The following is a 288,358-nucleotide window of genomic DNA, read 5'->3' on the forward strand; positions in this document are numbered from 1 at the left end:
TAACGAGTCATAAAGTAGATCCACCTCCACTGGCTAAAATATCAAAAGGCTGCAGGTCACTGCTTCAACCATTTAAATCTAATAATATCATATGTATTATGTAAAACATATGTAATAATAATGTGACACATTGTGTACTTTTCCTTTTCTTTTGGTTAGTATATTGGTACATCTGTGTATTATGTAATCTAGTGTTACTAATTTGAATAGATGATATTTTTTATTAGCCCATGCAGGGGAACAAAAGTGTCACAGCAGCAAAACAAAGTCCATAAAGTGTGATAAATGAAGAAGACAACATAAAAGTTAATGAATATTATCTGAACACAAGCCACAAAGCATATTAGGAGTCTGAATGAATAAATATAACACGCAGCAGGCCTGTGGATCCTGGATGCAATTTAGCAAAAACTCAAGATTCACTTCAGATATTTGTTCTTATTGTTTATGCTACGAGGTCAGTCCTGTTTTCAGCGTGATTTGCTGCAAAAAAACATGTCATCCTTGGATTTGACTGCACCGGGAAACTTCTGCTTTTTCTCAGAAGAGAAGAAGGTCATGGTATGTTTTTTTTTTTTAAAGCCAGAGAGTTCAGGATCTGTTCAGCTGAAGGCAGTCACTGACAGTCAGCTGACAGTGACATGATGGAACATCTCAGCTGCCGACAGCGACTGTTTTCACATACACACGCATAGCTGCAAACATAAACACAACGATGGAGTGATGCTAGAAAACATGCTTATGAAAGATGTTTATGCACTCGTGTCCTGATTAACTCTAATTCACTTTAAGGGGGCTAAATTCAATTCGCTCTAGTTCAAAGTTAATTATTATCAGTTATAATCATGCGTACAGCATGTGTCAAATAAGCACAAAAACTAAGCTGTGCCACTGAAATAAGCTATCAAGTTTAAAGAAATAAATACCCGCTTAACCCTCTCCTCTTTTTAGTGTTTTTATTATCTTGACCTCCGTGACCTCTCCCAGATTTCCAATGTGACAACAAGTGCCTTTGCCTCTTCGTCAGAGGAGAATGCAACCTGACACTGCCCGAGAGCCGAAGGGTGCACGAGGCTACGGAGTGACAGACGATCAGGGATCTGTCCCACTCCCTGCGAGTCACTCAATAAGTGGCCTATTGTTCAGCACTCTATTGTGCTCTTGTCACATGCATCCCAAACAAAGAGACAGAGAGGTAGGTTGCCCTGTGTGCTAGAGGGCTAGCATTACATTCATGAAGAGATGCGGCCAGTTGCTGAATGGACTTTGATATTTAAGTGTACGCAGGGAATGAAGAGCTTCATTTAAAAAAAAACATTTAATATCCAGACCACATGTGTGACATTTGATCCTGGAAGCCCTTGTAGTCCAAGTAGTGAGGGAAATAGTGCACTAACATGCAGAAGGCCATCAAAACTGTGGAAGTGATCTGCAACTTTGAGACATAAAGGAGACTTAAATACGTTGAGATTTGACTGACTGTTGTCATTACTACATCAGCCAGATGTATGTGTACTTTTGTGCTAACCTACCACCCATAATGCACCTCTTAGTTTCAGTTTCACGCCGTGTTGCTAAAATAGAACTTCCTATAATAACAAATGTGTAAGGCCAGAGTCAAGCGGAAGCAGTAAGTTGACCACACGTTTCAAAATAGATCACCAGTTTAATAAAAATACTTCCTCAGTGTCTCTCGAGCTCACCGGCCTGCACATACGCAAGCATGTACTTGCACCTTCTGTCTTCTGCAGACAGTTCAGCAGCCCTCTGTTTGACATTGCCGCCCTTTGAATGGTTTGCACCGTTCAGAGCACAACGTGACTCCATAGCAGTGTGTGTGTAGTGCAGGGCCATAGCGTGCTTGAGGAATAAAACAGAAACTACTCCCATGGGAGGAGCAGATTCTTCGAGGGTTGGGTTCCTCCCTAGAGATGTACCTGTGTTCTTTGTAGGAGGTGTGAACAGTATACACTCGGGTACAATGAAGTGTGCCAGGTGGGGCGTGTATGGAAACAGCCTTTGAACATGGAGAGTGACATCCTTGGTACCTGCATAGTAAATGAGTCATATATAAAAATAATCTCCCCGCCCACTTTTGTTTTTATTCTTTCCAGAAAGAAAAGCTTTAACGCATTTCAGCTCCAAATTAGAGACATCCACTTAACAGACAGAAGTATGCACAAATAAGGGATTTGACAGTTTATCTGGCAGATAAATAAATAACACACTGAGCTTAAAGCAGGCACTGAGGGAGATATATATAATTAATCATCACCAGTCTTTGAAGGCAGCTTTACAGCGATTTTCAAAGATTTTAATGGTCATGGACATTTCTTTTTTTGGACAGCAGAGAGTGACAGAGAAGCAGCGTGTCTGAAGTGCATGCTACTTTACACACTACAATCACCTATTAAGGGCTGGAGCTCTCCAAGCATCGTGGTATTGCATTTTCTTCATTTGTATATGTGGACCTCTGCATCATCGTGTCAGCTCTTCACATTCTCTGCAAAAACCCAATACAGACTTTTTTTTAGCAGAACAGCAGCGCTCCTCCTGTATGCTCTGAAAGCAGCTGTCACTTCAGATTTCAAGGCTGCGCTCTGTCCAAGTCCCCTCTCTGTGCACAGAGGGGAGGTGGTGTGTTTCATAGCTACTCACAGCTCCCCCCATTGTTCAAATGTGGAAGTGGTTATTGGTTTACAGCGTTTCCCTACATGCTATCATGTCACATACTGCAGCATACAGTTGCATAAATGCAGAATTATCCACAGCTTTGCTTGTAACTACACAAAATAAACACCTTTTAAACAATTTTGGTTTGTAACTAGTAAACTGGTTCCTGCATTTTTTCACACACATCCCACAATCCTGGTTAAGAGTGAACTAAGATCCTCCTTCATGTTCGCTTCCATTATTGCAGTCATTTTTATATTACTTTAATGAACTGTTGTGGACTCTGGAAAATAATTATTTGATCCCCTGCTAAATTTCTAAGTTTGCTTACTTACAACAAAATGAACAGTCTCTAATCAACCAAAATCCAGAAAAAACACATGACATAAAAGTTTTGTCACTGAGTGAAAAAAAGTATTTGATCCACTATAACACTGCCAGAATTCTGGCTCCCACAGACTGACTATCAGTCAATTACAGATACTCCAAATCTAAACCCATTACATGTATAAAGCAGGCTTTTCTACATTATGGATTTCTTCCACTCCAACCTCTCCACCACCATGGAGAGGACCAAAGAGCTGTTAAAGGACATTAGGGACAAGATATTAAATCTACACAAAGCTTGAACGGGCTACAAGACCATCAGCAAGAAGCTTGTTGAGAAGGTGACAACTGTTGGTGCGATTATTCAGAGATGTAAGAAGTATAAAATGAACATCAGTCACCGTCGATTTGGAGCTCCATGCAAGATCTCACCTCATGGGTGAGGATGGTCATGAGAAAGGTGGTGTGTTTGGCCAAAAATGCATCTGGCACCACAGTCTTCAAGAACACCATTAGTAACAGGCTACCCCATTACAGTGGGGAACTAATTATCTAGTATTTATCCTTTTCTTATAGTTCTTATACTTAAATGCTAAATAATTCAACTCTTTATTCATCCACCAGATACTGTGAGTTAGCTAGCTACATGTTTTAACTTCTGTCTAATCAGTAACTTTACCCACTATTGTAACTCAGGTTATTTTTAACTTCTCTAGTCTTCTTTGTTGTGTCAGTATCTCACATGCATGTAGGCGTATTTAGGCATGTAGACATGCTCAAGACAAAATGTTCCAGGTCAAACTGAGCATCAGAATGAAGCTGGAAGGTGGTTATTGGATGAAAATGCCTTGTTGTTGTTGGCACAGGTCAGAGGAGAATGGGCAGACTTCTTTGAGCTGAGAGGAAGGCAGCAGCAACTCACACAACCACTTGTTACAACCGAGGTACGCAGAAGAGCGTCTCTAAATTCACACACGTGGAAACTGAGGCGGTAGTGTGCACCAAAATTGGACACCAGAAGATTGGTCTAGTCTGCCTGGACTGATGAGTCTCAATTTCTGCTGTGACATTCAGACGGTGAGGTCAGAACAGCATGGAGTGAACAACATGAAAGCATGGATCCATCCTGCCTTGTATCCACTGCTCAGACTGCTGCTTGTGGTGTAACGATGCAGAGGATATTTTTATGGTGCACTTTTGGCCCTTTAGTGTCATTAACCAGATTTGATCTGGACTCAAATGCAGACACTAAAAGTAAAAGCTCAGATTTATTTTGTTCACTGATGTTTCTCAGTCAATGAAGACTAAAATGTCATATTCTAGGCAGGGAGCAAAGGGGCAGGCAGGTGAATAAACAGAGCCTGTTCCAAAATCATTTTCCTTCAATGGTTTCTTTCTCCCCGCAGGTTTGCTGTCTTCCACAGTTTTCCCTTTTCCACACTGGTGTTTCCCCACAAATCCACAATGACTGGAAGCATCTTCTCCAAAGAGACATAGGTAAGTCCAAATCAAAGACAGCTTTTTCTTTTTTTTAAACCGACTGAGGAGCCGAGCTACACTGCCACAGTAGATACAACAATCTGGGAGGAACTGACAGAATTCTTCAGGTTTAAGTAGTGGGTGAGTAATCAGAACGCACACAGGTGAGTGGTTATGAAACTGCTTCCAGGTGCACAGGCAGGAAAAAGATGAGTGATGCAGGAGAAGGCTCTGCCACACACACACACACACACACACACACACACACGCACACACACACACACAGGATGGCACAGGAGGACAAGGACATAACACTTAGTAAGATCATAGCCTATCAGAGTAATGCTGCTCATCCTGCTGCCTCAAATCTCAAACTGGTTTCTTGACCATTCACATAACATTTGAGAACCCACTGTGCTCAAATGTCCTCCACAATCACCAGTTCCCAGTCAAATAGAGAACCTTTGGGAATTAGTGCAACAGGAGATTCCCATCATGCATGTGCTTCCCACATATCGGCAGCAACTGTGTGATGCTATCATGTTAATATAGGCCAAAATCTCCGAGGAATGTTTCCAGTTCCTTGTTGATTCTGTGCCGTGAAGAATTAAGGAAGCTCTGAAGGCAAAAGGTGAACTAAAAAATACACATGCATCAATATATTTAGCTGCTTCGGCATTTCTCCCGCTTTGTCATATAGTCTTCTACAGCAACGCCATTTATGCATCTTATGATATCTTCACTAAATTCAGAATCTGAGGAAACTGAAATCATGATTCGGCGTCATCTAAATCGGTGCGTAACCTTTCAAATCTCACTAAAGTGCCGTCATTTTCTCACCACCTCCCCAGCAACCAAATTACACAGGCTTAAAGTCGCCCTTGCAAGTGTAATCCTACAGCGAAAGCCTGCTATCGGCTAACCTGCTCTCACTCACCTTCCCTATTCCGCAACAAGGGAGAAGGAAAGCGGGGAGGATTAGGATGCAAAGAGAGTTCCCTAATCTGTGTATTAACAGCAACCATTTGAGTCTGGCTGTCTCGGGGAGGCAGAATTTGGGAAGTAATCTAAAAGTGTCTCATTGTGATGTGTATAAAAACCCCGCAGTCTTAATTGGAAAGGAGAAACTCTGATACACCTAAATTTCTCATGCTCACACCGTTGCTGTCAGCATTGCACCAGATCAGCAGTAACGTTACACTTTGCCTTTGATAAAACATAAATAAAGCTTGAAAGAGAGGCGCAGAACAATGAGATCCATGAGCGCCGATGTATGTGTGTGTCTGTGTGTGTGTGTCTTACAGCCGAGCTCCATCTGTATGAAAAAATAATTGGCTCTTAGTTCTGGACCTAGAACTTATTATTAGACTGCTGCCTTTGTAGATGAAACTGCAAATTTAGAGGGGCACAGAATGTTTTTCTTATTATTACACAGATTCCGAGTTGCTGCTTCACCCTTTGAGCCCCTGGCTTTCTGCACACAATCATGTTGATTGTATTATTTAATTTCACTTTCACCTTTATTGTAATTTCTTCTTCTGTAGAAGACCTTTTTTTCTAAAAAGATTCAACTTTCTGTCCCCAAAACAAACAAACAAAATACAAGCACTTTCGGTTTTTTTTCTAATATGTCTGAGGCACTCTCCTCCTGCTAAGCAGTCACTTTAATAATTGACCGGGCAAGGGATGCAATCACACAAAAGCACACACACACAGGTTCACACGTGCGCATGCACAGGTGAGTGATATGGGGACAGGTCCCTACAGTACACGGCCACTAACTCTGGGGTCAGAGTGGAGTCAGCTGGATAATGGATGAGCTTGAAAGAGGCAGCTGACAAATCTGCGGCACTCCCCTTACACCCTGTCTATCTGCCCTGGTGCATGATTTTTCCTTTTTGTGTGTGTTTGACAGTATGACTGTGTCGGAGGAACAGAGAGAAAAACTGACAGTCTGACGAGCCACGTTTGGCGACACAAGTGAGCGGGAGAAAGACTGGGAGGCGAAAAATAGAGCAGAATGTCCTTTTGATTAATTGTGATGGTGGCATCTGAGGGCATCGAGAAATTCCTCTTAAACTTAGATGATTGCACATTAGACTTTGGCCCAGATTTTTTTACATTTTTTTTAAATACAGCAGCCTTGCTAAGAAGAGCGGTATTAACAGCATGATCAGTCAAGTGAAAAGAATGCATGGGAGATACGCTTACTGTACACTTTCTTTAGTTAGACCCTGCTAATACTCCTTCAATTCTTCAAGGCCAGATTCTGAAAAGAAACTGAGACTCAATTTTCTTCCAACTTCTGGTGTCTAATTTTGGTGAGCCTGTGTGAATCGTAGCCTCAGTTTACTATTCTTATCTGAATGGAGGGACACCTGGTGTGGTCTTGTGCTGCTGTAGACCACCTGCTCTTCTTCATAGCTCAATTGTGAGAAGAGGCTGGTTGTTACTTTCCTTTCCTATCAGCTTAAAGCATTTTGAGGCATTTTCACCCAGAGAACTGCTGCTCTCCTTTTCAGGCCATTCCCTGTAAACTCTAGAGGTGGATGTGTGAGAAAATCTCAGTAAATCAGCAGTTTCTGAAATAATCAAAACAACCAACAACCATGCTGCGTTCAGAGTCACTTAAATCAATGCTCTTCCCTATTCTGATGCTCAGTTTGAAGTTGACCAGATCATCTTGACCATGTCTGCGTGCTTAAATCCACTGACTTGCTGCCATGTGATTGGCTGATTGGATATTTTGTTCAACAAGTACCTAATAAAGTGGCCGGTGGGTGCATGTGTTTGTTCATTTTTTACTAGTAGATGAGAGGAAGATGCCATGCTCGGCACAGAGTGGGGAAATCAAGCATCAAGTCTTGAGGCAAGGAGAAACAGCCGACAAGCCTCCACCCATCAGCACCTATAAAGCTAGCTAGTTAACTTAATACCATTCTGATACAGAGTATCTTAAAATATAACATGTCGAGCTTTTCCAGTGCGTGGATTTGAATGTTTGAATGCTTCTTAATTTATTTATTTATGTTTTTTTAAATTCTTCAGATTGTAATTTGATGGTCAGACAAAACAAGCTATATTTATCCCTTGAAAAAGACTTTTTTCACTTCAAGTCATTACTGAAAACAAAAATCTAAAGATCAAGTTCTGGATTTAGATTTTTCCAAATCTCGTTAGAGGACAAAGTGGAGCAGTAGGACAGGAGACATCTGTCAATGCACTGTCTTCCAACAGGCATTGATTACAGCGAGTCACGGTCATTGATCAATACTCCTTCTGTGCCTTCAGCTTCTGATCACAATCTTTAGCATCTGTACATTGAGGTTAGGGCTGCTTTTTCACACGTCTCTCAGACGCCTCGGAGTGCAGGCTTTTTCCATATATACACATTCAGTGTTATTTTCACCATCAGTCTGTTGATAGAAAAACACAGATGTTTTAGGTTGTTTCATTGTTATGAGAAAAATAGTGTAGATTGCACATTTGGTGACATAGATAAGCCCCACTTTGTATCCAGGACTGACATTATTACCACTGTGATATCAAAACAGAATAAAAATCTTTTGTACAGGGAGGATTTTCTGAAGTATTTCTTCATCAAAAACAGAAGTTTACACTCTATATTTGTTTTTTCCCTTTAATTTTTTTGTATAGATTGAACAAGCAAGTTATAATGTATTAATAAAGCATTAGTAGTGGTGAATTTTGTTAACAGAGTCAGGGTAATGAGAGGGGTGCTGATCTTCTCTTAGTCTCTCTGAAAGGGAATGAGCATATTTTCCAAATGTTGTCTTCTTCCTATAATAAAAGTGTCATCCTGCATTGTACATACTAGGATTGGATTTCCCCAAAGTTTCCTTAATCGGTTCTTTCTAATTATACTCTCTCATGTGAACCACTTTGATTTCACTTGCAAGTGGAACAGGTTTAAAATTCTCAATGCGATCAAGAGAACAAGACGCTCACAGCAGTCGTCTAATTCAATAACGAGTGTGTAAACTCTTTACTGTGATGCAAACTTTTAAAAAAGAAAGCAGACCTCATCTCTGTAATCTCTCTCGCCGTTTCATTTTTGCCTCCAAAGTTAACTGACTGCTCTGCTCTTACAGTGTAATTGAACATGAGCATCCACCAGGCCAGATCGTCTAGACGCTCGATTTCAAAGGCCTTTTAAAAACTTGAATCAATAAAGTTGCCGTCTTATCAACGCACAACTTCCCTAGACGTCTGGCCACAAGAGGCCTCATAACATTGAGCTCGCACAAACGCTAAAACCCTGTCGATTAATCGTTACCACTGTGCCTCTCTGCATGTGTAGTCATCAAAATAAGTGAAAAAGAGCCTTCTCGGTGAGAAACTCTCATCATTTTAAGTGATTACGTTGCTTACACTTACTGAACAGTGTTGATTTATGTGCAGTCAATGTGGGCGAAATGTAAATAATTATTTTGAGTGGCAATGATATTTCCCAGTGTTTTGAATGCTTCACTTGAATGTGACATCTCAAAGCCCAAAGTTTTATAGATTTGGCAAACAGTGAACTGGAGGCTTATCATCAAGAGGCTCAGCTGGTAAGAGACAAGGTTGGGACACAAGCTTTGAAATACAATAAGCTGGTGTTTATCACAGAAACGGCTCCAAAAAAGTCAAACAATGAAGTTCTGGGCAGGTAAAAGAGGTCAAACAAACAAAGGCCACTCAAGCCTAGCTATTAATTAATAATGGTTACATGGTTGATTGATCAATTTTGTCTGCGCCGAGTTGGTTTTATTCCTCTATTTGCCATCTTCATTACGTCTGTTTCCTTTTTTCTTTTTTTGCCTTTATTTGTTTTTATAATGTTGGCGTTATTCACTAAATTGTTTTGTTTTAGGTTATTTTTAAGATCTAGCCAGGGACTATGGATGGAAATTAGCCAACCGCTAACTCTGGTGCATTTCCAGCAAAGTTTATTAATGATCATTACCCCTGTTAAAAAATAAAAGAAATCAAATTAAGTAAATAAAACATTTACAGCTATCTAAGACAATATCTGTCATTGGCACAGAGACACACGGCAGAAACCAACACAACTTAACTAATACCACAAAAAAACCAAAAACAAGTAGCCTAACAGTTACTTTAACTTAACACTGCCAAATAAACTACACAGTATACTTAAGGTAACCGATTCCGGGTGGCCCCCATGTTGTTCTACACTTGGTACAGTCCACTTCCCATGAGCTCAGAAACAAAATTGATATTTAAAAAACAGAGAAAGAAATACAAGATTAAATAATGTAACAGCAATGACTGGACAAAAGTGAACTATTAATGCATGCCTCAAAGCACGCTAACGTATTTTTAATAAATATGTTTACATGAAGCTAAAGATTGTGTGTAGAAGTGTAAAAGTGTAACTCAAAACTGCCTTGTTGTTTTGTCTGGTTACTAACTTTATAGTAGCAGCCCTGATAAAGCCTTGTACAGCTACCATTTTTCCATACGTAATGTCATATAACTTGTTTTCTTGTATGCGGGTGAGTGTCAACAATTTGCAACCACACCTTGCTTGAGTATTCGTCTTACTATCACATCTGTCATTTGGTGTAAATGTGTTAAGAAAAAGAAACTGTTTGCTCGGCATTTTCCTGACCACTCAGTGTTCACATCAGCTTCTCTTTGTAGTGTCGTGTGAAAGAAAAGAAGATTTTCCCAGGACTGCATAGAATCCTGTGAAAAACTAAGTACACTCTATGGTTCAGAAGCTTGTAGAACCACCTTTAGCAGCAGTAACTTGTAAAGATTGTTCCTCAATGACTTTCTCTTGACTCTGTCTCTCTTCTTTCCAGCATTGCTTTAGTTCATTGAGGTTTGCAGGTATTCTATTATCTACAGCCCTCTTAAGATCCGAGGACTTTGACTGGACCATTGCTACACCTTCGTTTTCACTCATTCTGTCGTAGATGTGCTGTTGTGTTGGGATCATTCTCCAGTTGCATGACTCAGTTTTAGCTCTCGGCCTCACTTTGGTATACAGAGGCATTCACGGTTGAGTCAATGACTGCAAGGTGCCCAAGTCCTATGACTGCAGAATAAGCCCAAAGACTGAGGCCTGCAGAGTCTGAGATGTAGCTCTTGGGTTTTCTGCAGTTTTTTCTAAACAGTGGAGAGTCTGACCTTGGTGTGAATTTGCTGGGATGTCCACTCCTGGGAAGATTGTGGTACAACACTGACCTCAGTTGGCTTCAGACCTGCAAACTGCCAAAAGTTCTAACTTAGATTTATTAGAAAGCGACAAGAAATTCATGTTGCAGTTCAAATGGTTGTCAGCTTATTAGGAATGACGGTTACTCTTTAGCTGTAGCTCTCCTGCTCTTTATTTCATTGGATTTGTAGAATTTCATCTATGCACACTTGTTTAAATGTACCACTTGGAATTTCATTATTACATTACACATTTCTTGTCTGCTCATAAAATCCGCAGCACAGACTTTATTTGATATAACGCTCAAAGTAGCAGCGTGTACTTTGCCTTACAAATGCCCCCACAACTCAACAAAAGTCTTTACTCACTGTCGTTCCAAACAGCACATCTCTTTGAGTCATGTATCTCAGCTGATGGTTTCCCCCATGTGTGCGTGAGTGCACGTGTGAGTGCATGCGCTGAGGCATATGATTCATTTACAGTGGAAAACGTTGTGTTTTCCGAATACTATAAATACCTCCGTCAGTGAACTCCGAACATGGATAAATTATTTCACAACTGGGGCAGAGGCACATTTCACCACCGCCACGCTGTGCAAGATGTGTGTGCAAATTAAAAAGGACACAGTATTATGGATAATGGAGGATACACAACCAATCCTATGGCCGGGCACCGGCAGCTAAGGAAGAAGCATTTGGAGAGAAAGTCCTAGCCGCAAGCTCTGATAACAAGAGAGTCAATTTAGAAGGAAATGTTAACAATAGCTTCAGTGGCAGCTGATACCTCCAGCACGCCCGTTTCTTGTTCTAGCTGAACTGGATAATATTATTAAGTACTGCATGCAGTACTTAATGAACCCCAGCATTTAAATAACACAGCAGAGTGTTGATCTGTGCAATACGTTGTGTCTGTTCTTCTCTTCATGTGTGCTAGCCTGCTGCTATTAATAGCAGACCTCAGTAGCCGACCCTGCATTAGCACATGTTGTCAGTCATCACGCCAGATTATGACCTATCAGACGCTGCCATCTGTGAGAGGAGGGTGGGGTTTTCAGCTAACTAACTTGGAGACTGGCAGCGATACATAACTTTTATTTGCATATCTGTACAAGTCTAACTTAATCTTTCCTAGTAACCTGTTCATTTATGCTTTGTGATTCTCTCCCGTGTCCTTTGGGCACCACTAAACCACAGACAATCGCCTACATAAATGCCACCTGTTAACAGGCACGCATCCACACATATGGGCATACGGTGCACCCACGCCAGGGGCCAACTTGAGGATAATTTTAAATCCGCTGGCATTTTGTGCATACCTAAACCAGAGACAAGCTGGTGTTGGGTTTGTTGAGGCCCTACCAGATGCACTAATCCTGGTTTGTTGCTGATTGTGAGGACCAAGAAGTCCCAAACCAACGTGTCAAACACGCAGTGCACCCCCACAGAGGTCTCACTCTCCAGGTTGAGTGTACTGGAGGACTGCATGCAACATTAGTACAGCAATATTCATCTCTCATGCTGCAAGCCCTGAAATGCATGCCTAGACATAGACTGCTCTTCCAGACCCTGGATTTGAATATAAAGGCATTTTAAGCTGTGCGAGAGTGCAGTTTTAAGGAAATTATATTTACATGTGCATGACTTCTTATGAAAAGGGAGAGTCGGAGAGGGTGTGGTGCATTTCTGCATATTAGGCAATAGAACAGCTGACAGTACGGGTTGTACACACACGCACAATGAGACTGCTGCTTTGTCATCGAGTGTTTACCACTTCCTCCTCCTCTCCACACGTCTCCTCCCCCCGTCTGTATATAGTATAGTACTACATGCTCCAGTTGACAGCTCATGCCGAGCCAGCACATTCCACATTATTACTACTTCAGATGTTTGTGGCCCAGAAGAGTGCTGATTGGCTGAGCTGCCTCCGACACTGACGCCACTGGAGAACCAATAAAGAGCTGGCTCTGGGAAGCAGACAGTTTAAAATGAACTCCCTCTGTTGGGTAGTGTAGAAAGAGGTTCAATTCATCTGTTTAGATAGAATAAAAATGTTTTAATGAAATTAAAGGGTTTGAATTGGACATAATTCCACCAGCCATTATATTAATTTATCAGTTAAACAAACCCTTCCTGTCCTACTTCCCAGTTTCACCTCTTCTTCAGTCACTTATTCTCGCCTCCACTTTCCAGCAGCATTAATCAGACAGAGGCTCTGCTGCCATAAAGCCTGTCGCTGCCACACGCTTGAGTAGACACAGTAACACAACTTAGCATTTGCTCACTTTTACACACAAAGGGATGGGTTTCTGTTGCATTTCACAGATGATGCACAGTACAAAACGTTCTCATTATTACAGCAGACAAACACACGCACACACACAACCAGTTTGCTGCTGCTCCCTGGCTCTGCTCAGCTGTGTGCGGCGTTGGAAAGCATCCAAAGGTTTGTAACAATATTTTGCAAGCTATCTGAGGGTGGGGGTGTCCTTTCAAGAAAATTCCCAGTAAATGTAAGCTTGCTGAGTCACATGGAAAGTTCTGTTCTATCTGTTCTTTATGGTGTGGAGTTTACAGGTGTGTGTGTCTGTGTGTGTGACTGTATAAACTTTACTTAGTTTACTAAAAGAAAACAAGTCAAGTAGAAAATGCTGTCACAGTTTATACCAGTGCGTCCCGTGTCCTCCTTTGGACCTGGTGAATCTTCTGATCTTCTCATTGACTCACAGAGAGGCAGCGATGAAGTTACTCTAATACTGTTAGTGGCGTTTATACCACTGAATGAGTCTTGTGATGTCTTTAAAGGTGTTTTGTGAAATGATGATCCCACATAGTATCATAACCTCACAACCTTTCTAGTTCCCCTCACACTTAACATTCAGGCACAGAGTATTCAGCACCTAAACAATTCCCTTAGACGGTATCTCTGTTACACAGAGCCATAGGTGAGATAATGTTTCACCATAACTGTTGAATGTAGGCTAACTACTCTGCGTGTAAGTTTCCCAGATCAACTTTATAAGACAAATTGAATCAATTAAAAAATATATAATACATATTAAATATGTTGAAAGCTATTATGATATCCGTTTGTTTGCTAACAGGCATATAGTTTAGTCTGCTTTATAGACTCTGTATAAAACATGAAGGTAGCCACTGTCACCTGTTTGTGAGCCCTGTTTTGAAGCCTGGCAGGATGGCTTTATGGCCACTGCATGAAGTCAGAAGTGACCGCATTTAATCAAGATGACTGAGTGCTAAGTTATCGGTTAATGCTAACTAGCTTGGTTAGCAAGTTGCCGTTTGTGCTAATTCATGCTAGCTAACTTACTTATTGGAAAAAATCACTTCTTTGACAGTCTGTTAGAACAATTAAGAGCATTCTGAGCCATTTAATTTTACAAATAGATGCATAAAAACACTAAGTGCAAATTGCCTACGCAAGAGGAAGCATTCAGTTACATGAATTAGCATATTCAAAGCCTAGCTAACAGGTATAGGCTACAGACAGGTGTCAGCATGTACCTGTCAGTCAAAGCACCCGCACTTGTAATATTGTGTATCATTTGGTTTTAAATAGGCGTGCCACCCAAAACACCTCCCGCTTAGGGGTTGTTATGAAAGGGGAAATCAGGGATATAGCCCAAACCATTTTTTGAGCCAGGTTCTAAATTTGGGCATTTTTATATGGAAGTTTATGACGATAGATTAAGCTCCATCAGTGCAGAATGGCTAAAAACTCTAAATCCCAAACTCTTGTTACAGGAACTTTACTTCCTCTAGTGGCCACGTGAGGCTGGATCCAAAAGTGTGACATTCCCTAAAAGTTAACATGTTAAAAATAAAAACTTTACAGCATTATAAAGTGTAGAGAAGAGTTTTTATGTAACTCTTCCACCTGGATATTAGACTTAGGGGCATAGCCACTTTTGACTGATGGATGCAGGCTGCTGGAGCTGATTGGGATCTGCTAATTGGGGTCAAAGAAGTTAACCTCTCTGCCATGTTTTTGCTGTTGGTGACATTTGAAGCATTTTAATGAATTAGCCTAACAATAATACGACATGCAATGTGGCTAAGGCCATCCAAGAAGCTTGCGCTTCAAATTTCATGAGTGAAATTCTTGCATTTTTTTAGCCAGTTACTTCATTACCTACACTAATTAGCTGCTATGTCTGTGCATTGCACCTGAACAGGCTGCAGCTTGCTAAGGAAGCTTTGCACTCCACTCCTGTCATCCATGACTTCCAGCCCCCAAAACAAAGTGTGACAAAAATATAAATAAATAAATGCTACTGCTGATGCTTTAAAATCTAGTGGCTGCATCCACTTTCTATGGGATTATACCACTTTCGGAGCCAGCTTCAAATAACCACTGGAGAAACATCAGTCTTTCCAGCTCGATTCGATTTAGTGTTTTGTGTTTTAGATGATTTGAATTAAGTTAATATATCACGACTCCTTAAAGTTTGTACAAATTTCACAATTACAATAACAGACTGCATATAAAGGCAGGAAGTATGTGTGTATACTGTATGAAGTACAGTTCAAAGGCACCGTCACTAGTATGTGTACCAGTGAGGACAAAGTGCTGGTTTGTGTTGTGTGGGTGTGTGTGTGTCTGTGTGTGTGTGTATGGCCATGGCTGTTTGTCTTTTTCATGTGCATTCATGCACTATGTGTGTGTGTGTGTGTGTGTGTGTGTGTGTGTGTGTGTGTGTGTGTGCGACAGAGCGCAAACAGAGAAAGCTGAGCTTTGCAGGGCATCTCTTGTATAATAACTGAAAGCTTAAGTGAGGCTGGGTGAATTTTAATAGAGTTCTGCGGGGTATTCCATTGCCTCTGGTCCCACAGCTCAGAGATCAGAGAGAATTTTCAAGCATGGTGTCCCTCAGTCTCTCACACTCACTCCTTCTCATTCTCGCTCCCTTCCTCCCTTTCTCTTCATCGTCTCTTCCCATTTTGCACTCTCCCTCTTTTCTCATTTTGAACTCTCTTTTCCAATCCGTTCCTTCCTCTTGGGCTTTTGTCGTTCTCTTAATCCCTTTCTGTGTCTCACACTTTCTGTTGTTTTTCTTTCCCCACTCTGTCTCCCTGTGAAATTTGTATTAGAGCCACTCGAGGCGTAATTATTGCTAAGCCTCTCTCAGTTCCCTGGCACAGAGAACAACTCATGACTCTCTGCACAAAAACTTGCTACTGAAGGACGAACTGTGATGAACTCTTAAAATCATGCACAATAGCTGACAAAATGTTTGGATAGTTTTCCCATGCACAGAGATTATACAGCAGAAAGCTAATTTTCCCGTTGCCTCAAAGCCATTTAAGGACTTTAATCCTCTTTTTAAACTCATATCTAAGTTCTACTAGCTCAAAATTTATGGAGGGTGCTAAACATTTATAATTCAGATGATGCATTTACATATGTTCTACTCCTGTTGGAGCTCCAGGCCACACACGTGGGCGTCAGAGCAACCTACAAGTTGATCTAGTGGTCCCTGAAGGCCAGATTTTGCTAAGAATTTTTAAAAATAAAGCTATGAAAGAAATATACAGATGAAAACAGGAAGGTAAGCCACATCTGCTTTGGCAGTAAAGACAATGAAATTAAAAGACTAGAGCTAGTAAAAAGTCGTGAATGGTGGCTGTGATTTCTCATTAGTGTCATTTGTGAGCATGTTGGAGTGAGAAAGTTGGCAAGAGATTGGTGATGATTACTAATTCATTAGGATTAATGGTTGCTATTTAAAAACTACCATTCTGAGGAGAGCCGAGCGAGCGTTGTGTCTTCCCAATGGGGCCATGAGACAAAATATGCCTCCAGCTAATCTCTGCTTGAAAACGGCTCATAAAAATTCAACAATTTGGCACTAGGAAAAAAAGTAGCTGTAGCTGAAGTTATTTATGAGCCCATGATAACTAAATAAGCTGTTTCTGAATAACAACTTGATCATGTTTCCTACAGGACAGGCAGGTATCTTGAGTCTTTATGTGTGAGAGGTGCCAGTGGGAGCTATACCTGCTGTAGATTTCTTCACACAGTACTGTGCAAAAACCCCTCGTTTCTTTATATTTGCTTGGAAAATGGGAAACAGGTGTGGTGATTTATTGAAATATGTGCAAACATACATGGAAATAGAGCGCATAAGTCAAAAACCAAGCTTGAAAGTCAATATTTGGTATGACCATCTTTATGAAGAATAAAGATGGTCCAAGTTTTCCTTTAATTTCTTTAAGCAGTCTTCAGGAATGTTTCACCAGGCTCCTCGAAGAACATGCAATGTTCTTCTCTGGATGTTTGCTGCCTTTTGTTCCTTTCTCTGTCAAGATGATCCCACACTGTTTCAGTATTGTTGAGGTCCAGGCTCTGGGGGGCCAATCCATGACTGATAGTGCTCCACTTGTGCGTTTTTGTATCCAGGTATGCTTTTAATGCATTGAAAGTGTGTTTGGGATCATTGTCATGCTGAAAAAGGAATCTGCTACCTGTGGATCAAAATCTGATGGTACTTATCTATGTTCATTTTTCATTTTGACAAGATTCCCGATATCACTGATGGAAAAGCAGCCTCAAACCACGACAGAGTCTCCACTGTGTTTTACAGATAGCTGTAGATTCTTGCTGTTGTATTTCTCTGTCCGATGATTCGAACCAAAAGTTTCAAGCTTGGATTCATCGTTCCACAAGTATTGGTACTTATTTGGTATTTGGCATACCTCAGCTTTTTCTCTCTGCATCGCTTCCTTAAGAATGGCTTCCAGTCAGCCTCCCTTCCACTGACACATTTCTGATGAGGCTTCAGTGAACAGTAGATGGATCACCTGGAGAGCCAGATGCATCTCTCAGGTCCTGTGTCTTTGTTGGATTTCTTCCTATTTCTTAAGGATATGATTTTCAGATTTCATTCATCTGCTGTAGATAGCTTTTTAGACATACTTCTTTGTCCAGTTTCCTCATATTTTGTAATGTGAGATATAAGGCTTTAGATAGTAGCTCTTTGGGAATTACCTTGTTGCAAAAATACTGTTTTATGTCTGTCAAACTGTGTTATATTCAGAATTTTTGGTAGATTCAACTAAAGAAATGGGAACAAATTATGTTTTGCTAAAAATCAGTTAAATTGGTTCCTTGCAAAGTTATTTGTTAGGTCAGTAATAAGTGGCGTAGTCTTTGGTCAGGCACAAAGACTGCACTAAAAATGAGTGAACAACAGATAAATGACTGAAGACCTTCAGAAAGCCACTCAAGACCACTTTAAGAATTACAGGGAAGTCTGGCTCTTTGGAAACAAAATAAAGAAATGACAGGTGGATCAAGAGTTTTGCACAGTAAGTAGCATCCAAACATTTTGTTCAGTTATGACTGACTGGACAGTTTGATTCAACTAGAACCAGTGCTGTACCATTACGGTTAATGAGTAAGGCCTGAGTCTTAATTCCAAGTCACTGTAGCATTACAAAAAAGCAGTGCTATGCACAGTAACACCACCTGTAGTGGATTATATTAACCCATCCATTTTCTTAATTACTTATCTGGGGCCTATCCCAGCTGTGACAGGTCATGAGGTACAGCACACCCTGGAAAAGTTCAATACAGAGCCAACAGAGACAGACAGACAGTCATCCCCCAAATTAAACACGACTCTGAATTAATACTAATGGCACTGGAGGTGTAAATCAGCAAATGTTTTCTTACAAGTTCATTTACTTAAAAGGTGGTCGATTGTGTTCACAGCTGGTTTCTGCTGCCCCCAAGTGTCCACAGGCATCACCTACTGCAGGTTTAAAGGCTTAAAGAATCAGTCCTCTTCCCACTTGTTTAATGGGGCTGCAAAGTTACACTTCTTCACTTCTTTTTTTCTAAACGTAGACCATAACGTCCCCTGTACTGAATACATAAAACCATATACGCAAACAAAATATCCCCACGCGACATAATTCAGCCTGTCTTTATATAATTAACTTTGTTTTTTAAATCCAAGTGAAATGTTTCACTGTCCAATGCAAAAGCCTTTTGATTTCTCTTGTCTGTCATGAATGTAAGACTGCTACCTGTTCAGGGTTCATGTCTGACACACACCTGTGGCCTCACAAGACAATACAGGACAGGAACCGCAGGGAGTGGCTGTGGCTCAGGAGGTAGAGCGGGTCATCTACTGATGGGAATATCGATGGTTTGTTCACTGTATGTGTATGAATGTCAGAGGATAAAGTGCTTGTATGAATGGGTGAATGGGCCTCACAGTAGAAAGCAATCTGAGTGCTCAAACAGAGTAGAAAAGCACAATAGAAGCGCCGCTTCGTTTACAAAGATGATAAAACAGGATGTTAGGTACAATAAGCAAGATGGTTCGTACTTCTAGCATCTGCGCCTCAGCCTGTGTCATTCTCTGCTGCCCTCATGTGGCCTGGTCCCAAGTGTGCAGCAGTTAAAGGATGTCAGTTCTCAAAGTAAAGACGTCAGTATTAACAGCTCTATGAAAACAGAAACTAATAGTGTGCAGATATGTGATGGGAAACAACCTGACTGAGTGCTTTGTTGGAAGGATTGTTGCTGTTGTTCCGACTGGAACTATACTTTACTTTAATTCAAAGTGCCTTTTGTGGTAAAGTGCAAACATTGTCATGACGTGCACACCCAAGTGAAACTGAATCATAAATGTATTCTGAAGATTATCTGTCAGTGTTGTTGTCTTGTCTTTCTTTTTCTTTCTTTTACCCTTAAGTCTCTTAAGGGCCCTTTGTTAGTTGCTTTTATGACTGGAACAAATGTATCAGACACTGTAGTAAAAAGTAAACTTTTCTGCTGTTATTTTATTATCGCAGTACATCTTCAACCCTTCCTCTTTCCACAGCCTAAATAACATTAAATATGACGTAATAACTGTGTAAAAACTGAAATGTCTTTTTCCATTCGATGAATTGTAACCAGTTACATCAGTGTTTGAACTTGTTTTTCCTCTGAAGGCTGAGAAGTCATTTTTACTGTGGAGAGCGTAATCTCCTGTGTTAATAGCAAATGTAAACTTTCATTATGGCTACTAAAATGTTTTATTCATATTTTAAAGAATAGATGCTTTAATGTATTTTTATTATAATTCTACCTTCTGTAAAGTTTCTGGTTGCGAGGGGAAATCCCAGGTGATCAGTAGTTTCTGAAATACCACACTTAAAATCACTTAGATCACATTTTTTATGCCCCGTTCTCAAGATCAATTTGAACTTCTAGCAGGTCGTCTTAACTATGTCTACCTGTCTAAATGCACTGAATTGCTGCCCTGTGACTGGCTGATTAGATGTCTGTGTTAAAAAACAGTCCAGCAGGTAATCTAACAAAACGAGTCTTTACAATTGAAGAGTAACAGCGGTCATACGAACACGGGTCCTTTCAAAATAAAAGCTGCCCTGCGTCACAAAAGCTACAAGACTGAAGAGAGAAAACATGAGCAGAGAATTTAGAAATCTATTTGCACTCCATACCCCCCCCCCCCCCCCCCCCCCCAAGAAATTGGACAAATTTATGTCACCACATCAAAAAAATACTTCATTAAATGGTCCGTGGGCACATAAAACTCTTAAATGTTCTTTTTCAGCATTAATAAATCACAAAGAAGCTATCAGCATGTTAGACATTTGACTGATCATTGTTAGCTTAAAGAAAGAAAGAGGCTGCAAAGTGTCATACTCTAATAACAATGCTGCCCATGTGTTTGCAAGTTGCCAATACGTTAAATTATTTAAAACTTTTTCTTACAAAGTATTAAAGAACAGTTAGCTTCAGTTTGTAGAAAAATGAAACAATCACACAATAGTGGACATGCACTTTAGTGGTACAAAAATCTTGCATACTGCACCTACATAATCACAAAAGGTAAAAGGTAAAAGGTAAAAATCCTTTCAGGTTCACCAAAAAAAATAATAATAAAAGGAAACAGTAGATTGTGTCATACAGTAGCGCACTTATTAAAATTCACATGAGAGAAGCTGCGGGATTATTCCATGACAATAAACTTTCCAACTTTACACACTCTGCGATGAGCAAAAACCTCACAATACTTTAGTTTTGTCCTCTGAGCTTATTTAGAGCGATACAGTGGTGAGAAATAAAGGTGCAATTTGTAAAAAGTGTTCTGTTTCTCAGCCTGCCTCAGGACTGCAGATGGACTTTTCCTCCAGTTTTATTTTGGGGACAGTAGGTCATTCAGGAGCCTCGCACGCCATCTTGCTTTGCATATACCAGTTGTGCATAGAAAAAGAGTGACGGATGACTCAAACCTTTTTACTTGCAAAGTTTGTTCATTTGAATATAAAATTTTTCTGCAGAGGCTGACAAAAACAGTCATGTTCTGTCATTTAATTTTAAAAGAAAAACGGAACAAAATTGCTCTTAAATAAAAAGCAAAATGTGTTTTTTTACTGCTCCTTTAAAGTTTTCTTAACATAATTAAGTCAAGTTTCCTGAACGTGTCGCTCTTTTATGAAAGTGCGTGTTAGAGCACCTCACTTCAGAATATTGCTCTCATTCTTTTTCCGTAAACATATGACACTGAAAAAAACAACATTGATGTTGTTTAGCTAACTCACGTCTACTTGTTTCCACTTACTTTGCTGCTTTCCTGTGCTGTTTCACATGGAGACACACACGAGCTATCGGCTTTAGAAATCCCCGTAATAGGTGGGCCGGGCTGCCTAAAATACACAGACAGTCAGTGTCCAGTTCAGGACTTCTCCCTGGCTTTCCCTCTCCACCAATCTCAGCTTTAGACCTTCTAGCTTTGGGACACAGTAACAGCATTAGTGTTCATGCAGTACTGATGAGCCTGTGGGCAGGTAAAGACCAACTGACCCAGGGAAAAAGACTAATGCAGTGTCTAATTGTGCTGGATTGCACGACTGATAATCATGCAATCACCAAAATGCAGATATGTGAAGATTTAACTTATAAATATATTTTTGTTTGCACTGGACTTTTTATTGTTATTTATTTTAACAGCAGATCAACAACTGTTTGTGTTTGCTATCACAGATGCTGTTGCAGCATTGATATATTCCAAAAGCTAGCTAACATCATGTTGTAGGATCCAAGCCTCCAGCTGTCTGTGTCACCTACTGCCAGTAACGCGCACAGGACACACTGTAAGGTCAGCTGTAGGCTGAAACCGAAACCGTCCAGCGCTTTTGTCCAACCCCGTCCATCACTGCATTTATTATTTCATCTCTACAGCATAATATGTAGACGTCTGACATAACTTCAGAAACTTTAAAGGATTTCTTCACATTGTGCTGATGATTCCAGTTAATTTTTAAATGTTTTTAATTAAACATCTTACATATTGCACCTTTAAATCCCTTACAGCAGGAGATGTTTCTCATCCCACTGTACCAGGTCTACGTCTGTATACATTTCATTTGTAGAGCGTTCCAAGTTTTGCCCAGCAAAGTCACTCTCCTCTGTGTTAGTAAATCTGAGTTCGATAAAATTTTCTAGATACTCTTTAAACAGAAGTCTAATACTGCTATCTGCCTCCTCTGCGCTGAACAACTATGGTCCCCGCCACAATGTCGTACACAGTCCTGTTGTGCTGGAAGAAGAGGAGGGTGATAAAGACAGGGAAGAGGAAGGCAATGGAGAAGTTCTTGTTCAACGCCCGCACAGTAGAGCTGTGAAAATCGAGAGAGACGAGACAAAATATGAGCTCAAACAGGGACTTACTGAATCCCACACAGATGCTCTAAAAGAACTGGAAACAACAAATAATATACTATTTTTTTTTTTTACTTTTTAATAAATATAAAAATAACTCAACAGAAAAAAAAACCCAACATAAAAAGTGTGAAGACTCACGCTGAGAAGGACACGTTAGATGCTGGGACCACAAGAACACAGTTGGGTCGTATAAGGGTGGACGTATCGCACGTCACCACCCGCAGGCCGAGCAGGAACTTTCCTGGAGTAGCACCACCAGCACCCCAAATACAGATGATCTGATTGGACGAGAACAACAAACATCACACCGCTTGTCACCGAATGTCGTTCGGTAGGAGAATTACGAAAGACTTTCATTTCCATCTCTTGCAACGTATATTTAGCTGCGCTGTTCTGGGAACTACCCTCGCCCTCAGTGTGCATACATGAAAGGTGGAGGCTAGAAGAACAGCAGCAAGGCCCACAGAACAGAGCAGGCATCAGTGGTGATAGATAATATTGACTAAGTCACAGTTGGTGTCAGATGGGTTGCAAAGCAGCCAGCAGATGCACAAACAAAAATAACAGCATATAGCAACAATTAGTGAATTAATCAAGAGTATAAGTCCAGCTTTTGATCAGCACCATGCACAACAATCACAGTCAGAGACTGGTTGAAGGGGAATATTTAGATAAGCTTGCACTTTTCAGAAAATGTGCCTATTTTAATGAGTGAACCGTTAAATGACTGAGTAATATAATATGCTAACTTCAACACAAACCTGTCTGAACCTGAACTAATGCTAGGCTCAAGTTTTTATTGCCTGATATTTTTGCAGTGCAATACTCATGGCCATGAAAATAAATTATACAAAAAATAAAAGCTTGAGTAACTAATCCCGGCCAAAAACAGTAACAGGACAAGAAATTCGTTTTCAACGTAGCACAAACAAGCTCAGAGGCAGAGAAGGAAACATGCCATATGGTGTGAGTCTGAGCAGAGGTACATGAATATCCCAAAGCTGGCTCCCACCTGGGAAAACAAGACAATATCGTAATTCTAACAAGAGACGGGATAAGTGACTTAATCGCAGGCAACTATGAATGCAACGTTGCATCACTGTTCTCTGTGGGCGCTGCAAAGAACTCTGACGCTGCCTGTTCTCATTAAACGAGAGAACGTGCTGCTGCTACTGGGTGTAAATGAGAACAGTGCGAAATGTTATTTATACTCTAACAGGTGTTCTGCTTTAATTCGCAGCTGCACAAGGAAAACCTTGTACACTATGACATTAAGAGGACATTTATAAAGTAGAGCAAACGCTGAAGCCAAGGATTAATCCACTCTAAAAGGTTATTAAATGTTATAAAAGAATTAACAGAAAGCTTAGTTTGGGTGAAGATAAACACACGCTAGCATGCACATTTTCATTATTAATATACTTCTGCACATCACCTAACTGAGCATTTATCAAGGCGATGAGAAATGCGACTCACCTCGTAGACACACACCAGTACCCTGTAGACCAGAGCAACAGCCATCATCTTCTGCAGGTCCTCCAGGGACGTGTTCTCATCTATCTCCTCCACAATGAAGTGGGTGATAAATTTGGCAATGTCCCTTTAAAAAAGAGAGATAGTTTGTCTGTGCAAAGTGGCATAACTTGGAATTCAAGCAGACTGAGAGGCCTCATTTAAAGTTTTGAGTCTTTGCCCGTTTATCCTGGTGTTTTTTTACTCACTTCATACCACTCAGATACATGATCCATAACACAATGGTGGCTTTCACACAAAACAGGATAAAGAAGTCCACAGTCTCTGCGAGGAACCTCTGGAGAGGAGAGGGGATGGTGTACTCTCGTCCTGCACAGCAGATGAAAAGACAACAGAACAGCCGTTTTCATTACCGTGGTGCAACTCAAAGTTCATAAACTCACAATCATTCACATATAATCAGTGAATAGACACTGCTGACAGTCACAAGAGGAAACAGAGGACGGAGGAAAAACCTTGAAAGACTCTTAAGCATATAAGCTCGTTTCCTCTAGGTCATTTACTTAAGCCTGGTCAGACTCATGACCTAGCTTTAACACAGAGCTGGGTCTTATATTCAGTTGTTATTAATCAGATTACAACAAATAAGCAACAATAATCAGCCCGGATGATTATCCTGCTTTAAAGATTACATTTTGATTACTTCCATAAATTCTTATTAAACTTTTACTAATCATAATGCTTTCAATTCATAAACAGTAATATATATTTAGTATGTGCACCTCTTGTGCAGTTTTTATGAGGGTAATTTAAAAACGTTTAAAGAGGAACTTACATTTGTGAGTTGTTTAAATATGTTTAATACTGAAGTAATGTAAATGTATTCATGTAGAGTGGGCAGCATGTGTTGTGATTAGCGCTGCCAAACCTGAGCCCTACCTGCCTGAGGTGGGTTCCCGTTCTGCTGCTGGCCAGGCCGAGCATCGGCACCCGGTAGGGGGTTGGTGGCTGAGCCCAGCTCGGTCCCGGCAGCCAGGTGAGGAAAGGAAGCTGCGGGGGATGTGACAGGATAGTAGCTGTACCAGCTTCTTGTGTCAAATGCTTGCTGCCCACTGGCGGGTGTACCCGGCGGCGTCTGAGCGCTTATCCCCGGCGAAGGGAAGGGGAAAGCTGACAGAGCCACCCAGCTCTGCCAGCTGGCGTACCCCCAGTAATACTGCCACATCCACTGCTGCAAGTTTGCGCAGTATTCCGCTGTAGCGGTGCTCCGGGGCTGCTGTGCGTCACTTTCAGGACCGCTGCTGCTTTTTTCGTCCGTCATAGCCGCAAATATACCTCAGCGTCCTCACAGGCTTGCCTGAATTTGGCAGGAAAACCGTTTAAAACGCGTTTAGCCCTCAGGTAATCCTCCCGGTGCCCCGTTCATTAGCTCCCGGCTGGTGCAAGGAAGCGCCGGCTAAATGTGTTTGTAAATACGGGGACTTCCGGGACCACTCACTGCTATACGCCGCGCCCTGAGTCTGTGTCGTTTTATAATATTTATGAAGCTCAAATTAAAGACTTGTGTGTCTTTAAAACAATATTATCTACTTTATGAGTGTTTCATTTATCATAAATAAACACCATGTAGTCACAATGGCAAGAAACTCTATCCCCCTGCTGTCTTTAATGGTATGAGCCATTTAAAGGATCATTCTGGGGTTTTTTTTTGTTTGTTTGTTGTTATTTTATTCAGGTTCCTGTGGATACTTGTCATACTTTTAAAAGTACATTTCTTCCACCTTTGGCAGCCATAGCAAACATTTACTGCTTTTGATTTTTAAAATTATGCCCTTTATTGAGCTGTTAATTTTCCACAAGTTCACAGCACAAGTTTTAAATGGTTTACCGCTAGTTTCCAGTTGTAGTGTGATTTGTGTTAGTGTGCTGTGTCTACTTGCTTCCACTACTGGCATCTCTTCCTCACATCTTAGCTCCTTTTGAGAAGGGCAGGAAATCCACAGCATCCGTCTAGAGCACGGGTCTGCAACCTTCACAGTGTTTGTTACAGTACTCTCTTACATCCTTCATGGAAACTGTATTCCCTGATGGCTGTGGCCTCTTTCAGCAGGATAATCTGCCCTGCCACAAAGCAAAAGTGGTTCAGGAATAGTTTGAGGAACACAGCAACGAGTTTGAGGTGTTCACAAAGCCTCCAAAGCCTCCAGATATTAATCCAAGTGAGCATCTGTGGGATATGTCGGACGCACAAGGCCACCTTGCAACTTAAAGGACTTCATGAAATGTTAACAACCTGGTGCGAAACACCACAGCACACCTTCAGGGCTCAAGTGGAGTCCACGCCTTGATGAGTCAGGCTGTTTTGGCAGCAAAAGGGGGACCAATACAATATTAGACACATAGTCATAATGTTATACTTGATGTCTACAGTATATGTATAGCACGTGCAACATTACTCTAAGACTGCACCACAAGAGAGCAGCAGAGGTCCGTTTATGCACATTCAACAATACTAAATACAAACAACAGCATTACCTACTCTGTGTTTGTACACTTTTATGAACAGTGACTGTATGATGTCTATATCAGACATGATTTACAGTAAGACTTATTGCAGTTTTTATGTTGTCTGCTTTAATTCAGGTGCATTTTCTGGGCTTTTCAAAATAAAATGATTCCTCACAGAACTTTTTTGACCATGTACATTCCCACCTCCTACCACATTAAGAGCTCACAAACATCTTAACTGAGTGACATTTCTGCAAAGTGGTCTGCCGCTGAGGTCACTGGGGTCAAGAACTCTAAAACTGGCTAGTCAGCTGATGGAAAGCTGTGCTGCTTTCGCTCTCACAAACTCTTTCCCTCTCTTTCTTTTTAACCCCACTTTACAGATATTGCTCACGCCTGTCTCCCCTCCTAGATGTTTAACTTACTCACTCACGTCAGTCTCTTTTTTGTGTGTGTCTTCGCTGGCTATCGTTTTACTCCCCCTCCTCTCTGATTACCGGGGAAGGGAGGGCATTGTATTTGCTGACTGGGCTGGCCCGACTCTTTGGGTTAGGTGTTAGGTCTGCCAGATCCACATGATTGTGCCGGGCCTAGTGAATGGAGCCAGTGAGGCGAATGCCAATCCGCCCCCAATGAGCGTTATCCCAGTCGACAGAAGCCATACGATGACTGTGCCCAAAAGTAATCGGGTCCAAATAAAAGCAGTGTCCGGCAAACGCTGACCCCCATAGAAACCCAACAACCTGCTGGGATTACTGCTGTGGAGGTGTGTCTGAGCGAGTGTGTGTGCTAGAAAAGAAATGAATGAGCAAGAGAGGTTTGGTGATCTGGTTAGTGGTGGGCTATGTATCACCCAGATAGGGCAGAATCTGTAATTTTATTGTGTAAAATTTATTCATAAGTTTCCATTTGTGGATGTGCTATAATGTCGTCCACGACATCTGAGGACTGTCAAAACTTTAGAAACATGAAGAGTAACTAAAATTATTACACAGCCTGGTTTTATTAAATCTTCAAAGAAACCACAAATAAAAGCTTCATTGGATTGTGTGTTTCTGCTACTGCAATCTTATATATTGGCAATAACACCAAATATTACGATATATATATGTATATATATATATAAAAAAACAAAAAACAAAAAACACCCATCCCGCCCTGCGGGCGGTTTATCCTTCAAGCTCGGGTCCTCTACCAGAGGCCTGGGAGCTTGAGGGTCCTGCGCAGTATCTTAGCTGTTCCCAGGACTGCACTCTTCTGGACAGAGATCTCCCATGTTGTTCCCGGGATCTGCTGGAGCCACTCGCCTAGCTTGGGAGTCACCGCACCTAGTGCTCCGATTACCACGGGGACCACCGTTACCTTCACCCTCCACATCCTCTCGAGCTCTTCTCTGAGCCCTTGGTATTTCTCCAGCTTCTCTGTTCCTTCTTTCTGATGTTGCTGTCATTCGGAACCGCTACATCAATCACTACGGCTGTCTTCTTCTGTTTGTCTACCAATATATATATATTGGTAGACAAACAGAAGAAGACAGCCGTAGTGATTGATGTAGCGGTTCCGAATGACAGCAACATCAGAAAGAAGGAACAGAGAATATATATATATATATATATATATATATATATATATATATATATATATATATATATATATATATATATATATATATATATGGGTGCAAGATGCTAGCAGGCAGGGCATACATGGAGCGCCATAACAAAGTGGCCGGCATAGTATACAGAAACATCTGTGCCGAGTATAACCTGGAAGTTCCGAGGTCAAAATGGGAGAATCCCCCAAGGGTGGTGGAGAATGACCGGGCTAAGATCCTGTGGGACTTCCAGATACAGACGGACAAAATGGTGGTGGCTAACCAACCGGACATAGTGGTGGTAGACAAACAGAAGAAGACGGCTGTAGTGATCGATGTAGCGGTTCCGAATGACAGCAACATCAGAAAGAAGGAGCACGAGAAGCTGGAGAAATACCAAGGGCTCAGAGAAGAGCTCGAGAGGATGTGGAGGGTGAAGGTAACGGTGGTCCCCGTGGTAATCGGAGCACTAGGTGCGGTGACTCCCAAGATAGGCGAGTGGCTCCAGCAGATCCCGGGAACAACATCGGAGATCTCTGTCCAGAAGAGCGCAGTCCTGGGAACAGCTAAGATACTGCGCAGGACTCTCAAGCTCCCAGGCCTCTGGTAGAGGACCCGAGCTTGAAGGATAAACCGCCCGCAGGGGCGAGATGGGTGTTTTTTATATATATATATATATTGCTAGGAAAATAGGACTTCAGTGCAGTGAGTTACTGTGTACTATGTGAGCACACATGGAAATATGGTACATAAGGCAAAAACAGAGTTTGTAGGATTCTAACGAGCTTAAAAGTCGATATTTGGTGTGACCACCTTCATTCTTCAAGACAGCCTGAACTCTCTTAGACAAGCTTTCTTGTAATTTCTCTAAGAAGTCTTCAGGAATAGTTTTCCAGGCTTCTTGAAGGACATTTAACTGTCTTCTTTGGATGTTGGATGCCTTTTTTCTTGTTCTCTGTCAACATGATCCCACACTTCAATCATGTTGAAGTCCGGGCTCTGGGGAGGCCGATCCACAACCGATAATGTTACATAGTGTGATTTTCTGTCCAGGTATGCTTACTTACTGCATTGGCAGTTTGTTTGAAGCTATTGCCAATCAGACTCTGAGTGCATGGATCAAAGCCTGATGGTATTTTCTGTGTTCATAATTCCATCAGTTTTAAGAAGATACCACACACCACTGACTGAAGCCATGACACAGCCTCCACCATGTTTTACAGATAGCTGCTGACACTGTTGAACCTCTCTCCTAACCTCCTCTACACATACTGATTTTCAGTCCAGTTCTTGTGTAATTTGGCATACCTCAGCCTTTCCTTCACACTTCCCTTCCATAAGAAGGGTAGCCACTCTTCCATTGAGAACATTTCTGATGGGACTTGGGTAAAGAATAGATGGATCAGCTGAAGGACCAGGTGCATCTCTCATGTTGGATCTTTTTCCTATTTCTTAAGGACCTTCAGATCCTGTTCATCTTCTATAGTTAGTTTTTATAGTCCAGTTTCCAAAAAGTACACGTTGACACCATGCCAAGATATGTCAAATTTTCAGCCAATAGCTCTTTGGGAATCACCTTGTTGATGGAAAAATATTATTTTATGCCAGCAAAACTGTGTTTGAAATACACCAAAGAAATGGAAAGAAAGGATGTGTTTTTGCGACAAACTGCTAGTAAGTTCATAAAAATGTGTTCTTCGCTAAGCTGTCTTTTATGGATGGTGTTCCAGTGTTTTGTGTTCTGTGTTATTATTAATCTTTGGTTTATCATTAACAGTCTTTTGGTTTATGGTTCTGTATTTCTAGCTCTAGTTCTTCTTTGCTTTCTAGTTCTTGGGTTTTGTTCCTGTGCCCCTCACGTTTAGCATAGATTTAGTTCTGTCTTCATGTTTATTTTCTTGTTCCCCAGTCGTGTCTCATGTGGCAGTTTGTTACTCCTGTCCCTGTGCTCCTTATTCCCTCTGTTCAGTGTCAAGGTCATGCCTCTGTGCATGTCGTGTATTTCCTGTTTTATTTTGATAGTCCCTGTCCTGTGTGGTGTGTGTCTGGTTTAGCTTCCCTTGTCTTGTTAGGTCTGATGTGTCCCAGCTGTGTTGCCACCTGTTCCCCATCCTCTTGTTGTCCTGCCTGTGTATTTAAATCCTATGTTTCTCTCTGTCAGTTGTCATGTCGTACCCTTGCTGTGCTGTGTTTCCTCCCTCCGTGTTCCAAGTAATTCTAGTTCTCAGTTCCTGGTTTATTTTCTCATGCTTTAGTTTGAGTTTTCGGTTTCTAGTTTTGTTTTGTACTGGTAATAGTGTTTTCCACCAATAAAGCTGCTGCTTTCAGTTAAAATTCCCTTGTGTGAGTCCTGCGTTTGAGTCCTGCATCCTGCTTGCCACACAGCACACAATGACAGTGTCTGAATAAAAAAATTAAAAGACCTTAACAGAGCCTGGAGAAGTTTTGCTCAACAAGAGTCCGACTCCTTGTAAGGAAATTATAAAGAAACAAAGGGTGGCTCAAGACTTTTTCACAGTACTGCCTATTATGCTCATCCTGCTGGGATGTCACCATTGCTCAGATTTGGAGTCAATTAGATCTTCATCTTAAAATAAAACAAAAAGTTAAATGTCTTATTTGAAGAATGGGGACAAAATAAAATACAAATAAGCGCAGTAATAACAAAAGATATTGTGTTCTTCACACCATATGCCAAATAACAATGAGATAAGCCCATCTTTTGTAAATATTAAGCATACCGCCACCAAAATATAACTGCAATATAACTTAGATTGGCTGGTTTAAGTCAACAGAGCACAACACGTTCACAGTGAGCACCCATTTTAAAACCGCCGAATCTGCCTGTGCCCTTATTGGACTATATTGTCAAGGTGAGATAAGGGAGGCACTTGGACTCCTCAAGTGAGTGTGAAGACACATGTTCTCCTTGTAAACTTGACTTTTCTGTAGAGGAACACTAATGGCACTTAGAGCAGCCTCTCTCCTTTTATCTGAGGCAGCTTCTTGATTGAGTATTTCACAAGGAAAATATTTCTTCCTGTTGCACTGATTGTTTAGCTTTTGCTGGTGTACAGTCACTGCCCTACATGGAAGACAGGCCCCTTCATTTTGATAATTCCTTTTGTTGTCTGAGCCACTGAAAGTATCTGTGCACAACACAGAGTGTTCATAGCTGAGAGAGCTTGCTGTGTCTATACAGGATGTGGGCAATTCTTCCAGACACACTTAAAGGGAACAAGGTCACCAAATAACCTTAACTGCTCTGAAGTGCACAATATGAGCTGAATTTTTTGTGTATTTGGTCTTCAGTGGTCAAAGATTCAGTCTCATTTCTGATATATTTGAGTTCTTAAATATAAACATGTTTCTGCTCTTTGAGTGGCTTTGATGGATGAAAACCGGCACCCGCCCCGGCCTCCCTCTGTGGGATATTTAAAATCCACAAAGGAGGATAGCAGATAAGAACTTGGCATAGTTCTTCTAAAATCTAATTAAATTTAACACTGATAACACTCTGACATACTCAGAATACAGCGTCACCAGGCAATTACAGGGTTTAGCTTAGCAAAAACAGCTGGTCTTTATCAATTAGGAAGATGAAACTAATGGGAAAATTAGGAAGAGGTTAAACACAGAACACTGAAAGCATCAGAGAATCAGCACTGAACCGTAAAAGTGTGCGCTTTAGTCAGTAAAACTCAGCTGTTAATAAACTTATCAATATGGCAGTTCTATCATTGAAAAACAGGAGAATTTGACTGATAATTGATTGATAATTAAGTAATTATTGGCAGTTTATTATACTAACCATCCTAAACGAATCTACACTAATCATCCACAGCATTAAAAGCACCTGTCTGCTATTTTTTGGTCTCTTGTGTTGCTAAAATCATAGATTATGGTTTTTGGGTTCAGTTGATTGCAGGGCGTCACATTTCACAGATTGGGTTTGTTCCAGGGAATCCACCAAGTGTTTCCTCATATTCAGATTAACAGAGTTTGCAGACCGGGTCAGTGCCTCGGGCTCTTTGTTGTGTTCTAGAGCAGTTTTTTGATGCGAGGGAACATGTGAGGATTATTTTATTGAGGGAGGCCACTGTCATCATGGAGCACTGTTGCAGGTAAATGGGTAAACAGAAGACTCATTTTGTATTTAGGTACGAAGCCAGAGTCTATAAGGTGCAAAGAATCCACAAAGAAAGCAATTAGAATCCAAGAGATGAACTGGGAAACATATGGAGCAGTCAGCAGAATCTAAAAACAGACAAGGAGCACACCAAGCAGGATAACAGGAAGGATTAAGAGACACTGACAAAGGGAAGATTAAGGTTATAGATACACACAAGGCAGTCGGGGAGATAGGAAGCACCTGGAGAGAAAGACACACCTGAGCATAATCAAGGTGACAGAAGCCACAGGAAGCAAAAATAAAGGCCAAGCAAAAGGGACACAAAATAAAACAGGAAGCAGCCAAACAGAGAAACGTCTAACACAGAGACCGGGACTTGACACAGAAGGGAGAGCAAAAGGAACAAAAGGTCACAGATAAACTATAACCAAGTCTAGAAACCTAAAGGGAACTAAGAGCTCAGCATATAAGGAAATACTTACAAAACACCTGGAACTAGGAAACCATGAAGATCCTGAATAAAAATCAATCAAACCACGAGAAACAACTTAACTCTCACACGAATAGAAATGGGAACTAAATACAATTCAATAGACATGAAAGCAAAAAGGCAAAAAGAACAAAGAACCAAACGGATCATATAAAACAACAACATTTGAAGTCTCAAACTGTAAAGCACGAGTCCCAGCCCAGTGAAGCTGACACAAAAGTGTTTAAAACTTTTAAACTGTTTATAATGGTCAGCAGGGGGCGACGAACCTGGTTGCTAAAAGGCTTTGATGTGTGACCTCAAACAGTTGCATTGTGGGGCTAGTTTCAGGTCACACTGAAAAAATTGAATTTTCATAATTATTATTTTCATCACATCTAGAATAAAAATACCAAGATGGCGATGGCGAAACAGCTCAGCTCCAGGTTTGATAAGGGTAATACAATACCTAACCAATAAGGCACGTCATAATAGCTATGTCTATCTATTTATGCTGTCTATACTCGAGTCCAATGCATTTGAAAATGTAATTTTTTTTAAAAAATTTTTTACAGCAGACATTATAAAAAAATGTTGATTGTTGTGTTTTATTTGTTTTTTTTTTTAGTCCAGTCCCTGCTTGAGAAATGTCTCGGGAAGTCTCGGGCTCTTTGGTTGTGTCAGTTTCAAACATGTGGAATAGTTTATGTTAAAGTTCCTCAGATAACACCATATCTCTGGTGTGGAGCCCGTTACAAAAAGTCATGACTCTGGGGTTTTCAAATGTATCAAAAGTATCATGAGTCAAAAAAAAAACCTAGTTAGAGAAATTCCTCTCATGGCCATGTGTGAACTCAAGATCTGGGAGTCTGCAGTTTTTTTGTCCTTGTACATTGTGTCATAAACCACACACTGCTTTAAGTTCTTACTGGACACAAAGGTTAGATTTGGAGTACATCTGTGATTTCAGGCATTCAGTCATCCAGAGAATGTGGGGTAAGGGGTCACTCGTATTGTTTTTAGAGGGTGGAGAGAGTGCAGCATGTGATTTGTGTATACATCACTCAGACTGGCCAAAATCCACGTGGCATTTAATGTTTCATGTAGTTTAAAGTCAGTTCTCACAGCTTCAAATCAGATTAATGCCTTTAATATCCTTCCCTAATTTCATGCAGGGATCAAAGATTCTTTTTAAAGAAAATGAGCAATTTTGTGGTGCTAAATATATGTTTGTGCAGTCGAAACTTCAAAAAGCGAGAGCGCTGAAGAGGAACAACTTCATCTGCTGAGGCAGCAGAGGGAAGTCCTTGCTACCTTTGCCCCAAAGAACAGGGGGAAAAAAATCCCCTCTTAGTCTTATATGTAGCAGTGAGAACCAATTAAGTAAATTATGTCTGCTTCCCCAGAGCCTTGACAGGAACACCCAAGGGGAGAACGAGAGCACAACCGCTCTCCCACCAGCTTCAGTTTCGAGCAAATTCCCTCTCATCATCGTCCTCCTTCTCATCGCTTCCCTCACCTAATTCTCTTTGTTTCCTGCAGCTTTAATGTCCCGGCCTGTATTCACCTTTCTCCCACTGTTAGTACACAGCGGTGAGGAGGTGAGAGGTTTGCTCATGTAACAGTAACAAACCTCCCCTTCCTCTTCCCTTTTACATATCACACTCCCCTGTTTTGTTTTGTTTTTCCTCGCTCATTCCATACGGCACTTTGTTCATATTCATTCATTCCACACATTCATTGATTTTTTGTTTTTGTTTTTTGGGGTTTTTTTTTGTTTTTTTGGGGGGGGAGGGGGGTAGAAGAGTAGCAGTCCTAGTAGTAGTCCTGCAGAAATAGCAGATGTTGCAGCTTGCATGCGCCCAATGGAGAAAGCTAGTAGGTTGCTGTCGTGGTTTACTGTCACCACTTTCATCTAATTTGTTTCACTAGCAGGTAACTGAGTCCTTTCTGCTCAGCACCAGCCAGACAAAATCAACACTTGGTGGTGTACATAGTGGAGCATTTAAGGTCTCAAGATCCAGATGTTTCCATCAGAAACTCGTAGATACAAAAAAAGAGTCAATATTAGCGCTCTAAGTCCAGAAAGTGTGCCAAGAAAATATCCTCCAGCAGCTTGAACTACTGATACAAGGCAGGATGGATCCACATTCTGACTCTACAATCTGAATGTCACAGCAGAAATCAAGACTCGTCAGACGAGGTGACATTTTTCCAATCTTGTGTTGCTCAATTTTGGTGAGCCCATGTGAACTGTAGCCTCAGTTTCAGTTTGAATTACTGTTATCCTCCTATCACCACGAAGCAGTCTGACTGCTCTCCTCTGACCTCTGGCATGAACGAGGCATTTTCTCCCAGAGAACTGCTGCTCACTGGATATTTTCAGACCATTCCCGGCCAACCTTACAGAAGGTTTTGTGGGAAAATCCCAGCAGATCATCAGTTTCTGGGATCTTCGCACAATCCTGTCTGGCACCAGGAACCATATCACGTTCAAAGTCACTTAAACCGCCTTTATATTTGCCTCAAAGAACAAATATTGTACTTTTTATGGCTCTAAATCAATATTTGAGTTTGTCAGATATCATTATAAAATACATTTTTGCTGCCTGTTTCCTCCAGTGTAACGAAGCGCTGCTGGCTCGGCAGACAAAATGATGACTAATTCTAAAATCAGAGTAAAAACCCTCAATAGACGTTTTGCAATATCTCACTTGTAATCTTCACCGCCACCACCACCCACTCTTATTTTATTACACCGGTGTCAGGATCCAGACTTATAGTCACATGCTCCATTTCACTTTTTCATAATCAAAAGTGCCTGACGAGGCAAACAGCTATAACAAAAGAGTTGACCCGCACAGAGTGCTTGTTTGTTTAATGTGCAGCTGTGCATTGCAGGGAAGGCGGCCAAGCTGTTTCCCAGTGAGTTTCACACGGACCGACTTTAACTCAAACAGCTGTAAACCCACAGGCTTCGGAGTAATTGTTATATTATTATATTTTAGTTTTTAAAAATCACCTGTCTTGAAAATAGCTCTAAATATAATATCAGTGTGTAAATGTTACACATGAAATACAAAATGCTACTGCGCTGTTTTTATAAATGAGCTTTTCCGATGGATGTTAAATAAGTCTTGCTTGAAAGGTTTGCGTTTCGGGTTTATGGTGCAGAAGGAGCTGTTTACAGTCCACTTGGAGAAAGGTCAGTCTGTGACTAATGGCTTCCGTTTTCCTCCCGCCTATCAGAGGCTGCCGTTATCTCTCCGCAGCATTGTGGGGAAGTGCCTGTTGCCTACAGCACGTCGCAATGTGTCCATCAAGCCAACTTTCCTGATGGCCTATTGTTTTGTTTTGCTTTTAGCAAAGGTTTCCTATGAAAGTCTAAACTATCTGCGTTCTGTCACTGATGAAATCTAACATCACATACTGAATGTACTTACGCCTAAGGAGTAATAAGGCCAACTGACACAAACACAGCCAGTGTGATAATAAATCCTCTTAAGAGATGATAAAGATGCAAACATACACAAACTCTGCTAAACTCAAAGGAATAAAATCAATGTCTGAAATGTTCAGTTCTGAGCATCGGTCTCGTATTTTAACCTCCTCTGCTTTTTCCTGAAGTTAAATGGTTTGATTAAAAAAAAAGTGATACTGTTGAATCCTCAGCAGACAAACAGCATAGCCTGACCTTTAAAATATCAGCTTTGGCTGTGCCACCTGCAGCAGAAGGTCAGTGCGTCTGCCTGTGCGTCCCTGTGCATCACTTATCCGCTGCTCTAGCCACTTAGATTCACACATTTTTGCTATTGTAAGCAGTGCGACAGAGAGCCTGCTGTATTGTCTGCCACAACGGGGCAAATATCTGTTCTGGAAGAAAGCAATCAGTTTTCAGACTGGAATGTCTGCTGCTCAGATCGTCAGGCTGGTAAATTATACCAATGATGATTTTAAAGCATTGGTTTGGTGTTTGCTTTGTTTTCATTATTAAGCTTTCTAATTTCTGCAAACGTATTTCTTTATTCAGCGACTTCCTCTGTATGTATAGTGTATACATCTTTTGTTTTTGCCGGTTGGATTGTGTACTCTTGGCGTTTGAAGTTGGTTTTCCCTCACAGAAGTTCCGCTTAAGCTCTTCATGCTGTGGCCATAAAATAAACTGCTCTGCGTGTTGTAAAGTCACTGAGTGCTCTCAGAGGTCGCAGCGTGAAGAAAGCCTCATGTGGACGTAGGCCGCCTGAAATGGTTCTTCCCATCTGGCTCATTGTGGTCCCACACTTGGTAGTCTTCGCTCCCCCCTCTCTGGATCACCCCCTCCAGATTATAGATCACATGTCCTGTCACACAGTAGTCTTTCGAGCGGATAAGCCAAAAACTGTGACAACTGGTGGAGGATTCAGAGCAGAAAATACAGTCACTTCTGTTTATTGACTTTTTCTAAAGTAGGCCATCAGGAAAGTTGGCTTTCCATTCATTTATATGTTTTTGATCACAAAAATAGACAAAATAGTAGGCAGGTAATTACATTTCTATAGAGCTTGTGGTCTAAGCTGCTGTGTTCCCAGGGGTACCCATTGTGTAGAGACTGGTTTGCATAGTCTCGCTTTAAAGATTTCCACCATCCTTCCTCCTTTCAGCTATACAATCACTCATGGGGCTCTTATTCTGAGGTACACTTGGACAGGAACTCCTGTTGAGATGACTAGAAAAACATAGATTATTTGTGGTGTTCTCAAGGGTGTAATAGTGTTTCCTCATATACAGTACAGAGGCCCGTCAGAAGTTATATTTTGAGCTGCCTCTAAATACAAAGCAGTTTAACAGCATCATCTTAAAGAAGTATATAATTGAAAGATTAAACAGTGAGAATATAGACAGTCTGTTTCCTTTCAGAAAGATTGAGACTAAGTATGGATAACTGAACCTGTCAAAATCAAAAATATATCATAACTCTATAAATGATTTGTATAACTGAACTGAGTCAACAGTATTGGATTATCTAAGCCTCTCTGTTCTCTAGTAGTATGCCTTAATTCTTCATGACATCGATTCAATAAGATCCTGAAAGCACCAGCTTTGGAGGAGTCTATTCTGATGGAAGCAGTCATCAGAAGATGAGTGCAAAGTGTGCCAAGAAAATATCCCAAAAAAACGTTAGAGCACCACCAAAAGCCTGAATTGTTGATACGAGGCAGGATGGATTTCTATTTTCATGTTGCTTCTGACCTCGCCATTCAAATGTTGCAGTGGAAATTTAGCTCAACATTTTTCCAACCTTCTATCATCCGATTTTGGTGAGGCTGTGCAAACTGTAGCCTCAGTGTGGCCATCTGCTGCAAGGTTCAACGTGTTGTGCATTCACAGATGCTCTTCTGCATACCCTGATTGTAATGAGAGGTTATTTGAGTTCCTGATGCTTTCCTTTCAGCTCAAAGCAGACTGACCATTCTCTGACAAGGTATTTTGGCCCTGAGAGCTGTCACTCTCTAGTTTACTCTTTTTTCTCTTTTTTCTCTCTGTGAACTCTAAAGTCTGCTGTGCAGGAATATCCAGCAGATCAGCAGTTTGTAAAATGCTCATACTTATTCAACTTGTCACCAACAACCATCCCTCTTTGAAAATCATGTAAATCACTTTTCTTCATCATTCTTATGTAAAGTTTGAACTTCAGCTGGTCGCCTTGACCATGTCTATGTGCCCAAATCCATTGAGGAGCTGCCATGCGATTGGCTGATTAGATATTAATGTTAATGAGCGATTGAACTGGCATACCTAACAAAGTATGAACTCCTTGTGATTGTCAGATTCAGAATTAAAATCAAAGACAAATAACTGAAGATGTGCTGTGTGAAAAGATCTGGTATTTTAAAGATTTTTGAGTTTAATCCAAGCGTCTCTGCCGCAGTCTCTGGAGAGATGATAGCCTGCGCGCCTAGACAGAACAGCTTGCATAACATTCTCACACTTGTTGAAGAAATCAGAGCTTGCGAGTTTCAGTGGAAAAAAAGCCTTGTTGCATGGCAGCCAGCCTCCCCTTCAGCTCCGAGGGGCCTCAGCGGACATATTTCTGCTCAGCTGTTTGGTTGCCCTGGAAACAAGCCAGTGTAGGCTACATATATAAATCCCATGGAGAAGATGTACAGGGAGGGGATCGTGTAGTCAAGGTTTTTAGCCAGCATGGAGGCGTCGTTCACAGGAGTTACCCTTGAAAAGCAGGTGGATGTCGACCTCAAGGCCATCCCCACCCTCCAGGTGCAACAGAGATAGCCTGCTCATTCTGTTTTTACCTCAGGTTTCCTGAAAACAATGCAGTCAGACTCAACAAGAAGCAGCAGCGAGAAAGCTGCCAGAATGAAACAAGTCAATGTCAAATGCTTTGCCATTTAAAAAAGCACATTAAGGAGCAGTCCCTCTATTTTCGATGTGCAGCTTGTGATGGGGAAATGAAAAGAAGGCTTTTGGAGATGATGGGGCATTTAGTCAGGTCACCTGTCTTTCTTTTCCTTGGAACTTCCTCTTTGTCGTTGCTGATTTCTTCTCCTAAATTCAGACATCAAAGTCGTGCAAAGACATTAAAGGGAAAGCAAAATGATCTTTTGCTTTTTTAGAACTGTTATCTGTCTAATCCTCCTTATCTTCACACTGCTTCAGATGTTAAAACACACAGGAAAACAAACAAGCAGCTGAATCTGCTCCCTGTTTTGCAGATTGCAGCTCGTACTTCGTGCGATTCCACATCCCTCAGCATCCCTATACGTCAGCACGTTTAGCAAGTACGAACTCATACTGTAGGCCATATCATGTATCTTTGATCCCATGGGTTTGCTTGGACATAAAAGGTGTTTATGTCTCAGAGTGCTGTGTTTAAAAGTGAAGGACAGACAGAGGAAGGGTGTCAGCGTCAGAAGTCAAGTGGAGCTTTCCAGATGTTATGCAGAGGATGTGAGTTCATTCTCTTAAAGTCCAAGACAATCTTTCTTAACACAAAACAACCCCAATGTCAACAAGTTACCTTTGTCTCTCATGTATGAGTGTGCACGCTGGGTGAAGCATACAAGCACAAGCAGTGTCACAGTGTTTGTTTAGTGCATGAGTCACTTTCAGCAAGACGACATACAGTATATGCCACATTGATCTTTTTCCTTAGGTTCTTTTTTTTTACTTCCTTCACTGCCAGTCCACTCTCTCTGTGGGCTTCCAACTATCTTCCTCCTTCCTGAGCAGTTTCCTAATTGCTCTCTGAAAGCACCGCATTGCTGCAAGGTTCACCTCTGTCAACAGTAGGCAGCTGCAAGATCAGGACCTTTCCTCTTCAGTGGAACACCTCCCTTTCTGTCCTGCTTGGCCGTGGGCTGAAACACTATTATTTCAGATGGTCAGCTGGAATCTCTGCTTCATTCACTGAGTTCATGTTTACGCCTGCACTGTGTATGTATCTGCGTACACCTTCCACTGGGTCGAGTTGCAGAATGAGATTCTCATTTTCATTTGGGGAAAGATGTGAGAGATAAAAACAAAGAGGTGGAGATCCACTCTCCAGTCCCTGCAGTTATCCAAACAAAAATGGTGCGGATAACAAGCAGTGCACCTGTAAGACAATCCATAGCAGATGTGTTCTGCCTTCTCTGACTCTGAAAACGCTCTCGCTTTAGAGCACTTTTTTAATAATGTTCTCACAGAATGCACTTTAAATAGTATTCACATGAAGAAGATATAAAAGCAGCAACTCCTCAGGTGAATTCAATCAGGCTTTTTTTTGTTTATAACAGCAAAGATGATCCAAGTTTGAGGAATTGCTAGGTTACTGTTGAAAGTTTGAAACAGTGATAGCTCAATTTTAAGATCAATGAGGCAAAGTGCTACAAAAAAAGCCAAGCGAGAAGGCATAAATAAAGTACCAGCATTTATGTAGCCTTTTTCTAGCCTCCCTGCCCACTCACTTGACCCGTCTCGAGTCCGCACACCTTAATGCAATCAACAATATTGCGTGGCACTCCTCCAGTGTGCCACGAGGCCACACTAATACAATAAAAGAATGTTTTGAAGGATTTATTGCTGTTTAACTGTGTTGTGTCATTTGTGTTGTTGGCTATTTTTGTTGCACTAAACCCTCATTTATCAAAATGGACAAAAGATGTAATTATACTTCTGGAGAGTTGCTTCCTGGCATTCTTCACATTACCGTCCGTGCCAGACAATCCAGGAAACCCACAGAGATCTGATGATTTTTTCTTTTAACCCAGATCTTTCTTTATGATGTTCAAAAAAAGACAAAAAAAAATCAAACAACTCACCGTTAGGCCTTTGTTGCTTCTAGTTTTGAAGGTACAAGGCACACAGTATCCTGTTTATGGTGCTTCCACCATATTTACAATAACCATGGCAGCTAGCTGAAGCCCTACATGTTTCAGTGAAAACTTGCATTTAAAAAAATGAATTCATAAATTGCAAGAACCGGTTGAATTCAGTGGCATCAATTTCCTGACAAACTTGCTATCAAATGACCGAAAGCACAAACAAAAAGACTTGTACAGTGATCCGAGGGGCTTAAGAGGAGACTGGATGTTAATAGCCAGTTAGCTGTTTGATGAAGAGTTTCTTTTTTTTCTGTACTGAAAACAAGTTAAGTGTAAATTTGAACCTCAGACAATTCATTCAGACTCGTACTGGATGCTGTTTTGCAGTTGCTCTGGTAGATTTATGCTTTACTCTTTTTAAAAAAGGAAAACAATGTTTAAAAAGCTCTTAACACACCAACACAACTCCACTTGACCTTTGCTAGCTGTTCACTGTGATACTACCCTTCTCTTGGCAGTCTCCCAGAAGTTCAGACACTACATCCTTGGCTGCTGCCAGTTCTATTGTCCAGGCTGAAGGGAACGAGAGCACTGGGCTGCAGTTCCACCTGGTTCAGCTGTTTTGACCATTAGAGCCAATCAGTTCTATCGTCTCCCTTTCCTGTCATGGGAAAGTTGCAGTCAGCTCTCGAACAATCTCTCCAACATACAAAAACTTGACAAGTGGCCAAAGGGTGGGAGCGCCTGTTGGGAAGACCCGTAATGTTTTGGGTTTCTCCATGTACTCCATGTTCATGTACAGCTGCCAGTACATGTGCAATGGGAAATGTTCAACCTCCCAAAACGGAAAAGGGGCTATAGTTCCCAACTGACCTCTCGATACTTCTAAAAATGAGTTCACATTCCTCAAAGAGTCCCTGCCAACACACATTATACATCATGAGAAAGGCAGGATGGCTTCCTGATTGAACTTTAAGTGGGGGGTTTGTTCAAATCTCTTTGTTTTTGTCTTATGACCTTAATAAAGTAGAACAAAGAGAACTATATAAAGCGACACAGATTTAAAAAGCCACTGTATGTAGAATAACTGCTGTAATGACCATGAATGGGATCCCATTAAAGTCAGACTGCCAGATTAGGAGGTATGTTCCCATTAGAGCACTATTATTATTATTGAGACATTCCTCAGCACGGCCCAGTGGCTGGAATGCTTTCAAGTATGTCACAATTAAATCAAGATATTATCCAAAAATCACTTGCTGACCAACATTTGACAAACTCACAGAGGCACACACACACACACACACACGACAGCTTTTTCATTCATTTTTATTCAAATCACCACAACAATTCCAAATGAAACCAAATGCATCATGTTGGAGAACACAGGCACGGAAGAGTGATTTTTATCAACACAGCGAATAAGAAAAGCAGAGTACGTCGGTACTTTAGTTTGGTATTGCGCTCATTGAACTGAGCCTGTCATCCAGCAGTGCATCCAACAAGTGGGCTGAAAATTTAAAAAGATAAAAGAAAAACTCCCTCCATCATGCCTCCTTTACGTATGTCCTCACTGCGACCACGTCTCCCATGATGCATTTCTGTGTGGAAAGGAGACATCAGGTGATCAGAAGAAATCTGCATGTGCATCAACTCTGGCAAACATCAGGCATACAATCATATAAGAAGTCACTCCGAGACTTATTAAAAAAATTTAATTATATAAATCTTCCTCAGGTATGTTGTGGTGATGTTTTTATTTCCTGTAAAACTCCTCACCTTAAGACAAATACCTTTTTTCTTATTATCCTAACAGGATCATTGAGTATAAACAGTATATTTTAACACATATTAACATACTAAACCTACTAAATAATATCTATAACAGGGGGAAAGTAAAATAACTTTACGTAGAACTTCTAAACAGATAGTTTGAGGATTAAAAAAAAGTCACACCGCTATCAATTTCCCATCTGTGATCTCTCTCTCGATATTCGTTTCTTTGCCATCCCAGCTCTGTTTCTGCACAAGTTTGCCGTTCTCCAGAGTCACCACGGTCTGCAGGGCACAAAATAGACAAGTGGTCACGTCCAGCACAGATTAAATCAATAATCAATCATCTAAAAGTCAGGCTGTGTAAATGCTTGTTCTGTCTTTCTAACCCTGGTCTTTCTGTCGTCTGCGGTCGTCTCATCAAAAGGTTCGTTGAGTTTGAACTTGATTTCGGTGGTTTTGAAGGTGCTCTGAGACTTCAGGCATATAGTCCCTTGGCCGTCCATCGTCACTATTAAATTGGGCTTGGTCCGGTTGCCCACCTGCCGGGTTGCAAACCCCACACCTGCAGAGCGCGAGGTGTCAGGAAATGAGTCAGATGTAGAGACGCTTTTTAATTAAAACGTTCAAAAACTATTGTGAAAATAAAATTAATTACAATTAAGATTAAAATGTTTTTTCCCCTAAATTTAGCTCCAACCACAGACTTTCTTACCAAGTGCTTTCATGTAGTCATCAAAATTGTCGCTGGAAATCATCTTCCATGTTCCAACAAATTTCTCGACCATTTTGCAATCCTTGAAACTTTTTTCCTCTTTATCCTCAACAACAAACTGTGCAGTGACTCTGGGTTCAGCTCTCTTCCAGTGTGGGAGCGCAGTTTGGCCGTTTTTTAAAGGGACAGTCCTTTTTTTCAGCAACGCGATAGGAGCCAATCACAGCCTGCAACGTCATATAACGGATTGTTGAAATCCCTCCTCTGTGTGAGTTTTTCCTTTTTTTCCCACTTATTTATTTATTTTAATCTGTGACATAGTCGTGGTAATAGTTTTATATTCTAAGCTACATGTGTATTTATCAAAATGAATCTTCAAACACAGTAATTTTATACAGAATAAACTATATTGTTCTTTGTTACAGTTTAATATCAAGTGTTTCTCTGGTTCCAGAGATGTCACTTTATATGGTGGGCCAAACAGGCCAAAAATGACATATTTGTTTTCAGCTTGGCTATGAGCCGTTATTCTGTAGTGATCTGCTGATAAGCAGCCATTCCTCTTAACAGGTGAAAAAATGCATATCCCTCCTAGTTTTAGGTTTAATCTCCCTTTCACCCCTGCAGGCAGTATCCTTCAAGCTCAGGTCCTCTACCAGAGGCCTGGGAGTTTGAGGGTCCGACGCAGTATCTTTGCTGTTCCTAGGACTGCGCTCTTCTGGACCGAGATCTAAGATGTTGTTCCTGTTGTTCCAAATAAATATAATAAATAAATGAATATAATGGTGGCATGGTGGTTAACACTGTGCTCTCAAAGCAAGAAGGTCTTGAGTTCAAAACCATCACATCCTTCTTGCCCTGTGACAGCTGGGATAGGCTCCAGCACAAGAGAATTATTATTATTAGGCCAACTTTGTAGGTGAGAGTTAAGTCAAATTGAGTTTATTATTAGTTTGCTGACTGATTTCATTTTGAGGAAATACAAACAGGGGCTCTGTTGATATTGTGATGACCTTTACTTCAGTTAAATTCACTTTGGATCCTTGTGTCTTGTTAAAGATTGACACAAACTATAAGGTGAGGGGCATGAACCTCTACAGAGAACTGTACCCAAGCTAAACTGAAATCTATATATTTGTAACTTATAATTTTAACTACAGGCTTGAATGTGATTAGAAAAAATCTGTGACTGACTGGTTTTTGCAGTTTTTTCACACTCAGTGACCTATTTTAAGTAGTTGCAGCAACCAGCTGGTCCCTGATCATGCTGCACCTCTGCTTACTGATTACAAGGCAACTGCATAGGTTTCCTGGTCAGAGGCAACCTGTCTTGAAACAACTAAAGACAGCAAGCAACGCTGCGAGGTCAGAGACCTGGTCCTCATCTTTGAAGCAACCATTTCAAAGGCAACAAGATCGACACAGCTGCACACAGTCACAATAAATTTGGTCTCCAACCATCGTTTTGCTTATCAGTTAAAGAAAAGTCATTTAAAGTCATTTATGTTACAGTTCTTTTCAGGAAACCTGCCAAAAAATAAATGTGTGGATGCAATAATGATCCATTAATAAAACATTAAGTCACAGATGGTAACGGGACAGAGGTTGACTATGTGAGAGGGCAGGATTTCACTTATCTGTGACTGGGTGAAAGGCTTTTTTTCTCCTTTTCAGATGGGCTGGATGTAAAACTCTGTGCCAAATTACATTTCAGCTTTGCTGTGTCAAAGGTTGGAGCTTGCATGACGCTCTCTCAAACACTGGAATGGTCTCCTTTATCAGGAAAATGTCACATTATGCAAGGACACACCGTGACCTCGTACTGATCGCAGCACTTTTTTTTTTAGCAGTTAAAGCATTTTAATTGATCCGGCTAATGTTGTTGGGAAATAACCCAGCTGAGAGAAACTATTTGGCCATATGACAAAAACAATACAGTACTCTTTATTTTTTACTGTTTAGTTAAAAGAGCACAGAAGAATTTGACTATTAAATATTTAACCAACACAACATTTTAGATTAAAGCCAGTCAACACCATGTGTATGAAATGGAATAGTTTTACTGTACATGTTCAACAATATTCACAGATAAATACACATCTGCCAAGCTCATGATTATTTCTTCTCTCCAACTTTTGCCTGCGGGTCCTTGGCGACGCAGCGGGATTGAAAAGCACTCAGCATCTCACTGCAGGTCAAATTTGCTCCCTTCATCAGCAGCTTCTCTCCGTCTACTGCGGAAAAGAAGGACAAAAACACAATGAGATGACTCATAAGAATAACATGCTTAAGGAGTACAGAAAGGAAATGTTCAAAAGTTCACTCTGCGCAAAAGTCGAGTAAGACACGCGGCGGCTCTGCTGACCTGTGGCAGACATCTCCAGTTTTGTAAAAGCCTGACTCACTGTGTGAGTGATGCTAATTGTATGAAATTCCAAGATTGGTTCATATGTTTCTGAGTGTATGAACTGCACATATGCACCATTTCCAGGACTTTATGCTGTTTTTGAGCTTTAAGAACGAGCACGGTTATCTTTGGCTCCCGTAACATATCTGGAATGGGCTTTTTAAAAACATAACCAAAAAGAGAGAAAATTAAAACAGGTTACGACTGTCTTGAGTCAAAGGTTAAAGCGAACGTCTTAGTTGCCGTATCATTGTCGTGCCTGGAGATGATTGTAGTTATGATTTGGTGCTCCAGAGTGATGGACGCATCAGGGTAAGAAGAGAGATGGATGAAGTGATGCCTAGTGCCTACTGTAAAACTCTGTGCGGGCGGTGTTATGATCAGGGATTACTTCAGCTGGTCAGGTTGACGTTAGGCAACAATTTCTGACCACAAACTGAGATCAGCTGACTACCTGAAAAAACTGAATGGCCAAAATTTCTATGAAAAAAATGATGTTTTCTTCCCTGATAGGAGGAGATACATAAGATGGAGCCAGCAGGCTCAAACTGTGAGAGAGTGGTGGAGACAGCATGAATTGGACACCACCTTAACCCCACACTGAGAAAGACTTTATGCATAAATACAAGTTCTTGATGAAAAATGAACACACCTGTATAAAATGACATATTCTGTCTTAGCAGCCGGTTAAAAAAGTCCGACAGCTACTTTTGTATGCATTATTAACATTTCATTGCTAAATTTCGTAAGTGCTAGACGAGCCAGTTATGAAACTACACATCACTTCAGACAGCTGAGGGAACAACGGCAACTATCTCATCCAAAATAACTCCACCCATGAGAACACTCCCATTAGGTGGTGGAGTACTAAGGTAAAACTAGAGAAAAAAACAACTTATGGACCAAACTCTGCCTCCCCCACTCTTTCTAATGTGCTCACGTCATACTTACCATAAGTGATATCCACTATCGGCTCAGACTTGTCATGCTTCACCACTGGTATCACCTCACAGTTCATGTTGGTAGTTCTGGCCTTCTCTGAGCCCACTAAGGTCAAAAACTCCCTGTGGGACAGGAAAGAAAAAAAAAAAAAGCTTTTTTAGATTTACCTTATAACACATTAAAGTGACTAAGTACATTTCTTATAGTATGGTATGTTAGCACAACTCGAGGTGATGTAGTAGATGTGAGTATTTCCACATCGAGTATGACACACTTAGCTCCACTGCATTGATTTTACAGCAGTAATCACTAGTTACTCGACAGAGTCAAAGTAAGGCTGACACCAAACCGGCAAGCTGCTTTGAAGTTAGACGAAATAAGCTTGAAATCTATAACATTAAAATAGTGTTTAAACATCAGTAATAAAGATTTCCCTTTAGCTTTGACACGTTGTGTATTTTCTCAAAATACTTGTGAACCGTTGATTTAGGCAGTAATGCACACTCTAAGGCCACTTTAATAGTTACACCTCTTCAAATGCTCGTTAACACAAGTATCTAAACTGCCAGTCACATGGCATGGGCATGTACATATACCTAGGAGTGTAGACAAGTGGTCAAGACGACCTGATGAAGTTCAAACCGAGCATCAACCGAGTGACTTTGAGCATGGCATGGTTATTGATGCCAGACTGCTGATCTGCTGGGATTTTCCCGCACAACCATCTCTGGGAGAAAATATCCAGCCGCAGTCATCTGGGTTAAAATGCCTTTTTGAGGTCATAGATCAGAATAGAATGGCAAGACTGCTTCAAGCTAACAGGTAGTCAAGAGTAAATCAAACAACCACTCATTACCACCATGCAGATGCAGAAGAGCATGTCTGAACACAGTGTGTCAAACCTTGAAGTTGGTTGGACTTTGGCAGCAGAAGACCACTCTGGCATTCAAGTTAGCTAACAACAGGAAACTGAGGCTAATATTCACACAGCAGGTTGGAAAAACATTGCATGCTCTGAATTTCTCAATTTCTGCTGTGACATTTGCACAGTATAAACACACAGAAACATAAAAACACACGGAAACGTGGAAAATCACTACCCAATAATAAAGTGGCCGGTGTATAATGACCGTATAATGTTATGTGCAATCTAAATAACTAACAAAACAAACGCAAGTGCTGAGATTACTTCAAGCAAAACTTACTTTTAAACCTTCCATTAAAGGAGTTTAGACGAGACTTAGTGCAGCATGTCATATAGTGTTGCTATGAATTTACGGAGGGTTTCTTCAATTAAAATTAACCAAATGTTGAATGTTTTAAGGGTGTCTTTACTAAGCATGAACGCCAGCATAACCACAGTCTATTCCGACAAGCATCAACGAGCTATACGCTACATAAAACATGAAATGACGTTGCGGTTGGTGGCTGCTGGCTGTCGCTAACAGCCTTATTGTCAAATTACGACCGTTACCCGCCTTTCAGGCACACCGAACGGCTCTCCGACACAACAGCAGCGTCAAACGCGCCTTCCTTACCGTGTGGACCGGACATTGGACTCGAACGGACAAAACTGAATGGTTATTTTCTTCACAGCCTTTAACACCACGGTCGCTTTACTGGGAGCCGCCATGTTTTCGATTTAATGACCTCTAACCTCGCCAGAATGGGGTTTCTCACATGGGCCACGAGAGGGCGCCACAGGATTAAGGATTCCAGTAGCTGCCTCACCAACAGGTCCATACAAAGGTAATTATTGTTGAACAGGACATGGAGCTGTTATTTAATAAAGAATGGGAGGTGATCATTATTATTTTTTTTAGTTTGTATTCATAGTTATTAAAGCAGGTGTTTTCCTATCCTTGCAGTCTTCTGCCACAAAAGATCATTCATAAGATCATTTACAAGCAAAGCATGGACACACCAACAAATGTTTTCCCCTCTAGGATATTATGCATTAACTTGTGAAGTTATGCATTGTTTACTTAGTTAGGCACTGTCTGTTTAATATCAGCGTTTCCTGTGACTTTACAGAGTAAATTATTGGTGCAATATTGCTGTAGTACTCCCAGTGATATCTTCACTTGTGTAAGCAGTTCACTGATAACAACACAAGTTGCCACACGGCCTTTATACAAAAAAGTGACTGTAATGTAAACACCAGCATCCCCAATCATAGTGATTAATTCAGAGGAAAAGTGACCGTGGAACCTTCAGGCGTGCAATCATCAGGACGTTGGAGAAGGGGGTCTGTGAGGAAATAAGTCAATAAAGGAGGTGCTGCTGTTCAAATAGACAATCTAACACTTCTTCTTTTTTTTTGCACATTTTGGGCGTGACCCCTTTAATACTTCTCAAGAGAATGATGCTTAAAAATGTTTTTGGTGATCAGATATATTCCTCTCATTGAACAGTTTGTTTTCCTGTGACTTAAAAAAAAAAGAAGAAGAAGAAGAAGAAGAAGAAGAAGAAGAAGAAGAAGAAGAAGAAGAAACCTTGCACATACTAATTACCTCATCTAAACTTTATCAAGGCCTTTCTTGACCTCTGCTCGCTGCAGCCGGCTATTTATAGACACCCCTGGTGTCAGGGCGTGAGCAGAACAAATGTGTTGTTCTCAGATCCGTAAGCCAGAGTGTGTGCTGTTTATCCCAGCTCTAACACGCCTCAAGTCTCTTTCCTGTGAGCGACAGCCTGACCCAGCCTGTGACAGTCAGCAGAGGCACGAGGGCTCTAAATTTAAACATTAAGGCTACTGAGAGGCCGAAGCATTTCCTATACACCTCCCACCACACACGCGCACACCCATGCACACACTCACACACAATAAGTATTTGTCGGAGGCTTACTGTAAGAAAGTTGGGGAGAGGGCGGTCAGAAACAATAAATGCTCCAGGGGATGTTGACCTCAGAAAAAAAGGGTATTGTCTTGGTGTTGGAGTTCATCTATGAAGGCCTCTGCCTGAGCACAATATGAACTTATGAGATGGTCCCCCTGGGAAGCTGTGGTGTTTAACATGAGCTGCCATGTCTTCTTCTTTGCCACAAGGCTCCATCATTGCTATTTCTGCAACATGTCGAAATAAATTCATGCTCTGGTGCCAAAACCCTGTTTTGAATTGTTGTTTCCACCTTAAGAATGACACCCAAGTTAGGTATGAGTGTAAACCAAAGAGGCTGTAGTATGAAAGAATGAATCAGAAGTGACTGTAACAGCCTCCAAATGGATGGCTGATGGGTAATAGAGATGAATTCACTTCTGAGGAAAGGTGGAGGATTGTGGCAAAGGGCCCCACCACTGAAAGGAATCATAAGGGCGTATCTGTAACACAGAATCATCGTACTGCTGACAAAATGGAAAGAAATCAAACACACTGAGTGCTCTTACTCATTCGTGAGTGCTCCCTGTTTCAATGCCTCTCTGTAAACCTATTAAATATAAATTAAGCACAAAAACTCATAAATCAGTAAATAACAAAAAATTCCTGCTGAGTTCCTTCCAGCAATCTGTGCAAAGTACAAAGCTATAAAGCAGGTATGAGAGAGTATTGCACAACAGCCTGGAACTGTTACACTCTTCAGTGCATTGCATGTACTGGTCTGGATTGAACTAATTACAGTAATTAGTTATAATGTTTTAGGCATCGTAAAAAATAAATGATACATCATTTGTGGGTTTTCTTCACCGTGAGAGAGATTTAATAAACCTCACACACGGTTACTTCACTACAACACTCAAAAATGTCTACATAGCAGCCAGGTAAAGGATCCAAATTGACTACACATCCCATAATCCCTCGTAATGCTTACATTTAAATTAAACGAACAGGGTTCAGTGCCCTGAAGAAGAAGTGACCCTGCTGCACATCTTTCGCAAGCTACTGGGAGACGGTCAAGGCCACTCATAGGAATGGCCGACTACATTTCCCGTGAAGCCCTGCGGGGGCAGCTCTCTGGCACTCCTCCTCCGCCTCCTCCTCATAGCAGCGTCCTGGCTGGCTGGAACGGCGGAGCAGACTGAAGTGAGCGTCCTGAAATGCGCGCAGGCTGAAGGACGAGCCGCATCGCTCCGTGTGCGGACACCGATCACTCTCACACCGGCTTCATGCAGCGCGTGGACGGCGTGGACAGAGGTTAAGAGCTCAGCGGGAAAAGCCAGGCGCACTTTTCTATTCAGAGCGGCCGCTGAATGCTGAATGCTGGCTTTTTTAGACTGTCTTCTCCCCTCCGGTGAGTGCATCTTCACATCTGTGTGTAGAAGTTGTGTTTTTATTCGTTGCTGTTGTTGTTTTTTTAATATGTAGTCGGTATATTCAGTGTTATGCCTCTCTTTGTGAGTGACTGTCTGTGTGTGGAGGGCTGCATTGGGAAACTTCACGCACAGGCTGAGTGCACTGAGAGTTGTGACTGCGGCAGGCAGAGAGGCAGCCTCGGTGGTCGCAGTGAAACCAAATTTAAGAAGCGGTGACAGTCACACTGAGACAGGGACTTGTTGCCCTCCGCTGAGCGTTTCGTCTTTCCTGCTGATTTCCAAGAGTGGCGAGCTGTCTGTGTCTTAAATCTCGTTTTTTCCCCTGCACACTTTGTGTACGGTTTAGGGCTGCTGCAGTACATCGAGCTTTAAAATGAAAAACAGTGCATGCGCTTTAAAGGATGCAACCTCCCCCATAACATCTATTGCTTAAGTTTTGCACGAGCTCATAGCTTATGATGTTTTTAGGAAATTCCTTGTGATTCTTTTAAGGATCAGGAGATCACTATCTATTTTTTTTAAAGATGCATATTAACTTTACCATACACACAGATATGGTCATGTGCGTGGATGTTGAGCCCTGTGGATCCCCCCCACCGCCCCTCCTCATTGACACTAACAAGTATGGGCTGTCTTTCCTCCCTCTTCACAGCTCCAAGCAGCCATGCATGCCCTGCTGCATGCACATGCATATACAGCAAGATGCAGATGAACCTCAGACAGCTTTCCCTCCCCGTAATCGTGAATACGAATTTTCCCTCAGCTCACCTGCCGGATAAATAAACACCCCCCTTTTCACGCTCTGTCACTTCTCCCAGATTTGCCTCCCAAGTCTCCCCCTCTCCTGCACACGTTGGCACACACACTCACACAGGCAAACAGAGCCAAATGCCACCCAAAAAAAAGACCCCCATCCTCCCTCCGTCTGTGCTCAGTTGAATACGATATGTTGGCAGACCATTCACCCTGCAGCGGTCTGCCTTTTCACAGAAGTTGACATTCACTTCACTTCAGCAAACACAGTTTGTGCTTTGTTTCAGCTTCTCTCTGAGTTCCTCCTGTCACATGCTAAACATTAACAAATTTGTGTTTTTTTGTGTTTTTGTTTTCCTCTTTTCCTCTTTCCTGTGACATCATTTGATAAGAGCCCTATGGATGAATACCCACCTCTGTGACAAAACTGATCCTTAATTTGTTTATTTGTTTTCCATGCACCAACAGTGAGTGCCATTCAGGCCTTTAAGCCTTTATGGAAATGAGAGGATTGGGAACGATGCTTTAAAAACGTCGAAATGCTCAGCCTGATGGGGTATGATCATGTCATATTATGTTTATAGAAAGTAGCTGGCAGGCTTTTGCAGCTTATAACATGCACATGTCAGACGGGTCAGAGCGGGATGTCTGCGTATGATTAAATCTCTGTCACTGTAAAAGCAACTGTGTTGGGCGAATGGGAGGGCGAGCTGAATGCTTTGTGACAGTTTTAACTCTAGAGTATTCATAGCCTTGCTGCTAGTGTTGGAATTTGAATGGAGATGAGGGGCTGGGTATGTGCAGCTGTTGTATGGAAGAAGGGAAATGAGTGAGTGTTCCCGAAAGAGTTGCAAGGTTTGGAAATTTTGCGGCCTGGCCGCTGTGTGCTTTTACTCTATAACCGCAAGAATCCAACAGGTTTCCACACAAGTTCTTTGTCATTTTTAAGGAATTTTGAACCTTTTATTGCTTCTTTTTCTTACTGGTTGGTTCAGCAACATCACAATAGTCAACTACACTGTGCTTTGACACTTCCTAGCTCACGAGTTAGTCTAGTGGTTTGGATACAGGCTTATAAATGATACCTTTTAAGCAGGTGCTTCCAGGAAATAGAAATAAATGCATGGTAAAACTGTGATTTCAAGTTGTAGCACATGTTAATAAAATGACTTTGTAGAAAGTCATTTGCATCAGAAAATGGTTCTGTATTCTAGAGGGGTGGAGGCTGAGCAGCTGCAGGCGGGTCGGCGCTCATTAAAACTGGCCATAATGTGTCTGGTCTGATAGAGAGCCCAGTGATGCTGCTGCTGCCCCGGGCCTGAAGGTCCTCCTGCTGAAAGGATAAAGCATAATCACTCTCTGTCTGATTGCTGCGCAACTATTGTTTCATCATAGGCTGTCAAGATGTCGTTTAGCAGACTACACACATTTCACAGTCAGTTAGGCTTTAACAAGCAAGGACATCAGCCCCATCATTGGTAGGCAAACAGTGGAGCGTTTGGATGTGCACCTCAGATTTTACAATTACCCTGCATTTGCCCTGAGGGGAGGAAATATGCAGGCTTGAGTCTGGAGGAAGTGCGTGTTGCTGTGTGCGAGTGTTTTTGTTTAATGTCAAGCTTGCTTTGAATTGAGTAGTTTCTGCTCTTATGAAAATGGAAAATGCTATTATGTGGTGTTGTTGCAAAGAGCCTTTCTTTCCATCATTGATCTGGAACGGAGAAATGGAGGAGCTAAATGTAATTATTGTCCCTCTCCACGCAATTTCTGCTGTACTGGTCCGCAGGAGATAAAAACAACGTGAAAGATTAGAACAGCTGTGTCCACTTTTTAGCTGCCCACCCTCACAGCCATGTCAGAGGGACTTCGGAAATTTGTTTCAAACAACTCTGTCAGCTGTAGTTTAATATTAACGTACTTTTTCAATCCAGTGCTTTCAGCTACTTCTGTATCTATCAGCTATTACTGTCCAGCTGAACCTGTTTAACCACTACATGTAGCTAAAACATGCATTCTTACAGTTAGCTAGCAGTGGTAATCCACTGTTAGCTAATAATTTAACTGCTAGTCATACTTTTAGCTAAATAATTTGTAATTTCTTTTATTTAGAATTTTTGCTTGACACTGTTCTCTAACTGTTTATGCATCATCTTTGGCTAATCTTTACTCGCAACTTCAGCTGTTACCCAACAGATAAACCGCTAGCCGTATTTTATTACACAACTTACACAATTTACCAATAGTTATTAATAATTTAGGTTGCTACATGAGTTTGCGGTACTTGGGCAACATCTCATTTCTTTTCTTTTTTTTTGCAAGGAAAATGGAAAAAAGGTGCAGCAGAACCATAAGCAAACATACATGGAAATACATGGGAAAAGCAGAGAATCTACGGTTCTAACAAGCTTGAAAGTCAACATTTGGTATGACCGCCTTTATTCTTCAACACAGCCTGAACTCTCCTAGACAAGCATGCTTGTAATTTCTTGAAATAGTCTTCAGGAGTAGTTCTCCAGTCTCCTTGAAGGACATTCAAATCCCACACTACTTCAGCAATGTTGAATCCGGGCTCTGGGGAGGCCAATCCATGACATTGATTTTCGAATTTTTATTCCTCGGTGGATCAAAAACTGATGGTACTTTTCTATATTTATCATTTCATCAATTTTGAGAACCTTTCCAAAACCACTAGCTGAAATGCAACCCTAAACCATGAAAGAGCCTTCACTGTGTTCTACAGATAGCTGTACATACATATTGTACCAAAATAGTAAAATCTGGATTCATCACTCCATAAGAAAATTATTACTGATTTTCAGCCCAGCTCTTGTGTAATTTGGCATACCTCAGCCTTTTCTCCCCGTTTTCTTTCCTTCAGAATGGCTTCTGTCAGCCGCCCTTCCACTGAGACCACTTCTGATGACGTTTCAGTGATCAGTAGATGGAAGTACAGATGTATTTCTCAGGTCCTGTGTCACAGTTTTACTGGGTTTTTCTCTTTATTTTTCTTATGGACATAACTTTCAGATACTTTTCATCAGCTGTTGAAAGGCCCAGCACTTCTTTTATCCTCTATTTGTCCAATTCCCTCAGATTTTTTAAGGATACAGTGCACACCATGCTGAGAAATGCCCAATTTGAGCTTGTAGCTCTTTGGGAATCACCTTCTTAGTGCAAAAATAGTATTTTATTTCAAGTCAAATTGTGTTATCACTGGCGTTTTTGTAGATTCAAATAAAGGAAATAGAACAAATTATATTTTTGAATGCACTATTAGTAATAAAATGCTTGAAGTTAAATTTTTAAATTGGTTGTTTCTTGTCTGTTATGTAGACACAACACTTCTTTATTCCTTGACTTAGGTGCCTTTTTATGTTTGAATGACTCATAGATCTCTGTTAAGTCACATAACAACCAAAACAAACACTATTACACACTACTAGCTAATAATTTCGACAGTTATCCGTAGTTTTATTGAGCTATTGCAAGTATTTGTTTAATTTTGTTTGTAAAACCTTTGACGGTCAGCTGTGTAGACATCACAACATCACAGAAGTGGCTTTTATTTGAACTCCACGTGTTCAACATGTGAATATTTTCACATGAATAGAAAAACAGAACTTGCCATGTCGCAGGTTGGTTGTTTTGGGGGGGGGGGGTTCTTCCATTTCTCAGCCAAAAGTTGTTTACAGCTACAGAAGATGTGGCTTTTTAGAAATTTTTCTTGAGTTTTTCTTTGAGAAAGAGGAAACACACACAAGAGCCGCTCATGTGGTCAACACATTCTGGTTGAGGGAAGCCGCTGTGGACTGAGAACGTGCTAGCAAAAATTGTCAAGTACACGCCCATGTCCGGAGCTTGGTGGGCAGATCTGATATAATTAGGTTTCCATTCCACCTTTTCTGGAACTCTGTGCCTTTGATTCAGTGCTGCATGCATCTTACACCTTAATCTGTAATTTGACTATGTGAGGCCTGTCATTTCTCAAATGAAGAGAGCTGTTCATGGAGAAAAGACCATTGCCTTTGTGGTTGTTCACCCTGGTCAAATTAGTCGCTGAAAACGTATCGGGTCCACTCCTTGTAAAGATTAGGAGGCTCATGGTGAGAAATGGGACAGATCCAGTCAGAGAATGAAGACAGAATCGAGAAACTGGAGGGAAAGAAACTATTAGATGGAGACTTTGACAGATGAGGAGACTAAAAAACGAGAGAGCAATTCTAATAATAAAAAGAGGATATTGATCTACAGTGCGTGAGTCTGGTTATCACTCATGCTCTTCTACGTCTCCTAAACACAGCTGACTCTTGCAAGAATTGAATTTGTTTCCTACAATGTAAGGGGGACTTGCTGAACCTTTTTTTTGTTTGAAAGAAACACAAGTACACAGTTTTCAACACAGTCTATGGATGTTTAGCAGGTGTTGCTCAGAAATTCCCACCACCAAACCACGTACCTAAAGAAAGCAGACAGGTGTTAAATTTTAAAAGTCTTGTTTCACATCTCAGTAAGACCAGGAAATGCTTGTAGCGAGAAATTTAAAGCAGGGAAAGCACCGAATGTTCTGGTAATCTAAAATGTTGGATGAGTTAATCGTTGAACCATGATGAATACCTTCACCTGGGGTTAGAAAAAGATTTGTCACCCATTAAGACTAGCTGGTAGATGTTTGCCAACCTCATCTGTATTAACTGTGCTGTGACTGCAGAATAGAATATAGTGGCGTGGCTAAGAAAACTTGTTGCATTTCTTCCATCACCTTGTATGTTTCTGTGAAAGTGAGCTCTAGAAAGAAGCAAAATATTTGGAGATACGTAGCCTCTGAGCTCATTAGGTAAGCATACCAAACGTAGGTGTGTGTGTGTATGTGTGTGTGTTTGCAAACTAGTATGTCACTCATTGCTGGAGCTAGACTTGTTTGTCCTGACATACAGTATTTGGAATCCAGCCTGATCATGCCCAGAGATACTCACTCTAAGCAGCCAAGTCACAGCGGGAACACTCACTCTCGACTCATAACAGACATACAGGACATGCATGTGTTCAAGTGCACACGCATGTATGACCCCGTTTACAGTACACGGACACACATGCATAATTTAGATATACTCCCTCCTATGTTTCACACACACTTGACAATGCACCGGTTTCCACTTAGACACATACTATTTATCTCTTTCATGCGCAAAGAAACACACGCTGCTATCAAATCACACTGGCCCTCAGCAATTTTCTCAAGGATAACAGGGCGCTGCAGCTTGCGTTAGACTATTCTGCTGCTCTGTGTTTGTGTTGTGCACCAAGTCTCCTTCCTGTAGTGCGAAAATGAAAAGGCTTTAAAAAAAGACACTAAACCTAACTCACCTCTGGGCTACAGAAGACAGAGAGAGTGTGGTGTGTTAATGGCAAGTAAACACTGTGGATGCAATTAATTGAGATTGCCTAAGAGGAAAGTCTAATGGGAAATCAGTTCCACTTCTCAAGAATTGTGGGTAACGCATTGTTATGCATTCGCCCCCTGTTGTTAGTGTGAATTTGACAAGACTGATTCTCTGTGGTTGATGTGTGTGTGTGTGTGTGTGTGTGTGTGTGCTGTGTTTTGTGACAGGTTCAGATGTATTGAACAGAGGTGTCAGTCTTCCAATTTAACTCCAGCCTGGAAATGTACAATTAGAACAGTGGACGTTTCAAATAATCTCCTGGTTTGTTCACCTTTAAAACCAAATAAAGTTTTGTATGCCTACAAATCTGTCTCCATGACAGCCTTGCTACCTCATAAAAAATCCACAACAGGCAGACCTTGAGTCGGAGCGCCTTTTACAAACTACAGTTTATGAGAAGAAGGTTTCCACCACTCATGCCATGACTTAGCAGATAGGTCACAGGAACACAAGGCCACAAGAACAATTTAATTTTTTAAAATAATTATCTGTAGATCTAGTTTGCACTTCAACCAGGTAGCAAATGTGAGCTCAGTTAATTTGGCTTACTGACTCTTTGTATTTTTGGTATGTTTGGTCAGGTTGGTGTCACAACTTTAAAACTGGGAAGTGTGGCTCTGTTTTTGATCACCACTCCAACTTGTAACACCTTCGAGTGTTATGTATGCGTGAACTGTAAACAAGTGGCAACAGATGATTACCAGCATGCTGAGTGTGAAGGGCTGAGGTGAGAGGAGGTGACGGACAGCAGAGATGGGTGAGTGAACACAGCGCGTGTACGCGGTACCTTCCCCTTGGTGTAAAGCGCTGCTGATGCGGCGGGTGTAGACATGTACGCACACAGTCACACACTGCAGGGCTGGGACGCTATAATGTCGCTCAAAGGGAGCCGCCTCATCTCACGCTCCGCTGGCTGAGGCACTGCAGGGAGGGTGCACACACACACACACACACACACACACACACACACACACGTACATGACTTGTATACAAAGGCCTGCATGCACACTCCTACACACACATACAGAGTCTTATCTATATTCTGTACAGCCTTTTCATTTTTGCCTTTGTGAGAACAAAATCGTTATGTTTTGCAAAATAATTTTCTGCTTTGTTTCTGCCGTTGTTAAGGAAGAAACACATAACAACTCGAGCTGATTTAATTTGTGTGAAATTCGAGTCAAGTTCACACCAAATGTGGAAATCAGTAAAAACTTATTACCCACAATATTTTTTTCATAGACCATCTTCAAACTTTACAACAGTGTTCTTTACCTGGGGGGAGTGCTTAGGTTGGCTAAGCATTTGACCTTGACCTTAACTGTTAGCGCCCAAGGTCAAAGATGACCTTGAAAAACAAAATTTGAAGAAACTATATCAAGTAATATATCATATGAAAGGGCACGGAGGGGGCTGTACAAGACACTGTTTTTGTAATATGAAGCCCTATGAGGTTACAGGGACACCATAGCAGGCTAACGTTTTAATAAAAACACCATCAAAATCCAAAGTTTTTGTAAAGCCCTTGGTCTTCAGACAGAGTTGCACTTTCTGAGTGCTCTTGTTTTTGCAGTGTTGCCTTTATTTGATAGCGATCATGGAGACGGACAGGAAAACGGAGAAAAAGAAGGACCACAGGTGGGATTCAAACCCATGCTAAGTGCTTTATTAGCTACTTTAGCTTCACTGCACTTACAAGACAGGTGCAAGCGTTAAACATACTGAAATACTTGGTGATGTAAATTTGTCATTTTCTTATTCATCATTTGTCATTTTCTTACCACAAATGGAGTACAACTGGATAATGTGGGACTCCCCCTGCACTGGCCTAAAACCATGCCAGCTGCTGGTTTGTGTGGTCCATTGTTCAACGTCAGGTTTTCGTGGAGAGCTAAAATATCTGTTCATGGCTACTTTACAGCTGGAGCTGAATGAAGCTTATTGGAGATTAAATGAAAAGATAAACCACAAAGAGATGATTATCTGCTGGTTCTCTGATGTCACCCTGTGCGGACGCGCGTGCGTGTTTATGTGTTTATGTGTGTGCGCCTTTACAAATAAACTGAACACGGCTACAAGGTGCACACATGCAGGTGAAGTTGTGATGAGGTTTTGTGCTCCACAGGGTGGTTGTTTGCTTCATTTATGTGCAGTCAGGTGACGGATGGGATGGGCAGTGGATTGGTTTTCATCCATCACCGAAGCCTTCAGGCCATTTTTACGCTTTCTTATTCTTCTCTGTGTGTCTGCTGTTCCCCTGCTCACATCCCTTCTCTCTTTGTTTCTTTGGCTGTGTGCACCACTTTTTTTCTTTCTCCGTCATCATCTTTTTTTTTTTTTTTTTGCATACCACTCTTCTTCCTCTTCTCCATATCTCACTCAGTCCCATTTTTCTTCACTTTGCCTGCTTTAAATTCCTCTGTATTTATCGTCTATCCCTTTTGCCTCCCTTTGACGACTTATTTTTCTTTCTTGGCTTTACACTCACACACACACACACACACACACTTACAGTGACGGTCTGTTCTGCTTACAATTAAAGCGTACCTCCCTCTTCCCTTTTCCCAAGCAGGCTCATAATAGGAAATGCCCTTGTTATCTCGTCGGGTACCAGCGTTATTAATATAAGCCGCAGACAAACAAGGTGTGGGTACGTGCTCTGCTATGCTCGCGCTCTGATAAAAGGCACCAGCACAAGGCTGATATTTCACGGTCAAACCTCTCCAACGGTTTTGTGCTCATCAGCGTGGTAATGGGGCACAAAAAGGTGACGGACAGATAAGCGAGAAAGGAAAAGTGAGAAATGTGGGAAATGAAGTGAAGTGTGGAGCTCTCCAGGGGGAAATAATAATTCTTGAGTGTGATGTGGAATTTTTGGGGGTTGATTGGATGGAGACATAGCTGAGTGTGGAGGGAAAAGACTTGAGGGGGTGGGGGCTGGGGGGCAGACTCAAGTTCACAGTGTATTAAATGGATGATTGCATGAGTTGGGCTGTATTTAGTTCCACTTTTATGGTTTTATGTGGTGTTATTCTTGTGCAAAAAAGAAGAATTATATTTTATTACAATCTTAACATGACAATCCTTCTGTGAGAATTCCATTATTTCTATTGTGTACTTACTTTTTGAATAAGGGGCAGTCTCCGCTCCACAATTCATGTCAACAAGTGGTGATGGAGATCTTGTAGAATTGGTGGAAGTATGAATGCAAAAGTACCATCAGGTTTTTGGCCCAATACCACCTGGAAAGCATCTAAATGGTAACAGATTCATTTTTCAGCATGACTGTGATACCAAACACACTTCCAATACAGTAAAATCATATCTGGATAGAAAAAAAACACACTAAGTAAAACACTATTAGTCATGGATTGGCCTCCCCAGAGCCTGAAACTCATGTTATTGAAGCAGTGTGGGATCATCTTGACTGACGACTGAACAAAAGGCAGCCAACATCTAAAGTAGAGCTTTGAATGTCCTTCAAGAAGACTGAAGAACTATTCCTGAAGACTACTTAGAGAAATTACATGAAAGTTGTTCAAAGAGTTCAGGCTGTGTTGAAGAATAAAGGTGGTCATATCAAATATTGACTTTCAAGCTCTTTAGAACTGTAGTAACTCGTTTTTGCCTTAGGTATATACTGCACCTATTTCCCATTTTCCTAGGAAAATATAAAGAGTGAAGGGTGACTACGTTTCATATTTCTTTTCATTTTATTAAATTTCAAAAAAAAAAATCTTCCAACAAAATCTCAGAAAACCCCCTAAATACACACATCTGCCTTCCTACTCGATGTCCCACATTAACCGTCTGTGAATTGGTTCAGCTTTGAAGGTCTAGATCCTTCCAGAAATATGTAACACCACAGACTGAATTTTGATATTTCTCAACCTGAATACTTGAATAAATGGAACAGCCTCACAGTTAGAGGAAAGTTCATCCACCGGGCTAGAAGATTGACTTCAGGCAGCAGGCGCTCATCAACTGTCCAATTGGTTCTCTTTTAACTTATAGACGTTTTATTTTGAGGCAAAAAAAAAAAATCCCAAAAACCTCAACATGTTTGTTGCCAAAGCAAATGTGTTACCTTGTTTACTGTCTGTTTACTTTGTTCCTAACAGTTCACACGGTTTATTTAAAAGGCTGTACCATCCACCCATCTGTCATAACTGTCTGTCTTCCATTCCTCTTTTGTCGACTTGTTGCCAACTCAGCTAAAAAGCTGCTTTCTGTTCCTTTGAGAGTCAGCACCGAGAGTCGTATTTCAAATAAGTCACTTTTTCCTCTTTTCAAATGCACGTGTGAAAATGCTTCATTTACAAGCAGGCTGAATATTGAAACTGCTGCTAACTGTGTTTATGTCTGTGACAGAAATTTTGTGGCATGTAAAACACATTAGATCAGGGATCAAACGACGAGCCTAAAACAACAGCGATTAGAGGGCACATCTTGTAATCCTATTGATCTTTCCTTCAACAGTGAAACAGCCAATATTTGTGAGACAATGTCTGTTTGATCACTGCATTTCGCTCATCGCCCAAGCAGTAGCAATAAGCAATAAAGGAAGTGATCAGTTCTGACTTCTGTCTTGGCTCAGAGTGTGTAATTGTTTGAGGCTATCATCTGCCTACAGAGGATATGAGCAGCTATGCATTTTTCTCTTTCAGCCTGATTGCAAATGACTGTCTGTCAGCAGGGACTGTATTTGTTAATGGACTTCAGGGCATTATGTCCTCAGAGAGCATTGGGTGTGTGTATGTGGGGGGATGATAAAGAGCAAGGCAAATATTGTTTGTGTGGTTTGGATTGAGTGCAACAGTGTGCAACATGAGAATTGCTAGAAGGTCTGAAAAGGATGCAATTAAAGCCATTAGTTATTTTTCCCTCCAATGTTTTCTCTTGAAGAAATTGCTTATTGATATCAAGACATCCAGGGAATTTACTCTCTGTCTCCTTCTGCTTTTTCCACTCCATCCTCCTCCTCCTCCTACCCTTCTCGTTCTCGTGTCCGTGCTGAGCTCTTTGAATAGGCTCCCTGTTTGCCTCCGCTGGCTCCTGGCAAATATGCTTCTGTGTCCAGGATGAGACAATGGCAATGATAAGACGTAAAGGAAAGAAGAAAGAAGAGAAAGATGCAGAGAGACGGAGTGACACAGACAGAGAATTAGTGCTGAATGAATGAGTAAATAGAACTGGAGGAAAGATGTTGGAGCCAAGTGGAGGGACAAAGAGCTGATTGTCGCAGTAAACTGAGGGGCCTTTCAGTTCCTGGACAGTTGGTCCCTGATGTTTGTCTTAGATTCTCTGAGGAGAAGTTACAGGATTCAGCAGGTCCACTTGGTTAGTAGTTTAATTCTATGGTACTTGTTAAGAAAAAGTAACTTTTGATATGTTTTTTTTTATTGTTACAAAATGTGACTGTTGTCTCAGATGTTAGTGCCATCACAAGTCTGTGAGTTCTTTCCTGCTACTGATTCTATTACCATCACTTAATCCTGGTTTATATTCCAAAGGCGGCACTTCATAACTCAGCGCTGTGATTCTTATAAAGCGCTTTTCTACTCAACTTGAGCAGTCAAAGCAATTTATACAATACACTTCATTCACTTATTCACATGCAAGCACTTTACTTCTACTCTTAGGTGCTTTCTATCTAATATTATCACCCATTCATCCTTTAATAAGTGTATTGGATTTAGTGTCTTTCATGCAGACTGGTTCAACCAGGGATTGAACCAACAACTTTCTGATTAGTAATTTACTGTAATTCAAGTTTTATTTGTGTACTGCTAAATCACCTCAATGTGCTTTATATTGCACGGTAACGACATTACAATAATACAAAGATAACCCCAACAATCTGACGATCCCCTATGAGCAAGGACTTGGCGACAGTGGGAAGGAAAAACTTGCTTTTAACAGGAAGAAACCTCTGGTAGAAACAGACTTAGTTAGCGACCATCTGCCACGCCCACTTGGGGGGTGAGGGAAGGAAAACGGGACAAAAGACGCTGTGGAAGAGAGCCAGAGATCAATAAAAACTAATGTTTAAATGCAAAGTGGTGTGTAAAGACATGACCTGCACAACATTCTGAGCAGCTGTGATTGCAGGAAAATACGTAGACGTGTATTAGGCAAACACCTAAAACAGTATTAAGTTATAACATTTTCTGACTTTCTTTCTTTTTCTAAACATTATTTCTACTAACGTCACAGTTTAAAAAAAAAATGTTTAAAACCACTGACCTGTTATTCCTCAGTTCTTCATCATCCCCTCGCCGCACACAGTGGACTTTTCCCCCAGCAGAAATGACCACTGGAAAAAAAAGAAACGTTATGGAGATTATTCACGCTGGCATGTTTCCAAGCACAGGGTCATATTACACTTTAGCCTTGAAATCAATCCAGCAGTCAGAAATGTCCCATTTCCTTTTATTTGATTTTTGATAATGATGATGATGATGCTCCACACGCTACACCTAAAAGCTCGCAGAAGGTATCTGCCCGTGCATGCCTGGACATGTCTGTGTTGCAAGCATCAGTTGCATGGCGCGGTGCAACATGAAACTATAGCGACGCAGATTCAATTCATCATGAACCTCATAGTAATGATATTATTTGAACGCATTAGTAAGAAAAAGAGCTAAAAATAGCCTCCATGGGAGAGCTTTCGCCCATCACTTTGGCCATCATCTATCACTGACATCATCAACCATCATCACAACGCTAGTTTTTATAAAAATTAATTTTTGTCTTTTTTTCAAAGTAATTTTACTGGAAGATTTTGTGTGATTGGGTTAAACATCGTTAGGATTTTATACAAGAATAGGAAACCTGTTCGATGTTGAAGTGTTATTTTGGTTGTGCGAATCAGCTGTTTGCACTAGAAATGTTTTCAATAATTTAAATAATAAGTCCTTCAGTTGTTAATAGTTCTAAGGTAACCTCGACCCATCTTGAAAACTTTTAAGCAAACTGTGTATTTCAAGCACAAGTTGCACGGAGACATGAAGCTGAGGATAAAACCGAAATCAGTGGTCATGTGCAACAACTTGACAGTTGACAGTTTGCTGATCATTTACTTGTGCAATGTTTTTTTTCTTCTATAGATCAGTGAAATTGCAAAGACAGCATGCTTGGCCTAGGGAGTAGCACTTAAAAAAAAATCCCAGCAAAGCTTAAACGCTTGGGCTGCGTTGCAGAAGCAGCGCTTTTTCTTCAGACAGTGGAAGTAGAAGTTTTGACAAGAGCAGGAAAAAGAAGGAGGGGAAGATGAAAGCGGTGTACCTTCTAGCTCCTGGTAAAGGAAGTGATCTGAGTGCCAGTGAGAGGTAAAGAGAGGAATAGATGTGGGATGTGAGCTTGAAAGAAAGCAAGGAGACCCACCACAGCAGGGTGCTCTGCTGAGCTGCGCTAAAGAGCAACATGAAAAAGGTTTTGAACTTGAGCCAGGCCCCTTAGCTATACAGATACTGAGGGACTGAGGAGAGGAGAAAAAAAGAGAGGAAATGATGGGAGGATAGGAAAGTTTAAGAAAAGCGAGTATTAGACAGGAGGGGTGAAGATGAAAAGAGCTGCAAGTACTGAAGAGGAAAGAGGAAAATGGGCGCGGAGAGGACGGCAAAGAGGCGAAAAAGATGAAACCTGGGTAGAGACGTAAAGGAAAGTGCTTTCCACAGTCTTCTTTCAACTTGACAGAGTACGGGATGAAGCTGTGGAATGAGAAGTAATTTCTAAAACAGAACAATAATTCTCCAGGGGACACCGTTTCTGTAAGAAAAAACAAAACCTACAACCACTCTTAAACAAAGGGGGAATTCAAACATGAAGACTCCCTTTGGGATAACAGTGGAAATTTATTAGAGGGTGCAATTTAGGTGGAGGTTTGCGTATGACTCATTCAGAAATGGATTCAAGAGTGTTCGCTGATCCAGAGGAATTTAGAAATGAAAGGCTATAGCTGGGGATAAGAGCCAGTGGCAACTCTCAGATGGGCCAAACGAGACAGATTTGCTAGACATAACAGATCTTAGAAATTTCTAGCACACTGATGAAAATGTTTTCAGTCTGACGTGGTCCTTCTGGAAAATTTTCCTAATCCTGAAGTGAGGCCCCAACCTTTTATAGCTTGTAGAGATTTAGTCAGTGTACAGAGGAGCTGGTGGTGAAAAACTGGTAGACAGAACAAAGCAAGTACCAGAACTGTACATAACCTGGTTGAACCTCAACTTTTGATCAGACTGGAATATAATAGGAGTTCAATCCCTCCCTCCATCCATCCATCCATCCATCCATGTCCGTCCATCCAGGTCGTCAGCGCAGCAGTCTAGGCAGAGAAATCCAGGAATACCACAGCGTTCCTGAGAGTTTTAGTGTCTCCAGTGTTTCCTGGGTCTGCTTTGAGGCCTTCTAGTCTTATGTAGATGCCTGAACCACATCAACTGGCTCCTTTTAGTGTGAAGGAACTGCTGGTCTACTCACTTTGGCTTGATAAAACTTCTCAATCTGTTGTTAAGGGTGAGTCCAGCTACCCTGCAGAAGAAGCTCATTTTCACTGCTTGTATCTACCATCTCATTATTATTTGGTCACTATGCAGAGTTCGACCGGTCGATGGGTAATTTGTCTCTCTTCCCCACACCAGAGTACCACAGCGCTGGTACAGATACGAAACCAGTCTGTCACTTCTCTTCACTTGTGAAAAAGACTCTGAGATACTTTTCTGCTGAAAAAGGGGGGCGTGCCGACTCTGGGTCAGAGACAGGTCTCTTAAACTTTATGCGCCTACAGGGTATCAAAGCCATCAGATGTAAAGGTCAAGCATTCAGGCCTGTCCTAATCTTTGGGTGTACACCACACTTCCATTCACCCATTTGTTGTGAATACCATAAAGTACAACTTATCTGATCATATCACCGTTTTTTCCATATCAGTATTTATGGTGTTTCCCCTACTGAGCTCTCAAATGTGCATTCGTCTTTGTAATGTGCAATAAAAATGACCCTCTTTGTCTAGTTGTTGAAGTTGTTGTTGTTACTGCTGACAGTGTGATCACATCTGACGCCGACCTGTAATAGTGCACAAGAATCACGATCATTTACTGTGTGCCGCTGACCACGATGTCTTTCTGAGACCAATCTTTACTCCTATTGAAGCCATCTGGAAAGCTCTGGTGACTGAAACTCTCCATTTGTGCCCCCGCATTGAACTTGCTCTGACCTTTTTCTCCTGCCATCTGAACCTTTTCTCATTTCCCAAATTGCACTTTCCCAATTCCTTTCCTTGACTCACGAGAGACACTAGAGCAAGACAGAAACCTGTGGGTAGAAGAGTTGAGGCAGATGATGAGACAGACTTGTTTTGTAGTTGTGTAGTTTGACACAGCGACATCGATTTATGATCTCAGGTGTAAAAGTGTTTAAGACATTTTTTATGTTTTGTACTCAGGGTCACATTTAATTAGTGTGACACACACGTGTCGTGAAGAGCAGAAAGTTTGACTACCTTAAAAACGTTAAAATGCTAATAGTTGTTCAAAGAGCAGTCCTCCAATCAGTTCGTATGTCCCAGCTGTGTGCCACGCCTCTTTTATGAGCTGAAGGTAAAAACTCTGTGTAGTAATACAGGCTTGCTGTATTCTGTGCTCCAGATGCATTTTAGCAATTTAGACATCCTTTAACAGAGCATACTAAGGGCAGGGGACACAAGGAAAGCACAAATTAGTGAAACGAGTAAAAGCATTTTATTTTTTATGTAAGATATTACAATTTATGGATGTGGATGTGGATGTGGATGCTTCTGCGTTTGTTGTGTTTCTCTGCTCATTTATTCAGGATTTTACTTTAGGTTTCAGTCACACAGGCTTAGAGAACCGTTGGCAAACTCTTGGGAACCTGTGGTTGCTAAGGAAAATTTGTATTCCCCAACCAGTTGGAGAGTGGTTGCTGGAGGTTGCAGGCTATCGCTGGGTGAAACTGATCACAAAGAAGGTGCTGCACCCAAAAAACCTCCTTATGATTTATCACCCCCACAGTGCTGCAGTTCCCCTTAATTTGTGTGTAAGATGGAGACTTGTCAGCAAAAACTCAGCAACTACAACAATGTTACAAAAGGCACAGCTTTTACTTTGAAGATGAACATTTAATGTTTCCAATTTGCATTCAAAACTTTGAGTTCCGCTGCCACTTAGCTAGTTTTCAGCGTGTTTGCATCTTCCATGCTAGCAATAAGTGACTGCAGCAGTCTGCTTGCAACCAATGCAATCACAGGGAGGTTATCAGTGCAGCACCACATACCTCTTTACCGTAACTGACAGTAACCTTCATTAATCACTCGCAAACTGGTTGGGGAAGATTCATTTTCCCCTAGCAACCAGGTGTTGCCAGGGTGTCATTGACTTCTCTCTAGACCTGTGTGATTTGGACTTAAGCAATAAATTTCACAGCAGCTGCCATCAACCTCCAGCAACCACTCACCAACCGGTTGGGGAATATAAATGTTCCCAAGAAACCGGTGGTCTCTAGGCATTAATTCACCTCTCTCCATGTCATCATCTCTAAAAGTTACAGAGAGTATCGTGTTGCCTTTTGACCGCAAAGGTCACTAAAATAAGCTGCTTACTAATCTGCCCCTACAGCTGTTTTATTTACATCCTCCCTTCATTCCCTTCATGCCATTGTGTTCAGCTTCTGCATTGTTTGTCAGATTTAAATAAATGTTCAGAGATTTGTTTCCTCCTAGCCTGTCAGTACCAGTAAGAAAGAATGTGACATGGCCTGTTTTGTTTTTTTAAGCAGCTATGTCGGTTTCGATAAAGAGCAACCTTCAGCAGGAGAGACGCAGGACGGGGCGATTCACACTTTAATTAGTCACTTTCCATCATTGATCCTATACACATCATTATAAATATGCTATATATATGTATGGATATGTATGGGTATGTACATGATATATGAGACAGAGAGAGAGAAAGAGAAACTGGTGGCACTGAGCTCATAAACAGGTCATTAACTGGGAATTTAAAAGCCTGACTCAGAGCAACAAATGAAGCTGGGACATTAGCTTCTTTTCAGCCACGTTATGAAGGTTATTTTTAGACTCTTGTCATCTACACAATACCTCATAATATAACAAAGCTAGTAGGGTTTGGCTTCTGAACACATATTTCTGGCTCCGTGCCTGTGGGTGTAGGTTACTCTTTGATTTTGAATTCCTGTAAACTTTTTGTTTTTATAGCATTTTAGACTATATAAAGGGGGCTGGAAGTAGACTAGAAGCTGGTATTGGAATGATTGAAGGTACGTGGCGCGCAGTTAGACCTCCTTTTCCCTCCAAATATTTTGAGCATACAAAGACAAGTGCTGGCCGTCAGCCGCCACAGTAACTAATCACTCAGACAGCGTGGTTGTGGCCTCTCATTAAACAGGCTGTAACAGTGAAAGGAACACTATTAATGACTCTGCAATACTTGCTACACACACAGTTCTTTCAGACTTAATGGCAGAATATCTGTAAGCTCTGTAGTTGTGCTGGATACGGATGCTTGCGACGCAATATAAGTGAATAGGTGCAGGTGAGCTCTGTTCTTTCCTATATTCTGTCAGTAAACAGAAGCTGCATGAGCTTAGCCCCCCCTGCTGCGTTCCCCCAACAATACAGACGCTGTTCCAGAAACTTCACATCCCATTTGCTCTGATGTCTGCGCTGCCGCCTCACACGGGAGCTTTTTCAGCACTTTCTCCCCCCTGCTACTGTTATGTTGCATCCACTAAGGGCTGGAAGTGAGCATATAACACATTATCCTCTATAGCAGGGTTATCCCCCTCGTGCTTCCCTAACTTGACGTTGTCAACCGAGCATGCTCAGATTCGATCAACAAGAATTTGCGAGGAGGCCATTCGAGTGGATGTTGAATCCCTGCGTGAATCACACAGTGTGCTTGCTCTTTTCCTGAGCTCTCTGCATATTCTGGGGTTATTTTTCCTTATTATGTTACCGGCAGACGTGTGTGTTGACTCTCAAACACGGTCTTCTCTTCTTTTTGTTTCACAGGTGATGAATGACGAGGCTCATCCATTTCTCTCTTGAGGTAGGATATTAACTGTTTCAGTTACTCAGTCATTTGAAGAATGGTAAGTCCTGCCAATTAGCAGACTTCTCGGTAACCCCTCTACCTCCCTACCTCCACCCTTCCCACACGGTGCAGGCAAAGAATCTGTGTAAATGCTCAGAGACGGACACATTAGACTCTTTCCTGCAAAAAGTTTTCCCCAAAAATGTTTTTTTATGTGTTTGACAGCTTTAATAATTCAAACCAGAATGCGTGACATGAGCATGTCTCTGTCTCTATCAATTCAACTTAACAAATGCCATCATCATTAATATTGTGGATCTATTAAGCCAGGAAAAACGTGCTATGCTGCTAAGCAGCATATCGCTTATGTATAATGTCTCTATTCCTGCTTTACACTGTGTATGACTGCATACAAGTGTAAGTAGATGAAGTATGATGGCAATATTGGATGTATATGCTGGAGGTGTAAGTTTGTGTCTTTGTGTTCCTATTATGTGTGTTTGTGTGTAGATCTGAAAAGATCAGCATTATCAGCCTCTTGGCAACAAGCAAGCGGAGTTCTGGTCTGTCTGTTTGTTGCTGAGGCCCTGTCGCCCCGGGTTACAGGGTTGCTAGGGAATAGACGGACAGACTGGCATCACCAAAGTGCCAGCGCGGCATGTGGGGTGCTCCACATCTCTGGTCTGCTCTTTTTGTTTGATATGTTCCCTTTTGTCATATATCAGAGAGGCTGTAAATTAATTTTGCCAGGTGAAAAGCAGCGATAGGACCGCTTTTCTGCCTACGTCATACAAACTAAGAAGCTTTCTTGTGCTGGGCTCTTAGGATTTTAAGGTCACTTTAGCCACCAGCACTTTCAGCGGGATAAATCGGGTCCAGGAGCTTTGTTACTTACATTTTCTTTGGATTTCTTTTTTTTGTTTTGTTTTTTTGGCTCTGATTATCCATTTCTGCGCAAGTCTAAAACCTCCCAAACTGCTCCTATACTCATCAGGGTGTCACATGAAATTAAAATTCAGTCGATTGTGATTATTATAACATCATCACTTTCAAAGCAGCCACTGAGATCGAGATGGAGAGCCTACAACAAGAATGAGATCTGAAACTACCACAGGGCCTACCGGTGCGTTAGTCAGCTGAGATGGAAGTACAGCTGTTGCCATTCTAGCCCCTGAGGCTCATATCGTTAACTACTGCTACTTAGCAATGCTGCTAGAGATATATATGTAATACAGAAGCTAAATTCTCCCTTCTAAATAGACTAGGTTAGAATAGGCTGACCGCATTTCTCTAGCACCTTTCATTTAGCTTCAACCTTCTGCTTTTTTGCTCATTGCTAAGCTGCAAGCTGTTGCACCGCAGTTTTCTTTTTCATCCACACATAAGATGCTGCTTTGCTCCCTCTGCCAGGATCATCTTAAAGATTTCTCAAAGTATGTGTGTGTTGCACCATTATTTCGACATCTTGTAGCGCGTGCCCGTTTGAGATTTAAGAGAAGAGAAATCTGTGAAATGTCTCCTTTTGAGCGTGATGCAACCCGATTTCAAAATCAGGTGAGATTTTTTTTTAAACTCCTCTAAACTGAGCTGATAAGTCCCCAGCAGGTGCTTCTCAAAAACCCACTCCACCAACCGAGTCCAGCACCGAGCCATGTGGGGGATTAGGAAGCAGTTTTGTGCGCTCACTGTGTAAACAGGGTGTGTTCTGTCCTCACAAACAGGAAGCCAGCGCGCTGTTTCATCATCCTCCTCCTGCCCCAACTGGTGCCGCGATGCCTTTTCTTTTAACAATTAGCAGATGAGGAATCATAAATGCATCAAGAATGAAGATCCTGTTTGTTTCCAGGAATAGTGTTGTCATGGTGACGGAGGCACGTCTTTGTGCGCTGTGAATCACAGAAATAGTTGTGTCATGCTTTTACTGTAAAGTGCACGAGTTAACATGATGCTGATCATGTAATCGTCAAGATAATCTCTGTGCATGGTTGATGGTTGTTAAATACGTGTGTGTCACAGTGTGTATGTGTGTGTGTCACAGTGTGTGTGTGTCACAGTGTGTGTGTGTGTGTGTGTGTCTGTGTGTGTGTATGTGTGTCATATAAAGAGAGTGGGAGAGAGAGGAAAGAAGTGGAGGTTTGAGGCGCCAGCAAAGAGGATATGTCTGGCAGCTGTGTCATTTTGCAGAGTAAAGGATTATGGGAGAATTACAACGAATGAGCAGGATGACCGACACACACACACCCCACGCGTACACACATAACTTTGCTTCTTTATTGTGTGTGTATCTGTGATTTAGAGAGCCAGCGAAACTTCATTGCTTAGTTGCAGTCGGTGACTCGTTCCTGCGGCATTCAAAGCAGCTGGTGCCTCTTTAGTCACAGTCTACCTGGTGACAGACACAAACAACACAAAAGCCTTTACTACACAACATGAGTGTTGCTTTATGAAAGCCTTCTTTTGATTACACCAAATGTTAGCAGCATTTAATGTTTTGTTCCTGGAGATAAACCCTGCATAGAGAGTTGTTTACTTAGGTAAGCCTCACAGATACTGACCAAGCTGCCTGTGTTTGCACATGACAGATAATTGAATGCACGTCATATTGTGGCTAAACATAGGTTTAAACCCTCTAATAATTACATAATTACTATGTAGTTACTCATGACTTATCATAGGATTATGCTAATGCTCTTCTAGCGATCGGCAGTGACCTGTAACTCTCACGACGTTCATACATTCTGCTCTTTGCAGATTTGTCATGTGGCCAACCCCGCACTTAGACATAAACACACACGCCCCAGACACATGCCGCTGACGTACAAAGCCAGCCAGTCGTCTGGGATTATCGATATGTATTGCGTCTGCGGGAGCATGTACGCGCTTGTGGATGTGTCATCTCTCATGCGCCACAGCGTCACACTTCAAGGTTGCTTTATATCCTCTGGAGCGTCTCCCTGAGTGTCTCTGAGGCCGTCGATGCGCATTGTCATTTTTATAGCCTGATATTGGGACACGCTGCTTTGGTGCAAGGCAGCGTGCCAGGCGATAATAAGACCCAGGGAGAGGGTTTTTTTTTCGACCTCTGAACATAAGATGGGATGTTAACAAGCTATTCTTGATCCCTGGTTGTTTGTTATGCGGCGTGCATGTTCACACATATGTGACTGCACACGGGGTGTAGTACTTGATTACATCACTCAGCTGATCCCTGTGGAGAAGAACTTTTCATTCCATCCAATTGTGAATGTTTTTGTTTCATATATAAATCTTAGGAGACTTAAATGTGTCATACTATGTTTAACTGATGAAGATTTTTTCACATAACACACAATACTATGCAAGTCTTCTGACCTATGAATAGCGAAGGCACCTGCCTCAAAGTGTGAGCTGGTGTAATGTCTACACATAACAGACAATTTTCCAAAGAACCAATTTTAAATGGGATCTTTAGTCACCTTGTTATTAGCAGCCTGTCACGAAACACACAATGTTCCTATTCCTTTAGTTGAATCTATGAAACTGATAAAGATCCACAGTTTGACAGATAGAAAAGAGAATTCTTTGCACCAACATGGTGATTTTCAGAGTGATATTCTGAATTCTCGGCACAGTGTGTCCTTAAAAAACTGGAGAAGTGGAGGACAAAAGAAGAAGTGGCAGGCTTTAAAAAAAACTATCTAGGCAGATCAACAGTATCTGACATTCCTGTGAGATCTGGACATTTAGTTGATCCGTCTACTGTTCACCTAAGCCTCATTAGAAATAGTCTCAGTGGAAGGGTGGCTGTCAAGAAGCAATTCTTAAAGAAGGAAAACCGGTATTCCAAATTACACAAGAACTGGCCTGAAGATCACCATCTGTGTGTGCGGAAGAGGTCTGAAACTGTAAAACATGGTGGAGGCTGTCATGATTTGGGGCTGCAACAATGTCTGTTTGGCAACAGCTTAATTTTTCAGCATGGCAATGATCCCAAACACACTGCCAGTGCATTAAAAGCATACCTAGGTAGAAAAAATGCACAGTGGAACACTCAGTCATGGATTGGCCTCCCCAGAGCCCGGACCTCGAGATTATTGAAGCAGCGTGGGATAATTTTGATAGAAAATGAAACAAAAGTCAGCCAACATCAAAAAAAGATATTTAAAAGTCCTTCAGGAAGCCAAAGAGAGTTGTTAAAATTGTACAAATTCTGTATGTTTGCACTTTTCAATAAATCACTCCACCATTTTCTCATATTTCTCTCAAAATATAAAGAATGAGTATATTGGTATATTGAAAACATTAATGTTCTGAAGTAAAAACTACACTTTTTTTGTTTTGCATTTATTCTTAATGTCCATTGTGGATTTTTTCTGTTGTTTAAAGGACTGTAACTAATTGCATTATTTTCATTACCTATTATTATTTTTCCAGTTCAGTTCAATGATTTAGTCTGTGTAAGGCTAGACGCTGACAGATGTTTAGCCATTAAAGCTGAGAATAACACTTGCAGATAGCATATTCAGTATTTAATGGTAGTCACTTTTATTCAAACAGCACATTTAAAACAGAGTCGATGTAGATGGAGTAACATTATAAAAACATACAGAACAGAAAGATATAGTAACCACATTATGATAATACCAAATAGCTCATAAGAAATAATTTTAAAAAGATTAAAATGGGAAAAAACCCATGAAAGTTTAATGACAGTCAACAGTAAGACGGGTGGCTCATGGGCTAGTGAGTGCAGTCGTATCTCCGGCGGCGCCTCTTCGTGGGTCACTGGTTTAATGAATCTCATTTTCTTGCGTGTTCGAGTCCAGGTTGTAACATATGTCACACATCAGTTTCCACTCGAGGACTTCCTCGTCTTTGCTTTGACTTCAAACTTTAAAATCAATAAAATCCACATTCCCCCAGAAACGGTGTCACGCTCCAGTCACTAAATCTCCGAATCAGGCCACGGAGCTCATTACCAAACCATCATGTGGACCAACAGCTCGATGTGTCGTTCGGTTATTCAGTCATCACTCCCCATGAGGGGAATCACGAGTTTGTGTTCATGTGTAAGGCATCCAGTGTTTTTCTTGCAGCTTGAAAGTCTACACTTTCCTTCGAGGGGCGTTCTAGATTGACGTGCTCAGCAGCTCAGTAGTCAGTTCATCGCTTCTTCTACTTCTTTGCTCTGTATCGCTCTCATTTCCTGCAGCTATCTTTGAAGATCAGCTGGTGGCCTTTTGTAATAACTCCAGACATCTGGTCTAACTTCTTTTACCTTAAGAGAGCTTGACATGAAAGGCCTCTCAGCTGGACGCTTTTACTAATGCAGGCTGGATAATTTAATGGTCCTCGATGACCATGCAGTAAAGGCCTTTATTACCATAGGATGTGTGTTGTTTTATCGTGTTGCTTACCTCTCCAGTCTCCTTTTAATTAGTGCTAAATAGGAACCAGTGAAAAGGGAGCTTTTAAGTAAACCTTAAACATTACACACTGTAAGTCTGCCATGTTTTTCCACTCCAGATGAACTGTTTAAAGTTAAAAATAGGTTTTACTTTCTCTGCCTTCATGCGATCGTCTCCGCCTTTTGTATTTCCTCAGATGTTGTTCCTTGTTCCTCACCCCTGAGGTTTTTTTTCTTTTTAAAAACAAATGTGTCAGCACTTTCATAGCAGACAAAACACTCTATAAAAAGGACATGAAAGCTGAAATGAAAACATGGTTTCCCTCCTTGCTAAAGAAGGAATCTCCAGTTTTAAACAATAAGGAATCCACCCTTTCGCAGGCGGGGGACTTCAAACGCTTGCCGGGTTGTTGTGGGGTTTTTTAAAGGCAGTTGTGGCTCATTTAGCCACAACAACACGGGCTCCAGCCGGATGTTTGTTAGCGGCCTTGCAGCAGAACAATAACTGTCGCGGCCACATGCACGGGGGGCGGGGTGGTGGCTAACGCCGCTCAGCTAAACAGCAGGAATAGCCACCGAGCAAGGCCACGAGAAGTCAAAACACAGGAAATTAGCCACTGTTTACTTTCGCTTGCCTACATTTGCTCCTACTAAATAATTGCACAGAGCCCCCTTGTGGATTTCAGGTCTCAAAGGAAGGAGCTCTGAGTGTCACTGTTGCACGTTTTATTGTTTATGATGCTTTTGAAATGAAGCAAGCGGTATTTGACCCATTTGTGGCCCCCAGGACTGCTGGTGTGCTGCTGCATTAGCCCTACAGTAATCCCCTGGCGACCCAGAAAGTCATTTCTGGAGCAGGTGGTTATGTGGGCCATAGGACTAATAACAGCAGCGGTGTCGTATGGCTGAGAAGGTGTTAAAACCAGGGACGGTTCATAAAGAAAGCTTCAAATTTTGACGGCTGACCACTGCACTCTAATTACAGCTGCCTCAGAGTACATCTTGTGTGTATATAGTTTGTGTGTAGGCGAGATTACGAGAGCTCTTCTTCTGAGTTTTAGCATTTTGACCATAACTCTGCAACACTTTGCACAGAGGATGTTTGCTGCAATGAAAGGATGAAGGTCGACACATTTCCCAGCATGCATTTGCATTCCTGGAGCCTCTCATGGGATTTTTTTTTTTCTTTTTTGGAGGGATGTGTGCGGATGAAAGGGGTAAACCAGAAGGACAAACTGCACTGCTCTCTGGGGCATCTTTTTCCAGCTGAGGCCGTCATCTCACGGCCTCTGATGCAGAGAAAAGGATGTGTGATTTCGTTTTGCGTGGGTGGCCTGTTTACATTCCAGGCATTCCTCACGGGAATCCCTCTCTCTGTTTCTTCGGATCCTGTGCTGGAGTGCCTGGGAAGGCATTTGCGTCCGTGATATTCTCAGAGGTCTCTCTGGAAAACATTTAGAAAGTGAAGCCCTACTTACACACAACCGAGCGCACATCCCGATGGGCTCTTTAACTGAACTCTGGGAATGTGGTGTTTATTTGTAGCATAGGGGTTTATTTAAAAATGACATTTCCTACATGCACTTTGGAATTAAAGTTCTTGATTTGTCATCCTTCCATGCTCGGTCTACTGATGGAGGCTTCTAGGAAAGTGTTACACAACAAATTTGTTGTAGGAAGTCAGGGGATTGCAAATGTCATTTTTGTACCCAAAGCAGCTTATCTGCAATCTCGTCTGTGGCCTTGTTCACGCTGTTAATTCCTCCTCAAGAGATGATTTTGTGCTCCTTGCTGCGTCAGCTTACGGCAGACTGGGTGCCTTTTCTATCTCCCTCTTAATCTTCAGATCGCATGCTCTCTTTTGAATTGCATTTTCATGGTATTTAGGGTCTTTTGTTTTTAAAGTCTGCGGGAGATAAAGAAATCCAAGGGTGCTTTCGTTCACTCAGCTTCTCTTTAAGGAGATCGTGTTGGCTTTTCTTTAATTAACTTCCTCCTTTGGGAAAACCTTCAGAGCTACACTAAGCATCCTGTCTGTCCTGATAGTCTGGCTTACAATAACTGCTAGACACTCAGGAAGTCATAAAGCTTTAGCACCATACCGTGTTGCATGTATTACGCGTTTCACCCCGGGTGATGTCAACAAGAAATAAAATCTCCATCAGCAGCACTGGTGGGGTCAGGGCGATGTAGAGTGGTTCTGTTGTGCAGTGTGTTAAGTCTCCAGGGCACTGCTAATGGTCTAATATGAGTTGGCGGTCAGGAGCGTTGAGAGATCATTTACAAACGCTGTATTGTAAGGGCTCTTGATTTTAAGGGGCACTCGAGAGGAGTGTGCATTCTGACGTCTGTGCGCGCAGAGGAGTTTGCACATGTCTTAGAACTCTAACCTCTGCGCATTCTCCCACTTACCACTATTTTATTGAGTCACAAAGCTTCAGTGTAGCTGACCTTCATCAGGCACAAAACAATTTTCATATAATCACCCACACACAATTTTACGAATGTTTACACCAGGCAGCATTCGATCATCCATCAATTAGGGAATACTACTATCAGCATGTCACTGGTGCTAAAAATCAACATCAGTTTAGTGATAAAACATCCACAAGTCCTCTAAAAGAAAGAACTAGTCAAGTCATTTGCCGTTCCACATACCAGGAGAAACCTGGATACATCACTACGTAAATAAAATATGTAACGTGTAACTTCCCCCACAGAAAAAGCCATTATTTGTGTAAAGCTGGTTGGTCGGTCTTGGTTGATATATCACTCATATATTGGTTTCCAAATGGTGTCCATTATGCGCCACCTTTGGCTTTGTTTTTTATATCATTCTGAGCACCTGTGGCAGAAAACTATCACAGCTGAGTAGATAAACAATAAGTGCTTCATTTGGTATAAAAATATACATCCATCTTCATATTCAAGTCAAGTTGCAGGTGGATGGAAACGTTCCCAGCTGTCACAGGACTAAAGGCAGGGTAGAACCTGGACAGGTCATCAGTCCATCACAGAGCTAACACAGAAGGACAGACAACCATTCATGCTGACACTCAGCAGACAATTAACCTGACCCGTGCATCTCTTTGGACTGCTAGAGTACCTGGAGACAACCCACACAAGCATAGAGAAACCGGCCTCACAGGACCTGCAGACACCTTCTTCCTGTGAAGAAGGTGTCTGCATCACCGTGCTAAAAACATACATTTAATTTTTTTTTCTCCATAATAATTATCATCAGACCCCAAAATTTGTTGGCCTCCCTAAACAGATGCTGCTGATTTCGAGTTAAGGTACAGTCTATATGGCCTGATTTGGCTTAAAGTCTGCAGGCTCTTTCTTCCTATATGAAGCACCGCCCTGAGGCAAAGTAAGAAAGGTGTGGGAGGTGTAGTTTTGTAAACTAGGGACCCTCCACTAAGCAGTTCTGATGGTATAAAACAGGTTTTTCCTCCACGTTTCACCTTTCTCAGTCCGTACGCGTCTGTGAATAATATCAGTGAGTGTCACCTCTGTGTGTGTCCTGCTCTCTGCTCACATCACATCTTGCCACATTATACACCCACTGCGTCAGGGTGGATTTGCCACTGGCCACCTCAGCTTCCTTGAAAGTGTCAGAGTGTGAAGGTGCCTCACTTGCATTTTCCTCTCGGCCGGCTGCCCGCACACTGAGCGCGCTCTAATATATTCTTTCTCATCACTCACTCCTCTCTGCCTCCACCTCGTTCTGTCACACTGATGTCTGCCACTTGCTAATTGGTTCATCTGTATTCCAATGACTCTGTGTGCGTGACCATTTTCGGTGTATTTTTTGAGTCTAAATTCCCGAGTGTGGCTTTGTGTGTGTGTGTGTGTGTGTGTGTGTGTGTGTGTGTGTGTGTGTGTGTGTGTGTGTGTGTGTGTGTGTGTGTGTGTGTGTGACTGACAGCAGATTTTCTGCCACCAGCCGGCATCCTGTTTACTGCTCTGATGCACATTCAGCTGGTTCATTTGGTTTTCAGCCCTCCCTGGGGACACACAGAGCCGCTCCCATTAACTGATTTGAGAAGGGCTGTGGCAGCCACTGCTGCTTTGTAAATAAATATTCTACCATGTTACATATTTATTATACACGCTTTGGCCCTCTAGTTCATGTAGCTGAGCAATAGTGTGTTGACGACACAGGGTTCAGCAGTGGGATTATGCAGTTTTTGGCTTCAGTTATGCCTGTTACATTCAGAGCATAATTAAGTCTCTGCTGGAGGCTGCAGGCAGCCTGCTGATGCAACTACCTTGGTTAGAAATATTGGTAAGTAAAAGTGTTTTAAAACCTCAAAGTCTCAACAAAGGTTCCTGTTTTGATTACACTGTGCATATTTTATAAAGTTACATTTGCTTTACATTGTGAGTAGTGTGTTAAAGAGCTTCACAGGGCCAACAAACACCCTGTCATCATCATCTCCTCAACCGGTTCGTAGACAAGCGGCATCATGTTATACGCTCAGCAGGTAGCTGTGTCTCAGTCTTTTGACTGAATTACGAACAGATTTCACAACAACAGTTGTCTCAAGGTGCTTAATATTGTAAGGTAAGCACTTTGGCGACAATGGGAAGGAAGAACTTCCTTTTAACAGGAAGAAACCTCCGGCAGTGTCAGGTTGAAAGTGTAAGGACTTTATGTTTACCATAAAGACACAAGAGTCACAAGTGAATAAGCATATTTCCCAAAAAGTCAAAAAATAAAGACTTTGTTAACAAAAACAATAATTTTGTGCATATTCTCTCCATATCTGCTTTTGATTTTTATTCCTACTCTCTGTTTGGAAGTCCCCTCTCCGCTCACCGCTATGAAAAATGGAATAACCTCTGGTCTGTGAAATGAGAAATCAAATGGAATTGTGAAAACGGTGAAGGCAGAGCTGCATCTGTGCTGTTGCAATCTTCGTGTGTTGCTCAGGCGTGTGCTGCTTGAATTTAACCAGAAATCTGAAGATAGCCGTCTGAAGGTTGCCACGTCTTGCAGCATCCTACCCCCCTGCTTGGCATGGGGGGTAGGATGGGGGTTGCCATTTGTTTCCACCCCCACCCCACACTCCCCACCTGCCGGCTGCTCCTGATTGTAGATGTGCCCTTTGAGTTCCTGCAGGCTTCCATATTTTACCATATCTTTATGGTCCAGCTAGAAGACGTGTTGAATATGTGATGGCGAGCTCCAAAGAGAGACGAGGCTTCTGAAAGTGCAGCCGAAAAGGTTTAACCGCAGATTGTTAAAAGCCGGGGTTGACAAATGGGACTAAGAGTGGACAAGAGCAGGGATATAAATGGCAGGAAACTGGGGGGGAAAAAGACAAAACATAGGATGTGGAAGAGGGGGTAAAACCAGCAGAGCCGGAAAGGGTTGGATAAGGCTCGTACGTGCATTTGTGTGAAAATTACCAGCCTGTTAAAGTATGTCTGAAAAATGTGTTGCTCTTAAAGGTCAGAGGCCATGACAGCATGCCTCCTAGTACTCCTTTCAAAGCGCGCACGTACACCAATTAGCAAAGCAGACTTTCTACTTAAGCCCCAATGTGTTATAGAAGCCTTTAGAGAGGCTCAGACCCACCCTACCACCACCAATAGCACCGTCTGGGTCATCTAATAAACCCGCCCCTGCTGTTGTCCGAGCCTCGTAAAGATGGATCACATTTCCATTTCAGTCGCAGGCGCACACCTCCGTTAATCCCTTTTGCCTTTTCCTTTTTTTGGCCTGTGTCTTTTGTCCAAAAGGGTTGGTGTCACAGGGGGAGATAAATGAAGTGGCATGTGGCAATTTTCAGAGCAGAAGCAGTGGCAGCTTCGGAGAGTGGTTTCAAGGCTTTGAAGAAGAAAGAATTACATCTGGCTGCTCGCAGCTTTGACAGTGAAAGTGTGCGTCTGGGTTGTCCATGTGTCACCTCAGTGTGATAAATGTGCATGGGTTTGTGTGTGTGCGCGTTCGCCGGAGCGAGAACAGGCATCTGTTGCATATCATTAGCAGCTTTTAGAATGAATTACCTCAGTGGATTTCCCACCACACACACACACACACACACACACACACACACACACACACACACAGAGCACCCTTCATCCTATTCCATCCACCCTGATAATCCCTTTATCTTGGCAGCTATTCAACACATAAAGGGCCAATGCCACTGAATAATGATGCGGTCATATCTACTCCTCGCTCGCCCCCGGTGATAATCTTCATCTGGGGATGACAGTGATGGAGAAATTTTATGCATGCGGTCGTTCGGAGTTGAATAAATCTGATTTCCTAATTTCTAGGCCGGGAGCAGGAGTCAAAACAAGCCACGGCGCATGTTTGCACACACAAAAACAGGCACACTTTACAGCCCACGTCCAGGCTGTCCCTCCTCAAATTCCCAGAGTTCAACAGTTCAATCTCCCCACCCTCCTTCTGCCCCTCCACCCCCCCGTCAGTGTTTGCCAAGAAGGTCACTTACGATGTGAGTGACAATCCCTGAAATCGTTACAACAATCCATCTCCTTTCTTTTTTTTTTCATTAAAGGCAGCATGCCTCCATTTACATATTTGGATGACACGCCCGGCTGGTTTGTTTAATTGCTGTAAACTGGTCGGCTGCACAATTACTAAAGTTGTTTTTGTGCTTCAGCATCTTATTATTAGGCGCGCAGCACCGCCGACACCGAGCTAATCAATTTGAAACAACGGCAGACGTCTTTAATGCCCGAGCGGGGATAATATAAGTTGCTTTGTCGAGGCGCGCGTGGAGGCTTGTGGTGCAGATTGTAGCTTGCTTCTTGAAATTTCAGTTTGCTTTTTCCTGCAGAGAAGCAAAAAAACCACAAGCACGCGTTTGTCACATTCAGAGGGGAGTTTAGGGCAGCAGCAGACAGTTACAGTATATGTTACAGATAGGTGATGTTTTTGACAGCAAGAGTACACTTCTGCTTTTCAGTGGAGGGAGTGTGTGTGTGTGAGAAAAACAGTGGAAAGCTAAAGATTAATCGCATGTAGGAGGAGGCAACTGAGCGAGGTCGAGAAAGCTGTTCACCATGAGGAGGAAAGAAGGGAAGGAAAGGGAGGAAATGAAGCAGAAGTGAAATCGAGATGCTTGCAGTATTTGTGAGTGAATATTCTTTTAATAGTTTGTGTTTTCCGTGCTGCACACAGACACACATTGTTGAGGTTAATTGAACAAACGCTCACGGACCCGAGTCCTAATGATTTACATGCAGAGCAGCTGCCTGGGGCTTTGGCAAGAAAAGGAGAAGAAGAAGATAAAGGAGCAGATAAAGTAAGAAAAAGGGGAGGATAGTCTACCTCTGATGGCAAAAATGTGTGAATTTTGCTCAGGATACAGTTTGTGAACCTGAGATCTTCCCTTTGCCACAAAGAAAACATGTTTTGTTAGCTCCCAGAATGCCAGAGGTTATCCAGCCAGGCAATCAAATCAATGCTTATTGCCCATCCAATTAGAGCCCGGCAGCTTCTGGTTCAGCTGCGTTTCCGAGTACGTTTGAAAGAAATCTCCCTGGGCCTCTAAAAAGACTTCGGGGTCACCACGGAAAACTGGCACAGGAAGGCAGGAAATGTGGCTTTTCCCATGGGGTAGTGTGACATTAAGTGGAGGCAGATTTTACAGACGCGCGCACATGTTTACACAATCCTCGCACATATGCCCAGAGCCTCTGTGGACTGCAGTGGCTCCGCGAGGTCAGGACAGGTCAGGGAAAAGCTTAGGGAGAGAGAAGATGTGTCATTTCTGGTGAAAGCTTAAGACACATGTTGCTGTTTCTGTAGCCCTGCAGCTGTTTGGGATTCAGGAAGAAGAGAGTTGGCAGTGAACTTTTAAAATTAGCCCCATTTTTTCTTAAGATTCTGAATAAGAAAGTCAAAAAAGAAGATATATGTGTAAATGTAATCCTGTGGACTTAGACAATGTAAGATTGGTTGGTTTTGCACCTTTGTACATTTCCTTTAATCTCTTTGGATCATTACAAAACGTTTACATGCTTCATATTTCACTTACATGTCCCCGGTGGGAAATGATTGTAAATGCTACCGCCAGCAGATATAGTTACTGCGTCTTGTAAGAAGGAGGGTCGTCATCTTGTGGACGAATCTATAACAAACACGCACGCACGCACGCACGCAAATTTGTAATATGAGAGAGAGAAAATGAGGCAGCCTTGCTAAATTATGCAGTTTCAATTTCCCCATTTAGGGAGGATAGATCAATTTCTCAGACTAAAACCATTAACCCTTAGGATGGCTGGTGTCGCCATGGCAACACTCTTATGTCTCTTGATCGCAAGCACCTGTTTTCATGGGGACGCACCATTGCTTTGGCTCATGCGGGCGTGTGCAGCGATCAGTGAATTAGACTGTGCGAGGCCGGGACTGCACGCACACACACACACACACACACCCACACACACTTTCCTGAACTGAAACTTGACGGTTTCTTCAGCTGCAGTGATGGATTTGAGTAAGCAGATCCTGCAGCACCTGCAGGCGTTTCTGTGCATGTGTGCGTGCATTTAATTGCATTGTCTCAGTCAGGGGCAGGGTCCCTTGTTGCACTGCATCCTGTCGGGGAGTTGTATTTCATCTACCCTCTCTGGGGATGGGTGTGTGTGTGTGTGTCACAGTGAACTACTGCTTGCCTATGTGGTCTTTCTGCTTTTTGCCGCCATGTATTTTTGTCTCGGCTTTTATTTTACTCCTCCCCCTTCTTCATTTCTTCTAGTAGCTGTGGTTTTTCTACATCTTTTTCTTTTTTCTACACCGTACACTTGTTTTGCTTCTTTTTCTTTTTCCCTTTTTCATCTTCAATTCTTAACCCTTGACATCAGTCCCCCATCCTTCTCCTCCCCTCCCCCATCTATCTCACCCCCTCCACCGAGCAAATGGCCCTCCGGTCAAGTCACAAGATGCTCAGTAGTGTGTTTGGATTTCATGGAGCATTTTTTTTTCTGCTTTCACACAGCCTGCAGGAGTGTCTGCATGCATCTCTGTGTTTATCATGATAATGCTGCCTATGTGTGCTTCTGTATACTAATGTGTGTGTGCGTGCATGCAAATGTCATTTGCACTGATTGGGAAGACTAGGAGGTCATCAGTTTCCCTTAACTATGTCCACATTACTCTGATGCTATTATGCCAGCAAAGGGAGGCATTGCAAGCATATTGCTGCTTTCCACTTTATTGAGATGGCTTTAGAGCACATTTGGTAAACACAGTATTTCAGGGGTGAGACAAAAGAAACACGGCAATGTCGCATCACATCCTCTTAGAGCTGAATAATCGATACACCGGCACGAAGTATCGACGTCTTTTATTAAATCATGAAGGCGCTCCAAAGGGATTCGACTTAGCAGAGTCTCTGTGACTCCTCTTATCAGTGCTTATAAAGTGAATGAGGATGGGATGAACTAAAGGTAAGCGAGGACAAAACTCACAGGGGAAAAAAACGTGGACAGCAAGTCAGAGCAAATCAAATGCCCAGATTACTGAAGTGGACTAACATTAATGCACAGACAGTGTATTTTACAGCCGGAATGGAATGAGAAATATTTATATATATTGCTTAATGACATTTTATAGACTTAAGTGCCTTACACCTACAGCTAATTTAGAGTCATTAATTACACGTAGGACCTGGAGGAAAACCATACAGTTGCATAATTTTACATAGAAAGCTCCAGCTGCTACTTTTGGGTGAAGAATCACTTTTTTTGAGTGTGTCTGTATACCACGTTTAGCTCAGACTTGCAGCATAAATCAGGCTCAGATCACGTTCTAACCATCAGTTTTTATTTGGAACGGGCCACAGACCACCTCCTTCAAAGTGTGACTACCGTGTTCACGTCTGCACAATTAAAACAGTTTGATTTAAATAACTGCCATGGAATGTGCCAGATATTTAAAAAAAAAAAATGCTTATATTCATTATTATGTTTTGCAGTATTTGCATAGTGTTACTTACCTCTAGCAACGTCTATTAGCTGTGAAAGCTACCGGTGATCATAATCTGGTGTGACTGCTCCATGAAATTAAAGTTTGGATGGCAGGAGGAGGGTGTGTGGCACTATGCAGGCGGACGTGCAAGGCAGCATTCAGCATGTTTAAAAGCTATTATGTGGCAGCCTGTTCATATCAGATTAGAGTCGGTGGCTAGCAAACACAGATGTCAGTAAATCTGAGTAAAACGCAGCCTTTGTTTTTTCCCGTGCAAATGTGCTGCACGAAGCACAGATGTTAGGGGTAATTTCTAAATCTCATGAAGTCCCCTGGGGATACTAATCCTGTAGGAATGGGGCTTTACTCTGTGATTCCCACCCCAACTGTATTCTCGTGGTTAAAAAAAAAAACATATATATATCTTTGGATTACGTTTAGCCCCTGCCCCAAAGTGCATTGTTGTAATTCTACTGGTCAGAAAGGTCACAGAAAATTATATAGTCCTATTGTAAAGATGGATTCTGGATAATCACCCCCCCCCCCCCACCCCCTATCAGTGGAGAATGATGTTGAGAAGCAGAAGTCCTCATTGTTTGCAATAAACCCCTCTCTAGCTCCTTTTATGATGTTAGAAAGGTTACTTGGGGCTTCCTGCAGAGTTCCACACGAGCACGACTTCTTAAAGAAAGTGGAGGCTCTTCCTCTCCCGAAAACTGGATTATTTATTATTGTGGAAATGCCTCTGGCTGTCCTCTCAGAAGCTTTCCCCGGGCTCATTTTGCTGCAGACATCCAGCTGTAAACCTTCCCCGTCTGCGTGCACCCAGAGGACCCTGCAGAGGGAGGTGTCACACGGGCTGTGAGAGTATACGTGGAAACCGAAGCGCGCTTTCGCCTGTGGATGCTCATTTTTCTTCTCTGCATTTCCCTTCTAGCCAGTGACCTGTCCAGTAGACAAAACTCCCACACACCCACACTCAGAGTCAGGCAAACGCTCTTCCTGTAGAGCAGCACGGCTCAGATTAGATGCCGTGACTTTTTGGCTCTGGTGTCTTGCATATAAAGTCCTGCAGTGGTCTGTCTTATGATTATGTCAGGTCTCAGTGTGTGTGGACAGCTGGGTTTGGGTAAAATTTGGGCTTTTACCTTCGAATTTCCAAACACATTCCTTCTAAAATGACTTTTCCAGTCGGTTATTTTCTGTAAACAGAAGACATCCACACTGATTGTCTCCGTTCCAAGGCTTCTGCTTTCTTTCATCAAAGCCAGGCAGCGCTTGGAGAAAGGAGAGTGACAGCTAAAGAAAGCACAGTTGTAGTCCTTGGCTTGAAGTTTTGTATCACATAACGGTGGCCTGTGGAGAGCTTTCCGCTGTGAAAAAGATACTCGGAGCTTTAATGTGTAGTGTTTATGAAGCATTAAGGAAAGAAAAGTATGCTTTGATGACAGAGCGGATTGTTTATTCTACGCATATTTTGTACACAGCAGGGTACCCAAAGTGGTATCCAACTTCTTTTGCTCTGGGAGTAAGATGATAAGTGTAAGACTTTTGCAGAGAGAGTTTGGTGCCTTGGAATGGTGGAAAGTATGGGAATGGCCTCATGTGCCTGGAATTTACTCTAAGTCTAAATATTAAGACTATATAAGTGAGTGAAGGAGTGCCTTAAAGGCATTTTATATTTATGTTGTAAGCTTGCTACCTGCAGTCTTTCTAATGGCCAGCAGGGGGTGACTGCTCTGGTTGGGGAAAAGCGTCGATTGTATAGAAGTCTATGAGAAAATGCCCCTACTCATCACTTGATCTATGACCTCGGTAGACAGGCTCATGGTGAGGTCATGGTCTCATTTACTGGTTTTAAGATTCATTTCATTCAGTATGATGTTTATTTTGTAATTTATGGTCCAATATAGAGTAAAATAGACAGAGTACACTTTGTCCTTTCACTGCTTTGTTATTGACAAGGTGCAGTTACGCATGTGTGCAGCGTCCCTTGGTTTCTGAGTGAAATCACTCGTGACCTTGAAGACCTTGGTGTATGTACGCCAAATTTTAATGATAGTTAAAGATGACCTCAGGCTACACCCCTGTAACGTTTTACTAGGATACATTCAAAACTTTTCAAACTATTGTGTTATCGTGTTTTGCTTTTCGTATTTTTAATTTTATGCTCCTGTCATATTAAAACATTTTATCTGAGAAATCCAAAGTTAACTGTTAAAGTGGGGTTTGCTTACATGTGTCTGGAGGCTGGTTAACACTCCTGACACACCACTCACGCATACAAAAAAAGAGGTCTGAACTGTCTTTCATTTCTCAAACCTCAAACTATCCTTACAACCTGTTGCTGACTTTTTCAAGAAAACACCCCCTGAAATCTGCCATGACACACTGAAGCACTGAAGGACATTTCAGAAGTTTGGCTTAGTGGTTCCAGGATTAGTTTTGATCCACAGAAGCTAAAATGAGTCGAGCAGGATACCCTACCGAGCTGAACACGCCAAAACCACCAGTTACAGGCTCATGATCTCCTACGAGTTTTTTTCACAAAACATCTCTGCGGAGATTTATTTATTTATTCCTCCCCTTTTTTTCCACTCAACCACCATAAATAGCGGCGATGGGTAGAAGGAAATGTTGCCATGGCGACGCAGCGCCGTGGCAGCCGGTAATTATTCTGGCTTAAGTGCCAGCACGAGACGCGGGCGAGCTGGCACACAGCGGCAGATAGTGACACCTGGACACGAGCCTCTCGGGTGAGGTCAGATACGGCGTCTGTGAGGTAACTGTCCCAGAGGACCCCAAAGCATTCGGACTATTTTTAAGTCATTTCAAGCAAAATCAGAGTGTATAACTGAACCTGCACCCTGTACGTGTATAATGTAAAATACTGCAGTGCATACTGTGCACGTTACATGTTGAGCGATGATGTCACCTGGTTATTATCTTCTCGGTTACATGGGCTGACTGATCAATACATCGCATGTGTGAAAGATGCTGTGCAGTGCTTATTGTGTGTAGTGCATACAGCTAGTGTGTGTTTGTGCATGAGAGGTTGCAAGCAGCCTGTTGTCCAATATGTATTTGCTACGGGCATTAAAAAACAAACACTCAATAGCCTCGCTGCTCTCCCACTCACATGCCTGCCCAGCCTACATCCGTGCACGCACACACACTCACAGGACAACACCACCCTCCAAAGATAACATTAACTCATCTAACCCCCCCTTTTTTGTTATCTGCTCTCTTCCAGGCAAGGCCGACCTGACTAATCATCCAAGGTGTCAAGGTAAGGCTTTGTTAAGTCTGTTGGTGTCTCGTACCAGGCGCACCTGTGTGTTTTTGTACAGGGATAAACACAATCGGCTTTCTGACAAAGGCGGGAATTCCTCAGTGTCTTCTTGAAGAAGACGAAGACGAAGGAGAAATTAAAACTGCGCTCTGCAGCGCCATCTGATTTGCAAACAAAACTTCCATGCTGCTCGAATACGACGAGTGCTACATCAGCTCCCACACTCCCCAGTCACATTAGCATAGGCGAGCAGAGAGACACAATGGAGTTTTTCACCGCCGGCACAGAGTACACACATTCTTCGCACACACATACACTCCAGACTGGAGTTTGGCTCCTGCACTCTCCAAGAAAAAAGACGAGGAAAGATAGGTTGTCATGTTTTTGTCACTGCCTCTCGCCACCAGGTCTGCTGTAGCTCTCTGTTGTGCTGTGACTGAAAGGAGGAAGAGTGTGTGCGATTTATTTTCACTCCCATTTTTCATTGTGCGGTTTCACTCCTTCTCCACACTGTCTGCCCTGAACTGTTTCTCTATCTTAGTCACAGCAGTGCACGGCATCCCCTCCCCTCCCTGCACACACACAGTGGGATACGAACCACCCTCTCCACATTTATTTATTTTTATTATTTTAGGCTCACAATCCCTCCCCACCCTTTTGTGACTCACCCACAGCTCCACACAGCCCCATAAATCATCCGTGATAAAATCAGGGGTTCCATCAGTTCAGCTAAACCCAACTTTAGCTGTTAGATGGAGACGTGATGAGGTTTCTGATGCTGTGCGCAGAGCCCAGACACCAGTTGTTGGAGGCACTGGTGTGAGGGCCACTGCAGCAGACTGAGGCAGATCGCTGTCTGCACTGCGGTCTCACGCTGCTCGCTTCTGCCACCTGCTGGTCATGTCTAGTCAGTGTGTGCAGTTCAAATATTTATAAGGAATGTTAAAGAATCCCAATGAATAAGCCAAAAACAGCAATTCATTTATTGTAGTATGTGTCTTTGTAGTTGGACCTTCACAGGTGTCCAAGACACAAAACAGCTAATGCACCTGGTGTCCTCTGTTCCACTAGGCGTTGGTATAGTAGGTTATTTAAAGTTACTCTCACAGATAATTAAGAAAATAGTCCAGTAGTTTACATGTGCATTTCAATGTACCAATGTGCCAATCTCATGACAGCAACTCAGTGCATTTAGATGTGTAAACAAGACGACCGGCCGAAGTTCAAACTGAGCATCAGAATGGGGGAAAAAAGTAATTTCAGTGACGCTGATTGTGACATGGTTGTTGGTCTGAGTGTTTCATAAATTGCTGATCTATCAACCACCTCTAGGGTTTATAGAGAATGGTCTGAAAAAGAGAAAATAACCAGTTAGTGGCAGATCTGCGGGAGGAAATGCCTCCAGAGTAATCAGATTGCAGTCCGATAGAGCACCTTTGGGATCAGGTGGAACAGGAGATTCTCGTCGTGGATGTGTAGCTGACAAATATGCAGCAGCTGTGTGAAGCTATCATGTCAACATGGACCAAAATCTTGTTGAATCTATGCCATGAAGAATTGGGACAGCTGACCTGTGCAGTCTAAGTGACAAAACAAAAGCGAGTGTAGAGGTTTGGTATTTCTCCCAAAGAAAGCCAAACATATTTTTACATTTTAGAGCTGATATTAAAGGAGTTTAGACGAGACTTGAGATGAAAACATTTCCTACACTGTGCCGGGCAGCATAGCCAGGAATTATGGAGGGTTTCCTCTATTAAGGTGTGCCATTTCTTTGAAAAGCATAAGCAATAATCACCTTCCATTACATCACGCAATAACAAGGAAATAATCCTCAGATGGTGACTGTTGCTGAACATGACAATGAGTTCACTGTATTCATATGGCTTCCCACAGGTACCAGATCTCAGTCTAATAGAGCACCTTTGGGATGTGGCGGAGTGGGAGATTCCCATCATGGATATACAAATGTGCAGCAGCTGTGTGATGCTATCATGTTAACATGGACCAAACACTGAGAAGTGTTTCTAGCACATTGTTGAAGAAACAAAAAAGAGGTTCCAACCCAGTAGTGGCAAAGTGTCCCTTTTTTACCTTTTCAAATCTAAAGTTACTTTGAAGTTTTACACATTTTCACTCTATTTTATTTTTTTTTAAAAAGTCACCCAGTGGACACTTGGCGAAGCAGTTTTTTGCCCGCAGGTCATATGTTGGAAACCTTCAGATTTCTTTGTAATAGCAAACAGTGAAAAGTGATTATTTCTGTTTCTGTCTGCATTCTAGTCAACCTGGGTTTGAAAGATTCATAAGGTGTATTTATAAACAGTGATCGTCTGATGAGCATGATTCGCCTTTAGGTTTCCATGATAGAGCTGCTGAATTCAAATTCTCTTCTCAGTATGTTTTCCTAACAAACAGAGCACAGCTTGCACAGTTTGGCTGACTGTATCCTTCAGTAAATGTTGCTCCTCCTCAGCCAACGGCGATCTCTCAGGATCTGCTGAAAAGTAATAAAAAAAACGCTGCACAAATTTTGTTTGCATTTAAAAACATTATAAACTCTACAATATACGTTATTCCTGGTAAAACGTTTCCATTTAAATGTGATTGCAATTTCACATCTACCAAAAAAAGTATGTTTTTCTTGTGTTTCCCCAGCTGGTACCAGTCCGATGTCCTCTTCCCCCACAGTGTGATGTGCCATGGCTCCGGTGCTGAGTGGAGTGTGGTGGGGGCCGGACGCAGGCGTCGTCGGGTCGGGGACGGCAGCTTCTACTGGTGTGGCCTCGTGGCTGGGGAGCGGGCAGCTGATCTTGATCGTCACCCTCAGCATCCTCACCGCTTTGCTGCTGGTGTCGGTGCTGCTGCTGCTCTGCGCTAGCTGCCAGGGGTGAGCGCCATCACAAACACACCCATATATACCGTGTACGAATGGTGTTATTGTCATCACTGTTAGGGCACGCTCATGTATCTGAAAGGTGTCGCCAAAAAAAGCTTCACTTCCTGCTGTGTCAGCTATCCAAAGCAGATCTGCTCTGCTGGGAAATGCAGACAGTGCACAAATACCTGAGAGGCCGTTCTTAGCTACAGTAATTATAGGTACAGCAACAGTACAGAGCAGTGCTGCTGAGTAACACTAAAAATGCCCTCTAGGGTAGTAGGCCATAATTATTTAATTATTAATTATGAGTGGAAGCATGTGCTGTCTTTAAGCAGCTTGCAAAGCAGAACACACACCCATCTATCTATGTATGTAAAAGAGAAACACGTTTCCTTGTCATTTAACTTTCCTTTTGTGTAATCCCCGTAAAGAGCTGATGCAAGCAGACTCCAAATAAAGCAGCACAACTGAAACTAAAAGTTAATTTGACCGACTTAACGACCCAGTTCGTAATGAAGATTTAATGTTAACGAGTCTAAGCTGCGAACTTCGTTATAGTGCGTAAAGCTTTGTTTTGTCTCATTGGGATTGCACTGAAGTAATGGCTAAGAGATTAATGAGGCATTTACTTTGCGGCATGACGTGACGGGCTGTATATTAAACACAAACACCCACCTCTTACGCAGCGGTTCCAACGTGTAGGATTGTAATTGTTTTTATATGTAGCCCCCAGGAGCTAAGAGAAATGAGTTTTTCTTCGCCCTGCAGAGAGCTGAGTTGAATGTTAATGTCCCGCAGGGAGACGTTTGGCAGGCAGCCGGTTTTTAAGTTTTCAGATTTGCAGAGGTAAATAAAGAAGATTTTCACTTTTCTTCTCATGTAGATGAGAGGCGCAGAACATTCGAAACAAATATAATGCAGTCAGATATGCATCAGCTCGCTGCAGCCTGTTTTATGACATAAAGTCAAATTTGATTAACCCGTGAATGAAAAACAAAGTGTCACAGCAGCATGAAAGCAGTGTTGCACATGCATATACATACAGTCCTTATTTGTCCCTCGACATAGCTCCCCGCTGTTTTAGCTCCTCCTCCTTTAGAGCAACTTCTTCATCTGATTAAAACAGGAGTTTCGAGGTGGAGCTTCTGCTCTCGGAGCAAGAGCCGTCTATCTTTAGATGCCCACAGTTAGATTATCTGCTCTCAGTGACATCACAGGGAGCCAGAGTAGAACAAAAATGTCTGAAATGGAGTGTTTCTGAGCAGTCTGAAGGCTGAGCCTCACAGGGTCACAGCAGGTCTGCCTTAAGCTCCTGGGACCTGGCGTCCACATATGTGGACATCACATTTTGGGTTGTCTAGACCAAAATACTAAATTTTGCTCTACAAGGGCCTGATATCCACTTACAAGGACATTATACTGCCACTGTTCTATCAAAATTTAAAACAAATGTCCTCTTATATGAATCTCATTTTTCTCAGAAACAAAAAATCAGGTAAAAAAAAAAAAAAAAATCAGGTAATTCTTTGTTTTTACATTCATCAGGTCTCAATCAGCCCAAATAGCAAAGAGAAATTTATAAATGCATTCCATGAAAGAGTTCAGGTCTTAGGAGGTTAAAAAGGACGTCTCTGAAGGAATATTATATTTATTAGTGATGGTTATTAATTACATTTTACTGATCCCAGTTCCAATGTTGATTTTGTTTATATGTTTTTGTTTGAATGTTTGATTTAATTTCAGATTACTCTGCAGTATAACCAACGGAAGAAAGGGAAGTGCTATAAAAAAAGCTATAAAGCAACAAACACAATAAATAAAACTCATATATGCAAATTAATATTTGATTTCTATGTTTTTTTAATTTGTCAAAAGGTTAAAAATGAGAATTTTCTGGTATTTATTTGATGGTTTGGTTGAAAGCATAATATTTGGAAGAGTTGTACAATTATAAAACAGGTTTTTGGTCCCTAATCTTTTTTGCTTTCACAGTTCTTTGCATGCACAGCTGAGTGCCCATGTTTAGCTGTGCAGGCTGCTCTAACACTTGATGTGTTGCTCTGTTTTCTCATCTCTCCTTTCTTCTTCTCTTCAGGCAGAAGAAAGCGGTGAATGGACACCCAGCGGGAGATCATCAGAGCCTCGTGAATGGAGTGAGTTTTTCCTTCAGGTTTCCACAGCCTTTTCTCTCAGTATATCAAAGCTACAGTCCTGGAGAGGAATGAAATAATAATGTTTTATTTATTTATTTTTAATAGCAAGGATGCATACTAACACTGTTACATTTTTAAAAAGTCAAGCGGTGTGTATGCAGGACTTCAAGGCACAGTTTATTTGCAAAACCTCTCTGTGGTTTGGTTTTTAATCTGCAAGGCTGTAACACAAATGGAACACAAATACAGACGGCCTCTGCAGAGAGCTCAAAGGAGCCATCTCAATGTCCATTATTTGAGCCTTAACATAGGAAGCTCTAAGGCAGGTGTTTGAGGTCTGTGGGTATTGCCTTTGAAAGACAGCTAATCAAAAATGGTTTCACACTTTGCTGTTTTGCAGCACCACATAACACCTTCCACCGCTGTGGATAACTTGCTGTTATATTTTTAAAATTTGAATCTTTATGATGAAAAGAAAGTACAGAGTAGACATGGAAGTTATAAGAGATTGGGGGAGGGGGGTAATGACAGTGAATGAAAAGTTGATAAAGTTTGTTTTTTTAAATGAATTCAGGCAGGCGTGTCTCTATGATGTTCGCAGACGACATTGTGGTCTGTAAGAGTAGGGAGCAGGTGGAAGAGAGATGAGAGTTTGGAGACATAGTTTGGATGATTTGGATGAGATGATGCTGAATACGGAGCTCACAGGCAGGAGGAAAACAAGACCACAGAGGAGCTTCATGAATGTAGTGAAGGACATGCAGAGGGCTGGTGTGACAGGGGAGGAAACTGGGGATAGGGTGACGATGCGCTGTGGCGACCCCTAACGGGAGCAGCTGAAAGAAGAACAAGTAGAGCGAACAGCTGAATGTTTTCAGGCTTATCATAGTGTGATTACACTCATACACTGACATGCGCATTTTTTTGCATAAACAAATATTTTCTGTAAACATAATTATTTTTTTAAAAGGCACATCAGGTCAGGCAGATTTGAGGAAATTTAAGAAACCGTCAGCTCTTGCAGTCAAAGATCAGCCATTTGGTCTAAACGCTGTCAAAATATCGACTCAGAGACTTAAACAAAAGCACCCACGCATACTGTTCTCATTAGTCCAAGTGTGGGAGAGTGTGTATCTTTAGTCAGGCGCAGGAGCGATCGGCAAGTGGAGCTGTGGATAGAGTTTAGCTGCGTGCCTCCTCAGTAACACACGCGTGCACACTGACACACATCTCCGCCCTTACGTGACATCCTGTGACACTAGAACACACCCTCCGACTCTTTGCCTGGTAACCCACTTCGATCGCGCTGACACAGAAACATACAGAGAACAAAGCCTCCCTGCGTATGGCTGATTGACAGCCTCCAGTTGTTAGCGAGAGGTTGTTTCTGAACGGCTCACAGCTGCCAACAGGGAAGTGGTTTCTCCTGCTAAAAAACACGTGGGAAATTCCACTGCCTGCTCGTCACATGTCACTTATTTTAATGTCATGCTGCCTTAAAACAGAAATAAGAGGGATAATATTGAAAAAAACCAAAAGATTATTATTATTTGTAGAGTTGACCTTTTACCCCGTGCTATGCGCCGCTCATAATGATGCGTGGGGAACGTCCGCTATGTCCTTTTGAAGACTGTGTAATGGGCAGAGGTAGTCATTACAAACTACTATAATATTGATGCTTCAGTAACCAAGCACCACTTAAGTGTGACAAATGTCGAGCTTTCACAGGTTAAGTGACATCCACTTACTTTCTTATTCTGACTTCCCCTCTGGGGGTTTGTGTGTTTATATGCGTTTATGTGTGTGTGTGTGTGTGTGTGTGTGTGTGTGTGTGTGTGTGTGTGTGTGTGTGTGTGTGTGTGTGTGTGTGTTCTTCAGAGCCTTTTTGCATTTGATTGATATCTTCACTGCAACCTTTAAGCATTAGCCCAATTGCCAGGTGATCAAATTGTTTCAAGAGGGACCCATTTGTACGACGGACCGTGTCGTAGCCTGACAGGTTAAATGGGGGTCTTTGTCTTCGTGGTTGAGTAGATTAGCTCTTCCTCGCTGAGCTGCAATCTGTCTGTCTCTCCTGCAGCCAGCATCAGTGAACGCTCTCCCTCCTGTTTCTCCCCATCATTAGAGAGTTCAGGTGTTTTAAACTCACAGGGTGCAGATTAACCAAAATTAGTATTTAAGTCAGTTTAGATACAGGAAGCACCCTGTGGAGGTCCATCAGAAGCAGGAAAAAGTGATCCATTTTGTTCTAAGAGGATTAAAGACCAGCCTCTGTGATTGTTTCGCAGTTGCTCAATCAGTTTGATCACAAATGCAAAGAGTGTCTGTGACACAGTGTAGGACAAACACATCAACAGGTTCAATCTGTTCAGTTGCTGATTAATGCAAATATCTAATCAGGCAGTCACATTACAGCAAGGCAGCAAGCCGAGACGACCTGCTGAAGTTCAAACTGAGCATCAGAATGAGGAAGAAAGAGTTCAGTGACTTTGGCATGATTGTCGGTTTCAGGCGTGCTGGTCTGATTATTTCTGAAACTGCCGATCAGCGGGGATTTTCCCACACAACCATCTCTAGAGTTTACAGAAGATGGTCTGTAAAAGAGAAAATAATCAGTGAGAGTGAGTCCTCTGGGTCGATGCCCGAGGTCAGAGGAGAATGGCCGCTTCATATCTTACAACGAAGGGATGCTGAAAACCATCTCTAAACACACAACACATCCAGCCTGCATCAGCAGAAGACCACACTAAGTGTACGTAATTCAGCTAAGAAAAGGAAAATGAGGCTCACCCAAATTGGAGAGTAGAAGATTGGAAAAACATTACCTGGTTTTATAAGACTCTGTAGCTGATGTGATGGTAGGGTCAGAATAAGGTGAAAGCAACATGAAACCATGGATTCCTCCTGCCTTGTTTCAACATTTCAGGCTGGTGATACAATGATGCAATGTGGTGTAATATTTTCTTGGGACACATCGTAGTACCGGCTGAGGATTGATTAAACACCGCAGCCTACCCGAGTGTCGTTGCTGACCTTGTCCATCCCTTTATGACCACAGTTAGCTTCTGTTGGCTTCTTCCAGCAGGATAACAGCATGTCACAGATCTCACATCATCTGAAACTGGTTTCTTGACGCTGGAACCAGTGCAGGAGATTCACGTCACAGATGTACAACAAACAAGTCCAACCAAAACCTCTGAGGAATGTTTCCAGCACCTTGTTGAACCTGTGCTGTCAATATTTTTTTCTTTGTGTCACTCAAATTTTCTACAGTTAGTGACCTACAAAAAAATAATTTGACACACCAGCAAGGAGCTGTTAATGTTAGCTGTGTTGAAACTGTAAAAGAATGTGAATATCTGGGGAGAGCAATTAATGAGACATTGTCATGGGATTGTAACAGAATTTGCAAAAAAAGAGAATTACAGTGATTATCGTCCTTGACGGCTTGGATCAGATTGACGCTGGTTCTTGTTTAGCTTTCATTTTTGGAGAGTATTATAACTTTATGCTTTATTTTTCGCTTCTTTTGTCACTGCCTGGGGTTAATAAGAACAAAGATGACATGTCCGAGTCACAAAACACAGCGTTACACTCCTCTGTGATTCCTGAGTGGTGGTGAAGTTGTGAGCTATTGTGTCTGTGGTGTACACAAGATATTCTCATTGAGACGGATGACACAAGATTAACAGACGATAAAAAGAAAGATGGATGTAACGTGTGCCTAAATCACGAAACGACAGCATAAAATTTGTGGTTTCACAAAACAGCTAAAGATTACGTCATTGGCACCAACAGCTATGAGAGTGCGTGACCACTAGGTGGAGTTATGGAGCTTCTGATGCATATCCCTCTGCTCACACAAGGAAAAACAGCAAACCCCAGACAAAGAGCAGTCTTGGCGTGCACTCTTTAAAAGGTTTTGACTTTCTCTGATCTCTCATTAGTGACTGACTGAGCAATCATCGTGGAAACTAAAGCATTACAGTTTATGCATGAAGTGCATGTTGATAAATCAGCTGCTCGGAGCGTCCTCTGTTAATTACTAGTTTCTTCTCACTGTTGATCTGAGTGTTTGCTCACTCTCGGAGGTGATTCTGCTCAGCTTAGGCTGATAAAACAGGAAACTTGAGCTTTTTTTAAACCCTTCTTCTTCTTCTTCTTCTTCTTCTGCTTTTTTTGTACTGTGCTAGTTTAATTAGAGATCCAGATTTTTTTTCCATGCTTATATGATGTTGCAAGCACAGAAACTGCTGTCAATGTCAGAGCATGGTTTAAACCCGACTGCAACACAACTGAGTCCCTGCCAGCTTCACAGCTGTTGTTCTTTAGCCTCCTATTGAGACAAGCAGGGAGACAAATTACCCTGTGGGTATCCTTAAGGTAGCATCTTCCTATTGTTATTATAATTATTAATGTGACACTACAGACGCCGTCCTTTTACCCTGTTCAGCTCGATGTGTTGCTTATGCTTGATTCAATTTTTGTGCCTCTTATAAATGAATTAATATGAAATCAACAGCATAAAACAAGAGCTGCCTGTTACTCATACTCGCAGAAGCTGTTAGCTGTCTTTAGATGTCTTTTCTTGGTGGGTAAAAATAAGCTACACTTAATTAGGAATGCATAACGGTTTTATAATTATCTTAAAATAATAAATAATGTGTTTGGAAAGGCTTAGAAGAAGCGAGATAAAGAGTCAGGAAAGCATGAAAATTTAAATTTGTGCTTCAAGGATCCTGAAGGTAATGCACCACACATATGGCTTTTAGATTGCACAGAGGTGTGATGGACATCCATCCCGTGCAACATAAGGAAGACATGCAAATTCATTTCTGTAGGTGTTTTTGTAATTTAAAGAATCTGAGACTGAGGTTTTATCTGCTTGAAGCCTCCAAGCCTGCGAGCTGTGGTGCAGCAGTGACAAAGAGCTTATCCTTTGTTGTGCAGGTTTCAGAGAGAGACGTCAGCCAATCAGCAGACAGTCCAGCGACTGATGCGGCGGTCAGCACCTCTCACAATGGGCCTCTCACCAGCGGTACAAGTAAGCCGATAGAGTTCCTATCAGCTCGTCATGTCCTGCCATTGTTGTCTGCGTAGTTAATATTTAAACCGCATGATGATAATACAACATTCATGCAGTGTGTTTTTTCCTGACACGTGATGGCTGTTATGAAGCGTGTTTGCTGGTCAGCTTTGGTTCGTGTTATAGTCAATGTTAAATGCAGTCGTAAAAAGATGCTGTTTCCTCCTCGCCCTGACTCTTTTCTTCTTCCCTCCAGTTCTCACGGACACACAGGACACCAGTCCCCAGTTGTCAGAGGAGATGCTCTCCAGCCAATCAGAGCTCAGGTCCTCCAAGTGCCCTCAGGACCGTGAGCTTCCCAGCATCCCTCCCAACAACGCCCTTATCGGGAACGGACCCCCACCCTCAGGAGACAGCACGTATGAGGTCAGTGTTTAAAAGTCACCTTTAAACAGCAGAATGATGTTTTTTTTCTTTACTCATAGTAAGTTCGGACATGCTCAGTGGAGGAGATTAAAGCTTTTAATGCTGTAATGCTGCTTGACTGAGTAATTGACTGATTGATTGATTACACCCAGGGATCTTTTCACAAGTGGCTGGTGAATTGAGTGATTTTAGAGCCAGGAGGCAGAAACATCAAAAAGTTATTTCTTTTTTGAATGCACGTAAGACCAGTGTGTGTTTCTGATGTTAAGGTGGTGAAGGAAATGGCCGTGGCCTCACGTGACGTCAGTGCCGATGAATCCCTGTACGAGACGGTCAAGGAGCTCAAAGACCCTCCTGCAGAGGCTGGCCTCCCAAACGGTACCATCCAGCCGAGTCCAGACGAACCTCCGCCTCATCCTCCCGCTCTTCTTAACGGCCACGTCAGCCCAAACACACCTGAGCGGGGGCCCATCTTCGCCGGGGCGGAGTACGCCTCTGTCAACCTGAATAAGAAGAGCCGTCACAGCGCAGACATGGAGGCCAAAAGGCGCTCTGGTAATGCTGCCGTTCCTCAACAAAAGCCTCGGGAGGAGCCAGAGGAGGATTTACCGCCACCGGTACCGGAGAAGGTTCTGGATGAAAATGACAACCAGCCAGCACTGATGATGAATGGGCTCGCAGAGGCTGGACTGCACAATGGAGAGGTAAGCTTGTTTGTGTGCATGTCTCTAGGAGTTCTTTGGAGATTTTTTTTGAGTGACTATAGGGTACTGTGTGTGTGTGTGTGTGTGTGTGTGTGTGTGTGTGTGTGTGTGTGTGTGTGTGTGTGTGTGTGTGTGTGTGTGTGTGTGTGCTTGTACTTGTTTAAACATCTTTGTGAGGACCAAAAATTGACATGCCACTATAGTTGTGTCTCACAAATTTGAAGGCATTTTTGAGGTTAGAGAAAGCATTATGTCAGTTTGATGACTTCACCAAGGCATGCTCCAGATTTCACGATGCCATCAAACACCTGTTTCAATGTAAAAAGGAGCACAAACCAAGTCTACAGTCACACTGGCGGAAACACTGGTTAGAGACCACAGCGCCACCAACATTGCTGTGAACATGTGCAATCAGCTCGTGATCTTTATGCCTTTGAAGTAGAATAACACTGAAACGGGGTCGTGGTCTGAAACTACTACTACTACTACAGTGAATTGCTGTCCTCAAACCGTCTTTGGTGCATCAAGACTGCAATAAAATGGGAGAAACAGCAATAAGACGGAGTCAGTCTGCGGTCAGTTTTCAAGTGAGTGAGGTCAAGTTGGCAATTACATTAATCTGTTTGCAGTAATACAGCAATTAACTGTGATACATTGCAAATCTTTTGCCGTCTGTTGCAAATCTGTTGCCGTCTGCATCGTGCACAGTGCTGAGCCGAAGCTGGGATGGACTTGATCCGCACATCAGGTGTGGCTCTCTCAGCCAACAAACAGACACAGCTGGTCTACTGCATTAATGTTCAGTGTTCTAGTAAGGGGGGGGGGGAGCATATTTCAGATAAATGAGAGGTCTTTCTGATCTTGTGTACTTAAGGCTCATAAATATTCTATAAACGTTGCAGTGACAGCAGTAATGAATACTGTAACAGATTTCAAAGTATTTATGGGGCTTAAATGCATCTTACATTTGTGGATCTATGTGAAGCTGGCAGTGTTGAATTTGTCTCAAACCCCTACGTGGGCATGCAACGTGCTTTTAAGGTTCTGCAAGTGAGCAACAGACATGATATGTGTAGTTTTAGGCATTTGTACGCACAGAAAGGTTTTTGAAAGGTAAAATTATTAGATTGATGAGGAGAACTTCATAAATTGTGCATAAATGATTCGTATTTATTCAGGTTTGGATGTATGCATGTGTAAAATAGTTGCATTGTTTTTGTGCATGGATTGAAGCATGCTCGTGTGAGTTATGCACAAATCACCGAACAAGGTTGTAAATCTTAGTTTATACTTGTGAATGACATTGTACGCATTTTCAACACCTTTAAGGCAAATTTCTTTCCATATACAAACATACAGATGTGAAAAGGTAACGTTAACGTGTTAATATGTCATTTTTGCGACTGGACCATAATTTGGTTTTATTTCTACTAAAATTTAAAAAAAAAAAAAAAAAACCTTTAAAACATGAACTGAAAACAAACATTTTTGATGAAATTTGGATAAATTCCATTTTCCAATCCATTAACCATAACTAAGGGGACGTTACTGCAGTTAGCTGGAAAGATGATTCCACACACTCTGAATCAACCAGCAACCAAAGATGGTGCTCGTGGGTGTGCTTATTAGCTTATGTTTGTGAGAAAGCCCCACGTGAATTGTAAGTAAAGTCTCATTTATGCTGTGCTGCATGTAGGAGCGTTCAAATGATTGAATATTTGTACTGTATAACCGCAGTTGCTTATTACAGGCAGCGTCTGATTAAAGAGCGAGCAGTTTTATTAGAGTCAACTTTCATTCAATGTGTCATCGTGAGCGAGAGGAAGCGTGGCAGGAAAGAAGAAAAGTAACCTGTGACGACGGGGAAAATGAGCATTAGTCAGATGATGAAAATATATGACAGGGAAAGTAATTTTTCAATTTCCCTTGGCATAAAATACTCAGATCAGTAAAAGCTATGAATCCATTCTCCACCATCTTGACAAAACACCGCTTTAAAAAGAAAATTATAGTGATAATATTTCATTCGTATTCGCTATAGTGCATTCAGAGCATGAGGGTGTTTAAAGGCCAGGGAGGACAGGTTACATGGAGGTGAGGAATGAAGCAGCTATTGTTGTTAAGATTATGTAGAATGAAACAAAAAAGATAACACAAGAAAAATACAGCAATGCAATGCAGTTCTAGACATTATAGTAAAAAAAACGTTTGTCGTTTAGAGCGCTTAACAAACTTATTAGATCACCTTTCAATTTTACAAATCAGTCAAAAAATTAAATTAAATAAAAATTAAATTTTGGTAGACATAAAACTATTTTTTCTATTCAGGGATGTAAGTAGATAACTCTAATTTGGCATATTAATACAAAAAAAATAATAATGTACTTTGACATTTTTTAAGTTTTTTGTAAAACAGCATATTTGAAAATTCATGGATAACAATAATTATATTGTCGCATTAAAAACATAACGTTAAAATATAAAATATAATGCTAAAATAACACTGAAAATTTAAATTTTTTGTAAAGTGGTAAATTTGAAAATTCTCGGCTAAAAACAATTATATTTTAATCATCAGAAAATCAAATCAAATCCATTTTGATTAAATTAAGAAACAATTTGGTAATTACCAATAATGTTAATTTTCATCAAGTGTGGCTCGAACCTTATATATTGAGTGGTGGTCTAATAAATTTGTTAAGCACTGGATGTCATAAAATTTTTAAAAATATTTTACAACACCCAAATAAATCTTTGATACGATGATGTCACCCTAAAAATATAACATTGCATTTTACTTTCTTTTGTTTGATTCAGTCGTGCAGTTGAGAAAGACGCGTTCGCCGCTTCTCAGCTTCCACTGAGTGGGGTGCCCAGCGTGTGTTATGCGTCTCCTGCATGTAGATTTAATCAGCTAGAATCTGCATAATGAACATTGTTAATTTGATGGAACAGAGAAATGAAAAGCTTTTAATGGAGCTGTGCAGGGAAAAAAAGGGAGAAACTAAATTAATTTTTACATTTTTAACAACAAGAATGATAAGTAGAGTTGTAATTTTCAGTTACGCCATGACCCTGGAGCTCTTAAACTGCAAACTGCTCTTAAACTTTTGTTAAATTAGCAGATATCACATGAATGGGTAAGAGCAGTATAAGTGGGTAGCATCATGGCACTTGATGCACCACCCAAAAAATGTTGCACTGCTACTGAACGGGATGCCGAGGTTTTTTCTCGAAGCACAACAACCACAAACACAGCAAAGCTTCTCTTGAGCAAATGGGCTTTAATTGTGGCATTATTCCACGAGGAAAAATGGAACATTGTCCAAAAAAGTTGAGTCAGTTTGGTCTTTATATAAGATTTCCATTTGACAAACCCACACGCATAAAAAGGCAGAAACTTATCATCCTACGGTAATGATAGGGATCCACTCTTTCATTCTCCCCATCTTAATAACGCAATTTATACCAATATATAGCTGATGTCGGTCATCTTCTCAACATCATGCCTGGCTTGAGATAAAGACCATGGAGAAGAAAGAAAAAGAGAGATGTGTCTCTCCGCTACAATTACTATCCGCTAAGCTGACATCTCGTGCTGCTTTATGGAGACTGGCAGACCGAAGAAAGAAATTTGATGGTGAGAAGGGAAAAAAAACCACAAAAAAACACGGTGTGGGAGTGAAGGGAGGAGAGAAAAAAATGAAAATGGGAGCCGAAGTGAGAAGAGCAGGAGAGAGTAATAGATGAAATGGAGATAGTGACAGAGAGATGATGGGAGACTTGAAAAAACTCGGAAAGGACTGGCAGGCATGAAGGGTGAGGAGGAAAGAGAGGAGTGAGAGACAAGGAGAAAAAAAAAGAAAGAAAGAAAGCCAGGAGCATACAAATGAAGTCATCGACAAGGAGGCGGTGAGAAAAAAAGGTTGAGGGAGAAGAAAACTGCTACAGAGGGGGAGATGTGGAGATGTGTAGAAGAAGAGATGGAGGAAGAGTAAAAGAAAAGGTAAAAAGAGAAGCACAGCAGTTCATTATCATGGACCGAACAAGGCAGGGCAGAGCTGCTGCTGCTTACAGCATGCTGAGATCCATCAGAGAAACACACACCAACACACTCTCAGCTCAAAGAATTGCATCAGACAAAGAATCACATTATCAGTCTGCCACAGAGATCCTCTCTTAACTTAAAGTACTTTTAAATTATACTTCTAATGTTACAGCACTTTTTACATACATTTGTTTACAGTGTTGTGGCAGTGTGCTGTCACCAGGGGGCAGTGTAAAAAGATATACGAGTTTGTGGTGTTGTTGGCCCATTGCATTTTAGCACAGGTATTCTTGTTCCTCTTAAGATAAGTTAGCGTCAGGTCAATAATTTGCTTTACTTTCTAATTAAGTACATGGATGCTCTGTTATGCTTTGTGTTTCTATTTAGTGAATATTTGCATGTTAGCCAACTAGATTAAAGTGGTTACAGCGGTAAACATTACAGTAAGCAGTTAAACTAACCCTACACATGTCTTTAAAATGTGGGAGGGAGGTGCAGTACCCGGAGATGAGCGTTTCTGCCATCGCCATCTTGGTTGTAAAAAGACCCAATGTGATGAGGGGCACATCTGACTGCAACTTGTGACTGATAACTTATTAGCTAATGAGCATGCAATATCATACTGCAGATAATCCTCCGTTTAAAATACAAACCAAGACCAAAACTTTCAAAATAGACTAAATTTTTTATTTAATATGATCGAAAATGAGTGGATGAAAGGAAATTCGAAAGGAAAGCGGATTAGCCTTTTATAGGAGTAAAAGTCTTTCTGTAACCACAGCTGTCGCCATCTGGTGGCCATCAGATAGAATGCAGGTTTGAGGCACCTCCACATTGGCTTTGCTTTTCCAACTCGGAAGATAAATCCATTTATTTATGTTTTTACTGTCCTTGCTTTAAATATGCTCTTTATGATAATCTGTCTGGTTGCTTGTTTGTCTAACTGCTGCTTTCCTCTTAGTAATGGTGTAAGTTGTTGCAACAAATACAAATAACAGCACTAAGCAACAAGAAGACCCATGTTGTTATAAACCGGAACTATTCTGTACTATTCTGAACTTTAGGTTTGGGTCCCTCTTTTCTGTGTTGATGTATCTTTTTACTTTATTCACACGTCTTTGTTCCTTTGTCTCTGGTGTTTTTGTAGCCAATTAGTTCATCACTGCTGCTCGTTTGGACAGCAGGCAAATGGCCTCGTCTAACCCCCATATCTGTGATAAAATCTTAATCTTGCAAATTCCAAATATATCTTCACACAGCTCTGGAAACCATACACCCAGCCACACACACACTTGAACATTTTTACAATATACAGAATTTAACATCTGCCCGCATATATATTAGTTTCCCCCATCCCCTCAAGTTAAACACACACACACACGCACACATCAAACACACATGCAGGTTTTATGATGTGTGTGTGTGTGTGTTTACATATATTCTGCTACGCATAGACACCCTGGGGCGTATTTAAGGTTAAGCATGAATGTTCTTGGCTCCCTGTGGTTTACGCCCATGTATGACCAGGAGTCGTCTGTGATTTGTCTTGTCTGACCAAGTGTGTGTGAGTGTGTGCGCGCCTAGTGAGCACCAGCTGGCCACCATCTCTACGACAGTTAGTCTGGCTTCATGATGGATGATATGGGCTATAGAAACTCTCTCTCCGTCTCTGTCTCTTACGCACACACACAGGCAATCTCAGAGGTGCGTGAATGTAAATGTCTGAAAGGAATCCCCCCAGGTAGCAGCTCAGTAAATGCTGCTCTCTCTCTCATACACACACACACACACAGTGGCACTCTTTCCTTATATGCAGTAAATTTCCATACATACACACACCTGCTTATTATTGTAATATTTGCTGCAGCTACACTGAAACACACGTCCGCAGCCTTTGTGACCTTTTCTTCACGGCTTCTGTGATTGTGTGCACTGAACAGTGATTGAACTGCTATAAACAGCACTAACACTTGTTTGCAGTCATTTGCTTGTGTGTCGCCTGCGGGCTTTTCATGCAAGGTGCAGGAAATGAATTTGACCCAGCCTCTGGGCTGCCGGGGTATACATTTGGGGGCACGGTCCAGGTGAACTGCGATTTGTGGCGTGTCAGCACTGCTGAGCTGTTGCTAAAGAGAATCACTATTGATGGAGTTTGTGTTATGGGAGAGAATTTAAATTAGTCTTAATGTAGTTTACAAGTTTGCGTCTGTACGCCATCGCAGTTGGTGGTGAACATCAAACAGTCAAGATGTGATTGAAGTGCAGACTTTCAGCTCACAAAGTTATTGCATTAACTCTTTAGGAATTTTAGCCTTTTTTGTACATAGTACCCCATTTTCAGACGCTCAACTGAAGCATTTTCAGTGTTGCATGAATGCTCTCATCAAAGTGTTGGCATAGCTGTTCAATGGAACTGTCAAAATGAGGTCTAATTACTTTGGTGTAGCATGAATGGCCATGGGGGTTCTCTTTATCAGTAGAGATAAAGCTGTAAACTTTGAAAATGTAGTTAAACGTCCAAAATTTATTCCCTTCTTTACATCCAGTAGGCCGGAATAGGATCTGATTCTAATCCCCGCTCATTGTGTTTGACACCCCTGGTCTACAAGGTATGGAGAAACAGAGAGAGTTTAAAAGAGGTGCAAACCACTGGTTACACTCAAGAACACGAAGTCCAGCTTAGACTTTGCCCGCACTAAAAAATTCTTAGGACCAAATAGAGATGAACAAACATGCTGCAGACAGTGTTATGGTATGAACATGTATGGCTGCCTGTGAAACTGGTACACTGGTGTTTATTGATGATGTGAACGCTGATAGAAGCAGCAGGATGAATTGTGAAGTGTACAGGGCTATACTCCCTTATCAGATTCAGACAAATGCTGCTAAACTGATTGGAACATGCTTCACAGCAAAAATGGATAATGATTCAAAGTGAAGTGAAAAAGCAACCCAAAAGTTTTTCAAAGAAATGTGATACTCTAGAAGTCAGTCACCTTATTTCCTGCCCACTAAAGCAGTTTCTAAGTTACTGAAGGCAGAAAGACCCACAAGCAAGTTGCAACTACAGGTGGCTGCAGAAATAAAAAGGCCTGCATTTAATGCATTTCTTTTGCTGAACCCCTTAAATTGAAGCTGAAAGTCTTCCTTTAAATTGTATCTCAACTGTTCACAGAGGCAAAACATTTATGGACCTAACCGTATGTACTTGACCAACTACATGCAACTCCAACACCCTGAACTGGTCTATTCATGCTCATATAATATATATGTGTCTTAACATGCGCGTCACTGTGACGGACACACTGACACCTGACTCGCCCATCCTCTGAGACAGCTATAATCAGCTTACAGTCAAACCTGTTGCCCCGTATATCACTGTGTCACCTACATGCACATAAACAAGCTCCCATAATCCTCCCTTATACCCACAGACATAAGCATACCACCTTACTGCAGCACAGCAAAATATTAATCTGTCAGACGTAATGTCCTGATGTGTATCGACACAAAACAAGTACCCGTCCTGTTGCGATTCTTCGTTTAATAAAAGAAATGTTTCACGCGGACACAATTGAGTTTTTACGGCTCAAATTTTAACACCCATCTGCAGTTTAGATGCTTGATGCGCGACCGACTAAATGAAAAATTCCACTTTAATTTGCAATAATACTTGAGGCGAGCTTCACATTAGACTAACAAACTTGGAGGTGCGGTGTCTGGGTCATGTCACCCACGTCCTTGTTTCGTGCAAACGCTCCTCTGGGGGCATTCTGCCTAATTGGTTGGCTAATTAAAGTGAAATGTAAAAGGTGTCAGGTGCATCACGAGTGTATGTTGGATCTATAAAAGTAATCATGTCTCCAAACATGCATTAACCATAAAGTCATCATATTGATTTAAGTGCTTGGAGAAAACGCTGGAGAAACATGTGTCTGCATGAAGATACTCGGCTGTACAGCTGCGGTGGACAGTTTGATGGATGGGCTCCGAGCACAGGTTTTCATTCAGTACCTAACGTTGTAGCTCGCGTGAGGCATCGAGTGCTGTGCCTCAGCAGGGAACACATTTCCCCTTTTTCTTTTTTAAATGTATTACCGTTAACCTTGGAATGTCCAAGGACTACATCTGAATTTAAAAAAACCCTAACAATATTTTCCCTTTTCCTTATTTTCCACCAGACATAAACTCTTTAGTCAGTGCTGGCAGGGTTATTGAGATTCTTGTTAGGCTCCTGAGGTGTTTTGTGCTGCTGTCAGATGTGCTTTTTTGATTAATGGCCCTCTCATTGATCATAAGACGGAGTGGACAGAGACTGCACAAAAGCATCACATTCTCTGTCGCTGCCTACCGACTTTCACTCCATTATTTATTTATTTTTTAATGAACGAGTGCCTGTTGCGAGCTGTAGCTTCGCATGCTCGACTGTATAAAGCGAAAATGCAGAGCGTGTTTTCCTCCCACTGCTGGGAACACTTCAGAATTTCACTATCGATCAGCTACTTTCTGCGTTCTTTCATATTCACGGTGCTTTTCTGCTGGGTACTGTTTCTGAGAACTTGTCGATAGTTTGCCAGCATGTTTTAATAATAAAGCTCGATACGAAGTCCACTATATCTTCATTTGATTCCTTCAAAGGCGTTTGGATCAGCTCTGTTTGCTGTATTGGGTTTGCCTTGCTTTCCTATATATTAAAAAGAGTTTTTTACAACCGGATTGCATCTAAATTCCTGAAAATGAAAATGTGTAACATACCTTCAGATTCTTTTAACGGCCGCTGTTGGGTGATTTAAGCAACCGTGGAAGCTCTTAAAACCTCAGTCTTTTCCTTTTATACACCGACTCCCATATCTAAATGTTCTTTTTGTTTTTTTTGTTCTTTTCTCCTCCAGTTACACTCCCCTCCGTCTCCTGCACCGAAGTTCGACAACCACGTTCTGTCAGACAATGAGGTAAGTGTGTGTTAAACTCCCTTATTCCCAAAACTGACGTCTCCAGTCCCGAGACAGCAGCTCCTCTGCTATGCGAATGCAAATGCTCCGAGCACCCGAGGAAAAAAAAAAAAAAAGAACACAGTGGAAAAATAGTCAGATAACATCACACAATGTGCTTGGGGGGGGGACGTAGCAGGGGTCCTTGAGTATGAATGCGTCAGTGTTTTAACAATCTTATTATCTCCACTGTTGTGCCGTTTTTGATGCGCAGCTTTTTTGGCGATATTAGATGAGTAATAACCCAACTAAAGAAGAAGAAGAAAAACAACAGGATTGTGGTTAACGGTTTGTGTCATTTTTGTCTTTCTCTCTCTCTGTGTGCCATTTCAGTCAGCGGTGTACTCCACAGTCAACAAAACAAACTGTGACGACGCTGTTAACGAGGAGGACAAAGAGCACGACTACAGCAGCATAGCGGAGATTAAAGGTCTGGTCCCGGCCTCCTCCTCCGGTGACCTCTACGCCACCGTTCGAGATATCTACAGCCAACCCGATGAGCCCGGCCCCGCCGACAGCACAGACCCAGGCTACGAAACCATCCGCATCCCAAAGACTAATAGCTCAGAGGATGAGCACCGGGCCGAGGGGTCAGACGTGGGCAAGGCGGAGCCCGACTATGAAAGCGTCGGAGAGCTGGGTCTGGGCCCAGAAATGTCCCGCCTTTAAGTCGTCGTCCCCGCTCCCCTCCTCATATCGCCTGGATGCATCTAACAGACTTCGCTGCAGTGCTTTAAGCTTGCTATCAAGGATGCTTTGGGCGCATGACTTGTGAACAGAAAACAGCTCGCCACAGCATCCACCCAGCCGTGCACGAGCATCCTCCTTACAGCCTGGGTACGGTTTATCATATCCAAACTTGACTCCTTTAGTTCATCAATCATGGTGAATGTCATCGGTACTGGTGGGCCTTAACAACACTTGATTGTGGAAGAAAAATATTCAATAGTTAAACTACCAAATAAATATCCAATCGCAACACTCATGCAGCATTTTAATAGTTAGCTAACGACACTATCTAAAAAAAAGAAAAAAATACCAGTAATTCAGTGCCATAAAGTGATGGTGAAATTCATGCACTTACACACGTGAAGGTTATATTATTTGTGTGCTCCCTCTGCAGCTGCTAGTCTTTCTAGTTTCTTCCGAGTGACTCAGTGTCATGTTTTATTGAGGTGTCAGGTGGTGTATTTTTAGGCTTTTTTCCTGTCAGGTCGGCAACACCTCCACTGTGCATTCGCCACAAGAAATTAGGTTTCTCCCACCCCTCTCAGTTTTGCTGCCAAACGGTTAGCAGAGACAGAGGTTGCATTCAGTAGATTTTCACCATTTAACACAGCTGATGAATTCCCTGCCGCGCACACGTGTCATTGCTCAGACTACACGGCGCATATGTGTGGGCTTAGCGTGTTGCAGGTTGACGGTAGTCATCTGTGGAGAGCCAAAAAAACGGAAAACGAGGAGTGAAGGAAGAAGGGAATTGTTGCAACACGTTTTTAAAGCTTTTTTTTTGTTGTTCTTTTAGAAGAGCTACAGTCAATGTCAAAGGGTTTTTTTTGTGAATTTCATATTTATTTGAAGACGATTATTGTTGTGTAATTGTGAAATGTTAAAGTATGTCTGTGACAGAAAAAAGCGAATAGGCATTTATAAAAAAAATAAAATTTCTAGCGTTTTTACTGAGATACTAAATGAAAGTGATTTGCGAGGATTGTGGCAGTTAGGTACGTGTTCCCCCCCAGAGCATTTAAAGAGTTCATTGTTTTTAAAAAAACAACAAAAAAATGAAAGAAAGAAAGAAAAATGAATGTGTCGGTGTATATTGTCATTTTGCACACTTTGGTCAAACAAGTTCAGATGACATATTGTGATGAAATGACGCGACGAGCTTATATTATTGTACTTTGTATGTTTCCTCGAGTCTATTCTTGGTACAGCCTTCTGTCGGCATTAAAGCACAAGTACAGATTATCGAAAGCAGTTAACATCGCTGCACACTTTTCAACATCTAACGCTTTTTTTTTTCTTTTAAATACAGGACCATACCTGTCTCTATGTAGCTTGAACTGACGACAGTGCCAATCGAAGCTTGTAGTTAGAGGAGTATTTTAATCAACTGTTACTCGCTGGAAATTTAATGTGAGCTTTTACTTATTTGTACAATGTCCAGAGTCATATAGTTTTAAAATAAGATTAAAGGCACTGATTGTATGACTTGTTTTAAGAAAAAAAAAACCCCCAACTTCAACCATGTTTTCATGTTATTTTAACTCAAAGTTGATGGCGTTTCATATCTGAGAATATCCATTTAAATGCCAGACATATGGTACAGCTCCTTTTGGTACATGCATATTAAGAAACCTGTGGTACTTTTATTAAACACAAAAAAGAAATTGCCTCGTTACTGTTTATTTTTAAATGAATACTGCCTCTGCTTTGTGCTGTAAATATCTTTTTTTGTCATCATTATTATTTTTATCATTGCTACAGTATGTAACCTCTTTGCAGAAAAATCGGTGTCATCTGTTTCCACCCACATCAGAATATTACAGCGTTACAGTATCTCCAGCTTCGGGTTTGTGTTTCATTAGACATGCTGGAGCTCGCCCGTGGTTTCACACAAACGCGGCCGGCCTGCTCTGACTGCTATGGGATTAATAAATTATATACATTTGAAATGCTGTTGTATCTCCCAGTGTTGCTACTGTGAAAGAGGATTTTAAATGCCACTCCCCCCCCCACACACACACACCCACCTCCCAGTATTTTATGAGGAAAAACGTCTTTAATTATCAGTTTTGTTGTTTTCTTTTTTACTAGGAAGGAAGATCACTATCTGCCAAAGTGGGGGGTGTGTTGGTGCCAAATCTAACCAGGACAAAACTTAAACACACCGCTAATAGATGCTTACTTGCACCAAAAAATTATTCTCTCAAGCTGTTGGTCAGATAAACACAAACATGTTTCCCTTCAGGGATTGGGGGAGTGGTAGAGGTTTGGAGAAGCACCCTCACTGCCCCCCCCCCCACTAATGAGATGATTTGCCCCCCCCCCCCCTCCTCCCGCTTACGACCATCAGACAACTCTATGGTGACACCCGCCTTTGATCAAAGGGCAAAGCCTGGTTTGGCGGTTATAGCCACATCTGTCACTCCACTCTGTCCAATTTCCATTCTGTGCATGTAAATATTTTATGACATGAATTGTTCTATTAAATATATAAGTATAATAAATGGTGCCATTTTGTCTTTTAATTCTCCGGGGCGATGTCTTGTAGAAGGATTGTACGCTGGGTAAGAGTTTCCAAAAACATTAACGTTTGACATTAATTAGGTCATTTGTTTCTGTGATAACATTCTTTGGTGTATTTTCTCTGCCACGCTGGGTGATAATTACGATGAATCAGTGTGCTGGCACACTTGATTTATCAAACTGAACTTTCTTTTCAAAAGAGAGAGATTTATCCCGTGACTTTTTTGGTTCTCGGAGAGCGATAGCTTGTGAAATCACACTTTTAAATGTCTCATTTAGTACGTGATGCCAGCTATATGAGGGTTAACAGCCCTCTGAGGCAGCTTTAAGATTATTTGAAGGAAGGGGACTACCCCGGTCATCAAGTTAGAGACCCCTGGGCACAAGTGTTTAATAAGACCCTGCTGACTTTTTTCTTACACTTCTAAAACGTTATGGAGGGCGCTGTCTGTCCTTGGAAAATTAAAATGTATTTATGATGATATAAATTCATCCCTAAGTATGTAATGTTAAATATTTTTTTCCTTCTTCCTATAAGGATAATACTGTTTAATCGAAGGGTCCTCACACCTGTTGTTGTCTCCTTCCTGTCCTCCTCTGCTCCCCTTTCGGTTCTTTGTGTCTTTCTGCTTCTTCTACTCCTTTTCCTCCTTTTCAGGTTCTATTGCAGGGTTGTCAAAAATAAGGCCCAGGGGCCAGAATTGACCCAACAAAGCCTCCAATCTGGTCTATTGGACATCTTTGGAAAATGCGAAGAACGGCATAAATTTTGGTCTTTTAACTATATTTTAATCATTTTAATCAACTTCTTTGCACTGACTAAAAAGCAAGTTTCACTGGTCAGGCCCAATTAAGATGACAATGGGCTTTATATGATCCAGTATGTAAAATGAGTTTGACATCCCTGCTCTACGATGTTCTGCTGTACAATTAGGTCCATTAGTATACAACAGCACAATTTTTTATTTGTATTGCCTCTTTGCTTGTTTGTGGGTTTCTCTCTGGTTTCAGTTTTTTCTTCAGGGACTGAAAAGCATGTTCTATTGGGCTGAGATTAGGTGACTGACCTGGCCATTGAAAAATATCCAATTTCTTTGATTTGAGAAACTTTTGTGTTGCTTTTGCAGCATGCTTTGAGACATTATCCAGAGAGTGTAGCCCTGTACACTTCACATCCTGCTGTTTATCCTGCTACTTCTATCAGTAGCCACATCATCAGTGTCATAGGTCCTTTGGTTAACTCTCCAATTACTTTTGAGCATCTGAAAATGACTGTATGAATGCAACCCCTTGAATTCAAAGTGAAAGTTTGCACTTGGTGTAAAATCCACTGTGCTGGTATAAAGATGCAAAATGATAAAAACAATGCTATTGTATCTATCTATCTATCCATCTATAAAAAAACAAAACAGCAGTAAAAGTTATGAAAATATATTTAAGAGTCCAAAGTTATACCCTCCTTTATTTGTTCTAAAACTGTGGGACCGGTTAAAGTCTTTGCCAGGGCGATTATGGCCCCCGGACCTTATGTTCGACAACCAGTTTTACCAGAACAAAACTGGCATGTTAAAAAAAGGGAAATAACCTGTTGTTTTTATAAGCAAAAAGGCAGACCAGTTCAGCCCACTTAATTTATTTATTTTTAACCAGATCATAGTAATTCAGAGGTCCCACGGCACCTGAAAAGTAGGCTGTACAAGTAGGTTAAAGCATGAAGCTTTGCTGCCTGGTCCAAATCTTCTCTCTTCCACAGCCTAAATTCCCGCCTTTTTCCTTTCTTCCCTCTGCCATAACACCCTCCCTTCTCGCTTCCAATCTCTCCTTGCGTCATTGTTTTCAATGGAGCATCCTCCCCGGTTGCATTACCTTCTTTCGGAGGAGAAGGGGAGCGGTGGGGGCTTGTGGAGGCGTGTGCAGCGCCGACCAATTAGAGACCGCCTTGGCCGCCGGACCGCACATGTTTACAGGCAGCATTCCGCCGGTAGAGTCCCCGCTCGGTCTGAGGTGACGGCGGACTGGATGCGGCAGTAGTTGGAACCGGAGCCGGTTAACGGTCAAATTTCAATCTTTTGTAACACATACGGCGAGGTGTCGGGGTACAGAGCCGTGTGGGGCGGAAAAATTCGACGTGCTGGCTCCCGTGCCTCTATGCTCAAGCTGTTTGCCCTGTATTAGCCACCATTTTTACTTAATCGTGTACAAGTGTCGTCTCGGCTCACGACTACGGCGATTAGTCCGCGTTTTCCCGCCGCCCCCTCAGCTCGCAGGGAGCAGAGAGGAAAACAAACAGGTCGAACGGAGGAAGATTGGTAGCCGGTTGGGTGTAGAGGTTGTTTAGCGGCGAATGAATCGTAGTCGTCGGCTACTAATTCAGAGCTGGTCGGTTTCTTGTTTCTTTTTTTTTACGGGGTGCTTGTGTGCGGTGCATTCCGGACGCTGTTTGGAGTTTTCCCCTCCTCCGAGTATGTTGCCCCTTTCTAACATTTTGTCAGGGCTGTTGGAGCGCGTAGTCTACCCGCTGCAGTTTTGTGTTTTTCACGACGCTGTTTACCGGCTATAATTCGACGGTTAATGATTTAATTTTACCGGCTCGCCGGCTTTGAATACAGTGAAATAGTTTTTAGAGATGCACACGAGGCGCCTGGTGAAGCGCTCGGTCCTCGGCAGCCGCGTTTATGCGCCGAGTCCGACGGGGGACGGTGCCCCGGTGACAGGAGTGGTCCAGGCTGTCAAGCAGGAAAACAGAGACTTGTCGGCCGCGGGAGCCCGGCGAAGCGTCTACACCGTGCTCATGCAAGACGGGAGCCTCAAGGAGTTCTCCGAGGAGGAGATAGCCTCGGGCTTCAACCACACCACAGCCAAAGGACCACTCAAGTCCAGCCTGAAGGTACGTGGGTCCGACCGGCAGGCGACGCTTCACTGTTGTTGTTGTGCGGTGTTTTGCAGCGTTTAACCGCTTCCTGCACGGAGCGGATTTAACGGTGTCACCGCCGCCGATCCCGCCGCCGCGGACGGGAGATTTAACCGGCTGGGATTTTAAAAAAATGCAGTATGTTGTTATTGCTATAATGAGTCGTTTGCATATTGAAGCATATAACGGACTGTCATGACATTTGGCGACATCAGATATATAGGACAAAGGGCTTGATGGGGCCTGCGCAATGTTTATGTGGGCTAGTGGGTGGGTAAGATGAGGCAAACAAACACGCTCTGACTGCAGCGTTTTAGACTGATGTAAATAACCGGCCCGAGGTTTTTGCATGCACGCCGCCTTATATTTTATACATATATGTATGTGAATGTGACATTTCTTACAGATAATTCTGCGCAACCGGCATTTAATTGCACATTTGGTTAAAGATTTAATTACATTTGGGTTTTTTGTTGTTGTTTTTTTTCTCTCATTCATATATTAATGCATGTTACACAGTTTAAAATCGATCGTCTCTGTGTGCACTCATTCTGCTCAAGGGTGTTATTGTTTTAAGAGCTATTATAAAAGAGATCACGCGCACTTCTTGTTGCATTAGAGTCAAGATAGTAAGTTGTGACGGTGTCCAAATCTGCAGTCCTGATGTAGGCCTAACAAGCGATGATCTGATTGCCTTGCAATCCAACTTGAATGCTTTTCTGTCACGTGGCCCCAAATAAAGATTGTGCGAGGAAGAAAAGGCCAGTTCAGCTCTTGGATGAGCACACTGTTTCTAGCATAGGGGAAGTGTGTGTGTGTGTGGTATTGTGTTCATCCTTTTTATAGCGAGGGAGTGACTGAGGAATGCTTGTGGCTGAATAACAACTTTTTTTGATGCTGTGATTTTGATTGCATTTCTTGTGTGTGTGTGTGTGTGTGTGTGTGTTTTCATGTTGTTGATGCAGAAACTTGCAGGCTGTAATCTTCAGTCTTATTTCCATGACCAAAGCTGAAATGTTGAGCCACAGTTTGTGGATCTGTCACAGTTCCTGCAGCAGTAAATTGTACTCTTCTGCCTGAAAATGCACATAAATCTCGTAAACTGTTATTTAAATCGTTACAAACAGATGACAGATCTTCCCAAAGATAAACCCGCTCTTCGGGAGGACTTGTTAGATCTGTGAGTGATGGGAAATGCAGTGTGAACTTGGGTCTCCCGTTTTGCAGTTGTGCATGCAGTGATCAACACAAAAGCTGTTGCACAATTCTGTTACAGTCCCCAGCGCAGGCTGGAGTAGTGCAGCTGAGGGTGAGAGCGTAGTCCTGTCAGCACAATGGTCAAGTCTCTTTCAGCACGACTCAATTCCCGCTGATGTCGAAAACAAGCCATAAAATGAGGAGGAGGGGTATGCTCTGTATGTGCGTGTGTCTGTGTGTGTATGCATTCACATGTGCATCTGTGTTGCTTTTTGTGTGCATTAGGGCGCTTATATGAATGTGATTTTCATCTGTTGTGTGTTTTGGATCTTTAACGAGTGAGATGTGACTGCTTTAAATCCTGGAACATGAGCTGTTTGTGAGAGCATGCCACCCCGTTTGAACAGCAGCAGCTGTACAGCCGACAAAGTGGGCGCCCCCAGGTTGGCAACGGGTGGCGTGCTCCAAAGAATCTGGATGCTTGGCTCTGTGCCCAGAATGGCGAACGAATGGTCCCTGTTTTGCATGGGGCGGGAGTGGGGGGGCGCAATGCCACTTGTTGTTTTGTGCAAATGTGTGTTGTGTGAGAACTAAGTTACGGTGATTTCTCCAGCTGCTAACAAAGAGATCTCCCTCACTTCTTGTTGGGCCGGAGCTGTCGTTGTTTGTGTTTGTTGCACACCGATGCGGGAGTCAATGAAGCAAGCTTGTTGACAGAGGCTGTGACTCTTTGTTCTTAGGCGGTGATCTCAGGCGGGCCCGTCGCTGGCTGTGCTTATTGGTTCGCTGAGCAACATCAGCAGGAACTACAGTTAGTCTGGATGCTGGCGCCCATGTGGAAATGGATGAGTAATCCTTTGAGGGTGAAGGAAGGTTATGAGTTTATATATACACGTTATTCTTGCTGTTTACACACGGGCACAGGAATAATCATAAACCCAAACACAAAATGGTAACCTATCTAAAAAAAAAAAAGTATTACTAATATATAATAATGATAAAAATATTAATAATTTGTACATAAAGGCTCATTTACCATCATTTGCTTCTGAGTGTTTGACATTGATCATACTAGACTAGGTCTACAAGGTGTTACATCCACTTGTTATACTGATAAGGCTCTCCAGCTGTGTCCATTTTATAGACTGTATTTAAGATGGCGATGGCGGGTTAGTGAAGTTCTGCTGTGAAGCTTCGAGCTGAGTATTTTCACCAGTATCATCTTGGTATTAAGATGTAACAAATGAGAAGTGGACTCAGGGAAAACAAACACTCATTGGTTAACAACTTGTAGTCGACAGGTACACAATGAGTCGGTTTTATCCTCTTTTTTTTGACACTAATGTATTCAGTATGATTTTAAAAGTAGTGATGGAGCTCATAAACTCATTAAGAAACTGTTAATGAGATCACACATTGGGGCAGTTATATAGTTCAAAAACTTTGCAGCCTGCTGGCCATTAGAAAGAATGCAGGCTCAAGTGGAGCCTGACCGATTTATCGGTGGGCCGATATTTTCAGCCAATATTAGTTATTTATTGAACTCTTGGTATTGACGTTTATAAAGACTGATGGAAAAAAAAGAAAAAGAAATCAGAGAAACGCCCTTCACTGATGTTATGAGTGTTGATGATGCATAGTTTGTCCACCAGAGGGCACTCTACAATTTTTCTGTTCCGAAACCGGGTTTGGAACGCTACTTACACAACAACCAGCTGATCTGAGCGGAGTCAGTCAGAGTGTACACGAGTAAATACACGTTACAAATAAATAGTACATGTTACAAATATTAGAGAAATCTGTGTATGTCTCGTGTGTCTGAAAGAAAAAAAATATTGGCAATATCAGAATATAAGATTTTTTTTTAATCACCAAATGTCAGTCTTGAAATTGGTCTTAAAAATCCCATATTGGTTAGACTCTTCTGCATTGGCTTTCCTTTTCAGACCTTGAAGCGACTTTCATTTTTCATACACAGTCTATTGTGTGTGTCACGGGGTACTCAGTACTACTCTGAATATAAAAGAAGACGGCACCAGCAAACGTCCTTAGCTGCTAAAGCTATTGTGCGTTACCGACATGTTCTCAAGTCAAGGAACAGGTACATCATAAGTAAAAGGATAAGAAAGGTGATAACTTCATCCACTAACTAAATCTTAATGTATACAGTGCATCCAGCTGAGATCATTTGGAGCCCAGCTAAAATAATCGAACTAAACACAGTCATTTAAATCTGTCTTTTATTTTTAAATTAGTTAGACACCTTGGGCTGTGTAATTAAAATGTAGATTTTTCAATTTGTACATAACACCCTGCAGGCAGCTATAGCCCACAGTTTGGCACATGTTATGCTCAGGATATTTGTTCCAGCCTCATTAGATTGACTCACCAGGCACCATGCCAAAGGGTCATTTTGACAAAGTATTCATATTGTAAGTTAATTTTCAATTTAAAAAAAAAGTGATGTTATTGCCATGTGCCAGGATATTTTTGTATGAGGATGATACACTTTTTCCCCTTAATTTAATATTTAAAACATCCAAAAAATATATTGCTGCACTTTTTGAATGAAATTGTGTTTAAAAAAAAAAGTCAATATTTGTTTGCATTTTTTTAAACTTGTGGTCAGGATGTGGTTCAGCCCAGGAATGCCATATTGGAAAACTGAGATTATGAGTAAGCCATTAACTATCTTTATCAGAACCATTTTTAATAGTCATAATAGAAATTCCTCCCAGCAACAAAGACCCATATGAGCTAACAGACATGGTTTCCACTGAAATTCTTTATTATGACCTTTGACCTGCACAGGTAGAAGAATCTTTACGCTTCACAAACTGCTGTAAGTAGGTTACGAGTTTTAATTTGTGTCTCTTTGAGTGGGACACAGAACGAGAATGATAGATGAGGAGAGGAGGGACACTCCGGGTATTTGTTCTCTGCACAGGCACTCACGCACGCACACACACACCAGCTTTGACATATGCGACTCACATTTCACCACCGATTTGGCATGATTCACAATTTCCTGGCTCTCTGCAACGCCATAATTCATAAGCCCGGTGAAAGGAAGGAATTACGGTTGGTTTTATCCGAGGAATACACTCATCTTACACACAGCACCTAATCTTCTCCCAGCCGGTGTAATCCATCTTGTTGTTTTACTCAAGTTTGTGTTTTCATTGTGTGTTTTGCACAGCACTGGGCATTTTTTGTGACGAGACTATATCATGAATGATATTTGATATCCATTCGTCACATTTTTTTTCTGTGTCATTAATCGAAATGAATGGTGTTGTGTGTTGGGTGTGTGCATTCTGTGTGTGTGTGTTGACTTTTCCACAGTAAAGACTAATCCTGTTGCACTGCTTTAAGATAATGATCTAGTTCACACACACAACAGACACACACTGGCCTGAATGCCATTCTCCTCAGCGCTCGGTGTGGGCAGCTGTGTGTGTCACTCTGCTTTTGTTTTGCCATTTTCTCAGTGTGTTTTTCTAAGATCACCGTGGCTTTAGCTACAAACAGAGGTGCGTGTGTATTTGTGTGTCTGTGTGTGTGTTGGTGGGTGCATTTGCGCTTGTTTTTTGATCCGACTATCTTGCCAGAGCAGGTCACCTTAATGGCTGAAGCCCTGAAACAAAGAAAGCCATTGTTGCTGGCTACCCCAGTCTACCTTGAACTTCATTCTGCTTTTTTATTGCTTCTGCAATGTTGCCAGAATCGTAGCAAGATGAATCAGTATGTCTGTGAGATAAAACAGGCAGTTTATTTTGCCGTAACAAAAAAAAATGTTGTTTTTATTACACTTTAAGGATTTATTTAATTAATAAACACCATTACTTTGGTTTTGGCAATAGACTGTACATAAAAGATGACTATTTATGGGAAAATGCTCCTTGGCTCTCGTGAACTATGATGTTAGTCAACATTTTATAGTCTCTGTTGACAGTTTGATTCTTATTTAATAAAACACAATGTTTACGTTATGAAATCTGTAGTCTTACAGTAAAACCAATGCAATGCAGCAGGGTTGACCTATATTCTTATTTCTTTAGAAGGTACTGAATAAGTGTGCAGTGTCCCCAAGTTTCTCAGTCTGATCCAACTCTTGCTTCTTATATCTGACAAAACCACTCTGTTTGAGGCTTGGCTATGGGAGATAAGTAACCAATGTATGATGTCATGATGTAGTGAAACCAGTGAAATATACTTCCTCTCTATGTATTTGTTTAAAATACAATGATAGGGTTTTTTCTGTGTATAAAAATGTCTGGGACCAAAGACTTAGGATAATAATATATATATATAATTTGTTTTTTTAAGCATTAAAAAGCTGGAAAGGCCATCAATTTCAAGTAAGGCCTGAACCATTGATAAAAGGCAGGACAGATTTACACTTTAATGTTGTTTATGCCAAATTCTGACCATACCGTCTGCACACACTGGTTGTAACCAGCGTCCTGTCCGCTTGAACCAGTCTGGCAGTTTTCTGGATGTTGTCTCTTTTTAAGACCTTTCTCTGTAAACCATAGAGATGGTTATGTGGGGAAAAATCTCAGTAGATCAGCAGTTTCTGAAATCCTCGCCCAGCCTTTTGGGCACCAACAACCATGCCACATTCAAAGTTACTTAAATGACCTTTCCTCGCCATTCTCATGGTCAGTTTGAACATCAGCATGTCTGCATGGCTAAATGCATCAACTTGCTGAAATGTGATTGGTTGACTAGATATTTGTGTTACCAAGGAGTTAAGCAGATGTTCCTAATAAGGTGGCTGTGATACATACATACATACATGCAAACCCTTCTAAATCTCTCTGGCCTTATCAATAAATTGCTCACATTTCTTCCACTAAAACCTGATGGTGTTTGTGAAAGTAAAGATGATGCTGTTTTTAAAAATGAATTTTCTTTTAGGGGTTTTTTTTTTTTTTTTTTTTTTCAGGGTTCGTACGGGTGCTTGAAATCCTTGAAAATGCTTGAATTTTAATGTTGTCTTTTCAAGGTTTAAAAAGTGCTTGAATTTCAGATGTGGTGCTTAAAAGTGCTTGAAAATGTAACTGTATTTCATTCACAACAAATAACTATCTGATTGAATAGTTTTCTTATCAGATAGAGAAATAAAATGAGTCGCAAAATGTAAAAGCAAAATTTCCCTGCCTGGGCTGCCTTGCGTCTGTTTCAACGTGTGACCCCGCCCCTCCCTCGGCCAGTCGGGGATGAGCGCGCTAACATACCTGTAGGTTGCTGTTTAAATGAGTGTTTGATGGAAAACGACAAGAGCGGAGTTTGCGCTCTCCAGTCGCATGATAGGTGAGTCCTAGTAAATAATTTTCCAGTACCTGTACGTTACACATGCTATTTTTTAAAATTATGATTATTATTTTGCTAGCTATCAAACTCGCTGGAGAAATGATTGAAATGCACTGAGTGTGATGCAGTATGGCAGCGCTATTACGGAATATGCTGTGAACTTAGCTAACATTACTTAGCAGTAATATGAGTTACTTTGCTAAAGTGAAAGCTTTAAACATTAGCCCGATACATAACTAGCCAACTTAAGGCTTCTGATTAACCCTCTGGGGTCGACGGACCCAGAGTCTCCATTTCAACTTGGGTCGAACGTGCGGACTTCAAACTATATACCAGTTTTTAAATTGTGTTGACAGGCATGTAAAACCGATGGGGTTTTTTTTGTTTTTTTCTGAATAAAACAGTGGCGTTTACTCCGGGAAGAAACGGTAAAAACGGCGTTTTCTATGGAGAGCGCTAGCAAACACGCTTTGCTTGTGAGTGAAAAAAGAAAAACACTCCTTCCCTATTGGTGGAAAAATGTACCATGTCGACCAATCAAAAAATGATATGGCAACATGTGCAATTTGGTCGTTTGGGAAGAGAGGGAAGTTTTAGGAGTGACCGGCGAAAGAGAGAGAGAGCGAGTGAGCGAAAGAGAGAGAGAGAGTGAGCGAAAGAGAGAGAGAGAGTTTTGATACGTGAGAGATTTGTGACGTTTGCCGTGTTTGGAGTCTCAAGTTAGTGTGTTGTCTTGTGTAGTTAGTGTGTAGTGTAGTCGTTGTTTTGTTTTGTGTGTCAGTTCTACTAGTGAATGTCACAGTTGCTGCAAAAAAGCCACCAAAGGCAGATTGCAGTGTAAACGCTGAGTGACACACCTGCTGTCAGACCTGCAGGTTTATCCCTGTGCTGTTCTCATCTGTGTTAGAGTGGACACAAACTATTTTTTGGAGTTGCATAAATAATTTGTGTGCCTTCTTATTTGACGCAGAACACCTGATTGTTCTGTAAATAGTTTGAAATGGTTATATAAAAAACGTCTGAGCCTTGGCTGCATTTTTTAGGTTAATAGTACCATATAACTTTGTTGTTTGCAAAACTTGTGCATATTTTTAAAAAATGTACAATTTTTATTTGCATTTCAAGTTATGAAAATGATTCCTTAAACATGCTTGTGGTTTTTACAGTCAAAAATATCACTTTCTACTCGTATTTTAAATTATGTCTGAATTTAGATAAATTGTGCTGAAATATAGGTGAAAAGGTGAAAGGTAAAGGTGAAATATAGAGGCCAAATCAAAAGTAGTCAAAAACGGCCAATTATACCCTGGACACCAGAGGGTTAAAGGCTAAAGGCAAAGTTGTCACCAAGTACTGTTTATATTTGTGTGTATTGCTGCAGCTTTTTTAAGTATTAACTTGGTGCCTTTGGGTGAAATAATGGTAATATGAGGGACCGATCCATATGGTCACAAAGAATAGCCACTTGTTTCTGTGCTACCAAAGTTCCCCGGCTTTCATTCAAAATGTGTTCATCGTCAGCACCTGCACATTAAACTACTTAAACATTATAAATGTCTTCAAGCTCACACTGAGGCCTGTGGGGCACTATCAGCCACTCAGACAGTACACACATTTATGTGTATTTGTATATGAATATTTCATACTTTAAGGCTGCCTGTTTATTTAAGGCAGATGAACAAAATACATTGGAATTGTACATAATAACATCACAGATGATAAATTAAATAGATTTTAAGTAGATGCTTGTGCATTCTTAAGGTCTTATATGTTGAATTGAACTGTGTGATCTGTTCAAGCCTCTCCCAGTCAGTGCTGTTCTCCATGCCTGTCTGACTGTACATGATGTTATTAGCACAAACACTTTAAAGGTGATCATTCAGCAATAATACAGACAGCAATGTAGTTAGCAATAAAACAGTTTTATTGGGAATTAACTTAAAAAACAAACAAACAAACAAACATCTGTCTCCTATTTTTTGTCACACAGGAAAGAAGCATCAATATCTGATGAGAAGACATATTTATTTCTTTTTTTTTTCTTTTTTTTTTTCAACAGGAGAAGAATATCTAACAAGTTGATTTGTTCACATTTTCACATCTTAATTTTTAAGTGAAATGTGCATTTTGAGTTTATACACTATGTATATAAGGCAACCGTTTCCTTTTGCAGTATTTTTGTGTGGTGTTTTTTTACTATGTCGTAACAAAAGGGGAGCAAAGGTGTCTTTTCACATGGTCTTACTGAGGTGATGCGAATTGAAACATGCATTCTTTTTCTTTTTTTTCTTTTTTTCTTTTTTTTTTGGCGGGGTGTGCTGGAAAAGCTTGAAAAGGGACCTTGAAAGTGCTTAAAAAGTGCTTGAATTTGACCCTGAAAAAGGCGTATGAACCCTGTTTTTTTTTTTTTTAACAAATTACTTTAAAAGCAAGTGTGGTGCTATTATGTAATGTTTTATTATATTTTTGCTCATGACGGTGCAGTTTTTTGTGGAAAACCTCATCCCTCCAAAATGTCTGCAGGAAGAAAAATAGTCAGGTTTTGTAACTGACCACTGTTCATTTTTGACTCTATCCAGTGTGTTTTGGCAAAGACTTTTTTAGGCCCAAGAATGTGGAAATTTTCTTAAACCATATTTAGACTGTGTTCTATCACATTTGAAATGTAAACATTCAAATTCAAATTTTAGCTGCCAGGTTTTGAGGCAGCCAGTGCCCAGACCTTATTTTCTGTCTATTTTTACTTTTGGTTACTCTCTTTAATAATAAATTGAAATGGACTCATTCTGTAGATGTGTTCTTCACCAGTAACAGAATTGCAGAAAATATTTATCATTATGACCTTGTTAAATAAAAAAAGAGGCCATTTGAAGGAGCTGATTGCTACTTCATCATTTCTTCCAACTTATTTATGTGAAATTTCTACCCAAGCACTGAATTATTTCTTTTTTTTTCGCCTCTCTACAGCAGAGCTCCAGTAACGGAGCTCCAGATGGCCAGAAGGTGGAGGGCGGCTGTCTGAGCCCAGAGCCAGCGGAGGAGCAGCGTTCAACGGACGGAAAACGTGTTAGCCGGGACTCTGACACCCGATCGGTGTCCCTGCTGGAGCAGAAACGCAAAGTAGTCTCCTCCAGCATTGACGTCCCCCACGCCAGGTAGGACTGTGTATATGAAATTCTCTAGCAGTGACAGTCTGATTCCCATCCTGCAGGCAGCTTGGCTAGAGTGTGTACAGGCAAAGTTCACAGAAAGTGTATGACATAGATATGTCATCTCACAAATAGGACAGACCTTATGTGGGCTGACATCCTGTATTTTATTTGATCCTCGAAGCCATTTTTGCAGCACATAGTTTACAAGATAATTTGGCAAGAGTCTGCTTTACTCCATTACATAAATATTTTATTATATGGCCTCACACATGCTACACTCTTCCAACATACAGTGTTGTGTGTGTGTGTGTTTATTATAAATAGATAGATATATAGTTGCATAGATGTGTATGTGCAAGTAATCCATATAATCCAAAGGTTCAGGCTTCAGACTGATGTAAACACTCAACAGTTTGTTTGTTTTTTTTCCTACTGTTAATGTGGATGATGTCATTAATGGTGGCCATCGCGGGCAGACAGCTCTGTCTGAGAACATGCCTCAAAGAACTGCTTTTCAAACCTCCTCCTTGTGATCGGGACAAGAAAGTTGACTTCAAGGGAGGGAGAGGGTAGCTAAAACTGCTTCCTGACATAGCGTGAACTACACCAGTGTCTACTATAAGATAAATATGGATTATTATGAATCGTGACTCACATAAAGCTAGTTTAGTAGAATCCAAGACTAAAAATATGGAGGCGGAAATGAGCATAATAGGTCCTCTATAAACCGATCCAGACATTTTGTTGATTTAGGATTCTATCCATGTTCTGAATATTAAAAGGTTTTCAGCAAAATGTTGCTTTTGGATGCTGTTTCTTTAACTTGCAGATGCATTTATGGGTATTGTTATTTAAACGGCATGCCTCTCTGGTGGTTTCTCAACAGTTACCCTGTTGAGGGTCTTTCCTGCTGCACAGCAAAGACACCGTGGCCTTGCAGAATACTTTGCCCTCATAGCCAGATGTGTACAGCTGTTGCTTTCATGTGGTATAAACATTGGGGCACATATTCCAATCTGATCCTACATGCAGAACATAACCCTATACAACTGGAAATAATTATTATGTTATGATGCATTAGTTATTCCTTTACTTATTCAGTGGTTCTCTTTACACTGCACACACACACACGCACACACACGTGCACACAAATATTATTTTAGACCACCAGACTAATTCCCCACATAAGCCATTTCCACAATAGAGCAGTTAACCATTGGTGGGCAGCAGTGCACGACAGTGAAGTTCTATCTAATAAAGGAACAACACTCTTTCTCAATTAAATGTGAAACCCTAATACCTTGTAAAGCACTTTGCTGTTATTGGACATCACTCCTCATTACCTGCCTTCACGCTGCTGCAGGAGTCAAATCGATGGCAACTTGCTGAAAAGTACAGCAAAAGTTTCCCATTTGAGCAACTTTATCACTCCATCCTGAGCTATTGCCTTAAATTTAACTGTTATTTGCTGATGAGTCATTGATTAGAAGCTGCCTTATGGCCCATTAAGAAGGAAGAAAGGTCTATCGCATAGATTAGACTGGAATTTCATACCTGTCCTTTGGATGGGGATTGCAAAAATATTGATATTTATGTGTTTATGGTTGGATGTCTTATTGATTATCTTGCTGCTCAAGTTTATGTGCAATCACTAGACCAACTTCATGTTGTCTAGTGATTGCACCTCCTCCCACTGAGGCCAGCTAAAAACAATGTAGCCACGGGGAGATGTCTTATAAGTCACATTCAGAAATCCTCATAAAATGACTGAAAGAAGCCATGACCTTCAGAGAGCTTCACATCTTCAGAGTTATTGGTGTGGGCACACACAGCACTCCGAAAATCCAAATTGGCTCTCCAGCCAGAATTCCAACAGGATTATGTATGCTGTGATCTTATTTAGACTGTGCAGACATCTCTAAGGCACCAAAAACATGAGCACTGTGTGCAATACTTCTTATATACATGTGTATATAGAAGCAACCAATGACTAAAGTTAGATTTGGTTTTAAACTATGGACACCTTTGCGTATTTTGGTGTGAAATGAAAAGCTAACAATGACTGCCATGGCTACTTTTAGCACATTGCCATGGCATGATGGCGTTTGGCAATGTGCTTCTGGAGTCGGGGGCTGTGTTATAACAAAAACTAGTCGTGTCAGATTGTCAGAATAGCTCGCACTAATTCCAATCTTATGGTTAGAGGTTAGGATATGGTACCTAAACCCACTATCCACTCTAATGAAGGGCAGTAGATCTTTCACAGTAAACTTGGAAAGAACCCTGTAATTATGTTTTGGTTTTTTCCCCTGCCTTGTTCTAATGAAGCTCTGGCTGCCACTTGTTGAAACACTAATACAAACATTTAAGAAGAAGTCCTTGAAACCAATTCTAACTGTGTACAGACTTTCGTGAAATGATAGCAAGTGTTATCTTCATTTGACAAGTCAAGGTAACACTTCACTTTTCTTTTTTTTTTAGTTTGACAATTTCCATCTGCATCTGAACCAAAAGCTGCCAGTAAAGCAAAAACAGTCAAACATGCTGAAATGCTCTGGCCTTATCAGATCTTGTATTTTTAAGTCTTTTCTGGGGTTGTTTGTGTTACTGCCTTTTTGCACATCAGCAACTTTGTCATTATTAGGGATTTGTTAGTTATTTCACTTTGTGAGCGAAAAAATGAAAGTCACATAACTACCATTTGAAGTCATAAGCCACTTTTCCATAAATTTTTCCATTTTTCAGTAAATCGCTGCACCACCTTCCTATTTTCATAGCAATAAATTTAAACAAATAAACTTCTGCACAGTACTCTACCTTCATTTATACCTTAAAGACACCTCTTTTCTGTTTCTGAACATTATTTTTCTGCCTTCATTCGGCAGACACAGTAATGACAGAGACAGGAAACATGGGAAGATAAAGCAAATGTCTCTATGTGCAGATGACTAGTTTGCCCCTTAATAAAGTTTCAGCATTGAAAAAGAATAATTGTGGATTCTTCTGTTTTCTTTATAAGTGAAGTCATCCCTTCATTCTTGTTTCTTATTTCTTAATGTTCTCGCAGTTAAAGTTCAGTTAAAGTTCAATCTTTTTCCCATGCCACAATCTTTTTTTTAGTTAATGAAAAGTCCAACAGCATAGAATAGACTTATTACTCTGATTATCTTGTGTATAGCACTTCAAAGCCTGGTACTCAACATCCAACAATCTATTGTGCTAGTCAAGTGCTAAATCAAACCCACTGCAAAAGCAGACTCTCCCCCCCCCCCCCCCCCCCCCCCCCAAAAAAAAAAAAAAAAAAAAATCAATTTTCAGCCCAATTATAAAGTGTACTTGCACAATCAAGAAGATGGAAAGTTCATTGTTGCTACCTCTAAGAGCAGGTATGATTCTAAGCTCTTTCTTTAGATATCCCCACAGTGACCTCTTCGGTATACAGCTCCATTATTGCCTCAAGATTAAGATCCAAAGGTCTCATCCGCTGCACACCTGCGACCAATTTTAAACCTGCTTCCATACCGGGGAAGAAATTGTGTCGCCGCTGACCACAGAGTAACGTTTATCTGTAATGGAGACAAAGGGGCAAAGAGACGAGAGGGAGGGAGGTGGCGAGGAGTAATGGTGGCAAAGGGACGAGGGAGCCCAAGGAAGCCCAAGCACTGAGGGGAAATTTGTGCATACAGCGGAGGGGAAGAAGGTAACGGAGCTGAGAGAGCATGTGTAGCTATTAAGTTAACAGCAAAGAGAGAGGAAAGGGAGAAAATGCCTGAGGATTTTTGTCGGAGAGAACTCTCCAGAGATGTCTGACCTTGAGGTTGTTAATTGCGCTCTGAAAAAAAAAAAAAAGTTCCCTCTCAACTTGTGATTTACCAAGAAAATGTCTGGCTGTTTGATGGCTCTCCAGATCCCTTGCAACCTAGAATACAATAGGTTCCCTCCCTCGCTGGGAGTCAGCGAAGTACCCAAATGCCTCTTCTGCAATCATTGGGAAACTAGAGGAAAAATGACAGTGTGCCATATAAGATGTTGGACCTTGGGGTTTTTTTTGTAACTACATTTCATGCTTCTGCCAGCTTGTCCAACTCTGTGCTTTATCAAGTAGCCGCATACATTGCTTTTGTTTGCAGGACGCTTGCTTTGGCAACTTTTTATGAGTCCTGCAAACAGAAATCGATGGCATTGCATGATTGACACATATTGACTGATATTTTTTCCATCGCTACAACCCTCAAATGCTCAGAAATTATTTCCTTTTTTTTTCTTTAAAAAAAATATTTATTCTGCACATTAAGAGTAGAAAGATTTGCTCACTGCGGCAGGTTCTGATTTGTTTATTGCCATGTTTATTTTGCGATTCTGTCTTTGCTGACTTATCAGACATGGTTAAACATTGTCAGACTGTAGTCTCAGCCAGCTGCTGGGTCTGCTCCTTCCTCCAAGGGCTTATGTTTTCTTTATTCAGGAAACGGCCAATTGTAACAAGAGCTAGTGGGGCCAGACCAGTGGAAAACGAATGGCTTGGCTCTTGACAAATAGCATTCAGGAGACTAATTGCTAGCAGGGGAAGTGAAGTATAACCCTAGATGAAGGCAAAATCAAGAGTGCTTTGCTTATTATTACAAAATCCCAAAACAGCAGATCTGAGGGTTTAAATCCTCTTTTCTTCAGACTGCCAGCAACCCCCCCACCCCACCCCAAATCTGTCTAGCGTTAACAGAGGTTATTCATGTATTTCTAAATGACTGGACCCCTTGCTGTTCCTCCATGATGTTTTTTTCTATCCCCGTTTCTTTTTTTTTAATACATAAAAGCTCAACAAAGTTACACGTGTAATTTAATTATGGTAACTGATGACAAGGAGTCTGGTGGGGTGGACTGGAATTTGGGAGGGGACCAACTTCAAAACCAGCGTTGTTGCCAAGAGCATTTTGTTATTGTCATTTTTTTTATTGTTGATCAGTGTGCTTGTAGATCACCCATTTTAGTGCGCTGAGCCAACCATGTGCTCTACTCTCAGAGCTGCCTGCATCAGCCAACTCAGGCATGGAACAAGGCCAAAGACAAAAAGAGGCCCAGAGGGACTCTCAAATTATCGTTTGTCTTTTGATAAAGTGGCACGGCCCGTAATCAGTTTGTTTTCCTGCTGTTCGGTGGTTTTGTTTGTGTTTATGGAGTTTTCTTACCTTTTTGGAAACACTGCTGCAGCTCTCGCTGCTTTTGCACAACGTGTTTGTGTTTGCGGTGAGCGCCGGCGCTCGGGTTTCGAAATAAGAGAAAGGAGGGGAGCAGCGTGGGTTTTCGAAAGAGTGAGTGACATAGAGGGAAAGCGAGAGAGGGAGGGAAAAAGCGCACTGTTCATTTGCCAAAGAAAACAGTTTTCTTGGTTTGGATGCCAGTGGAGTTTAGAAACCAGAAGATTACTATCTGAAAAGACAAATCGTTCCTTCTCCTCCACTGTCTAACTTTCCTAATCTCAGCGGGCCTTTATCTGATTGGATGTTGATGGGTTTTTTTTCCTCCTCACAACAGTATGACCAAACCAGGTGTGCTGAGGCAAATATCCTGATAATCTGATTGGCTTTACCGCACACAGCTAAAAATAACAGAAAAGTGTTTGTATTCATATAAAAGGAACATTGTTCAGCATGTGTAAATCAGCGTTCCTGCTTTTGAACCATAAAAACGGCTTCTGAAAATACGAATGTTGTGATTTATTTTGATGGCAGCCTTAGCTGGGATTTTTTAATTTATTTATTTAGTTATTTTTTTTAAATCTAAAGGAAAAAGTTTTTTTCCTTTAGCACATTCCTTAAATACAAGCAAATGGAAAATGGAGAGGAAAAAAAAAAGAAAAGAAGAGAAAAACACATTTGGATGCAGTGTGTTTACAGGCCACCCAGTAGCTCCCACCCCAAACACCACTGGATGTCCTGTGGTGAATAAAACCTGAACACTGACCAGAAAACTTTAAAGATGCTTGATTTGGTGCTGTATAAATAACTTTTAATTGAACGTCAGTGGCCGATATTCATCTGTTGTGTCACTACAGTTTGTACAGGCTAAAGGGTTAAAGAGCATGTGACTCAGAGCTGAAGGAGTTTAAAACAAAGATTTCTTTGTTTCTCTTGAACACGAGGGGAGATAAAAAATGATGTCTGTATCACATTCATTGCATCCCGATTAAATCATTCTTAGATTTTTTTATCTTGCCTTAGTCTTAGAGTAGGATTAAGACAGCTTTATTTTTATGCTTTATTGTCGTGGAGCCCTGATAGAAGAAGCCCCAGCAGCCACTAGGGATCGTCTCAAGGTGTTGGCTCTGGCTTATGTGGGGTTAAAAGGTCTCTGATCATATCTCGGTACCAGGTGCATATGGGGTTTTTTTTGTGTATGTTTTTTTTTTAATGGATCAGCAGAATCTTAAAATCAATTCTGAGAGGATCAGCTAACCAGTGTAAACATGCCCAAATTAGACTGATACAATCTAATTAGTGTCAGGGTTGCGCGGTAACTATCACGCGCATCAGTGCAATACCACACCCTTTCTCTCTAACCTCCCATTTTACATCTTTGGTGTCTCAGTAAAATATAACTCAGCGTAATGAGACCAAATTAGATCTTCTCTGTGGGGATAAAGAATAAATGCACAGGAGACGTGAAACCCAGCTGAGACAAAAAGCAGCTCATGTGCCGCAGGGTGTCGTTGGAGCTTTCACGCATGAAGGATTTTTTTTTTCCGTGGAGCGCATCTTATTAAACAGAGGCCTGCATGGATTACTTAAATATCATACCTGTTTCTCGGGGGTTCTGCCTCCACAAGTTGGTGACATGTTGTTGATAAGTGAAGAAAGTAGGTTAAATTGGCTAACTCTGTTCAGCAGGATTTGCTGCCGCCATCTAATCTCAAATACAGTATTCACGGATCAACCTCACCCTGCTGTTAATGAAGCTTTAGATTTATTACACGTAGACTAATCAAAGGCAAACTCCTCTTCCTCCTCTCAATATCTGAGGCACGCAAGTGAGAGCTGCACTGAGTTGGTCTGCCAGGACATTTGAAAGGATCTAGCTCCCGAGAACAACAAACCTGACAGGAGTATAATTGTGAGTTTAAATTTATATGCAAATGGGTTTTTAATTAAGTGTGCTGCTAGTGTACATGGGGGAATGGGTATCTATGGATTAGTCGGCTGGCCTGAATCCAATATGAACTTTTGCCAAAGCGCTGGACGCAGAAAGTGTGCAGGCAAGGTGTGTGTTATTGTTGGGCTCTCATAGTGAGTTATGTGCAAGTTGACCTCTAACCCATGGGTCTGGGTAAGCTTAATATAAAAATAATATAAGTTCGAGCAGGTCAGGGTCAAAAAGCGACAAAGACTGTTATAGGCTGAATAAATCAAATAAATATTGTATGCTATTGGCTGGGCTGTGATTGCTAGTATACCTTACACCTATTCTTCCCCCTGCACAGACTGCACTCCAGCTACATTTATACATAATTCAATATCCTGTAACTTAAAAGGCTCGGCATGACTGATATTACTGGCAGGTTTCTGTCTATCACAAATATATGAGTACCCGAACATGATAATATACACTTATTAAACAATTTGTAAGATACACGTTGCTAGTACCCGTTTGGAACCACATTTACTGTCAGTACTGCATTATTTCTTGTCTATAATCTCAAACCAGTTGAGATTATTTTTGCCCAGATTTTGTGTGTGAATTGTATTCTCACTTTCCTGTTCTTTGCTGACAGGAGTAACACCTGCTGTGGTCTTTAGCACCTAAATATGTAGTATTGGTTGGGCTTTAGCTTATAGCCTGGATTGTGGCTGTAAAATTGTAGAATTGTGGATAAGCTGTCTTGCAGTGGAGTTGTTGGTCAGGTTGGGTTTGAGTGGTTCATTTCAATTGATTTCATAATTGGATGGCGCAGTTATTAAAAACTCTGCTCTGAACATCCGTGTAGTCCGGGATTTACACTGACATTAACCATGGAGATTTGAAAGTTCGCCAGCATACATCTGGCACACTAATTACAAACATTAATGATCTCCTGTCTTAATTTGAAGGTTCACTGCATGTGGTTTGATTGACTTGGTTTAAATAATGTATTTGAAACTCAAGATGTCCACTATTGATGTCTATCAGTGTAATTGACTCATTATAGCCCACATTTGTTTTGAAGCCATCAGCAAAAACTTGGGTAAAACAGGTATTGAGGCCGTAAATAAAGATAACGTGGCAATAATGTACACTATTACTGTCAGGCGAGGGTGACTAAATGCTTTGACGTGACAGCACAGAATCACAATTTAACAATGAATTAAAGCCTCTTGGAAAATACCAGAAATTTGCTCATTTGTTCTATCACTGTTTTCCTCTCCATCAAGGGGTTTTGTATTCAGTTGTCATATGGCAGTGGTTAAAACCCAGTGTTTGTGCGACGTTAGCTCTGTGGGCCCTCCACTGCTGCAGTGGACTAATCTATAGTCCCCATTTTTAATGGACTGATTGCTGAGTGCTGTAGGAAAAGAAAAGCACCCATTGATCCTATTGACACATGTGCATTATTCTCATCTGTGGTGTGTGTGTGTGTGTGTATGTATATATGTATATATATATATATATATATATATATATATAAGGTAGTACTAATTAACAGCATTGTCAAGTGGCACACATCGTATTCAAACATAAGAACTAATGATGACCTAAAGTTAATGTGGATTTTACTTAAAGATTTCCTCGAAGCTCAAACATTTAACTAGTGAACAGATGCTGAACAAAAGCAAGAAAAGCAACAAGGTGGATTACGTGGGCTGCTGTGCTTTTGAAATGATAATATGTGTGTAATATTTGTTTGAAGCTACAGCAAAGTCTTACATATAGCATTATTGACATCCATGCCAATACTGTAGAGCCTCCCAAAATACCCCAAAAATCTCAATATATTGCCAAAAGTATTCACTCACCCATGCCCCTTAGTTTCAGTGAAAGGAACTCTTCAGCATACAAAGACATGTTGGACAATTTTATCCTACCTACTTTGTGGGAACAGTTTGGGGATGGCCTCTTCCTGTTCCAACATGTCTGTGCACCAGTGCACAAAGCGAGGTCCATAAAAACATGAATGAGTGAGTTTGGTGTGGAAGAACTTGACTGGCCTGCACAGAGTCCTGACCTCAACCCGACAGAACACCTTTGGGATGAATTAGAGCAGAGACTGTGAACCAGGCTTTCTCGTTCAACATCAGTATCTGACCTCACAAATGTGCTTCTGGAAGAATGGTCAAAAATTCCAATACACACACTCCTAAACCTTGTGAAAAGCCTTCCCAGAAGATTTGAAGGGTTATAGCTGTAAAGGGTGGGCTGACATCATCCTAAACCCCTATGGATTAAGAATGGGATGTTCATGTGTGTGTAAAGGAGGTCAATACTTTTGGCAATATAGTCTATATCAGTGCTGTGACTTTTGCTACATTTATGTGTAAAATATTCACTTGAAAAGAAAGTTAAAACTGTTGGGATGTCTCTATTACCCTCTCTGTTTCCATCATGTGCTGAACAGAGTAGACAGAGAGGTTTGCCTGTGGCAGGAGAGCAACCCATGCACTTACTTCACAATTGGCTATAATCCAAGACCTCCTGGCAACCACTGGTCGCAAAGGTAAAAGGAGTATTTTCTGGCTGGTTGGCCAGTGGTTGCTGGAAGTTGCTAGGGAAGACTTTTTGCAAAAACTGTCACGCAAACTGAAAATGGAGACAGTTTTACTACCGCTCAGCAAGGGGTTGGTGAGTATGTGCAGACAAGTTGGCATCTTTCATGCAAGCTACGGGTAATCACGGTTAGCTAGTGACCAAAAGATTTTTAGGGAAGGTGTCAGTCACCTCCAGCAACCAAATAAGGAATACATATTTTTCCCTAGCAACCAGAGGTTTCAAGGGGGTTGCCGACCAGTCTATGTATGTGTGACTTTTCAGCAGAAAACCCATTAAACAAATATTCAAACAGTGAAGCATTTGTGTGCTGCTCTGTCATACTGAGACATTTTAAGAATGTGCTTATAGATTTGGAATATATATTGCTGCTTGTTGTTTAAGCACGTTTGTTCGATTTTTTGGAATTAAGCTACAGTCCATTACCTTGTTTCCCAGTTTCTGTGTGTTTTTATTCTGAACTAATCTTGTAGATATGGTCTTTATTTTTTTTGAAAGACGCACGTCTCGCATGCTGTAGAAAAAATGCTCTAAAAAACACAGCGAACTCAAAGTGATGTCACACAGATTTGACCATTTCTGCCATAATTTGACATCAGTACTATTACACTGACCCAGGAGCACAAAAATATTGTGGTACCATTAGGAATTTGCATCCTGCTCAAGTCTAACCCAAACATAAACCCGGCGCTGCTGAAGTCCCTCCCACCTGCACACATTATTTCTAATTAGGGCCATCAATTGTAAAGGTTCACTGACCTGTCTGTTTTAAATTATTGATATCTGTCAGGCTGACAGGATTTATTAATTAAAATGGAGATGTACTAATTAAGAGCACCGCATGAGGGTGTCATAACTGCAGCCACCTTTTAATTTGAGTGTCGCACATCAGTTTTATCGCGGTTTGGCAGAGTGGGCGAGGCATGTCGAAGTGGCGGTGAAGGTAGGGTGGAGGTGCCCTGGTTTGATTGTGTTTCATTAATCTGCATGTGTGTATGTGTTTACTCTTCTACTTTTGTGTTGTCATTGTGCGGATGCCAGCATCGTCCGCTTTATAGACCAGATATTGTAATGGTTTTCTTACTTTGTTCATGGTGTTTGCATGGGAACATCCGTTATTCTTCGTCATAATCTCAGCAGATAAGTGCAAATTAAAGTCAACGGCATACCTGTGGTAGTTCCTCCTATAAGCTGCTCGCCATATGTTTTATTGCGGGGCCCTTAATTGTATTTTTAATCTGCTGAGAAGCTGGACTGAGGCACCATATAAAAACTGTTTGGTGTACTGTCTTCAGTAACTTATCTTGGTATTATGCAGGAACATCTTTCAATTAGTTTCTCAGATCTTTGAATGAAATGTGTAAATTGCTGTAAGACTTGCTTAGCATGGTTCAGTGCATATTTTTTATCAAATTAATTATGTGTCTGTGCATGTTCTTTTATGGCTAGTATATATTTTCAGGGACATTAATATACGTGTGGTAAGGATGTTGTAATTCCTTTTTATTGTTTCAATCCTACCATATTACTCACCAACAGCGTTTCTCTTATATCGGGTTATTTTGGGTCACAACAAAGGTTTCTAAGTTAGGGATGTCATCAGTACCAAAGCTGTTGATACCTTTTGATAGCAAAATTCAGAAAACCCAAATATGCCATAGGTCCTGGTAAACTGGTTAGCAATTTTGCCTCACAGCGAGGAAGTCGTGGGTTTGAATCCACTGGGCGACCGGGGCCTCTCTGTGTGGAGTTTGAATGTTCTTCCTGTGGGTTCTCTCCGTGTACTCTACATTCTTCCAAAAGTTCAAAGGAATACTTGGTGAGTCAGAATTCGCCATAGGTGTGAATGTGAATGGCTGTCTGTCTCTCTGTGTTAGCCCTGTGATAGGCTAGTGAGCTGTCCAGGGTGTATGCTGCCTCTCGCCCTATGACAGCTGAGATATTCTCCAGCCCTCCGTTATTCTGAATTGGATGGATGGATTGAACCATAGGCAGCGCATGCACTAGAGCTACAATTCATCCAGGCATCAGACACCTTGAAGTGTTCTAGTCTATCGTTTTGTGCTAAAGAAGAAGGACGCCCACATGGCACCGTGAAAACAACATGAAAGATTAGTGCAGCTTCCATGATGGCGCCGCCCCAACTTGTTGACAAGGCAGTAAGAGTCAGGTATGAAAGTACAGGGTGGGCCATTTATATGGATACATCGTAATAACATGGGAATGGTTGGTGATATTAAAGTCCTGTTTGTGGTACATTAGTATATGTGAGGGGGCAAACTCCTCAAGATGGGTGGTGACCATGGTGGTCATTTAGAAGTCGGCCATCTTGGATACAACTTTTGTTTTTTCAATAGGAAGAGGGCCATGTGACACATCAAACTTATTGGTAATGTCACAAGAAAAACAATGGTGTGCTTGGTTTCAACGTAACTTTATTCTTTCATGAGTTATTTACAAGTTTCTGACCACTTATAAAATGTGTTCAGTGTGCTGCCCATTGTGTTGGATTGTCAATGCAACCCTCTTCTCCCACTCTTCACACACTGATAGCAACACCGCAGGAGAAATGCCAGCACAGGCATCCAGTATCCATAGCTTCAGGTGCTGCACATCTCGTATCTTCACACCATAGACAATTGCCTTCAGATGACCCCAAAGATAAAAGTCTAAGGGGGTCATATCGGGAGACCTTGGGGGCCATTCAACTGGCCCACGACGACCAATCCACTTTCCAGGAAACTGTTCATCTAGGAATGCTCGGACCTGGCACCCATAATGTGGTGGTGCACCATCTTGCTGGAAAAACTCAGGGAACGTGCCAGCTTCAGTGCATAAAGAGGGAAACACATCATCATGTAGCAATTTCAAATATCCAGTGGCCTTGAGGTTTCCATTGATGAAGAATGGACCCACTATCGTTGTACCCCATATACCACACCAAACCATCACTTTTGTTGTTCCAACAGTCTTGGAGGGATCCATCCAATGTGGGTTAGTGTCAGACCAATAGCGGTGGTTTTGTTTGTTAACTTCACCATTCACATAAAAGTTTGCCTCATCACTGAACAAAATCTTCTGCGTGAACTGAGGGTCCTGTTCCAATTTTTGTTTTCACTCTCCAGTGCCATGCAGCGAGTGCTACGCTGTGGGCTCTTGCTGAATGAAGCTAGGACAGCCACTGATGTTTCTTCATTAGTGACAGTTTTCTTGCGTCCACATTTTGGCAAATCTAACACTGAACCAGTTTCACAAAACTTAGCAAGCAGTTTGCTAACTGTAGCATGGGAGACGGGTGGTCTCGTAGGGTGTCTTGCATTGAAATCTGCTGCAATGACCCAGTTACTGCATTCACCAGATATCAACACAATTTCGATCCGCTCCTCACGTGTTAACCTCTTCGACATGTCAATGGCTGTGAACAAAGAGAAACTTGTAAATAACTCATGAAAGAATAAAGTTACGTTGAAACCAAGCACACCATTGTTTTTCTTGTGACATTACCAATAAGTTTAATGTGTCACATGGCCCTCTTCCTATTGAAAAAACAAAAGTTGTATCCAAGATGGCCGACTTCTAAATGGCCACCATGGTCACCACCCATCTTGAGGAGTTTGCCCCCTCACATATACTAATGTACCACAAACAGGACTTTAATATCACCAACCATTCCCATTTTATTACGGTGTATCCATATAAATGGCCCACCCTGTACTTTGGTTTTTATCCTGAAATGCACGTTACCATTTTGTTTGAGACAGCTGGCTTTGCTGTAGCGAAATCCATAGACCAAAATCCATAATCCAATAGACTTCCATGGTGTTCCGTGATGTAACATTATACCTCATAGTAACCTTAGTAGGCTAATCAGCCACTATCCTAACATTTCAGTCTGTCCTGTCTACAAAATATAATGATAATATTTGTTGATTTTGATTTTAAAATTACTTTTAAATAAAGGAGTTTGTTTAAGTTTAAATTTAAGTACATGAGATTGTTTTGGTTTTAATTTGGGTATGGAGAATCCTGCCCCTCTGCTGGCTTTGGCTCTGACTACTAATTTTCTTGTATCGTGACATGCCTTATCTCATTTTTCCCAAAAGTGTCAGGGTTGTCTTGGCTCAGAGTGAGCTCAGAGTAATCTGATTACGTTACTAGTCATTTTCCTTTGGCTCGGTTTCAAAAACCCTTTGGTGTGCAGCAAAATATCTTCAAATATCCCCCCCCCCCAACACTTGTGGTTGGATGGACAAATCTCACATTTTTCAATTTTTCCTTTCCTCCTTTAGAAAAGCTTTGACCCCATAATCCTCTACTAATGGTATCAAAGGTTTTTGTATTAATGCAATGACAGTTGAGTATTGATCAGAGGAGGACACATTACCTGCTAATTAGCTGTTTGAAACAACATTGCGCACCATCATGTTGATAGAGAACTGAGTTTTAACCACAGGAATACGTTTTAGTGTTTAAAGAACTGATGCTGAAAGCGATTGTCAGTTACAGCCTGGGTTACAGCCAAGCTGTTAAAAAAAAAAAAAAAAAAAAAAGCAGTCTGTAAAAGCACTTTTCTGTTCGTTTGCAGTAAAAATAAAAGTACAGTAACAAATTTGTAGATTAAACAGGGCCTTCATCTGATCCTGACTTATGTAACAAGCCAAAACCATTATGTCTACATGAGTGTTAATTTCCAGATGTGAGATGAATGCACCTTCTGGGCTAACAGATGCATCAAAGATATTTACACCGTGGGAGAGGCTATAATGCATTTAGAACTGTTGCATGTAATTTCACCTCAAAGGGAGCAATAAGATATTTCTTCATATAAGCAGCAACCATACGAGCTTAACGTTGTGACAGCGCAGCGTGTATCGGGGATCTTTCGGTGCAGATGTGCTTGATTTGCTCTCAGGTTATTTTTTGGGGTATTGTTATGTTTAGCGATGAAATAACTATTAGGAAAGCTAGAAAGCCCACTGCTGTGCAGCCTTCTTTGAATTGAGTTCAGTGCTGTTAAATCTTCTGCATTTAGCCAAAACTATCCCACAGATGTCTTCCTCAACAAAGAGGCCTTATGCTGCGAGGAGGGGAGCGATAAAGTTAATTGAAAGTTAGCCATTGGCGAGTCTGACATCTAACAACCATCTGCTGAGGAAGATCTACATAAATTGTTCCCAAATAGGACAACAGTGGAATATCCTTTTACTCCATAATCCAATAAGGGGCCTCCCTGGTCTTTGGTGTCTCCAATAAGATCTAAAGCTGCAAGGAGGCAGCAGAGCAGGACTGTAAATAAGTGAGCAGGCACTTCCAAAATAGATTTTAAACTGTCATCTGCCGGGTTTCGGTTAACTGACTTGGACAGATTTATATTCAGTGGAAGAAGACAAAAGGACATGGAGGAAGGCTGCCTTTTGCCTTTGCTCCTTATTATTGTCCTTGTGATTGTCTCTCAGAAATCATCGTGACATTTAAAATCTGTAAACCTGCTTTTGGTGGTGCTAAAACTTCTAAATGGTGGACCTCAGCTGCATCATAAAAGCGCCAGATCATAATTGGCCATAGCCACACACGACCCAACCTTCAAATAAGATAAAGCTTCTGATTGGCCCGTCTCCTCTCTGTAGGGGTCCAATGCAATATTCTCCCTGTCTCTCTTTTACCCACTCGCACTTTCTCTTCTTTGTCTCATTCTCTCTCTTTTCCTCCACCGTCCTTTGTTCTTCAAAGACATTTGTCATTAGCTTCATTAGCTTCACCTGCAGGCCAGCAGACATGCTTACTGTAGACTCACAGAGACACAACCCCTGGAGGTAAAAAGGTTAATTTTTTTTTTTTTTTACAGCGCTGCTCTTCTTCAGGTTGTCGCTTGTAGCTGTACAAAACAGCTTGTAAGTAATTAAACAGCAAGCAGTGGCACTTCTTGCTTTGAGGTAGATTATAGGAGTATCTTTGAGCGGGGTGTGGGGTGTACACTTTCAGGGTGGTGCTGGAATTCAGAAGGCAGCTGGTACAGTTGCCCCCTCAGCCCCCCTATTTGGAAAGATTGTTCGCACCATCTCCTGTTTTCCTAGACAAACATCAGCCCCACCGACGGAGCGTTCTTAATATCAGCGATGCGACTGTTTCCCCCCAACTATAGATTCATTACCCTCCCTCCCACATGCTTTCTGTATCATGTCCCCCTGTAAACAATGGGAGCCCGTGGCTTCGGTCACGTGGTCTACCAGCTCTGCAGGCGAGGTTGTTATTGTTTTGATTTGGGTTCCACATGCTCGACTTGACTCCCATGTGAGCGGGATAGTCTGAGTGTGTGTGTGTGTGTGTGTGCAATCACTTTATGGGTTTGGGTCGGGTGGGACTCCAATGTTCTGCCAAACCAGAGAGCTGCAGATGCTGTGCGTGTGTTTTTGCATGTATGCCTGAGTGTGTACTTGTGTGCGTGTATCGTAGCAGCTTTGGCAGCACTGTCTCACTATGAGCCGAAAATGGATGTGTTTACCAGGGGTTTCTCTCTCCCCTTCTCTTGGTCTCTCTTTTAAAGCACCCTCTCTTATTTTCGCTCCTCCAGCCTTGATGGAGGGAAACATAACACTCCCATTAGACAGTCACACCAAAGCATTTTCTCCAGCTTAGGTCTGCAAACATGCACATAAACCATGTTGCGTAGCCGTACTCCTCCATATAGCATGAATAATTCACGACCTCTCATTGATATCAGTGTAAACACGGGTGCTTCCCTGCAGTATGGTCTTTGTGGGGAGTGTTGGTGACCGCTTTAACTTCAAATCAACTTACGCATAAGCCACACACACGCCTTCTTCCAGTAACAACTTATTGCATTGCCAGTCAAAGCCACGGCCTTCACTAACCTGGATAAAGTTGTACTGGTGCTAAATCAGACTTGACAGCTGGTTTTATATATTGGATTAAATCAGAGGTGAATGTGTTTTCTGGGTTGAATGTATCCTGCTGTGTGGGAGATGATGTCTCACTGATCTTCACTAAAACAAAGAGAAAACTGTCGCTCCCCTTACTCCTTTAACCTCCCTCCTGTTTTTCCCACTTACAGTACACTTTGTACTCTTGCTGGCCAATCGTGTCCCTTTGTTTTTTTATTACATTCATCTCTCTTCCACTGTCCCACTTGCCCAGATCACTGCATGAGCTTTCCATCTCTTTCTTTCCCTCCTGCTTTTACCTCCCTCACTGGAGACATTCTGTCTTACTTTCTCCATCTCTGCTTTCCCACTCTTTCCCCCTCTTCGCTCCCCCATGATCCGTGTCTCTCCCACCCTCCCACAGTCCAGCCCTCCCTCTCTTCCTTTGTCTTCTCTCTCTTTTCTGCCTGCTTTGTGTGCGTGTGTGTGTGTGTGTGTATGTGACTGTATTTTTCCTCTGACTGACAAGAGAGATGTTCTCCTGCTGCTGAGCTCTAGAAGAGGCAGCGTGGCAAAATTACAGCAGCGTACGGAACACACAGAGGCGGATACACGTTGTTTGTCCGAGCGTTCGACGACAAGGAGCCGTGTCGGATTCTGGCAACCTGGAACGTTCTCAAAATTTCAAATGTGTCCATGAATTTTGGAGCTCCCCGCTGTTCGTTTGGACGTTCTCACATGCAAACTTTAAATGTTTTAGCTTTAATTAATAATGTACACATAAATTAACATGCAGTGTACTCAACATGTATACAGAGGTCCACTGGAGACAAACACACATATGCACACCTCAAATTAGCTATGCAAATATGCCAGTCATTTGTAATTGCTCCCCCATAGAAAGGGTTAAGTAACTAATAATCAGAACCATCACCCATCTGAAACTGAGAACAATATCAGAGAGAGGTAGACAGCAAAGAGACATCTTTGTTTTTTCCTTGTTTACCTCTTGATTGCAGACTACTGTAAGCTAAGGGATGCAGCATTGACCCAAATGCTAAGTGACAATTGGCACGTTGGCTGGTTGAAAGCGTCCATCAATTTGTGGCCTCGCTCGCGGCTGCTTAGAGCGTTAGCGCTGAGGACGTGAGCGGCATGATGACATACACACAGGTGGCGGGAGTGCAGCTCGGGAGTGCAGTCACATTCACGTAGCCTATAGGTTTTCCTTTCTGCCGGTTTGATTGTCATTTCTGCCACACTTGCATTCGGATGCGATTTAATAAATCCTCTCATCGGGTGAATTCATTCTACATGGCGCGACGCGGGCTGTGCTTTGAAGAATGCAGATATCCTACACAGTTATTAATAATGCAGCAGGGATGTGGAGCATTTCTCTTTGTTTGTGGGACCTACAGATTCTTGTTTTCTGCAAATATTCCGATGTTGTGCATCTGCAGTAACCTATGTAAAAGCGGGATTTCTTGTGAACCACCCGTCCCCCCCCTTTGCTTTAAAAGTGGACCAATTCGCTGGGGTACTCTTTCATAGAGTTTTTATTTTAGACAATGGAGTTATTTTTATTTATTTATTTAATTTTACTGCTGATACTTTCAAATATTACTGCTTTGTATTCCCCATCCAGACGCTAACAGTTTAAGAGAATTGCTTTGTTGGGATGTGTTTAGGCTACCCCAACTCGTCAAATGGTACAGCCGGAGTAAAAGTAACAGTGTACTTATAAAGGTGCCAGAGACAATTGAACATAAAAGCCAGGACAGTTCAGGACTGTTTTGTCTTGAAATAATTGATTAAAATTCTATTTTCTACTTTTGTAGTAGAAAATATAACTACGCTGCAAGCATACAAAGCAGTTCTTATGTTATACTTTTATTTTTGTGTGGGAACAAATAAGCAGAAGTGCCGACTGGAGAGAGGTTTTTCTTACTAATGTGCGCATGTATCTGTATAGATCTATATTGGATAATGGCGGGGTCTTTGTGTGGACTTGTTGACATGTTGGGAAGTAAGAAGGAAGGGGTGGGCTCTCTCTCTTACTCGAGCTCCCTCGCTCCCTCTTTTGCTTTGTGTTTTCATTTTTTTTATTTTTGTCGCAGCTGTCTCCTCTTGGGCGGTGTCACACACTCACACCACACAGGAGTAAATTAATCAGAGGTGATGCTCGCCTAATGCAGACCTTTCCCCAAAGACACACCCTTCGCTTCTCTCTGTCCCTTTTTTCTCTCTTTTTCTTTTTTCTGCACCAAAGAAAGATTGAACGGAAAGGTCATCCAAACATGCTTGCATCCTGCATTGATTGTCTCGCTGCCAATGAGTGATTTTTTTTCTCTTTTCTTTTCTTTTTTTTTGTGTCTGTGTTTTCCTAGACCAGTGGGCAAGGAGCTCTTTAAACGCTGAAGCCGTGCAGTCAACTTATCCTGGACAAAAGGTTAAATGTTGCACAATTAGCAAATAAATTGGGGAAGGAAGAGCTAGAGAGAAAGAATGAGAAGAGGATGGGGGGTGTAAGTAAAAGGCTTTTAGGTAGATGTTGAAGTGGCGGGCAGATCCTTTGTCCTGCCTGGAGGCTGGGTGAAGTGATTGAACCAGCTGATAGGCCTGTTTTAATGCTCTCCATCAACTCAATCTCCGGAGGTTTTACGAGCACCTTCAGCAAGCCTGCACACACACAAACTCACATGCACACTGTGACACACAGAAGCCATCTCTCACAAAGTGTAATTGGGAAAGAGGCTCCTTTCTCCAATGTGTGTATTGCTCTCTGGGGAGCTGAAGCGCTAGAGGTGTATGTATGAAAGTGTGGGCATGTGCCTGTCTGCATCTGCTCTGGTTACAGCCAAGGTGTTTATAATCAAGCTCGGCAGTGATGAAAGGGTGCTCGTGTGGATTTCTTTTTTTTCCATGTGTCCGTGGTTTATGCGACTTATTGGCAGGTGTCCAGAGGGCAGGTGGAGAGAAAGAACACTTTGAGCTAATACCAGCTGCTCTTACGACCCCCATAATCACCACTGCTCTCAACACTAAACGCTAACGCAAACACTGATGAGGTGAGAGGTAGCTGCAGGAGTAAATATACTCAGTGCTTAAAGGAAACAGGAAGTTTGATATCAGATTGGACTTGGGTAGTACTTGTTGAACTTGCATCCCATTAAGCCTTTTTCCAATATTAATAGTTTTAATAAAGCAAATGGACAGGAAACGGGCCGTCTTTGTAAATGCTTGGATGCCAGCTAACTCTGCAATTACGGTAAGACACTTATAAGTCTTGCTGTTGTTTGGGCTCTAACTGATGCCAAAATGATGTCCAGCTCTCAGAACTGTGCCTAAGCATGCGTAGAAATCAGCGAAGCATGGAAGCTGCTGCTCTGCACTTTTGCCTTGAAGCCTCTATAGAAGCTGTGTTGTCCAGTATTGCGTTTGTACTGACTAAAAGATTCTTTCTATGGCCTAATGTTTTGTGCATAAAAGCATTCCTGCATCATTTTTTTAGCAATAGTTATGGTATCTGTAGCTTTTAATGGCCTATAAACAAACAAAAAACAAGTTATTAAATGATAAGATTCAGTTTTGAAAAACATCCCGAAGAGCCTTTCAGAGGTTAAGATTGGCAGGAGTTGACCGCTCTGTCAAAGACTGCTAGGGTGTTTATTGCAGCAGTTGAAAAATAATGTTTCTAAACATGAAATTACTTTTACAACTTCAGGAATTTTATTACTTTCAATTCATAATATCTTTAAAAAGAATCTCTCAAAGAAATTTTTGCAGAAGGAACATGACTTAAAAACCAGCGCTGAATGGTCGAGATAGACCTTAGGTGGCCTTGCATTAAAAACAGACCTGATTCTCCAGTGGAAATCACTGCATGGGCTCAAAAACACACAAAAAACACTAATTTCATCTTAAATGAGAATAATTTCAGGTGAGCTGAGGTGAAGTGGTCTGAAATTCTTTTTGTAAACTATTCTCGTCACATTTCACAGTTTAACAGGGAGATGTTATCAGAATACAGTTTTCAAATCCAGCATCTCTGATCGGTGTCCGTTGCAGCCTACAGGCATCAGATTATTAATTGTATAATAGAGGTTTTAGAGTTTTACATGCTGCTGATCTCAGCAACAGAGCCAAACCACATTCGGCACTTATTGCAACAGCATGTTCAGACCTGTCACCCGTCGAAAGCGTTTAGCACATTATGGAAATAAAAATTACAACAAAGGAGGCTCCAAAGTGTAAAGCAGGTGAAATCCTACAGCAAGCACGAATAGGGAAGCATTTCAGCGCTAAAACTACAGCAGCTGGTCTCCTTAGTGCCCAGATGCTTACAGAGTGTTGTTAAAGGAGGTGATGCAACACGGTGGTAAGCTTGCCCCTGTAGCAAAGTCAAAATCATCGTCTATTTAAAAAAAAAAAAAAAAAAAGTAATAATAATAATAATCATGAATTAAATGTCTGTTTTAATATTTGACAGGTTGCGTTTATTTAACAGATAATAGTAAAAAAAAAAAGGGATTTTATTAATTTGCAAACATAATTTAAATAATTTGCATTTTTTTTTAAATTAAAGATAAAAAATAAAAACACGTTGGGAAGGAGAATGAGGTGGAAACTCTTTCTCTACGGCGTCACATACAGTCACACGGCTGCCCTGTGTTCAGACGCACATACTGCGGCGCAAAAACATAAACATCTCTCGGAACGTGACACATTTATTCATACACTCTTATGCACACACACACATATGTTGTCACATGAACACACGAAGAAGCCAAATGAATAGCTCGGAGCAGTGAGATCCCCGTGTATTCCCTCTGCTCATTACGGCATTCAGCAACATCTATTCAGGGAAAGCCCATCACTCTGTGTGTGTGTGTGTGTGTGTGTGTGTGTGTGTGTGTGTGTGTGTGTGTGTGTGTGTGTGTGTGTGTGTGTGTGTGTGTGTGTGTGTGTGTGTATTTGCTAAGATTGCTCATCCCACCTCTTAACCTTTCTTTCTTCCTTCTTCTTTCACATCCCTTGTTATCTTTGTATTGTTAGAAATATTACATTCTTTTGTTTTTTGAATAAGACCTCAAGGTTTCTCTTTGTAATTTTATATTTTTTGTTTATGCTTTCTTATTTTTCCCTAATTGTTTTTTTGGAAATGGGAAATGTGTTTATTCTATAATACAGGTTAAAGTAGAGACAGATCGATAAAGTTGTGACTTTTAACTAAGGATCACCTGCCACTGTCTGAAACCCCTTGATATCAGGACGCTCCATGTGGTTGGTTTTTAGCTGAAAACCAGTAGACAGGAAAAGATGAAACACTGTACGATGATACCTCACAGCCTCCTCGCGCTTCACATGGTTGGTAATCCTGATAATGTTTGTGTGCAGTCGGCTGACAACGGATTGTCATGATTTCTGGGTGCAAAAGTTCAACTAGCAAACACATTCAGATCACAGCTTTCCAGAGTTGCTGATGTGTGTTTTGTGTATTCTTCTCGTTTTGCCTAAAAAAGAGGAGACAAGAGTGCTTTTGTTGTTCTTGTTATTGAGCCGCGTGTTTGTCAGGGTGCTTATTTGATTCAAGTGTAGATTCAGCTCTGAAGAAAGCACACAGAGATGCACTGATAGCATTGTCACGGGGGAGCAGTTCAGTACGTCAAGATTTAAGTCGATTACCCCCCCCCCCCCCCCCCCCCCCCCCATCCTCAGAAAAAAGACAATGAATGCAAAAAAACAGTAGTTCATGTATCTTAACTGAACAATTCGTGCTTGTAGATTCTACAGTATAAAAAACATAACTGTACATTTACATCCATAGGTCCACCCGCTCATCTGCTCGCTAACACAATTATCTAATCAGCCAGTCATATGGCAGCAACTCAGTGTATCTGAGGTACGTGGACTTGGTCAAGACAACCTGCTGAATTTCAAACTGACTGTCAAAACAATGGATGGATCCCCCACTGGTGTGCGACATTCATTAACACGCTGACCAAAACAATAAATTAGAGCAGACAGGACAAAAATGATCTAATCCTCTGTTAGAATGCAGAAACACCAGTTCTTAGAGAGCCATCAGTAATCATCAGTAATCATGCCGTTTGTTGCATACGCTCACTGGCCACTTTGTTAGTTACACCTGTTGAACTGCTCATTAAGACAAATATTTAATCAGCAAATCAATTGGCAGCAATTAAGTGCAGTTAAGTTAGACACGATTAAGGCAACATACAAAAGTTCAAATTGATGATAGTGATTAAGCGGCTTTGAACGTGAAATGATCGTTAGTGCCAGACAGGGATGCTCTGTGTATTTCAGGAACTGCTGATCCACTGGGATTTTCCCATATCTCTAACTCTATATCCAGTGAACACCAGCTGTCTGGACGAAAATGCATTGTTGGTGTCACAAGAGAATGACCAGACTGCTTTGAGCTGAGAGGAAGTCAAATAACCATCAGTGACTGCCAAGGTATGCAGAAGAGCATCTCTGGATGCATAAAGACTAAAGCAGATGATCTACGGCAGAAGAAGACCACACTGGGTGACACTCCTGTTAGCAAGCATAGGCTTATATTTATCTGTTGTTACATTTTTACCACCACTGGTGGTCATTTACCACCACCACCAGTTCAGACTGGTGGTGGTGGTGTAAGGGTGTGGGGGGATATTTTTTGGCACACTTTGCCTTAGTACCAAATTGACATTGTTTAAATCCCACAGCCTACCTGAGTAATTTTGCTGACTGTGTCCATCCCTTCATGACCACAGTGTACCCATCTGCTTCCAGCATGATAACGCACCATGTCACAAAGCTCGAATCATTTCAAGCTGGTTTCTCGAAAACGACAATGAGTTCACTGTACTCAAATGGCCTCCACAATCACCAGATTTTAGTCCAGTAGAGCATGTTTGGGTTGTGGTGGAACACGAGATTCCCATCATGGATGTACAGCTGACAAGTCTGTGCAACTGTGTGATGCTCTCGTGTCAATATGAAGCAAAGTATCTGATGACTGCTCCCAGCACCTTGTTGAATTTGTGCAACAAAGAATTAAAGCAGTCGGAAGGCAAAAGGTGTTCCAACTTGGTACTAGTGAAGTGTGCATAATAAAGAAGCTGGTGAGTGTATATTATTCACTTTCATAGAACATCTTCACAAGTGGCTGGGATATAAAAAGCTTCTCAGTTAGGTTTAGGAAAAAAAATACCATGCTTTGGTAAAAATTCAACTGTTACCACTTCTTTTCTGTTTTCATGGTTGCCATGGTGAGACATCCTTGCTTATTCTGAACAAAATACATGCTGCAGGCACAATTAGACTTGCTACTTCGATATATTACTGAGAAAGTCTCACTGACTGTCACAAAAAAGCTCTCATGTCCATAAACGTGAACACATGGATCACTTTTTTGTGACTATTTCATGTTATACTGTGATGCTGGGTTAATGCAGCAGGTTAGAAACTCTTATTTATTAGCCATTAAGTGTCTTTTTACTTCCAGTCAAGTAAAAACAGCTGCTACCATAATATTAGATAATAGAAACCTTTTGTTAGTGATGAAGGTGTGCATGCGCTGTATTGTGTATCTGTGTGTATAGGCTTCACCCAGAGGCTGGTACATATCCTATACGCTAGGATCTAAATAGAATCTCCAATGCAAAATGTAAATCTAGGGCGCACTCCTGAAGTGTGCGTGCGTGCCAGTCAAAAGGCATATTAAAAGGTAAAAGGGCAGCAGGGAGAGCGGATGATCATTTGCCCTCATTTCAGTTGCTCACGGATTAACCGTCTCCGTGGATATGAAATAAGAACGAATCAGGGCTTATATACATCAAACTGACACATACATACACACATACACACTCATATACCATATACCACACATATACAGGGATAAGAAAGGCGCATTTCTTGACCCTGCAGCACTTTCATTCTATAAAGACAGGCACACACTACCTAAAAAGAGAAAAAAGCATTCTTTCGTACACTTAACCACCCCTGACTCGCCTTTGTCACTACATATTTACATTCGAGTTCAAAGCTAATCCTGTCTCACAAAAACAGTCTGCCGGTGGGTCATAAACAAAGCTGTTCTGGATGGCTGCTCTTCCTGGAGTTCCTCATTTTAATAGAAAAGCGAGAGGAGAAGGAAAGCGATAAGGAATACTGACAAATTTTCTGGAGCTTGGCTAATTTTTCAAGCATGCACTCAATTTACTCAACACAAGCTGCTGCTTATCACTAGTTTGCGCCGATACTGCGTGTCTCCACTTTTTTCCAAGACCTAAAGCAACATTTAAACTTTTTATTATCGTTTCTAATGGTGATGTCTCTGATTTTCCCGACTTGTTGGCTGTTGCAGGCAGCAGTTATAATGTTTTTCTTATTTAAGCTCGGTTGTAAGAGTCTGGTGATTTCCGAGAAAAGGCGGCTTGCCTCTTTAACGGTAATACATAAAAATCATGAAAGACAGCTGCTGCTTAACATTTGCAGCCGTCATGCCAGAAATTGATCTGACACTGAGGAGGTTTTTTTTTGGGGGGGGGGGGGGGGGGGGGGGGGATTATAAGTCAACAATGACGAGTAGCATATGAATGTCTTTCAGATATTTTAATAAGCAGGTTTTCAGCTTCACTGACTCTGTGAGTGGCTGTGAGTGATCTGCAGCTCAAAGACTGTTTGGTCCAGATGATGTTAAAATCATTATAATTTCAGCTGTCAGAATGAAAATTGAGGCCCGAGGGCTTCTTAAGCCACATTTATCTGCTCGTTTGTCAAGCGAACTCATATATCTAAGTGCAAATAATTGTTTTAACCCCGTCCCCACACACACACACACACACACACACACACACACACACACAAACACAAACACGTGTGTGCCTGTTTACATCTGTGATCTAATTTCTTCTCGTCTCTGTGTGCACACTCTCTGTCCCAGTGGTATAGTGTGTAGTAAGAGGCCGTGTTTTCTGTGATACTAAAGATCAGCTGTACTCCAACAAAGAATGAGATCGAGCCACAGAAGAGCTCGCATTGTGTACCTGTAATGAAGTGCACTCTGAGGAGATACTGCGCGAGAAAGAGGCCGAATCTCCGCGTGAAAACATGCCACATCTGCTCTCGGTACATTAGAGGCAGAGAAGGACAAAGGCGTGCAACTTCCTCTGTTGATCTGCAAATAGTTACACTGTACAGTTGTGACTGGCTGGCTGCACATGGAAGCAACACACACACACAGACACACACACAGGGCTTTGGCTACTTGCCCAGCTAATGCCACGCCCTGTTTTTCACTTAGCGGAGAGCTGTAGCTATGAGAAAAGTGTCTCTGAGTGCTGCTTTTGTTGTTTAAAACCTAGCAAACGGTGCGTGTCCGTCTCCATCTGCACAGAATGTCATGTGTAAGCGTGCCCGCTTTGCTTTGTGTGTTTGACTTTGTGTGTTTGGAGGACAGAGAGAGAGAGGCCGACAACTAAAACATGCTAATGTGTAATCAACTAATTAGCTGCCACCGAAAGCCAATGATTAGACGCTTTGTGGCTCTCAGCAATATTATTGTTGAGTCTTAATGGTTTCATCATCTTCACTAATCTATACGTGACCAGCCCTCTACATCCAGTGAGCCATTCTCTGCACTGTTTACTTTAGATTGTGTTCAGGATTTTCTGGGCTTAAGGAGATGATGATGATGGCGTGGTCGGGCAGATTTTTCAGGCTCTCATTCAACATATTTGATTTTTCACAAACCAGAAACACTTTGCCTCTCGAGAAACGTGTACCGGGGTTTGATTGATATTAATCATGTAAAGCACTTTCTCGAACACGGTCCCGTCTCCTTGTTTGATCTTTGAAGCTTTGAAAGTCAGCAGTCACTCATAATTGTCTTTGCCTCACTTCATTAGGGGCAGTGAATTCGAGAGGCTTCGCAGCACGAGAATTTTCTCAGGGTCTTTTTATTTTTTGACTTTCCAAATCAGAAGAAGAAGAAGTCGTCTCGTTCCGTCTTTGTGTGTTTTACCCCTTAACGTGAACTCCCCGTTTTATGATTAAAAAGGAACGACTGTCGGCTCTCATTACACAGATATATGAAAGGTAAGGTGATGCTGCAGTGTTGGGGTTGCACTTTTGAGGCTGCTGGGCTTTCAATTAGTGTGTAGTTTGTCAAATTTGATTCAGGCCAGTGCCATTCAAAAAAACCCAAAAAACAGCTGTGAAGTTTTAACTCGATCTTAAGCTTCATTTATAAAAATAGGAGATGGATTAGAACTCCGTATTTACTACAGTTATTTCGTTAATCAACCAGAGAACCGCAATGTTGTGTCAGAAATGCCACGTCCATGCGAGATTACAACAATCATGACTAAGCGTGGCATTGTTATTCGTTTGCGTGTAGTCTGATGGGTTCAGTCAAGGTCTCTCCTCTCCAAATCTAGAAAGAAGGCAGCTTGTAATTTAACACCATCTGCTTTTTACATTTTTCCATTGTGATGTTTCCACACTAAATGTGGGTATCTTGACATTTCTAAGAAGAGGGCCCCAAGGATCTGGACTGCAGTTCACCATGAAACTCGCGTTACAGTGAATCAGATGGAGGTTTGGCACTTCAGCTCTGAGGGCTGAAGCAGAGTCTGCGTGAAAGGAAGGATGCCCACAGCTCCTATTTCAAGAAGCTGGCTGCGAGGCCAGTGCATATGTTGTTATGGCTAGAAAGATGACTACGTCCTTTGATTATATGGCTTGTTTATGTGTGTGTTTGTGTCGCTCCCAAAACAGATGTGCAGCTCAGAAACATTATTGTAAATGCAATAAACAAATGTGGCAATGCTTTAATGGGATTAATCAGTTGGTGTACTGTGAAATATCAGCAAACTGCGCAACAGCTCATAATTCTTGACTGGTTATTGGCCGAGTTGAGGTCGTCACATGCCTCAGTTTATCCGACAGGCAGACCAAAACTCAGACATGCTCAGATTACAGTGATATATAAACAGATGCCGTCCGCTCCCGTGATTAAATTGGATCTTTTTCTTTCAAAATAGCGTTTAAATGATTAAAAGATTGTCAAAATCCATCTACCACCTGTGGCTCCTCTGGGGGGATGTCGAGGGGTTACCAGGGCACCTGAGAGACATAATCTCTGAGAGACATCCCTGAAATGCCTCATTCTAAACTACACAAACCACCTCGACTGGTTCCTTTCGATTCGGAAAAGTAGCCAAAATACCATTTAGAGAAAGCTCATTTCTGCCAGTTGTATCTGCGATCTCATTCTTTGAGCCACTACCGAATCCTCCAGGGTGTAGGTGAGGGCAGAAATGTAGACTGACCGGTTTAACAACTTTATCTTGATGCACAGCGTCCGCATCGCTGCAGACCCTCTGTTGATCTCAAACTGGCTTTAGAGACATTGATCAGAATTTTTTTTTTTTAAAAAAAGAAGAAGATATGAATCCACACGTCATTAGGCAAGCTACAGCTGCCACTGATGGATATTGTCACTGTGAAAAAATGTGATTATTTTCTTAATCAGTCAACAGTTCGTTTAATCTATTAAGTCGGAAAATGTAAAACGAAATAATTAAAATTCATATTTGAACTAATCGCATTAATCTCTAAATTCCAAGTGGATAAATTCCAAATGCTTGTGATTATGTGATGGAATAAAGTGTGAAATCAATAAAGAAACAGAATCAGCTTTAATAACGTTTACCTCAGATGTATTTGCAGTAGTAAATGGGCAGCATCTAGCAATTTCATTTTGGCCATGTACCAAAAACATTCAAATTACAGATTAAAGATAAATACGTGCTTTACTTTACACACTTTGAACTTCAGCCATTTTAATATATCGTTTCACAGGTTCTGCTGCATTTGCAGTGTTTACTTTAGATGTGCCGTGTGGCACGTGCCTGGTTTACAGTTGCACTAAGTCACCTGTTTTACTGACTGAAGACAAAATACTCCAGTCGAATTGTGAAGCGTAAATAAAGTGCAACACTTTCTGCTCACAACACGAAGCCAAGTTGGCCGGCCGTTGCTGGGTTACATGGACACTGACCTGAATAGCTGGTGAGAGCAGCTCTGATGTTTTTAAAGGTAAAGAAGTGGATTATTATACAATGGCCGAGTCACGATGTCAAGCTGATGGTGAATTCACTGTATGCTAAAGTCACAACTAAAGACATGAAGTCTTGGAAACAACATATCAACTCTTGTTGTCCGTGGGCTTCAGACGAGAGTTGTTGGGTGTATTGCAAAGTATGCGCAAAATGGTTAAAGGCGAGCATTTCACATGAGCTAGTGCAAACAGGTGGCTGTGCACTGAAATGACTGTGAAACTTGAAAGCAGCATTTAGGTCAAGGCTTGCAATTAAAGCTAAGTCGTGCCAGCATCCAAAAATGCATAAACCTAACTGCCAGTATACCTCATGCTCCAAGTCTATAAATAAGCAAACGGACAACACTAAAGGGAGATTATTTATTTTGGACACGCTCTCTATGTGCTGTTGAATTCCTTTTGCAGCCATAAAAACTGATGCTGCTTATGAGCCACGTTTGACTTTGCAAAGAGGTAAACACTGTCTCGCAGCTGTTGGCAGGATGTGTACTAGCCCCACAGACACAATTATGCCCACCTTGTGAATAGCCCGGGCCCAAGTGGGCTTCAGGAAATTGAATAGGCGATGCTCTGCTTTAATCTGACCCCGCTGCGTCTCAGCTTTTATGGAAATACAGGGTTTTTTTGTTTTGTTTTGTTTATGCGTGTTTACCAACAAAGAACCGCTATCAGAAACATCTCTGAGCGATGCACACAAGCATGTCAAAGAAATTCCTGAGCGTCTCCCTTCATACACACCTGCCAATCAAAAGCTGTGCCCTTCATGCATGTTAGCTCCGTGTCATTCGCAGATGCCTTTTGGCAGTTTGTGTGTGTTGGAGAGAGGGGAGAAAATCAGATAAGCAGATAGCAGAGGAGGAGCTCTCTGATTTATAAGAGCGTATTGAGGAGGAAATAGACTTCATAGTCCAGTGCTTGTTATAAACGAGCAGACCACCGCACGCCACGTGGCATCAAAGAAGAGGAGCCAAAGCGAACGCGTGCACAAAACACACACACTTAACTTCGCTCCCACTGTGATCCACGGCAAAAGAAAGTCAGAGAAGCTCAAAGTGCAGGAGTGAAAAGTGAGAGAAAGAGAGTCCAGCAGGAGCGAAGGGAAGGCGAGGAGACGGAAGAGTGTAGGAGTCGGGGGGGCGGCGAGTGTGCTTGGCAGCGCTGGCCTGTGTTTCAGGGGAATTCCTGTAACCCACCACACCTTTCAGCTGCCTTCATTAAAAATGACTGATAGTTTTGGGGTGATATATAAAGTAAAGCTACCAGGCGTTTGTGCATGTTTGTGTATATGGGTGGGTGTGTGTGTGTGTGTGTGTGTGTGTGTGTGTGTGTGTGTGTGTGTGTGTGTGTGTGTGTGTGTGTGTGCACAGACTGACCTTGGCCCAGTTAGTTTGAAGGCATTTGGGAGGAAAAGAAAAAGGGAGTGTGGAGAAAGAGAAAACAAATATTAGAGATTTTAAAGAGTTTGTGTCTCTGACGGGATCTTGTTATTCACTCTGACCAGAGGTTTTTTTCTCATTAACTGTAAAAAGGAGGATTGTTGAATTGAGTGTGCGTGGTCAAATTCTGGGATAACGAGTGATAAGGAGCGTTTGAGCTTTTATTTGGTATATTTGGCGTATGAACTCCCTGTAAATATCCAGTGGAATAAAGGGAAAGTCTGTTGGACTCACATGGCTGCGTTTACCTTAAATACTGAGATAAAACAGCAAACTCAACCCGTTCATAAGACGTTTATATTTTTTCCACCTTCCACGTATTTTCTTTCATTTAAAATTAAAAAATGTGATGAAAAACAAAGACCAGGCCTCCATTTCTTTGTCTTCCATCTACCTGTCAAACCACGGTGGCCACGGTAACATGAGCCCCCTGTTATTGTCTCCCCCCCCTTTCTCCTCCTGCCCGGTGTTTTGTTTGAAACCAAACCCTCCCCGTCCCCCATCGATAGTGGCGACCTGACTTTACACATTAAAAAAAGAAGAAGAAAAGCACGTGACCCCGCTTCCTGTCTCATTTGTTCTCATGGAGGCCCTTTGTTTTGTTGTATTCACTGCCTTAAAAAGAGTAGGCACATCTGGCTGTGGAAGTACAAGTTTCACCACTTGTTGCATACACACACACACACACACACACACACACACACACACACACACACACACACACACACACACACACACACACACACATATTGGCAAACCGCCACATCTTCATCCAAGCTCATCACAGTCCCCTGAAGAGGGAGCTGTTGTTTTATTTGTGCCTCCATTCCCACAGAGGGTTAACGCCGTCTTATCCCTACTTCTAATTTTAACTTCTTTAGTTTCTAATCTGTCATTTCCAACATATGTTCATGATTTTCCCTGCAGTCGGACAGTGATCTGCAGGTCTTTGTGAGACGACGAATAGCCCGAATCAACTTCTTTTCTGTTTTTGCTTTATGTTCTCTTCAGCCCATTAACCAGTCTAAGCTTGTCTAATAATGTAAGGTGAATAATTAAAAGAAAAAAGATAGGATAAAACCTTGCCTTAGGTCTGTGTGGGAGTGGGCACATATGGGAAAATTCTGCCCTCAAGCCTTTCCGTCAGAGTCGCTCTCGCTGACTTGTTCGGTGTTGAAAGAATATGAAATTCTTCTTAACCTAACCAAGCTGTTTCAGGTGTGTAAACTGCATCAAAACACAACAAAAACTAAAGCGAGTCTTCGGATTGTGGACTGTGTTTATTTTGAGACCTGCCTGACCCTCCTGTTGGTTTGGCGTTGCACCTTATTGGTTCAAGAAGCTTGCAGACTTTCCTTTTTCTCATAAAGCTCCAGTGAGAGCGCAGAAAGGTGCATATTTCACTTGCTTTATTGGATTGTCCTTAGAGATTTTCCAATATGTGATTGCACACAGTCTGTTTGACATTTTACATTTTTAAAAAGATTGTTATTATGTTTTTGTGGATGGTTGAACAAAAAAAAAAAAAACAATCCTAAAAACATACAGACCAAAATAATTAGATTTTTTAATTTAGAAAATTACAGCGGCTTATTTATTTATGTTTATAAAAAAATATACACAGCCACAGTTGCGTTATCTTTTGTGCTGTCTTTCTATTTTTAAGGAAAACTTTATTTTCTTTAGCACTACCGCATGCATTTAAATTTAGAGCTGAGGGCAGGAAGGGGTAAAAAAAAAGAAGCAGCGTGCAGGTTTATAATTACTCTGCTGCCTTTAAAATAAAGTGTGATACTGTATGTGTCTTTATAATCTTATAATCTCATGGGTCTGCTGCCAGTGGACAGTGATGTACACTCTTATTTAGTTTCTAAAATAAATACCAGCCAAAGTCACTTAAATCACTTTTCCTCCTCATCCTGATGCTCTGGTTGAACTTCAGCAGATCTCCTTGGCCTCAATATATTGAGTTGCTGCCATGTGATTGGCTGATTGGGTTTGTGTGTTGAACAGGTGTACTTAATGAAGTGCCGGGTGAGTGTATGTAAATGTGAAATTATTTTGTGGGAGGGTTGTCCATGAACAGTGACATATTTGCATTTTTAGAGTAAAAGAGCTCAGGGGGGCAGCTGTAAAGTGAAGAGAGGTAATTCGATTTGGTAATGCTACTTGAACAGAAGTATCGGTTAAAGCGTCTGCGGCCTTTGTTCAGGTCATTTAAAAAAAAAAAAAACCTTATCAGTCTCTAAAGGTTTAGCAGCATTAACAGCATCTATAGTGTAAACTAATTTTCCATTTATGAATAGCCAGCAGCAAGATAAAATTACATGGATCCATTTCATGTAATCTGCATTAGTAAACAAGCCCTTTACCTCCTCTCTAGTATTCTGTTGATGAAGCTATACATCCAAGATAATGTTCCCTTTAGGAAGCCCCAGGGATCGGATATGGGAAGATGTTTTATTACAAATAAAGTGAAGTAAGAATATTAAAGCGCACAGTGACGCACACAAACATGCCAGGGTATGAAGTTCATTTCTCAGAATTCACTTACCGATCCATTAACCATCCCAACCTGTCTCCTGTGTCACATGTATCATGTGTTTTAACGGGCCTCTCTGTAACACACACACACATGCGTGCATGCATGCTCTCCCCGTGTGTTTAATTACAGCCATAATAAGCACTTGGATGGAAACTAAGTTTGATAAGGCCACTAATGACAAATGCGATTTGGGAAATTCCCTTTTCCCGCTCTCTCAGCTTCCTCCTCGTCATCTCATACATCACATCTTAATTATGAGTCTTCCTAATGTGTTTTCCTGGGATTTACTCTTTCATATTTCAAGATTGACAAAGCGCCCAGCAATTACTGTCTGTCGTTGTTACCGTGGATATAATATCTACAGTCACATGATGGCCTCCCAAGGTGACCAGGAAGTGGGGGTTTTTTATGGCGATGTTGGGTGGCTGGTTGGGGGAGATGGGGGGGTCAGGGGTAAAAGTGGCATTTGTGCGTGCAGCTCCTTTTCTTGATTTATGTGGAGGCTGTAATGACATCATATTCAACAGCCGAAAGGGTAATAAATTAATATCAGCTAATGGAGGCTGAGGCTCTTCCTTTGTTAGCGCGCTCCTGTTCTCTGCTCACATCGCTCTTTTCTTTTCCCCTGTGAAGTAAATACGCTTTTAATTACTTTCACATAAATTTTAAAGTGTCGTTTATTCACAAGGAAACTACTGACAAGAAGATGCTGGCTTTAAAGAGCCTCTCTACAATGTAAACCTGTCGTTGCATTTATATTTAACTTCTTTTCTTCTTTTTCCAATGAAATGTCTTTTAAATAAAGCTTCACGTGTTTTATGTTTGTGAAAACTGCTACTCAGATCTGATCAGTAAAGGTTTTTATCAAAATCGTGTACATTCGACCCAGTGCTGGATCCATTTTAGGGAAATGACTGATTGCAAAAGTCCCTTGAAAGTCTCTTTTCTTAGAAAAAGCTCTGGAAATCCCCTTTAGCTCTGTTAGCTTTTTGAACTTGTAGCTGCTAACAGGCTCTCACTCGGCTCTGGCAGCCAAAAATAAAAACTTCACTTCATCTGCAGTCATAGAACATCCATGATTTTCTGACAGCATTATAATAATAATCGTCATTTACGAAAGGTCTGATGCACATATAATGCACATATTTCGGTCAGAAAAGGTAACACACTCCCTTAGAGATTTGCCTGGCAACCACTGGTCACTATGGAAAGCATTCCCTGACCGGAGGCAGGAGGTTGCTGACAGTCTCTGTGAAGTAGATTGCTAAAGTCCTAGTCACGCCGTCCTAGAGACCACCTGTCGCTGGTGAAGTTGCTGCCAGCATGAAATTGGTCATAAGAAGGAATATCACGCTGGAACGAAATCCTCCCCACAATCGCTTCAGTCAGGAGTAGATTGCTGCGATCAGCAAAAGAAAGACTGCAAATGCTTGCAAACTACTCACTGAGCTTCAGTGAACTTTGAAAAGGTGTGACGCAAACCAGAAACTGTGAACGCTCACCTTCAAAGTAAAAGCTGCATCTTTTGCTGAGGCATAGCTTTAAAAATTTTAAGGTGAACGTTCTCTGTTTCCAGTTTGTTTCACGCTTTTTTACTAAAGCTCAGAGAGTAAATGGCGAGTCTTTGCCGATCACTCGGTGTCTTCAATGCAAACCCTTGGCAACCGTGTCAATCTGCTAGGGACCAAAGAGATCACAAGGAACTTTTTGGCGCTGCACCTTCACTGTGACCACTTTCATCTGGTAACTGGGAGCAGCCTCCAGCAAACACTCACCAACCTGTCAGGATATACACGTTTCCCTACCCTGACGGGTGTCTAGGCCAGTGTGGCTGACACATTGCTGATCAATGACTGATCACACTTCCTCTCTTGTTGCTTCCCAGAGGCCCCCTCTGAGTCAGCAAGAACGCTGTTCTGGGCAATGAAACCCGCTTTTAATTAACATTTAGTTACCGTTTCACCTGAGACCGCAGATTTACTTATTGCCTTCCAGCAAGCATTCCTGGTAGAGATCATCTTTATATGTTTGAGTGTTTTCACCGCTGCATGGACGTGACCCTGTCAGTGGCTCATCAGCGTGCAGTCATTAAACAGCTGCACTCTTCTTTTAGCAAATAACCAGTCGTCTTTCTCCATGTATAAACATTTTAGGAGAGGTGTCAATTATCCAAACACTGACCTAAAATTTCTTTCTCCTATTCCTGCTGCCAAAGCAGCAAAACCGCACCTTGTTCTTCTCTGCAGGCCGGTTCCACTCCGGAAAACTTTTGGCAGATAAAGCTAGACTCACATTTTCTTTCCTCTCTGTATCTACACAGAAAACGGATGCATTTAGTAACCTTAAGTTTCAATGTCAGCTGTGTTTATTGGCTTCTTAAACTGAGTCAACTTGAAACCGAGCGTGTGCACCTCAAAACCCTTCCAAAAATAAACACTGAGAATGACATCTAGCCTTTGACTGTGGTATTCAGCGGTGGGTGTGACAGCGGTGCTTTCTGTCCATTAGAAGAGGCGGTGAATGTTATTACATGTCCCCGCTCTCTCATTTTTCCATCCTGCCCTGTTGTTTTATTTTTTTATCAGTAGGATCGTGCACAAAGCAGAATACTGCAACACTGCAGAGACGATCAATATTGAATTTTTTATGTGACTTCCTCTTATTTCTTTATTTTTTTTGCATGCATCAGTAATGATGGGTGGTGTTGTTATTGTTGTTGTTTTTTTTTAACAACACGGGTGAAGTGTGTCATCTCTGCAGCCTGCAACATCCTGTGCAGTAAATCAGTTTCCTAGTTTTTATTTGTATTTTATTTTATTTTAAGCTGACTCAAAAGGACATTTCCAGACCACTGAAACTGCACTGAACTTAAATTGCATGCACAGGAAATTTCCTTCTTGCTTTACCTGTGGAAATTGGGCAGTACGGTCTCTCTCCTTCTTTTCCTCTCTTTAAGCAGTGTGGAGCAGCGTTACATCTGCCTGCATTTTCTCCTTGGCTTGCGTTTGTGTAGCCTCCAACAGTAATTTAAAAGTTCGACAGTGTTTATTTTTACAGCTGTGCCGTATGTGTACCAATTAAAACAGAGTATAACGCAGTATTTGATCTAAGCGGCTATTAAAGACTAGGTGCATGTCATGTTCTTCTAAGCCAGCAGAAGGGTTCATCATTGTTATAAAAATTGATTTTGATCAAAGACTCGCTTGCTCAGGGATAAAACACACACATGCAGACACACACGCACATGCAGTTGTCACAGTAATAGCGAGCATGTACTACAGGTGAGAAATAAAGCTATTGACATCTCTTTGATCACAGGGATTGCCTCTCTCTTAGGAATACATGCCAGAAGATTAAGACGCCCATCTTGCAAGTCTACGGTTTCCGCAAGCCAATTAGAAGAAGCGAAAATCTCAGCAGTGTGTGTGAAACTGCACACTGCTGTTGTGTTTATGATACGGGCTCTCACACCATATCGTTTCAGATTTATATTTGTTTTTGTATCGGTGCGGTTCTTCTGTTAGCTGTTTATTTTTCTTAATGGTGTCTGGGTGATTGCATCAGTCAAACAAAAAAAACCCCAACTTGAATGTAATTAGCAGTTTTTGCTGCAGTCATCGCAGCAGCATGGAAACCTCAAGATCTGCTTTCCCTCTAAAAACACCCGGCCGAGGAACGCGAAGAAGACAAACACATGTTGAGCTCTTGAGCTTCCTGTAAATGGTAATGTGTCTGTAGTGTGTTTATTGTTATCCGTTTTAAAAAGAAAAAAGTGTAATAGTCTGGACTTATTTGTGAAGAAGAGAGTTATAAGGTCTTTCTCTTTAACTGATTGGAAGCAGAAGATGCTCAGTAAAGTTTTCTTTTGTTTCTGTTTCCACAGGCGGTCGGAGGAGGAAGTGGATATGGACAAAGTGACGGCCGCTATGGTGCTGACGAGCCTCTCTACCAGCCCGCTGGTGAGGAGCCCACCTGTGAGAGTCAGTGGTAAGCATCATTAGTACTAAATAAACAGCCGTAAATAAATATTTCCTTTTTATGTGTCACTTGGCTATTTTTCTAATAACATAGCAGAAGTTTTATGAAAAGCGAACTAAAACAAGTCGCTGAGCCAATAATTTGTGTGTTTTCCTGTACGCTGAGTTTCATTCCCTCACAGCTGTTATCTTGTGAATGCATGTGGAAGCTTAAGGTTGATAAATTACTGCCACCTGCTGTGCTGTAGGATCATCTCATCCATGAGCTGTGGAAATCCAAAGAAAAGCACAATGAGTCTGGATCTCTGCCACTCGGCAAAGTGGCGGAAGTCCAAAATGCCCTATAACTGCAATCTCGTGAAACCATTTAGGCGGTCTTTGTAACCAGCCTGCTGTCCTTTCAGCTGAGCAGACGCGCAGCCAACCACCGTGCACGTGGTGTCACTGCCGTACGTCATGCACAGATGAACAAACTGGACTTTAAATGTTAACTCTACACTTTTTATCTAAATGTAGTCATGTAGTTTGAGATCACACAGCGTGCACGGAACACAGAGCACTGCTCATATCTCTCAAATGAACCAACAGTCTTGTTGTTCAGACCACTCAGAACCTGTGCTGCTGGTGAGCCACATCCTCTTTTATGTTAAATGTTCTGCCGAAGAAACAAGTGAAGAGAGAAGAGAGAGGCACCTTGCCAGGAAGCAGCTTCACTAAACCAAACTGGGTCTCTGTCTCTCTCTCACACACACACACACACACACACACACACATGTCTGGTTTGCTATCCTCGTGGGGACATCCCATTGACACAATGCTTTCCCTAGCCCCTTACCCTAACCCTAACCATTAAAAATGAATGCCTAACCCTAACCCTTACCCTAAACCTAACCATAACCTAATTGTAACCCTGACAGTAAAACCGCATTTTGAGTGTGAAAATTGCTTTCAACCCCGAGGGGACCTGGATTTTGGTCCCCACGGTGCAGAAAGTCCCCACCAGGATAGTAAAAGTCAGATTTTGGTCCCCACCAGGATAGTACGAACCCGTACACACACACACACACACACACACACACACACACACACACACACACACACACACACACACACACACACACGAACACTCTCTGCAAAGTTTTCCCCTGCTTCACTAAGTGAAATGCCTTTTGTGGCTGATATTCAAAAGAAACTCTTCTTTGATCTTAAAAAAAGGAGACCTTGGAAGTGTCTCGGTGGAATCTCACAACAGGAGAGTAACCTTTGTTTTCTTGTGTCATATTGAAGACTGCTTCTGGGAGGCTCTTTTTTTGTGAAGTGCAAATATAGCTGTCTGAACCTAATTGGATGTCTTGATCTCATCCTTTGTTGTGTTTGTAGCATTTACAGATATAACTAAAGAAGTTTGAGCTTCTGTTAGATAAACTCTCAATCTCCTGTTCCTCTGTGTCTTCAGAGGGTCTGAGTGGATCATGGAAAGACAACGGCTCGGCCGGACCCTTCACCCCATCGAGCAACAGCTCCTCGGGGGGCTACTGGAGCTGGTCTGCTCCGAGCGATCAGTCCAACCCCTCCACACCATCCCCACCGCTCTCTGCAGACAGCTTCAAGCCCTTCCGTGTACCCAGCCTGGGAGGGGTGGGGCCTGGCCCCGCAGGACCTGAAGACCCCATTCTGGATGAGCAGGACGGGAGCAGCCTGCTCTTTGATGAGCCCATCCCTCGCAAGCGCAAGGTGAATACCGTTTAGCTGGGTAAAAATCCTGTGTGGGTTCTCTCCAGATACTCCGGCTTCAGTCCAAAGACATGAGTTTAGTGGGGTTAGGTTAATTGGTGATTCTAGATTATCCATGTGAATGTGAGTGTGAATGGTCGTCTGTCTCTCTGTGTTAGCCCTGTGACAGACCGGCGACCTGTCCAGGGTGTACCCTGCCTCTCACCCTGTGATCTTGATGCGCTTCCACTGTCTGACACAGATGGTCTTTTTAAGGCACATTTCTTTTAAAGAGAGGGTGGAGGAGGGTGAGGCCACTGAGGTGATCATATTAGCTATATCCTTACTCAATGACAGAGCCAAGAGTAGGACAAAAAACACATGAAACAGAGTGTTTATAGCAGACTGCAGCCTGAGCCGACTCCCTGTGAGGGATTACTTGTACATGCGTTGACCTCGTTATTTGAAATCTTTAAAGCGAGCATCACTGCTGTACGGGGAAAATCATATACACAGAAAACAAGGACAAGCATCAAATGCCCCTTTAAAATGATGAAAACCACTGCACGCTGTCACAATGTTTTCCCAACACGATTTTTCGAGTCAATTGAATTTATGCTAATATCATCTCGATGGTTCTGTAAATTTAGTAGAAAAGAGACGAAGCCAATAAAGATTTGAGCCAAACTCAATGGTTAAATTTAATTTTTGTTACTGTGTTTTTAGACTCAAAATACTGTTGAAGAACTTTAACTGTACAAAAGCAGTTACGCTTCATGGATAATAATCAGCAGCCAAGTTACCTGATAAACATCTGCCATCAATGCAGCATCAAGAGAAATAAGCATGACTGTTAATCAGGGAGTTATCAGCACTGGATTATTTCTGATACAACCATATTAACATGGTAGCAGTTTTTCATTGTTAAACATGAGCACTGTTAGTAGTTAATCATCACGGGGTTAAGGGAAGGAGATATGATGGTATGTTTCCCAGGTGGTTTTGTCCCACTTGTGGCTTCACTTTTATTACCGTGTGGTGCATTAAAAGCTTTTTTTGAAGGAAACAGTCACACTGATCCTGATAGCAGGCATATCTGGAGGTAAGAATAAAGGTCGTGAACTTGTCTTTGAGATCCCGCCACATGTACATGAGCTGGTTGATTTCTCTTCTGCAATATTAACCTGTGAGGTTACCGATGTAATTTAGTTTCTGACTGATAGGCGGAGAGGGAAATTGGACAGGAAAGGACACAAAGCCTTTTTTGCTCAGGTCTTGAGTTTCGTGTCACGCGTCCTCGCCACACACACACTTTCTTTCACACTAATCATTTCACCTCGTCTCATCACTACGCGCCACTGACAGCTCATCACATCTACACCACGCTGTCACTCGTTATTTTGTCCGACGTATATTGCGTCGCTCTCTCTCTCTCTGCCTTCATCTCGGGGCTCTCTGCTTATCGGCGCTCCTGTGTGCCAGTTTGCCGACGGTATCATCCATCTACCCCTCCTTTCATTCTTTCCTCTCCCCTGCTCTCGCCTCTGTTTTCTCCCCTCTCTCTTCCGTTCTCGCTGCTTGAGTGTGTCCTCCCCAGACATTTGTCCTTAATAATTACTTCCTCAGCCTTCACGTGTAGCTCCCCTCAAAAACACAGTAATGATTTGAATACCCTCAACGGCAAACAGAAAAGATTCTGCCGGCCCTCTAAAAAAAAAAAAAGAAAAGAAAAGGGGGGAAAAAAATCGATAGACTCTTTAGTGAGCTCCACGTTGGCGCAGTGTACTCGGATAATTGGGAACATCACAAAGAAGGGCGTGGAGGGAGGAGGGAGAGAGGGAGAAACGGGAAGAGAGATGAAGGTTGTGGATGAAAAATTAAAGAGTGACTAACAGGAATTACATGAAACAGGAAGAGAGTGAAGACGGAGGCATGAACAGCGTTGGCTTAACAAGTCGCACTCACACAATCTATACGTGCAGATGCCAGGCTTCCTCGTGAACTTATCTACATGCTACTCGCGTGCTCTTGTTTTTCTCCTGGCAGCGCCACACCGTTTGAGCCTCCCCATTTAATTAACTGTGAAATGTTGCTTTAAAGGGGCGCACACGCTCGCCAACACACAAAATCGGCTTTTGTTACGCAAAGACAAAACAATGCAATCCGGGGGGGGGGGGGCACGTGATTGTTGTGTGTATGTGTGAGAGTGTGTTTCTGAGAGAGAGAGAAAATTAGAAATAAAACATGTTGTCAAAATTAAATCAGCCTGCGTAACAATAGCTTGACAGACGTGGCTATAAGACCGTTTATAATAGCTCGGAGCGAGAGTGCAGGAGGGCAGGGAGGAAGTTCACGGGGCTCTTTTACTCCATGAAAACAATACACGGTCTCTCTAGGACGCCGGTGGTTTAATTACATTAGGCAGATCAGAGATACTGGAGCATCACCGCCATTGTGTCCACGGTAACACCAGAGATAGATGCTGCATTAAAGCTGTGTGTCTATTTTGTTTTCCTCCCTGGTTTTAATCTACATCATTTCAAAGCCTATCTCATGACACTTTATAGTGTAACGCAAAGACTTTAAATATGGTATCATAAACTGATCACTCTGTAGTGACAATAAAGGAGATTGCATTTTTAAAGTCCTTTAAATCCTTTAAATCCCCAACGTAAACATGGCATATCCGCATTTTAATCTAGGACAGGTATGACGTTGAACAATGAATACTAGCAGGGTGTTAGCGAGGCAGTGCAGCAGCATGTTTAATCTGAGAAATTTCATTTATCTCCATATATGACTTTAATTGTGTAAATTATGGTTATTTTACTCTAAAAACAGCCCCTACTTCATAATGTTGTAATTTCTATGTATGTGTTTGTTCGTTTAAAATAAAATGGCATGTGATGTGCAAAAGAAAGAGCAAGTTGCAATTTAAATTTTACACTTTTTAAATGGAAATAATACTATATATAATAACCAGTGGATATTTTTTTTTGTACCTACTTTTGCTACCCGAGCGAATTTTCATTTCTGTGCAGTCTTAAACGAACTGTAATGTTATCAGTGAGTTTATACTGTACATTGTCCACTTCATTAGGTACACATGCTCGTTACTGAAAAAGAGAGGTTTATTATAATCTATAAAAATATATTTTTCTGTAACCTTTATCTGAACATGTCTGTAGTGCAGATAAACTTTTTCTGTGATAATGGCAGATATTAAAGCTTTCATGTTTATGATTTCTTGTTATGTACCCTGCAGTTGTTGCGTGTGACTCTTTGAAGTTGGCATCAGAGCGCCAGCGAAACACTGATGTGCTGTGTGTCTCCTGCAGAACTCCATGAAGGTGATGTTCAAGTGCCTGTGGAAGAACTGTGGCAAGGTGCTGAGTACTGCCGCTGGCATTCAGAGACACATCCGCACCATCCACCTGGGGTAAGACAGAGACAGTCTGCATACACACCTGAGATAAAGTCCACTCAAAGCCTCAAAAACGGCTCTGCTGCTCATATCCTGCCTCTGGTTAATGACTTACGGGTTATCAGCATAGTAATATGTCCCAGTGATACTGGATAGATGGCTAACCTGACCTTTAGGTGGAGATTTACATTCACGTTGTATTTCTGTCTGTCCTGCCCCTGCGCTCGTCTCCCAGTCGTAACTGTGACTCAGACCTCAGCGACGGTGAGGAGGACTTCTACTACACGGAGATTAAGCTGAACACGGACTCGGTGGCCGACGGGCTGAGCAGCCTGTCCCCAGCTTCGCCCTCTGTCCTGTCTCCCCCGCCTCCTCCCCCGTCTCCTCTCCCCTCGGTCAGCCAGCTGCCAGACTCCCATAAACCGACTCAGCCCTCTGACACCAAGGAGCCCCACGCCGGCGGCACCACGCCGCTCAGCCGCTCTGCACCCAGCGCTCTCTACCTCATCCACACGGACCATGCCTATCAGGTGATGAAGACTGATATGCTCTGTATGCATCCCTCAGTTTCTCACACATTACTATCGAGGTCCTTGTTACGCTGATGATGTGTCACAGTGTTCGTAAACACACTAAAGATCTCGCAGCGACTTGTGGTCCCTCCATCCCTATAGCAGCTGTGCTAACAGTTGCGGTCTATCAACACACAAGCAGCAGGTTTGAATAATTAATTAAAGGTTGAAAAATGACACAATTTATCTATTTTAGCCTCGGTTTTCAGATTATTGTTTGAAGAATAACCGCCATTAGCTTTCCATTAATATCTGTGCATCTAATATTAATGCAGAGCTGCACGCTTTAGGTCTAACATGAGTAGTTATGTTTCTGATAAAGGCCAAAAATCTGCCTTGAAAAAAACCTTCTTTGAATAAAGTATATTTATCCGAGCATTAAAGTCTACCTCACCTAGAAAATAACAAAATCAAGTTGTTTTTTTTAACAAAAAAATGTCATAGAAAGAGAAATCTCACCAAAAAAGAGAAACCTCTTCTGGGTAAACTCGGTGTCAGAAAAGATGGAAAAGTCCCACCTCCAGCCAATCAGTAGCCTGCAGTATACACATAGCTTGTATGTAAAAGACAGGTGTAGTTTCTGGGTAAAAAAAGGGGAAGTCATTCACCTGCTTTCTTTCTAATGGCCAGCAGGGGGAGACTCCCCTGGTTCCAGTTGATACTAAGTCTATGGGGAAAAGACCCTCAGCTCTGTTGGTTGTGACATCATTAACACTTTTCTGATTAGTTTATGGTCTTGAGCACAAAATGATAATTTTATAAATTATGGCTTTAATTGGAAGCAAAAAAAGAGATTAAAGCAAGGTATGCTTTAGGGCGCTTGATCATTAAATCAAGTTTCAAAACAGAAAAAAATGTTCAGCTTGAGGCTTCGTAAGAGGATTTCACTAACCACTGATTGACATCCCAATACAAAGAAGCTCTGCATCAATTAACAAATACTAAAAGAAATAAAAGTATTCCAATATGCTATATTAAATAAAAGTTAAAAATAGTGATATTGTGACCTTTGGCCTCTGCCTTCAGGCCACGGCTCCAGTGTCCATCCCGTCCAGCAGCAGCAACAACTCGGCCGGCTCGGCGTCCACCAGCTTCACTCCCACCAACAGCTCCAGTTTCAGCATCTCTTGGCAGTCGCCACCCGTCACTTTCACCGGGACCACGGTGAGAAAGCCTGGCTCAGCCTTTGCTTTCACGCAGCTCATCTTTCTCTTATTCATGATCTGCTCTCGTTCTCCAGGTGTCTCCCAGTAAGAGCCAAGGATTTGGTGACCAACGTTCCCAGACCATTGCAGTGCTTTCGTCCCCTCCCAGAGCCACCGCTGCCCTCAGGTACTGGACTCTCACAGAGTCTCACCTTATGACTGGTTATAGCTTCAGTTAAAGGTCGAATTAAATCTTTCTCTTTCAGCTTGTTTGGTGCAACCTGAAAAATGGAATAAGGCTCTGATTTGTGTTTATCTATCTCTGCAGTCAGTGGCGTAATTAAAAAGAACCAGTTAGCTTAGCACAATGGTGGGACTGGGAGGAGACAGATGTCATGTTTTTCCTTAGCAAAAAGGAAATTTCTTCCAACATATGGACACACCTCAAAATGTGAAAAGTTGAATATGTTCCATCAGTTATTTAAGAAAGTGAAAATTTAATCCATTCTAAACTCATTACATAGAAACCATAATGCTTCGAGCATTTCTGTTTTGCCTTTGATAATTGTGGCCTACAGCTAAAAAAAACATATCTCACGTTATTAGAATATTTCATTTCGAGTTTGAGTAAATTGCTATGAACACAGTTTAAATAGTGTGTGCCTGTCAGTCTAGTGCAGCGAACACAGCCACAATCATGGGGAAGACTACATGCTTTACGGTCCTCCAGATGATGATCATCTACGATCATCTACAGCCCACACAGGGAGAGTGAGCCGCAGAAGGTCACTGCTGTAAAGGCTGGCTGTTTGCAGACAGCTGTAGTGGAGGATTGGAGTACTGTGGGGAGGACTTGGGACCTCCCCACAGTACCAAAACTGCCAAATATTTTGCTGACTGTGTTATTGCTGTACCTGATTGGCCATTGACCTGAACCCCACAGAGGAACTATGCGCTGTTGTCAGGAAAAAGATACACACAAGCTGAGACAGCAACTTCATCTGCAAACATGTGGAACATGTCAGATAGATTTGTGTTCATGTTAACCTCTAACATGTTAACCTCTAACATGTTAACCTCTAACATGTTGTAGTCTTCCTGGTTTTCTGGTTTTGGTTTTCAAATGTATGCTTTCATAGCGGACAAAGTTTCAAATAGTGAGGTCAGTGTAAATACGAGTAATCTCTGTGAGCTGAAAACTCGGGATTGCTCTTTTTGCTTGGTTATGACATCTAGATGATGTCCCTAAGTAGCTCCACCCTCCTGCGGCTTTGAGGGGCAACCAGTGAGAAAAAAGCTTTCTTCCAGGGAGGCTGGCCTTAAAGGGAGAGGAGCTAATCAGTCTGTTGCAGTGGGCATCTGGGCAAGACGAATAAGAGTCCAGGAATAATAATGCCCAGTGTTATAAGCGTTGTGCTGTTGTTTGTTATGTCGTTAATATATAACAGCTTCATGTGTTGTCGGTCTTCATCTCTCCTCCAGTCGGAAGGTGCGTGGCGAGGGGAAGAAGTGCCGTAAGGTGTACGGGATGGAGAACCGCGACATGTGGTGCACCGCGTGCCGCTGGAAGAAGGCCTGCCAGAGATTCACTGACTGATCGTCCCCCGCAGCTCACCAGACAAACAGGCACTGCAGTTTTCCAGCTGAGGAAAACAAGGGGGAAAGGGGGGGGCGTCATCCTGCATGCATTCGGTTTTCTTCAGATCAACATCGCAACTGTCCGTCAAGCTATGGCTCCGCCCTCGTTCTCCGGCTCCGTCCCACACCCCACCCAACCTCGTCAGCTCCACTGAACCATTCCAGCTGTGGAAGCAACCGCAGGACGGCAGTCACCTTTCACATCGCCGTCCGGGATTCCCAGCGTGGGCTCGCCATTCCCTTCTTTCCCAGTTTTTGGGAAAACCTCGGTGCAGCTAAACAGTGTAAAGAAAAAAAAAAGATTTCTGCAGTTTTTTTGTTTTCTTTTTTTAATGTTGGGTTCAGTGTTGCATCTTTCTATGTTTTGTACAGCTCTGGTTTTTAAATGAAAGTCTTGTCAAAGAAGGGGGTCGAGAAAAAGGCCAAAAGATTTTTTTTTTTTTAAGTGTGTGTGTTTTCTCAAAAGATTAGAGTAAAAAACACAAAAAACACTTTTTTTATCCAAAAGAAGAAGGGAACGCTCTGAAGTCCGTTTGAAGAAAGCTATGAAAAAGCACGTGGAGGTAAAGCTCGCAGGTTTTGTTCTTCCTTCGACTTGTTCGTCCCTTTGTATCCAATTCTGGACTTTGAGGTGATCTTTTATCACCAACATCCCGGTCCCTCACGCCTCCCGGACAGCCCCGAGGGAATGCATGCGTGCCATAGCCGGGAAGGGGTGGTGGACGGTCGGAAAGGAGGAGGAAGAGACACACGTACACAAATACACACGAGATGAATGACCAATGCAAAAAAAAAAGAAAAAAGGAAAAAAAAAAAGAACAAATAAAGCAGAAGATCCAACTTCCAGTCAGGGAAAGCAGATGGACCATACGAGTGATCTACACACAAACACGGTTTCTTCTCACACAATCAAAAGCAGATCACGTCGACTTCTATCCGTTGTTTCTTTGCTTTATCAGGGATGTGATTCTGAAGAGAGCAAAAAAAAAACCAGCAGCTTAAACTGTATGCAGCACTATCTCAACAGCTTCTATCTTTCATGACAACTTTGCAACCAAAAACTCCAAAAACTTTATCCTGTCCTTCACATTTTGTTTTGGGTTTTTTTTTGGTTAAGGTGCCATGTTTAGTGTAGTCGGTGTCATTTATTTCTTTTTCTTTTTCTTTTGGTGAAACTAAGACTGTTTACCTACCTGCTACTACAATGTGTGTTAAAGACCCTCCTCATAGCACTGGAAGTCAGCAGCATGCGACGCCATTAAACGTTCAACGCAATCGCCCTCCTCCTCGTCCTCCTGCACCAACTTTTACTCCAACAAATTAAGTTTGTGTTTACATCCGCCACAAAGGCGCCTCCCGATGACCTGATATCCAAAAAAGGGAGGGCTGAAAACCCAAAGTGAGATACTTTTTGTGTAACACAGTAATAATATTTGTCCACCCGCCTGCGGCTGCTCCCCCTTAAATTCTCTGCAGCAAGCTTTTGTTTTCATTTTTGGGAGAGCAAAGCGGCACTTAATTAAGTCACTCTTTTGGCGTTTAACTTAATTCACTCGGCACGCAAAGCTTTGGCTCACAAGAGTCCGTGCGATTGGCTGCTGAGGTGAGAGGAGGTTGAAAAGCCTCCTTTCTTCTGCCTCAGAGCCAGGAAGTAGAATCACAAGGCCCGAGCGTTTACAAACGCGGACCAACTCTTTCGATCTACTTTCTAAGATCGTCCTGAAAGCCTCGACCTTTTTTGGGAGGGTTTCTGTCAAACACACTCTTTCACACACACTCGTGCACAAACAGGCTTCATTAGAGTTACTAAAAACCAACACCAGCTGATAAACTCACACACGCTCGTCCAGTTTAAGCGCCTGAAAGTCGTGGCGCTCTCTTACGTTTGATCAGCTGTTTATAGTTTGTTCCTGTATTCTGTATATATTTGTTTTCCTTTTACGCTCCTTTTTTGTTTTAATGACCGCCGACCTCGGTCATCACAAATGCCACCTTATGAACGAGCCGTGCTGTAGGCGCAGCCTTCAAGTCACTCTTTGAAAGGCCATTGTGCTTGTTACAGTGAGGTTTTGTGAACATGTTACTGTTTAAGTCAAATCTATTGTCTGGAAAGAAACAGTTGCATTCAAAACTAAAAAAATGAAACTAATTTGTTTTTTTGTTTTTTTAATTTTCATACATATGAATATACACATCCATATATATATATATATATATATATATATGAAGTGTTTATGATTTTTGTTTTCATGTTCTGCTGAGGGAGACTCTTATGTGGCGTCATCGTCTTCATAAACTAAGCTCGTTAGGCTCTTTTGAGTGAGCGTGACCCTCACGTTCCCGCCTGGAGCTCCTTCACGTTAACGCTCTCCACTGCCGGCGCTGGGTCAAAAACTGCAGTTGATTAAAACCTTTATCATATTTCCAATTCTGCCACTCCACCACCCCCATCGTTCCCCACCCGTGTCACGCAGGCCCGCCTGCAATTAGTTTGATTGACACCTCAGTGTGTTTGCGCCCGTGCGTACGCTCGCTGGCTCTTGTGTGTGAACTCTGAAGGAGCCCCGGGCGAAGCGCGCGCATGTGTGTGTGTGGCTGCTGCTGAAGCTCGGTGCTCCTGCACTCCCCTGAAGCGTCTAATGGCCCGTGGCGTTTCTCTGTCTCGTCCACTCCTGATTTGCCCGCACTGGGGTTTAAGGATGTTTTAGTTGAGGCTGAATGGGGCTTCTCCGTCTCAGCGTCTGGATCGTTTTCCTCCACTGATGTTTAAAATATATTTATATATATTTGGCAGCCAATCAGATTCAGTCAGGGTCCTGTCCAGAAACGAGTCCCTTCAGTTGTTCAGATCACTGGATAATTACAGTGGCAGCATTTCCAGGCAGCTATTTTTTTTCTCTCTCTGGGTTGTCGAGCCGATCTCACGGTTGACAATAAGATTTGGCCAAAATAAGCTCATCTCACTCCCTCGCTTAGAGGTGATCCAAAAAAATTACCTCAAAGATATATTTGTTGCCATATTTCTGAAACCCGTCCATGTCCTCTTGGATCGTGGGGAAGCTCAATGGGATTTGTTTTGTGGACCGTGGCCCGATCTGAGAACATCTCGATGGCCCAAAGATGGCCTCGTCGTGACGGTGCTTTCAGAGACACTCTGCCAGGGTTTGTCTTTGCATGCTGTACGTCCTGGTGCCCTCGGCGGAGGGAGAAACAGAGGTGCTAAACACTCAACGCAGTGCTGTTTCTCCATTAACTCCATTTTGTAAACATTGTTTTGCTGTAGAACATGAAAATAAAATAAAAAAAACCCCACCCAAAAAACAAACAAACAAAAATACACAGTTGTTTTTTTTTTAATGCTTTTATTTTGGTGACTTCTATTGATGACTGTTTCCTCGTGTCTGCGGCTCAGCCCTGTGAATAGATGGAAAACACCGGCAGAATATTAAATCGGCTTATTTTCTATTTCACATTGAATCTGAGCTCTTATGTTCAAGCTTGGAAGTTATTTTCTGTAACAACAAAGAGCTTCAGAATAACAGCTGATAAAATATGCTCGAATCACAGTCCATGTACTCACTGGTCCTTGAGCTTTCAGTCTTCATCAGCAGGTTCAGTTTTCATTGAACTGCAGATCTTTGAACTGAATATGATTCTCTCATTTTATTTCAGCTGTTCAGTCTCGGTCTGCTCGAGTCTGAGCTTCAAAACGTGCTCAAAAGAATCAAATATTCACCGTGCAGGAGGGCTTGTTTCATAACAGTCTAATAATTGGTTCATTAATAATCACCACAGCTGGTAAAATTAGGACTAATGGGAACTAAGTTACATACTTATGGGTTGTAAAGTAGCCTAAAATGGGAATTAAGTGAATAAAGTGGACCTGTTGTGTTCTTTTCTTATTTTTGTCGCATATACTGTTGCAGTTATACTCATATTAAAATAATCAGACTAACAAATGTGATCCCAGCCAACCAGAAACGTCGGCTTCAGAAGACCAGCTGTTCAAAACTGCTGCTTGTGAGGGGCAGCCAATCGGTGGGAAGCTGGCTAAAAATGAAGGGGGCTGAACTCATCAGGCTTGTACTGTAGCCCGTAATATAAATAAGGATTATTTCAAACTGTGAGTCATGCAAAGCTACTCTAGCAGAACCAGAGAATAAAAGGCTCATTATTGGAGAGTAGCACAATAAATAGGTCCCCTTTTAAATTTGCCTTTTATCAGTGCTGATGAAGACCTTCAAAGGCTCTGGATGGAGTGTGTAAACGGGCAGGTTTTTTTCTTACCGTACACCGAGCATGATGAAATTTGACAAAACATGCAGACATATGGCTGCAGCATCTTGTTATTTAACTATCAAATGGAGATATTTGCAGAGATGCAGAGTAATTTATAATTTACTCCCATTGAGATGAAAATAGCAGGGAAAAAAAGATCATGATGTTCATCATTTTACCCCCAAATTGACAGGTTAATGATGTGCTACACACCATATGGCAGCATCGCACCGATCAGATCATCTAACTTGTTCATTCATATTAATCTGATCTCTCAGCCCTGAAACCTGATGGGATTTTGGGGGGCGGAGGCGTAAACACGAGTTCAGAAATGGGCTGTCATTATAAACACGTGTTCACACAGCTGAATTAAAACGGTGGCATCAAAGGCCCACGATAGGCGGGCTTGTTGCTTGAGAGAGAGCCATATGAATACTTATGAGGACTTTTTTTGTTTTGTTTTTTGTTTTCTTGTCACATGGAGCAGCAGCGGCTGGTCTGGCTTTTGTTCTCTGTCGTGTTTACTTCACTGCTGCCTATTAAAGGGCTGTGCTGTGATTTATGAGCCGAGTAAAACAAGACAGCATTATTCTACTTACAGACGATATAAACATCAACTCTCATGAGCTATGAGGGACCCTCTGTGTGTGCATGTGTGTGTGTTGCACTTTGGGCTGTCACCGCTCCTGAACGGTGACAGCTTTAACAGCAGTTCACGTGTTGACAGTTTTATGAGGACCCCTCGTTTGTGTAAGCCGATCCTTAACCAGATCAATATTTCATACGTGACGACGCTTGTTTTTGTGACAAGAGGCTGACACTTAATATACCCTGTATCATCCACCTATGAGGTCAATATATGCTACAGTACAGTATATCTAAGCTACAGTATCGGTGTGTATCAGTATATTGATGTGATATCTCTAACTATAATACGATCAAAATTCCTACTTTTTTTTATTTAAAGTGACGGGCTGTGCCTTTGGTCAGGTGGCCCCCCCTCCCCGGCCCCCACCTCAGCTCTGTCCGCAGACGTGCCACCCACCCACGTCTAGTGGGCGATAATGTGTGTGAGCCCACGGTGCTGTTATCTGCCCCTGTGCCCTGCAGTTTGCCTCACAGACCCTCCAGGGTTCTGCAAGGCTAACAGCAGGTGGCGCTCTGCTGAGACTGGGGAACAAGTGTGTTTGCAGTGTCAGAGCCTTCCAACTCTCTGGGCTGGTTTTTATGGCTGCTGTGCTAACTGGCAGGATTTTTGGGGGTGTGTGTCTTTGCCTCTTTCCAGTTGCCAGTGCAGCAGCAGGGGGCAGCGTTGTTGTTGTTGTCGATTTAAAAGGGTAGGGGCCCTCTTCTCGAGTCCATCCTTCATTCATTCAGGAATGTGAATAGGGAGGAGGAGGAGGGTGGAAGGATGGGTGAAATGGCTTTGGGAAACGCTCAGAAGTCCTGAGTGTGTGTTTCCAGGAGCTGCTCCCCCCTCTCGACCACCACCTCTCATTTCTGGTGGTTACCTTTTGGAGGAGTCTTGAATGTGCCTTGATGAGTGTGGAGTTTCTAGATCGGACCTCAAGCCGTCACAGCGTTGTGCTCTGAGAAACTCTGGAGGAATGTTTCTGGTGCTGGCTAGTCTGAGTTCTCCTGTGAGTCGTGTTCAGAGGCCTCTTTAGCCCCGTCTCAGCTCCTGAAAGAAAGATGTTGCAAGATATCTGCGAGTGACTTTTCTACTCTTTGCTGTAAACTTATTTTTTTGATCCAAACCTGATGATGATAATGATACTGTGTTTCCAATGTGTTTTTTGTTTAGTTTTTTTTTCCTTCTCTTTGCTTTCCCAAACATGAACCCTCTCTCCCCTTTGTGTAAGGGCTTGTAGATAAATATATGTTGACATGAAGAAGAATCGCTGTCGTGGTGCAATCTCGATATGTTTGGGAAATCAAGGAAGCCTCGTTTTCAGCAAACGGCATGTGAAACAGTCGGTGAGATGATCCATTTTTAGCGCTGAGCTGCTAAGCGGCTTCCACGGGAAAACCTCAAGGGGCATCGCTCGCGTTCGGCGTGAAGGTGAGGCGATCAGGCAGAGAGAAGAAACTCACTTTCCGTTAGCTGGAATTCTATCATTGGATTTTTAATCATTCGGAATATTAATTCGCTAAATAGTCGAGATGGCGTTCAGTCTTTGTTTTCAGGGTATTTGTGCCGCAGCTTCCTCAGTTTGAACTCGAATATGCAACAGAGAGCTCGGCCCTCTCTCCAAACTGGATCACCTCACTGGCTGTTTTATTTTGATTACAATCATGTAGACCTCAAGAACTCAATGACTGTCGCACTGGATTTTTACACTCCTTTTTCAAACATTATATATATATCTATATCTATATATAAATATATATCTATATATAAATATATATATATATTTATATATATATATATATATATATATACACTGCTCTGGTCTAACTGTATTTTTAATACTGCATGTGCATGCAAATAAGGAAATTATGGGAAAACATGACTTTATATAAATGTGCTCTACTTGTGCTGTGGCGTCCAGGACGGGGACTCGAGAGCAGCCGGTGCAATCTCAGTTTTCTTTTAGCTAAACTGCACGCTGCGTCACAGTTTTGCTTAAAAATAAAATCCCCCGAATTTGTTTGCAAATCTATTTAAAAGCACCCGATTCCTCAGCTGGTAGGATGCCGGCGTGAGGACGAATTCTTTGTCGTCCCTCCTCCTGCATGCACCACCCTCGGGAAGCTGGATTGAAAAGACACTCAAGGCTTTGCAAAGGCCGATGTTTTCCATGTGTGGACATCAGTCACAGGAGGCCTGAATCATGTGGTCCTTGTCAAACTTTGAATCAACTGTTTACACCACACACGGTACAAAATGATTTGAGAGGTCTAACCGCGAGTTCGCTAAAACACGGTGATTATTTAAAACAACATTTCCCCAATTTAAAGATGTTTAAGTAACTTTGCAAGGGGGACTTTGTGTGGCAGCGGCCGCTCTCCGCCCTGACGTGGTCGCCACGGTATGTTGCGTTTTTCTATCCTTTTGAAGCCTCTAAATGTAAATGTTTGATATGTGTTTCCAGACTGTAAACTAGATGCAACACATTTTCCTGCTCCAGAGTCTGTTCAGTGCATTAGGTGCCACAGTTGGGCTGTAAAATCTCAAACACTTCCTCATCTGTTACCACCGGCGACCGCGGCTGGGAGCGTTTCTTCTACGCCGAGGTGCTTAGGGTGTCATTTTTTGAACGGGGTCGGTTCTGCTTTTGATTCAGCTGCCAGGCGTCGAGTAAACTTTAAGCAGCGAAGACGTTTTAAGAAATCTTTGCTCTGTTGAAGCTAGGAAGTGAAAGTATATGAAGCTAATGTCAGCAACGCCGATATCCGGAAGTGTCCAATGGCGACACTTTGCGTCCTTGTGGTTGAAATGTTTGCATGTCCAGTACATGTACTGTGGAGCAGTCCCAGCAGCAGCTGGCAGATGCCACAACTCCAGGAGCGGCACACTATTGTCCACTTTTTGGCTCTCGGCTTCTCTCTGTGCCACAGAGACTGGGAGAAACGGAGAAGGAGGCAGAGTTGGTGTGCAACAAAGTCCACCTCCAGCGTATTTTAATTTTAAATTAAATGACCCATTTGTTTGTTTGAGCTGCACAAAAACCAAAGCATAAAAAGCAATAATTTGCCAATGTCAGCAGGGTTGTGGCCCAGACTGTTTCTTACTTCTAAGTTTTGTATTTCAACCCAAACCAGAATCAGTTTTGTTGCCTAACTGTAACCAAACTGAAAAGAAAAGCAATTATGATGCTACAAGCTCTCCCACCAGCACCGCAGAAAGTAACAAGTCTGGGTGAAGAAATGCTCCACCGCACCATTAAACAGGTGGATGCCATTTATAGATCAATTCAGTCACTGCAAAACAGTCACACTAGAAAAAACAGAGGGTGGAGACTACAGTGTGACCAAAATTATTGCAGCCGTGTGCGAAGAACCTGTGGTCTCATTGACTTCAAAAAGGTTGCATCAATGACGAGGACCATGTCTGCAACGGGACTTTGGTTCATGAAGATTGCGATAAAACAGCAATAAGAGGGAAACAATCTGAGAGTGAACAGGGCCAAGTTCGCTAAGTTACATCCAATCTGTGTTAATGCAGCAATTCACTGATGAAGCAGCGAATATCTGTAAGTCCAGTCCGAACCTCACAGATTTAAAACATGAAGACAGAACAACGATTTAACTGCAAAATGACAAAGGCGCTGAGTAACCTGTAAGTAGGAATATAGCCAATGGGAACCAGTTAAGTCGAGACCCCGAATGCAAAGAGACGTGTCATTGATGCAGACTGGCTCAGGTTGGTTGCAGCGTGCTAGAAATCTGTCTGCGTTTCTGAATTAAGCGGGGACTTTGCTTGGACCCGCTCGAGTCCCTGTGAGGTAAATTTAATCATCAGCTGTTCATCCGAGTGCCTGCTTGAGTTTTGTGACCGATCAGAGTTAACACGACAAAGCACCATCTACGCACCCTGCCAAAGTGACAGACTTCAAGCAGATGTCAGATTCACTGCTCAATCCTCGGGTCTCCAGTTTCCCTTGTCTGCTGTGGAGTATAATCAACACTTTACATGGCAGTTATGTGCAAACCTTCCAATCTGCCCACGAATGATTGGAGTCAGACTAATTGTTTCACCTTGGAATCAAAAGTGACATTGGTTACCTCACCTTCTTGCAATCATCCGATGAATTTGGAAAAAGTTTTCCAAATTCGGAATAGTTTTTTTTAACCTATTCACATGGAGGTTGCCGTGTCCTGTGTTTGCTCTAGTGTGACTGAGCCATCAGAGGCGCTGCTGTGGCAGACTGTACGAGCTTCTTCTGTTTTTCCCAGTCTGGAGGTTAAGCTAAGCTGACAGGCTAACTTCTCCACAAGCTTCAGAGGTTTTCTCGACTCTCATCAAGAAAACAAACAAAGACTTTCTTGATGAGCTATTCCTTTGACATTTGGATGCAAGCTGTGATGACTGATTAAGATAGTTTTCAGGTGGAAATCAGTTGATCTTTGCAAGTGCCACCTTAAACCACCTTAAACAAAAGGATTTCCTCTGGTATCTCCTCCAGTCAACATTATGAGCCTGTAACACCCCCTCTGATATCTCAAACACCGTCAGCTCTGAGAGAAACACTAGTCTCCCAACGTCTCTTCTTCTTTCTATATGTGCTGAAAATAAGTCCTAGGAAGCCGCTTAAAACTTCACGATGAGCTCCAGTATCGGCCTCACAGGCCTCCTTCCTCCTGTGCCATCAGGAGTAGCAGCATTATGTTCTCACGAAGCCGGCGTCCTGTGCCGGGGGGGAGAGAAAAGTCTAAAGACGGAGATGAGCGGTACGCGGCCGATGTAGGGATTTAGCTCAGACCAGTTTGGGGCGGTACGAACTGTTTCCAAACTGGCGGTGCTCTCTCGTTTTCATCAATCGCTCAAGCAACCGCATCATTTATATCAGTCGGCATCATGTATCAAGCAGGATCTGTTAGGATATTATGCAACCGTACATCAGCGACAACACATTTGTCGCCTTTTTTCTTTGGGCCTCTGTCACTGCACGCATTAAACAGTGATGTAACACAACACAGACCTCTCTCATCTCCACACACGCAAGCAAGCAAACACAATATGAGTGAAAGAGGTGTGAAAGCCCACTGAGTGAGATCATGGGGGCGATATGTGGCCCTGCTGCTCAGCGTATGTCCCCGTGGCTTCAGATCTCATCATGTGACGATGCGAAGAGCTTGCTCGTGTCTCACCGGGCCGCTGGTCCAAAAACACAGATCCGCTAAGGAGTTATCGGCATCTGTGTGTGTGTGTCTGAGAGAGAGAGAGAGATGATGGACTGTGTTTCCAACGACCGCCCGAGGTATGTCCCATCTGCTCAATGTAGCATTTATACCTCCTCCTGTTGTGTGTTTGTGTTGTGCAAGTGAGCACAAAAGCTTATTTTGTGTGTGTGTGTGTGTTTGTACACCTCTACTCCCTACAAAGCCTGGTCAAGCCATTCCTGCAATCATAAATGCACATTTCAGTGTTCAAGCTGTCGTACCTCATGAATTTTCACCGCCCTACACACACTTCTGCTCCTCACACCAGCCCAACGGCCGCCTGCGTGATTCATTACCACACACACTGGCATCTGCGGAGCATCACCTTCCATCAGGCAACCAGTATGAGCTGTAACTCCGCGTTTACAGGACGCGGAGGCCTCTCCGAGTCAAGAGCGCAGACGATGTTAGGGTGTTACCGGTGGAGCGCGTGAGGGAGGGGGCGGGGGGAGCTGCTGCTGTTTGTGCGTACGCGTGCGTCCGAGTCTTTGAATAATTGACGAGGACGGTGAGAAACGGGGCACGCACGCAGGGCTCCCCATCTGTGACCTTAGATGATAAGAATCGCTGCTGTCCGTGGAATCGGTAGCTTGCCTTTTATGTGAGGGGGGGGGGGGGAGGTTGATGGAGGAGGAGAAGAAGAAGGAGACACACATGGGTCAGTTTTACCCGAGACAAAGAGATTTGTGCAACCGCAGGCTCTGGTTTTCACGAAGGTGGAATCGGTTCTGCATGTTGGCGCCACAACAGAAGGTCTCAGATGTCCGTGGGGCCGATAACGTGTCTGAGTGCAAAGAAGGAAGTGATGATAGGAACATGCGCTACGGTTTGATGCTTGATTGTGGTGTCTGGGAAGTCAGAAATGACCCCCCCCCCCCCCCCCCCCCCCTTTGCAGAGTAGGAATATGCTTATTCACATTATCGTGAAGTTTGAAGAGAAGATCGATACCAGCTGCTTGTTTATTATAAAATTATAGAACAACGTGCCGCAACAAGTTGGCTTGCAGAGGAGCTGGCTTTGGTGTCTGCAAGACTGACCTACTCACATCCTCTAAACCAGGGGTGTCAAACATAAGCCATGGGGGCTAGAATTGGCCGGCAAAGACGCCAATCTGGGTGGCTCTGAAAAAGAAGGAAAGATGGCAAAAAATTTTGGAATTTTAACTGTGTTTTCATACGTTTTACAGCTTCTTACTTCCCCATACTATCATACTGTGAGCGATGAGCTGCCCACTTTATTTAGTTATAATTTCTTACAGTTTGAGCCCAAAGAGTCGCACTGACAGATTTCATTTCACTTACTACAGTAGAAAAACTTTATCGTGTGGAAAAACTGATTTGCACTGTAAATGTGTGGTTAAACTTCTTCACACTGACAGAAAGATGTTCCACTGTATGTGGCCCACGATGGAAAATGAGCTCTAAACTATTTAACTAAGAGGTTGTTTTGTTTGTTTTTTTTAAATTTTCTTTCAGTTGAAAAACTTTAACCAGTGCTGGGGAACACAAATTGCTTTGACTAGCTCCCACAAAACCCCACGGCATAGTAAGTCCCATTTTGTGCTACACACAGGTGGGAAACGGGATCATGGGAGCCCACATAATGACACATACTATAGGGTCCCCTGTGGTACGTGTCACTAATGTCTCCCTTCATAGCAGCGTATCGATCTTCTCGTTCAACTCTTAACAAGAAAAATCCAAAACGGCCCAAATTGTTATTTGGGATTCCCAGAGGTTTGTTTTTTTTCTTCTGCCTGCTGGACCTTACACACACTAAGCCATGTTTCGACTGAATGTTCTCTTTCTGCACATTTAAACCGGCCTGCTTCTTCATAACTCGTAGGACAACAACAGCTGTCAGTGTCACACACTGAGTCTACACGGGATCCTTTGTGAACACAGCACACGACACAAAGCACTTGCAGTAAAGATCTATCACAAAATGTGTACTCTATTGCACCAGTGATGTTATTATTATTATGGCATTCTTTTCCACGATATTATCAAACGACTTCTATCGATATATATATATATATATATATATATATATATATATATATATGATTTTTCTCCGGTTGAGAAGAATCGGTGCACACTGACTGTTAAATCTCCTGTACCATTTTGTTTTTTCTTATCTGATCTGTGTGTGTAGAAAACGCCATCGTTCTTGTTGTAAAATTGTGTTTACTGACAAAGTGCGTTCTGGTGCTGTTGTTGTTTGACTCGGTGTAGAGTTTAGACCTTCTCCAGAGCGATCTGTGTGACTACAAGTTTCTGCAGGCGTCTGGTTATAACTGAATAAAGATTTTTTGGCAGCTGTTTGTTAGCTGCTGTCGGTGTGTCGTTTCTCCTGAATGTGGCGCTTCTGCGTGAGTGCAGTTTAACCACACATACATGACAAATGAAGATTTTGCTGATCTGATGCCAGTGTTACATAGTGGATCAGAAGAAGATTCCCTTCACTTCCCCATTTCTTAAAGACATGACTTTCAGATACTGTTCAGCTGCTGTAGATAGTTCAGGCCTACCAATACTTCTTTTGTCCTCCACTTGTCCAGTTTCCTCAAAATTTTTAGAGGCAAATGTGCACACCGTGAGATACATAAGTTCTCAGTTAATGGCTCAAAAATACTGTTTTATGGCAGTGAAACTGCGACTCCACTAAAGAAATTGGAGCAAATAAGTCTCTGTAACCAGCTGCTGGTAACAAAATGTCTAAAGATACAATTTAAACTTCTTTGCGAAGTTGTCTGTACACTGAATATTGCTTCATATTTTATGTGGACTTGGGTCAGTTTTACGTAGCTTAAACAAATATTTCTCTGAAAATGGTCAGGCATGAGGACTGGATTGAAAATGAGTGGAAAAAAACAAAACAGCCGATGTGTAAAGAAAACCTTTGAAAGCCTGGAGAACTATTGCTCGAGACCACTTTACAAGAAAGTCTGGCTCCTTGGAAGCAAAATATAAAGAAATGAGGGGTGACTCGAGACTTTTGCACAGTACTGCGGTAGGAATAACAATTAAATACGAATACCAACTGCTTTGTTAGTCATATTACTGCAGTCAACTCTAAATTTATACTTCTCATTTTACCGCTGCTTTAGCCCAGACTTCAGGTCTGATTTAAACGCTGATCAGATCAGTATTTTCAACTTTTTCCAACTCCAGTGTCACTGAAACTGCTGCTTATATATTTAGAAGCCGGTTACAAACATTTTAGGCCTGTCGTCTCCTCTGACTTCCTCACTTCTCCTTCATCTCCCCCTCACTGTGACAGGCAGCAGTAATGACTGTGAGTCAGTTCAGCAGCAGGCTCCATGCTGTCTGGGTCGGACTGAGACGTAAAAGCACCACAAGCAGAGCTTCTGATCTTGGCTGCCCTCTTGTGTTCAGTTGAGGTATTGCAGCTCTATAATATTTGCGTATTTAATGTAAAATGACATCATAGAAACTAATGAATAAACACAGTGGGGTAAGCAATGTTGCCTGAGTGACTCCCCACTCCTCCCACAAAGTCAATGAGCACTGAGTCAGGTTACTTCAAAAGTCTTTTAATTAGAGTGCATTTCTTGTCTCCATGGTTCCATTCATGAACAAACGTGTGTGTGTGTTGAATAAACGACTCCAAATAAAAACGCCTCAGATAAAAGGCTGCAACAAATTTGCTCATGGCTGGAAAGCAGTGTTCCCGACCCTCGGTCTACGTGGCGACGTTAACGGCGGAGGGCGAGCTGAATCACACACACGATTGGACCACCAGCAGGAGAAGACTTGCACAAGGTCAGTCGCGCATCCAGAAGAGGGGAAGGGTTACAAATCAGTAGTTTAGTTACGCTCATGTCTCAGAGGAAGCCCTGGCTGACTCCACACTGGCTCTGTTCGCCCTTCGAGGTTCATTGAGCCTCCATTGGCACCCGTGGGTAGCACGCAACTCGATTCATTCATTGTTCAGTAGTTTAATAGTTTCTAGGATGTGGAGGATCAATAGCGAGCTGAAAACAGTGGTCACTGAAGATGCACCACTAAGTTTACCTTCAACACTCAGAAATGTTGATCGATCTCTGAAAGCAGCAATTATTTTTTTACCCAATACTGTATGTACCTGTGCAGTCTGCCAAAACTCTACCACCAGAATCAGAATTTCAATTATTTATGCAACTTCCCCCCAAAAAGCAGGAAAAAGCCTGTTAAGCTTAGTGCGCATATTCAAAATAGGGAGGGAAACCTTCTCTGTTACAATATTATTTCATATCAGTGAAGTATCCTCTTGCTAGGCGTTTTATCACGCACAGCGTGGGGAGGTTTAGGTGTTACCTCCCACGCAGGAACAATGAAGTGTTTAAATATTGACTCTGGCTCTTTTTTTTCCTCTTTCACCTCGGGTCAAGGCTGAACCTTGACGCTGTGTTTGCTCTATCTCTGTTCCGCTGATCTTGGCAGTTTTCCTGTAACTATCTGAGCGTGGAGATCGTTCTCTGACAACATCATCACAAAGGCAAAGAAAGAGGGGGGATTTTTTTGTATGGGTGTGTGTGTTTCACCCCCATCCTGTGCTCTGAAATTCCTATTTTCGAGTCGGTGTTTGCACTTGTGAAAAACTGACTAATTTAACCCACAGTACTCGCACTAGATGTCACACCCATATGACACTGAAAGGCATACATTTTTACATTTTGTTCTTTGAACGCAGTGTTAAATTACTTTGCAATCGTGCTGTAAGAAAAATTAAAGAAAAAAAAAAAAGGCCCAAAACAAGGTAAACTTAAAAAGACCCCAAAATGGAAGCAGAGCAAACGAGTGCTTCTAATAATAACAACTAACACATAACACAGGGCCATGCAGAAGCTAGGAGCCTACAACTGCCTGGTTCACATACCAATGTGTAAATCCTTCACTAAACGAGTGAAAACTTTTTGTGCAATTTTCTACTCTCCAGAAAAAAAAAAAAAAAAAAAAAAAAAAAAACACAAAAATTGTTATGTTTCTACAGAAAAAAATAATAAATTGGCGCATGTTTGGCAGGTTAGGCAGAGGCATGAGGAGTGCGAGAGGGAGAAGATGAAGGGGAAGAGGAAAAGTGGCACAGCAGGGAGGATTTCTCCCACAGTGAGCCTGAAGAGACTCGAAGATACACAAAAGACCACATGCCTGCACCCATCCCATGCTTTCACTTTCCGCGGTGGTTAACAAGTGAGAGCACGTGTCATGAGAAAAGATCCGACAATTAGATCACAAGGAAGGCTGGGAGTGTGGGGGGGAGGGAGTCATTGGTTTCCAATAAAGGGAAACTGGCACGCAGCGTTTAGGGGGAGAGTGTAGATGGCCCGGGGGGTTAGAGGGTCGACAGAGAGAGCGAGGAGGGGCTGGGGAGGGGTCAAGAGTGGTTAGGCCCTCTCAGTGCATCGGCTCCTCCTGGGAGGGCGAGTTGTCTGGCTGATTGAGCGAAGCCTCAGCGGTTGGAGAATCACCGCCGTCCTGGATGCCGGTCTCACTGGTGGATGGTGATGGAGTCATCTTGGTCTGAGGGAGGAGGAAAGAAAACAACGTTGGTTTTACTTTGCTGGAATTACAGCTACTAGAACAGAGCGCACACACCAGCATCTGTACAACCAATGAAATGAATCTCACTTTGATCTGCTCACTTTGATCAGGCCTCATTTATTAGGCTGTGGCAACATTTAATGTTTAAATAAAGGAATGTTTAAGTGAAGCCATCACCTTTAAAAAAGCAGCACTGAGAGCCCGCTCAGCTTTAAGATAATGAACTCAACTTAAAATGTTTGTTTTACGGCTCTGACGCTAAATCCCAAGATCAAAAAACTTCTGCAGCATTAAACTCGTCACATTTAATGCAATATGTTGCATTTTACTGCTATTTTTTATAATCCCTGCATATTTTTAACCATCATTTTATTATCATCATCTGACAACCTCTCAGATTTGAGTAGGGGGCACTCAGGGGGATCATTTTATGTGAGTGTGCACAGAAGCTGTGCTTCATATCCTTTGTAGTGGAAGGTGTGACTCATCCAGAGCACAGAAATGTGTTTTTCTCATCACTAACTTATACCAGTGCACAGTGGGTCACTAATTGGGATGATAAGATAATTGGGATCCAGCTACCTGCAGTCAGTGACATCTTCTAGGCCCGCTACATTAACAGGACCACTAACATCACCAGATACCCAACCCACCCTGCACACCGTCTCATCAAACTCCTGCCATGCGGTAGGAGATACATCAACATTCAGTCACACGCAACCAGGCTGAAAACAGTGAGAGTGTTACATGACCCTTAAATAACTCTGGGAACTTATATTGCACAACATTTTTGTGACCTGAATGAGTCAAATAATGTCACAGCTTCCACTACTAAGGATATGAAGGAAACTGAAAGCCTTTATCCAGCTAAACAATAATGCTTCTTTTTTAGACTTTGCTAAAGGAGGGTTCATAAAGCTCCTGTACCCCTAGTGCTGGTCCCAAGCCTGGATAAGTGGCAGGACTAATTCAGGGAGGGCATCTGACATCACCCGCTGGTTTTTAAGGCCTCGAATTGCGCATTTTGACATCCACTATCTTATTTTTATTATTTAAACCAGACACGCGGAGCGACAGATGGATCTAACTAAGAAACCAAGGACACCGCGTGCTCTCAGAAGCCACAAAGGCTCACTTTAAATCTTGATTAAAAAGTTATTTAAGAGCCGAATTCCTCTTTTCACGGACACTGAAAAGAGATGACGAACTGAACGCGACCTCATTACTGCGGCGTCACGCCAAAATGCAGTGGAATAAAGTTTGTGCACAGAACTCCTAGCCATTCTACATCCACACAGGCACGTCTGCAGACGGCATCAAGGTCCTTTATCCAGCCGTTACCTTCAGAGTCTCTACTTTCTCCTCAAACGACTTGAAGGTTGGTGCGTTTCTGTGAAAGGAAAAAGACAGAAGACAGAGAGGAGAGGAAAAAAAAAGATGACTGAAGTTATCACACATAATCATACCCAGACGAGATGCAGACACGTCTTCCTTTCAAAAGGAAAATAGAGCAGGACACCCACTGCAAGCACAGCCTTTAAAGGTCATGTTATCTGATACTCGATACACACAATGCGGGATTTTCTAAAGTGACCCCATTCTTCTCTGTTCAGCTGAGAAAGTGCTAAGAGGGCTTGTTTTTCATGCAAACACACAAAGGGAATACAGAGCGAAGAGGGCAAGAGGACAGTCTTCCGAAAAGCCTCTCGTGTGCGTGCGCTCTCGAGCTGAACTTTTGGATTCACCAGGAGAAAATTTTGATTATATTTACAGACCAAATAAGAAAAAAAGTTCCTTCAAAACCTGGTTACGTGTGTGTCCAGGTTTTGTGAAAGCAGAGCCATATTTAGGGCAGAACTTTCTTTCCAAGTGCAGAAAAACAAAAACCAGGCGAGCAGTTTGTGCAGGTGGGCGTTTCCCTGCATCTTCATATTTTCTTCTTCTTTTTTTTTTAGATTTCTGTTAAACCTCTGTGAGCCTGACGAAACAGCAGCGGCCTGGCGGAGCGAGATTATTAAAGCTGCAGCTTCACTGATAGCAGATAAAGTGGCTTTCACCAGCGGTCTCTCGGTATTATTAGGGTACGCTGTCAGGCCTTATTTTATTTAACAGGAAACACGCTCTTCTGTCTGTCTACTGCCGCCCACAGACACTGAGCAGCCTCCAACATTCACACGAACTGGTTCGGGTTCTCTTACCTCATGACGGGCATGCTAGCCGAGTGCTGCAATGACTTTACGCTATCCGACAGCGTTATTGAGGAGAAAAGGAGGAAGTGTTAGTGGTCATCTTAGCACAGCAGCAGCAGAGCATGCACAGAGCGAGAGAGCACAACATACAGCACAAACCCTCATTTATTCTACCGAGTGCATAAATCCTATAAATCCCACTTTATCCAATTAAGATTGATTGTGTATTAACACAGCGGGTACGTGTTAATCCTGTGAGTTATGGGTGAGTATCATGTCATCAAACGCACGCACACACAAAAGGACAACACATGCACACACACACCCTTCTGACCCCTGTCAGGCCCTCAGTAGCCCCCACCCCCCCATGGAAACCAGCCCCGAGTCTTTGAGGCTGCTCTTCTCAGCACACTGCAGCTTTGAGAGGACTAATAATCTTGTTTGCGGCTCAGTAATCCAGAGAGAAGAAGGATGACAGGGGAGGGGAGACACACTAAGACACGAGAAGGAGGATCAACAAGAGATACATCTCAAATGCAACAATCTGCTGTTGATTTTTTTTTTTTAAAGCCGGGTTTAATCAGGAATAATTCACAGGAAGTGCTGCGTTTGGTGCTCTGAACGCACAGTTTGACACCTAACCCACCGGGACATATGCCCTTTAATAAGAAGCTGGTCAAAGTGGTGCAACAGGCTAATTAGATTTAAATAAAACACATTAGTGCATAAAAACACCCCTGATTTCAGTTCATTCTGCAGAATTTGATTTTTTTTTAAAAAACATGCAGGAAAATGTCCAAGTTATTCATGCAAATTGAAATCGATCAGAAGAACGACCGCTGCAGTCCCACATTCAAACACATTTCACAAAGATGGTATGAAAAGAAAAAAAAAAAACCTCCTTTAATTGGCCTTAAATAAGTGAGCAGTCTTACCTAACTTTATTAGACGTATAGTGTGACCTGCAAAAGCCAAGCAATGCTGTGAGTTACTAACACTTCTGCTGTTTCGATGCTGATTATCGCACGTTTCTCATTTGTTTAACACAAACAAAGGCAGAAAATGGATATACAGGAGATATGGAAGCCACTGCTTATGCTTTAAACAAAGATGCGTTTCATGTGGGCCTGCGGGTGCGTTATGAACGGAAGCAGGCGAGCTGTCTCACACTGTCCCCAGTTTTAAAGTTGTCACCTTAAAAACACGTCCTGACTCTGAATCTTGTTAAAATGAGTTTTGTTAGTGGTTAGTAAAGAAAGACAGGAGTGTGGTCTCTTGTAAAACGCTGAGGAAGGACAGAAGGAAAAGAGGAGCTCAGGCCTTCTAACCGCTACAGGAACACATTTCTATCACATGTGATATGACGGACAGGTGCAGCACAGCAGAACCATTTTTACTGTGGCTTTTCAAAGGATTACAAAATATGATTCGCTGACATCTCCCCGTCTGACTCACCTGACATCCTCGAGCTTCCGGGTGATGGCTGAGCCCATATTTGTGAAAGCTGCTGTAGCCTTCAGACTCGCCTGAGACAGAGTTTCAGAAGTCCTCCTATAGCTGAAATAGAGAGAGAGAGAGAGAGAGAGAGAGAGGAGTGATGGGCAGCAAAAAAAAAAAGGATATGAATGTGATGAAAAGAGACTGAAGGATCAAAGCCTGAAGAGACACATCAAGGTCAGAAGTAAACTTCAGTGTCTTTTTCATTTTAAAGAAAAGCCAGAGAGCATCAGAATGCTGCTCATTTCCTTCAATGTGAATCCCATCAAACAATTTCAAACAGGCCACAGGCAGCCTGTCAGGAGCACTGACAGTTTTCTCTTCGTTCAGCGCTGACAGTTATCCGTATTTTCAGAGCAATTAGAGAAAACGTACAGGGATGATGCATAAGAAAGCTCTCGATCAGGACGGGAAAAGGACAAAAATACTACAAAAAGTCTTTAGCAAACGCTTTCAGCCGGCTGACATGAAGGCATCGTGAAAAGCGTGCAGCTCAGTACTTACGCAGTGGAGGCAGTGACCTCCTGCCAAGTTTTGGTGATGTTCTGCTTCAGCTCATTAAGAGGAGTGATGCCCAGCTTCCTCTTAATTTCAGCCAGCTGCTTGTCTTTGGATGCCAGCACCTGGGACAGAGTCTGGATCTCATCTTCGACCTACACACACACACACACACACACACACACACACACACACACACACACACACACACACACACACACACACACACACACACACACACACACTTGATTCTACATATAAATCTGAACCCCAACATGTAAAGTCTGGCTCATCCAGTATTTGCCATTATAAAAAGACCCAAATTCAAAACACATTTTTTCCAGGTCAAAGAAAAAACTCCACCATTGTTTAACCGCATGACCGTGGCGACATTTCCAATTTATTTGGAGCCAGCCCCCACAAACACCACCGTTCTGCTGTTACAAATACAAATTATCTCATTAAATCTGCAGTAAATACATTCCTCGACAAATGAGCCGTTTACTCCACTGAGCGACATTTGATCAAAATACTTTAAATCCACTGAACAGAATTACTGTTCTCCAAATAACTCGTTAAAAAAAATAATTTTTTGAGTCTTTTAGCCTTTATCTGATAGAGGCGGACAGGACAGCATGGAGCCAGAGAGGGCGGGTGACAGGCAGCAGCAAAGGCCCTGAGGCTGAATCGAACCCAGGCAGCTGCAGAGAGGACCGAGCCGTTAGTACACGGGTCAAACGCGCCACCAGGTGAGGTCCTGGAGCAACAACATTCAGCTGTTTTAAATAGCTGTGAACCGTTTTTTAAGTGAAAAGGCCTGAACTTAGTTTCTCAGTGGTTAAAGAGCATGGCATGTTCCCCCATGTGTGGGCTCTCTCTGGGTACTCTGGCTTCCTCCCACAATCCATCCTGTCAGGTTAACTGATTATCCCAAACTGTGAGCGTGAATGTTTATCTCGCTCTGTTCCCACAGGAACTACTGATAATTAGGAAACATCTCCATATATATATATATATATATATATATATATATATATATATATATATATATATATATATATATATATATATATATATATATATATATATATATATATATATATATATATATATATATATATATACACACACACACACACATCTCATGTCCAACATCTGATCTTCCTGAATCACAGCTTATTAAATCTTTGACCCCTCCTGACCTTAGCCAGCTCCTCCTGCAGCTCCTGACGCTCTTCCTCCGTCAAGTCGGGCATTGTTGAGGACGCGGCACCAACAGACGTCACTGCATCCTCTCCCACCTCTGGGACCGAGTCCGGATGGCCCTGGGAACCTGGGAGGTAAAAAAAGAAAAAAAAGAAAGAAAAGAAAACAATGTTTTTTACTCAGGAAGAAGTGCAAAATTTAATGAAGTGATCTCTTTTTAAAGATACACAGACATGTCTGGTGATTTAACATGTGACAGAGATTAAGGAGTGAAGCTTTCCACAATTCTTCCTGCACAGACCAGCTATACCATCTCCCTCACACACACACGCGGCATATAGAGTACAAGCTTGTCTTGGATGTTGATGACTCTGACAGAGCTGTGCTCAGCAGGAACAAGAGCGCATCAATAATACAAAGAACTTTCTAGATGGAGACATCCTCGGCTCAGACAGTGTGAGAGGAGGAGTTGTTGGGATCTGTGAAACAAAAGTATGACACCCAATAAGGATGTTCTGGGCCAGAAGTGAGCTGGAATAGGGGGAACAAAAATCTGTCCCTAAGGTCATTTTTTTTTTTTTGGTATCTAGTCAAATTATTTCAAGGAAGTTAAAGTATAGACGCAAAACCCAAAATAGGAGAGTATGAAAAAAAAAAAAAAGGAAAAAGGGGAAACCCCAGAGCTGAATAACTCAGTGTGAGGGGAAGAATACAAGAAAAAGGAACTGCTGGAGTGAACTTCATACACATGCAGTGTTGTTACCTCAGCGTGGAGGCAGAACCATCACACAAAATAGAGAAGAGTGTAAGTTTCATTAAAGCGTTGGATCAACCTAACGAGTAAGAGAATTTGGCCATGTGCAATTTTCTCAGCAGACTGGGGTTGTAATAATTATGTAATAACAGTGAAATATATGTAATAGTGCAAGAATGAAATGAAGACATCAGGTGCAGCTTCTGTGTATTTGCAGCTGCTTATTATTATTCAGGATTTAAAAAGAAAAAGTGCATTTGAAGGTGGTCACGTAAGCAGCCAGCAGCCAATCATTTTAGTTTGACCTGTTCACTGCATGAATATAGGAAATGTTCCTCTCAGTGACTGAGCTGTCACCCAGCTGCGGTCAGGATTTGGCATAAACAGCAAAATGCACATTATTTTAGCTGGTGATACATTTTGTTTCCACACAGAGACTGCGGTGAAACGTGCAATCTCGCCAAAAGGAATGGTACTTGAAATACATCTTCATCTCCAGCCTCCTCCTCCCACTTCATTCCAAATACTGAGGACTCCCTTTCTCTCTTTCAATGCGGACCACTGTGAAAGCGTGAGATGGAGAGAGAAAAAGAGAGAGAGAAAAAAAAAAAAAAATCACATAAATCACATAAATCTAGCAGTGCACACTCCCACAAAGACAGCGGGATTGCCTCACGCCGTCTGGAGAGCCGTTAATGAAATAACGTTCCTCTGCCTTCAAAACACACATTATTATCACGAGCTGAGGGAGCTGGGCCGTGCCATTAATTGCTTCTCCTTTTACATTTAATTAACGCCAGGGGACAAGGCGAGCGGATTGGACACCTCACAAGCGCAAATATTTATATGTCAAAACACGCTTTGGCGAGAGAAGTGAAAATCCGAGGCAAATCGTTTTGACGATTGAACGAGGCATTATGGTAATTAGGCAAAAAGAACCACAGAGGAAATTCTCATTTAGCCCTCAGTCCTGAAACCACCCCCTCTGTTCCTGTGGGGTGTTTCACTTCATCTGCCCTTGAGCGCTTTTCCACGCTCCTTTGAATTTACCCCCCTCTTCTTTCTACTAGTGATACAGTCCTGACACCATATATGCAGACAAACCTGCGTACTACAACATCACAATTTTGCAATAGACACTTCCTGTTATAACGGCTGTGCTGATAGAGAAAAAAATAAGACACCATCCTTTTTTTATTTTGGTACATATAATGTTTTGATAACCTACAATATGCGCTCAGGAACTCATTTTCTTCAAGCACATCGGGTTATGTAAAATTCTGGGCACCTCTGTAAATGTGGAAGTGGCTCTGCATGAGTGAATGCATGCCTTGTAGGTGTGTTTCCATCAGTAGGTGCTAAGAGCATGACAGGGGGAAAAAAAAGAAACAAAGGGAGAGTTAGAGAGAAACAAATAGAGAAGTTTATATGCGAGTGTAGGCAGAAGTTTGGCTTGCGACATCAAACTGCATACTCACCCACATCCCTGCCCAACCTCTATGATTTGAGCTCATTTCCTCTTAACAATCCTGCCCTATGAGCACCCAACTGTGTGTCTGTCAGTATTGTAGCAACAACGAAGACGTGCACTTAAATAGAGACCACGAGCTTTTTGATTGTCCCTCTTTTCCTGTGATAACGAGTCAAAAGGAAAGCAGCGATGTCGCCTAGTCATCGAATAGCGGTAACCACGCTAATGCAGCTTTGTCATAAAGGGCCAGACGACACACCCATAAACATGGAAATCAATAAAGTTGTATTACACAACCAGAATGTTACGAAAGAATAAGATAAGAATGGCACTGTGCATAGGAAGCTATTTGTTCACCTTAATGGGCTCTATTGTCTCATTTGAGTTAAATCAAACTCAATCCTTGCACACTTTTGTGTGTGTGTCTGCACACAAACAGCTCCAAACATTATGAGGAACATCCTTTAAGATTTTCCATCTCTGTCAAACCTATTCTCATAAATACGACCTGCCTCAAACGCCTCATAGAAATTTCATCAAATTTTGCACAGATGTTTAATTGGACTCAAGAATGAATTAATACTGGTAGTCAAAGGTTAAAGGTCACCGAGCACACTGTCACCCATAACCAATTAGAAGGAAATTTAGCATAAATGCTCAGCAGGGTAAAATGATGACATTTAATATAAAAGCGGCAACTTGACTGATACGTGCAGTTTTTTCTGACCTTGTGGTGCCTAAAATATTGGCCACCTTATTATGTAAACAAACATGCAAGCGAATACAACAGGAAATGTGACAGTCAGCGATCCGGATACCTACAATCAAAACTCACCTCTTGAGGAAATACTTAGAATTAGAGCTTATATTAAAAGAAGCCATGCAAATAAACCCATTCTGTGTTATTTGCAACTTTCAACAGCGTGCCGTAAAGCATCCGTGTGGTATAAAAGGTGCCCCTGACAAACAGGAATACCAGTGGTCTCTGGATGACCTGGGAAAAAGACCTTGGCTGTACATTTGAAGATGAGTCATGGGGGAACATTATTTCTAAAAGGGGGAAGTTTTTCGGGGAAGCCAGGGGCAAATTTATCTGATATAAAAAAAAATTATTACTACACTTCTTCTAGACCACACAGAAGGGTTAATGTATGGATGCTTAATGCTGAAAATATATGTGCATGCATTGTGGGAAAGTTTATTTCTTTCTGGAGAGATGTTTTGGATTACATGGACCGTTAAAGTGCTAGCGTTAAAGAACATGAGGCATTAAAACCTCAGCATGAACAGAAACTACGAGGACCTGGGAACACTAAGACACATGGAGCGCGCACACAGCCAGGGAGCTGACGATGTCGTGACAAGGAACAGAGGAAGACTGGGGAATTGAATTCACAGGACAACGAGAGGAAGGGCAACAGGTGGAAACACAGCTGGAACAAATCTGAGTAACAGAACAGGAGAAGCAAAACTGAGCATAACACACATGAGACGAGGCACCGTCAAAATAAAACAGGAAGTGACATACACATAGCAACCCAGACGAGGACATGAAAGCTTGACGGTAGGACAGGAGGTAAACGGACACGGAAGCACGTGACAGAGTGGGGAGACAAAGAACGTGGAAACAGGTACAGGAGACAGAACACAGAGACATGACTAAGACACGGAGAGAGGGAGAGGAAGACATAAGACAGGCTGGGGAACCTAAGGAAACGCTAAAGACAGAACACAGAGACGAAGACTATGACAGACGGGACTGACATCCACAGGAGACACCGAGGACAAAACACAGGGACGAGACATGAAAGGAAACTAATATCAGACTCAGAGACCCTAGAAAGAACCAAACTCAAGACTAAACCGTACAAAACTAAAACTCTTAATCATCTTCATGACGCAAAGGAAAGAATAATGAATTCACACAAAACTTGAAATCCTGGTTCACAGACCCAGGTACCATGACAACAGGAGGTTCCTACCGCAGCTGAATGAGTCTGTAATGGGAGGAATGATGGTTGGGGAACAGATGATGAACACTGCTGCCTGTGAGAACTCGCTGGAAAGGCTTAATTGTAAAAATGAGACAAAAATCAAAGCATAACTTGATATGGACAGTCTGTACTGGACGTTTGGCAAAAATGTCCCCCAATAACTTATGGTACAAACTGTCCCGTGTGCCTCACTCTGTGTCTGTCTTGTTCTGTTTATATCTAACTCATTAAAAATTTGGAATTAGAAGACAAAAAACGATCCTCATGAGACGTTAGATCTGACTTACTATACCAGATTTTCCAAAAGCTCAAAAAGGTAAATAAAAATCAGGAACAAAGTCGGTGTAAAGAAGGCGGGAATGGACATGAAGTGGTATTTCAAGGAACCAGAGAAAAACAGAGTATTACACTGCAGAATGAGGAGGTTTTTATCATCCTTGTTACATTTACCTATGGCACAAGTACCAACAATTCTGCACTGGATAAATGTTCAAAGACAGCGTGATAAAGAGCTGAATAACTTTAAACTACTGTAGCGAATACTTCTTTGTTTCCCCAAGACAGAAAAATGGACAGTTTTACAGTCAATGCATCCTTATTTTCTACATTTCTAGGAAAAAGAAGGAAAACACGGAGAGCAGTGAGGGCACGGCGCGCCGTGTGGTACAGCAGCATAATTATGACTGAAGTTTAAAGAGTTATGACGGTCTGAGATCGACACTCTGTCTGAGATCTAGAAACATCTAAATTGAGAGAATGCTGTCATACGCATCGCCAACAATCATCATTTGTTCCCTCCCCCTCCAGTTTGTGCCCCCACCCCAAATTCTTCCTGTTCAATGAACCAAACCCATGTTTTGTCTTTTTATCCAGCAAGCACACACACACACACACGAAAAACACACACCCTTCACTCGGCCTCTCCCTTCTCTCCTTGTGATTACCTCTGGTTTTGACAGCTGGTGAGCTGGGCGGTGTGTCGCTTAAGGCTGGGGAGAGGTAGAGATAGCTGGTGTTGACTCCTTGTTCAAAGTCAAACGGAGAGCGGTATTCCTCCAGAGGGTCCATGCTTTATTCTTTACAGCTTTCAGCGTGTTGCCGGCCGGAGCGACTACCACCTCCTTTTTACCAGCACTACCTAAGCAGAGCCAGCCGAGTGCTTATTGCTGATTGTTTGCATGTGACCCAGGCGCGTGCTGCTTGTGTCTGTTTCCTTCTTTGCTAGACATGCGGAGACACACTCGAGTGTCCAAGTGTGTGCATGCACAAGGAAGGAGGTTTTGTATCGGCCCTCAGGTAGTCACAAGGTGAGAGTGACTACAGTGATGCCAATTTTTAAATATCGGTTTCTGTTTTGGGCCAAGGTGTTGTGAGCCCTTTGCTCCTGTCTTGCTGTTAATAAGTTACCTGTCCCCTCAAGCAGCTGTTGTAGCCGGCTCACACACACAGACACACAAAAAAACACACCCTCCCACTTCCTCTCCACTATAATCCCAAAGGTCAGTTCTTAGTCCATCCTGCAGGCCGTGAGCGCCATCGCTGTCATTTTCGGGTGCCTAGCTGCTGTTGCGATACCGCACGGTACTCCTGTTCCAATACTCTCGGGTTCCACCGATAGTTCCCGCCCTCCCTCGCTTCCCAGCCTGTCAATCGAGGAGGAAATGAGAGCGACCCCATTTGTGTGAGCCGGTCATGTGATGTGATTGTGTAGGGGCGCATTAGATGAAAAGCATAATCTGCAGTGTCCCAGATTACAGCAAAGCTCTAATCCAGGGTGGACAGTCCAGCTTGAAGCAGCGGTAATGCTATTTAGCTAGAAAGGAGAAGAGAGGGTGCCAGAGGCTACGCGAAGTGGTAGAGGGAACAAGTGCTAGATTGTGTACTCACACAAACTGCTTGCAACAATGGCATTCCCTGAACTAGAAAGCTCCTGTAATGCAAGACCTTCATCACACGAAAACAAACTCTTTTGATTGAGTTTTTCTCGCCTGAAAGCAGACTTTGTGCCGTGTTGTAACACGAAAGAAAGAGCCGTGACATAAAGCAGGTATTTAGGCTGCACAAAGAGAGGAAAACATAAGTGCAATTCTTGTCACATTTCAATCAAATGTGCAAAAAGCAGCGTAGATGGCAACATATTAGACACTGAAGCTTTCAAGGTTGCGTTGAAAAAGAAAAAAGCAGCACAAGTTTTATAACGGTGAACGAACAGAATCCCTGAAAGAGCTCGAGAGCATTGTGGAAGGAGGTACAAAACAAACATCGGCTAGTTTAAACATTAGAGTGAAGTCGGCTCAAAGCAAGATCATATACTGAGTTTTTACTGGTTTTAAACTGAGGTCTGGGGGTTATCAGCTCAGTTACCCACCTAGTAATTTACTTTTAGTTAACAGACGTGTCAGACGAAGACTTTCCTGTTAGTTCTGGACATTTAATAATCAAAAATGTATTTTATATTTAAGCAAATGTGCAATTTGCAGAGATGGTGGTGGGGGGCTATCCAGGCAATCACAGGGAAAACAGGAAGGGTTATATCAAACCCCTCTTTATTCAAATATATTTCAATTACTACCCTGGTGATTTTCCTTTGGGGAAAGCCCAAAACGCTTCAGCAGATTGCCGATTTTTTATTTCTCCCCTGATGTATAATAAGTAATCCCAGCAGACTCAACCACGGATGTAAAATTGCCCTAAAATTACTCAATAACTTTGGAAAGATGTGCTGCAGCACCAGTATCGAGCAGCACTCACCATTAAAATTGAAGTGGTAAAGATTTAAACTCTGCAAAGGTATCGCTGCGGGGAAAATTAGCACATCAGTACAGAAATATTCACAAGGAGAATTTAAAAACTATGTACATAAATCATGAGCTCCCTTCAGGCCTGTGCAGCCACCATTCTTCTGTTGCAGAAAGCCAGACGTGCTTGTCTGCTTGATCCTCTCCAGGAAATGCCTTACATTTAGAGAGAAGGAGCGGTGCTCTCCTGAAAGTATTGAAACACTAGGAGACAAATTCCACGATTAACTAGAGTCAAAAAAAAGTTGACATTTTTTCCTCCTACATATTTTGTACAACCCGACATTTGAGTCTCTTTAAATCGGTACCTGTGAATAAAGTTAAACACAGCAAGAAAACTCTCTTATTAACTCATCGAGTTGCTCAGTTTCTGAGGCAGCAAAGCAAATCAACATTTTGCACCACCAACCTTACTGGAAGATACGAGACTCTTCTGCAATGCTGTTCTTCTGCGCATTTAATCAACAGGCCTGATCTGTTTCCTGCATGTTCACAAGACAACTCAAATTCTGCCTTCTTAGAACCAAAGGCTTGTTTGTGGGAAAGCCTCCCATGTGAATGTTTGCCCTCTCTTTCTCACTGTAGATGAACGTGCTTTGAGCTACCTGCAGACACTGTGGTGATGTTTTTTGGCTGGTCTGCTGTTTGGTTGGGCAGATAGGAAAACAGTTGAAATCTGCACCAGCAGTAGTGACACGTTTTCCACTTTCAAACAATTTGGAGATCCTTTTTAAATCCTCATCAGACTAAAACGAATCCAGATTTTCTTTCTAAAGCTCTTGGTCTGATGGCATCCCACACCTTAAAAAGGAAAAATACAAATACAAAACACAGCACTTGCTGAATAAGCAGGTCATAGTTATCGTCTGATCTCATTTTCATACAAAATTATAAAAAGGATTACATTTGGATTGGTTTGGACCTTTAACTGTAAGCAATGTTTCAAAGACATAAACATGCCAACTAGCTGAAATGTGGAAAAAGCCAATAATCTTAATGGGATGTACTTATTTTTCTACTTAACTGTACATCAAAGTGATGAACATGTTCATTTTTTCCATTTGAGGAAAACAGGTGACTGAGATTAACTCAGTATCAAAGAACCCCCATCATGGCAGCAGAGGTATTACAATGATGGTGACAGGGAGATGATGAATTTCAATGTAACAGCAAACCCTACAGTACACATGACAAGTCTGTACAATAAGTTGTTGGTCATATAAGGCTAACTAGCATAACACTACAGCTACACTAGCCAGGCTCCACTACACAGCTTTTCTATTTAGCAAGGTCAACCCAGAAGTAATGCGTTTGCAGTCGCTCACGGCAAACTATCAAGCCTCAACACGCAAATGAGCACAACAACAGTCCAATATAAACGTCTCAGTAAATGTACGAACACATTCTCTTAAAACAGTCTAAATGATTAGTATTACTGGCACTTCTTCAAGTACTCCAGCATACAAACAGCCTCCAGTGCTGAGAGACATTACACATTCGCTTGGCAACTGCAGGTAATATTTCTCTGGCTTCTGTAACTTTGGGATTTCCTGACAACAGATATTTTCCCCTCTCAACTGGCATTTTAGGACATTCCCCACAAGTCAGCCACAACATAAACAATAAGAAATTATGTCCCTCAGTAGGTTTGTTTTTGTGACTTTGCATACTCCCAAAAAGAGGAAGTAGTGTTCACAAAGACTTTGTGGTTCACTTTGTGGAAGCCAGACGAAGGGCGGGTAATCAGAAGGAAATGTGAAAGAGCTGAAAGTGATTGTTTCAGGCAGAATATGAGTTGAAAGCCTGTATGAGGCGGTCGGTTTAGCAGAAAAAAATATTTTCTTAAACTGGGAAGTCTCAGAATACAAATATAGAGCTAAATATGAATACAAGAGGTCCTCATTAAGATGCAAGCACACATACTTTTCTACAAGAATCCTTCTGTACTGAAATGGATCGAACCGGCACACTCATTTTTATATCTTAGCAAACAGTAATCTCTCTCAGCTAGACTGGACAGGCCTCCCAACATGATGAACTCAACATAACTCTGCAGCCCTCCTGATTAGTGGAGCCCCTAATCCATGTGATACTTGTTAAAACAAAGCACAACCCCCCCCCCCGAAAACAGCACACACAGACACACATGCACACAAACCAGTATGCTTGTATAGCTATATTATTAAAAATGATGAAAGTCAAGGTCACAAATCAGACATTTTCACAGAATAAGTTCAAAACATGGCATTTGATTTACAAGACAAACAGAAACACAAAACAACCCCTGCCGCTCGTCGACTGTGACTGTAACCACAAACAAACAGCCATTTTAGAGCGGCTAATGAAGCACAGCGCACGATCAATTACCTTACTATTCAAAGCAGAGCCTGTCACACGATTAGCCTAAACAGGAATCATGAGACATGGATAACTGTGAATACTTTGACTAGGCCCACAAAGCATGAGATGTGCATGATGGGAAGTGGCTACACCTCAGATGGACATCGATACTGTACATGTGCATTCAATCTAGACTCTTGGCTACACGACTTAAGACAAACATGGAGATAAAAGCTGATTAAAGTTAGTCTGACAGGCTGGAAAAAAATCTCCTCTCGATCTGTTGCTTAAATGTGAAGCAGCTGCTTACAGGTGGTTAGCGCACAAGACAACTGGAAACAACTGGAAACAGCTAACCGACCCAGAACACAGCTGTACATGAACCATTCAAACTGGAAAAGGGTGTCAGTCCTCTCATCCTTCAAACAATGGTAAACACTAGAAATTGGTTGTTTCTCCAAATACAAGATCTAATATATGGCAACAGATTGGAAAGCTGTTGCTGTGTGGCCTACTTCCAAAACAGATTCACCATCTTACTCTATTTGCACTACAAATACAGGACATGGTGTATAGAGCAGCACGGTAGTACAGCACATTAAAAAAGTAATGAAACCAAAACTTTCTGCAGTCATTATACATCTTAGCCGGGCTTAAGATAATACCAATAAACGCTAAAAGTTTAAGTTTTTACCTGATTGTGTTACCAAACCTTAAATAACTGAAGTGATGGAGTTTAGATGAAAACAGCAGGTATCAGACAGGAAAAAAAGGGTCTGCCAAACCTTCTACTGTCATGTAAGGTACCAATTAAAAGATAATGAAAGCAGGGACAGAAGTAACCTGAAATAAAAAAGAACTTTTGGTTATTTGGGAGTAATAATTTATATATCTCTACTGTACTTTCTTTTAAATAGTTTATCAAAGTTTCTGTCTGCAGTCTTTCACTTGAAAATAAACTACCAGGCAGGTGAGAGTGGTGCTCGGCCAAATCTCACAAGTCAGTGAAAAATTCTCCATAAAGCTGTACTGAAAGTAGAGGAATTTAATGACCTTTGAGTTTCTTTTTCGTTCAGTTTAATATTTATCACTGCATTTTACTGCTGAAACGTCAAACAATTCACATAAATATTAAATGCATTGCATTGTGATGTATATATTTAGGTTAAAAGCATCCTTGCCTGAGTATTCTCTCAAACTTCAGACTTTTTGGACCAGCATAAAGTATCTTATACCATATTTGCCAACTTTTTCTTTCAGGCAACTATCAGGTCCACATACAAAGTTTTCAAATAGACAGCTGGTGTTCCCTTTAATCTTTGAAATGAAATGTGCAAACCTGGCGACACCAACGTTCAAAGTTACAGGTTTCAAGGCTACAGCTTCTCGCATACATCAAACCCTTCAAAAAGTCCTTTTAAAATGATCTACGACAGCCATGACTGCTGACAGGTTTATTTCTGAGTAGACTTCAAATACTAATGGTTTTGGTAAACACACATCTGGTTTTCACTAAATGGGAGGTCCAGGCCAGACTGACACAGCTTCTAGCCCAATATGACATTTGTTGGCATGACTGAACAAATCATAGCAAACCTTTACATAAACACATGCAGTGGTTGCAGCTTTTAAAGTATGATTTGGCTGTGCTGAATGTATTTCCAGCTCAAACGACCGGATCTGCATTACTGGGGTGGGGATGTTGTTTGTGAGAGACTTCCTCTGACAGCTGAAAGCAGACAGTTGTGCATCACAGAAATCTAATAACGCCAAAAATGTTGGCTTCTGCTCCTGATCAATCTCATTAGACCGGTAGCTGAAAAACAACACGGGCTGGTGAACCTGACCACGTCCTTTCTGAACTGATTCGAGCCACAAGCCTGTATGCAGAAAATGAAACAGGCAACATTCAAAACAACATAAAAGTTAGTCTGGAGTACAAAAACTTTCTACAGTCCTTGACATTGACCTGGAACAATATGACTGAGTGAGAAGGCGTTTAGGTTCAGGCATCTATCAGAGTACCAATAACCTCTTTCTAGTCTATTCAAGCTTTATAAATGTTGATGAACAAATCAAGATTAACAAGATCATAAGGCAAATCTGAGTCGACCACAAATTTCACTGAACCTGAGTTTAAGGGGAAGAAAACATTCACTATGGAAAAATAACATTATACTGCAAGAAAAACGGAGGACACAAACAGACACGTTTGTTATCTAAAGGTCATCTGCACAGAGACACACAATCAGGGGAGAGCAGACTCCTTTGAGAGGCACCAGTCAGAGCACTCTCCGACCTTGGTCCTGCAAAAAACCTGTTCACCAAGTTATTTGCAAATGCTTTACCTGAATTACTGACAAAGGATTGAAGCATCTAACCTATGAAACCCTCCCTTAAAATAAATAAAATAAATACATAAATAAATAACGTAAAGGGAGGTTATTGTATTGAAGCAAGCAAATACTTATCACTGAGCGGCCTGAACTTCCACGAGGAGGATGCAGGTACAGATGGTAGTAAAATACAGCTACCATACCAAAAGTCTGACCTTGAAACGAACTTGGCTGCCCGTACAGCAGTGTGACTATAAATTCAGAGAGCACAGCAGTTCCTATGATGATATTTAAGGTGATAAAATTACATCTAGAGAGGCAGATCATTTACTTTTGCTGCCTAGAGAGGTAAACAGACACCACCTCAAGGCTGCAGTAAAGTTAGAGATTGGCAAAGAGTTTCCCCTTTATCTGATAACTACGCAATTTCACTTTCTTGTGATTACTTGTGGTACAGGCCTGTTTTATTGCGATTTTGATGAACAATAGCCTGTAGTGCAAGTGTGCACGGCCTTAAAAGAAATCTGGCATTCGCCTTTTTTCAAACTGTGTTTTTTAAGGTCACATACAATGACTTATAAAACCACTAAAAGACAAGATATCTACTGGTGCATCCGCTGCACGCACACAGTGAAAAAACATGTCATGTGGGAAGGGAAAACCCTCCAAAGCATACCACAAGAAACCTTTATGAGCAAAGAGAACCCAGATCAAACAGTTACTAAGATACCATTTACTTAAGGATGTGTTCAGGACCTGCAACTCTAATTCAGGAATGGGCTTCACAAGCGTGGCATTTACAGCCAAGTAAAGCATTCTTTTCTATTGTGTCCACTGGCAGCAACACAGAAAGTGATGCAGAAACACACCTCATTTCTTCTGATATGGAGAAGCACAAATTATCAATCAGGAACCAGTTACATCAATAATTCTGGTCTCTCTCTGCGTTATTAAAAAGGGAAGAAGAAGTTGAAAAAAAAACAACAACAATTTTTTAACCATCAGAAAATTACCTTTGAGAATCCAGGGGAGGGTGAAGGCTGTTTGTGCTGCAGGGAAATTTGGTCAAGAATTCTAACATGACATTTTAAGTGAACAAATAAAACTCAGGTGCTTTGCTTCTTTCCACGAGCACTTTAGTGCAAATGAAATAGAATAAAATAAAATAATACAAAAAGGTGGCCATACAAGCTTTTTTGTGTGCAAATGTCCACTTTTCTGTACTACAGCAGAGACATATGGACTTCAGACAGGAGCATTTGTGTTTAAGTACATAAGAGAGCAGAACAGCTGCTTGATAGGAAAGCAAACGTGCAGGAAGAGGAACGAGGTGAAAGACAGAAATGCAGGTAGAAGACACTCAGGATACCTGTGGTTAACTGAACTGGTTTACTGAACTGTGCTGTAGTTTGGCACGAGAAAAATCAGCAAAACCCACAACTCACAACCACTTTGGCACAGAATAAGAGTTCGCAAATTTCAAAATAAAACTTTTTTTTTCAGTGTAAAAGAAACATTTGAAAGAGCATAACAGCACAGCGTGACTTGTCTGAACTAGTTAAAGCAGTGAGCTGTCAAACAGGTGTAACCCATTCTTACAGGCTAAGCCGTCAGTTACAAAATATGTTGTTGACTAGTGTTTTACTGCTTTTTTCACTGCCTGTCAAAGTTTTTAACTCACACAAAAACTGAAAATGTGCGTTTGTGGTTTCACCTAATAAGTTAATGGGTGGTTTACATGCTGGAAAAAAAAAAACAAATTGTGGTGTGACACCGCACTTCCGTGTCATTTTTCTAGAAATCTCTGGCAGTGGTGCTGCTGAAAAAAGTTATTTTCTTCTTCAAATTCTTCACACTGTTGTCCGTCTCAAAAATAACTCACTTTATTCGTATGGCGAGAGGTAGCATATGCTCTCAACGAACTAACTCGAGTCACAGCACAAAGTTAGCTAGTCCGCTAACTTTTCTCTAAGGAAAAAGTAGTTTTAAAACATCTATTACAACACTGGCACACGTCGATGATTTAATTACCTTTGTCTGCATCCTCCATTGTCCGTCCAAAGCGTTGTTTCTCGTCGATTTCTACTCAGGGTCCGCAGGTTGTTCACTTCCCTACTGTGGGTCTTCCTGTTCTCTGCCTCATGTTGCCAGGCAGCCCGCCGTGCGGGGTGGGGTTCGCCGTGACGTCAGCACGCAGCAGTGTAAACAGAAGCAAGCACGTGGATCAAGTTTTAGCCCAACAACAATGCAAAGCTGCGCATCAAGGACACGTCATTATTTGTTTCTGGCTTTTTTTTTTTTTTTTTTACTGTACAACAAGAAAATGTATATATATCTGCAATAGTTTAGTAGTATATATATGTTAGCGCAAGACTAGGCTTTAGGTTAAGATTTACTACTGTTGCTTTATTTTTCTTACAGTTACAGTGTCAGGTAAAATACGAAGAAAACTATGACACATGCAAACCTGTTGCTTCTGGTGCCAGTGACAGGTGGCGACAGTTAAATCAGTTTAAAGAAAAGCCAGTTAAATCAGACTTTCAAATCATTAGAATTTTATTATTAATACTAATAGTGAGGAAAATACTGCTGCTCCACCTCATGTAACTCCAGCATATACAAGAAGAATGAAATTCTTCCTTAAATATTAGTTTCTATTTCTTTCCTCTTTTTTTTTAGTTTTATATATATATATATATATATATATATATATATATATATATATATATATATATATATATATATATATATATATTGTTTTGAACATATCTTTCTTAAGCTCAAACTAACCTCCATTTACAATCAAGTCAACTCGAGATTTATTTCTAATTTTAAAAATACAGCCAGTCATTGCTCTGCTGAGACAGAATTCACTGCCACCTGCAAGGCCTGCTATTCATTTGATGCGAGATGACAAACTGCATTTTAGTATGACAGAATCGAAGGAATTTCAGTTATTTTTCCTTTTAGTTCCATTATATTTTTATTTTCCAGCTGATAGCTTGTACGAGCTAGATGAATAAACACACACACTAGCCATACAAAACATTCCTTGTCTTCTTCTTGGGAATTTACCCACTCCTGTGGGATATACAATCCTCCACGTTATTGTCATCCAAACCCGGGTTAATTCCCACTCTTGTTCACACGCTGTGTGTGCAAAGCTCTTAATTGGGAAGCAATGAAACTATACACCAAGCAATGTGACACACACAGAGGGTGAGAAAAGACGCTCAGATGAAAGAGTGCCACCTACTGGATCTCGTTTTGATCACAAGGAGTGGGAGACGAGCAGATATGCGAGAATACAAGGCTGGAGTCTCCAGAGAATGACACTTCGCGTCCAAACGTATTACGTGACTTTATTTCAGATACGCGCGTTTCAAAATATATATACAAAATCTCAGTTAATGAATAAAACCTTTGTTTTAGGGTTCAACATGCATCAGCAAACTCAACAAAGGGGGTCTGGAAAAAAACACACAAATGCAAATGTACTTCGAGCACATACAAAATATAAGGCACCATTCTTACACACACCACATAAAGCTCAGGAGGAATATTGTGGTGTTGAATGTCGAATCTCGACTTAATATTAGTGTTGTGTAAGCAATTTCTTTTGGAATAAATATCTCAGTTAACATGCTTTTATGTATATTTATTGGCCCCACTTCTTCATATTCAAATGCCAACCTTTATTTATTTATTTATAATACATATATTCAGTATAATAAAAAGTAAATAAATGAATAATATAAAAAAGACTCCCGACAAGTTTCCTACTGCAGATATTCATGAATGTTGGGACACCCCGCCGTGAGGAATGTGATTTGACATTTGCGGTCTAATAAAACAAACAGACATCAGATGAAAAGCATGCGGAAAATGGGTGCTTTTTTTAAGCACAAAAGACCCCATGCTGATCTACACCCCCCCTCATCATCTTCCTTTAAAAAGCCACCCCCCCACCACCACTACCACCAACACGTCCCCTCCCCCCCGCCCCCCCTCTGGTCGAGGTGCATTGTGGGGAGGAAAGTCGTTGCCATTCGACCTCTGCGGGGCCTGCGCGGACGCAGCGAGAACCCTGAAATTCATTATGCGTTTAAAACCTTTATTTATTTCCGCATAACCTACATACTCTCACCGGGAGGGCCGAGCGGAGCGCAGAAACGACGACGGTCCATCTCTTTCGGGAAACACATCGGTTATAAACACAGCATTTTAATCGGAGGAGGGGGGATACTGTTGAGAAAGTGAAGATTCTAACGTATATTAAGAAAAAAAATGTCCGGTGAGAGAAACCGCAGGTCGCTGGCTTTCCGAGGAGGTGGATTAGCTGGGTTAACGGGTTCCAGCGGTATCGGTGGGGGGAACTGTAACAGCTGGGAGGCCCCGGCCTGTCAAGATCGACATTTTAACGGGAACAGGCCGGATCAAGAGGAGGACAGGGATCTGGGGGCGAAAGGACCGTCGCAGAAGAGAGTGGAGGGCGCTGGATCTGTCAGCGATAGCACGGAACCCGAGGCGGAGGAAGAAGAGGACCCGGAAGGGGGCAGTCGGGCAGCTGGGGAGGGCGACGATCGTGTCGACTCGGTGGAAGCGGAGGACGGGTCCGGGGACGGGAAAAACTGGGTTGCGGGGAACGGTCACAACAACAGCGCCGACGGCCAGGAGACTGCCAGGGGAGGCGAGACGGGATCCAGGAAATCTGGGGTAGAGATGAGACCGCAGACGCTGCTTCAGAAACACTCGCTTTTCCACGCTTCGTGGTTGCAAGAATTTCCATGGCTCAAATTTTGCCAGGAGACTGGACTCATGTCGTGCTCCTGGTGTCACAACATTGCCACTAAAAACAGCGACGAGCTCGTCAAAGGCAGTCGCAACTACAAGCGGGCCTTGCTGCTGAGACATCACCTGTCTTCTGAGCACGGGAGAAACGATCCCACCAAACAGGTAACGTTAGCCCAACTCCACGACGCTTTCGTTTAGTTAACTACGTAACGTGAAATACCTGTCACACCGTCGGCATACCTTAATGTCATTACCTGTTCCCCTTTTCTGTCACACGTAATAGAAGTTACTTCAAATTGTAAAGCGCAGCCTGGGAGGAAAATGAGCTTTTACCTAAGCTTCACAATCCCTTCTCCCGGCTAATTAGTTAGCATCGGTGTGCGCTAACGACCACAGCTAATGTCTAGCCTAGCTTCACAGCCGCCCGTGGCTTTACTGTTTAGCCGGAGGTAGATGACCAGTGGCCGTATTGGAAAGCCCCTGTACCGAAGCTAAGGGGTGACAGAGTGGAAAAACAGAATCACTTCAAAATATATTGTACTATGCAAGTTACTGTTGTGTGCCCACTCACCGGGCAAGTTAAAGACCTGCTGCAGTTTGACACCTGCTAGCTAATATCGCTCCGGAGGCTGTTTGTTGTCAAATGACCGGACTAATTGCATGTCACAATTAACTGCTAATCACTAATAACTGCCGAAAAGGAAGGGATAAATATCGGACAGTGCAGGTGTTGTGGAGCACTTTTCACCGTACACCGCAGCTAGTACTTTCACCAGCAGCAGTCTTGATCGCTAGCTTGCTAGAGGTCGCACAATGGCAAGGGCTCGACCCTGGCAGCCTTCGGGGAACCGCACCCCTTACCCAACCCCCCGCCTCTCATGCAGCTCTGCTGCCTCTCTGTCCCGGGTGACCTCTGGCGCATTTCTTCCTCCTCCACCTCCGCCTCCCTTTAGGGAGCTAAATTAGAGGCATTGTGCGAGAATGACCCCCCAAAATCCATAGATGGTGTCACTTGCAGTGCTGGACAAGGAGGGGAGAGTAAATCAGGTTGCCCTGAGCGTGACATCTTGCTTGCCCAGAGGCAGCGTTTGAAAAGGTTTGAAAGAGTGAAAATAGATGTCAGTAATAAGATGACACAGCATCACCTGAGCCTGTCATCCATATTTCTGGATTATTGGGCTCTGGCTATAACTTTGGGGCATATCTTATGATTAAAGGCTTATCCTGTTTGCAGAGGACTGAAACCACGGGTCATACTTACAGGAAATGACTCCACTTTATTTAATAGGCACGTAAAGAGTGTGTAGTTAGCTAAAGCTCGATGTAGGTATAAAGTTATTGGGTATCCGTATCAGTTTCTTGAATGCCTTTTTTTTAATTCAAAACACTCACGTCGTTATTACATGTGAACTGCCTTTATTGATGTCCATGAGATGTTTTTATTGCTTCATCATTTTTTATTGCAGTTTAAGCAACACTTCTACAATACTCTTTTAGTGACCTCATAAAAACAGGGAGGGCAGATTTGTCTGTACAGTTCGGTGTCAAAGGACATTTTTCCCATTAGTCCTACAGTAGTGGGGGGGGGGGGGGGAGCTCAGTTCCTTTTTAAATTGCCACATCCTACCTCATATTCAGAGAATGGTTTGAGCTGTCACGAGAATTAAGAGCGGGGTGCTATTCGTCTGTGATTTGTGAGTGAAGAGGATTGTACTACTACATTTAGTTCCTTCCTTTGTACACGCAATCACTAATCAGAATGACTTAAAGTGATCCACTAACTTGTACACATCTCTAATTGGTAAGGAGAGCACTAGGAGTGGATTAGGGGCTTGGTGAGGCTTTTCCCTAGCAACAAGGACCCCAGACGCTGTCTTGAGAGGTTTTTCAGGCCATTTCCTGATAGATGGTTAGAGCTGGGTAGATAACGTCCCAATGCTGTGTTATTAGAAAAGATTGAATTAAAGCTTAAAGCCTTCTTTCCTTTTATCCAAAAGATAAAAGTATTTATCTTTTGTTTTTATGCTTCCCCAACTTGGACTACCTTTTTAAAGTAAACAAAACAGCAAACACAGTACTGCTGAAATAATAGGCAGCAGTGTAAGCAAGACAGCATTATGAAGCAGTACATTAAAGGGGAACTACGGTGTTATGAGGCAACGTCTTGTTCTATTCACCCATTCCTGATGTTAGTCAGGCCTCTGCTGCATTTGTTAAAGCTAATTCAATTATCTGTAGCACACCAGGGCAGCTGTGGTAAATGTGGGTATCCTTGGAGAAGGGGGCCGTTGTCCTTAATTCTCTAGATGCTGTCTTATGCTCAGATTGTTCCCCGTGCTCACTAGAGGGAAAAAAAAAGGGTAAACGGAGGCAAAAGGAGACGAGGTTTTCTGAGATCAGATATGAAGTCACATATGTACGACCATTTTAATTAAATTGAATTCTCAAAAAAAAAAAATTATTTCTTATGGTGAAAAATGGGCAGCCCATACACTTCTTTTAATACGCATTTAAAGGAGGGCGGCTGAGCGTGTGTTAAACCCACTCTAGATGTTACAGAGTGATAGAGAAAGTTCCTTGTCATGGTCGTGTGCAGAGACTATGTGGCTGGTATTCCTCTTAACATGATAACACAGAGAGATGTGTAATTGTCATATAACAACAAGTTTTCGACAGCTATTCTCTCTTACCACTCGTTTACTTCCTTGTTTTTGTTTTTTGTTTTTTTGTTTTTGTTGAGTATAAATGACAAATTTAATCCCCATCTCGCCTGTTCACCAGAGACCAGCGATATATACCAGCTCAGGATACGGCTGTAGTCAGGTCAGATGATGTATGTTGACCCATTTGATTTGATGGCCAAACAAACACTACTGTGTTGGTCTAAATGGGGGTGTAAGATAATATCACTACACTTAATTCTCCAAAAGGGAAATTAAGATATGTTTAGGCTCCTTTTTATATGTAATTTTCATCCTGTCATTTTAGTAGAGACAAACATAGGGCCGCATCATTAATCAAACTTTAATTTCAGTTATACTTTTGGCTTCTAACGATTATTGAAATAAGATAAAGAGTGGAGATAAAATGATTATTTGACAGTGTCTCTCTTGTTCTTATGTTTCAAACCCACAAACTTTTGTTTTAGTTTTGTTGCTCCCTAAAAGCCCACTTTCCCTTCCTGCAGGCTGGGACACGTTTAGTTCGGGTCGTATTTCTTTCTCTTTTCATTATCTGTTTAATTTCTGTTGAATTGCAATTAAAGCTGAAGGAAACGCACTGTTAAAATGACAAGATTTAAGTTCCCTGTTTTCCCAAAGTCTTTGAGAAATCATAAGATTAATATTGGCCTGAAAAATTCAGATTTTAATTCTTGTTGTAATCAAGCAGCCCTAGACAAACACCATATTCATTGTGATTGAGTGTTCCCACAAGAGGTAAGGGGTCCAGCCTGGTGCCTAGCAGATAGACCGGGGTGGATGCGGGGGAGGGGGGTGTTTATTGGGGGACGCAGATCAGGGGAATGGGTGGGGAGGAGCCGGAGGGAGAATTCTTCTCGTTGAGTCTGTCAGTGACACCCCCGGCTCTTTAGCATTGTTGGGAGGCAGGGACTCGCTTAGTGCAGCCCTCCCACACCTTGGGCCAAATGCACACTGCAGTATTGTTCTAGCATCTGGGGACAGACGGGTTGGGTGAGGAAAGGGGGGGGGGGGGGCTGAGTGAAGGATACACTAGATGGAGGGAGTTAGTGAAAGACTGGTAGAGATGGCCTCGGGGTTGGGCTGGTCATGGGACTGGATAGATGGAGGGTGGTGGGGTATAAGTGAGGGGACGGAGGCAAACATGTGTGCATAAAAGGTAAACAAAAACTGGCTCCAGTGGGTTATTATGTTTCAAGGGGACCTTGTTGTATGACATGATCTGTTGGAGGTGTGTCTGAGTGTTTGCCATGGATCTGCTGGCCTTGGGGGCGTTGTGGTTTGTTTGGGTTTGCGGTTGAGTTTGTTGAAGTATTCTTTTCTACAAGCAGTCAGAGCATCAAGGCTCGGGATTATGACCATCTTGGTTTGTTTAATCCACCTGTAAATCAGCAGTTATTGGCTGTTCACTGTAAGATTTTGAAGCATTCATGTTTGACCTAGATCAAAGCACCCTCTTGGATGCTGTGCTCTCTTTCTGCCTTTTATTCTTCCACCCCTGGCATCTCTGGCTCAAATAAAAACCCAGCCACGTCATGACTGGGGGAGGCTGATATTGTCCCCACATTCTCTTTTGGCTCAAGCTGTTTTTGCCTCCAGCATCTGCTGTGCAGGGTTGATCTGCTGGTTCTCTTAAGCTCCCATCTCACACGTGGCACATCTGGAGAAAGAATGATGCTGCTCATGAAGCCAGTATGGAGCAACTTACCCCGGATAAAAGCTGAGAGGAGTCAGGGTGTTTCGGAGCGGGATGGTTAGTTGCTGCAAATGATAAGCAGTCTGCAAGTTTGTGGGTGTTGGTTTATTTGTGGTATTTGAGATGTATTTGTTTTTATTTATTTATTTTTTTGAGCCTGTTGAGCCCTGAAGTTGTCATTAAGGTTATTTTATTTCATGCTGTTAGGTGGAAAATTGAAAACTCTGGGCAAAAACAAACAAGCATGAGTGTTGACAATCTAAATTGAAAGCATATCCGACTCCCCTTGTTGCGATCACTCTCCTGCCTGTCACCACAACGCTATATTAACCCCCCCCCCAACCATAGTACTCAACATGATAACCGTGCCCCTCCACAGGCTTTGATGTGTATATCATGGAATAATTTCTCTCCCTCTCTCCTCATCCTCTTAGCCTCACCCACATGCACCATGGCTCCTTTCTATGCTTGCAAGTGGGAGTTGCTGTGTAATAAGAGAGTGAGTGCCGAGCCTTTTCACAAAGGCCCACAGTGAGTGGACAATAAGCCTCGGGGAGAACACGAGCTATTGTGAAGGCTAAAATGGGGTGACCCAACTCCTTCTCTATCACGCTCGCTTTCTGTCCCCCTCTGCTCGACATTTTCTCCTCCGCCCTTTCTCTCACTGCTCTCTCAAGCTCTGCCTTTTATTCATTTTCTTGGAGTGTGTATTATCAGCAAATTCTCAGCTTCTTTTCATATATTTCTGTCAGCTCTGTTTCTACGTTTTTTGTTTGTTTGTTTTTTTTTCCCCCACCAGGATTGTGCGGTGCAGCTCTCTTGTCTCCTAATGTGCTCTATCTGTGCATCCTCCATTTATTTATGTGGTCTGCAAAGTCAACCCCTCCTATCTCTCCCTCATTCTGCCTTTCGTTTTATTCCATCCCATCTCTCTCCCTCCAGCTGTGGCAGAGGATGATAAGCCCCCCTATACTGTGACCAGGCTGCCCTGGACAAGAGCTGCAGTGTGGAGCGAGTAGGGGTGGTGGGTGGGGGCTGGGTGGGGACCTCAGAGAAATGGATTTAATCTGAATTACTCGAGCTGAAACCCCAGCTGTATGTGTAGGCAGCGTGTGTGTTTGTGTGTGCATGTGCACGCGCGCCAGCGAGATGGTGATGGGTGGGGGCAAAAATTCAGGGCTTGAGCAATGTGAATTATTCTGGATTAGGACATCTGCTCTGCAATTCTAAAATGAGCCAGAGATGTATGCCCTGCTTGTGTACATCATGTGGAAAAACTGACATACATGTTCTGGGTTTATGATTTTGTTTATATATATATATATATATATATATATATATATATATATATATATATATATATATATTTTTTTTTTTTTTGTCTGTGAGTATATATGCGTTTACTTCACCCCAGACTGTGTGTTATGTGATGTTTGCATTAAGCATATGCATGCACATCTCTATACACACCTCTTTCTCCTGCTCTGTGTTAGTCTGGCTCTTTGCCCTTCAACTCTTTCCAGGTGAGTGGGGTTTGATGCCTTTGCCTGTACCCCTCCCATGCTTGTTTTGGATACTTCTCAGGCCTCCTGGTCTATTTATGGCCTATTTCCTGTTCATCAAGTGACACAATTTAGCTGTTTAAAAACGGAATATGTGCAAAACGTTGAATCCTGCGAATCTGTAGTAGAAGCTAACTAAAGAATATAAATGGAAAGAAAACATGTTTTAATGAAGGGGGAGAAAAAAATAAAACAAACTCAAGACATTGAGTGTCATTGCAGATTGCATTTTCAAAAATGCTCCTAGCACAGTTATGGCTAGCTTCTTAATGGTGCCTCAAACTGTGTTATCAGGACATACAAATGGATAGAGGTCTTAATCCAGAATTATTCTTATCCATGCGAGTGTATATAGGGGTCACTGAAAGTCCATTTGTTTCATTCTGTGTGTAGTATTAATGTTATGTATTTGTTTTCTTCCCTGTTTGAAACCACGGTCTGTATCTAAAAGACGAATGTAGCAGCAGTGATCTCACCCATCAGTTTGTAGATTCTGCATTTTGATTTTGAAGGCTCTACTTTTCTTTTTTATTTTATAGCCATCGCCATCTTTTTTTTCCGAGGCCAGGAGTGACCGTGTTTAGGTGAAAGGGTGGACTGATAAGTTATCAGCTAATGCTACAGTTAGCAAGCTGATTTCAAAGATTGTGTAGGTACATGGCAGAGACACATGTCTTACAACAGAAGGGCAGAATCTTGCTTACCAAAACCGAGACACAGACTTGTTAAGTAAGTCATGTTAATTCTCGAAATGACTGCATTGAGAATCTCCAAAAGGAGCAAAGACTAAGGCTACGTGCACACTAATGCGTTTTTGTTTGAAAACGCATCGTTTTCTCTCCATTTTGGCCTCCCGTCCACACTGAGACGGCGTTTTCCTCAAGGAAAAACGCAGCGTTTTGAAAACGCTCTCGAAAACGCATACATTTTAAAACAGAGCTGTCCCTTCGCAGTGTGCACACTCGAAAACGCAGACTTTCTAAAACGATGACACATTTTAGTCATGTGATGCAGTCATGTGACCAATTAAACAAAGATAGCGGTGTGCGTTGTACAGCAGTTGTTTTGATTGCTCTCAATTTTGACAGCTCTAAAAAAGATTAATATCAGTTTGTACATGCTCCAGATAGCTTTTCTTCAAATTCTTTAATTCTCACTCGCTTTTGCGCATGCGCAGGACTGGAACATAAGCGTTTTGGGCCGTTTCAATGTGGACGCACAACTCTGTGAAAACGTCTGAAAACGCTAGTGTGGACGCTGAGCGTTTTCAGACGAAAACGCAGTTTTCAAATCTATCCGGGCTAGTGTGGACGTAGCCTAAGGAGGGGAACTTCAGGAGGTGTAGTGTTAACACTTGGGAGTCATGGTGACTATAACCATGGTTTTAAGCCTTATCAATATGCAATTATGCAAGTTATTAAAAAGAAAATTCATTCCATACATGTCAACATTTTAATACAGGCATTTAACATGTGTGTCTCTCTCACTGAGCCAGTCTTAAGTGGCCATTCAAGGAACTGTATTCTTTATTTGCACTTTCATTCAGTCCTTGAGTTTGCCGCTTACTTGGAACACAACATCTGGCAGGAGTTGAATCAGTCAGATATTTGACTTGATCTGTGCCTGATTGGTCACTAATGCTTACCTCAGAAACGTGTTAAGTTTTTGTAACGCTTGCTTTAGCTGAACAAACATGCCATCGTGCTCAAATATGGCATCATGTTCAGGTTTTTGCAGGCGTCGTGCCTGGAACCAAAAATACATTGGTACATGGAATAAGATGTGTTACTTTTGTTTGTGGTGGTTCAATCCAGTCATTTCTCGTGTTTATTAATATGTGGTTGTAATTTATGTTTACATTTGCAGCTGTGGAATTTGTTTTAGAAAACACATTGACATTAGTGTGTTACCTAGCCTTAAAGTACTGCACCTTGCCTTCCGTCATTCCCACCTCCCCGTTAACAGCAGCCTGTCAAACCTGTTTCACCCCCAGGACAGGTGCAACAGTGTCGTTGGGAACCCAGTGGGTGTATTTGTTTTTTGTAAAGACAGGACTTACAGGAAGGGAAAACATTTGTGTACGATTGCATTTATGCTTGCGCTTGCAAATTACTTGTGTGGGTACACACATTTTTTTACAATACTTTTTTTTTTTCTTCTTCCTTCTTGCCTAAAAGGAGACACCGAGGCCCTCGGACAACACCAGCCCCTCCACTAACTGCACAGAGGAAGACTACCGCAACAAGCCCAACGAGAACTCCTACTGTTACCAGCTTCTACAGGAGCTGGACAAGCAACGCAAAAGTGGCATCCTCTGTGACGTCAACATTGTCGTCTCGGGCCAGGTGTTCCGTGCGCACAAAAATATCCTGGTCGCAGGCAGCCGCTACTTCAAAACCCTCTACTGTCTGACCAAGAGCGAGACCCAGGACCAGACCACGGTCACGCACCTAGATGTTGCTGCTGTGCAGGGCTTCTCGGTCATCCTCGACTTTCTCTACTCTGGGAATCTGCTGCTCACAAGCCAAAATGCCATTGAGGTGATGTCAGTTGCTAGTTACCTCCAGATGACAGAGGTTGTACATTCTTGTAGGGCTTTTATAAAGGATGCTCTGAATATCAGCATCAAGCAAGAAGCTCCCGATTCCGTGGTGGTGGACTACAACAAGAGGCAGATGGTGGCCAAAGAGGGACAAAGGGGGCTAGACCGTAAGCCAAGTAACTTCTGGGCGACAAGCATCCTGTCAAAGCTATCAATCAAGGCCAGCAGCAATCAAGGGAAGGAGGCAATGGAAGAAGATGACGAAAATGGCCGCGTGAAAGAGGAGACGAGTGATATAGAGGTGACAGTGGTCGGGGGTGAGGGCTGTGCCCTGGTAACCCCCGGAGCCTCTGGTAGCTGGACCCACCAAAACGACAACTCATCTGATTCAGCAGAGACCAATGAAATGCGGGCGACGAGTGGCCAGACGCGGGTCTTCGTCTGGAACGAGCCAGCCACAGGCGGCACGGCCGCATCACCCGCAGCAATAAAGCGAGAGGCACCGGATGCTGCAGCTGGAAGTGGACGGAGGAAAAAACAAGCTACAACACGGCGGTTTGTCTACAATTTCCCACCAGAGCCTGAAGAGGGATTTGATGAGGGGATGTTCATCCAGCCTTCAGCCTCCTACCCCAGAGAGGACTTCTCCTCGCTCTCCGAAAATGCTGGTAAGACACACATTTAACACACCTTTTCAACTTTACAACAGGTTTGCTATGAGATGTGAGAATATGTGGATTGTACTTTATAGCTAATGCTAAGTAGTAATTAGCATAAGAAATTTTGTTTCTTGTATAAGTGTTTATATTCTTCCTTTACCCCTCCCCCATCATGCCTGACAAACTCCTTCTGTCAGAAACTCCTACATCACACAGTGGAGCCTCAGATCGAGCTCTTGTCCTCCACTGTACAGCATCCTCGCACTCTTGGTAGTCACATGACACATTAAAACCTTGTATTTAAAGTGAATAATGTAAACGAACCATTTTTTGTGCAAATGCAGAATAACGCACTGTGCTTTAGAAGTAATTCCAACCTTGAAAGGAGTCTGTAAGCTGCACATTTGTCGGTCAAAAAGGTTTTAAAAATATAGTAAAGATTACTGAGTAGAGCCCTGAAACATGAGTGGTTCAAAAGCAACATTCAGTTGGCTTTATCATCAAGTAACAAACTTTTCCTACTTGCTAACCCAATAAAAGCACAGATTGAACCCAAAGCAGTCCAATCTTTGCTTTTCAAGCATCTAACCTGCCATGAATGGTCAATAATTAAGCCAATCCTGGGCTCAGTCTTCACCAAATACTCCAGACCATTGGGCTCATAAAAGTTAAGAGATGAGAGATCTAGATATGTTAATGTTGCCAGGTCTGTCCTTCTAACGCTGAGGTTGTTTTTGTTTCTGTAAGAGACTTTCATGTATTCCATTTCTTGAAATCTTCTATCCTTTCAGTCTTTTTCTCTTCTGTTCAACACTGGTTACCTTTGTACTCTCAGTCTTAAACTATCTGTTCCTTCATCCACCCTATCCAGTCCGCATACGTTGTAGCACTCTTAGTAATCTCTTCTTAGATCCAGCCTTCTCCATGTCTTGTTGCCATTAAGCATGGCTCTCCATCTAACCATAATGATATCACATATTAAGTGGAGTGGTATGGACAGGGGGAAGAGGATGTGAAGACTGTGTGTAGAAGAAGTAGAGAACTACATTTTATGTACGTGTGGTGTGAGAGAGACAGAAGCCCTCCCTGATGCGGGATAATGAAGAAAGCAGGGGAAGCATTTCTTCCCGCAGACCTCCCTAAATGCACTTGAATGCTCTTAGTGCCTCCAAGGCCTCTTTTAAAATGTACGTGTAGCGATGCTGGGTGTTGGCCTAGAGAGAGTTCACTTAAAGCTGTTAGTTTTTTAACATGTGCGCTCCGTGTCTCTGTTCGGTATATACAGCTTTTTCCAAATAAAGAGATGTTTATGGCTTTGTGTAAGATATCAATCACATGAAAAAGGTTTTAAGGCAGCTGTTTACCCCTAAATTATATTTTCTGTCCAACAGTACATTTACCTCAACTACCAGATTTTTAGTCGAGCAGTATGTGCTACGTTTTAAATGTAAATAATGATCGACTCACCAAAAATTACCCACCTCCTCATCCAGACGCTTAAATCCTTTAACTACTACAGTCAGGAACATTGAACGTCTGTAACTAATGGCCAACCTTTTGTGAAATATCTGCGAGTGGTGGTGTCCAGAGAATTTAAGGCTAAAATGTGCAGCACATTATGCTGCTGTTTGATGTTTGAGAGGAGGGCGCTTCACCTCTTTTTAGGTCATAAGAAATGTAGCCCGCTTGTGCGCTAAACATGTGATATAGCATTCATTTGAGGTTAAATTGTACCGTGTGTGGCATTTCTCCGGTTCCCATTGTCAGTGGAGTGCGTTCTAAGCGGGGGTTTTTTTGTTTTGTGTGTGTGTTAGTGTTAGTTCCCATTTTGGAGTAGTGCTACAGAGTGCAGACTAAGGGGTTGCAGCTGAGGTTGAAACTACAAAAGTTTTGGCAAAGAATCCTGATCTAAATCAGCTGTTTTGAACAAGTCTAAATATGTCATTTCAACCTCCACCTTTGTTGTGGTGTTCGTGTCACATACAAATGACGTCACGGGATGTTCAGCCGCATTGCTATAACGCCCCCACGCACATTAGGTGGTACTTAATTGTGGTGAAAAACGAGTCGTACTGCCTCGAGTCCCGTCAAGCTGATCTGAGTAGGTACTAATGGTAAAACGACTGTAGACTGACCTCTGGGAGCCGTAAAGACAAGTGTGTGTTACACATTATTTGACAGAAACCTCCATATCCCTGTTATTTCTGACTGTTTAATGGGCAAAAAAAATAGCTTGTACTATTGTGCAATTTTTAAAAGTGGTTAATAAATGGTACAAAGCTGGTGAGTTTTCCTCTGTCTCTGGGGAGGTGACGATGCCAAAAAAAAACCCTGAGTATACTTCTCCACTCTGTAGAAGATAACTAACCTTTGTCCTCATTCTATTTAAGTAGATTTGGCTTCCTCAAGTCTTTTTTTTTTTTTTTTTTTTTTTAATTTATTACGAATGTGCTGCAAAATTCATCAGATCTCTGGAGCCAGCATTTTGCGAACTGTGGTTCTAGTGAGTTATTTTAGACACAGGCAGCAACCACAATGGTAGATATTCTGCATTGGTTTAGATACACTGTTGTCTGATTGAAAGATCCATACCATTACAATTTTTCACCTCGATTCTCCAGCGCCATTTATGGACAAAAAGTTTCTTGTCAGAGCGGTCGGTTGGTGACGGCGTTTCCCACAGTGTAGCCTTGATTAGCCATGTACTGCATACAGTGCTCAATTGTTGTGATTCAGTCTTGATTTGTGTGTCACATGATCTTCTAAATCTACATATACTTGGATAGAAAATACTAGAATGATCCATTTTTCTCATTGGTGCAAGTACACACCACAAAAACTCTTCTGCTGGCTTAAACTACACAGCTCTCTCGCACTAGCTGCCTTGCATATTTCTCTTTGAGTGAATAGTCATCGAGCAATACTAGCTGTCCCAGTTTCCCACAGTGATGTCACGCTCTTGGCTTTCATTTTGCAGTTTGATCTGTGTAGTCGCGCTCCAAGGATGGAAACATTTTAGCACAAATGGAGGCCTTTTTTTGTTACAGTGTTTATTATCCCTTTCAAAAACTGTATCTTTTTATTCGTTTTCTTCTTGTTGTGCTTTAGATTATTCGTTGCTGCAAACAACTGTTAATTATTTCCCAGTTTTTCATAATTAGTCTGGCCTTTAAATTGGGCTGACTGGTGAAATATGTCAGTTTTTTAGCATTCAAGGTAACGTCCCAAACTATTCAAATATTTAATTATGAGCTGTGAAAGCTCAGAAAAGTCAGCAATTAATTCTTGGCAGTGGTTCAGTTGTAGAGACGGCTGATGTTTGAGAGTCAAAGGAAGGTTGGTGTTGAATAGGATAAGAGCAATTGAAAGTGAAGAGTGTTTCAAGGTTATGTTACTCTGCTAGTGCTGCCTGTTCTTCCTACACCAAGCCCACAGCCATTACTCATGGCCAGTAAATTCTTTGGCCAAACAAGACTGTTGGATTGTTTAAAGGGTGGGTGCTGCAAAGGCACAAAGAGCAGGTGAAATGCATTTGCATGCACACTGGTCTCTGTTGTAGCACACCCAAACACACCCACGCAGAGAAACAACCCACCACTGCTCACCCTACCCCCAATCCCTGCGAGGTGCAAAGCCGCCAGGGGCAGTCCCTTCTCTCCCTAATCCACTCTAATGCACTGGGGCTGTCCTCACTATTCCAAATATTGACCCAGGGAGAATGGAGACACACTCACATACACACACACACACAAAGGGGTGTGTCTTTAATGGGCTCTAAGCGCTGATGCTTTACGAACCGGACGTGCACGTACACACACACACAGGTGCTCACACTAGTGCTTACAAAAGCTGAGTGTAAGATGAGCCGTGTGAGGGCTCGACTCTGTCATCCTCCAGTTAACCCCCTTCCTGCTGCAGCCTCCTTAACTTGTTGCACTGGTTGGTGAAAAACACACTGCTTTACATACAGTAGGGGCCTGTGTCTTTGTGTTTGCCTATGTTGTTCACTGAAACTTCCATTGTTTCATGTGGGGGTGGTTAGTTGTGTACACAAGACATTGTGAGGTGTGCTTCGCCCCCACCCCACCCTCCAGGCTCTCAACCACCTCTCATCTGTCTTTTTCCCTTCTCTTGTCCCTTCCCCCTTTCCCAGAGCTGGCCAATCAGATCCAGTATAGCATCATGCAAGACTTACAACAAGGGGAGTCCTGGGAGAATGGTAAGATGCCACACTCTAGACTACTGCTAAATTACCAGCTTAGGCAAATTTAGTGACTCTTGTGCAATGCCCATTATTTCAAATGAGTGTGGGAAGTCTATTTAACATGTTTCCTTTTAACAAGTGAGAAGACAAACAACCTGGTTCATTTAGGAACTCCTGTTCAACTGGTTTTAGAAGGTGCAGCTGACCTGTGATCTCTGTGAGGTGCTTTTCCACCAAAAGTTCCTGGAATTTCAAATCAGCTGATGTCCAGGCACTTTCCAAGGGGTAAAAGTTCCTCTACCGAATCGGGACTTTAGTTTCCACAGTACGTGGAAAGCCTGGGGCAAGTTTAAGCAAATTAGACTGACATATGGAAAACAAGACTGTCTCATGTAGCTTCTTTCTCTGTAAAAATGAGCAACAACGTTTGGTGTTTAATTTGGTCCTTTGGGTTAATATCTATAAAGCTGCTAAATTAAAGCTATAAACAAAGCTTCTTTTTTTTTTTTTTTTAACGGTATATGTATAACAATGACACAGAGCACAAATTTAAAAAAAAAAAAAAAAAAAGGTAGTATTCAACAAGGCGTGAGATGGGAAGACAAATTTAGACAAGGTTATGTGTTACTTTCAGTCTATTTATAAAGGATATGAAAATGGCCAGTGCTCCGACTCAACAGTACTGAACAGTCAACGGTACAACAAGCTGTAATTGAGTTCAGTATATTCTTGAGAACCAGAATAGTCGACAGAACGGTTGGTGTCAGAACACATGCAAAATAACTTGACATCGTCACATACATGTAGGAGGGGAGAGTACTGCTTACAGTCATAAATGACAGGGTGTATAGTGTGTGTATATATAGTTCATACAGCGGGTGTGAAATGGTAGGTCAGTGGGTATACACTACTTTTTTGCATTTTCATAAATGTTCCCTTTAAACTGAAAAAGATTGTCAAGCCATTTTGAAGCCAACATTTCATCCCTTCAACTTCGTCTGACTCTAAACTGAGTTTAGATCTGAGTCCAGAATCCATATAGGAGCTGTGTGTTATTGACTTGAATCCACAGCACATTCTAAATTAGATTCTTTCCCATTACTCCCAAAGTTGAGACGTATCTTCTGTTTTGACTCTGCTTTGATTGTTTGTTTTTTTTAAATAGATGATTAATGATTTAGAGGCAGGTTAGTCAGGTGGCATCAACTGGAAAGGTGTGATGGGGATTGTTTTTTTTTTAATGTAACCTTACTGAATGTGACCTTTCACTTAAAAGAAAAAAATCACTGCATTTAAATGCATTTATTTATTTTTATTTATTAAATGTACACTTTTAGGGCAGTTTATGAATTTACACAAAATCTGTGAATCTTAAATTAACAGCGTGTTGCACTTCCCCGAGGTGCTTCTGTGCTGTGTTTAACACACACGCAGGCCAAGTGAATACACAGGTGACCTGCTTCTCATCAACCATCGTCCCCTCCTCCCCTTAGCAACCTGCCTTGACGACTCCTCTGTTGTGCGCTCCTTGGCTCAAACAAAAGGATCAGCCCTATTATCCCACTCTCGGCAGAGACAGCCCGTTTGGAGCCTTTTCAAAATCAATACATCGTCTATTTATTTGCAAACCCAGCTGTCCTCGCTGGCTTGTAAACATACCCACAGGGTTAATGAAGAAAATGAGGGTGCAAGGACATCTGCATTATTATTGATTTACACACTGAAATAAAAATAATAAAGAAATAAATAAACGTGCTGATACATAGACTTTGTCCTTGAGTGATAAAATAGCCAGGCTTTATTTATTTAGCCTGCTAATCGTGTGTTCTGTATCATTAGGTAGATCAGTGTCTATGGATTATTCAGATTGCCTTAATGCTCCTAATGAGCGTTATTAGTGTGTAGCTATCCTTACCATACCGTTATTCAGTTGATTTAATAAAGAGGCTCATTAATTTAGTAGCCCGCTAACACTTGCGTCCTTGTTTCAATTGCAGTGCTTTGGTAATTGTATAAACCCCACCACCCACTCCCCCGACTGAACTACATGAGCCCAGCAGTAGATCCATAGATCCATGGTGCTGCTTTACATTCATGCCTAACATAGATCTGTCTTTGTATCATCGCCATAGCGTGACCTCTGTCATAAAGTTACCCTGCAGATCAGTCAGCAGCTACAGAGAGGGATTGCGAATCTGCCACAGTTAGCAGTGTGCGTAGCTTTGCCTAAATTATGTCTGCATTACAGTTTGTGGTTTGTAATGCATTTTAACTCAGTGATTTGATAAACAGGATGTTGGTTGCTGGCACACCCCTCTGTCATCATTCGGTGGAAATGCAGCTTTTATGATAATTGTCTTGCTCCATCTCACCATTATTGGTTTAAAGGAACTTTCTTTTCCTCGAGTGAAATGTTGTCTCCTGCTGACCTTCCTGTGCATCCGCATGTTTTCTGTTTTTTCTCTCTACGCAGGCGAGTCCTCACACCTAGCCCTCAATAAGCTCAAGTGCCCCCACTGTAACTACATCGCCAAGCACCGTCGCACGCTCAAGAGGCATCTGATCATCCACTCAGGTGTGCGCTCTTTCAGCTGCGACATCTGCGGCAAGCTGTTCACCCGCCGTGAGCATGTAAAGAGACATTCCCTGGTGAGTTTGCATATGCACTGGATCCTCTCGCGCTACCACGTGACGTGCGTCCTCCAATTTCTGGCAAACACCACAGCGTTTTGGCCGCCCCCTCACATCAGTGCACCTCCACCTTGTGTTTTGTGTCTGGTAGCTTTTGCTCAGAGGGAGTGAGTGCAGAAGTAGAAAGTTTTGGCTGCATATCTTACTTTGTAATGGTGGGAGGACTGTAGGGTCAAACACAAAGTGATGCGAAACAAATGGAATTGTGGGATCGTCCCACATTTCCTGCATCTAAAGATAAGGAAGCCAAGTTAATCATTGTCCTGGCATCGTCCCGTTAAAGATGGAGCATAATTACTTTACTCCTTAGTCAGTTGAGAAAGATTATCCCAGTTCCATGTAGTGAAAAAAGAAGGGGAAATGTTACTGTGTTCCACTAGTGGTAAAAGCAGTTATTCTGGTGAGCCACTCCTAGTAGCTGGAAAATAAATGCCCAAACCCCACACCCCGGTTTTATCAATCATTAACAACAAAAAAAGGATCCAAGTTCAATACTGGTAAAATAAAGGCTAGTATGGCACAATCAGCAAACGTGTTGGTCTGTTTTTCCTTCATCTGGCGTACTGTTTGAGAACCACTGGCTGAGACAAACACTTTGACATTGAAGGATCTACTTCTGTTTGCTTTCTTGCTTCAAGTCTGATGGGAATATTGATTCTACTAACATCCCATTAATCACAGTAGATTTTGAGCTACTGCTTACCTCTGCTAAGCGTAGCATAGAAACTGGTAACATATAAATGTCTAACCTAGATTAGTCTGAAGCCTCCCATCAGCTCCGAGATTACCAGAATATTACTTTCCTTGAACGTGAATGGTTCAGCTCCATATTTTATTCATAGCTTCCAACAGAAGAGCTTTGCATGACTCATAATTCAGAAATAATCAGTCTTTTTAACTTGGCCTGGGTGCAGATCCTCAGCTGTTTTATCTTTTCTCCATTCAAAGTGCCCATTATCCTCATTGTTGTCTCGTCACGTACAGCAAAAGTGATTGAACATTAGTGGCCGAAACTCAGTTTAGAGGCACCGGGCGTGCACGTCTCACCTCATTTTCACAACCTCAGTGTTTTTGATGTGGCCGGTGCTGACCAGACACAAGTTTACAATCGTGTCAGTTTTTACAACCATTTTAATGATCCTCAGTACAGAAGCTCAGAGTAGCAGGTTACACAGAGGGAGATGTTGCAGTAAAGTCTTTATTTCCAGTTTTGACACTTTTTTTCTCCTCTACCAGCACTGATGTGGAGGTTTTTGTAAACAGCGCAGAGCTGTAGTGGCGTCACTGAACAACATGACCAATGTGGCAAGTGTAATGAGCCACTAAGGCACCAGTCCCAAAGGCCTAAAGATGGGTCAGTGCCCTCCTGGCCGAGAAAAGTGTTTCCTCGACCAGTTGGCAAGTGGTTGCTTGAGATGTATGCCACTGCACTGAAAACCTCTTTGGGCTAGCTTTAGTCCAGCTAGCAGCAAGCTGGCAGATTCCTGCAGTTGCCTAGTCTCCATCAAAGACACCGACTCATGAAAAGTGCAGCTCAAACCAGAAACGGAGACCATTCACCTTCAAAGTAAAAGTTTTGAAACTTTTGTGATAAGCCACAACTTTTACTTTGAAGGCAAATGTTGCACTTGTGACCTATGGGAAACCTTGGTTATCTCCTAGCAACAACGGTGATCTCAAGGAGAATGTTAACTTTGCTCATGTTTAATATACTTGTATTGTAACTAAAACTAAAGAAAAGTAGCATAAGTCCACGTTAGATTTGTGAACGCACTGTTTACACGACAACTAACTGGAATTACTCCATGTCATCGACCCTCTCTACCTTCTAGGTTCACAAGAAGGACAAAAAATACAAGTGCATGGTATGCAAGAAGATCTTCATGCTTGCAGCAAGCGTCGGTATCCGCCACGGCTCGCGGCGCTACGGCGTGTGTGCAGACTGCGCCGACTCGCACCAGGCCACTCAGGAGGGCCTGGAGGGCATCGAGTTTCCTCGGGACGAAGACTTTGACGGGGAGGAAGGGGAAGAAGTGGAGGGCGAGGAACCTGCTGAGAACGACCAATCAAATTGGGGCGAGGGCAACGCTGGTGCTGCCCCGGAAGAGGACTAAAAAAAATAAATACATTTTTAACAAGCTTGAGAAACAAAAATGAATAACAGTTGATGTTTAATATATATGTATACAGAAATCTAGCTGGTAAACAATCAACTCCAAAGTGCTATCAAACCTTGAGGTTACTTAATTGTGCGAGTATATGACAGAGTTTTTTTTGTTTTGTTTTGTTTTTTTTTAAAGAAAAAAAGCTTTGCGGGAACTCCAAGATGTACAGATTTTATTATTGCTCAAATGTGTCCAACTCTGGGCCCAGCGCCCACAAGAGAACGATTTAATGACGAATAACGTGATGAATCAGGTCTTTGGTGATGTATTTTATTTCCTGTTTTGTTTTTTGTTTTCGGGACGGGCGGGCGGGAGTCGGGTAGGGTGAAGTAGTTTTTGAGTTGAGTTAGGCCAATCATCTAAACAAAGAAATGTTAATTATTTAATTTATGAAGAGAGGTCTTTATGGTCTTATCAGATTCTATAATTTGTTTTGTTCTATTGTTTCTTTCCTTGTCTGCGAGCAGAGCCGTAGTAAGCCGTCGCTCTCTGCTCCGTCTGAGCGTGTTGTAGAAGTACACAGAAGAAGAGCATTACTGTCCACAGGAAGATTTTACCTTGCTCTGTAGATTTTTTTTCTTTTCTTAGATGCGCTAAATATTATTCTTTTCTGTGTTTTATGTTTTTGTTTTGTTTTTTTTCCTTCCCTGCACAAAATCTTGGAACCAAAAAATCTGTTTTGCGACTCTAATGTATTACAGCCATATTTATGATTAATTTAAGAGGGCTGTGATATTGTGCCAAACAGACCGCACACCAAGATTAAGCAGGAAACAAAAACTACTGAATTTAAACAAAAAAAAAAGAGAAAAAAAAGATGAGAGTGAGAGAAAGACGATGTTAGGTTTGTTGTTAAGCGGGCGGGGTGGGGGAAGATGATTTAAAAAACAAATAAAAAGAAAGTACAAGGGGAAATGTTATTGCTAGCTTTACACAAATCACGGCGTCACAGTAACACTTTATTATTATTATTATTATAATACAAAAGCATTTGAATTTCACTTAAAGCTTGAATTTTGCCAAATGATGAAACGTTTGGTGCTGTAATGCTTGTTGCAGAATACTGGACCTACAGGCTATATATGATGTTTATAATCATAAAGCTTAAACTGACTCAGTTATGCATATGTAATCAGCTTAAACTATAGAAACACTGTTGTGCTACAGCGACTATCAGGTATGCTTTGCCATTGTTTTTAAGCTTTTTTTTTTCTTCTTTTTTTTTAAAAATTTATTTAATGCACACACACGCGCACACACACATCCACACATACACGAACACCATTTTTGTAGAACTACCGGCAGTACTTGCAATTGACATTTTGAGGACCTAAGTGGACATCCATACCCGTTTGTTTATATTTGGTACTGAGGTATAAAGTAAATACAGTATATATCTATATATTTTGAATCACTTGAACGTTGGTTGTGAGGGTGGGGGGGTCGGGGAGGCGTGTAGAAATCATCGTGTGTGATGTTTTTAAGTGTAAAAGAACTCCATTTTTTTCATATGATAGAGAAATGTCATCGTTTAATTTGATGTCTTTTTTTTTTGTTAAGGTCTGCCAGGTAGAAAACACTTTGTTCCACAAAAAGTGAAGCTCTATGGCGCCTCATAGACATGCACTTACTTTTGAGTTCATTAAATAATTTTCTTTTTATGTTTCTGTGTTTTGTTTTGGTTTTTTTTGTTTTTCTCCCCAAAAGCGGGTCTGAATGGAACTGTTTTCTTCCAATGTGCGACTTTTTTTTATTATTATTAGTTTTTTTTGTTATTTAATATTATATATATATATTGACTCCAAAATGCAATCAAGACTGTTAATTTCTATTTGTCCAACCAAAATTGTTGTTTGTAATTATTGTTGAAATATAATGTATGAGAAAAGCCAGGTGAATACTTGCTTAGTGTAGAAGAAAAAAAAATCCTTGCTCGTGTCTGTTAATTGTTGAGATTTTTTTTAAAAATGTTTTTAATGCTACAGAATCATTCACTTTACCCTAGAAACATTTTAATTTTTGTCCTTTCCACAGATGTTTTTGCTTTCTCCTTTTTTTGTTATTATTTCTTTAAGCACATACTTTCTAAAGAAACACGGATTGTTTGCGGGTTAAAACCTTGGAACAGCAGTATCTGTTCGTATGCAGTCGAATATACAGTATAGTACTGAAGTGCTGATGATACAGAAGATGTGTAACTTCCCTTCACACTCAGTGGAAGATGATATATTTTAGAGATATTCATACTCTTCGTGTCACTTTTACCTTCAAATCACTGTGGGAGGGGATATATTACGGATCTATATATATATATATGTTGAGAATATATGAGATAAATATATATATATATGAAGAATATATTATTTAACTAGTGGATTTACTTAATGGAACATTAACAGTCGGCTACAAACCTGCTGTGGCGATTTATTTCCGTGAACTTTAACCTTCCGCTTTCTGTCGCGCGCTCTGTTCACGCCGTGTGCTTGCTCATGACACCATCCTGTTGTCTTGTTTGTTCTTTTGATACTATTTACCATCCTACTGATTTTACTGTAATGAATGAAACTCAAAACTATGATGTATCATTTTAGATTTTATGCTGTATTTGTTATATGGACATTAAAAAAAACACACACCAAAAAAACACGAGAAAAAAAAAGAAAAAAAAAACCAGAGCAAAAACACTACAGATGTAAAGCAGAGGTTTTTTTTCCCCAGCTGTATTTTTTTACGCTGTTGCAAAAGGTTGTATTTTTCAATTTCTCTCGAACTTTAACAGTGATGCAAAACTCGGGCCGCCGCCTCAGTGCCCTCCGAACACAAAGCAGATTCAGGTTACTCTTTTTACGTTTTTATCAAGGGTTTTCAAAGATGGAACTACATTCTCCTTTTTTCTGTCTGAATTGTACTACTGTTCCTCTCTATACTACATTTTAAGAATAAAACTTTGATATTGCTTTAACCTCTTTGTGCGCTTCTCTTTCCTGCAGCGGCGCCTTTCGGTTTTCTGATGATGGCCTCCCAAATCCTTTTTCTATTCGGAGAAATAAACCGAGCTCCATCTATTCAAAACCCAGAGCGCTGAACAACAAAGAGAAACATGCCGAACCAAATCACTTTCTGATTGCTTTACCTTAGTTTTTATGAATTGATGGACCGTCTTGCAGTGGGATACATTGGAGTTCTCAGACTTAGACCCACGCTCAAATTTAAGCTTAATTTTCATGTTAATGACTACCTCTAAATTAATCATCTTGTACAGTTGTGACAATACTGTGTTTACAAAATCTGTCCAGAGAAACATCTGCCAGAGCAAGCTGCACAGCCTCTGTGGTAGATCCTGCTCTCCAGAACCGCACTGTGGCATAATCGTGCACACACAGACTGACTCACAAGATGAACAGTATCAGCTACACTAGCAAACGTACACTCACTACTTCATTAGGTACAACAGTTGTGCTTTAGTTTTTGTGGCACAGATTCAACAAGGTGCTGGAAACATTTTCTGACCCTGCCATCCACATGCCTCAGTAAAAATCGGGACTCATCTGAGAAGGTTTTTAAAGTCTTCTGTTGTCAAACTGTAGCCTCAGTTTTCTGTTCTCACCTGACAGGAGTGGTACCCGTTGGTCTTCTGCAGCTGTAGCCCGTCTTCTTTAAGGTTTCTCATGTTGTGAACCAGGCCGTGGCCTTTAGTGGAGGAGCCAATGACCTCCAGTTCCATGGGTCAGCCACACCCAGCTTTCACGTCAAGGTTTATCTCTGTATTTTTCACAGATGAGATGCCATAATGTTAACAAAAGCTATCCACAGACAGGTAGAGCCGCCTCTGTGGTAGTTCCCACAGCAGGTGTCACCAGGAACACGTGTGTCACCCACACAGAGTCACAAGGCGAGCAAACGAAACCAAGCGCATTGTCACGGCTGATAGAAACTGTTTAATGGACACTGTGCACCATCTGTGGTGATATTAGTATTGCTATGATCATAGAGGGACAACACATTGGTATACACGGGAGGAAAATACGGGACTGGGGAAGACCTTCCTTGTTTTAAACATGTTATGTTTTTCCTTGTGCTGTGCAGGGTTTGTCAGTGTTTCAGATAGCATGCTTCAGCAGTTGAAACTATGAGTTTCCACTAACTGTTGAACACCAGCAGGTTGAGCAGGAGTGACACACCTGTGGTTAAGGGATAACAACAGCTGACAGACAGCCGGCAGTCAGGGTAACTCCTTTCTGGTGAACACATGATATTTTCAGAGATTTACTGATCCCTGCACAGCTTCAGGTCATGTTGGGTCAGCAGTTTACTGTGTGCTTATTTCTGTCACATTTTCCTCCCAATATAATAATGTCTTCTGTAAAGACAGGAAACAGTGGCGTCAGCTGATACCTGGAATAATCCATCATCAGTAAAACATGTGTTATTTAATTTTAGTGCCTGATAGCACGGCCCAGAAGTCCTCTGGACTCTTATCAGAAGCTGGACACACAGATGATTTTATCCTGCAATGTTCTAACTGACCTTTGAAGTTAAAGTGCTGCCACCTGTTGGTAGGACCCGGTTTAGCATGAAGTTTAAGTTTCCCCCCCCTGGCACCAGGTGGCAGCACTTCTCTGTGCATGTCTTCCTTCTTGGCCAAAAGTCATCCTTCTGTTCCAGTTACGCAGTGATACTGATCATGAACAGCCCGGTAACTGTGCTGCTGAGTGAGGAGATGCAGTGAGTGTGTAATGCAGAGGTGCCAAACATAAGGCCTGGGAGCCTGAATCAATCACAGACTCCAATCCGGCACACTGGAAGGCTTTGGAAAATGTGAAAGAGTGTATAGATTTAGAACTTTTAGCTGTATTTTCACAGGATTTAGAGCTTTTCCTATTGATAAAGACTCCCACCCCACTGCCATTCATACAACACTAAGGTAATCAAGCAATAAATAAACAGCTCAATGACAGAAAAGTTCCTTGATTTCCTCTATCTACTATAGAAGTGTCTGTTTTCATTATTGTGGGTCTACTTTAAAAAAAACTTTTATAATTACAGGACAGTCTGGGCAATGAGCTACCAGAACATTTTCTGTTCTTTTACACTTTTATCGTGTACAGAAACTGAGCTGTATTGTTGAAATTCTTCTTTTTATCTTTCTATATTTCCTTTCTTATTTTTTTATATAAAAAAATCTCAGAGATTCAGTGTTTGGTGAAATGATCCGGCCCACTTAAAATCAAAGTGTGCTGCATGTGGTCCACAACGTACAATGATCTTGACATCCCTGCTTAAATGCATCATTCCTTTTTAAATTTCTCATTTCAGTATCCCTCGAATTTTATGAAGTTTTTAGCACATGTCAGTCATTCAGTGTGCATGTTTTAGACCACATGAAAATGACACGATCAGCACTAAAATCCACAAACTTGATGCTTACGCTGAAACGGACAAAATGCAAAGAGTGCCTTGTTGCCTTTTCTTGCGGTGTATGCCGAGCCAAACGTTTATTATAAGTGTGTTTATTTCCTCATGGGCATCAAGACTGCTGTTTGCTGTTTGAGTGCGATGTGTACACACAAAGAAGTAATCATCAAACACTGGCATTGTGGGCAACCACACACTGCCCTATTCTTTATCCTGTGTGTGTGTGTGTGTGTTCACGCGCGTGAATGTGTGCACAAGCCTCCTTCCCATTCACAGGCTCTTTTGTGTGTATATCTGTCAGCAGTGTTGTCTGCAGGCAGGCCCTCATTGTGTTGAACCACTGCTCCTTATTGACACAGGGCCCCTGGCGCTTCATGTTCCCATGGCCTCCCAGCCACGATGGACGGAAGGCTGAAACTGGAGCTCTGGACCTGGGGAGAGTTTGTTTGCACTCCCCTTTCTCTCCCCTGGTGCTCCTGGAGCTTGTGTGTACAGGGCAGCGGCTGAATGGATGGCAGCATAGTGGAAGTGTGTGTGTGTGTGTGTGTGCGTGAGTAAAGGGGATGTTTATAATGTGTGTGTGTAGCCCATGCGCGGTAGCTTGGACATGAAAATAAAGTGGAACGGCCGGTAATCATAGGGTCCAAGCTGCAGGGGAACCCCACTGCCACACATTGTGTGGGCATGAAATGTGCATGCGTGTTCATGTGTGTGCATGTGGGTGTGTTTTTGACCTTCATGATGTATCAGGCCATTGCTGTCCTCTCATAGGTCAAAGGGGGGAAAGACATTATTGGAAAAGATTATTCCCTGATCACCATTATCTCCTCTGTGACCTGGTGTGACCCTGCTCTGGACGAATCAGGTTCTCATGTGCAAAAATGTTCCCAGCAGGACAGTTTAGCACCGTGCAGCTCGTGACCTGCAGTTACACTGATGCTTCAGAAAAACTTTGATGTCTTGGAGCAAGTATCTTTTCTTTTCATTATGAAGATCTTGTATGGAAAGAACTTATTGTATCTCCTGGTCGTCTTAACCTTTAAAAGCAATGAAGGATTAGATCATTTATCAAGGAAATGAAAGATATGATTTGGATTTATGTTCGTTATAGAAAACAAAGGATTCGGTGCTTCTGGAGCTTTGAAACAAGATGCTAAAAGTGGACTCTGAACCTCTGTGGAACCAGTCTTTTCCAGTCAGAGTACTGGAGTACCGTTTTTAGAGATACAGGGTTTAAATTTTAATGATTATTTTCCAACTGTTGCAGGTTTTTATGAATTTTGCACCAATCACATTAAATAATTTAGCTGTTTTTAAAAGGATGAAACATTTATTTGATCACTTTCTTCCACAGTGTCCTGAAGAGCTGGCAAACTTAGAGCCATTCTTTACTTAAGTAGAAGGACAGATACTGAAAGTCAGTAAAAGTGAAAAAGTGCATGCTCTGGAATGTACTCAGAGTAGGAAAGTAAAAAAGGTCTCTAAGGGACATTTCTACCAGCTATTTTTGTGCAAATGTAATTGAACCTTAAGCTATATTAACATTATATTAAAATAATATTATTATGAGTACAGTGGGATTCAGAACGTGGGAGAACCCCAAGATTGGTTTTGGTGGTTCAGCATGATGAACACTGCACCAAAAACGCCGTCCCCCATCATTCTGGCCCACTTTGACCCCTGAGTATAGCGCTATAACTGATGCATAAATTATATGTTTTTACCTCTTTCAGCTCTTTGTATGCAGTAATCCTGGTTTTTATGTGTTATTGTTCCCTCTGTTTGGTGCGCAGTGATGTGAAATAAAGCCTTCGTTCAGACGCATTAAACCTAAACTTTAAAACAAGCCTGTTTTGAAGATGTAAGGAGTAGAAAGTACAGATATGTGTGTGAAAATGTAGGGAGGAAAAACAAAAATTCATCTGAAAAATAAATACTTAAGTAAAGTACAGATACCTGAAAATCCTATTTAGAGTAATGAAGTATGTGGCAGCATCTAGAAGGTGAAAATATCCCACAATTGTTTGGAAAAAAAAGGAAAAATATGGAAGTAAAATGTGCTTAAAAAAAACTTCATGTTTTAGAGTAGCAAAAAAATTAATAAAAACTTTTGTTACAGCGTGTAAATCACAGCAAAACAAGTCGACTGTTAAAAATCTATTAATTATATTTTTTCAGGAAATGGGAAAAAAAAACTCAGAACTCCAATAATTGTTCAAATTTCTGAGCTGATGGGTAGCGGTGGTGGTGGTGGTGGGAAAAACTGGTTGATGAACTAAAACGTGTGCATGTGTGGGTGGAAATGCTCCATCCATCCTTCCATCCGGCTGTGTGCACAATAGAGCTCGGGACGGCACAGTGTGTGTGTTTATGTCAGGAGGACACACACACACACACACACACAGTTGGTCTGGCGGGCTTTGCTGTGTGAACCTGGCAGGGGCGCACAAATAAATACACACACACACACACACACACACACGTAAGGAAAGGAATTACCATGTGAAAACGAAAGGGCAATTAAGACGTGGAGAGTTTACTGGCTTGTGGTGTTGTGGCCTCTCTTCTGTCCTTTTCTTTTCAGTGGAGCTTTATTTAGGGCCACCATCTCCAAGTCAAGGCCTGCATCATTTATACACACACACACACACACACACACACACACACACACACACACACACACACACACACACACACACACACACACACACACAAACACATAAACTGTGTTAGGCTGTGTTTCTGCCTGATATAACCTTGCTGCCTCAGGCTTCCCTTTCTCTGGTGCAGGGGTGAGAGAAATGTGTGTTTGTGTTTTTAATCCATTATAGTTACAGATGAGTATCTCTGTTTGTGATTATGTCTGATAATCCACACACACACACACACACACACACACACATTTCGTGTTCGTACTTGCGTTCTATTTATCGAGTGACATAGTGTTTTTCTTTGATGTCATATTATTTACGTGTGTGCGTCTTCCTGAGGGTCCGCCTACATCTGTTCATGACTCTCTGTTTGTTTATTAGCATCTGTTGGTGTGTGTGTGTGTGAGACAGCATGTGTGTGAGAATGTGTACTCATACCGTATCATCTCAGCGTGTGTCCCAGCTCGTCTATGGTGTCAAGAAGTGACAACACGTGTGTGTGTGTGTGTGTGTTTGTGTGTGTCTAAGAGAAGGTGCTGGTTCCCACAGCTCAGATCTAATTCATCTGTAACTCAATCTCCGTGTGAGTGTCGCTCCTCCAGTGCTCTCCTCTCCCTCTGGACTGTGTGTGTGTGTGTGTGTGCGTGTGTGAGTGTGTGAGTGTATATACATCTGTGTGTGTGTGTGTGTGGTGGGGAAGACATTTCCCTTCAGACCCCATAGGATCAGTTTACTGTGTCAACGCCAGGAGCTTGACGGCAGCAGCAGCAGCAGTCATATTCACACACACACACACACACACAAACACACAAACCCGCGCTCACATATACAAATCAGACACCCTACACCTACCATTCAGACATCTGGAAGGTTAAGGGACACTGATCATGTGTGGGTGTGTGTGTTTGTGTACATATCTCCATTAGTTTTTCCGGGGGGCTAAGACACAGTGCATGTCCTTCCAACAATTTAAGAGCAGCACGAGGATATTAAACTCACAGCAAACGCCTCATAAAAGTCTTATCAGCAGACTTACCCGCTTCTCGTCTTTCAGTATTCGATGTTGACGAGCAAATCTTTTATTTTTATTCATGCATTTATTTATTTATCTATTTGAGAAAATATTGCACAGAATTGTCTTCTTTTTTTTTAATCGTCTGAATGCAAAGTGACCTAACTGCCTGCTGTCTTAGAAGTCGGACACTATTTCCTACTCGCATATCACATAGCAGCTCACCTGAGTGTCTAAACTGGTGCTAAAAGTATCATAAATCACTGCTGATTGAAACAAGCATATCGCACATTTAGAAATGAAAGTGTGAGAGATGAACAAAAAGCATTTAAAGAGATTAATGTGATCACGCTGTCTCTCTACGTTCTTCTCTCTGAAAATGCGGAAATGGAGTATAACATTACCACCAAAGTGCAGAATTTCTCACAGGAAATTACACGAGTGAAATGTAGGTGAGACATGTTTACAGCTCAGACAGTTTGGGGTTTCTCTGTTCTCTGTTTGCGAGGGGCTGCCAATCAGAAGAAAGCTGCCTTGAATGTGGGCGGGTCTTAAAGGTAGAGGAGCTAAAACATTAAAAAAACCCACAGACCTTTATAAACACTCTACTGGACCCATTTTAAAATAGAGAGACAATGAATGAAACTGTCGCTCTCTTGTCAATACCTTTTATAAACCGACGTGTGACTTTTGTTGCCAAGAGACCCGTCAGGCTGAAAGGCCTGGGGTAAATTTATGGGTATGTGCCTTAAACATGTGCTTATGCCCAACACACAAGAACAGCTGAGAGAGTGTAAGCTGTGCAAAGTTTCCTTTGGCCTGCTGCGGCTACAGAGGAAACAAAGTACGGAGATGAGCAGCGAGGAAAGGAGGGAGTGAAGAAGAGTGGGATTGTGCTTCAGACAGAAAACAAATCCGAACAGATGTGAACGACTGTGGGAGCGCCGAGTGTGTGTGAGAGTTTGCGTTTGTGAGCATTGGGAGAAAAAAAAATCATAAGGGATCAGGCCAGCCAGGAGGGTGTGTGTGTGTCTGTGTGTGTGTGTGTGTGTGTGTGTGGGAGCGGCTGAGAACATGTGGGAGTGTTTGTGTGAAAACAAAAGTGTGTGTGTTTGTGTGCCATTGTTCATGCAAATGCTGGTGCCCTGAGACTTTTAATGTCCAAGTGTTTATACAGTCACTGCTGTGCATTCAGCACTTTGTTATTGTATTCATGCATGTGTGTGTGCATGTCTTTGCGCGTGTGTGCATATTGTGCGCTGGCTGAATAGCGTTTGGTACACCAGGCAAAAGGAATGTGTGTGTTTGTGTGTGAGATTTCAGCCCTGAGGGTTGAGATCCTACTGTGGCTAAAGGTGCTACTGATGTCTTGTTAGCAACTCCACTGTTATTCACGCACACACACACACACACACACACACACACACACACACACACACACACACACACACACACACACACACACACACACACACTTTTTTACTTGTTACGCAAGACGATGGCTCTCGCTACCAAACACAACAAAATGCCCGCTGACACATTTACACACAGACCAGTGAACTGTGACATCAGCTATTCAGACTTTACCCCGTTGGCCTTAATTTACTTCATTTTCACCCCAGGACGTGGCAACAAGTAATCATTATTTCATCTGAAAATGTCAAAGGTCAAAGAAAGGCAAAGAATGACAACAACACAGAAGTCCTTGTTTTGCAAAGTGCATTTTCAATCATTTCTAAAGAAGCTCTGGGTACATCATTTAGAGTAATAATATAATAATATATAGCAGTATGTAGAATAATATATGCTGATCTATCTATCTATCTATCTATCTATCTATCTATCTATCTATCTATCTATCTATCTATACTCACAGACAAACTCCAGGTAATACCAACAGTTAACTGATTTAGGTAAACAAAGCTCTTCTAATTACATAGCAACAGTCACTTTATTAAGTGTTCCTTAACGCAAACATCTAACCTGGGTCCCAAAACCTAGGCTGCATCCTTCGGATGACCCGGCCTTCGCGGTCTACATGGGCCGGGTCCTTCGAAGACCGAGAAGGCCGGAAGTGCGAGACTGTGAAATTGGACGGTCTAACCTTCAGAATTGCGTCACCAGCTGTCTCGGTGGAGTTGAATAAACTCAGCCGTCTGCTCCTTGCTAGCTAAAAGATAACGGGACACTGGAGTAAATTCTCGACTGTCTCATACTTCTGTTCAATCAGTTTTCTGTTTGATGTTTATTGACCTGTGTGAAAACCCCAGAGGAAACCACCCGAGGGATTAATAAAGTTTTATTTAATCTAATCTAATCTAATCTAATCTAATAACTTTTATCTCAGCCAAACTGATTTAATCAGGAACAAATGAAACACTGAAAAAAGCCAAACAATAACATGTTTAAGTTGAGTGACTTATATATCATGTTTAACCTGAGTAGCGAAAGACCACGGGGGTTTGAAGGCGATGTGCTGGGAGTCCGCTGTTCTCGCCGGCTCTAGTGACCCTAGAACCCCGGCTAGCTATCGATCTGGTGGGTAACATCTCTGAAAATATCGGAGCACTTTTGCAAATATGCAATGTCTTGATAAACCGAGCAGATATTTGAAGTTTACACAGCTACATTCTCGCCTGAAAATATGTTATTTATTTTGTGACCCAGAAAGATTAATAAGAGTAATATTAAAACTAAGCAGCTGCCGCCATTGTTGGAAACTGGAAGTGGCTGGGTAACGCTATGAATTCTGGGATATGGTGGGCCACGAAGGATACACCTGACCCATCCTTCAAATTCGGGGAAATGAAGGACGTATTTGTTGGCCGCGTTTGGAGCAGCCTTCGAATTGGAACAGCTTTCGTCACCTGGCTGTGAGTAATTGGTCTACAAATGCGGCGTCCGAAGGATGCGGCCTAGGTTTTGGGACACATCTCTAATCAGCCAATCACGTTGGAGCATGCAGACGTAGTCAAGATCATTTAAGTTCAGACTAAGCATCACAAGGTTGAAATGTGATTTAAGTGACTGCAACAGCTTACAAGATATGGTGTGCAAGATAACACACCATGTCACTAAGCTCAAGATATCTCGAACATGACAATGAGTTCACTGTACTCAAATCAAGGGAGCTGTTCCACCACCTTTGGGATGTGGTGGAACGGGAGGCTCATATCATCTGCAGCAGCTCTGTGCTATCATATCATTCAATAGTCATCAATAAACTCACTGACCAACCAGCTCTGTGTTTCTTATCATTTTAAGGTATCATAGATTAACATGTTTATTGCACTCAAAGAAACACACCCAAGAGTATTAACTGCCACCTCTGGCAGTTTTAAATGGTTTTACACAGCATATTTGTGGTCAGGCAAAATGACTTCCCTGCGCTCTGTATACAACTTTGGCACAACAGCCTACATCCTGAGATTTACACAGTCTTGAGCTACTTGTAGTTATATCCGGTGACAAAGGCGACAGTGCTGCAGCAGCCAACAATGACAAGAGCCAAGATGTCTGCTTGATTGGTTTTTGAAAGACCCACTGAAGAGAATGCTGTCCAGCCTTATTGGCTCCCAATCGTGGGTGTAGGTGTTGTGCAAATGAGTGTGTGTGTGTGTATGTGTGTGTACTAGTCACTAGCTCGGTATCCCCTGGGTAACCAAACCCTACATTGAGGCCGATGTTATCCTGCATGGCATTGCTTCCTGCTGCAGTTGTTCTGTATAATATAGCAGACACTTTTTCAAATATTGAATAGAACAATCAAAGACAAGCCAACAGCATGCACGCATGGGGCTGAAACACACACACACTAACACAATGGAAGCATGAGTAAACAACAATACGACGGTGTGCTCACGCCCCGTTCATGAGACTGAGAGCTTTCTCACTATGAAACAAACAGAACAGACAACATGAACACATATGACTGAAGTTTCTTCTGTGTCTTTTAGAAATGAAGAAATTCAGATTTAAGGACTCTTATGGAGAGAGTTAAAAGGCTTATCAGCCAAAAAGCCCACTTCCCAATGATCTGTAATACTCAGTTATCAGAGGGTTATCACAGTGGCATCTATTTCAATTTTCATCATAGCAATCATGAGGTAAACAGCATAAATACAGAGTTCACGTTACAAATAAATCCAAAAGGAATGCGTCAGTTACATAAATATGGCTAACCAGTGCAGTTTCCTATTAGAAAGAGTTTTATTGCAGGAAAAGAGCCAGGTACAACTTGTTTGCAGAATAAGCTTGGCGCCACAGTTGTATTCAAATGAATGAGGGAGCTGCATTTTTTAAAGCAGGGTTACTGCTGGTTTTAAAGGTGGCCTAAGGCCCAGATGGCAGTGAGTTGAAGTACAATACCAAGGCTACTTATTTTCAGTGCTGGAGCTTGAAAAGTGGAGGCTAGTCAAGTCACTTGAAAAGCTTCTTTTTCACATCCTGTTCAATGTGGGAATATTGCTTAGTTATTTGCTATTTGTGTTGCAGTCGATACAAAAGGAACAAAGGTCGAATGGTGGGGTTTGCATGTTGCACTTTTAAGCTAACAGTGGAGGCAACAGCTAAGCTGATTATATGCCTGTTTAACAGGCAGAGCCATCCCCACAATGTGCTGAACCCATTAGACAGCCCACCTCTCTGGTTCTGCAATGTTGGCTTTGCATATAAAGTCAAACTCCATTACAATGACTTAGTTTTTCAACCCAAGCAAGTGCCATTTTGTTTAAAATGACCAATACTAAGCCAATATGCTAATAAGTTTTAGCTAGCACTGGTGTTAAAAAACAAAAATAAATTTACAGCTGGCCACAAAAAAGTGCTCTTATATATGTAGCTAAAGTTATGTGTAATTAGGACATGGTCATTTACAAAAAAAAGTTCGTTGTTTAGTACATGTTTAAGATCAACAAACATTAGCATCTCCCACTGAATTAGAATATGCTAAACAAGCTAGTTGCTAACCAGCGCTAACATTAGGTAACACCTCTGCTGCTCTTCCCTTTGGTTCAAATTGTCACCTCAGTTTAATAAAAGTGTGCCAAAATATCGAGTAGTAGCTGTTAGCTGTTTGTTAAGTCTAAAATCTGAATTGTTTTTAGACTGTTACAACTGTTAAACAAATATATGTGTCCATTGTGACAGTCAAGTGGTGTATGGATATAGCTTGCTAACCAGACTTGTTGGTATTAGCTGATAACGTGTTAATGCTTATCCAAATATATCACTTTTTGTTCCACCCCCACGCCCCAAAAAACAAGTGTCTTGTTGACGTTTTTTAATTTTGAGCAAAGTCACTAATCTTACAGTCAAAAAATGTCTTCAGAAATATAATCTGCATTTTGTCTTGCTAATCCTCCTCCCTCTGTTAGAATTTGTGGTTTTGGAACTCATTCTTTTGCCATCTGTATCATCATGTGTTGCATGTGGTGTTGATTTATTGATGAAGTGTTGTTGAATAAAATCAAAAGCCAGTAATAAAGCTTTGTCTTTTTTCCTAAAATCAATAAATGACTAACAAAGCTGGTGTTGAACAACAAAATTGTGTCGACTAAAGTACACTTTTCAACATCAACACAGCTACAAATTTGCATATGCAAACATATAGCGATAACCATCATGTACACAAACATGTACCGATAACTGCCACAGACATATACACAAACATATACAGACGCGTGCAGGAGCAAGCGTGTTCAAACCAGCTGGAGCTTGTGGGAAAATCTGTACTCTTAGTAACTGACTCCGCCCTGCTGGCTCCAGGAGTTTACAGCACGCACACACTCTCACACTCACACACACACTCACAAGATGAGATAAAAGTTATCTGAACAGCTCTCTGCTGCCTTTTTACCATTCTTTGTTTATTTTCAGACTATTTTTGTCTTTGACTCTCATATCGCTTTCTCTCATTTGTATGTTTGTTTCCTTTTTTTCCAATAATACCTTTTTTGAAAAACCGCTCCTCGTCATCTAAACTGCCCATGCAATTTTGAGATGAAAATGAACCAACAATATATTCAGTGTTTGGTAGATAAGATATTATTTACATGAAATTAAAAATGATGTGATGCATTTTCTAATGTTTTATAGGTGCATAAACTCTACAAACGGCTGATTTTAGCTTGCTGATTCAGTGCCGAACTCCTGATGGTGTAGGACATCGAAGGACATTTCATATCAATGCCACTATACAGAAAATCAATCACCCACCCCAATCTTTACTTTTTATGTCCTAAATATTGTATGACTTAAGTGTGAGAATTGAAATAAAAAAGAAAACAAATGATTTGCCACTGATGACAACAGGATATCGTCCTACAGGGGCACCAGTTTTCAAAGGATAACTACAACATGCTCCTGGAAAACAGAAACATTTTGTGTATGGGAAGCTGCCGGTTGTCATGGTCGATGGTGACTGCTGCACGGTGGCGCCTCGATGCGTGAAATCAAAAAGCAAATGTGGCTCTGGTGCTGTGTTATCCTTAATACTTAATATCCTAAAAATGTTTTACTGCTGTTAAATCTAAACCAAACCTTTTATCCAACCCCCCCCCCAAAAAAAACAACGGGAGTTGAGATTGTTTTTCTTTTACTCCACAGCTCCATAGGCCCCAGTTCACTGAAGAGTTTTGACAGTGGGAGTTCTTCCCTATTGAGAAGTTGTAAGAACCCAGCTTCAGTACTGTAGCTGTGAATAACTCTCTACCCGAGTATTGTTTTTGTACCTAAACCTAGCACCCAGTGGCAATTCTAGAGTTTGCTGGAGCTCTATTCAAAAATTCACAGGTTCCCCCTCCAACCAGGATAGCATAGGATCCATTTATTTGATAGGCACAATGTAAACATAGAACTCTTGTCAATATAGCTTTGCATCTAAAAGTCAACTTATGTCCTTTGTAACTGCAATTTGGAGCTAGGAAGCACACCACGTCAACTGACAGCGGTTTTGAAAGGTTTAATAACAAATGTTAACGAGTTATTGGGGCAAGAGGTGAGTGGTATGGACTACATAACCAGTGCTGGAGAAGGGGTGGCGTTTCTGTTGGCGTTAACCTCAGACAAGTGGAGCCTGCAAAGTTTGTAATTACAGTTTGAGGCCTTACTTGTAGATTTCTTGAACAGGTGTTTCAGAGGGGCAGTTGGCAGGCAGGTGGTAATCCAGTGTAGCACAAAGAGACCCGGTGGAGAATGTGCAGGCAGGTGAGTTGTAGGTTCTTCCTTTTGCTTGTGACCGGATGATCTGCTGAGGTAGGTAAATTTGAGAACTTGGGGTTCGAGATGACAACTGGGGAGAGGATGCAATTACTGGGCGGAAAACACGAAAACTTGTAAGAAACAAGGGAGGCCTAATTACCTTCATTATGGCAACAACAATCTGGCAGAGAGTAGCAGCACCAGCAGTTAGCGGTCCTTAAATGCCGCAAGTCGACTGGTTATTGAGCAACAGTTGCTAGTTAGAAAGCTCTGGCACATAACTCTACCTGAGAGAGAGAGAGAGAGAGAGAGAGAGAGAGAGAGAGAAAGACGGGAAAAAAATGCAAACCTGCTCGAAACATAACATTCAACAGTTAAGTACCAAAAAGTATTGTCCAAGTTTGCTGAGTTCCCCTCCAAATTACCCAAAGAAAAAACAACAGGTAAAACATTAGCTTAGAAATGGCAGAGGCCAAGCTGACTGGTTGTGAAGTTTTACTGTAACTACTAGCTTCTATTCTTGGCAGCTATACTAACATAGCTTCCTGTTAGCTATGCTAACAGGTCTACTAGCATCACGGTTAGCAGACCTGGACTCACTATGCTACTCTAATTACCAAAATAACTAATGTTAAAAATCAAAGTAAAGTGAAAACAAGGAATTCTTTGATGCTAATGTGCTTTATTCAAATGTTTCTCTCTCACAGTAAAGCCCTGACAAACAGCATTTAAGTATTCAGCATTATGTTAAATCGCTATTATCCACTGCGCTACTACTGTCTTGCTTTTTCTTCCCTCTTTTTTTCCTTTCACTCCCAGACGGATAACTCCCCTTCTTTTTCATTGAGAGGTGTTTGTTGTTGTCATTTGGTTTGTTTCAACAGAATTATGCATGCCACTTGCAGCTGAAGTGAAGTCAGTGGAGTCATGTGGGGTCCCTGAGGAGGGTCAAGTATCTCCTTGTCATTGCAAACTTTACACATTGCCGCTGCTGCAGTTTGAAGTTTGTCAGCCCTCAGGGGGCCTCCGGACCCAAGCAGTTGCTTGCCTATTCCTTTCTCCTGAAGAGATTTGTACAGATTTTGGACGGACTGACAAATTGTGTTGTTCTGTACAACTCAACATAGGAACAGAAAACATTTTTTTTTGTTTGCTTTGATAAAAGCTTGGGAATGACACTTCAGCACTAGAGTACCAATATGTGGTGTTCTTCAGACACCCTGACGTGGCGGGGTTATACATGTAATACTCAAACCTTTTAGAAATACTCAATCATATTTTCATGTTATCATATTTTCTTTAAATACCTCTGCTAATCTCTTCTTTCCCAGAATGAAAGCATGCATTGGTTTGTCTACCACCTGCTCACCACACATAAACATTGACCTTTACACCCGCTCCCCTAACAAGCCCGTACGACCGCCAGCTGACACCACGTACACAGAACAGCGACAAGGACACGGACATGCTTTTCAGCACATAAACGGACATACTCTCACATAGATGCAGTGGCACAGAGAAAAACAAGTACACACACGCAATCACCACTTTTCCTTATCATCACTGTTCCAGCTCCTCCCTTTTATTATCACACAGCCCGAGGCTAGGCAGCATCCAGTCTGGCTCGCGTTCAGCACTTCCTATCCCCAATGAACAGCCATTTACTGTTCAGCTCACAGTTATCAATTACCATCATCGCCATTATTACCACGACTCTTCCACTTCAAAGCCCCCATCAAAGGCGTCTCATCGGGGACAACTTTCACATGGGATAAAGATTTTATTTTGAAGTTTTCATGTACAAAAACAGCAAACAACACAGATAACTGTTTTAACTTTGGCGTTAATTTTCATTCCAAAATGAGTTATCTGCTGTTTGAAGCATGTGACGCCCTCGTTTGTAAAGCGATTACTCGCTGGAGAAGAAAGAGACTAAAGGGCTGGAAGGTTTGTTATTCTTCACGTACGCTATTTTTTATGCATTATGGGTGTGAAATGTTTATAGTCTGGTTCACAAAACAGGTGCCATTCAAGCAAAGGTATAAAAGTGCCGCGTACCATAGGCACAGAAATGTATAGTCGAATAATAGTATTAGTTTAATGAGATTAAGATTTAATTGATCAGATGGACGAGATTTTAAAACTGTTTAACTGCATTTTACTGGATCAAATATGCCTATACAAAGTATTTGGATACAAAGTATCCAAATAGGCATGTAGGCAAAAGGTTATATCTTCTTGTTTAAAAATATGAACCAACTGTAAAAATCACAAATTTCTTAGTAGATAATGAAGAAACAGGAAATCTTTGTGATTGTTACTTATTTAGTTCAGTGTAGTTTAAATGACCATATGGGAGGCTTTTATTTTATTGTGAAAAGCTGTAAAACTTATGAAAATAGGGTTAAAAGTATAAAGTTTATGTTCTCGCTCACATTTTCCAAGACTGGGCCACATTGGAGTCTTTGGCAGGCTGATTCTGGCCCCCGGGTCTTATGTTTGACACCACTGCTTTAAAGTGCTACTTTTCTTTGTCTGCTTCCTGGGAAAACAAATGTTAGTGCTTTTGATTTGCACAGGTTACTTGAGTAGTGGACTCTGGAACCGCCATAGTGAAAGTGGAAACTCAACCCACCCAAAGAAAAAGAGGCCGATGGTCAGAGGAACCAAAGAAAAGGTAGCCTGATGGAAGCTTTTTGCCCTCTTTGCAAAAAATAAAAAGAGCAAAGAATCAAACTTTTGTCATTTTTTTCTGGCTAGCCTTTTCTTTTTTAAAAATGTATTTTTGATTTTTATAATAAATGTTTAAAATAAGTAAAATCAAAGCTGCATGTGTGACAATGTTGTGCGCCTGTTAAAGGGGTATACTACATAAAGACATTATGTCATTAAGATGAGACACAAGCAGGGTCTTTATGCACAAAGCTTTTTAGTGAAGAAGAGAAAAGAAAAAAGTAAGTCATGAAGCATCTTAGTCATGAACGGTTAAACGAGTGAGGACCAGGTGCATGCTTTGAGTAATATGCATCCCACTCTAAGAGTTGCTGCTGGTTATATTTGACTAAACTTGCCACAATTATACCAGTGCTTGCACAGCTGTACAAAGGAGCCACAACTCGAATGCTCCCCTTAATGTGTATGATCGGCTTGCCCGCTCGGTTAAATACTACAAAGAGGACGGAGAAATATCCTCCACAAGCTGAACAACTGGAAAAAAAAACCCACCACTGCAGGAGTTGACATTTGTTTTTGTCCAACCTTCATCACAGAGCAGCCACACAATGGATTTAACTGTTTAACACAGCAGCAATGGTAGCTATAGACAGGGGTGCGCATAAGTGGTCCGCAGGTTCGCATTCGCTGTCAAAATAAAAGACGCGCACCAGATAAGAAGTTGCAACGCGTGTTTGCGTACACAAGATTTTCTGGAGGAGGACAGACATTTGTTTAGAACTCTTAAAGATGTCGAAGAAGCAAGCTCCTTTAAGCAATTACTTTGGTGTTCCACCTCCAAAGAAATGTCAGAAGGAGTCTGAACCGCGAAAGAAGCGCGTATTCTCGGAAAAGTGGTTGCAGGAGGTGAGCTGGCTTCAAACAAATGATGAACGCACAGAGATGTGGTGCAGAATATGCCGTAAAAATCCCACTCTAGTGGACAAAAACAGGGCCTTTTATATGTACGCAAACGCGCGTTGCAACTTCTTATCTGTTGAGCGTCTTTTATTTTGACAGCGAATGCGCACCTGCAGACCACTTATGTGCACCTCTGGCTATAGAGGTGGGTGGATCAATCCAAATATCGATAGTATCTTTACCGACGCTGGTGTTGGTATTGGATCGATGCTTTGTTTCTATCGTCTGAGTTTGCTGTTCAATAAAATGTGAATTTGTAGATTGACGATAATTAATCTCATAAATCATGACACACTGCTCTCCCTTACACGAGCTGCCTTTATAGGTCCTGTATTTACTTGCTATCAGATCGATGCCATAATTTGCAGTATTCACACCACTAATAGTAACAGAGCTGTTTCTGAGGACAGCTGTGCTTTGATCTTGTGGAATAAGGAAAATTCAAACTTGTTCAAAGACATTAGAGATGTATGCAGTACAATCATTAAACCCTGGATAAAGAATAATGGAAAGAAATCCTTAAAAGCCCCAAATTACCACAACATTCATGCCCATGATGAGTGGATGTAAACTTATCTCCACAACTGAAATGTTATCCATCTTTCAAATGAAGCCAAGCTTTATCTAAGCTGAAGTACATCTAATAAACTCACCAAACTGTAACAAAGCATCACAGATTCAAAGTCACCACATTAGCGTGTATGTACGCAGTGGCACAGTGTGCTCATTTCTCTGCATGAGCCGCTTCCACGTATGTCTGACTCTTAAACGTGTGGGCTGAGAAGCGAAGGGCGCTGCTCATGTGCATGTGTTACTGTGTCTGTCGGGGTGGGTAATTATGTCAATTATACTGCTGTCATATGGACACACACCCACACACACACACTCCTGCCTGTGCTCTCCATTTGTCGGCTGTAAAATATTAATCACAATCAGCTGCCAAGCTGACAATGAAAAGATTCAGAGCACGAAACTTTTAACACGCATGCGGTCACTGACATGTCAAACTTGCCTCACATAGACATGGACACATTTGCATGTGTATATTTAACAGCTCCAGACCCCCACCCACCCACTCACCCCACCCCCAACCCAATTACAGTCCCATCTCCAACCTCTCTCGCCTGGGCATCTGTGAATCCTGGGGGTCCCAGCTGTCTGAGGGATTGTAACAATCGATGGTGATTCTTGAGGTCTGCATGGTCACTGACCACTCATAGCTAATCTGATTGGACTAAAACCACATTTATTTCATGATGTACATGAATACCACCCGGTGTTTATTAAAATAAAAGCAAAACTCCGCTTCCGGAGAGGTTATGTTTACTTTGTGCTTAACCACTGAAGTTATTCTGGCACCAGAACAGGCTTGTTAATAGTCATCATTATTTAAACCACACCCATCTCATGGGTCTACAGGCTTTTCTTATTTACCACTAATTACACATTATTTATATAACTGATAACCATTTCATGAAATCTTCTGAAGTCATAAGTGCATTGTTCCTCTCTTGCTTAGAGCCATCGCTTTGGGCTTTTATTTAGAAGAATAATTAATCACTAAGGTTTATTTTTCATTTTGTTTTTTTTGTTTTTTTTTTGCTAGACCTTTTTGTCAAAGCTGTTTTAACTTTGGCAAAAGCAGCTTTGATCAGATGTCCTTTTACAGCAATTAAAAAAATGTTGGTGTTCAGGATTCCTATGGGCATTTAAGCATTTTGCTGCATTGCTGCAAGTCATGCAAGGTGTCTTTAAAAATGTCCAGAAATGAAATGAAATCTGCATCTTAAAAAGGAGATGATGTTTTAATTTTAGCTGAACAGGCTAAAGCTTGAATGCACAGAAACAAATTGCTGTATTTCACCAACACGGAGTTACTGTAGGTGGATGTCTCTGCTCCACCCAGAAGAAACACTCCAAGTATGTGTAGCTTGCACACGGAGAGTTGACTGCTGAGGGCCGTGGCATAGATTGTGCCCCCTGTCACAGCGTGTGACATGGGAACAACCCGAGTTGTTTTAAATCATGGGCCTAACCGCTGGTCCCCTCAACCGGAGAGGGGGTGCCTGGATACTTAGCATTCCTACAGTGACTGAGGACTGTGAGAACCAAAAGACATGGCAAGAAATATTCTTAGGCCTTAAATGGGTGGAAAGAAATTCTGCTGTGTGTGTATGTGTGTATGTGTGCGTGCAGACGCATGCTGATGTCTAAATGTAGTAATGCTTGTATAATCGTGTGCAGTGTTGACTCTTGTTGTTGGAGTGTAAAAATTGCCCAAAGCCAAGAGAGAGCATTATAGAGCCCAAACTCTGTTAGCATCCTGGGGCGACCTCTGCACATCCTCACGACACTCAGTCGAAGTGCGAGAATCAAACTGAGCTTTATTTTTTCCTACATAACCCCCAAAACTAGTGTGGTAAGTTAAGAATGTGCTCCTTGGCCTCTGAAGTAAATTGGTTACAAGTGTGTGTATAAAGTTATTTGAATGGAAACCATAATGATCGCAGTTTGTGTGAAAGCAAAAAACCCCAAATTGTTTCTGTTTTGCTTTTGAAGAGTTAAAAACAAAACAGAAGCATCTCTCCAAACTCTTGACATGCAAAGTGTTGGTCGTGTTTCGTAACCTTGTGTGTAAGACAGTTTCTGTTCGCCATGATGGCTGTGGAGCCTATCAGTGGGAAGCCTCTAGAATTTTTTCCATAGGGGTGACCGTATGGGGCCCACTAAAAATATTGCAGTGGCACACCAAAAACAGAATTTGGTGTTGTCAACTGAAACAACTACCAATGAGAGTTAAGAATACTGTTAATGACATATGACCTGAGAGTTAACATTCGAAGGCTGTGATAGTGAATATGTTAGAGGGTTACCAAGGCAACCAGAGCCTAAAATGTGCCCCAAAGCATGATGAACAAATCACTTCAGCGTGTACTCAGCTTTACCTTGAAGGCGAACCTTCACCATTTCTGGTTTGGGTTGCACTTTTTCACGTTTTGCCATCACTACAGCTAGTACTACTACAGCATGTACAGACAAGCATGAAAAACTACACGAAGAAATCTGCTAGCAACTAAATAAATCAGTAGGAGGTTTTTGATGCAGTGGCTTTTTTCCAACTGAGCGCTCGGCAGCCAGTGGGAATCACTCATTGAATGCACATTTTTCTCTAGCATGCAGCGGTTGTATCACATACAATATGTCAGACAACTCTTGAGCAACATGCACAAGATGTCACGTGAGAAACCTCAGCATTCTTTTTTCACTACTGTATTCTCATAAACTTGTATATCAGAGATCTGTACAAGGCGTCCTTTGGTGTTGGTCTCAGCTCCATCCATCGATTCATACCTGCTTATGAACAGGTAACTGTAAGCGTCATTTTTAACAGCGTCAAGTGAAATATTTTGACCTGAATGGAGGTACTGCACTAGTTTTGGTGTAATCTCAGCCAAATTACTGCAAAAGGGATATTTCTGTTGCCCAGATATTGAACTGGTAGTTGTGGGAATCACTCCCTTGTATTTGCAGAGGGAATTCGCCGTTGTTGTTGCTGTTTGAATCAAATTTGAATCGACATACTTTTTGGATTCCTCCATCAGCTGAGCCACACGCCATCCAAATGACTGTGCCTGTGATGAATGCCTACGGATAACTAACCCATCCTGACCATCCACTACAACTCTTACTGTACATGCAGCTGGATGCCTTCTCTAACATCTGTTTCAGCTCTGCTAGCACAAGGACATATCTTTACCAGCTCATTCCACAATACATGCATTCATTTTAGATTTACAGTGTATATACACACAGTCTACCTATGCAAACACTGGTGAAAGACAGGGTCGTTCTAAAGAGCTCACTGATTTTGGGAAACAAGTCACGTTTGTGAAATTTCTTCCCTCTTAGTTCCACAAATCAGCTGTAAATGGCATTATTGCAAAGTGGAAGCGTTTACATCACCTCATGTAAAATTACAGAGTGGGGTACTGAGGCACATAAATGGCTGTATTTTGGAAATAGGAACACTTTAAACATTCATTACTGCAAGTAAAAGTTGATAAATCTCAGCTAACGTCAGACCTCCAAGCCTCCTCTGACATTAACATCAGCACAACAGTTATTCTCCAGGAGCTTCACATTGTGGCTCAGCAGCTCCCACAGGCTGCCCAGTACTTTGTCCATAGAGTTCAACTCCCTTATTTGTTAGTTTTTAATTCATTGATTTTTTTTTCACTTCATTTATTCTCTTTTTTTCTATTTAATGAGCTTCTTCTTCAATGCAGTTTTCACCTTTCTGAGCTATATCTTCTGTAAATTTGCATCGACTTTATCGAGCCAAGTGTGTCTCATGTTTTGCTGCTATAACAGTAATTTCTCAGAGTACGTCTTCTTCTTCTAACTAAACAGTGAGCTAAAGCCAAACTAAACAGGGGGCAAAACAAAGCACAAATGTCTCATACAGTATACACACATCAGGCTCCCGGCTGACAAACCTGTGATTAACACCACGTCTCCTGTCTCCTGTCTGCTTTCCTGAATTTTCTTGCTCTTAAACAAGGCTGTGAGCTCTCATCGATGATCTTATTTTATTCTATATTAATAGATATATCACTTTAGATTTGAAATTATTATAAAATTGATGTGTCTGGTACATCAGTGGCAGTGGAGATGGGTCTCTTTGTCTGGCAAACAGCTCAATTTTACACCCCTGGGAATGAGAACATGTTAAACTGTGAATGCAGAATTCCTTGCTGCATGTTGTGGATGTCTTTCCATTGATGCCTAATCATCCTTTAACTATTATAGAGGGGGATAAGGGTCCCCCAGGGTCCCGACAGCTGAGAGCAGCCACTTTCCCATGCGGTCAGGGATTAAAGGTCACTGTGCAGCTACCGCCACAGTTGCTGCAAGTTCTCGCACACGAGGCCCATCCTGTGTGTGTGTCTGTACGCACTACTGGTCTAAGATGGCTTAAAGAGAAGAAGATGGCCCACATCTCCATGTGTGAACCTAATGCAACCTGCTCAAGTGGATGTTTCAGTTTGAAAGTGTGTCTTATATGTGTGTGTGGCTGGCAGCCACGGTAACCATGAACATGGCCTTGTGAAGATCCAAGAGGCGCCCCGTTTCTTTAAACTGAATGGCTACATGTATACATATGGATGTGTGTGTGTGCATATACGCTCCTAACCACCAGTGCAACTCTTTGAACTGTTGGCATTAGGAATTCAAAACTTCCTCCTTTTCTTCCAGACAAAAATACCCCGACCTTCATTTGTTTTTCTTACCAGCCTTGTTTAGGTGCCCCATCTCCACTCCTGGGGTGAAAAAAAAAATCATTTCAGACCTCAAAGTTCAAAAACACACGTCAAGCTCAGCCTTGACACGGACCACTTGAAGTCTTTTGACTTTCCCTTCCGTTCGTTTGGGGTGGATTTTTTTTGAAACATTGAGGTTGGGTAATAAGCACAGGTGCAGGTGATCTTTCGTTATTGGCTCTGTGCTTCCTGCCAGGTGGACGGCCGTATGCTAGCATTGTCTAAGATGAGCTTTAAGCTCAAGTGTATTTTCTTAAGCCTGTTTGACACCCAGGAAAGCAGTGTGTGTGAAGCTTTTGATGTTGCCACTCCACCCAAAGGGCAAATCATCGAGCCTCGGCAGCACGCATCTCAGATCCATTGTAGCTGCATGTAGGATCTTGAAAGAGGTGGAAATTGTTTTCCTTGGAACTGCCAATTTGTTGAAACTCAAGTCAACGTTCTGATGAAAATGTATGTAATGCCCCAGGCCGCTTTAGGGCCATTAAATGAAACTTGCTTCATTGCTCTCCGCCAGGGCGCTCTTTGATATAGTATGAAATAAAAAAAGTTTTGGGCGTGCATGGTTAAATGGATGCTTTGTTACATTATCAAAAGCTGAAAGACAGATGGCTTTTGGCAGGTCACCTCACATCAAACGGGTGTGAAAAGGCACGATTGTTAAAGTGTTGGAAGGTAGACTCAGAGAGGCATTCAGTCTCTGCGTCGGTGTTAAACGGAGCTGTAATCCCACAGAGTTTAACCCTGATCCAGATAGATTTAGTTAGCTAAAGCTGAGCAGCGGCGCAGGTGCCGACTGATAAGACCTGGGATTCGCTCAGATAATGGGAATGTGAGGGGGGGGGTTGATGGGACTGACTAGGAGTAGGAGTGACTTCAGAGAAAGTTGCATTATGTTATATCACTTTTGGCACTGATTATGCTTGCTATTAATTTCCACCTTTTCAGTGCCAAAGTAAATTATGATTTCTCCACAGCGCCACATAATTTCTTTTTCCAGGATTCTTTTCTTGTTTTTTACATTTCAGACAGTTTCCTATTACCTGGTAACACACACCACACAAACTCTTAGATAAGTTTAAACATGCGCATTTAATAATTTCCTAACTAATTTTGTAAACACGAATGTGCATAAACACTTACTAAACAGCTTATAAATCTTGTATGTTATCCATTATAATTAAATCATCATACAAATACTTACAGGTAGGTACACTAGAATAAGGGATAATAAGTCAGGCTTTTACCGTAAACATCCATCCATTTCCGATAATCCAATTCAGGGCTGTGGAGGGGCGGAGCTATCCCAGATGTCATGGGGTGAGACGCAGGGTACACCAGGTCGCCAGAAAACAAAGAAATAATTGTACTGTAAGTAAATTTAAGTAGGGCATAAGTAATTTTAAGCACTGTATAATTTCCTGGAAATTTAGCGGAAAAAATATTTCCTCATTTCTTAGATCGTAAATACGCTGTGCCTAAGTGAAACAGAACCCCAATGAAACTGAACAATAATGAATATTAAATAACAATATAAATATAGAGATGTAAAAAGGCAAGCTTAAGTCACTCCATAATACAGCCTGACCCCTGAAAAGTACAGTGAACAGATGATGTAAGATGGGAAAACATTGATTTTCTGCAAAGTTACCAGATAATTACACACTACTTAAAATTACGTACAGTATAATTTGTGTCTCCTTTTCCGTAAATACCCAGAAGTTAGGCGAGGTTAAGCCGCTTCACTCCATCTACGAGTTAATGATATTTTACTCATCTAAGAGTTGCTTTGGAAAGTTACTCGTGCACTAAGTAAGTCTTAATGTTGCCTCTTCACTTCATTAAAAACACTCTAAGGGTAATTCCTACTATAATATTTACTTTAATTAAAATCCAACCAGCCAAAGTGATTTGTAAAATACTTGTTCAGCAAATTATTCCGTAATCAAGCACATTTCCTTTTCCCTTATCAGCCCCGTCAATCACCTTTATCAAAACTAAACGTCCTGACAGAAACCTGAAGCAGGGTCTCTCTCGGATAGATTTAGTTCCTGCAACGTGATCAACAACTTCGACATAATTCTAAGACATTAAATTTCCAGGGCTGTGTTATTAAATCACTGTGAAAAGTGATAGTGTGCTTTAAAGGGATAAAATGGAATTAAAACCAGTCTTTTTGGGGGGATTAAGAATTGATAAATGAAACAAGATTAAAGAACAAAATCTGAAAGACGCCAGATGATTTGGGTGATCTTATATTTAGGGATAAAACCCAACTGTGTGTCTATTAAGAAACTGAATGCAACTCAGAAAACTGCAGAAGAAAGGAGAGGATAAAGGAGGAAGGAAAAGAGCAAAAAACTGAACAAAATCTGCAATTTGAGAACAATTGAAAGACAGAAGAGAGAAAAAAAAAAGCCTCCCGGGCATCTTTCCCATCCTTTTGAGAAAGTGTATTGTAGACAGTAATCCCATGTTATGACAGTGACATAGTCCATCCCTCCCTCCTTCCCACAGGTTGGAGGGATGAGTCAGACAGCGAGGAAAAACAAAGCAGCAGGCAGGAACCTGCAAAGATTACGCACTCATCATGTGGAAACTAGACACTGCGACCAGAGCTACTGCAGCCTGCTTGCTGCCAACATCCACCGAACTACTGCCTGAGTGTGTGTGAAGACACACAGTCTGACTGGCAATCATGTGCATTTGGTCTCCCTTTTTAAATTTAAGGAACCAAACCTTTGTGTTAACAGGAACTTTGAGCACCTGTTCAGCCTTTCCTTCAGTACTCACACATGTTCCTGTTTGGCGAAAGGTTTGCCTTTAAAAGAAAACCTTTATCCCTTTACACGTCGATCTACTCGTTCAGGTTCAGTTTTTGATCACCAGCTCAAAAGTCTGGTTCTCGATCGCATTGCAAGACTCCTCACAGTGCGACTCATCATCAGACCCAAACCAACCAATCACATTTGTTGTGAAATGATGCAGAAAATACCAGCCAAGACTTTGAGTGCTGTTTTTGAATAAAGTCTAGGAAAAACAAACAAGCAAACAAAAAAAACCCCACCCACTTTTTTTCCTCCTCCTCCTCTTTTGAGGTTTTTTCATGTGCAAGAATGTGAAAAAACCATGTTTGTTGTTTTTCTAGGGCAGATTTTTTAATTTATTTTTTTATCTGTTCACCATCCAGTGCATTCAAATTATGTTTTTTAAACATTATTTTATGTTAAACATCATTTGTGCACACTTCATCAAAGTCCAAGTGTTGGATTTGGGATTTTGGATCCCAGCAACACAGCGGAGAACAATACCAAAAACACCAACCTCCAATTTTCCTGCACCTCCCTGTGAGAGAACAAACCACCACACAAATCATCTCAGGTTTCCTTCTTTCTTAAATGCTGGAATATCTTCTGCTACTCGAAATAACTGAATAAACTATGAGACAGCAGCTCTGCAGGGTTTGTAGACCCACATGGCTTTTAAGGAGCGGGGCTTTCCGAGGTGGTTTGCAGAGTGGACACACACACACACACACACACACACACACACACGTTCCTCACGGTGCTTTAGGGTCACGCTTGTCTTATGTAAAACACAGCTACCCACAGAGAGCGTCATGGCCCGAGGCCAAGTTGCTCTGATGTGCACATGTGCAGCAGTGGAGCGTACTGTTTTCGTGTGTGTGTGTGTTTTCAGAAGCTTTTCTAACAGCTGTGGTTGTGTGTTGTTTCGTGAGTCAGTGCATGTGCGTGTTTTGTTTTGGTGTAACGAGCTTGGCCAAGGAAAGAACCGTGGCGACAGTAATTAGACGGCGATGGTTTATCGAGGTTTCCACATCACCTCGGTCCCAAACTCTCCTGGTGTCTTCCTGGACTCCTCCACAGTTTGAACTGTCTTTGCGGTCTGTGTGTGTCTGTGTGTGTGTTGGAGAGAGAGAGTACATGCACTCCTCTGTCCCCCTGTCTCCTCCTCTCAGCCAGTGAGTCTGGGACCCGAAGGAAAAGGCCAATTATAAAAAACCCCTCTCTCCATCTTTGTTCTGTGGGCATAAACCACTTCTTTGCTTTTTTGTTTTCATTCTTTCCCCTTCTTTGGCTTTCTGACATTCCTCATCCATTCCCACCGTCCCCGAAACCCCCACTCACGCTCACGCACACATGCAACCTCACTCTTTTGGCTCAGGCCAGCTTTTTTTTTTTTCTCTTTCTCTTTTTACTTTGCAAGCGACAGTTCCCAAAGTCTTAAAATAGCCTCCATGCTTCCTGGTCCTTCATCAGCACCATATCTTATCATATTTGAAAGAAAAGCTGGGTGGGACTGCTTGTCAGGCTGACTGTTGTTATGGTAACAGCTTTATCCCCGGGTTAATTTGATGCTGACTTGATGTTGTTTCTGTTTGAAAACGCAGTATTGCTCCCATTTTTATCCACCCGCTCCTGCAAAGCTCACAGGGCAGTAAAAGTTATTTTTTGTCACTTTATAAATTAAACTTGAAAAAATAACTCTTAATATGATACATTTATTTATGGCACGTGTTAGTTTTCAATGGAATAATAAAAACGATCAAAATATTTATCGATTTCTCAAAACCGTCTCCTTGTGCAGCTTTGGATCAGTTGGAGTGCTGTTTCTATTTTCAGATCAGACTGGAAGCACTTGTGAGTTTGCAGTTTCGCCAAAAACCTCAAACTAGTCCAGACATCAACTCCTGTGTTAAACTCAAATGACTTACATGTTAGGGATCATCACTGGTTCTGAGAGGTGTCCAAGCCCAAGGAAGGCAAAAGTATTTTTTTTATTTTGGTGTTTGATAGTGGTACTTGCTATAAATTAGTCCCCCACATTAAGACTGTTGATGTGGATTTTTTATGGCCACACTAAAAAACAATCCTTGGTCTTTTGGCCTCTTGTTCCTCTTACCAGAAATTAAATTTGAGTTTGATGGCTGGATGTTTTGATGCAGTGGATCCAGTGTGCATAACAAACACACTAATCAAAGTGATCAGAGTAGGACTTTAATGGAGTGATTTAAAATAAGCACTAATAAGCACCGTCTGAGAGGACTGTCTAAGGCTTCAGTCCCAGATGATAAGAGTCCAGTTAGTGATGCTCTGGAAACCACCGATTGTCAGAGAAAAGCGTGCATTCTGCAACTGGTGGATGAGCAGTTGCATGAAAATTGCCAGCAACAAATATCTGTATTGAAAACTTGCTTGGCATTGCTTTGGTTGCTAACAGTTTGGTTGATCACCAGTAGTTTGCACAGAAGTTGCCAACTTGTCTGCAAACACCTGCAAACTACTTTCCGAGCTGTAGTGCACCTGTGAGACGTGTGACGCAAACCGGAGACAAAGTTGCACTTTTTCGAGATCTGTTGGTTGCAGCTGCAAGGCCCAAGTAAAAGGCAAGAACTTTTACTTTGAGGTGAACATTCTCTGTTTCCAGTTTGCTCTGCACTTCACTGCAAACTCCACTACAGCTCAGAGAGTAAATGGTGAATGTTAACAGAAAAGCTGTTGTCATCCATTCAAACTGTGGGTGGCCGTGACAAAATCAATCTCAAGCAAGTTTCTGATTCGGCACCCTCCGATTTCACCTAACAACAGCCAGCAACCTCCTGCAAACGCTTGCCATCCGGTTGGGGAATACACACTTGTAACTGGAGGTTTTGAGGGACTTGCCTTTAAACACATTTAAATTGGGTAAGTTGTTATATTTTTATGAGGAAGTTCATGTTAGTGTGATTCCTCACCTCGTATGTGGACTTGAGACAGATGTTTCTCCAGTGAACTAAATTAAATTGAGTTTAATGTTTGCAATCTTTAACATGTAAAGTGTTGACAGTCGAGTGATCCTAATAGAGTTAAATGTGAGGCAAAAAAAAGCAAATGCTCTTAGCAGTCTATTATGTATCCCAACACACAATATGCCTCTGGAAATACATGTTTTAAAAAGAGGCAGCTGAGCTGAGACCCCAAAGAGAAAAGTAGTGAACTACTCTGATGTTGTCCTTCCAACTGCTCTCTCACCTTCTCAGACAGGCTTTCACATGCACACACACACACACACACACTCTTCTTACTGCGTGTCATGTGCGAGGACACACTTTCTCTCTCCCACACTCAGACTCACTGCTTGTGTCTCACTCTCACATAAACACACACACAGAAAGCTCGAATCGCTGCTCAGTGTCCAGCTCTGGGCGGTGTTCCCATCCCCATGGCCTTTCCCAGCACAGACAATGCTTTGTGTCCCACAAAGGAAGCTCTCATCCAGGCTCTGGGGCCCTGCTTGGCCCTCAGCAGCCCCCCCTCCCTCCTCCAGACCCCAGAAAGGCCCCCCGAGCCGCCACACCACAACCTGCTGAGGTGCCAAGAGGAACATCTGTGTGACTCGGGTGAAGAGACCTTGCCGAAGTTCTCACACTGAGAGCGAGAGAGCTGCTTATATTCCAGTGTGTGCGAGTGTCTATCTCAGCGTGTGTGTTTGCGTCAGTGTTCATGTGAGCACAAGTTCCTGGGTCCTGGGAGTATCCCAGTACAGATAATAAATGGTGTGAGAGAAAAGACAGAGTGTGTTGCCAGACCAGGCCAGTTCCAGTCAATGAACCACGTGTCCCGGCAGCCGGGCTGCCAACCATAGACTCCTTAATGGGGTCACACTAACAAGAACAGTTAGATGAGAGGGGAAGTGGAGGGAACATACATGAGAAGAGCAGGGAGATGGAGGAATGGATAGATGGATTCACAGGGGACGGTTTGTAAACATGAAACTATGGATGAAGATGTGATTACAAAGAGAGGAAAATTTTAAATGAACTAGCAAATGTTCATCCGTCCATTCTCTTCCACTTAACCAATTCAGGGTTGAAGGAGGACTGGAACCTGTCCCAGCTACCATAACGCAAGAGGTGGGATAAACCCTGGACAGGTCACCAGCCTGCTGTGTTGCAGGGCTAACACAGAGTGAAGACAACTATTCACTCTCACATTCAAACCTAGGGCCTATCAGAATCACCAGTTATTCTAACCCCACTTAACTGCATGTCTTTGGAGGAAGCCCAAGTACCTGGACACGGGGAGATCATGCAAACTCCACACAGCTTGTGTTCATAATTTTGAATTTTAACTTAAAGTAATTATATCACGTTCATTCTGCTGTTTTAAAAGTAATGCATCACATTTTCTACAATGAAGAAAATGCGAACTATGGCCTTCACTAACTAAACAATGTGTCATAAAGCAGAAAAAAATGAAAAACAGATTGGTTTACAGCGCTAATTCATCTCTATAGAAACTCGTGTGGCTCTTGGCCCATAGTCCTGCTCTTTGGTAATGATTTCTTTTTTGTCATCAGTCACTTTCAGATATTTACCAGGACTGGGTGGATGTTTCAGCTCTGTGTAACATTTCAGATTATTTTCCAATGCGCTGACATACTGATTTGTTTTGTCACGCCTAGTGGGTACAATCTGCATTAAAATGTGGGGTGTTTTCCATCAGGCTCTACACTGATTTGCTCATTAAACTTCGTCAAGTGGTCATGCAGACTGGGTTCAGCGGGGCTGCGTTGTCAGAACACAAACCCGTGTCGACAAGCACACGCAGCGCACTGCATTCACGGCTCCTAGTCAAGGTTCACAGAGTTCAAACAATGCTCAAGTTTTATATGCAAACTCTATTTGTTTAGTACTCATTTAATGAAAAGACCAAAGTTCAGATTAGACTTCTGTGAAGAAAAGAGGGTAAGTTCATCTGCAAACATTATTATTTGGTGGCAAGGCTTTGTTTTGGAGAGGCCAGAAACAAACCAAGCAGACATCAGTGACAACAGACACCACCCTGATTAAGTAAAATACAACGTGAAAGGCGGAGGTGTGGTGGAGACTTTGCAAAGATGAGCAGCAACTGTGTTATCAGCTAACCCAGGAGCTGAGCTAACCAGGCGGCTGCAACTCTGTAGGTAGAGCAGGTCTCCTAATAATTGGAAATTTTGGTGGTTTAAACCCTTGTCTGCCTCTCCTGAGTTGAAGTATCCTTCAGGAAAATCCTGAACTCAAAGTTTTCCTCGATGGATCCATCAGTGTGAGTGATAGTTAAGGCACAAAGGAGTTTTTTGGATGCAAATTTGTTGTGTAAGGTAAATACTCACTGAAAGAGTCGGAAAAATCATCCTCAAAAAATGTACTGTGAAAAAATCAAATTGACATCAAGCGATGATGAGCTGGTCCTGAAGTTTCTAAACAAGAAAAGGGAGAAACTGAGATAACGGATTCGTCCGATTCTCACGAGGAAGCAGCAGCAGCAGAGAGAGCTTCATGGTTTGAGTCAAAACTGGATCACCACCTCTTTCGTAAATATTTCAGGATGTCAGTGGGACAGTTTGAGCTCTTGCTGGCAGAGTTGGGGCTACATCTGAGAAGCCAGAGGACTAACTACAGCAAACCGATTGACCCGGAGCAGCGTCTATCAGTGTGTCTGAGTTAGAATAGTATTATTTTACTATTTCCATATCATTGTGTATTCGATACCAGTGAGGATTTTGAGCTACAAGCATGGTTGTTGCCAGGTGCAGTGATCTGATTGGTCAGATCAGTTTATTCACGTGTGAAAAATCAGAAAAATCAAGCTTGATCTGAAATGACAAAGGCCACAAATGTGTCCTTCTAAATTACGTGAGTGGTGTGAACATCTGCATTCAGAATAGACGAGTCTGGAAAAAACTTTAAATGCATAAAATATTTTCATCTTTAAAAGGCCTTTAAAGGTGCTTAAAGGGACAAAATAAAGCTGTGTGGGAATGAATGAAGGTGGCTTGTAGTAAAAAGTGCTTTGTTTGCTCAGTTAGAGCACAGCAGGATTATATGAGCACCAGTCCATTTACTAAAGCTCAAAAACCTTCCATTACATATATGAGTTTAGAAATGCTGCGACACAAGTATGTGGTTACATTTATTTCCTAAGTCTGTAGAACCAATTTCAGCTTATAAGAAATTTACCTGATTTCACTCCAAGTCCTGTAATAATATCTGCCCTTTGTTCTGTCATTAAAATCAATTTGGGACAGACGGACAGTCGAGTACAGCTGGGTCTCAGTATGGTCCACACCCTCGAACACGCAAACACATACGCTATCCAGCACAGGAAGTGACATCATGTACCACTGGCCAAAATACAGGAAGCATGACGAAAGCTTTTGAAGGACATGAGGGATACATCAGCTCTGCATAATCCACCAGCTGCTGCTGCAGATCCCACACCCATTAACATGCACGCACACACACACACACACACACACACACACACACACACACACACACACACACACACACACACACACACACATAGAGGAGTTACTGTCAAATCAGTGTGAGAACCCAGATGTGCTTTAAAAACAGTCCACTTTGTTAAAATAACATATTTTCTAAATTGAACATAATTTCTTTAGCAATGGTGATTCATGGCCAAATGTCTGTATGAGAACAAGATTTAGATCTGCAGTGTGGATGAGCGTGTGTGTGAGAGTGTGTGTGAGAGAGAACATGGTGCATATTCCATTATTCTTTTCATCTTCACTTTATTTATTGACAAATATGACAAATAATGAATTAAAGAGTGAACAAAACTTGTTTTGGTCTGAACCCATGAGTCCTGTCAGAGTCTTTCATTTGTAGATCTAAAGCTTCAAAATATTCAATATTTATCAGATTTGGATGATTCATTTGTTCTTTGCACTTATTTCCCTTACTCTCTTTTTTTATTGCCACATGGACCAAAATAAATAAGTTTGATAATAATTTATTACTCAGTAACAAAGATGGGCAGTAACGCGTTACTGTAATCCGATTACTTTTTTCAGGTAACGAGTAAAGTAAGGGATTACTATTGCAAAAACGGTGATTAGATTACCGTTACTTTCCCATAGGAACGCTGCGTTACTGCGTTACTAAAACCGTGATTTTTTTTGCGAGAGTGTCTCATGACAGTGACGTAAGCGAGTGTGACGTTCGTGGCAACAGCTGTGTGCAGATCAAGAATGGATCATATATCGAGTGCGGGAGAGAGTATGAGCGTGCAGCGTTTAAAGTGTGGAAGTACTGACCTTACTTTGAGTTTGATAGAAGAAAACTTCTTTTTACAGTGAAAAAACCCCCTAAACTTCCAGGCAAGTACCGAGTGCGCTACGACGTAATGGGAAATTCACAGAGAAACTTGTGGATTCTTCAACTGACCGCTGCAGCACACCTGCACCAGGGCAAACCTCCGCCTGCCCCACTCCTGCTTTACAGGTGAAAATAGAGCAACAGGACCGCTAGTCTTTGATTTTATTTATTTTCTGCTTTTACTTGCATCTATTTGAAAGAGTGAGTGTAAACACAAAAAATATTTTATTTTATATGCTGGAATGTGCAGAAAATAGGTTTAAATGTTTAACAAATTTCTTCCAGTCAGAGAATGTTAAATTTTTGCTTGATGCATAAAGTTAAAAGATTAAAACTAATAAAACAAGTTTTAAAAAGAGACTTTTCCATTTGATTACATTTTGTATGATGGATTATGCAGAAAAAGTAGAACTGGGCTGAAAGATCTATCGCTTTATCACCTATTCAGGTTGTAAATCGTGTTTTTAAAAAGTAACTAAGTAACTAAGTAATTAATTACTTTTGAAAATAAGTAATCAGTAAAGTAACAGGATTACTTTTTGGGGGAAGTAATCAGTAATTAGTTACTGATTACTTTTTTCAAGTAACTTGACCAACACTGCTCAGTAATACATGACTATGTAAGCATTATATGCATTTTGTAGGCCTACAGTTTAACTGAGGCATCGATTGTACAAAAGACCAATATGGCCAGCTTGACCTAAACCATTGGCTTGTGGACTAAAGTTTGAAAATTTTGAGATGAAAAGAAATTCTTAATCCTTCATGCTTTGATTTCATCTTGCCTGGATTATTGTAAATCACTCTTTACCTGCCTCTGCTTACCTGATGTTGCAAATTGCTGCATGTAAACAGGGACGGGGTTGATTACGTGCAACTGCAAGTGATAATCAGGAATAACAATAGATGTATACACAGTACGAACATACGCATATTACTTGCACTACAGAACAGTTTGGGTTAAGTTCGGGTTAAGACCATGATTGTACTCAGGGTTTCCTGTTGTTATGCTTATGGCTCCATGCGGCCCACGTTTAACCCACGTTCCCACTGGATCAGGTTGCCACTGTATCACACACGCACACACACGCACACACACACATGCATGCACGTTTACACTTTTCTTGCTTTTATCCCCGTTTGCACAACTCTTTTTTTACGACTCCCCTCCCCTCATAAAGGCACACATGCTTTCGATATGTTTTGGCGTGAGTACCTCTCTCTCTATCATCCTCTGACCCCTTTTAATTTTACTCTGAGTATGTCTTGCTTCCTTATTTTTCCCTCTGTGTCTTTGTCTCTCCTCTCTGTCTCGCTCCCACACTCTTGACACACACAACAAACACACCACCACCCTTTTAACTTCTGGCCGCCTCATAATGTCGTGCCTCATAAGAAGCATGCATCAATAACCACAACAGTGCTCACGCACACCACACACACGCAAACAGACACAGAGCGGATCCCTCTGTCGCCCAAACAGCATGCTCGCAAATATTCATGAGAATCGCTAAAAAGCTACAAAGCAACAAAGCAAATATGTGTGGTGAACGCCAGGCTTTGAATCTGGAGTCTGCAGTCATTTGCAGGGATGTCACAACTTTGATTTTCCTCATCCTGTCAAGTCATTTGAATTAGTTTTTTTTCTGTCTTTCTCATTTTCTTTGTTTCTAACAGTAGTCTCTAATTAAAACCCACCAAATGCATACAATACCTCCTCAGCTGAAGTCGACCACCATCAAGGACTCGGGCTACAGTGTATCAGTGGAGATTTCCAGAGGCTAACGCCTGCAGTGACAAGCGCTGAGGGCTCTGGTTGCCAACAAAGCCTTTCCTGTGCCTGTGAACCTCCAGCTTCTGTCTATTTCCATCAGCAGGGATAACAAACACAGCGTCAAGCGCCTGATAAAAACATAAACACGGGGAATATTCCTGAGTCCGCCGTGTGTTTTCGCAGGGCATGTCCGAAATGCCACCAAGCCCTCGATAAATAACTAAAATAGCACAGTTCCTTCAATCTAAACATTTCGAGACGAGAAACCTACACTCTCGCACAGGAAGTGTTCATTTACATAACAAATCTGTGTTTTTTGGGACAACACGCATCTGTGAACCAAAACACACTCAAGACAACATACTGTTTGACACATTTTTGTATCTGCTGAGGAGAAGATTTGTACAAGTGACATATGTTTTTCAAAAATGCACCTTTTACCTTTAGGCTCTGGAGAGGTTTAGGTTCTCCAAAGTGGCTGCCCATTGCTTCCTGTTGAGACTATGGTCCTCCTTCCTGTTAACTATGAACAATTTCCTGGTGACAGAGCGGAGAGCCCGCTGACTCTGAGCTGGCAATCACCGGACAGCTATTGATGTATTATTTTATTAGGAAACGTGGAGGTGACTCAACTGTTTTCTGTCCTCACTTGACCCCGAACTGACAGAGGCTGTCCACAAAATGTGAACAGAAGGCAAAAACACTGCTTGGTGCCTTGATCTGAGTTAAAGTACTGGGCAAAGGACTGTTTTGCTTCCCTGGAGCCAAACTTGAGCGATAGCTTTTAATCTGTTAAGCTACTTAACGTTGACCTATGAATCATTCAAGCATAAAAAAGGCTCCTAACTCGAGGGATGAACCAGTGTTTTGTCTACACATAACAGACTTTGTTAGCATGTCACAAATACACATCATGTGTTTCAGTTTCTTTAGTTGAATCAACAAAAAATGTCAACAGCAGTTTGACACGCCTAAAAAGTTATTTCTGTACCAGGAATATGATTCTGAAAGAGCCATTAGCTAAAAGCTTGGTGTATCTAGACACAGGGTGCATGGTGTCCTCAAGAAATTGAGGCCATGTATGATGAGTATATTTGGGCAGATCTCCAAGTACTTGTTCCCCAGGCCTGATGGATGGTAGCGGCAGAACCACGGGGTGCTCCTCAAAGAAAGAACAGAATCGATGGTCAGAACTGAGCAAGGATGAATGCAGTGAAGACATAGAAGGCATTGAAGGAAATCTGCTCTGGAGTTCAGCAATCAGAGGCTGAAGATCCAAAGCATTCAGCCAAGACAAGCCAAAGCCTGGACTCAAACTCCAGAGTGCCATCAAGGGCCAGTCTGATGGAGCTTGAGTGGGTCTGGCAGGAAGGATGGGATAAACTTCCAAAATCCAAGTGTGCAAAACTCATACTCAAGAAGACTCAAAGCTGTAATGGCTGCCAAAGGTTCCGCCTCACCGTCCTTAATATGGATCCGACAAGTTTCCTGAGAAAATTGGTGAACATTTTGTGAAGCATATTTTTACTTTGTCAATCAGGGTTATTGAGTCTAGTGAAAAACACAGTTTAAAATTAAATCTCGAGGTCTGGGGGCTTTCCAAATCCGCTGCGTGCGCATGTTCCATGTGGGTTTGTTGGTGTGCAAGTGTGTGATTGTGTGTGTAATCCCCTCCAGCCGTTTCCCCTACTTTCCTTTCGCTCAGTCACAGGCCTGGGAAGCAGTCGTGGGGGGGATCTCTCACAGCTGCTCAGTGTGTGCGCGTTTGTGTGGTGTGTGTGAGTGCGTTTAGCGGACAGCTGTGTGGACGGCCGGGAGCAGCCGTTACAGCAAGGACCCACACACACACAGCCGTCTCATCACGACATCCAACTCTATCCCACCCTCTCCTCCCCTAATACTCTAATCACTGCTTCTTCTCTGTAAAGGGAGATGTCAGCTGGACCAAGGAGATCACTGTGTGTGTGCGTACATGTGTGCGTTTGTGTACACATAACCAGATCATTTGTTAGGTCGGGTAAAGAGGGAAAAAATGGTTCTCCAGTATGTAGAACGGTGCTGCAGACTTCAAGGGTTATTGTACGAGCATGTGTGTGTGTGTGTGTGTGTGTGTGTGTGTGTGTGTGTGTACGGGTTCGTACTATCCTGGTGGGGACCAAAATCTGACTTTTACTATCCTGGTGGGGACTTTCTGCACCGTGGGGACCAAAATCCAGGTCCCCTCGGGGTTGAAAGCAATTTTCACACTCAAAATGCGGTTTTACTGTCAGGGTTACAATTAGGTTATGGTTAGGTTTAGGGTAAGGGTTAGGGTTAGGCATTCATTTTTAATGGTTAGGGTTAGGGTAAGGGGCTAGGGAAAGCATTATGTCAATGGGATGTCCCCACGAGGATAGCAAACCAGACATGTGTGTGTGTGTGTGTGTGTGTGTGTGTGTGTGTGTGTGTGGCGGGGGTATGACCACCAGACGGCAAAGCGGTGACCTCTTTCCAAGTGTGTGTGTGGGTGTGTTGGCTGAGACAGGGTCACATTACATGGTTGACTAAGTGTTCATGTACCATTTACCATCTTGTACATGTCAGCATGTGTGTGTGCGTGTGCATTTATCTTGCATCTGTGCGGGCAGGGGTTCAACAATGAAACATCATGAGCTACGATGATAAAAAGCTAGCATACAGATACAGGGTCCAGTCAGCAAAGTTTAGACAACAATTAAAAAAAGGCAAATTTATTCTTTTTCTCGATTCTTGTTTTGTATTTCTTCGGTCTGATTGGTTCTGAATTGTAAGTCTTTTCTGGGCAGCACCAGTAGACAGTCAAACAGGTGGTGATAATACACTCAGGAGGAAGTAAAGTCAAACCTTTTACTTTCAACTTTAATTAAACAATTAAACTTTATTAAAACCAAAAGCTGAAAGCTGAAGAAAGAAGAGGCCTCTTGAAATTTCACAGACTTTTTTGTCACTGCCAGTGCCGCTGGCTGCTTACAGGTATAGTTGAGCTGTTAGGGGACTTCAGTCAAAATCAAATTAACACTTCCCATTTTTAAAATAACTTTGGCAATAAACAGGATTCAGGACAGGAAAGCTTGGAGAAAAACATACAGTAAATGGCCTTTGGGCAGGTTCAGACTCAGGACTCTGCATTAGCCTTAATGCATATAGCTCACCTGTACAATCCAGTGAGTTAAACATAAAAGGAGGATTTTTCCACATTTGCTATGAAAATATCTCGAGTACCATCAACAGCTTGTCAGTGGAACAGGTGGCGATACAACCATGAGTGTATAGAAATATTGGCCAATCAAAAGCCCACATACAACAACACAGCACACACTCTGACGTCAAAGAAGGAGATAAAGGTGCAGATGTTTGATGTTGCAACACAAACCCTCCGTTTTCCTCGCCCACACCTAAATACAGAATTTGAATTTTTCTCAATTTCTTCATTTTCTCCTCTTGAATTTTTGGACTTTTCCTAACGATCTGTTTTCAGTGATACAAAAACTGTTTATGTGTGGACAACAGGCTAAAACTCAGGAAAAAAACAACGCAGACAAAACAATAGCTGTGTACATATGGACGGGCCCTCAAAGTGGTCTGGACAGCTTATGATTTTATAGCTACCCATCAATCCATCTTCGTAAACGTGTATTAAATTCAAGGAGCCCAGTGGGTTGCCTGTCCATCACAGGGCCAAAACAGAGAGACAGACAAACGTTCACACTCACATCCACGTCCACAGAGACGCAGGGAACATGCACACTCCACACACACAAAAAGAAAGCCTACAAAAACTAATAGATAATTTTACTCGTCACATTACCAGTTGATCCATTTTATTGGTAAATCTTAAGTAAACTGTTTTAGTTCTATAATAATATACAGTTCTTTCATAAATGCATCAAAAACGTGAAATAATTCTCAATATCCAGCTGCTATAATACTGATAGGCTAATTTGTACTTAACAGGCTTTATATCCTTCATTAAGATATCCTAGGATTAGAGAAGATATGCCTCATTTATGACAACGTTGTGTAATTATTTTCTCATGGCAAATGAAAAAAAAAAGGAAGTTAGGCATAACAAACACCCTGCTAAGGCTTAACTAAGTAGATCTTTTAAGGCTCGGGCAAGTTTTGCAGCCCCATACAGATTTTGGGGGGTCAATTATTGCCTAAAAATGGTTGTGTTAATAGTAGTTGCAGAGCAGCTTTTATCTCCCTCTGACACCACATCTGTCTCAGCATCGCTACCCTGACTCTACATTTTGCACATTTCTTGTTGCAGTAATGTCCATTAACTGCTTGCTATTTCGCAGCACAGACGGGAAGCTTGGTGTGGGAGTCTTCGGGGGTGGGGGACAGAGGGAAGAGCGCGACCCCAGTGTTAGTGTTGGTGCTGCCACAGGGACCCAATAAAAACAGAGCTGTCAGGAGTGCTCCTGACTGCTAGGCTCTGTGTCAACCCACAGACCAAATAAACAGCAATCAGCGTTGCGCTAACTGCTCTGTGACAAACACACACACATGCACACACACACTGCAAGCCGTACAGCTCGGTGAGTGAAGCCATGCTCAAACACAGCAACCACACGCATTGCACAGAAGGGCATGCTTATGTGCGCACACACAAATCCACACGAGCACAAGCATGCACACGAATGCATACACACGTCACTCACAAGGCCAAAAGCAAACAAGCCGGGGAAGTCTGTCTAATTAATGTTTTGAATCTGGCCTCTGAGTGATGTAATGACAACACGTAAGTCATGCAGTCATAGGCTCTTAGCACAGTGAGCGTGTGACTTCCCACAGAGCTGGATTTGACTTCCAGTGGGTACAATGCACCCACAACATCTCACCTGCGACATTCATGATAATCCGCAGGTGGTTAAAGAAACATTAAAACGATGGTTTTAAGATTTTTGGTTTATGTAATCCAGATTTTCTGTCAAGAAGGGGCACTTATCTTTCGTGTGGGCTGCACTACTTTACTGTCTGTGTGTGACTCTGGAGGTCAGTAAGAATTACTGCAATGTACTTTAGTATCACTGCTTTTGCCATTTTACATTAAGTAACTTCAGGTGCACAATGTGAAAATATAAAGAAATTAGAGAAACACAATACAAACCTGTATGTCGTCACAGTGCACCCTTGCATAATACAGGTTATTTTTACTTTATAGGAAGACAAACAGCCAGTGTTGGTTAAGTTACTTGAAAATAGTAAATAGTTACTAATTTCTGATTACTTCTCCAAGAAAGTAATCCTGTTAGTTTACAGATTACTTATTTTCAAAAGTAATTAGTTACTTTATTACTTAGTTACTTTTTAAAAACATGATACACAACCTGAATATGTAATAAAGCAATAGACCTTTCAGCCCAATTCTATGTTTTCTGCATAATCCATCATATGAAATTGAATCAAATGAAAAAAGTCTCTTTTAAAAAATTGTTTTATTAGTTTTAATTTTTTAACTTTATACACTTTGAATCAAGCAAAAATTAAATTATATGCAACTGTCTTTGACTTGAAGAAATGTGTTTTACATTTAAACCTATTTTCTGCATATTCCAGCAAATAAAATAAATAAAAATAAATAAAATCAAAGATTCAGCAGCACTAAGTCCTGTTGCTTTTAAATCTATTTTCATCTGTTTAGCAGGAGCGGGGCTGGTGAAGGTTAGCTTGGTGCCGCAGCAGTCATGTCAGTGGGGGGTCTGGGGGTTTCTCAGTGAATTTCACATTCCTGTGGCAGCGTGCTAGGTGCTTGCTCAGATTTAAAGCGTAATTTTTCGCTGTAGAAAGAAGTTTTCTTCCCACGCAGCGTGTACATCAGACGCTCATGTTTTGTCACTTTTTACGGAATCAAACTCAAAGTAATGTCAGTACGTCCAAGCCTTAAACGCTGCACAGTCGTACTGCCACGTCATTGTAATGAGACACTCTCACAAACAAAATCACGGTTTAGTAATGCAGAGTAACAGTAATCTAATTACTTTTTTGCAATAGTAATCCCTTACTTTACTCGTTACTTAAAAAAAGTAATCGGATTACAGTAATTAGTGCCCATCTCTGGTGTTAACACAGCGCTATAGTAGTCCCGGAAGTGGATATCCTGCCTCCAGATGATGAATGGATAGTAACATGGTGGAAACGGTGACAACAGTTTTGATTGTAAACATCACACCATCTCAAACAATTACCAGTTATACTCACCTTTCCTCACCTGGTTGAGGTCATCAAGAAACGAAAACAGTCCCTGAGTGAGTGGATCGATTTTTCTATTTAAGATATGCATCATATTAAGCTCAGTGCAAGAAACTGCAATCTAATGTACTGTTTAAGTAATGTTAGGACTTACTGCAAAATGTGCAAAAATAATAAGAAGCCAGTGAAAAGTGAGACACAGTTTGTTTAAATTGACTTCCTTTGTGTGTTTCCAGCTTTCCAATCTGAACAGATTCTGGTTCCAAATAATCGCTCGGCCTCGTCGCATACCTCTCTGCCTCTTTGATTAATTTAAGAGCAACGTGAAGATCTGTTCGCTTGATATGAAACCCCGTAACCATCCTTCATAATCAGTTCTGTAAGACATTCATGGCACGTCTTCAAAGGTATGATACGTTGTGACCAGATTCTCAAAAAATGCTTCTCCGTTTAAAGCAGACCTCAAGGAATTTCTGAATGGGGTGTGCCACATTTTAATGCAGCCCCCATGTACGGCAAAGGGATCAGACATCACAAGTCCCAACTAATAGATGTGATTGTTTCAAAATGTCTGCGCAAAGCCTCTGAGAGTGGGCAGACAGACAAAAGAGCTCCCGAGATCCCTCTGTGATTGAATAAGCACAAGAAGGGATTGGTTTTGTAGCTGCCATAACAAGCCTGCAGATATGACTGAAGTGGTCGCATCTGAATAGGCCGAGCAGACAGAGAGCGGAGGTTTGGCCTGAGAGAGAGCGCTATAAGAAGAATAGCAGATGCTGAAGATGAAAGAACCGCCAGGCCTTCACTGGAGGGGGTCTGTCTGAGACATATACACGCTCACACTCTGCATGAGTTTTGCTTTCTTCAGTGCAAACCCTTCTCCCTTTAAATGTGTTTAAAGTCTGTTTAAATTGAACGAGACGATGCGCTAGCATACATAAAAGCACGCATAACGGATCTGCGCACCCACTCGAGTGCGGCAACAAATACGCCGATTCTCTGCATCATTAAATGCAGAAATACCATTTGATAAAACAATCTCACCACATAGCCCGTTTGTAGCTTTCAATCATAAAACTTTAAAGCAGTTTCAGAAAACCCGGTCAGAATTTCCACAGTTTTCCTTGCTCACATGTAACACACAGCAGGAACGAAACCTCACTGACGGATAACTCTGTGAGGTTTAGCTCATGGGAGCTCGAGAGAACACGCAGGAGGTGGCACACATGGCAGCCACTTGCTAACGGTGAAAGTACTGGACCGTTATCATGCATGACTCTCACGTCTTACATATGTGGGGAGCTGGGAGCTTAATGCTCAAAATTTCAGCTTCAATGAAGCTGGAATTTGTTTTCTTAATGCCCGTCTTTTATGTGATGTCTAGAAAAAAAAGGTAAAAATCTGCAAGCTAAGTTTTTTCCATGATGGTTTGAGCAAATTTAAATTGCTTGAAAACATGTAAGTCCTTCTCATTCTCATCTCTTTTGGCTTACAAATGTGAGAATGAAAAATGAATGCTGCAAGCCTTCATTTAAAGTGTTACTTAAACATTTACCAACAATAAGCTCGTACCTACATAGCACCTTTCCTCTCAGGTGAGCACTCAAAGCATTTTCTGTGGCAAGTCTCAATCAACCAGTCATACACTTATATTGATACAGCCTAGGTGCTTTGTACTTATACTCAAACTGCCATCCATCCATTTTCTACTGCTTATCCAGGTTTGGCCGTGAGGGCACAAGTCTCTTCCTGATCACCAAGGGGTATACGGAGTCATTCACAGGCCAGCCGAGCGATAAAATCACTCCAGCAAGTCCTGGGTGTGCCCCAGGGCCTCCTCCTGGTAGGTCTTGTTTCGGGCATGTCCCAGTCAGATGCCCGGACCACCTCAACTAGCTCGTTTTAATGTAGAGTAGCACTGACTCTACTCACAGTCCCTCTTGAATGACTGAGCTCTTCATCGGTGGAAGTCTGAGAGCCAGATTCTCCTGTTCCCGCTGCAAACAGGCTTGGAGCTGAAGTGAAATAAGATTTAATCACACCTACACCAACAAGTGTAACAGAAATGTGCCGAAAATGCCAAACGCATGACGGGGTATGCTTTACACATTCACCTAGCAACCAAAAGATCCCTGGTTTAGGGATCTTTGGGGATGTGTCAGGAAAGGCGTCCGGCATAAAAAAGCATAGGGAGCCCCTTCATATATTTCTCTTTCTCTTTATTGCCAGTGATGGGTTGAGTCATCTCAGCTGAGTCTTTTCCCTACGCTCCCCCCTGCTGATGCTGAAAGGCAGGCAGACAGCAGTCCCTGGTCGCAGCACAACAGCCCAACCGCCCAACCGCTGGGATCTACCATTTCCGTTGGCGTGCCTCCTGTCGCAGTCGCTCCCCTCCTACACACATAACACACAACCACAACACAAATAACTACACACCGCCGGCCCCCTTTGGAGAGATCAATTTCACAGGATCGCACAGCGAGCTCCGGTTCCCAGGCGCTGCTCACGCGGTCTGCAGACTCAGACGGTTTCTTCACACAGCCTGACTCCTGACCCTCCATCATTACGGGGGGTCAGAGGACCAGCAACCCCTCGCTGCAGCAGGAGAAGGCGGGGGGGCTCTGCTCCATTGCTCCATCCAAACACTGCCAACATACAGGAGGGGGCCCATTTAGTTCTCTCGCTTTCTCATCCCGGGGTCAAATGTCAAACGTTAAAACATGTTTCAACTGTTCGAGCTTGTTATCGAATTAGTGACTAGAAATGAGTGATTAGAAGTCTGTGTGCATTAGGAGTGTGTGTGAGTGTGTGAAATGTGTGAAAGCCAGTGTTGTTCACCGCCTCACATTTCAACATACCTTCATGTCAGCCACATCAGGGGATGAGATCTTAGTCATATCCAGCCACAAACAATCAACTTCTCATGCTACTCCTGACTTCTGTCACATGCTAGCAGCCTGTCCTTTCTCTGATCTCAGCTGTCATTCTTGTACGTATTCCTATAATATATATAGCTACCACAGTGTATGAAATGTCAAAACAGGTCAAGATTAACTGTCTGCCAAGGGCACAAGGCCCGTTTGAAAGTGTGACCGGGTCAAACTCAAAGCGAATAATCACCTCAGGCCGAGATGAAAGTTAAATAACTGCCTTTGTTCTCTTCGACTTTCTTTCTCACTGTCTCCTCTCACAGTGACCACCCACCAGGAGTTTCACTGATTCCAGACATGAGTCACACCCAACCCACTCCCCCCCCAAGAAAAAAAAACCCAGCCGCTCCACTTCCCATTTTGTCTCCAGATTAAAGTCACACAGCGCCGATTGTGACCAGCAGGTACTTTTTGATTTGACTTGACAGGATGCAACAAATGGGAGTCAAATATACGGAGTTCTTCATCCCACCCACCTGTTGAATTTAGATATCAAATGTTCCAGACTGAGGATTAGAGCACCAGCTAGAACATCAGAGAGCTGCAGATGAAGGGGTGTGTTCAGGTTGTCTGTGTTTCCTGAGCAAAAAAACTTGATCCTTGTAACATATGTCCACCAGCTCCCGATCTGAGGCAGGTGCCTTCACATTCAAGCTCTCCAGGAACTCTTTCTAAAACAGAACAAACTCACTACTTGAGTCAAGTGAATATCCTACATGTTTTCTATTTCTTAGAAGAATTGTTGCTGTATTTGTACTTTTCCATCAATTGCACTAACAATAAGACCAGTCCTCCTATCATGACTATGGGGAAAGTTTCAACTTGGAATTTCGTGCTTTCATTTCGTCTTGTACATTTCCAGCTATTCCTTCTTCTGCCTTCATTTTTCAGATTCACTGGAAGAGAGGAACACCACCAGCAACTAGTTCTTGCTGTAAAAATGAGAGCAACACCACCTACAAGTTTAAAAGTGTAGAGTACATAGACTTAATGCACAAATATCAATCACTTACTAGGAGGATAAGGAGACAAAAATACATGTTTAGAATCATCTGTGAAATCTTTTACTGACTTTTACACTTTGTACTCCACTTGCAGACATCAGTATATAATACCCGAACTTTGGCCTGTCTTGAATGTTTTGTTTGGCTGTAATAGGAACGATGATGGGCTGCGTGGGAAGAGTGGTGGGTTAGTGGATATGTGTATGTCACTGACACTCCAGACTCTCTGGCTGTGTTGTCACTGCTATGCTCTTCATGTGAGTCCACCCCAATCTAATGTATATGTATGTAAATGTTGGCGCATATTCACTAACATCAAGTATGTATTTATTTACAGCTGAAAAAAGCCCCCAACCAGTGCACTTAACACTAAAAGTTGGTATAAGTAGAAAGTTTTCCAGAAACAAATGCACCACAATATTTTAATATGTTGTTGTTGGTTTTTTTTTTAAAATGCTTGGATAAAAATCACGGACTGCTTAAAGTCTAGAACCCATGAACAACATCAAATGCTGTGTTTCCCCCTTTGAGATGCTCTGCTAGAATTTTACTGAAGCCACCTTCAGCTTGTTTGGCTTCAGTTTTGTCCTCAGTAAATCTACTGGACTGAGATCAGGTGGCTGACACGGCGTGACATGACTTTTTGCAGACTTTGGCTGAATCTGAGCACAGAGTACAGTTCTGTACACTTCAGAGTTCCTCCAGCAACTTCTATATGCCAATACCATAACACTGCCTCCACCATGTTTGACAGATGATGTGGTTTGCTTCACTTCCTGAGCTGCTTCTCCCCTTGGACATATTTTTCTCTTCCATCATTCTGGTACAAGTTCATCTTGGTTTCATCTGTCCAAATGTTTTCTTCAGGCTCTTTTGGATGTTTGTAGACTTTGACAATGATACATCTACCTCCTTGAGAGTGTGCTTGACTTGGTGAGACATTGCGAAGCTGTTTTCTCTCAAACATGGAAAAAGATTCTGTCATCTTCCACTTTAGTTGTCTTCTGTGGTCTTTGAGGCCTCTCGGTGTTGCTTAGCTGGCCTGTTCATTCATTCTTTTTAGGAATGAACCAGATTGTTAAGTTGGCCACTCCTAAAGCTTTTGCTATCATGCTGCTATTTTCAGCCTAATGATAGCCTCCCTCACATCGACATGACTTCGGACCTCAAATTGAGTATTCCAGGGAAACAAAACAAAACAGATAAAAAAGTACCCAGCTGCTTTTGTTCAGTCAACTTGAACCCCATATTAATCATGTGATTTAAAATCTACTGAATGAAAGCTACAAAAAAATTATATTTTAATGTCCAAAAACTCCTGGAACTAAGCGCATAAATAAGCTAATAATATAAATAAATGATGCTGCACAGCAATGTACAGTATGTTGCTCTATGAGTGGTGTGGGTGGTTAAAGCAACCAAAGAAACCGACATCTGAAACAAGCGTTTATTCAGATTGAGAGAAAATCAATCTTATGGACCTCAAGAACAATATTTAAGAATTAGAAAATTTTCTATTTTTCTCTCCTTCTGTGTGTTTCGGTTTCTGTGTGTGTGACAGAGAAAGCGTGGGAGGCCCTCCAACGCTTCCCATGGGGAAGCAAGACAGTGATGAGTGTCAGTGGGTCAACTTTGACACATCCTTCACTTCCTCAATCCGCACACACACTGACTGATGTGTTGTGCGTTGTGGAAAGGGGAGAAGAATACGAGTCAAGAGGGGTGAATGAGAGGGCCCGTCAACAAAACTCACAGGGCAACTAACAATGATTGACACGCACAAACAATGCGACGTTCAAACCCCCCACCCTCCTGAAAGACAATGCCAGGGTTTCACACACACTCACACAGCCCTCACCCCTGCCTTACAAACAGCCCACCCTCTTAAAGACACTCACATTCATTAACAATGTCTCTCTCGCTCTCACCCCCTGTCTCGCTAAGGGACAATAGTCGGGTGTCATACATGTCTGGAGCAGAATTAGCCGTTGCTTCCTCTCCCTGTCAGGAGAAACAAAGTTAGCCTTCCTCAGAGCTCCGCGCAGCTCTATTTATAAACAATAACAAGGCTCACCCTCGGCAGGGTTTCACCAGAGAGCAGCTCCACGCATTGTTTCGAGCGGATGAACATCTGTCTGTGGTTAATGTGCAGACGCCGCAGATCCTCAGCTCTGAGTCAGTGAGGGGCACACCTTCAGAAACTTTATCACTTAGTTTTACCTAGAAGTCCTGCAGGTTAACGCATTTAGAGCTCCACTTTTTTGGATGCTTGAGCTCCATTTAGAATTATGAACATATAAAGTTTGCAGCTGTCATCTGTTGAAGGTTTCTCTGGCACACATAAAGTTTGGGTTTAAGGCTCCTGTAAGCCTTTCTTGTAGACAGCACAGACACCGAGGTGTTCTCATACTGCTCTCCAGGCTGCTTTGAGGATGTGTCACGCGTCTACAGAAAGGCTTATTCTTCTTTTCCCAAAGTCCGGCCAATTTCCATTCCTGAATTATTTCAATTTAATTTCCTTTATACAATTTTAAAGATAAATTATAGAGATGTGGGTAGCGACTGACTTTTTTTCCCCACAGTCTCAGATTCAGCATCCAGTCTTGTTGTCCAGCACATGTGCAGCTATGACACAAGTTTACATCACGCGGACCACAGCAGACCCTCGTGTACTTGCGAATGAGGAAAGAATAACACTGGCATTTAAGGGATATGTAAGCAGGATTTTGTGACATCACAAATGGAAGTCAGTCATAGTCGAGTACGCAGCTTAGACAAACTTCTGATTCAGAACAGCACCTTGCATCCAGCAGTTTAACTTGTAAAGGAAATATTGTTTCTAAAATGAATTTGCTTTCAAAAATATTTGTACGGTGCAAAAAATTTATGTTTTTCAGACATTTCCTGAAATAATAAATCTTTTGCATTTTTGTTTTACTTTTTGTGTCTAATTTCATTTTTTATCCAGCTCCATACACGACATTAGAATAGAATTATTTCATTCCCATTTTGAACAAATGGACACTAAGGCCTCAGTCACATCGAACTTTAGACATTTCAACAACCGTCTGGCAACCATTTGCCACTGGGTAGAAAAGATGTATTCACTGACAGTTTGGGAGATTGATTTTCAGAGCTCCAGTCATGCAGACCTCAAGCCCAGCCAGTGAAATTGCGTATTCTGCAAATGGGTTATGAGCGGTTGCTGGAAGTTGCTGGCAGGATCTTGTGTGAAACTGGTATACGGTGCCACACCTAAAACTTTGAGTTCGATTTAGTTGCTAGCACGTTGCTGGAGCAATCTGATAGCAACCAAAGCAACCACTGAGAGGTTTTTGGTGACGCACCTTCTGTGTGACTAATTTCACTGAGCCACAGCCAGTTCCCGTCCATAACTTGGTTGGGGAATGCACACTTTACAATAATGGCAGGAGGTCTCTAGAAGGAGCACGTTTAAAAGATAAACAGTGAAGTTCATTAGGTAGCAACAGTTTTATACAGAAATTCATTCTGATGACTCCAAGGACACAGCCTTAGTTGAGGGATTGCTTCCTCTCAGTAAAGTTACATTGTATGTGTATCTTTTAACATTTTATTTATTTCATTTTAAGGCTTTAAATATGTTTTCAGCACTTCCAGTGACTCAAGTCAAGACAACCAGTAATCCTGCGAGAACAATCGCTCCTCTGTTTCTTCTCAGGACCTTCCCACTCATGAAGCTTATTTTAGGGCTTTATAAACGCAGGGATGGGATGATATAGAGAAGACAGGCAGATTAAATTATTAGCCACCAGCTGAGTGAGTCAGGATTTTATTTTTATTCTTTTTCCCAAAAGGGAGAAGATGATGAGCAGCTTGAAATTAAATTAAGAAGTGATGATTTTTTGCGGCTTTATGATTTAAAGGAGATTCTTATTTTATATTTTTGTAAATTCCTCAAAACCTGATGAGATTTCTTTGTAATCTCAGTTTGTCCCTTTTCGAATAGCACGACTGTTTCATACTCAACCTTGTTAATTAATTGTGTTTATGACTTTAGTGCGCATTAATATAATTAGTGGGAAACAGACCTCACCTTCACCGTTGCTTCTGCTGGTAAAGTTCGAGCAGAACATCGGGAAGACTTTAGCACATTAACAGTTTTTCGTGACTTTGTTTTCTTAAGGAGTAACCGAGAGTTCCTGAATGCGAGTTCAGCATCGTTCATCAAAGTCAGTCTGTCAGCGCTGCAGTCCTGCTTGATTTACGCTCCCAGCCACATAAGCTCTGTTCAGGAAGTCACATCTAAATAAACCAATACAACTAAAAACCTGATGACATGTGGACCATTGTATAAATGTCTACAGCCGAAGTAGCATAATACAGAAAATACGGGCGGCATGCAGCACCGAGCTGAATTTGTTGGTGAAATCTCCCTTTAAAACAACTTCAAAGCCCAAATGTGCACAAATACCTCAAACATTTCCTTCTGGTAAGACAGTCTAGACTCAATTTATGTCTGCACTGATTATATGTAATTGCAGCCCAAAAAAAGGAAAAAAAACCCTTGTGGCTTACTAATAAACTGGAATTCAAAACCCTTTATGATTGTACAGTAGAAGACAGCAGAGGACGTGTAATCAAGAAGTTAATTTCTAAATCAGTGCTTTAATGTTCCACATTTTGAACTGAGCTTACACCACGTGCATCAATATTCGCCGTTTGAGAGCATTTGGCAGCTCTGCAGCGTTTGCAGAGACCAAATGACTGTCTGAGGGAGAGGACATGCAAAACGGGGCTATGATTGGAGAAAAGAAGACAGAGGAAAATATGTGAAAACAGGAAATTAGACATGAAATGAGAAAAGAAGCGAATACGAGACAGAAAGGGCAACGGAGGTGAGCCGTCACCGAGTTCTGGGCCTGAGTTTCATTCGATTTGGTGGCCTGATCCGCGGCGGGAGAAGAGGAGGGCGGCTGTGGGGAAGGGTGGGGAGGAGGGGGGGATTTGATGATGTGGTGTTACGGGCCCTCACCTTCAAAGGGCGGCCTCTGAAAGGCCCTACTAATCACAACATGTGATGAGACCGGTAGAACAAAGACAGCCGGGCAGAAAATAACAGCGTGGGAACTCTGGGTGAACTTGAAATACAACAAGAGGGCTCACACCCCCCGCCTCCACCTCCTCCTCCCTCCACACTCAATACACAAACACACACACACAGAGTCAGAAACTAATGTGGACGCACACCTGTGTTTATTGTGACAAAAGCTTCAGGTTGCATGCACTCGGAACGTGTGTGAACGCAACTCGCTCGCCCACTCCCAACACACACACTCACACAGGCACCAGCTCACCACTGATCAGCTCAGCAAAAGGTTGTACCTTTCAGTGTCTGTGTGTGTGTGTGTGTCTGTGCTGATATAAGCGTAGCCTTGTACAACAACAATAAGATGAAAACAGCCCTAAGTGCTTCCTCTCATTCATATAAACCAAACAAGGCAGGCCTTCTCTCTGAGATGACTATTACGCCTCGGGTTGCCTTCGGCTACCACTGATAAGGATCTCCATATTACTCGGAGTGCATGTGTGTGTGTCTGTGCATGTGTGTGTGTCTGTGCAGGCATGCTCCTAATGACTGATTTTTCTGTTGCTCTTTATTAGCGTAAGATTAAAACGACAATCCCACAGCCCCTCGGAGAATGAGTGGAGGTGCACTACGTTCTTATATATCACAATAAATGTTTAAAAAGTCTGATGAATTGAGGTTTTATGTTTCCTCATTACATCCTCACAGAGCACATTTCCTCGCTTTATTCATAGCCCTTCATTGTTGCTGCCTGGTGCAGATATTTCGCAGGATGCATTAAATGAAACTGCCTTCAGTGACAATTTTGGCTTCTCTTTTTTTTAACGCGAGCCGGGATAAAAATGTCAGTTTGCCACCAGTTTGTTCCCATAATTCCAGCTGTACCTCTGCAGTGACATCACACACAGGAGTCTTTGAGGATTATCTTATAAATGCAGTGAAACATAAACATTACATCATGGTGTTTAAAGTGAGCAAACTGGGCAGCTGGAGTGTGCTTTTTAATAATTTAGTATTTTTATTCTTTTATTGTTTATTATTTAATTTTAAGTCAGGTTGTTCTTTGTTTACTCTGTTAATTATAGGTAAGCTTTTATTAAATGTAATATGAAAGTAAACAAACTGTCTGGTTATATAAATTTTTTTGGTTATATTCGGGCAAGAATCTAAAAATTTTGGCTCACTCAGAAATGATCAAAGGCACTGCAACTTTTTTTTTTTTTTAAACAAATAGCTCTTTTGTGATTCGCCTGTTTTAGTCGACAGATTTATTTTAATTTTTTTGCTGAATGCAAAATAAACTTAGTTCTTTTCTGTTTCTCTACTGTAACTCTTATATCACCAGACTTCGATGTCATAGCAGACTCATTTTGTAAAATACTGAGAAAAAATACTCATTAAATAAATTGAGCCCCATCTTTGATAACCATTATATTACTGGATCATTATCAGGCCTCAGAAACATTAATAGCTGAGGAGTTTAACACTATTCCAGGCAGGTTAGACCTAATGTAAACTGAGGTGGTGTCATTTTAATTAATGCCCTTTACAGACTATTAGAAAGAGGTGTTAAATGTGAACAACAATAAAACCGTGGAGTAAAATTTGGCTTTAATATGTTCCTCAAATGAAATGAAATAGAAGTGAAAAGCCACGGCAGCCTATGAGAGAGATGATTACTGCAACCGTCTTCTTATATACTGTTAATGATTCAGGCATTTTTCATGTCTATCACTGTGCGCTATTCTTTAAAACACCGCACTGTTATTTAAATGTGCCGCAGACCGGTCCCTGCAGGAGACCGTCGCCTGAGGGGCTCCAGCTCCATATGCATTACATGAGTGCTGCACGCATATACAAACACACAGCAGCAGCTCTTGTCAAATTATTTGAGAGTGTGACCATTATAGGAGCCACCAGTCGTGCGCTGGTGATGATATGGAAACTCCAGGGAGAGCGGACAAACCGCTTTGATTGCATTACGGGCCTCTCGCTGACTGCTCTCACAAGCCCTTGAAGTGCCCACGGAGTCTTTACCGTGCATGAGGTCTCTCTGTGGGGTAAGATTAGACTTGGTGGCTTCCTCTGGTTGCGGCAGCGCTCCCTGTCTCTCCTCCCGGGCTGAGTTAGTATTGGATTACAGGTTCACACGCTCGCTCGCAGACCGCCCGTCGCCCCGACCAATTGCTCCATTCATTCCAGCGCTGGAGCCGGCCGTCGGCCTCTGATTGGTTATCAGCGCCGGTTAGGGAACTTTCCCACGGCCAGCGCGTGCTGACAGCCGGCCAGCCACTCCTCATCACCACCAGGGACACACACGGGGGAGGAGGGGGCGGACTCGCGGGAGGAGGAGGGTGGATGGAGGCGGGGGGTGGACAGTCATGGACCGAAAGTCCATTGGACCGATGTCAAAGTTTCTCCAAAGATCCTCTGTGTTTGAGAAAATCAGTCACTCTGAAGTTGAGGGGAAAAAATCCCAAATCATTTCGTGAAACCCACCGAATGAAAACAAAAATGTATTAAAGTATTTAAGAAGGGGAACATAAGTAGGTAACAAAGGCTGTCTGTTGTCTTAAAGAAAAAATATTATTAAATTGATTCAACAGGTACAACGTGTGTTAATGGACATCGGTGTACCAAACATATTAAATGTAAAGATTATAACTAAACTGCTGATTTCCATCTGTAGTCCCAGGGCAGGTCGGTCCAAATCTTCAATATTTAGCCCACTGAACTGTTGTACGATATAAAATATATCCCAAACATGCACTATGAAAAATATCTGAACCTTTTTATGTTGTCAGTCACGTCTGTTTAATTTATAGCCTATTGCACATTTCACAGGCACATTTACATCACTAAACTCCAAAAATTAAATAAATAAATACATTCAGTTTTTAAAATACATAAAAGGTTTAAAGCTTTGTTTATTGTGAAAAGTAAAAGTCGCAGTCATGGTCATTAAAATTTGTTCATAATTTGCAAACTCTCATAAGTCATGACCCACCGCTCTGTTTTACATAAGCTGCCGTTACAGGTGAAAAGTATTGAAGGTTTTTCAGGGCATCGAAACAGCCTCAGAGTGGGAGATCTTACCTCTCCCCCAACCCTCAAAGCGCACGAAGACGTGCTTGGGCTAACTGCGCTGTCTCTCAAACCCGAGACAGCTTTGTGATTGGCTGATTTGGCGCCGGTCACCGCCCCTGTTGCCCGACAGCACCGTTGAAATGACACCGTGGGAAAGCTGAGCGCTTCAAACAGAGGCGCTCCGGGCAAACCTGGACAGACGCGAGTTTGGCACACAGAGCTGACGCACTGAAGGAACTACTGCGCACGAATCAAAATGAAGAGGAATCACGATTTTAGCTCCTCGGACAGCGAGCTGGATGAAACTATTGAAGTGGAGAAGGAGAGCGCAGATGAGAATGGGTAAGTCATTTGGCCTTAAAGTGTTTCCTTCCTCTAAAGTGGTTCAAGTTTGTGAATATCTCTGTAAAACTTTACTGTGCGGATATTGACCAAACCTCCCCGTTCCACCTTCTTTCAGGAATATGAGCTCCCCTCTCGGCTCCATGTCTCCCTCAACGTCCACTCAGGTGCAGGCGAGGAAAAGGCGTCGAGGAGTAAGTGAATTTATCTTTCTTGACCTTGTTTGTCACCAAATGTCACATTTAGCAGGTCTCATCTCTAATCTTTAATGATCTTTTCTCAGATTATTGAGAAGCGACGCCGTGACAGAATCAATAACAGCCTCAGCGAGCTCCGCAGGCTGGTTCCCAGCGCCTACGAGAAACAAGTACGCAAAGTCTCCCAGCCTAATGAGCAGTTAACAGCCACGAAAGCTCACTGTTTACCTAAAATCTGTTGGATTATTAAAATCTTATCTTTTCCATTTTCTTTCCTCCCTGAAGGGTTCAGCCAAGCTGGAGAAAGCAGAGATCTTGCAGATGACTGTTGATCATCTGAAGATGCTTCATGCTGCTGGAGGCAAAGGTATGGTTATGAATTTTAAATATGTTTAAATGAGGCACACATAGCTGCTCTGACCAGCTCGGCAGTGGAGTCTCTTTTTTTGTGTGATTGATATGTCATTATCCCAAAAGCAAGGGCTTAATGGTTCATAACAGTTTCTTTTTTAAAGTTCAGAGGAGTTGGATGTTATAGAATCTAATTTACTGTCTTCTTCAGGTTACTTTGACGCCCACGCCCTCGCGATGGACTACCGTGGTTTGGGTTTCAGGGAGTGCCTGGCTGAGACGGCTCGTTATCTGAGCATAATCGAAGGCTTGGACAGTGCAGACCCTCTGCGGATCCGACTAGTCTCCCACCTCAACAACTACGCCAGTCAGCGTGAGGCTCACTCCGGCCTGAGTCACCTGGCGTGGGGTTCTGCTTTTGGAACCCCCGCTGCCCACCTCGCACACCCCCTCCTCCTCCAGCACCAACAGGGTGCACCGCTGGCGCCTCTACCCCGCAGCACCACCAGCAGCCCACAAACTCCTCTGTCATCCACCTCCAATTCATCGCCGTCCTCCTCCTCGCCGTCATCCTCCGCGCTGGTTGCAGAGACTCACATCCCGGGCAGGCGCAGCGGCAGCGTCACCCCCCACTCCGATCAAGGTCCGATCAGGATTCCCTCCACCACTGCCGCTCCCACCACCGTCCTGCATCCTGCTCTGGTCCCCTCGTCGGCCTCCAAGCTCTCCCCTCCACTCCTCTCCTCTCTCTCGGCGTTCCCCTTCACCTTCAGCACCTTCCCCCTCATCTCACCCACTACTGCCATCAGCCCCCCGACCCAGAACTCCAGCGTGGCCAAACCATACAGACCCTGGGGTATGGAGATAGGAGCTTTCTGACTAAAATGAAAACTCAATCTGCGTACAGACTCGACTCACTTCCCAGCTGAGCTGGACTCAAGGACTCAAATTCTTTATTTTCCTGCTAAGAAAGTGCTATTTTTTTCTATGATGGTGATGATGATGATGACATCCCACAGAGGATATACCTAGTTATAGGTTTTTTTTTTTAATCGTCTGTAATGGTTTTTTTTTGTTGTTGTTCTTTGTATAGAAGAGAAGAAGAAATCAGTGACGAGGGAGACCATGACTAAAAAGCAACAAGTGTGATTTACTGTGTTGATTGATCTCTGTTCCTGCCCACCCCTTTTAGAAGTTTCACCCACTGTAGTCAGTCTATCAGGAATGGCTTTTCCAGATGGTCAAGCAGCCCCCGCCTGTCGAGTTCCTGGGTGAAAGGGGGGGCACTTTCACCCGGGAACTCGGGTGTTGGTACCACAGTTACAGGGGATTGAGAGTCACCCCCTATTTACAACATTTTATGGGGTGGAATAACCAAAACCAGGTGCTCGTCTGACTGATAGTGGGAGCAGACGTCAGCTACCAGCTTGGTTAAAACAAAGCTAAATGTGATTTACCCACAGCCTCCAGTGTTCATGTAAAGCGTTGTTATTTAAACTCGCTTCCCTCAACTTAAACTTCCTCTCTACAGTAAATCCTGTCCTTAACAATCAACTGATTAACATGCTTTTTAACAGCTATAGCAAAGTTCCCGCTTCTTCCTAATGTAAAAGATGTTAGGCTGTTTTTTTTCTTCTTATCACCTAGTCTCAAAAGTTATTTTTGCATCAGCGTTTAGAATCAGAAGTTACCAACAGGAAGCTCATCTCTGTCTGTAAGAACAGTTGTAGTACATAAAAAGTAAATAAAATCATTACATTTCCAAAACCTGTAGACAAATTTCTAAATGCAATTGCTTTATTTTCAGGTGATGTTTTGGTGTCTCCTAGCAAACCTCACTGTGACTGTGTGCATTTCATGGTTGTACAAAACACAAGCAAGCGCTGACAAATCAGATTTGCCTGCTTTTCAAAGGTCTTGCTGGTGGTAATGACAAGTTCCTTGCAATAAAAAAAAGAGTTCTGATAAATCACCTGCGACTCGCTCAGCTCATTTGTTCAAGTGTGCTTGGATTTTATTCTTTGTGTTGTGAATGTGCTTTGGTGTGGTATGGTACGTGTGTTTGCTTGTTGATGCCTCCAGTTGTTTGTGTGTGTGTGTGTGTGTGTGTGTGTGTGTGTGCAGTACATGGCGACGCTTGGTATCAGATGAGGCTGCTTGTTTCTCTCAGCAGTCCTCTGTGTGTGCACAGGAAACCATTAACAAGGAGGGGATATCCTGGACAATAGCAGCCTGCCTGGCCCCATGTGCTCCGTGGGAACTAGAGGAGGGGAAAAGGAGGGAGGAAAGGTTGGAAGAGGATGAAGAAGGAAAGTAAGGAGGGATGGAGTATTGGGTAGCAGATGAAGAGAAAAGGGTGAAGAAAGCAATGGGAGGGGTGGCGGAGTCAAAGGAGAGAGGGAGCAGGAACCTGTGAGAAAGGAAGTGTGCATCAAAGGTTTTTGTCTCTTTCCATCATTTCAGCTTGCACCAGCTGCACCTTCTGTTCTCAGCACAGTGCCCCAAATAGTCGGCCCGGTCGCCTGCGTAACTCTCTCTTTTATTTCTTTGCTGTCGCCTCTCTCCGCTTCTGTCTAGTCATCCTCCTTTCATTTGCTGACGATGATGCAGAGCCAGGTAGTGATGTAAGCCTCTCTGTGCAGCCGAAAGGCAAGATCAGTGAAGTGGAGCGAAGACAGCTTGTCTTTTGTCGCCCTCAACTGGTCATAAGTGGTGCTTCAAGTCGTGGTGGGCAAAGGATGTGTTGTTAATCACAGCAAAATGGGAATATTTCACAAGGAAAAGGACTGAAAGAAGTTAAGGAAACCTATTATGTGTAATGACATCTTATATTTTTTAGGTTAAAGCAATACCGCAAAAATGCTATATGCAATATGTTATATTAATCCACTAAAATAAAAAGTACATTTTGAAAGTTTATTTTAAAAATGTTTTAGAGCAGATAATAGTACAAACAGATAAGAGTATAAACACTCTCTATAGATGTAATGGAAATGCTCAGGCATTTATGCTGTACTTCTATGTCTCCGTATAATCTTGATGAACGTTTTAAAAAAGCTGGTCATGTATAATAAACAAGTTGGAACCATACAACTCAAATTAAAGCCGCGTAAACTGGCCTTCTACTTGTCATAGCAGGAAAAGCTAATGTGCAAATATCATTACTCTCATTTTCCTTTGAATTGGGGCTGATGTCAGATTTTCACTTTATACTTTTTTGTGATCAAATAACAACATTAACTCAAAATCTGCAGACAGTTATTACAAAAACAAAAGGCTCTCAATCAAATTCATCATTAGAGGCCATGATTTTTGCTTTCTATTGTATGATTTTATGTGTAGTCAGATACCATCTAATCTGTAATGTTTTATCTATGTTTATGACTTTGTGTCTCTTTTTCTTTGGTGTTTGTGTAAAACAGCTGACTGCAGCACTATGTCCATAACAAATGCCAGAGAAGTTACTTTAGTAGCCTTAAACTGGTTCAGGTATTGATCTCTCACCCCAACCAGTCGGGCAGATGGCCGCCCCTCCCTGAGCCTGGTTCTGCCCAAGGTTTCTTCCTGTTAAAAGGGAGTTTTTCCTTCCCACTGTCGCCAAAGTGCATGCTCATAGGGGTCATTTGATTGTTGGGTTTTTCTCTGTATGTATTATTGTAGGGTCTACCTTACAATATAAAGCTATTCTCTGATTCGCTTACACTAATGCTAAGTTTTACAGAACAAATAAATACATGATAAATGTTAAAATAATACATAGGTAGAGACTTTGATGGCAATTAAAAAAAAATCAGTATTTTTTGTTACTTATTTATATGTAAATATTTAAAATAAAACAGCCAATTAATCAACAATAATTTTAAAAAGTATATAAAACACAACACAGCATTTTGATAACCTCATGGCATTTATTTCCTGCACAGCTGTATTAATTTTTCACTGATATCTTGTATTCATGATGAGAGAGTCAGACGACTTCTCCAGTCTCAGTGGGGTTAATGGTCTGCCTCGTGCTCCTCGTACCACTCTTTCACAGTCTGAGCCCAATGAATCCTGACGCTGTCACCTTGCAATATCCTCACTGCATCAAGGAAGAAAAATTAGACTGATGGAAGAATCTATTTTTTTTATGCTGAATCTGGAGTGGACTAACTGAAGCAACCCAAGCTTATAAGCCTGCCCCACAGGCTTGTACTGGGGGCACTAAGCACGATGGGTGCACCACTTTATCCACCTCTCTTTTTACCCTCATACGCTCATCAGTCTGGAACAGAATTCATCTGAGAACACGACCTTTTTCCTTCAACATCCAGTCCCATCTTCATTCTCCCTACCAAATTAAAGCATGTTTTTCCCCAGTTTGCCTCAATGATAAGTGGTTTTCTTAAATCTAAAAGCAGTTTAGTCCCAATCCCCTGAGTTCCCTTTGCACTTAGCATGTGGGTATCCTCTAACACACTTCTGTCCTTCCACGTTTTCATAATGCATTGTACAGTTCTTTAGCAGTTTCAGCAGTCTCCTTAGTAGTTTTCTTTGCTTGATGCCGGTTAATATTTAGCACCTTCTAGTTTAAGAAATGAGAAACTAATTGCTGCATCGGTTAGGGTTAAATAACCTGTTGACAGCCGAAACAGGTTAATCATTGCAGTAATTATCCAGTGGAAGGCTCATACCTGTTTGCTTAGTTAAATCCAGGTGGTGATTGTTGTACAGTCCAAACAGTCATTGAAGCTGAATAATTCATCTACAGACGTGTTTATCCACGCATTGTTCTGACCTGACATTTTGTTTCAGTTACATAAAGAAAATAGTTCACCGGAAACACAAGCGTGCAGGAAAGAAGTCACTCTGAGAGCCGGTTTCATTCACTGAACCCCAAATCTTTATTAACCACTGCTTGCTCACAAAGATATATGTGGAGAGGGGGAAACACACAAATGGAGAGAGGAGACAAAGAGAGAGAGTGAGAGAGGCAGGTAGGAGAGTCGCTGTCTGTGCTGAACTTCTGACTGTAATGGTGTTTATTTATATTTAACCGGATCAATATCACATGGCACAAGGATTGGTTTATCTACCCGCCGTTTCTGAAATACACACACACTCACACACACACACACACACACTCACACACATCTATGGGCCAACTGTGCGTGCGTGACCAACAGGGTTCAACCTCAGGCTTCAACACCCCTGGTTACAAACCATTCGGATACGTTATCACACTCATATACACCTTTACAGATGGAAATACTGTGTTCATGAATCGCTGCTGCAGTGATGCCTGTCTTTATGGCTTAGAAGTCTTTCTTGTGCTGACCTTACAGTGGCATTTAAAGTGTCTTGGAGTGAAGTGCGATGGTTCCCAGTAGGTGATGGTGATGTCGCGGACTACTCTAGCCTTTGTGAAATGGAGAAAACTGAGATTTATTTTGTTTTTTTCTCCAACTTAAGCTTCACAGTAGCAGGTTTTATTATTATTATTATTATTTTGTTTTTGCACTTCAGCATTCTCAGGATGCACTTTGTCCCCAGTGGTGTCGTACGTTACAGTAACATGTGATTTTAATGTGACTGGAAGCCTGTTTTCAGAGGAATATAAGAGGCCCGCCATTTGTCAGGGATGAGCTTTCCGGTGCCAGATGGACAGAAATTAGCACGCTCTGCCTGAGCTCTGTGGTTGCTTGTGTGGAGAGCATGTGAGTGAGTGCTTTTACTGTAGATATATATATATATATATGTTGTATGTGGAGAGATGAAGAGTTTGCAGACGGAAGGAAGAAGGATGAGGATGGGCTCATTAAATGCTAAAGTGGCCTCCTGTGGTACAGTCACTACCTACCTCACAGGAGTGGATGTGCGACGACGGCTTGCGGTCCTCACATGAACGCAAAACTGTCCCCCTTTGCCCTCTGTCAGCTTTCCTGCACTTGCTCCTCACTAATTGAATACTGGCATAAACCGGATGGAAAATCACTCTTGCCAAAACTATCTAATTTTGCCTCGTAGATCTGCTGGTTCAGATGAGTAAGCGGCTTGCAGGGGTGGAGGGAACGGAGCCAGGATGCAGGCCGTGTGAGGACGCAAGCAGTCACCGCGAACCATCAGCTAGCTGGCAAACTCACAACAAACACCTAAGCCTGTAATCACACAAGAGAAATCTAAAAAAGAAAACATTCTCAGGCTGAAATGAACAAAAAAAAACTAAACATGAAAATGAACAAATTATTACATCCATATATGCAAGGAGAAGAAACTTATATATAAAAATGGCACACTGCAATCAATACTTTTGCTGCTTGTATCGTACTGTATATAACAAAAAAAGGAAGTATTTACAAAAACCACTGTCACTTGTCAATTTGATTTTTTTTTCTTTTCCTCTCATTTGAAACGGAGCGAAAACATTTTTTTTTTTGGGAAGAGTGGACAGGATACATTGATCTTTCTTTTGTTTTTAAGCATTTTTGCATTTTTCCCACCCCCAACTCCGTTTGAAGCTCCCGCTGTGTCGGGGTGGCACCTCAGGCTGTGGTGGTTTGTACTAGTGTAGGGGGAGTATGGCGGTGGGGGTGGAGAGGTGGGGAAATGTGGGATACGGGTGGGGAAGGGAGCGGGGTGGGGCGTTCCTCAGGGCTGGGGAAGGCGGTGGAGGGTGTGGAGGTGGGACATGGAACCAGTTGGGGTTTCTCACGCTGTCAGTGCTTCTCTCAATTCCTTGTTCCTGCGCACCTCCTGTGCATGCTTCTCCTAGAAAAAACACACACATTGAGGATGTCACGTTTTTCTCTGCTGCCAGCCATTTCCTGACATTTTTTTCCCCCTTGTTCACAGCAACAGTTTCCCTATGCTGACCCCTGGACTTCATTTCCCCTCTTGCTATTTTTACCAGCCGTGACAGCACGGCTTGTATTGTTTTCCTCTTTCGAGTAGTCCATGTATGTGTGTGCGAGCGTGTGTGTTTGTGCAGTAAAATCTATTTCCAGACCTACTGCCCAAAGGCAATTTTGAGTTTAAATGTCATTCTGTCTTTTGCCAATGATAACTTGATAAATGTGCAAGACTTTTCAAAATGATGGTGGAGAACACGAGTACTGAATA

The 288,358-nt window shown here is 42.0% G+C and overlaps 9 protein-coding genes across 14 annotated transcripts in view; 4 read left to right on the forward strand and 5 right to left on the reverse strand.

The window, feature by feature from the left end:
• Positions 1-20,170: 20,170 nt before the first annotated feature.
• fam8a1a (family with sequence similarity 8 member A1a) lies at positions 20,171-25,289 on the reverse strand. Its single transcript, XM_065470830.1, has 5 exons — positions 24,785-25,289; positions 24,094-24,214; positions 23,849-23,972; positions 22,511-22,650; positions 20,171-22,326 (listed from the first exon to the last, which is right to left on the reverse strand). The coding sequence occupies exons 1-5, from the start codon at positions 25,164-25,166 to the stop codon at positions 22,182-22,184; spliced, it is 912 nt and encodes a 303-aa protein (XP_065326902.1). The 5' UTR covers positions 25,167-25,289; the 3' UTR covers positions 20,171-22,181.
• A 16,876-nt stretch (positions 25,290-42,165) lies between these two features.
• Positions 42,166-43,502, reverse strand: fabp4a (fatty acid binding protein 4a). Its single transcript, XM_065472071.1, has 4 exons — positions 43,337-43,502; positions 43,011-43,186; positions 42,805-42,906; positions 42,166-42,449 (listed from the first exon to the last, which is right to left on the reverse strand). Exons 1-4 carry the CDS (start codon positions 43,407-43,409, stop codon positions 42,396-42,398), a joined length of 405 nt encoding a protein of 134 aa, XP_065328143.1. The 5' UTR covers positions 43,410-43,502; the 3' UTR covers positions 42,166-42,395.
• Positions 43,503-45,378: 1,876 nt separating this feature from the next.
• On the reverse strand, positions 45,379-48,326 carry mrpl53 (mitochondrial ribosomal protein L53). Its single transcript, XM_065472085.1, has 3 exons — positions 48,224-48,326; positions 46,695-46,807; positions 45,379-45,570 (listed from the first exon to the last, which is right to left on the reverse strand). Exons 1-3 carry the CDS (start codon positions 48,316-48,318, stop codon positions 45,452-45,454), a joined length of 327 nt encoding a protein of 108 aa, XP_065328157.1. The 5' UTR covers positions 48,319-48,326; the 3' UTR covers positions 45,379-45,451.
• A 2,342-nt stretch (positions 48,327-50,668) lies between these two features.
• pag1 (phosphoprotein membrane anchor with glycosphingolipid microdomains 1) lies at positions 50,669-110,739 on the forward strand. 2 transcript variants are annotated; one of them, XM_065470831.1, is made up of 10 exons: positions 50,669-50,915; positions 69,181-69,217; positions 87,797-87,832; positions 90,491-90,722; positions 92,809-92,866; positions 97,817-97,910; positions 98,149-98,318; positions 98,588-99,022; positions 107,963-108,022; positions 108,395-110,739. In XM_065470831.1, the coding sequence occupies exons 4-10, from the start codon at positions 90,535-90,537 to the stop codon at positions 108,728-108,730; spliced, it is 1,341 nt and encodes a 446-aa protein (XP_065326903.1). In that variant the 5' UTR covers positions 50,669-50,915; positions 69,181-69,217; positions 87,797-87,832; positions 90,491-90,534; the 3' UTR covers positions 108,731-110,739. The 2 variants fall into 2 exon arrangements, with proteins under 2 accessions (XP_065326903.1, XP_065326904.1); XM_065470832.1 differs by lacking the exon at positions 69,181-69,217.
• Positions 110,740-112,964: 2,225 nt separating this feature from the next.
• On the forward strand, positions 112,965-175,705 carry znf704 (zinc finger protein 704). 2 transcript variants are annotated; one of them, XM_065470834.1, is made up of 9 exons: positions 112,965-114,200; positions 123,708-123,895; positions 160,503-160,606; positions 162,053-162,330; positions 165,648-165,748; positions 165,969-166,263; positions 167,332-167,469; positions 167,546-167,637; positions 168,933-175,705. In XM_065470834.1, the coding sequence occupies exons 1-9, from the start codon at positions 113,940-113,942 to the stop codon at positions 169,045-169,047; spliced, it is 1,572 nt and encodes a 523-aa protein (XP_065326906.1). In that variant the 5' UTR covers positions 112,965-113,939; the 3' UTR covers positions 169,048-175,705. The 2 variants fall into 2 exon arrangements, with proteins under 2 accessions (XP_065326906.1, XP_065326907.1); XM_065470835.1 differs by having other exon boundaries at positions 123,711-123,895.
• A 7,083-nt stretch (positions 175,706-182,788) lies between these two features.
• Positions 182,789-204,061, reverse strand: tpd52 (tumor protein D52). Of its 3 annotated transcripts, none has more exons than XM_065470844.1 (7): positions 203,914-204,061; positions 190,186-190,316; positions 188,990-189,138; positions 188,444-188,545; positions 186,998-187,039; positions 186,141-186,189; positions 182,789-184,778 (listed from the first exon to the last, which is right to left on the reverse strand). In XM_065470844.1, exons 1-7 carry the CDS (start codon positions 203,930-203,932, stop codon positions 184,653-184,655), a joined length of 618 nt encoding a protein of 205 aa, XP_065326916.1. In that variant the 5' UTR covers positions 203,933-204,061; the 3' UTR covers positions 182,789-184,652. The 3 variants fall into 3 exon arrangements, with proteins under 3 accessions (XP_065326916.1, XP_065326914.1, XP_065326915.1); XM_065470842.1 differs by lacking the exon at positions 203,914-204,061 and adding an exon at positions 195,353-196,066; XM_065470843.1 differs by lacking the exons at positions 186,998-187,039; positions 203,914-204,061 and adding an exon at positions 195,353-196,061.
• A 1,858-nt stretch (positions 204,062-205,919) lies between these two features.
• Positions 205,920-225,197, forward strand: zbtb10 (zinc finger and BTB domain containing 10). Of its 2 annotated transcripts, XM_065470845.1 has the most exons (5): positions 205,920-206,838; positions 214,811-215,843; positions 219,988-220,053; positions 222,512-222,687; positions 224,562-225,197. In XM_065470845.1, the coding sequence occupies exons 1-5, from the start codon at positions 206,170-206,172 to the stop codon at positions 224,841-224,843; spliced, it is 2,226 nt and encodes a 741-aa protein (XP_065326917.1). In that variant the 5' UTR covers positions 205,920-206,169; the 3' UTR covers positions 224,844-225,197. The 2 variants fall into 2 exon arrangements, with proteins under 2 accessions (XP_065326917.1, XP_065326918.1); XM_065470846.1 differs by lacking the exon at positions 219,988-220,053.
• Positions 225,198-280,552: 55,355 nt separating this feature from the next.
• On the forward strand, positions 280,553-283,232 carry hey1 (hes-related family bHLH transcription factor with YRPW motif 1). The gene is made up of 5 exons (XM_065472089.1): positions 280,553-280,712; positions 280,831-280,906; positions 280,996-281,079; positions 281,195-281,276; positions 281,472-283,232. The coding sequence occupies exons 1-5, from the start codon at positions 280,627-280,629 to the stop codon at positions 282,137-282,139; spliced, it is 996 nt and encodes a 331-aa protein (XP_065328161.1). The 5' UTR covers positions 280,553-280,626; the 3' UTR covers positions 282,140-283,232.
• A 2,887-nt stretch (positions 283,233-286,119) lies between these two features.
• The window catches only part of stmn2b (stathmin 2b), an 11,001-nt gene continuing 8,762 nt past the window's right edge, over positions 286,120-288,358 (reverse strand). The window contains exon 5 of the mRNA XM_065470848.1: positions 286,120-288,007. Coding sequence (XP_065326920.1) covers positions 287,948-288,007 — 60 coding nt within the window. The 3' untranslated portion in view covers positions 286,120-287,947. The remainder of the gene's footprint in view (positions 288,008-288,358) is intronic.

The sequence above is a fragment of the Pelmatolapia mariae genome, linkage group LG22 (assembly GCF_036321145.2).
Source record: "Pelmatolapia mariae isolate MD_Pm_ZW linkage group LG22, Pm_UMD_F_2, whole genome shotgun sequence".
In the NCBI taxonomy this organism is placed as follows: Eukaryota; Metazoa; Chordata; class Actinopteri; order Cichliformes; family Cichlidae; genus Pelmatolapia; species Pelmatolapia mariae.

Coding starts and splice junctions, on each gene's coding strand:
- zbtb10 (XM_065470845.1), top strand. CDS start 206,170: ATGTCCGGTGAGAGAAACCGCAGGTCGCTGGCTTTCCGAGGAGGTGGA. Junction 215,844..219,987: donor CTCGCTCTCCGAAAATGCTG/GTAAGACACACA, acceptor CCCCTTTCCCAG/AGCTGGCCAATCAGATCCAG. Junction 220,054..222,511: donor AGGGGAGTCCTGGGAGAATG/GTAAGATGCCAC, acceptor CTCTCTACGCAG/GCGAGTCCTCACACCTAGCC.
- tpd52 (XM_065470842.1), bottom strand. CDS start 195,476: ATGGACCCTCTGGAGGAATACCGCTCTCCGTTTGACTTTGAACAAGGA. Junction 190,317..195,352: donor ACCAGCTGTCAAAACCAGAG/GTAATCACAAGG, acceptor TTTACCTCCCAG/GTTCCCAGGGCCATCCGGAC. Junction 188,546..188,989: donor GAGGTCACTGCCTCCACTGC/GTAAGTACTGAG, acceptor TCTCTATTTCAG/CTATAGGAGGACTTCTGAAA.
- mrpl53 (XM_065472085.1), bottom strand. CDS start 48,318: ATGGCGGCTCCCAGTAAAGCGACCGTGGTGTTAAAGGCTGTGAAGAAA. Junction 46,808..48,223: donor TCCAATGTCCGGTCCACACG/GTAAGGAAGGCG, acceptor CCTGTCCCACAG/GGAGTTTTTGACCTTAGTGG. Junction 45,571..46,694: donor GATAGTGGATATCACTTATG/GTAAGTATGACG, acceptor TCTTTTCCGCAG/TAGACGGAGAGAAGCTGCTG.
- fam8a1a (XM_065470830.1), bottom strand. CDS start 25,166: ATGACGGACGAAAAAAGCAGCAGCGGTCCTGAAAGTGACGCACAGCAG. Junction 24,215..24,784: donor CGGGAACCCACCTCAGGCAG/GTAGGGCTCAGG, acceptor TCTGCTGTGCAG/GACGAGAGTACACCATCCCC. Junction 22,651..23,848: donor TACTGGTGTGTGTCTACGAG/GTGAGTCGCATT, acceptor TCGTCCAATCAG/ATCATCTGTATTTGGGGTGC.
- fabp4a (XM_065472071.1), bottom strand. CDS start 43,409: ATGGTCGAGAAATTTGTTGGAACATGGAAGATGATTTCCAGCGACAAT. Junction 43,187..43,336: donor TGACTACATGAAAGCACTTG/GTAAGAAAGTCT, acceptor CGCGCTCTGCAG/GTGTGGGGTTTGCAACCCGG. Junction 42,907..43,010: donor CAGACGACAGAAAGACCAGG/GTTAGAAAGACA, acceptor TGTGCCCTGCAG/ACCGTGGTGACTCTGGAGAA.
- znf704 (XM_065470834.1), top strand. CDS start 113,940: ATGCACACGAGGCGCCTGGTGAAGCGCTCGGTCCTCGGCAGCCGCGTT. Junction 162,331..165,647: donor CCATCCCTCGCAAGCGCAAG/GTGAATACCGTT, acceptor TGTCTCCTGCAG/AACTCCATGAAGGTGATGTT. Junction 167,638..168,932: donor AGAGCCACCGCTGCCCTCAG/GTACTGGACTCT, acceptor TCTCTCCTCCAG/TCGGAAGGTGCGTGGCGAGG.
- hey1 (XM_065472089.1), top strand. CDS start 280,627: ATGAAGAGGAATCACGATTTTAGCTCCTCGGACAGCGAGCTGGATGAA. Junction 280,907..280,995: donor CGAGGAAAAGGCGTCGAGGA/GTAAGTGAATTT, acceptor ATCTTTTCTCAG/ATTATTGAGAAGCGACGCCG. Junction 281,277..281,471: donor TCATGCTGCTGGAGGCAAAG/GTATGGTTATGA, acceptor TGTCTTCTTCAG/GTTACTTTGACGCCCACGCC.
- pag1 (XM_065470831.1), top strand. CDS start 90,535: ATGGCTCCGGTGCTGAGTGGAGTGTGGTGGGGGCCGGACGCAGGCGTC. Junction 90,723..92,808: donor CTCTGCGCTAGCTGCCAGGG/GTGAGCGCCATC, acceptor TCTTCTCTTCAG/GCAGAAGAAAGCGGTGAATG. Junction 98,319..98,587: donor CAGGAGACAGCACGTATGAG/GTCAGTGTTTAA, acceptor TCTGATGTTAAG/GTGGTGAAGGAAATGGCCGT.